The 288,358-nt window shown below is 42.8% G+C and overlaps 3 protein-coding genes across 5 annotated transcripts; 1 reads left to right on the top strand and 2 right to left on the bottom strand.

Annotated features, from left to right (window-relative positions):
- Nucleotides 1–5,001: 5,001 nt before the first annotated feature.
- Nucleotides 5,002–67,288, top strand: SMAD5 (SMAD family member 5). Its single transcript, XM_027546437.1, has 7 exons — nucleotides 5,002–5,115; nucleotides 32,755–33,326; nucleotides 43,847–44,098; nucleotides 48,004–48,123; nucleotides 55,101–55,322; nucleotides 60,139–60,395; nucleotides 61,959–67,288. Exons 2-7 carry the CDS (start codon nucleotides 32,924–32,926, stop codon nucleotides 62,100–62,102), a joined length of 1,398 nt encoding a protein of 465 aa, XP_027402238.1. The 5' UTR covers nucleotides 5,002–5,115; nucleotides 32,755–32,923; the 3' UTR covers nucleotides 62,103–67,288.
- A 10,029-nt stretch (nucleotides 67,289–77,317) lies between these two features.
- On the bottom strand, nucleotides 77,318–79,060 carry SMIM32 (small integral membrane protein 32). Its single transcript, XM_027546436.1, has one exon. It carries the CDS (start codon nucleotides 78,338–78,340, stop codon nucleotides 78,029–78,031), a length of 312 nt encoding a protein of 103 aa, XP_027402237.1. The 5' UTR covers nucleotides 78,341–79,060; the 3' UTR covers nucleotides 77,318–78,028.
- A 19,939-nt stretch (nucleotides 79,061–98,999) lies between these two features.
- On the bottom strand, nucleotides 99,000–250,953 carry TRPC7 (transient receptor potential cation channel subfamily C member 7). 3 transcript variants are annotated; one of them, XM_027546432.1, is made up of 12 exons: nucleotides 250,512–250,953; nucleotides 241,301–242,078; nucleotides 201,020–201,202; nucleotides 166,282–166,446; nucleotides 157,627–157,843; nucleotides 144,718–144,951; nucleotides 132,895–133,159; nucleotides 116,400–116,595; nucleotides 110,311–110,532; nucleotides 109,598–109,678; nucleotides 101,799–101,874; nucleotides 99,000–99,870 (listed from the first exon to the last, which is right to left on the bottom strand). In XM_027546432.1, coding segments are annotated over exons 1-12 (2,589 nt in total). In that variant the 5' UTR covers nucleotides 250,514–250,953; the 3' UTR covers nucleotides 99,000–99,700. The 3 variants fall into 3 exon arrangements, with proteins under 3 accessions (XP_027402233.1, XP_027402235.1, XP_027402236.1); XM_027546434.1 differs by having other exon boundaries at nucleotides 109,598–109,675; XM_027546435.1 differs by lacking the exon at nucleotides 166,282–166,446.
- Nucleotides 250,954–288,358: the final 37,405 nt, after the last annotated feature.

Below are 288,358 nucleotides of genomic sequence, written 5' to 3'. Positions count from 1 at the left end.
GATGCTAGATTGTGGAAGGATGACTTGATTTAATCCTGACTACTCCGTCCAAACAGGGGGCTTCCTTGGTAGCTCAGTGCTAAAGAATCCACTTGCCAATGCAGGAAGACACGAGTTTTATCCCTGGGTTGGAAGATCCCCTGGAAAGGGAAATGGCAACCCACTCCAGTATTCTTGCCAGGGAAATCCCATGGACAGAGGAAGCTGGTGGGCTGCAGTCCATGAGGGTGCAAGTCAGACAAGACTCACTGACTAAACAATAAAAACAACAACATGTGTCAGGCACTGTCCTAAGAGCCTAACAAGTATCTGTTCATTTAATCCAAATAATAATAACTCTATAAGTTGATATCGCTGTTATCTGCATTTTACAGACGCTGAGACTGAGGTACAGACTGGTTAAGAAACTTGCGCGAGGTCACACTCATAGTAAGCAAGACAGTCTGTGTTCAAACCAGGAACATAGGGTTAGCTTCAGAGTTGTCACTACTATGATTTTGTCCAGTTAAAGAGCATTTGGGAGAAGGAGAAGTTTCTGTCTCCTTCCCATCTCCCCAGTACCATAACACTTCCAGATTTTCACCTGCTGCTCTGGATTTGTGGCCGAGTGCACATGTGGTTTGGCTCATCTGAGACTATGTGTCTGAGGATGAAAACTGAGACTGTAGAACCGGGGAGGTCAGTTGAGTTAACTCAGAGGGCGTTTGCCGTCAAGAGGAACAGATGCTGTTTAAGTCAGGAAGAAATGAGTGTTCACTCCAAGCCTCACTTTAGAAAGCCTCTTTGTTTTATGACTCTGGGTGCAGGCAACCCTTTTAATTTCGTGTTTTGGATTCCAGCCATAGGAGGCCTTCTTTAATGTAGCAGATGGCTGGAGACAGGCAAGCCTGGTTTCTACTCTCTGCATGAAGCAGCCTTCCCTGGAGAGGAATCTCCCAATTATGTTGCTCTGAAAAAAGAGAAGAAGAAAAGATAACTTAAAATGGACACATTAAATTTACACCACACATAAAATAACCACTGCTTTAGGCATCTGCAAACATTTGGAGATCAGGAAACCTTTTGAGAATCTGATGAAAGCTACAGACCTTTGCTGCAGAAGATCTGAATAGAATTTTCTACACAGAAACGTGCATATTCATTCCATGGGGCTCATGGAGTCTCTGATATCCATTCCTGAAGCTTAAAAGTCTCTGGCAGCAAGATTCCTGTGCTTCCAGCAGAGGCAGCTATTACTCTTTTACTTTCCTTTTCCTTTTTTCAGTACATTTTGTATTGATTCTCAATTTTGTGTTGTGATAGTAAAGGGTCTGTGGAATATTAAGGGCTCATTTCACACAAGAACACTCAAATTTTACTGGAAAAAAATCCTTTCAAATATTGGGTAAAGTCACTTTAGTGTATTCTCTGGTTGGCACAGAACCTTGGCTTGCTCTGTTAAACACTAATGTGAAGTTTCTTTTGAAAACTGTAACATGATGTTTTTCTCTCTGTGGGATCTTGGGGTATGTCTTTGCACAACATTTCTTTAGAACTTCACTCTTCTCAGCACTTTTCTCAGTTTAGGTCTGCCTTCTGCATTGCTTCCAATATTAAGGATGGAGGGTAGGGCTAATTTATCCATTGAAGAGCATACAATTTTCAGAACTTGGAAAGACAGGTTTATTGTTTCCCAGACATTGTCGAGAGGGGTCACACAAACTTAGACATTTCTTCCTTTGATGTCCACTTGCCATGGCTGTGTGAGAAAGTGAGATGTCTCTGAGGTGGCTACCAGATCCCTTTATGGATTTCTGTGATGTCATTCATTGATCCCTCTACACTGGGCAACTCTTTGGAACATCACCACATTCTTCCAATTCTACTGGAGGTCCACTGGTCATTTAGGGAGAATCTTCTGAACTACAGCAAAGGGTCAAATTGAGACATATATTAAATATATTGAAACCAAACCCAATTTGCCCCAATTACCATATATTTAAAAATATGGAAAGACTAAGTTAAGTATTCCAGTTCTTCTTGTTTCATATATGCTCTCACATTTCCTAAAAATTACCTCCTTATAAAATTCAGGGTGTGAGTATGTCACTGACCAAATATTTAAGCTGGTTCTTTACATCAAATGAATAATTAACATAGTTATTGGAAAAGTTCAAAGAAAGGGCTCATTTTCTCCCTAAGCATCAACAGAGCTAGAAGGAAACTGGGGCTTAAATCAGGGTTGTGAACTTCAGCATGATTGATATTTGGGGCTAGATAATTCTCTCTTGCTTGCTTTCTTTCCTTCTGGCTGCTCTGTCTTCGTTGCTGTGTGTGTTTCTTTAACTGCGGTGGGCTGAGGCTACTCTTTGCTGCAGTCTCGGGTTCTCACTGTGCTGGCTTCTCTCATTGGAGCACAAGCTTCAGCAGTTGTGGTACGTGGGTCAGTAGTTGGGGCCCGTGGGCTCCAGCACGCTGGCTCTGTCGTTGTTTCCCACAGGCTTAGTTGCTCTGTGGCATGTGGGATCTTAGTTTTGGGACCAGGGATTGAACCCGTGCCCCCTGCATTGGCAGGTGGATTTTAACCACTGGACCATCAGGGAAGTCCTGGGCCGGATAAGTCTTGGTAGAAGAAAACTGTCCTGCGTATCATAAGAGTGTTTAGATCCCTGGCCACTACAGAGTAGATGTCACCAGCACCACCTTCCTAGATGTGACAACCGAGATTCTTTTCAAATATTGTCAAATGTTCCCTTGGGGTCTTTGGCACCCCTGCTTGAGAAGCACTTGTGTGAGTTTTCCAGTATTAAGCTTCTCTATAAGTAACACAAAATTGAATTTTGAAGCTGCTTCAGTTTGAACTTTCTGGTCGGGTGAACGCTAAACTGAAAAGGCAGTTTGTCTCTTTTGATGCCCCACCAACTATTCTATCAGTTCAGGTTGTCCTGTTCTACATTTGCTTTTAGTCCCTGTCCCCAAAACAGGGACTTCCTATTCCTTTCCTATGGCTCTGACAGGCCTGTTCATTTGCCAACTGATAGTCTTTTTGACTATATAGATCTTTAATGATCTGATTTTTTTATACCCTTTGAATGCTGAGTGCTGTCTTGTCCTTTGGGAGGAGTTTCTCTTCCTGTATTCTATGTTAATATCTCTTTCTATTTAAGACCTAAGCTGAGCCTACACAGCAATTTGGAGAAGTTTGAGTCTCGGGTTGATTTAATCAGTATTTGGACACACAGATCAGGAAGCAAAACTGTTGGCTTTGAGATTAACCTGAGATTGTGAAAGGAATCCTGTAATCACAAATTGTTCTTTACATATGTGCAGTGACTACAAGACAGCAAACAGTTTGTGTTGGGAAGGATTTTACTGCCTGTTTGAAGGGAGGAGTGGCTGAAGTGTACAAAATATTTAAACCACATTTTTATGTCTTATAATGTTCAACAAACCTCTCTGCAAACATTAGTTCTGGGGAAATTTAAAAAAAAGGTCCTCCAAGGCAGGGTTATGGGCACTTTGGGGAGTTGTAAAGCCATGCAGGCTCCAGAAATATGTGCTTTCCAAGGGCTGGAAACTTCTGAATTAACAGCAAATAATCAGTGAGTGTGACAAAGAGTTAAAGTACACAGACTTTACTTTCACAAACTTTATGATGTAGTAAAGAGTTTTAAGACATAGACCTGAGATTACAAACTGATGGCCAGCAGGCTGCATCAGGACCACGGATTTGTTTTACTTGGCTTGTACAGGGTTGGCCTCCTGAATGTCCAAGAAAGAAAAAAGAAAGAATGAAAAAAAAGTTGCTACATACATAAAAATGAGATTTTGTATTGAAGTCCAGATTTCCAGCTGTTTTTGAAAAATCAGATCTCCCAAAACTGGGTCCTTATTTCCACATTTCCCCACGGTGACAGTTGGCTAGAGTGAAATAGCAGCTGCCCCCTTTGAACAGAGGAGGCTCTCTCTGGTTCTGCACCCAGGCCCACTACATTCCCTCACCAGGCCTCTGTCCACATTTGAGATGACTATCCTTAATGCAGAGACTTGGACAACATTCACCATGCCTCTTCCCTGTGGAAAAAGCCTGGAGCAAAACAGCTGCTTCCCATTTAATTTCAGGTGAGATGACCCTGGCTCAGGGCACCAATGCTGGTCAGATCTGGGATGTATTTGAAGGTAGTGTTAGTAAGATTTCATGATGGTTTGGTTTAGAGAATGAGAGAGAGGATTTGAAAATGACTCCAATTTTGATTTTCATTTAGGTTAATTTGTTTTTAAAAACAAACCTATACCAGACTATTGGAAAGTCAGCATTGAACTTTTAAAATAAAAACAAAATTATTTAAAAGTTTTTCTTCACTAGTACTCTCCAAATTGCATGCCCTAGATGGTGAAGTGAAGTGAAGTCACCCAGTCGTGCCCGACTCTTTGCGACCCCATGGATAGTAGCCTGCACCAAGCTCCTCCATCCATGGGATTTTCAAGGCAAGAGTACTGGAGTGGGGTTGCCATTTCCTCCTCCAGGGAATCTTCCCAACCCAGGGATCGAAGCCAGGTCTCTCAGATTGTAGACAGACGCTTTACCGTCTGAGCCACCAGGGAAATCTATGTATTGACACAGATTCTCAGATTTATATTACAAATCATTAACAGTAGCAAAGTTATATCCGACGATATTTTTATTTACACTTCATACAGGACTGGGAAAATCGCCAACTGTCCATGTCGAAAACAATTGTTTTATTTTATTATAATGTGGGTTGATTTGGCTAGTGGAGACTTCCAGTGGCTATCGTGGCGGTGGGAACTAGCCGACTGCCAGTCCTGGGCCGGCCATGGACGCGAGATGACTCTGGCAGATCGGAAGCTGGAGTTTGCGGGCGCCAAGCCAAGCGCGGAGGCTTCCTCCAGCCGCGGGAGCCAGTCGGCCCTTCCCTCGGTCTGTCCCGCAGCGGTCACTCGGCCGCTTGCGCGCATGCGCCGACCCCGCGGCGTCCTCCCCGGCTCCTTCCCTCCTTCATCCGGGTCCTGGACGAGCGGGCGCCGTGCGCGTGTCCCGCTGCCGAGCTGCTAATAAAGTTGCGCTGAGGAGAAGCGCAGCGACGGCGCCGGGAGAGCGCGCGCCGCCGGCTCGTGAGTGAATGTGGGGCCCCGGGACGGGCGGGCCAGTGAGTGGGACCGTGGGCTGCAGGCTTTGCCCGGACGCGGTTCTGCCCTAGCGGCCGGACTCGGGCCGAGGCGGGGGCGGGCGGAGCGGAAATCACCCGGGCCTGCGGGGCGGGAGGTAGGCCGAGACCCGGCCTGCCGGGGTCCAGGCGGGCGGCGATGGTGCGGCCCGTCCGGCTGCGGAGGCCTTGCCTGCCCCGGGGGCGTCCCGAGGCGGGGCCAACGCTGGCCCTCGTCCGGGCTCCGCCGTTACCACCCGGACTGTGGCGGGAAGCGTTCAGGACGCCCTCGCGGGGATCCCCGGCCCCACTTCTGTCCGGGGGAGCGGTTTGCCCTCCCTTATGCGAGCGCCACCCTCAACACACACCCCTGGTGGGACTGCCGAGCTCGGCCGAGCAGCTTGGTCGGCTACATTGCAAAACCGTCCAGTGGCTTGATGAATCCGTGCCGCCGCCGTCGCTTTGTGTTTCAAAGATAAGGATCCACTCTTATCGGTGGGAATTACACCCCGGGCAGTTGTGACCTGCTGCTGCACTCAGCTGGTAGTTAGACCCGGTTTCTGCCACTTGCCATGCCAGTTTCCATCATTGCAAAGATTTCTTCTACTTTGTGTAAACTTTTGCTGCAAGGATAACGACAAGCAGTATCTGTTTGCCTTCATCATATTCAACCCCTGCTGGGGTCTTTCACTCTAGTGTCAGGGCTCAGATTCATATTCGGTCTGCCCCCTCCCCATGCTCTCCCTCTTTCCTCTCTTCCCCTTTCAGCTGCTGTTATTACGTGGAGTTTGGAGCCTAAGCTTTGAAAACTCCCATGTGGCGCCTGTCTTAAGTCGGAGCATGCTCAGTAGCCAAAACAGATTTTGGTTGCAAAAAAGAACTGGGGCGAGGATAGTCGGGTATTTGGACGTTCGCCCACTTCCTAACAAAATGTTCCAATTCTGGTTTGGATGGCATTGGAGAGTGGAGCTGTAGGCCAGCCCAGAGGTGAGGAATGCCTGAACACCCTGGGCCAGATCTCTATCTTGATTGTAGAGACATTGTTTCCTGACCAGCTGGAGGTCTAGAGAGAGACAGGGGGAAAAGCATTCCTGGCTGCCCGTGCATTTGTATGGGTGTGGTGCTAAGTGTATCTTGTTTACCTTATCTTTCTGTGGAAAAAGTTTTGAAGTTTGGTCGGGTTTGTCACATCATGCCGGTTGCCTAGTACCCCCCCGGAGTGTTCTTATTTAGCAAAAAGACTGGATAGGTGGGAGGTTGTGGCTTGGCCTCACAGAAATTGAGAGGAAGGGATACTGAAGTTGCTGTTTTCAAATTCTTTCGAAAATTCTGTTTCTAAACTTGGGTAGTTAAATTTCCTTAAATTAGAGCACCCATATTGCCCGCAGTGAATTAGTTTTTAAACTTTAATTTGAAAGCTAAAGGGTTGAAAACCTTAGTCTGAATAAATTAGTAACTTGCCAAGCAGTTTAAAATTGTTCCTAGGTGCCAGTGTTGTGGAAGACAAAAGCTAGAGACAATGTGAACATTATGGATCTGAATACTTTTATGAGTGTGTTCCAAATAAGGAGTTTTTTTTTTTTTTTTTTAATAGTTCTAAGGGCTTCCCAGGTGGCTCAGATGGTAAAGAATCTGCCTGCAATGTGGGAGACCCGGGTTCGATCTCTGGGTCAGGAAGATCTCCTGGAGAAGGGAATGGCTACACACTCCAGTATTCTTGCCTGGAGAATTCCATGGACAGAGGAGCCTGGTGGGCTATACAGTCCATGGGTTTGCAAAGAGTTGGACATGACTGTATGTTCAACTAACGCATGTACACATATAGATCTAAACCAATTATTTTATATTCTTCCTCTTATTGGTACTTTGGTAACTTTTACCCCCCTCTAAGATGAATCCAAGATTACAGAAATACAGAACAGTTAAGAAACAAGTTTAAAGTGTAACTTTCATGAGAGTTGTGTTGATTATGTTTAGATTTTTTTAATTTAACTTTTGCATGATTGTCTCTGTAGCAGCCTCCTTTCTTCCCTCTCTCTACCTTGCTGCTCCCTCAGTGTGCCTTTCCTTTCACATAGCTGCTTTTATCACATAAACTGTACCTATTTATTTTTGTTAATAAAATCCATCTGTCATTTATGCCTCCATTTTTCAGATCATAGTTGAAATAGACTATAAAAGTTAGATGAACCTTCCCAGCTGACTTTCTTCTTAGATTTTAAATGCATCCAATGATATAGTTAAGAGAACAGTGAACTGGAAAGGAAAAGAGTAAAATATTTTTGTAGGTTCTGTGCAGATTTGGTGGAATTATCTACTTGTCTGGTTCACAGGGTTAGGCGCCACAAAAATGGGTAGATTGGTACGTGCTACATTTCTTTCCCCTCTGGCAAAGTCAGTTTTAATTTCAGTGAGAGACAGTGGCAGAATGTTGTTACTAATGAGGTTTGAATCAGATTGTTTACTGGTTATATAACATGTTGCTGGGAGTATTATTAAAAGTTGCCTTCTGTATCAAGGTAGAGGCAAGTAAATTCTGCTTACCCTCTTCACTGGGTTTTAATTCTTGGCTGAGCCTGAAGCACATTAGACTATAACCATCATTATACCTGGGTAGCCTGCCTGTTTCCTGTTTTCATCATGAACCCAAACATTATGATTTGCAGTGATGATCTTTTTTGTGCCTTGCGTTAAACGAGGCAGTATGTTTTCTCTTACTTCTGAAAAGAGATTTGTAACTTGGTCAAATCAAAGCTACCAGCTTCTTGTCTTTTGAAGACTAGGTAGTAAAATATAAAACTTCTAAAAATTTCTTGGTAACTTGAAATACTATTTATAAAAATCTATTTAATACATATTGTTTTAGTGTTTTTATGTAAATTTTAATGTTACCAGTAGTATGTAGAGTCTGAATAAGAAAGCCCTTTTTGTTTATGACTTATCAGTGTTTATTATTACCAGATGTATATGTTGACTTAGCTGACTTGAGAACTCTTTAGGATATAGCTGCCTTTATTCCCCTGATTATCAGTTTTTCCTGTTCTCGTTATTTCTAGAGTGACTGTATTCCTAGTCTGTTCGTGTGCTTCATACCAGCCCAAAGAAGAAACTGAATAGTTTATTTCTTCAAATGTTACAGCTCCCTTAGATCCTATGGGTTTGCTGGTATACTAATAAAGTCAAAGACAATGGAGAAGATTTCCTTTTATAAGGGACAGTCTTATAAAAGCCTGAAGGATGATTCTTATTTCTACCAGTCTGGATATTTTGGAGAAAAGATTATTTGGGAGTAGGACCCAAGAAGACTGCACAGAGGTAGAATGTTTTCCCCACCAAAGATGATGATGAACGTCCTCACAAAGCCTGCCCATGTCTTTTTACACTTTGATTTTCTGCTTCCAAAATTAATAGAACAGTAGTAATTGAAACTCTCAGTGCTGGCTTATCCAATACATTGCCATTACCTAGAACTCTGAATCTTAGAGGTACATTTACTACTTGGAAGGTTAAGATATAAAATTCTTTTTTAAAAATTGTTAAAAGCTAGATTGTTGTTGCTGCTGCTAGGTCGCTTCAGTCGTGTCCGACTCTGTGCGACCCCATAGACAGCAGCCCACCAGGTTCCCCCGTCCCTGGGATTCTCCAGGCAAGAACACTGGAGTGGGTTGCCATTTCCTTCTCCAAGATTGTTGTTAGGACCAACTAGTTTTTCAGTCTCATATTCTAACATCTTTCAGTGTTTGACAGCTTAGAAAAGATGGGGTAATTACACAGTTACTATTTTTTCGTAAATAATCAGCTAGGTCTTCACTCTGCAGTTTTGATACTTTTTTGCCCTGGGCACCTAGGTGGGGAGATATTTGGCCTTTTTCTATTAGAGAAGTGGTATCAGTGACTTTTCTTTCTGCTTTTATTGTATTCCTAACTTGGTTGTGACAATATTTTAGAAGAAAGTTTGCTTTATTAGGTGGTTCCATGTGTGCGATACTGTAATTGTAATTCGTTTTTGGAAGTCAGTTGTTAAAGTGCCTTTTGTAAGTAGGATTTGCTTTTGATTTCTTTGGTATACCAGTCTCTGCTTATAATGTGTATATATATAAATTACAGAATGGTATACTCTGGAAATTTGAAAATGGCCTAATCTGTTGTGAGGTTTAACTGGATTTTTCCTTTTTGATGTCCATATATATTGTTTTGTTATTATTGAAAATAATATTAATAGTAAGAAAAAGACTGGTATCACCTTCCTACTTTTCTTTGAACATAGCAGCTGGAGTCCTGTAAACAGTCTTAAACTTTTTAAATTTAACTGTGGTCTCAGAATATGGCTGGTACTTTTTCAAGGCAAGCTTTGTTTTGGTCACTTCTGTTTTCATAATATGTTAGGATCTGCCTGGCATCCTATCTGGTAGACTATAACTTGAGATCTAGTTATTCTGGTTTGTGTGTTTCTAGGAAAAGAGGGGCTCTGCAGAACTTTTTCAAAGCTAGTCTTTCATTTTCTTTACCTTCTTCACATCTTTCTGCCCACTCAAGTGAGTAGATGAGCTTATCTGGAAAGTGTCTTCATAAAGATTTGAAATATATGTTGTGTACACAAGTTAGCACTTTGTACTCCAGAGAGACATTTTGTAACATACTGATTGGGTATCTGCTCTTGGTGATTTTATAATTTAAAGGAAAAGCGCTGTAAAGATTGACCAGCTCTGTGTCTACTCCTGTGCCTACAAGCCTATGCAGGTATTCTCAGACACATCTGGTAGCAATGTCAGAAATCTTGCAGGCTCTGTGGGGGTGAGTGATACATCTAGATCAGGCTCTGCTTAATTAGAGGACTTAGAGAAGCAGGTGAGGTTTAAAGAGTGATTAAAAACTGGGAAACAAAAGTCTGGATGTGGGAGATAAAAAAAGACTTGTATGGGCACCGAGAGAGCCTGGGTGAGAGTTCTATGCTGTGAGAAGGGTCAGCTGGCAGCTGCTCAGCTCCTGAGTGGCTTTGAAATCACTGTGAGAACTTTGGATGTCTTTGGAAATTTGGGAACCATAATTGGGAAAAGTGATGATTTAAGTGTTTCTCTAGGAAAATGATTTTGGTGCTCATGTGACTGTATTTCCTCTTCTTTCTAGATGATCTAGTAAAGAATAGGTTTTCTGAATCTAGGAGATCTGTGGGGCCAGCTTGTTCTTGGTTTCTTTCTCTTATCTGCTTGCAGTCATGGATGTGGCTTAAACATTTTATAGTGATTATATACCTAGATCTAGGATTGGTTTGATAGTTGTGGTGACGGATGTCTACTTTTGCTAATACTTGGTGACTAAAGATGTTAGAACCACAGGGGTAAGACACTTGTAAAGCTATACCCCCACCAACCACAAAAAAGTTACCTCTGAATGTGTATAAGCAAGTGACTTTCTCCCATTGTGGATGATCCTAAGGGCCTTGGTTCTCAAACCTACTGCAGAACCTGGGAGGTAGGGCCCTGATGTCAATGAATCTGAATTTTGTGGAATGGTTATGAAGGATTTGTTTCTTTAAAACCCCCATCTGTAATTCTTCTGTATCGGTTTGGTTGAAGTGATGGTGGCTTTGACCCATATGCACATTTGCAAGGGTTAATGTGGTCAGGAGATTTCCTTTTGGCTAACGGTGTTGGGTGAAATTTTTGAATTGGTTTGTTTGCCTTTTATTTTGGATTGAAGCAATCAGAGAGATGTTGGACCAGAAGGTGAAGGAGCTGTTTTTTTAAATTTTCCTTTGAATCTGGGGCTGAGCAGTGTGTGTCTAAAAGTCTGTCTATCTCAGGGAGACTATTGAGGGGGGTTTGTGTGTATGTGTTTATGGCAGGTCAGGAGGTTCTACTCAGGTAACTTGAAGTAAGAACAAGACTTGGTTTCTTGACATTAATAACAATTCATTTGAATGGAAACCTGGTTAAGTTTAACAACATTTTCTTCATACATTCATTTTATGTAAAATCATCCTTTAGCTTCCCTATCAGCCTCCCCTAAATCAATCCCATTCTGGTAGCCCAGGTTGACACCTTGGAGTCATTTTTGACTCCTCCATTCTCACATTCCCCTTATCTCTTCCACCAGGAAACCTTTTGTCTCCCAAACATGTGAAACTGTCTGCTTCTCACCACCATGCTGCAGTCATCCTGGTCTGAGCCAGCATCATCTCTTACTTAAATTGCTGCAGCACTGAACTGATCTCGGTCTCCCTGCTTTCTACCCTTGCTGCCTCCATCCCCACCCCCTCCCCATTCTGAACATGTGGCCCGGAGTGATTGTTTAATAACATAAGTCTGAAAATGTCATATCTTCACTCAGAGCTCTTAAATGGGTCTACATTTCACTTATAGTAAAGGCCAAAAGCACTTATATTACTGCATGGCTCTCTTACCTGTTTGATTCCATTCCTGTTTTCCCTTTCTTATGTGCTTATTGTCAGGGTTCGTGGTCTTGTGGTTACTTGAACGTGCCAGACATGCTCCCACTTTGGGATTTGCACATTGCCTGTTGCCTTCGCTTGTACTAGTTTTCCCTGCCTGGCTCACTCTTTGGTGCCTTCTCAGTGAGGCTCAGCCCAGCCACCCTGTTTAAAATTACACCTCTTTCATAGCACTCCTGATCCACCTTCCACTGTTTTATTTTTCTCCATAGCAGTTTTCACCTTACAGCTATCCTGTATCATTCATTTATTGTACTTTATCTGTCTCCCTCCACTGGAATGCAGGCTTTATGAAGACAAGGATTTTGGTCCACTTTTATTCACTTCTATATTCTCAGCGCCTATACTGTTCAGTTCAGTCACTCAGTCGTGTCCGACTCTTTGTGACCCCATGAACTGCAGCACGCCAGGCTTCCCTGTCCCATTACCAACTCCCGGAGCTTACTGAAACTCATGTCCATTGAGTCAGTGATGCCATCCAATCATTTCATCCTCTGTTGCCCCCTTCTCCTCCCACCATCAGTCTTTCGAAACATCAGGGTCTTTTCCAGTGAGTTAGTTCTTCGCATCAGATGGCCAGAGTATTGAAGCTTCAGCATCAGTCCTTCCAATGAATATTCAGGACTGTTTTCCTTTAGGATGGACTGGTTGGATCTCCTTGCAGTCCAAGGGACTCTCAAGAGCCTACTCCAACACCACAGTTCAAAAGCATCAATTCTTTGGTGTTCAACTTTCTTTATTGTCCAACTCTCACATCCATACATGACTACTGGAAAAACTATAGCTTTGACTAGACGGACTTTTCTTGGCAAAGTAATGCCTCTGCTTTTTAATATGCTGTCTAGGTTGGTCATAGCTTTTCTTCCAGGGAGCAAGTGTCTTCTAATTTCACTGCTGCAGTCACCATCTGCAGTGATTTTGGAGCCCAAGAAAATAAACTCACTGTTTCCATGGTTTCCCCATCTATTTGCATGAAGTGATGGGACCAGATGCCATGATCTTAGTTTTATGAATGTTGGGTTTTAAGCCAACTTGTTCACTCTCCTCTTTCACTTTCATCAAGAGGCTTTTTTGTTCCTCTTCAATTTCTGTCATAAGGGTGGTGTCATCCACATATCTGAGGTTGTCTATGTTTCTCCCAGCAATCTTGATTTCAGCTTGTGCTTCATCCAGCCTGGCATTTCATATGATGTACGCTGTGTATAAGTTAAATAAGCAGGGTGACAGTATACAGTCTTGATATACTCCTTTCCCGATTTGGAACCAGTCTGTTGTTCCATGTCCAGTTGTAACTGTTGCTTCTTGACCTGCATACAGATTTCTCAGGAGGCAGGGCAGGTGGTCTGGTATTCCCATCTCTTGAAGAATTTTCCACAATTTGTTGTCATCCACACAGTCAAAGGCTTTGGTGTAGTCAATAAAGCAGAAATAGATGTTTTTCTGGAACGCTCTTGCTTTTTCAGTGATCCAGCAGATGTTGGCAATTTGGTCTGTGGTTCCTCTGCCTTTTTAAAATCCAGCTTGAACATCTGAAAGTTCACAGTTCACATACTGCTGAAGCCTGGCTTGGAGTATTTTGAGCATTACTTGGCTAGCACGTGAGATGAGTGCCTTGGAAACAAACAGAGATCATTCTGTCGTTTTTTGAGATTGCATCCAAGTACTGCATTTCTGACTCTTTTGTTGACCATGATGGCTACTCCATTTCTTCTAAGGGATTCCTGCTCACAGTAGTAGATATAATCATCATCTGAGTTAAATTCACCCATTCCAGTCCATTTTAGTTCTCTGATTCCTAGAATGTCGATGTTCACTCTTGCCATCTCCTGTTTGACCACTTCCAATTTGCCTTGATTCATGGACTTAACATTCCAGGTTCCTATGCAGTATTGCTCTTTACAGCATCAGACCTTGCTTCTATCACCAGTCACATCCACAGCTGGGTATTGTTTTTGCTTTGGCTTCATCCCTTCATTCTTTCTGGAATTACTTCTCCACTGATGTGATCAGTATAAACTGTGGAAAATTCTGGAAGAGATGGGAATACCAGACCACCTGACTTGTCTCTTGAGAAACCTGTATGCAAGTCAGGAAGCAACAGTTAGAACTGGACACGGAACAACAGACTGGTTCCAAATAGGAAAAGGAGTACGTCAAGGCTGTATATTGTCACCCTGCTTATTTAACTTATATGCAGAGTACATCATGAGAAACACTGGACTGGAAGAAACACAAGTTGGAATCAAGATTGCCGGGAGAAATATCAATAACCTCAGATATGCAAATGACACCACCCTTATGACAGAAAGTGAAGAGGAACTAAAAGGCCTTTTGATGAAAGTGAAAGAGGAGAGTGAAAAAGTTGGCTTAAAGCTCAACATTCAGAAAACGAAGATCATGGCATCTGGTCCCGTCACTTCATGTCAAATAGATGGGGAAACAGTGGAAACAGTGTCAGGCTTTATTTTTGGGGGCTCCAAAATCACTGCAGATGGTGATTGCAGCCATGAAATTAAAAAACTCTTACTCCTTGGAAGGAAAGTTATGACCAACCTAGATAGCATATTCAAAAGTAGAGACATTACTTTGCCAACAAAGGTCCTTCTAGTCAAGGCTATGGTTTTTCCAGTGGTCATGTATGATTGTGAAAGTTGGACTGTGAAGAAAGCTGAGTGCTGAAGAATTGATGCTTTTGAAGTGTGGTGTTGGAGAAGACTCTTGAGAGTCCTTTGGACTGCAAGGAGATCCAACCAGTCCATCCTAAGGGAGATCAGTCCTGGGTGTTCATTGGAAGGACTGATGCTGAATCTGAAACTCGAGTACTTTGGCCACCTCATGCGAAGAGTTGACTCATTGGAGGAGACTCTGATGCTGGGAGGGATTGGGGGCAGGAGGAGAAGGGGACGACAGAGGATGAGATGGCTGGATGGCATCACTGACTCGATGGACATGAGTTTGGGTAAACTCTGGGAGTTGGTGATAGACAGGGAGGCCTAGTGTGCTGCGATTCATGGGGTCACAAAGAGTCGGACACAACTGAGTGACTGAACTGAACTGAACTGAGATGAGTGCAACTGTGCGGTAGTTTGAACATCTTTGGCATTGCCTTTCTTTGGGATTAGAATGAAAACTGACCTTTTCTGGTTCTGTGGCCACTGCTGAGTTTTCCAAATTTGCTGGCATGTTGAGTGCTGCACTCTGGCATGTTGAGTGCAGCACTCTCACAGCATCATTTTTTAGGATTTGAAATACCTCAACTGGAATTCCATCACTTCCACTAGCTTTGTTCATAGTAATGCTTCCTAAGACCCACTTGACTTCACACTCGAAAATGTCTGGCTCTAGGTGAGATAAACACCATCGTGGTTATCTGGGTCATGAAGATCTTTTTTGTGTAGTTCTTCTGTGTATTCTTGCCACTTCTTAATATCTTCTGCTTCTGTTAGGTCTATACCATTTCTATCCTTTATTGTGCCCATCTTTGCATGAAATGTTCCTAAAATGCACCTCAGTAGTTTTAGATGAATAGCTTGAATGAATTTAACAAGTTCTCTAAATATGCTTAGTACTGTTTTTTAAAGATTACATTCTAGAGAGAGAGTCGAAAATACAAGAAAACCAACAAATACTTACAATTTGGTAGTACAGTGAAGGAAATGAACATAGTTTTAGATTAGAGATTGGGGAAAACCTACTTTATATAGAGTTAATGGGTTGATCAGGGAAGGTGTCGGGGATGATAGCTAAAGCTGAAACCTTGGAGAGCTAGACATTAGTGGTTGGAGCTTGAAGAAAGTGGTCCAGACAATAGCATTTGTAAAATATGTAAAGTAGAGAAAATATTCTAGTACAGGAAGATAAATGCTTTTCAAAAAATGAATTCTTACTATTATTTATTGGAACCCGAAAGTATTTGGCCCTATCTTTGATTTTTCTTAAATTTCAGCCTCTAAATTTGTATAACTTTAAAATTACTGGAGAGAATTCTTTTGAAATAAAAATGACTCTTATAAATCCTCTTTAGTAAGAATTTTAATATGGTTGAGGTACATCTGCACTTCCATTTTAAAGTTGGTTTTCCCTGGTAACTATACAAGAAATTCATGTTTATTTTAAGATATGCAAAATTGCATGAAACAGAAAGTGAAAAGCACCCTGAATCCCTCCCCATCCCCTGGCTAATTCCTTTCAAAAGGTTTGTATTCACAGTCTCTTTCATTCGTTAGACTTAAATACTTATTGAGCACATGTATCATTCGGTTTACAGTGATGAGCCAAAACAGATATGGCTCCTCTCATTTACATTCTTGCCAAGTTGGACTGGTAAATGTAAAAACAAAGATATGTTAAGTGCTGCAAAATAGAGATACGCGACACAGTAAGTGTGTATAATAGGGGAGTTTCACCTCGCTAAGGCAGTCTGGGAAGGCTTCTCTGAAGAAGGGATGCTTGAGCTAAAATAAAAGTATGGTGTGTGTGTGTGTGTGTGTGTGTGTTTTGTAATGTGATAGATTCTTTTGTAGTACATGATAGTCTCTTAATTTTATTGCTGAGGTACTACTGTATTCTTTGGATTTCCAAGGTACTGCTCTGTATTGTTTTTGTCTGGTTGATAGTTGCAGTTTTTCAGGAGAATTTCAGGGAACCTGACATACACAAGGATTTCTAAAGCTCATAATTCCTTTTCTTTCTAGCTGTCTGAAATGACAATACCCATCAACGAAAGAATCAACTATTAGGTTGGTGCAAACGTCATTGCGGTTTCAGACCGTGAATTTTAAATCATTATAACTAGGCTCAAACACACCTTTATTAGTCAAAATAGTAACCATTATAATCAGTGCATTTTTGCCAGTGAGAAATAAGTTTATTCCTGTGGTGTAAAAATTCATGACTCAAGATTCGACAAACTCTTGGAAAGCATTTTCTGCGTCCTGCTGGTTGTGGAAGCGTTTTCCCTGCAGAAAGTTGTTGAGATGCTTGAAGAAGTGGTAGTTGGTTGGCAAGAGGTCAGGTTAATATGGCAGATGAGGCAAAATTTCGTTGCCCTTTTCTTTCAACTTTTGAAACAATGGTTATGCGACATTAGTTGGGTGTTGTTGTTGACCAGTGCTGGCTGCAGGTGTTGCAGTTTTTGGTGCATCTCATTGATTTACTTCTCAGATATAATGGTTTCAGTGAGATTCAGAAAGCTGTAGTGGATCAGATGGGCAGCAAACCACCGAACAGTGATCATGACCTTTTTCGGTGCAACTTTGGCTTTGGGAAGTGCTTTGGAGTTCCTTCTCAGTCTAGCCACTGAGCTGGCCATCGCCAGTTGTATAAAATCCACTTTTTATCACATGTCACAATCCAATCGAGAAATGGTTCATTGTTGTTGCATAAAATAAGAGATGACACTTCAAAGCATTGATTTTTCTTTTTAAATTTTCATTCAGTGCACGAGGCACCTACTTATCAAACCTTTCCAGTTTACTTCAAATGCTGAACTGCCATAGAATGATTGACATTGAGTTCTTTGGCAACTTCTTGTGTAGCTGTAAGAGGATCAGGCTTTTCACGTGGCACTAGTGGTTAAGAACCTGCCTGCCAATGCAAGAGACATAAGAGATGTGGGTTCAGTCCCTGGGTTGGGAAGATCCCCTGGAGGTGGGCATGGCAACCCCCTCTAGTGTTCTCGCCTGGAGAATCCCATGGACAGAGGAGCCTGGCAGACTAGAGTCTGTAGGGTTGCAAAGAGTCGGACATGACGGAAGAGACTGAGAATGCACACAGCAGCTTCAGTGATGCTCTCAGTTGGTCATTATCAACTTCTGGTGCCTGGCCACTGTGCTCCTCATCATCAAGGCTCTTGTCTCCTTTGCACAACTTCTGCAACCACCACTGCACTATGCATTCGTTAGCAGTTCCTGGGCCAAATGCAATGTTGAAGTTGCGAGTTGTCGCCACTGCTTTATGACTCATTTTGAACTCAAATAAGAAGATGGCTCAAATTTGTTTTTTGTCTACCATCATTTCCTTCAGTTCAGTTACTCGGTTGTGTCCTACTCGGTTGTGTCCGATTCTTTGTGAACCCCATGGTCTGCAACATGCCAGGCTTCCCTGTCTATCACCAACTCCTAGAGCCTACTCAAACTCATGTCCATCCAGTCAGTGATGTCATCCAACCATCTAATCTAATGTCATCCCTTTATCCTCCTGCCTTCAATCTTTCCCAGCATCAGGGTCTTTTCCAGTAAGTCAGTTCTTCGCATCAGGTGATGAAAGTATTGGAGTTTCAGCTTCAGCATCAGTCCTTCCCATGAATACTCAGGACTGATTTCCTTTAGGATTGACTGGTTGGATATCCTTGCAGTCCAAGGGACTCTCAAGAGTCTTCTCTAACACCACAGTTCAAAAGCATCAATTCTTTGGTGTTCAGCTTTCTTTATTGTCCAACTCTCACATCCATACATGACTACTGGAAAAACCATAGCTTTGACTAGATGGACCTCTGTTGGCAAAGTAATGTCTCTGCTTTTTAATATGCTGTCTAGGTTGGTCATAGCTTTTCTTCTAAGGAACAAGTGTCTTTTAATTTCATGGCTGCAGTCACCATCTGCAGTGATTTTGGAGCCCCCAAAAATAAAGTCTCTCACTGTTTCCATGGTTTCCCCATCTATTTGCCATGAAGTGATGGGACCAGATGCCACAATCTTAGTTTTAGGAATGTTGAGTTTTAAGCCAATTTTTTCACTCCTCTTTCACTTTCATCAAGAGGCTCTTTAGTTCTTCTTTACTTTCTCCCATAAGGGTGGTGTCATCTGCGTATCTGAGGTTATTGATATTTCTCCTGGCAATCTTGATTCCAACTTGTGCTTCATCCCGCTAGCATTCGCATGATATACTCTGCATATAAGTTAAATAAGCAGGGTGGCAATATACAGCCTTGACATACTCCTTTCCATTGTCTAAAATAAATATAAAATACAAGCAAGTAATAAGTCATTAGCAAAAAAACATTAAAATGATGGATAACATAACCACATTTATTTAAGAATGTATTCCAATATCAAATGGCAAAGTTCAGCAATGCAAAACCACAATTACTTTTGCACCAACTTAATAGTCAGGTCTTTGTAAACCAGAGGTAAACTGTAAAAAGCCAAAGTAATAGCAGATAATGCGTTCACAGTTAAGTCCCTCCAGTTGTAAGCAGTAGTACACGTTCCTATCTACTCAGTTACTGGCCTTCTGTGCCTGCTGTATATATTCTTTACTCTATTTTAATACTGCATCTCTGTTGACTTATCGTATGAAAATCCAGAGTAAAGCTAAGTGATATGGGACTTCCTTGATGGTCCAGTGGTTGAGTCTGCCTTGCAATGCAAGGGACACAGATTTGATCCCTGTTCCGGGAGGATCCCATATGCAGCAGGGCAGCTGAGCCTGTGTGCCACAGCTACTGAGCCCATGCACCACAAGTGCTGAAGCCTGCGTGTCCTTGAGCCTGTGCTCCACAACAAGAGAAGCCATTGCACTGGGGATCCTGCATGCTGCAAATAGAGAATGGTCCATGCTCACTGCAACTAGAGAAAGCTTGCACAGTAACGAGAGACCCAACATAGCCAAAACCAAATAAATACATTAAAAAAACAGACCACCAAGTGATGTGCTGAACAGCACATGAAGCTCTTCATAGAATCTTCTCTTTTTTCTGGTTACTCTTTATGCTCTTTGAGATTACAGATCGTGTCTTTTAAGACTTAGTTCCTAGTACAGAGCATTCCTGGCTTATTGCTGCTGCTAAGTTGCTTCAGTCGTGTCTGACTCTGTGCGACCCCATAGACGGCAGCCCACCAGGCTCCCCTGTCCCTGGGATTCTCCAGGCAAGAACACTGGAGTGGGTTGCCATTTCCTTCTCCAATGCGTGAAAGTGAAAAGTGAAAGTGAAGTCGCTCAGTCGTGTCCGACTCTTAGCGACCCCATGGACTGCAGCCCACCAGGCTCCTCCATCCATGGAATTTTCCAGGCAAGAGTACTGGAGTGGGGTGCCATTGCCTTCTCTGCCCTGGCTTATTAGGTACCCAATAAATTTGTCTGAATCAACTTCAAATCTTACTCCTCTTTGTATCATCCTCCAAATTTATATATTTATTCCTTCTCTCTTGAGCTCTAATTACACATCTGCTTGGACCAGTACTTGCCTCCTTATACTCCTCCGCCATCACCTTTTTACCTTGTCTTGGCTATAACTAGAATCCCCTTTTGGGGTGAGTGGTGTCTAATTCTTTCAGCTTTTAAACCTTTACCTTTCTTAGATTGCCCTGTTTCTCTTCTTCAGTTCAGTTCAGTTCAGTTCAGTCGCTCAGTCGTGTTTGACTCTTTGCGACCCCATGAATCGCAGCACGCCAGGCCTCCCTGTCCATCTCCAACTCCCGGAGTTCATTGAGACTCACGTCCATCGAGTCAGTGATGCCATCCAGCCATCTCATCCTCTGTCGTCCCCTTCTCCTGCTGCCTCCAGTCCCTTCCAGAATCAGAGTCTTTTCCAGTGAGTCAACTTTTCGCATGAGGTGGCCAAAGTACTGGAGTTTCAGCTTCAGCATCATTCCCTCCAAAGAAATCCCAGGGCTGATCTCCTTCAGAATGGTTAGCAAATCCTGTGGATTGTTTGTCACGTCCCTCACGTCTCTTCCACCATTACTGCCTGGTCTGTGTACCACTATCCTAGTGTGTCTTCCTCTCATAGTTGGATTACTAACATGTTTTCAGTTTACGCTCTCTGCCTCTCCTGGTGAAGCCTTTACTTGTCTATGTGCTTTTGCCATTTTTGTCTTCCTGAAATGCCTCTTTGAACGTACCTTTCTGCTTAGATAGAACTGTACCCTGCACACAGGATTACTTCTAGGAGCCTGATCCCTTTGCTTTTATATTCAGTCTTCCCTTGTTTGGCTTTCATTCTGTGGTGATGTCTTTCCCTTTAGCTTCACAGTCTAGCTGATTGTCTCCTCCCAGTCTCTTCTGCCTCATTTGGTTTAATGATACATGGGTTTTCCTTATTCCTGTCCTTTATTACCAACTGGGCTATGAGTTATAGATGGTCATGTTCCTTTTGGAATATGTTCCTAAAATATGTTCCTAAAATTTGTGCTGATATAATGAACTGTTATCCATACCTCATCTTTAAAACTTTCTTTTTTCACTTAGGTGCTGTGTGTGTGTGTGTGTGTGTGTGTGTGTGTGTGTGTGTGTGTGTGTTTAGGTGGGGGAAACGGAGCCTGTCAGAGAAAGGTTACCACTTTTTTCTTTCACTTGCCATTTGCAGCACAGTTAATTCCTTCTTTAGGTGGGGGAAACAGGGAGCCTGTCAGAGATAGGTTACTCTCATAGCTCAGTTGGTAAAGAATCCGCCTGCAATGCAGGAGACCCCAGTTGATTTCTGGGTTGGATTCCTGGGTTGGGATGATCCGCTGGAGAAGGAATAGGCTACCCACTCCAGTATTCTTGGGCTTTCCTTCTGGCTCAGCTGGTAAAGAATCCGCCTGCAATGCGGGAGACCTGGGTTCAATCCCTGGGTTGGGAAGATCCCTTGGAGAAGGGAAGGGCTACCCACTCCAATATTCTAGCCTGGAGAATTCCATGGAGTCACAAGAGTCAGACATAACTGAGTGACTTTCACTTCACTAATTCCTTCTTAAACAATCTTATTCATGACTGTGTAATCTTTCCATCTTTTCCTCCCCAGTTTCCACTTAGACTGTCATAATTCCGCTTCCTTTCTGTTCCTTTTAAGTTTCCCCTAGATAGAAATTTGAAAGTGTTTGATCACTAGATTCCATTGTAGTCACTCAAACTGCAGTATTGATGAGATTTGATCCCTGGATTGAGAAGATCCCCTGGAGGAGGGCATGGCAACCCACTCCAGTATTTGTGCCTGGAGAATCCCATGGACAGAGGAACCTGGCAGGCTATGGTCCATAAGGTCAGAGAGAGTTGGACATGACTGAAGTGACTTAGCACACATGCAAGATTTACCTTACACAGATTATCCTATGTATTTCCTAATGGAATGTTAGATTTGGGGGGATTCTGTGGGTTTTAAGGTAGAACTAGAAGTTCCCTGAAAGATATCTTAGGCATTATTCAACTTTTTGTTGGAGCAGTTTGTTTTATTAACTTCTTTGTTAGTCTACCTTCTATTATTGTAAGAAGACTTGGCTTTTCAGGAGAAGGCTCAGTTTGATATTTAACATTCAAAAAGGCTGGGTTAGTGTGACTTCAGAAGAGCATAAAAGAGAAAACGGAATTTTTCTTCTATCCCTGCTTATGCTATTGAAATGTGACTTTAACATTTTTAATAATAACTGTTTTGAAAGAGCTTCTCGTGGAGGTTTTTTGCAAAAGAAAATAATTCCATGATTTAACTTCCATGATTTTGGTTTTCATAGGAACTAATTAAATCACATTTAAGGAGTGATAATAGATATGTTATTCCCAATGGTGTACCTTAGGGTAGCTTTAATGTGTTAGGTGGCCCAGCATGACAGGCACACAGAATTTGCTCAGAAGCCAGTTTTCATGTGCGGCATTGTCTTACATATCTGGGCTATCGAATACATTTTCTCTTCTCCTTCGAAGAAAACTCGGAGGTGAGCAATCCCTGGTGCACATGAATATACCAAAGATACAAAATATGGACTCCATGCTGAGTAGGTCCTTTGGGAGTTAGAAGAAATGCTTATTTTCCTTAGATAGTTTATGCATCATTAGGCAGTAGCCAAGCTTCCCCAGAATCCACTGAGGAATGTGAGAGAAGCTGTGAGGATTGGCGAAAGGGGAGGCAGGAAAGGAGAATGAGCACAAGAGAGAAAGAGAGTAGATGCTGGTGGGAAGTGATGGGGGAAAGAAAAGGCTACCTTATTTCTTGTAAGATGTGCATTATTTTCACCTCTTAACATCTCTGAAGTTGGGATGTGTCTATTAACTGTTGGCGTCTGAATATTGCTTTTCACTAGGTGGCAGTTTTGATGTTATTGTCATTGCACGTGCATGAAGTCTGCTTTTGCTGTTTTATTGCTGTCATTTCTCTCATTTACACCCTCTGGGAAGATCAAGCAAGGACCAGTAGCAAAACTTGCAGGATGGGTGTCAGTGGTTTGAACTATAATCCAGGAGTAATATTGGAACATTCTTCAAACCTGCAGTATTGATGGCAGAAAAATGATATTATGAAGAAAAAACTAAGTGATGAGAAAACATGGTGTGACAGTTTAATTTACAACTTTCTTTTCCTTCAAGGTTCATAAAATAATGGTAGATTGACTTTGTATATTTGATGAAGTAGCCCAGCTGTGTATTTAAAAATCCTGATCCTGATGTAAAAAAATTTCATGATTATTACAACAGTAATGACTACAGTTTCCCTTTGCTGAATATGTACTGTGCCAGGCACTGAGTTAAGTGTTTATCTCATTTAATTCTCAGGACTGATATTCATTATACAAAATAGAAATAAATGGAGGTTTAGGTGTGTTAGATCCAGAATTTGAACCCTAGTTCATTAGACCTCAGATCTAGTGTTTTTGTGTGTTACAATACATATATTAATATTAATGTTCCTGTGTAGGTTAGCCTTATTGTATATTTCTAGCCAGTTTTCTTGTTCTACCACCTATGTTCCAGCAAACTGAGCTGTAATATTTCCCTGTCCTGGTAGATAAAGTCTCTGATTTTATGTCTTTCCAGGAATAGCATTTATGCCTAAGATACAGCTACTTCATGCCTTTTGTCTTCCTCCATTCCCTTCCCCAACGGCCATCCCCTGAATTTCTTTAACATCCTGTTCACCCTGAGGGTATCTGTCGTTCTCCATGGTGTATTGCAGAGAGGGATGGGCACTTTTAGTTGATTATTAACTTGTAATTCTTTACAGTTAAGGTCTGGGCCTGATTTATCTTTTAGCCACTTAGCATCTAGTTTAGTGGCTTGCCCTTTTTAGGTATGCTTAGTAAACATGTGTTGGATAAGTAAGAGTATAAATCTGAGGTTAAGTGTAGCATGTTATTTGTGCCTTAGTTGACCCAGAAAGCATTGTAGAAAGGGAGCATAGAGGACCAGGTTTAACTACCCCACAATTTGTAACCTCTAAAGACTTAAGTTACTGAATGTAACCTTTTTGAAATTTTCTCTATTACTTTGATAAGTTTAACAATAGTATTAAAGAGTTTTGTGGATGACTGTGAACACAATCAGCTGATTGAATTGAGGATGGGTGTTCTCATTGTTTCTAAATTCATTTTATTTAGTGAAAGGTGAAGGGAGTGTGAAAAATGGAACTAACTTTTTAATGAGAGAGATAAAATTAAACCTTTTGGGTACTAGAAAACCTAATCATACTCTAATTTTCAAAGGTATTGCAAGTTCACTTGGGGCTCATGTTGCATATGCTAGCATATGCAAATCAAAAATTGTTATTTTAGTTTATTTTTATATACATAATGAAAAAATTATTTCATAACGGAGGACTTTTGTGAGGATAGAGAATAAATCTATTGCTGTATCGCAAGCACTCTGATACTTTCATTTCAGTTTATGAGCCAATATGTTACTTTTAAATACATATTTTACAGAAAAGATGACAAGAGAAAATTGCTGTTACATGGATATCATAAACAGTTTCACCCACAGTATAACAATTTTCACTTAGTAATATAAATGCTAAGTATTAAGAAAGTGAATATGTGAAATAGAGTTGGGCATATTCTTAGAGTGTTAAATGGAGAGTGCAGAATACCAAGCAGTGCTGTGTTAAACCTCAGTCATGGCCAGAAGTTGGGGAGACTATATATATGCAGAGAAAAAAAATTTAAGGAAGTAAGTATACCAAATGTTAATGCAGTGATGTGGGTAAGTATATTTTATAATTAGAACATTTGTATCTAGAAAAAAATGTTTTAAAAGTAGTACATTATTCCATCATTTCTTAGATAATTATGTTCTTGTGATAAATGTGGCAAAAATGTCCTAATGATAATTTAAAAGGCTTTGGATTAAGTCTGCTATAATAAATGTAAATTTTATACAATAGTAGAAACACTTAGACAGTCCTTTCATACCTCAAGAGTGACTGAGCTCAACAGAGAGAAGAGTGAGTTAAAGTAGATTAAGAAGCTAAAGAAGCATGGGAATTTGCTGTGTGACTCAGGGAACTCAAACAGATGCTCTGTGACAATCTAGAAGGGTGGGATGGGGAGGGAGATGGGAGGGAGATTCCGGAGAGAGGGGACATGGGTGTACCTATGGCTGAGTCTTGTTGATGTTTGACAGAAAACTACAAAATTCTGTAAAGCAATTATCCTTCAATTAAAAAATGAAGTGGCAAAAAAGAAAAGTTGAAAGAAAATTACCAGGCCCTACACTAATGTATTTGCACGTGTGTATTAAAATGCAGTTACGTGAAAGCAAAAAAAAAAAGTTGATGAGCTATATTAAGTGGTATAAAAAAGTCAGTTTGAAAATGAACACATTGGATTATCCTTGGTTGAAATTGTGTGGTCTTATTTTTTGATAACATGTAATGATTTGAATGTTTTGGAGAAGTCTAGGAGATATGGAAGGTATTAATAATAGATCCTGAAGGGGAGAGCATTTCTTTGCAGGAGGCTTAGTGGGCAGTGTGTGCAGTCCTTAGGAACATAGGTTTCTGGAGCTGGGCTGCTAGGGTTCAGTTCCTGACTTTGTTTCTTCCTATCTTTGTAAATAAACATTAATTTATATAAGTTACATCTAATTTCCTTTTACCTATTCTCTTATCTGTTAAATGAAAATTATGGAATTTACCTTGTATGACTGTTTTGAGGTTTGAATGATTTTCAATTTATAGGTGCTCGATGGTGGTTGGCATAGTGAAGTTTCAATAAATGTTAGTGGTATTATTCTTCTTATCAGAGGAATATTATTATCTGCTTTAGCAGTTGCTTTTGTAGAAAGGAAACTATTCACATTCTTAAAATAGCTGTATTCTTTCAAGAAAGTTATATGTCTAAAAGTCTACCTCTGTGGGTAACTTTTCAAGATCACGCATGCACTTTTGTCTTTTCATCAGTAGCAGCACAGCCCACAGTCTACACTTCCTATAGAGGGTTTTTAGCATGACACAGTAACAGAGGTTCATAATAATAACTAAGTCATTAAGAAAAGCTTCTGCTATATTTAGGTCTTCATGAGCCAGTGATATTTGGTTCAGGAATGCACTCATTCAAAATGAAATCACTTTAAATGCAAACCAGTATTTTATAGTGGATTGTGAATAAAAGGTCTTACTGGGACTTTATCTTAAAAAAACTAAAAATTTGGAAAATCATTAGGTTATAATTGTAAACATGCATTAATCTTATAATAAAGACTGAATTGAATGTAGACCTAATTTTTCTTATAAAATAATTTAGTTGCATAATATGACATCCTACATGCTTGACATTTGTGATACTAATATTAAGAGCATTTTTATTGTTGTGAAAATACTCATGAAAATATGTATCAATTTCCCCAGGGACTTCTGTTAATCTTTTGATAGTGAAGTTATTGTTTCTGAACAGAGAATAGATTTCCTTACTGATCACTATAAAAGTGGTGGACTTCGCAGGCTCACTGTTCATCATCAGTGCAAACCACTGGAGTACGAATAAAGTTGCTATGGACATGTACTTGCCTTTAGGTTGACATAGCACTTGTTTCAGTTGGATACCTACCTAGGAATGGAATTGCTGGATCATAGGGATCCATGTTTAGCATTAGTAGATGTTGTCAGTCTCCCAAAGTGGTTGGGCTAATTTATGTTTCTGTTGGGCTAACAGAATATGTAAGAGTTGTTTTGATTATCATGAACATCTGCTTTTTTTTTTTTTTTTAATTCTAGCCATTCTGGTGGATGTAGAGTGATACTTCACTGTTTTTTTTTTAATTTTTTAAAAAATTTCTTTGGTAACTAATGCTGTTGAACCCATTTTATCATCTAATGGCAGTTTTGATACCTTTTGTGAAAGTTCCTGATCAGGCCTTTTATTTACTAGTGAATTTTTATGATCAGTTTTGCTCCTTTTTTAACTTTGTAAGTTGAAACTTATAAAACAAATACTTGGATTACTTGTGGCACACACCAGCTATACAGTTTGGAAAGTTACAAAACATTTTTAAAAAGAATTCTGGTAAACATTTAAAGTTTTTAATCATTCCACATTTAAAGAGGTGAGTGCAAAGTTTGTCCTTTCCCCTTTCCCAGTAGTAGAAATTCATGTGTGAATAGCATATTTCAGTTTATGAAACATTTATTACATGTGTGTTTAATTGTGTTTTTAGTACTTTAGGCACACATTATTTTATTACTTCAATATTTTAATGACTTAGGAACCATCATCCCTATTTTATAGAAAAATCAATGGAGTTAGAGTGATACCTCATCATGGTCATATATCTAGTAAAGGATAGAATCTGATTCTCTTCTATTTTCATTATGATACTTTAAAAAATTAAAATAGTGCATTTTTGTGTTATAAAATATTTATACACATAGAAAAATAGAGAAAATAACATACTGATGATTTGTCAGATTTTCTTCTAATGTAGTTTTAAAAGAAACACAGCTAAAGCTTTTCCATTCTTTCTTCTACATTCTTTCCTTCTTTCCCTGAAAAGTAATCAGTATTCAGTATGCATGTCATTTTCATGCATACTTTTATTCTCTCTGTGCATGTCTGTAAAGAACTATTTTTTTTGTTTTAAATTTTATGCTGTTGCTCTTATAAAGGTATTTTATGTTTTTATGAATTGCTATTCTAAAACTCTCTACTCATTCATTTAATAAACAAGCACTGTCCTTAGGTTCAAGGTTATATGATGATGGATAAGAAAGACAAGGCTACCTGTCTACTAACATTTTTGTGAGGAAGACTTGTAGTTAATAAGTAAAATCAATATCATTGTTTTGAATGCCATGAGAGAAAATTGAGCAGGATCAAGGGATAGAGAATGATGTGGGAATTGGATGTATGCTGTTTTAGATAAAATAGCAAGGGACCTCCTTTTCAGGAAGTGACAACTGAGCAGCTAAATTAATTGAGAGAGAAAGCCATGTTAAAAATCTGGGAGAGGAGATTTCCATAGGAGGGAACATCAAGTGCAAAGGCCTTGAGGTAGAAATGACTTTGGAGTATTTGAGAAATGAAAAGCCTTCAGGTGTGGTTAAGTACAAAGTTAGCTAAGAGAAGGCTAAGAAATGAGATAGGAGGAGAAGCCAAAGGCTCAATTGTGTAGGTCCCATAAAGCAATGTTAAAGAATTTGGATATTGAGTGTAATGGGAAACAGCTGGATGATTTTTGAGCCGAAAAAGGACGTGGTTTGATATACTGTTTTTAGCTTTTTTTTTTTTTTGGCTGTGCCTTTGCAGCATGTGGGATCTTAGTTCCTTGACCAGGGATCGAATTAATACTACTACGTTGGAAGCCCGGAGTCTTAAGCACTAGATTGCCAGGGAAGTATGGTTTGATACACTTTTAAGATTACTGTTTAAGATTCCAGATTACTGGAATTCTGTGTATTAGAAAACAGGATGATAGTTCTGTAGAGATACGGAAAGAGCTTGATGATAACATTGTGTATACATTTTTCTGTGCGTTTTTTCAATATACTACTATTTGTGTAAAAAAGGTTATGATTATTTATATATCTGTATTTGTGTAAAATTTCTCTGGAAAGACATAAAAGACAAAAGAGGGATTCCCTGTGAGAAGGGGAACTGAAGATGGGAGAAAAATAAGAAGGAAGCTGACCACTCTATACTTAACATGACAGGAAAATACTTAAAAATTGTTACAGAAATCGTACACGTCTTCAGTATTCAGTCAGCCAAATTTTCACAAAGTGACTCTCGCATAAAATCACTCAGAGGGAAATGAAGAGCTTTGCCAGGATGGCAGAAACCCTCAAGTTTCCTTCTGGTCAGTGCCCACAGCCTTCCTTTTAAAGGGTAGCCGCCATCCTGAGTTCTCATAGCATGAATTGGTTTCACCTGTTTGTTTTTTGGTTTTGTACTGGCACTCTTAACTCCATTCTGTTCTATAGTAGATAACAGGTTATCAACTAGTTGTGTTTTAGCATTATGCCTCTGTTAACATATTATTGACCCCAGGGCTTTTTATAGAAACTAATACCTGTAGCCAGCGATTTGTTATGTAAGTGAATATTGAAACACTCTGGTCAATAATGTTCGGGTAACAAAAGGAGTATTACTATGTCTCTGGTCTATACGTTGTTAAAAGGTTAAAACAATACAGAAGCATATGGAACAAATCATGCAGGACCCCCTTTCTATTGCTTATCTCCCATTCCATGCTTCTTCCTAGAGGTAACTGCAGTCGGTTATTTAGTGTGTAGCCTTTTAGTCCTTGTTCTGGGTTTATATACACAAATAACTTTTCCCCCTTTTTTCTTGTTAGTAAATAATATGGTTAGTATTTAATAGTAGAGATGCTAGATTAGTAGTTAACATTTATTAAGCATGCTGTAGTGGTTAACTAAGTATCAGGTTTTCAAGCTCCTCTGCTTTTGTCTCCCTCTTCTTTAACATATCATTGCTTCGTACATGCTGTCTCTCATATACATGCACTACTCTAGATTGCCAGGAGAAATATCAGTAACCTCAGATATGCAGATAACACCATCCTTATGGCATAAAGTGAAGAGGGACTAAAGAGCCTCTTGATGAAGGTGAAAGAGGAGAGTGAAAAAGCTGGCTTAAAACTCAGTATTCAAAAAACTAAGATCATGGTATCTGGTCCCATCAGTTCAGTTCAATTCAGTCACTCAGTTGTGTCCAATTCTTTGCGACCCCATGGACTGTAGCATGCCAGACTTCCCTGTTCGTCACCAACTCCCAGAGCTTGCTCAAACTCATATCCATCGAGTTGGTGAGGCCATCCAACCGTCTCATCCTGTCATCCCCTCCTGTCATCCCTTTCTGATCCCATCACATCATGGCAAATAGATGGGGGAACAGTGGAAACAGTGACAGACTATTTTCCTGGGCTCCCAAATCACTGTGGATGGTGGCTGCAGCCATGAAATTAAAAGACGCTTGCTCCTTGGAAGAAAAGCAATGACCAACCTAGACAGCGTATTAAAAAGCAGAGACATTTCTTTGCCTACAAAGGTCCGTTTAGTCAAAGCTATGGTTTTTCCAGTAGTCATGTATGGATGTGAGAGTTGGACCATAAAGAATGCTGAGCCCCGAAGAACTGATGCTTGGTGTTGGAGAAGACTCTTGCGAGTCCCTTGGACTGCAGGGAGATCAAATCAGTCAATCCAAAGGAAACCAACCTTGAATATTCATTGGAAGAACTGATGCTGAAGCTGATCCTGCAATACTTTGGCCATTTGATGCGAAGAGCCGACTCATTGGAAAAGACCCTGATGCTGGGAAAGATGGAAGGCAGGAGGAGAAGGGGATGGCAGAGGATGAGATGGTTGGATGGCATCACCCACTTAATGGGCATGAGTTTGAGCAAACTCCAGAAGATGGTAAAGGACAGGGAAGCCTTGTGTGCTGCAATCCATGAGATCACAAAGAGTCGGATATGACTGAGTGACTGAACAACACTCTGTCTAGCCTGTGTTATATTCTAGTATTATGGAATTAAGGTCTTAGTCAGCTGGGCCTGTCTGCTCTTTATCCTGGGAAATGCCCTATTCATACCTGCCCATGTATTTTTTTATGTTCCCCTTTCCTTTGAAATTTCCCTTCTCATCTCAGACAACTAAATCATGCCTGTACTTTCTGACCCAGATGGCTTTTATCCTGTATCCTTAATGCTGCTACAACTGAAGACTTTTTATACAGTTTAACTCATAACACTGTACACTCTGTGACCTGTTCCTAAAGCGTGCTTTTGTTTTCTTGTTATATTTCCCTGGTTTAGTGTAGGCAGTTTTGTTTTCCCGGTGAAAATTATCCTATGAAGTGTTGGGAAAGACATACTGCCTAGGCTTGGGCATATCCATTCCTACGTAAGGAGTATACCTTCACTTCCCTGCACCCTTCCTCATATGGTTCCAGCACGCAGTCTGTAGAGCCACTGCCGAGCATGTCTCTCACTTCCCAGTGACAGCAAATTACTTGGTGGAATTTGAATTTAGTGAAATGAGGTGTGCGTTTTTCTCTGCACTCTGTGTGGTCTGGCCTTGCAAGTAGGGAGGAGTCAACATAATTGAAGATTGTGCAGTTCCTAGTGACAGGTGCCAAGAGGTTATGATACACATTTCTTGGGTGTGGTGTACAGTGAATAAATGCTTGCAGCTCTTGGCCCTTTTTTGATCAGTGAAGCACTTTTTAATTAATATTTTTATTTCTAGAGGAAGAACTGTAGTTTTCCATAGCTCTTCAATCCTTTTCTCCTAAAGAGGAGTCAGTGCTCCTTTTTCTCTCCTTTTCTGGATCAGCACCTAGAACAGTGCCTAGCACTTTAATAGGCTCTTAGTAGGCAGCAGGCATATGTTGAAAGAATAAATCAATTGGCTCTTAAGATGAAACTATTTGATACTGTGTTTTTTTTTTTTAAGTACCATTATGACTATTCATAGTACATGGCACGTAATGTTGTTGAATTTAACTCTATTTTATTTTGTTTACTCAGACTGTAAGTATCTGCAGTGTGGGAGACCCGGGTTTGATCCCCAGCTTGGGAAGATCCCCTGGAGATGGAAATGGCCACCCACTCCAGTATTCTTGCCTGGGAAATCCCATGGACAGAGGAGCCTGGTGGGCTATAGTTGATGGGGTCGTGAAGGGTCGGACATGACTGAGCAACTAACACTTTCACATTATGGGACTTATTTTATTTTTTGGCTCTGCTGGGTCTTTGCTGCTGCGTGGGCTCTTCTCTAGTTGTGGTGCATGGGCCTCTCACTGCGGTGGCTTCTGTTGTGGAGCAGGGGCTCTAGGGCACACAGGCTCAGTAGCCGGAACTCCCGGGCTCTACAGGTTCAATGGTTGCATCGCACAGGCTTAGTTGCTCTGTGGCATGTGGGATCTTCCCGGATCAGGGAACAAACCTGTGTCTCCTGCAGTGGCAGGCGATTCATTACCTGTTAGTCACCAGGGAAGCCCTACAGGAGTTTTAACTGAGCGCATATAGTCTTTTCTGGGAAGATCACCCCAATCCAGAATAAACTTGATGCTAGAATATTCTATTATTTGTCCAAGACAGAGTTGCAGCATTATTTAGGTCTAAGAAAGGAAGCATCTTTTGTTACTGACATCCTTTTCCAAGCATTACTCTTGCTATTTCACTAATAACTAGTTGTATGGTTGACTGTAGTAACCACAGGAGATTGTACCCACTCTTATCAGTGGAATGCCACTCCATATCACTTCTTCAGGGTATACAATGGTGTTCTGCCTGGAGCAGGTTCATTAACTTAACATACTTAAAATATCGGAGAAGGCAATAGGAATTATAAAATGATAAACTATTTTTGGGGGGATTAAACCTTGGGTTTATTCTTTGTAAATCTAACTTTCTTCATTTTAAACGTAGATGCTTCCCATTTTTCTGCCAGTTATGATTTATTTGAGTATGTCTTATGACAACTTCTAATACAATTTGCATCTAATAATGTGACTTGAATAGTACTGTGATTTTTGTGCAAACCTTACAAGTCTGTGAAACATTTTAAAGAAAGTAATGATGCTAGGGAAGCACTAGGTTTCTCTTAAGACCTTTGTTCAAATCAGGATACTATTATGTTCAAAACTGACACAGCATATAACATGGATTTCAGTGAAGAAAACTACTTCAGAAACTTGGCTTCTGACAGAAGGAAATAAAGGTCTAGGGGCTGTTTTTTGTGGGGTGATAATGTGTAGAAAGTAGAGCACCCTACTTTGCTTGTGGTTATCATTTGACATTGCCAATGAGATTCATATTATGAAGAAGGAAGTGAGTGGTCACAGGACTTAAGAGAAAATTTTTCTGTCTAGACTTAGGTTTTTTGTTTTATTTGGTAAGGCTTTTCTGCTCTTATTGAAAGTAACATACTTTTCAAATTATATTGATTTAAATGTATGTAAATTTTGTTTGTTTAAACTAGGGATCTTATCCTTTTTACCTTTTCTCTTTCAGGGCTTGAACCAATGAAAGAAGCTTCTGGCACTTATGAAGATAAATGTCACTCCTTCCTTTTAAATTGCAGCTTTTGCTTAGGGCCTGTATATGACTTTTCACCTGTCATCTGTATGTTCAGTAGACACTGACTTTGAGTTGCAGAAAGGTTTCTGAAGATTTAAATCAAATGACGTCAATGGCCAGCTTGTTTTCTTTTACTAGTCCAGCAGTAAAACGATTGTTGGGCTGGAAGCAAGGTGATGAAGAGGAGAAATGGGCAGAAAAGGCAGTTGATGCTTTGGTGAAAAAACTAAAAAAGAAAAAAGGTGCCATGGAGGAACTGGAGAAAGCCTTGAGCAGTCCAGGACAGCCCAGCAAATGTGTCACTATCCCCAGATCTTTAGATGGACGCCTGCAGGTTTCTCACAGAAAAGGCTTACCCCACGTTATATACTGTCGTGTTTGGCGCTGGCCTGATCTGCAGAGTCATCATGAGCTAAAGCCATTGGATATTTGTGAATTTCCTTTTGGATCTAAGCAAAAAGAAGTTTGTATCAACCCATACCACTATAAGAGAGTGGAGAGTCCAGGTAGGTTTTAATTCCCCTGGGAAGAATTATAAAAACTTCTGCCTCCTGATTTGCATTTGACTGAATTTAGTAATTAATAGATTACTTTAGTTTTATGCTTCCTTCTTAAAGTTTTTAATCTTGGGAGGAATACTGGACCAACCTCAAATAAAAGTTAAGAAAGAATTCCTGTCCTGACCTCAGCCACGTGACCCCACCTCCTACGTACCTTGTTCAGTTAGGAATCTCCATCTGTATTACCTCTACATTACCGTTCTTCCTGTTCTTTGTTGACACCCACTCTTGTTAGTCTTTCTTTTCTACCTTTTGACTTGTCAAATTCACTAATGACTGTGTTCTTACAAACAGAGGGATCAATCATTCTCGGTCCTCATCTTACTTGCCCTGTCAGCATTGTTTGGTACAGTTGCTCTCCTTTCCTCCCACTCAAAACTTTTTCATGTTGGCTTCTGAAGCACAGCACTCTTAGAATTCTCTTACCTCACTACCTGTTTTTGCTTAGTCGCTTTGTTGGTCATTTTCCTGTTTTCACAGGACTCAGTCCTTGACTTTTTCTCCATCTATATTTTTCCTGTAGGTACTCTCATGTTATCACATGTCTTAAAACCATCTATAAATTCATGCTCACATTTTGAACTCCAGAGTCAGCTTCTTCTGACTCTATCCAGTTGCCTACATAACATCTCCACCCAAATGTCTAATAAACATACCAGATTTAATGTCAAAATAGGACTTCGAATTTGTTTTTCCCACTAAATCATTTTTTCCTCCAGTTTTCCCTGTTGAAGTCAACGGCAGTATCATTCACATAATTGCTCGCTAGAAGTCATCTTTTATTTCTCTCTGAAATTCTGTGCTTAAGCTATGAGGAAATGCTGTTTGCTATACCTTCAAAATGTACTTTGATCATATCATCTCTCACCATCTCTAACACCACTACTCTAGTACAGACCATCATCATCTTTTACCTTTAAGTAGTCTCCTAATTGGTCTCTGCCTTCTCTGTCCCCCAGCCCATTCTGTTTCCTGTTATAGCAGCCAGAGTGAGTCTTAGGAAGTATACATCAAATCATGTCAGTCCCTGCCCAGACACTTAAAGGCTTTCTGTCACACTTAGAACAGATTTCTACAAGGGTCTACATGACCTATCCTCAAGCTTCCTCTGTTCCCTGGACTTGTCATACATGCTCTTTCCTCTACTTAGAGTACTCTCCCCCAAGCATCTTTTCATGTCACATTTTCTTATTTCATTCTGTCCTTGCTTAAATGCCTCATCACTGCTTGAATGTTAGGTATTCATTTTGTTTATTGACTAATGTGAGAAGGACCTTCCTCTGTCTCATTCTGTACTGCATTCCCAGTGCCTAGAATAGTTTTATTACCTGGAACTTACGAGTGAGTGCTCAGTAAGTATTTTTTTGTATTGAATGAATTATATAAGCTGAGATACTAGTTGGGTACATTACTTACCTATTGCTACATAACAAAGTACCATAAGCTAAGGGGCTAACACACATTAATTATTTCACAGTTTCTGTCAAGTCAGGAGTCAGGCATGGCTTTACTTGGATCCTTTGCAAGGCTGTAAACTAGGTATTGGTCAGTCTTGGGTCTCCATTGGAGGCTCAACTGATAAAGGTTCTGCTTCCAAGCTCATGTGATTATTATCAGGATTCAGTTCCTTGCAAGCTGTTGGATTCTGGCTGGTTGTTGACTCCTTCATTTGCTTACCATGTGACCATCTCAGTAGGTAGCTCACATTCGTGGCTGCTTATTTCTTCAAAGCCAGTAAGAAAGGGTTTTCTTGCTAGAAGAGGCATTGTGTTCTGGTGGAATGTTAGTATATATATTCTGTTACTTTTGCCATATTCTGTTGCTCAGGAGCAAGTCACAGATAAAATACTCAGATGGAAGGGATTACACAGGGTAAACAGAGGCAGGAATCATGGTAGCCACCTTAGTCTGCTGGCCACACTAGATTTCACATGAAGATAGTATATGCTGATATGGTTTAAAAAAAAAAAAAAAACTGTAGCAATAACATTAGATGTGGAGACTAGCAAAAAAAATAAAACAAAATAGGAGTAATGGTGCTGTCAGGGAAAGTTTATTTTAAGGGCTTTAGAGCTGCCAGTTGGTATTTGAGGTGATTCTCAATTTCTTATTGAATCCAAGGAGAGCTGTAGCCAGAGGAATTGATGAGGAAAGGCAAGTATGAGGATTTAAAAGAGAAGTATAGTCTGAAAATCCCAGGCTTGATATTTGCTGGAAGTTGTTGGCAAGAAAGGGACTTTAGTATATTCCCTCATAACCAGGGTGTGTCTGATAGTCAATAGAAATGTCTTATTTTTGTTATCTGTTTTCCTCAGCTGTGATTCATTCTGTAGAAAAGATTGGGGCTTAGGCCTGGTATGCTTAAGCAAGTTAAACAGCTGTAACATGGGATGGATCACTTCATAATACCAGTATTAATAAAGTCATAGTAATTAACATCATTGAGCACTTAAGGACTAGATACCCTTCATGAATCACTGCCTTGTCATGGCTCAGGGGCTTGCATAACTCAATGAAGCTATGAACCGTGCTGTGCAAGGCCACCCGAAACAGATTATAGTGAAGAGTTCTGACAAAACGTGGTCCACTGGAGGAGGAAATGGCAGCCCACTCCAGTATTCTTGCTGTGAGAACTCCATGAACAGTATGAAAATGCAAAAAGATATGACACAGAAAGATGAGCCCCCTTCATCAGAAGGTGTCCAGTATGCTACTAAGAAAGTGTTAGTGCTAGTTGCTCAGTTGTGTCCAACTCCTTGCGACCCCATGGATGATAGCCCTTCAGGCCCCTCCATCCATGGAATTCTCCAGGCAAGGATACTGGAGTGGGTAGCCATTCCCTTCTGCAGGGGATCTTCCCAACCCAAGGATCAAACCTGGGTCTCCTGCATTGCAGGCAGATTCTTTACCATCTAAGTCACCAGGGAAGCAAAAATGCTGCTGAGAAGGTAGTGGTAGTGATTTAGTCACTAAATTGTATCCAACTCTTGCAATCCCTTGGACTTTAGCCTGCCAGGCTCCTCTGTCCATGGGATTTCCCAGGCAAGAATATTGGAATAGGTTGCCATTTCCTTCTCCAGGGGATCTTCCTGACCCAGAGGTCAAACCCATTTCTTCTGCATGGCAGGCGGATTCTTTACCACTGAGCTACTAGAGTCACAGAGGGCAATTATTAATAGCTACAGAAAGAAGGAAACAGCTGGGCCAAAGCAGAAATAATGCTCAGTTGTGGATGTATCTGGTGGTGAAAGTAAAGTCTGATGCTGCAAAGAACAGTATTCCATGGGAACCTGGACTGTTAGGTCCATGAATCAAGGTAAATCGGACATGGTCAAGCAGGAGATGGCAAGAGTTAACATTGACATCTTAGGAATCAGTGAACTAAAATGGACAGGAATGGGAAAATTTAATTCAGATGACCATACAGCTACTACTGTGGGCAAGAATCCCTTAGAAGAAATGGAATAGCCTTCACAGTCCTCAAGTCTGATATACAGTACTTGGGTGCAACCTCAAAAATGATAGAATGATCTTGACTCGTTTCCAAGGCAAACCGTTTAGTATCACAGTAATCCAAGTCTGTGCCCCAACCATTGATGCTGAAGAAGCTGAGGTTGACTGGTGCTATGAAGACCTACAGTGTCTTCTAGAACTAACCAAAAAAGATGTCCTTTTCATCACAGGGGATTAGAATGCAAAAGTAGGAAGTCAAGAGATACCTGAAATAACAGGCGAGTTTGGCCTTAGAGTACAAAATGAAGCAGGGCAAAGGCTAACAGTTTTGTCAACAGAACATGCTGGTCATAGCAAACACCCTTTTCCAGCAATCCAAGAGACGACTCTACACATGTACATCACCAAATGGTCAATACTGAAATCAGATTGATTATATTCTTTGTAGTTGAAGATGAAGAAACTCTATACAGTCAGCTAAAATAAGGCCTGGAACTGATTGTGGCTCAGATCATGAACTTCTTATTGAAAAATGTAGGCTTAAATTGAAGAAAATAGAGAAAACCACTAGGCTATTCAGGTATGACCTAGATCAGATCCCTCATGATTATTCAGTGAAAGTGATGAATAGATGTAAGGGATTAGATCTGATAGACAGAATGCCTGCAGAACTATGGATGGAAGTTTGTAACATTGTATAGGAGGCAGTGACCAAAACCATTTCAAAGAAAAAATGCAAAAGGCAAAGTGGTTTTCTGAGGAAGCTTTACAAATAACTGAGTAAAGAAGAAAAGCGAAAGGCAAGGGAGAAAGGGAAAGATATACCCAACTGAATGCAGAGTTCCAGAGAATAGCAAGGAGATAGAAGGCCTTCTTAAGTGAACAATGCCAAGAAATAGAGGAAGACAGTAGAATGGGAAAGACTAGAGATCTCTTCAAGAAAATTAGAGCTATCAAGGGAACATTTTGTGCAAGGATGTGCATGATAAAGGACAGAAACAGTAAGGACCTAACAGAAGCAGAAGAGATTAAGAAGAGGTGGTAAAAATACACGAAGAACTGTACAAAAAAGGCCTTAATGACCTGGATAACCACAATGGAAGATCATTCACCTGGAGCCAGACATCCTGGAGTGTGAAGCTGAGTGGGCATTAGGAACCATGAACTATGAACAAAACTATTGGAGGTGATGGAGTTCCAGCTGAACTGTTTAAAATCCTGAAAGATGATGCTGGTGAAGTGCTGCACTCAGTGTGTCAGCACATTTGGAACACTCAGCAGTGGGACAAGACTGGAAAAGGTCAGTTTTCATTCCAGTCCCAAAGACACTGCCAAAGAATGTTCCAACTACTAGACTGTTTTCACATGTTAGTAAGGTTATGCTCAAAATCCATCAAGTTAGGCTTCAGTAGTATGTGAACAGAGAACTTCAGATGTACAAGCTGAGTTTCAAAGAGGCAGAGGAACCAGAAAGCAAATTGCCAACATTTGTTGAATCATGGAGAGAGCAAGGGAATTCCAGAAAAACATTTACTTCGGCTTTATTGACTATGCTAAAGCCCTTGACTGTGTGGACCACAATAAACTTGAAAATTTTAAAGAGATGGGAGTACCAGAACACCTTACCTGTCTCCTTAAAAATCTATATGCAGGTCAAGAACGGTTAGAACCAGACATGCAACAATGAACTGGTTCCAAATTGGGAAAGGAGTATGACAAGGCTGTATAGTATCACCCTGCTTATTTAACTTCTCTGCAGAGTACATCATGCGAAATGCCGGCTGGATGAATCACTAGCTAGAATCAAGATTGCTGGGAGAAATATCAACACTTCAGATATGCAGATACTATCATTCTAATGGCAGAAAGCAAAGAGGAACTAACGAGCCTGTTGATGAGGGTGAAAGAAGAGAGTAAAAAGCTGGCTTAAAACTCACCGTTAAAAAAAAACTAAGATCATGGCATCTGGTCCCATCACTTCATGGCCAGTAGAAGGAGAAAAAATGGAAACAGTGACAAATTTTATTTTCTTGGGTTCCATAATCACCACAAATGATGACTGTAGCCATGAAATTAAAAGATGCTTGCTCCTTGGGAGGAAAGCTATGACCAACCTAGACAGCATATTAAAAAGCAGAGACATCACTTTGCCTACAAAGGTCCATATAGTCAAAACTATGGTTTTTTTAGTAGTCGTGTATGGATGTGAGAGTTGGACCATAAAGAAGGCTGAATTCCAAAGAATTGATGTTTTGAAACTGTGGTGCTGGAGAAGACCCTTGAGAGTCCCTTGGACTGCAAGGAGATCAAACCAGTCAATCCTAAAGGAAATCAACCCTGAATATTCATTGAAAGGACTGAAGCTGAAGCTCCAATACTTTGGCTCCTTGCTGCGAAGAGCTGACTCATTTGAAAAGACCCTGATGCTGGGAAAGATTGAAGGCAGAAGGAGAAGAGGGTAGCAGAAGATGAGATGGTTAGATAGCATCACCAGCTCCATGGACTTGAATTTGAGCAAACTCCGGGAGATAGTGGAGAGCAGAGGAGCCTGGCATACTGAGTGAGGTCCATAGTGTCGCAAAACTTCAGAGATGACTTAGCGACTGAACAATGACAAGGACTAGACACTTTCGTAATCCTATGAGGTTATTCCTTCATGGGGTTTGAAAATGGTATAAACATTTTATGATACTCTTAAGTTTACCAGTAAGTTACAGATAGGGAAACCAAAAATTAATAGAAAAGTAGCTTATAAAAGGGGCTTCCCTGAAGGCTCGGAGGTAAAGAATCTACTTGCCAATTCAGGAAACATAGATTCAATCCCTGGGTTGGGAAGAACCCCTGGGGAGGGAAATGGCAACCCATGTAAGTATTTTTGCCTAGGAAATTCCATGAACAGGGGAGCCTGACAGGCTATATAGTCCAGGGGGTCGCAGAAAGAGTCAGACACAATGTAGGGACTAAAAAACAACAACTTATAAAAGATCACGTAGTTAATATGTAGTGGAGCCAGCAAGTATTGCAGAGTTGGAAAAAAAAAGAGTAAAACACAGTTGGAAAGTGATAAAAGCAAAATAGAGAGCCAGGCTAGGTGATTCAGTATTTAATAGTGTTGTCCAGTGGTTAAGATTACTTTCTTGAACCAGATTCTCTGGATTTGGATACTGACTTCACCAGTACTATCAAAATGACCATAGAGAAATTAATTAACCTGTCTGTGACTTTGTTTCCTTATCTGTAAAATGGGAATAATAATACTTACCTCAGGTTAGTTATGAGAATTAGATGAGTTAATGTATGAAAAGTGCTTAGATAAAACATTAACTGGCTCAGAATAAGTTTCATATTAAATATTCTTATAAAATAATAATTCTTAAAGCATTGGAGATAATGTGAAAGAGAAATTATGAAAGAAATACTATTAGAACAATTCCCAGAACTGAAAATTGAATGGGCCCAATGACTGAGTAACCAGAAAAGGAGACAGAAAAAAGATCCATACGTGAAATTTTAGCATATCATGGATAAGAAGATTTTGAGAGCTCCCAGAGTAAAAAAGAGAGGGCACATAAAAAAGACTGGAAATGAGAATACTGGATTTTTCGGTACAATTTTGGATTCTAGAAAAAAATAAAGCAGTACCCTGTACATTCAGAGAGAAAAAGGTTATTCTGGAATTTGTCTGTAGATAAACATAAGACAGGTTACTTTCATATAAGCAAGGACTCAAAATTTATCTTCCTTACATCCTTCCTTAGTAAACTAATAGAGAATGAGGTCCAGGAAATGGGATCCAACTGGAGAGAAAAGAAGAGGAAGTCTAAAGACCTTGACTTTGTAGGGAACTTAAATAGCAAACGATGGAGGATCCAGGGGAGAAAATTGAATCAGTAGATTCTTTATTTGTGGCACCTGGAAAATAGTATTGGTAGGAATTTATTAGATCTGTTGGACTTCGGGAAATTAGTGGTACAAACATGAGATTAAGCAAATGAAGGACCAAGGCAATAATTAAAAAAAAAGTTGTTCAAGAAAAAATATAATACAAATTTGGCTCAGCAATGAATTGTATCTATGTAATTTATATAATATATAAACTATCATAAACACAGGATATTGAGTTAACCAAATTTTTATGTGACTTTATTAGGAAGAGAATGGGGAATAGAATGATTTAAGAAATCTACTTCATTTGCCATAAAAGTAAGTCTACAGATAATGTCTTGACAAAACAGTAACAGCAGTATAAGCATTATTATTTAGTAGGGCACAAAGTGAATTTTAGAGGAAATGGATAAGTTTAAATTTGTTGTTTCTGGAAGCAGTTTGGGAGCAGGCTTAGAAATTGTTCTTTTTGTTTATAATCTCTTGTAGCATCTATCTTTTTAAACTATCAGTGTATTATTAATTTTGAAAGAAAATAATTTCCTAAAAAAGTATGTGTATAGGTAATATACAAGTTAAAGAGAAATTAGTGATTTTAGTTCTGTCTCAAAAAATCCTTACTGGATTGAATTCCTAAATAGTTATTTCACTACGTCTTTCAGATTGCTAGAGAGCTGAACATAGACATTCTCAGTGTCTCATGTCCTTCTGTCCCGTGGCAGCTGCCCATCATTTTGTAAGGAAAACAGCAGTTAGTAATACATAGGAAAAAGCAGTCCTAATCAGATATTAACTACATAGTCACAATACTAATTCAGTAAAATAAAAAGATAAAAAAACAATACAAATTACAGAGCTTCTGATCGCTGAGGTTCATCCCTACTTCAGGAAGCGGAGATACAACCTAGTTCATTTTAAAACAGTTTAATTTTGTCACTGCTGACTTGGGAAGATCCCTTGGAGAAGGGAAAGGCTACCCACTCCAGTATTCTGGCTTGGAGAATTCCATGGACTGTATAGGGTCTCAAAGAGTCGGACATGACTGAGCGACTTTGACTAAACAGGTTTAGTGAAACTAAATGTTTCATTAAACATTTCACTAAATGTTTCACTCTTTCACTCTGCTTAGATGTTAGAGTCAAAGGGAAATTTTTGAAAGTGAAACTACACTGACAAATACAACAAAATTATGAAAGAGATGAGTTAGTACCTTAAGTTTAGAGAAATCAGATTTTTCAATTTCCTCTTGGGAAAGGTGATCAGATGTTATTGATCACTTGAGTTTTTAGAAAAATTGAATGTTTGAATAAAGTGGATCTGTTAAAAAATGTGTTCTTTAAAATTGTTTAGTGAAAGTTGCTCAGTTGTGTCCGACTCTTTGTGACCCATGGACTATACAGTCCATGGAATTCTCCAGGCCCGAATACTGGAGTGGATTCTTTACCAGCTGAGCCACAAGGGAAGCCCAGTTTAAAACTGTTTATGCTTGTGTATATTTTTGTTATGGATGTGTTTAAGAAAATAATTTTGAGTGGAAGACCTCTATCTAGGAATTGTTACTGTTTTCAGTTGGGTAAACTTTACTGAAGAACATAAAATACGGGCTTCCCTTGTGGCTCAGCTAGTAAAGGCTCTGCCTGCAATGCGGGAGACCTGGGTTCAATCCCTGGGCTGGGAAGATCCCCTGGAGAAGGGAAAGGTTACCCACTCCAGTATTCTGGCCTAGAGAATTCCATGGACCCCCATGGGGTTGCAAAGAATTGGACACACTGAGTGACTTTCACTTCACTTTACATACTATTTGGACCTTGCTAGTGGCTTCCCTTGGAGAAGGCAGTGGCACCCCACTCCAGTAATCTTGCCTGGAAAATCCCATGGACGGAGGAGCCTGGTAGGCTGCAGTCCATGGGGTGGCTAAGAGTCAGAGACGACTGAGCGACTTCCCTTTTACTTTTCACTTTCATGCATTGGAGAAGGAAATGGCAACCCACTCCAGTGTTCTTGCCTGAAGAATCCCAAGGACAGGGGAGCCTGGTGGGCTGCCATCTATGGGGTTGCACAGAGTCAGACATGACTGAAGTGACTTAGCAGCAGCAGCAGTGGCTTCCCTGGTGGCTCAGATGGTAAAGAGAAAGAAAGAAGAAATGTTCAAAATTGGAAACATGGAGGCTTTTAGGACCTATGCATAGCTGCTTTCAACTTTATTCTCTAGTCTTACCTCCCAGTTTAGTGCTTAGCCCTCTGACTGTCCTTTGTTCTATCTTTCCAGCTCCTCTTCTACACTCTTGACACGCTCCACCCCTAGCACTTCCATGTGAAATGCTTCCCGTTCTTTAAGGTCCAATCAGATGTTGTCTTTTCCACAGTATTTTGTTTGCCTCCTTGCTCGCTGGGAATACTTACCTCTGTTGAACTCTCAGTGCATTAAATTCTCTGTATTATGGTTGTTTTCATCTATTTTTTAATTAAAAATTTTAAAGTTATATTAGCCCACTATTTTATTTCAGATTCATATGAACACCTTATGAAAATTACAGTCTTGGATGGTAAAGAGCAAACATGCAGAGAAGTAGGACTGTCATGGAAACGGCCATCTGGACTGCAAACTAAGGAATGATGCTTTGGCCCACATGGTTTAGGATGTGTTCCCTGTTTCATATAGATAAAGCAAGACCAACAGCAGTAACATCTAAGGAGATGATGACATATTTACCTTTTTTTTTTTTTTGGTATCATTGACATAATATTATATTAAGTTTCAGGTGTACAACATGGTGATTCATAGTTTTTAAAGGGTTAGGGTTATATGCCAATTATAGTTTTTGTAAAACATTGGCTTTATTCCCTTTGCTGTAATTATGGTTGCTCTTAAATATGCTTACCACGATTATCTTCTCTGCTTGGGTATCTGTCGTCTAGAGTATATTATATAGGCTGAATGCTTAGAGAATTTTCGCTTTAATTATTATGTAAATACCGATTCAGGGTTCTAACAAAGCAGCCCTTCCTAAACGTAAATTGTTTTAATAGGTTTACCATCTTCCCTCAATCCTTTCTTATCTGTCCCTTCATGTGTATGAGTTGTTTTAGTCATTGCTCACAGACGACTTTTGATTTTTGTCTTTCAGTCTTACCTCCAGTATTAGTGCCTCGTCATAATGAATTCAATCCACAACACAGCCTTCTGGTTCAGTTTAGAAACTTAAGCCACAATGAACCGCACATGCCACAAAATGCAACGTTTCCTGATTCTTTCCATCAGCCCAACAACACTCCTTTTCCCTTATCTCCAAATAGTCCCTACCCGCCTTCCCCTGCTAGCAGCACATATCCCAACTCCCCAGCAAGTTCTGGACCAGGAAGTCCATTTCAGCTCCCAGGTAAGAATTTATTTTATTGATACAAAAAATAACTCCTAAGAATTAGCATTTGTTCTAATACTGCTGATCCTCTGGGTCAGCTGTTAATATGTCAAGAACTATTTTTGACTATTCTTTGGTAATTGTTTGATTTCCAGAAGAGTTTTGAATTTTATTTTGCCAAGTGCTGTATGTTTAAAAATGCAAGTAGATACATTTTTCACAAAATATAATAGTCCTAAAATGTGTATGGAACCACAAAAGATACAGAATAGCCGAAGCAGTTTTCCGAAAGAGGGACAAAGCTGAAGGCAAAGCTGAAGGCATCATACTCCCTGATTTCAAACTGTATTACCAAGCTGTAATAATAAAAATAATATAATATTGGCATACAAACAAACACATAGATCATGCAACAGAGTAGAGTGTCAAGAAATCAACTCATGCAAAAATTGTCAATTAATTTACAACAGAGGAGCCGCAAATGTACAAGGGGGAAGGATAGTGTCTTCCATAAATACATTGGTGAAACTGGACAGACACATGCAAAAGGATGAAATTGGACCATTGTCTTGCACCACCCCCAAAAATTAACTCAAAATAGATAGAGTTTAATGTAAGACCTCAAATCATAAAACTCCTAGAAGAAAACATATATACTAAGCTCCTTAACTAGGTCTTGCTGATGATTTTTTTTAATCTGACACTAAAAGCAAAAGCAACAAAAGCAAAAATAAACAAGTGAAACTATATCAGACTAAAGCATTTCTGCACAGCAAGGGAAACCATCAATAAAATACAAGGGCAGCCTACTGAATGGAAGAAAATTTTTGCAAATGATGTATCCAATAAGGGGCTGATATCCAAAATTTATAGGAAGAACTCATACGACACAGTGGCAAAAAAAAAAAAAGTCTATTAAGATCTGAATACATACTTATCCAAAGAAGACATTCTTTTGGCCAATAGATACATGGAAAGATGCTCTAGACATCACTAATTGTCAGGGAAATGCAGGTCAAAACCACAGTGAGATATTACCTTACCCTTATTACAATGACTGTTTATCAGAAAGGTGGACATAACAAGTGTTGGTGAGGATTTGGAGGAAAGGGAATTCTTGTGCACTGTTGGAATGAAAATTAGTGTGGCCAGCTTTGAAAACAGTATAGAATTTCCTCAAAAAATAAAAAATAGAACTGCCATATGCTTCTTTAATTCTACTTTTGGATATTTATCCAAAGAAAACAAAAGCACTGACTCAGGAAGGTATCACCCCTCTCATGTTTATTGTGACTTTATTTATAGTTGCCATGATTTGGAAGCAACCTAAGTGTTAATTTATGGATAAAGAATATATGATAAATACACACACAAATATTATCCAGCCATAAAAAAGAATGAGATCTTGCCATCTGTGACAACATGGATGAATCTTGACAGCTTTATGCTAAGTGAAATAAGACTGAGAAAGACAAATACTGTTATGATCTCCCTTATATGTGGACTTAAAAAAAACAACTAGGCTCATAGATACAGAGGACAGCCACCTCTGGTTGCCAGAGGTGGTGAAAAAGCAGTTGAGGGAAGTGGGTGAACTGTTTTTATTTTTTTTAGTTTACATAAATGGAAGTGTTTAAAAAAGCAAACACAGTTTGGGGGAGATTGGCAATTACCCTTTAAGAACAGTGACAATAAGGTAGATAAAATTTAAAAGTTGCACTCACTCCTCCAACCCACCTTCCCTTATCTCATTGCTTGATCGTTCTCTATGGCATGTATTACAATCCAGTGTAGTATATTTTGTCTTTACTTATAATCTGCCTCTTCCCCCTCCCAACTTGTCCATAAACTCCATGAAAAAAGGGATTTCATAGCATCTTTTGTTTATTGCTACATCTCCAGTACCTACGTCAGAGTCTAATATGCAGTAGATCCTCCAGTAAACATTTGTTAAATAAATAGATGAAATTACAGCAACACATAAATATATTTACTGCTAGCTATGTAGATATACCTATATGTTAAGTGGTTGCCAGTGCAGATTGAGAGTTTGAAGCCAAATGGTGCTAACTTGAATGATTTCATAGAGAGGAGTCCTATGTACAGTAAAGGCAGAATATAGTAAAAACTCATCAAAAACATAAAGACAGAAAATGACTCTGTCTGATGAATATGAAGGAAAGTAGATAATCGGAAACAAAGTGTTGTTAGATATCAGTTGGCCATATATTGGACCAAATGACTAAATCTATGTATGCCACTAGGCATTACAATTAAGTTCTGTCAAAGCAACAAAGGAAGTGGCTGTATCCGACTTGTTAAATATTTTCATAAAGTTTTTACTACCGAATACCATTTATCAAGTGCCTTTTATAGATGAAAGATATCACATTAAATTTAATCTTCAGAACGTCCATGTGAAATAGATATTATTCTTATTTTACAGATGGAAGATGAAACTGGTATTAACCCCAAGAGTTTAAGTACCTTACTTAAGGTCACATAGCTAATAAGTGGGGGTTCAGGCTCAGGTTTCTCTGACTCTAGTCTGTGCTTTTTTAACTTTGCTACATTGCTTGTCAAATCATTTTATACTTTGATAGCTTAAAATGCGGAGAAGGCAGTGGCACCCTAGTCCAGGACTCTTGCCTGGAAAATCCATGGATGGAGGAGCCTGGTAGGCTGCAGTCCATGGGGTCGCGAAGAGTCGGACACGACTGAGCGACTTCACTTTCACTTTTCTCTTTCATGCATTGGAGAAGGAAATGGCAACCCACTCCAGTGTTCTTGCCTGGAGAATCCCAAGGACAGTGGAGCCTGGTGGGCTGCCGTCTATGGGGTTGCACAGAGTCGGACAGGACTGAAGCGACTTAGCAGCAGCAGCAGCAGCTTAAAATGAACTCCAGTTATCTTTAATTAGATAACTGATGCACTGATTTGCCTGAAGAAGGATCATAAGCAGATTTTTAAAGTAGCTAAATTTTATTAATGGCATGCATGGTCTTGTATGGTTAAATCATTAGAAATATTGGAATGCCTCCTATTGCAGGCAGTCATATATAAATATATACTTAGTGGTTTCTTCATTGCAATGAAATACCAATTGAAAAGGATTTAAGTTCCAACTGTTTAACTTGCTCTTAGGTGTCTTTTCAGAAACTGATTTTCATCCTTTGTACTCCAGTCAGTGCCGATTGGTAGCTCTGTCTCAAAATACATCTTGTACAAACCTTGAGGTGAAAGACAAGTTATATATTCAGATAGATGTTCAGTATTTATAGTTACTGAGACAAAGAAGTATGGCTATAGCTTTTGTAAAGGTTTGCAGCCGGAAATGTTTTAACTGAAAAGATTTTGTAGTTCATTTTGTTTCCTTAGAGCCATAGGACATAAAGCCATTGTAAGACATCGTAAAAGAATTAGATAGCTGCTGTTAGTGTTGCAGATTTTGAAAGAGCATGGTTTTATTTTCCAGTTTTAAATAACAATACAGTGTGTAATGATCTTGGCAATTTAAGAATGTCTCTGTAGATATCTGAACGAGGGAGGATAATCTATGGCCTTCAGATTGATTTACAGTAGTTGCAGTTTCTCTGAGCATATGATTCTAAGCAAATGAAGGCAAAATTCTTGACCTTAAATTCTATTGTAGTGAATTTTAGCAGTGATAATACTATGCTGGATTGGACCAAATTCATGTGGACTGGTAGTAGGTTTCTGGTGGCTAAGGGGTATGCTGTCTTTTCTCCTTTTGCCTTGCCCTAAGGTAGCATCCTGCATTTTTGTGTGTCTGTGATGTTTGGTAATGAATCCTACTGGCAATTTTTAAGAACTTTCTGATACATTTAGATTTAACTTTGAGCAAGATAAAGATTTTAACTATTATTTTGGGACTCTAACTTGTCTTTTTTTCTTTCTGTTAGCTGATACTCCTCCTCCTGCCTATATGCCACCAGATGATCAGATGGGTCAAGATAATTCCCAGCCCATGGATACAAGCAATAATATGATTCCTCAGATTATGCCCAGTATATCCAGCAGAGGTAAGAAGTACAATGCTTATTTTGTTGTTTTTGCTCTTAAAAAAAAACAAAAACAAAACTTCTCAGTCACTTTTAGAAGCCAGCTTTATTGAGTTATAGTTTATATACCATGAATTTATCCATTTTAAGTATATGATTCAATGATTTTTTAAAAATGTATAAAATTTTAAAATTACCATGATCTCGTTTTAGAACAGTTTTACAATGCTTTAAAAATATCCCATATGCCTGTTTGCAATCTATCCTCTCATACCCCCAACTCCAGAAACCTTCTAATCTGTTTTCTGTACCTATAGATTTGCCTTCTCTCATTTCATATAAATAGAATCACAGAATGTGCAGTCTTCAAGATTCATCAATTTTGTACCATGTATCAGTAGTTTATTCTTTTTCATTGCTGAATAGTATTTCATTGTATGGATACACCACATTTGGTTTACCCATATATCAGTTGATAAACATTTGAATTGTTGGTAGTCTTTTGCTAACATGAACAATGCTGTTATGAATGTTTGCAAATACTAAGTCTTTGTTTTTCTTTTTCTAAGTCATATGGTAAATTTAAGTATTTAAGAGAAACAGCCAAACAACTATAAATGGTAGTACCATTTTTACGAGTACCATATGAGTGTGCTAGTTTTTCCATACCCTTCTGACACTTGTTACTGTTTATCTTTTTGATTGTAGTTATTCTGTTGGGTATAAAGTGGTGTCTCCTTTGTTTTAATTTGCATTTTCCTACTGAGGAATGATTTTGAACATTTTTAATGTACCTAGCCATTCATACATCTTCTTTGGTTTATTTAAATCTTTTGCCTTTTTTTTGAAATTGAGTTGTCTTATTGAGTTGTAAGAGTTCCATATATTTGGACCCAAGTCCTTTATCAGACATATGATTTGCAAATATTTTCTCTCACTCTGTGGATTGTCTTTTCATTTTATTAATGGTGTCCTCTGAAGCACAAAAGTTTTTCATTTTGATGAAATTACCAGTTTTTTTTTTCCTGGATTATGCTTTTGGTGTTGCATCTAAAAAACCTTTGTCTGTCCCAAGGTCATAAAAAATATTCTCCTGTGTTTTCTCCTAGCAGTTCTTTAGCTCTTATATTTAGGTCTGTGATTGATTTTAAGTTTTTTTTTATGGTTATGGTCTAAAGTCATCTTTGTTCAAGTAGATACCGAGTTGGTTCTAGCACTATTTGTTGATAAGAGTATTGTGTTGTCTTCTCTTTTAGGAATCAGTTGACTATAAATGTAAGGGTTTATTTCAGGATGCTAAATTTTGTTTATTGTTTTGTATATCTTTTCCTTAAAATCTTGATCACTAAAGTTTTATAGTAAGTTTTGAAAACAAGAAGTGTTAGTCCTCCAATTTTGTTCTTTTTGAAAATTGTTTAGCAATTCTACATTCTTTGCATATTTCCATATCATTTTAGTATCAGTTTTTCAATTTCTGTCCCCCTCAAAAAAATTCCTCCTTGGATTTTGATAGAGGTCACTTTGAATCTTCAATCAATATGGGGAGGTATGCCATCATCTTCTAGTACACGGACATGGATTATACTCTGTGTTCTCCATTTGTTTAGACCTTCAACTTCAGTATAAGTCTTTTACTTATTTTCTTTTTAAATTTATTCCTCAGTGAGTGGAATTTTTTAAAAATTTTGTGTTTGGATTCTTCATTGATAGATAGAAATAAAATTGACTGGATGAAGGCTGTCAAAAGGCACAAACTTCCAGCTGTAAGATAAATAAGTACGAGGGACATAATGTACAACATGATAAATGTAATTAACACTTCTCTGTGTTATATATGAAGTTGTAAAGAGAGTAAATCCTAAGAGGTCTCATCAGAAAGAAAATATTTTTTTTCCTGCTTCTTTAATTTTGTGTCTATATGAGTTGATGATGGAGGATCTCCCAGGTGGCTCAGTGGTAAAGAATCTGCCTGCCAGTGCAGGAGATGCAGGAGGCCACAGGTTTGATCCCTGGGTCAGGAAAATCCCCTGGAAAAGAAAATGTCAACCCACTCCAGTATTTTTGCCTGGGAAATCCCATGGACAGGGGAGCCTGGCGGGCTACAGTCTCTGTGGTCACAGAGTCAGACACGACTGAGCGCGCATGCATGAGTTGATGAGGTTCATTAAACTTATTGTGATAATCATTTCATGATGTATGTATGGCAAATCATTATGCTGTGTACCCTAAACATACAGTGCTGGTGTCATTTGTATCTCAATAAAACTGATGAGAAAGACTTAAAATTTTTTTTAATTAAAAACTACAATTGCCTGCATTGACAGGCAGATTCTTTATCACTGAGCCACCTGTCTTCTGAATTTGCTTATTCTAGCCACTGCATCTAAGTGGAATCACGTAATGTTTGTCCCTTTGTATCTAGTTTATTTCACTTAGCATAATGTTTTTAAGGTTTATCCAGGTTGTAGCATATATTAGAATTTCATTCCTTTTTAAGGCTGAGAAGTATTCTGTTGTAAGCATATATACCACCTTTTGTTTATCCATCTATCAGTTCATGGACATTTGGTTTGTTTACACCTTTTGGCTATTCTGAACAATACTGCTAAAAAACATTGGTATACAGGTTTCTGTTTGAGTCTCTGTTTTTTAATTCATTTTGTATTACATACCTGGGAGTAGAATTGCTAGATTTTATGGTAATTCTCTTTAGCTTTTTTGAGGAACTGGCAAACTGTTTTCCACAGTGGCTGCACCATTACATTTTCACCAGTATTGCAGTGGATTTCCAATTTCTCCATATTTTTGCCAACGTTCGTTATTTTCTTTTTTCTTTTGATAATAGTATCCTAATGGGTATGAAGTGGTATCTCAATTGTGTTTTTTAAAGTCATTTTGTTTTGAGACCTTAAACTTCTTAATTTGTCACAAGTTTACATGAAGTAAGGTATTGGCACTTTAGTTTCTTGAAAGAATGATGTCCTTGTGTGTATTTTATAGTGTCTGTGATGATATGGGATGACTGTATGTCCCATAAGCCCTGCATTCCTAAGAATAAATTTCAGGCCCCCTGATAATCTTGTTAATGTTTAAATAGTATAGTACCTTGGCTTTTTCAAGATTAGAATTTATCTAGGAATTTTGTCATACTAATTTGCTTAATATTCATAGTATCTACCTTCATTTAGAGCAGACTGTCTCAGAACATGAATTTATGGATTTGAATTCCTGCATCTCTACTTATTTGCTTCGCAGCTTAGGGTGGCTTTTAAAATATATCTAAGCCTAAATTTCTCCATTTGTAAAATAAAGAGATAATAACTACATAGGATTATTAGTATGTTGATTGACTTTGACTGTATTTATAATGATCTTAGTATACAGCATCAGGTAATTCCCCAAAAATGATATTATCATCCTCTTTCTAAAAATTTGGAGTCTGTTTACCCCATCTATCATTTTCCTTCTTTCTTTTGATTCTCCAGAGATTGGAGAGTGCAGTTTAGTGGTGATGTATATTAAATATTTCTTGGATTATAGTTTCTTAGCCAAACAACTGAGACCCTTTAGAAGAACCTGGCACCCAAGTCTTCTCACCCTCCTAGATGTCTTTTTTCACCAGAGTTTCTTCTCACTTGGGAAATTAGAGTTAAATTGCAATGCTGTGAATCACCAGTTAACAAGATGTCCTTTGCCTTGAGCAGGGTCGCAGACCTTTTGATTTTCTTATTCTCATTCTAACCAAAATTGTCTTTTTTGTTTTGCTTATCTTGGCTCTAGTCTTTCATGACATTGTTATAACTTCCTGCTACTCATCTATATATGTGTTTGATTATGAGTCCCTCCTTGTTCCATCTTTTATATAAACTTCTTTAAAATCTGAGCTCTTATAACTTTGCTCTATAGGTCCTCATTGGTTTTTTTTTTCCGTGTACCTCCTCATCTGAATTCTTTGCAGCTGTATAATTAAAACTGAGTTTTAAAAGTCAACCAACTCTTTTGTGGTGTCTACATAGTGTGACTTACTCTTAACATTTTTCTTGGACATTTTAAAAAATTTCTGCCTTTCTTGAAAGAAAACTGACAATTCATGACTTTTCTTTCTAATTTCAGCTCCAAGACAGACACTCTACTAGTGCTGGATGAAGAATTTCCACGTGTCTCTTCCATCCATTGTGTCCATTAGGAATTGTTGATTTTTAACACTGATAAGAATTTGGCTAATGTTTTATATTTTATACAAACCTTTTTCCATAGGCTATTCTGGCACTTAGAACTTCAAATGTATACCACCTTTTACCCAAAGATCACTCATTTGGTTGTGTTTTTTCCTTTCTTTCTTTTTTTTTAAACAAACTATTTTTTAGATTCACAGCAAATTTGAGCGAAAAGTACAGAGTTCCCACATACCCTCTCCCCCTACGCATGTACAGCTTCCCCCACTACCTGCACCAGAGTGATACATTTATTACAATCTGTGAACCTACATTGATACATCATTATCACCCCAGATGTATAATTTACATTAGGATTCATTCCTGGTATAATACATTCCTTGAGTTGTAACAAATGAATGATGACATGTAGCCATCATTTATAGTATCATATAGAATAATTTCACTTCTTTAAAAGTCCTCTGTGCTCTGCCTGTTCGTTCTCCCTCTTTCCTAACCCCTGGCAACCACTAATCTTTTTATTGTCTCTATAGTTTTGCCTTTTCCAGAATGTCTTGTAATTGGAATTTTATAGTATGTAGCCTTTTCAGATTAGCTTCTTCACTTAGTAATATGCACCTAAGTCCCTCCCCTCCATGTGTTTTCATGGCTTGATAGTGCATTTCTTTTTCATGCTGAATAATATTTGGTTGTCTGGTATACTACAGTTTATTTATCCATTCACACATTGAAGGATATCTTGGTTGCTTCCAAGTTGTGGCCATTATGAATAAAGCCTCTGTAAACATCTCTCTACAGTTTTTGTGTGGACCTAAGTTTTTGACTCCTCCAGGCAAACAGTGAGGAACACATTTGCTGGATTGTATGGTAAGAGTTTGTTGCTTTGTAGGAAGTCAACAAATTGTCTTCCAAAGTGGCTGTACCATGTTACATTCTCACCAGCAGTGAATGAGTTTCTATTGCTCCACATCTTCACCAGCATTTGGGATTGTCAGTGTTTTGGATTTGGCAATTCTAATGGTTTTGGTAATTCTAATGCAGTAGTATCTCCTTGCTATTTTGATTTGCATTTCCCTGGTGACATACAATGTGGAGCATCTTTTTATATGCTTATTTGCTTTTGTGTATATCTTCTTCAGTGAGGTGTCTGTTCATATCTTTGACCAGTTTTTCTCATTGGCTTATTCATTTTCTTATTGAGTTTTAAGAGTTCTTTGTATTTGTGTAACAGTCCTTTACTAGATGTGGCTTTTGCAAATATATTCTCCCATTCTGTGGCTTGTCTTCTCATTCTCTTGACAGTGTCTTAAAGAGTAGAAGTTTTTAATTTTTAATGAAATCTAGCTTGTCAATTATTTCTTCAGTGATCATACCTTGGTATTGTATCTAAAAAGTCATTACCATATTCAAGGTCATCTATATTTTCTCCTCTGTTTTTTTGAGATGATTTTCATAGAGTGTCTACTATAGTTTTATAGCCAGTTTTTAAGTTGGGTGGTGTTAATCTTCTTGGTTTGGTTTTCAGTATTGTGTTGGCTGTTCTGGGTCTTTTGCCTTTCCATGTAAACTTCAGAATCAGTTTACAAGATGATTTGCTGAAGTTTTTATTGGGATTTCATTCACTCTTAAGTCATGGTGGGAAGAACTGAGGCTTCCTGCACATGATCATAGAGTGTATTTCTACTTATTTAGTTCCTTCTTTGAATTCTTTATTTAGAATTTCATAGTTTCAACATATATTTCTTACCTGTTTTGTTTGTTTGCTTTTTACCTAAATATTTCATTGTTTGAGTGCTGCTATGAATGATAATGAATTTTATTTCAAATTCTACTTGCTCATTGCTGGTATAGGAAAGTGATTGACTTTTGTATATTAACCTTATATCCTATAACTTTCCTATAATTGCTTATCAGTTTTAGGAGGTTTTCTGTCATTTCAGTTTTTTTGCATAGATAATCTTGTCATTTGTGAACAAAGACAGTTTTATGTCTTCCTTCTCAATCCATATAACTTTTCTTTTATTTTCTCTTACTGCATTAGCTGGGATTTCCAATATGCTGTTGAAAGGGAGTGGTGAGCACATCCTTGCTTTGTTACTGATCTTAGCAGAAAAACTTCTAGTTTTTCACCCTTAAGCATGACATTAGCTGGAAGTTTTTTGTAAATGTTCTTTATATCAAGTTGAAGTTACCCTCTATTCTTAGTTTGCTAATAGTCTTAATTTTTTAGTCCAAATTTTTGTTTAAAATAATTTTACAGATGCTGGTATAGTTGTCTTTCAGTTTGTTGAAACAGAGCTTTTGTCATCTCAAATTTAAACCTGGATTTGATTCTACTAGAAAAGAAACTTAAAATGTAATGTTGCCCATCCTTGTAAATGCATAATTTATAAAAAACTTTTATGATCAAAGGATTTCTGGGGAATTCCCTGGCAGTCCGGTGGTTAAGATTTCACCTTCCAATGCAGGGAGTGTAGGTTTGATCCCTGGTCAGGGAGCAAAGACCCCATATGCCTCCTGGCCAAAAAACAAAGCATAAAAGCAACAGAAGCAACAAATTCAATAAAAATTTCATTGTAACAAATGCAATAAAGACTTTTAAAATGGTCCATATCAAAAAAATCTTAAAAAAAGAAAAAAAGCACTTCTGATTTTTTTTTTTTTTGATACAGACTGAAAGCCAGAAAGGCAATGAGACGTCAGTGAAATATCTGAAAATTTTCTTTTTCATATAGTGCTTGAGTTGTGTTAAAGGAAACCCCAATATAGTTTTGAGTTTCTGATAATCATTAAACATTGTTTTTGTGTCTGGTTTGTTCACAGATGTTCAGCCTGTCGCCTATGAAGAGCCCAAACATTGGTGTTCAATTGTCTATTATGAATTAAACAATCGTGTTGGGGAAGCTTTTCATGCATCTTCTACTAGTGTGTTAGTAGATGGATTCACAGACCCTTCGAATAACAAAAGTAGATTCTGCTTGGGATTGTTGTCAAATGTTAATCGTAATTCAACAATTGAAAACACTAGGCGACATATTGGAAAAGGTAATGTTGTCATTTTCCTACATTCAGTTGAATTCAGTTGTGTGTTGTGCTTGCTATGCACCCTGCATTATGTAAGGGCATACAAAGAAACTTAAGGCATGGTCCTGCCCTCAGGTTGCAATACAGAAGAAGGTGTTAAGTAGAGATGTACTCAGACTTCTTTTCTTTATCCTGCCTATTTTTTCTTCATAGTACTTCAGATCTGAAATCATACTATTCTGTATTTTTTCATTTTCAGTCTTCTTGACTGAAATACAAGCTATACAGAAATTTGCATTGTTCATAACAGTATCTTTAGCAATTAGAACAATGCCTGGCTCATAGTACCTACACAGGAAATATTTGTAAAATATATGAATGCTAGTGAAGAATTAAAATTTTTAAATTATGATCTTTGTGGAATATTTTGGGTTGAGATGACTTGTAAGAATTTTCATTATGATGGAGGAGCAGGATTACTGGTAGAACAGTTTGAATAACTTAAGTCTTCAGTGGCTTCACTACCACTCTTCCTACCTTTAAATTCAGGTAACAGTGTTCTATTTATAATTCATCCTCCAAGACAGTTGCTACAACAAACAAGGAACTTTTCACATTGCAGTGAAATTGTCTCATGCGTTAAGTGGTCAGAGAGGAAACCTATCCCATGTCGGGCTGTTTGCCTATCTTTGAAGTTTTGTTTTTATTACTTTTTGCTGCTTTGACTTGAGAAGATCTTAGGAACAAAAGGTAAATAACTTTAATTGTAATATGATTTCTTATAGAAGAGACTCAGAAAAAATACTGTGTCCAAAAATAAATTGGAAAGAAAGTTTCCATTCTTTTTTGACTGAACTGTTAACTTGCTATAATTTTTTAGGTAAAAATGCCCCACTTCTATTCATTGATTTTTCATTCTACAGTAGGATAATTTAAGAGAAATCTGCTTGGTGAATTCTTAAATACTAGACTCATTTTACCCTTTTTTTCCTAGTATATAGTTCTAGGATCCTTTCTTCCAGGGGAAGTATTTGCTCAGAAACAGAACATACTTTTTAATGTCATAGCCTGATACCACTCTGTGAATCACACATATGTACTACGATGGTCTTTTTAGTACTACGTGCAGTAGTGAAAAGTTGGGAACAACTTGAGCTTTAGCTATATAGTTTGAACTTTTAAATAGTGAACATTCATATATTATTTCGGAGAAGGCAATAGCAACCCACTCCGGTACTGTTGCCTGGAAAATCCCATGAATGGAGGAGCCTGGTAGGCTGCAGTCCATGGGGTCGCGAAGAGTCGGACACTTCACTTTCACTTTTTACTTTCATGCATTGGAGAAGGAAATGGCAACCCACTCCAGTGTTCTTGCTTGGAGAATCCCAGGGACGGGGGAGCCTGGTGGGCTGCCGTCTATGGGGTTGCACAGAGTCAGACACAACTGAAGCGACTTAGCAGCAGACGCAGCATATATTATTTATATATTTTTTAAAAATACCAAAAACATTTTTTAAAGGAAAAAGAATAGCAAGAAGAGATAAGAAAGCCTTCCTCAGTGATCACTGCAAAGAAATAGAGGAAAACAACAGAATGGGAAAGACTAGAGATCTCTTCAAGAAAATTAGAGATACCAAGGGAACATTTCAGGCAAAGATGGGCTCGATAAAGGACAGAAATGGTATGGACCTAACAGAAGCAGAAGATATTAAGAAGAGGTGTCAAGAATACACAGAATATGGAGAAGGAAATGGCAACCCACTCCAATGTTCTTTCCTGGAGAATCCCAGGGACGGGGGAGACTGGTAGGCTGCCGTCTCTGGGGTCACACAGAGTCGGACATGACTGAAGTGACGCAGCAGCAGCAGCGATAGGAAAGTAAGTGATATGAAACAGCTTTTCTATCCTGTGTGTTGACCTGGCTGTAGGTGTGTTGTATTATTTGAGCAAAGATAAATCTTAGGAATCCTTACCTCAGGCTTTTTAAAACACAGGGTACCACTTAGCCACCAGGAAGCCCATTAAAAGACAGGGAGGTCCAGTAATCAGTCTTTAAGGAAATTGGTAATGATGTCACCTAAACTTGAAACATTAAAAAAAAAAAGTGTTCTCAACTATGTAAAATCTTTCTCCTCCTACCTTCTCAAATGTAATCCTAGGAATTTTGCCTGTCAACAAAGCATTTCTGGGCCAGAAATACTTCTCTCTTTATAGCAAGGCTTCACATTATATTGAGTGCCACAGGTTCCATCATTTTTAAAGGACACAGACATAAATGATAAATAATGGATATAAAAATATTACAATCTACCACCTCAAAAAATATTGTTTATGGAGCTTGGAGATTCAAGTATTGATTGCAGTTTTATTTTGAAAACAATGCTACAACTTATGTGGTTTTTCTTCCTCATGTTTATATTAAAAGAAAAGCTAATAAACTATTTTAATTAAAAAAAAGAATACACAGAAGAACTGTACAAAAAAGATCTTCACAACCAAGATAATCACAGTGGTGTGATCACTGACCTAGAGCCAGACATCTGGAATGTGAAGTCAAGTGGGCCTTAGAAAGCATCACTACAAACAAAGCTAGTGGAGGTGATGGAATTCCAGTTGAGCTCTTTCAAATCCTGAAAGATGATGCTGTGAAAGTGCTGCACTCAATATGCCAGCACATTTGGAAAACTCAGCAGTGGCCACAGGATTGGAAAAGGTCAGTTTTCATTCCAATCCCCAAGAAAGGCAATTCCAAAGAATGCTCAAACTACCACACAATTGCACTCATCTCACACACTAGTAAAGTAATGCTCAAAATTCTCCAAGCCAGGCTTCAGCAGTACATGAACTGTGAACTCCCTAATGTTCAAGCTGGTTTTAGAAAAGGCAGAAGAAGCAGAGATCAAATTGGCAACATCAGCTGGATCATCGAAAAAACAAGAGAGTTCCAGAAAAAACATCTATTTCTGCTTTATTGACTATGCCAAAGCCTTTGACTGTGGATCACAATAAACTGTGAAAAATTCTGAAAGAAATGGGAATACCAGACCCCCTGACCTGCCTTTTGAGAAACCTATGTGCAGGTCAGGAAGCAACAGTTAGAACTGGACATGGACCAACAGACTGGTTCCAAATAGGAAAAGGAGTTCGTCAAGGCTGTATACTGTCACCCTGCTTATTTAACTTATATGCAGAGTACATCATGAGAAATGCTGGGCTGGAAGAAGCACAAACTGGAATCAAGATTGCCGGGAGAAATATCAATAAGCTCAGATATGCAGATGACACCACCCTTATGGCAGAAAGTGAAGAGGAACTAAAAAGCCTCTTGATGAAAGCAAAAGAGGAGAGTGAAAAAGTTGGCTTAAAGCTCAACATTCAGAAAACAAAGATCATGGCATCTGATCCCATCACTTCATGGGAAATAGATGGGGAAACGGTGGAAACAGTGTCAGACTTTATTTTTGGGGGCTCCAAAATCACTGCAGATGGTGACTGCAGCCATGAAATTAAAAGACGCTTACTCCTTGGAAGGAAAGTTATGACCAACCTAGATAGCATATTCAAAAGCAGAGACATTACTTTGCCAACAAAGGTCCGTTTAGTCAAGGCTATGGTTTTTCCAGTGGTCATGTATGGATGTGAGAGTTGGACTGTGAAGAAAGCTGAGCGCCGAAGAATTGATGCTTTTGAACTGTGATGTTGGAGAAGACTCTTGAGAGTCCCTTGGACTGCAAGGAGATCCAACCAGTCCATTCTAAAGGAGATCAGCCCTGGGATTTCTTTGGAAGGAATGATGCTAAAGCTGAAACTCCAGTACTTTGGCCACTTCATTCAAAGAGTTGACTCATTGGAAAAGACTCTGATGCTGGGAGGGATTGGGGACAGAGGATGAGATGGCTGGATGGCATCACCGACTCAATGGACGTGAGTTTGAGTGAACTCCGGGAAATGGTGATGGACAGGGAGGCCTGGCATGCTGCGATTCATGGGGTCGCAAAGAGTCGGACACGACTGAGCGACTGAACTGAACTGAACTGAAAATAAATCTGCCATTTAAAGACTCTTCCTATGACCTGAAATTAACATTATATGACTTAGCTTGCTTTCTTTTTTTTTCCCAATGATGCAAACCCTTCCGTTAGCAAAAAGAGTGCAGAACTCTTTTGCCAACCAGCTATTCATGATAGTTGATAGCACTAAACATTTCTTTGAAAGGACTCATCATAAGGTGCCTTCTTGGGGAATTTTTTTGGCCATTATTTCTCTCATAGAGATCATAAAACGTTGGAAAAGGGGGAAAAAAAGCAACTCTGAGAACTGATAATCTAATATGCTGCCAACTTGAGGCTTAAGTCTTAGTTATTTGAGGATCATTTTAGATTTAGGTAGTCATTCAGTTCAGTTAAGTTGCTCAGTCGTGTCCGACTATTTGCGACCCCATGGACTGCAGCAAGCCAGGCTTCCCTGTCTATCACAAACTCCTAGAGCCTGCTCAAACTCATGTCCATTGAGTTGGTGATGCTATCCAACCATCTCATACCCTGTCATCTTCTCCTCCTCCCTTCAGTCTTTCCCAACATCAGGGTCTTTTCCAATGAGTCAGATCTTCACATCAGGTGGCCAAAGTTATTGGAATTTCAGCTTCAGCATCAGTCCTTCTCATGAATATTCAGGCAGACATTAGCCTCGACTGTCTTCAGCAACATAAGGCCATCTAGTGGTAGTTTCTATTTGAAGACTTGCTCTATAGTAGTTATTTTGTCTTACCTCATGCAACCTCTTCAATTTTATTATACTGCTTTGTGAAGGTGGCTTTTGTAATTCTTGTCTTTTTAAGGTGTTCATCTGTACTATGTTGGTGGAGAGGTATATGCAGAGTGCCTCAGTGACAGCAGCATATTTGTTCAGAGTAGGAACTGCAACTTTCATCATGGCTTTCATCCTACCACTGTCTGTAAGATTCCCAGCAGCTGCAGCCTCAAAATTTTTAACAATCAGGAATTTGCTCAGCTTCTGGCTCAGTCTGTCAACCATGGATTTGAGGCAGTATATGAGCTCACCAAAATGTGTACCATTCGAATGAGTTTTGTCAAGGTGAGTGGGTTGAGACCTGTAGCTTAATTTGAGTCACTGTAACATATAACATGTGTATTATATGTCTGTAGGTTATAATTTTTAAAAGTCTGTGTTAAATGAAAGGTAGTAATTACTTCTGACCTGATTTAACAGGTTTCTAAAGAAAATTCTTAACTTCATAACTTAAACCACATGATTGGTCTGTGATTTTATTTTATAATTTAGACATTATAATAAAATGCTTGATATTGGTATTGAGTAGGGGCTGAGTTTATAAAGAATTTCAGTTAAATTTTAGCTAAATTGCCAAGAAGCATTTAATATTAAAACTGCTTTTTAAGTTCCTTTAGTTTTAGCAATTTCAATTATTACTAGATCCCTTAGATTGACTTAAAGAATTAATCACCATAATAAAATTATTTTTCCTTGATTTAAGCTCTGTTATTAAGGATTTGCAAAATTGAAAGAACTTTTCGAATTTATCATTTGCTCTTGGCCTGATTTTATTGGCATTGTAAATGATGATTCATGAGCAAAATTTAGAAAGAATTTTAGTGATCTCTTTTAGCAACCTGTGCTGCATCCACTTGTTCCTTAAGGATTTAGCCAAAGAAGAGTAATTGTCAAATGCTCTGTGTAGGATTTTTTCTTTCTGGCCCACAGTCCCACAGCCCAGTGTTTCCTTGCTGCTTGTTACAGGCCTTTTTGTGCAGCAGTTTATCAGTAGCCCTGAAGGCATTTCCCTTCCCTGTTATAGAAACATGGCTCTCATGTTTAATCTAGTTACCCACTCCGCCCTCATCACACCCCACTTGGTTTTCCTAGGCAAGGACTACTGTAAGCAGTAAAGCAAAGAACTTGATACATCCAGCAAATAAAAGTGAAAAATTCTGTTTTATTCTTTGGAGTTTTTGGCTAAAGTGGTGCTGCTCAGTTCATCCCAGTAGTTTCCCATCTTAAAGGATAATGATATATCATTTCCACTTTAACTACATTTGCATGCATTGCTCAGTTTTACAGTGCCTTATCTGATGTTTAAAAAAAAAACAAAAAACCTAAAAATTAAAAATTTTTTGTTAACAAAATCTGATGTGAACTAACATGAGGCTATATATGGGTTTTATTTATCCATTAAAGAGAGACTATATAGCTCATTGCAGAATTATTGATGTTTTAATTATGAGGTATTGCACCATTACTAACTTTCTAAAAATTAAAAAAAAAAAGAAAAAAGAATTCTGGAATGTATCTTGCCTCAAGAATTTCTATTAAGGGATTATATGTTGTTATGATGTAGCTATTGTTTTGCTTTAATTCCATAGTGAATGCTAAGGTTGGTTTTGAGAGTTTTTCTTTTAGGTTACATTCTGTGTATCTCTAACGTTAAAAGTTTATTTTTTTGTTCAGAGAAGGCAATGGCACCCCACTGCAGCACACTCTCGCCTGGGAAATCCCATGGACGGAGAAGCCTGGTGGGCTGCAGTCCATGGGGTCGCTAAGAGTCGGACACGTGTGGAAATTGGTTTAGACTGGTTAATGATTTAAAAAATGGCTTGTTGTTTTATCTGTTCATTTTCATAGGGCTGGGGAGCAGAGTATCACCGGCAAGATGTTACCAGCACCCCGTGTTGGATTGAGATTCATCTTCATGGGCCTCTTCAGTGGCTAGATAAAGTCCTCACTCAGATGGGCTCCCCGCTAAACCCCATTTCTTCTGTTTCATAGTGCAGAAGTGTCCTTTCTCAGTTACATTATTAGTGGACTTGTTTTAATTTTAGGGAAACTTCCAGTACAGATACTGTGAGCTTACATGGAAAACAGATTTTACAGCCTGTTTTTTTTCTACGTAATTGTGACCAATACATTTGTTTTTGTGATGAATCAACATTTGTTTGTATTCATGTTCATGTGATTAACTCTCAAAAGTGTTGTGAAAGATGCAGAGCAAGTCTTGTGCCCTGGTTCAAAAGTTTGGCATTGATCTTAAACTGGAACATACTTTTGCCTTATTGTCCCAACAGTTTTTTTATTTGTGAAATTTTTTTTGGAAAAGTAATGCATCACATGGTAAAGAATTTTAGCAGTATAAGAGGGTGTTCATTGAAAGTCTTCCGTTCTAGTCTTGATTCTGCAGAACTGTGCTTTTACCAGTTTCTTAGTCCCACCAACTTTAAAAAAGTATATATCATTGTTTTATAAAAGCATATGGTAGGGACTTAAAAGAAACTATAAAAAAAATCTTTTATTTGATGGAACACTATGCACTGCTCTAACAAGTAGTGTTCAATAAAAGCCAAGTGATAATTTTCTAAGTGACATCATAAAATTTACATTTAATACAGCTAAATGTCGTCAGTGTGTTGTGACTCCACTCAGTATATCTTTTGTAAAACTTCTCCTTTTATAAAAAAAGTTTCTGCGAACAGCAGATCTCCATTATATGTCTTTTACTCACATCTGTCACGAGTACTACTTAATGGCTAGTGACAGTGCGTGCATGGCCGTGCTCAGCTATGTTTGCTGCTTTTGGCCAATATTGCAAGAACTCTAATTTTGACATGCATTAATCTTTTATTTTGCACTTTGATGGGTGACAGTTTTTAGTGTAACCTTCGTGAAACACACTCTAGTGACTTGGACTTAAGTGCTCATCCTTGCTTCCTTGGTACCCCTTTTGTATTAAACACTGCAATTTATAGATTACAGTTATAGAAAGTTATACTTTTTCTAGCTTTTGTTGTATTTTCAGCCTAGATTATTAGACTGTTATCCTGTAGCTCCAATTTAAGGTTTCTTTTTAATTCCTTGCAGTTTTACGGATGATATTAATGTTGGAAAATCTACTTAATCCCATTGCTGTTAACTTACATCAGTCTCCCATGCAGGGACCTGTGTCTTATAGCCATAGGAGCCTCTTCAGCCTGGCCCCAATGATGAGGCCACCTATCTGATGTATGAATCAGCAGTGGTTGTTGAGCTAGCTGGTTTGAAAACATTCACATATCAAAGAATACAGACTGTTCTCTCAGTTACCATGCATGCTCTTCCATTTTTTTAAGCACCTATGTGGATGCTAGTCTCAACAATCCTTAGGAAAGACACAAAAACTCTAAAATATTCTTTTAATCAGTCATATGTAAGGGCTTTGAGTGAAGGACGCATAACCTCTTTTCCTAAGAAACAGTACAGTGGACACTTAGTTATGGCATGAAGAACAAAGATGTTACTTTGGAGGGGGGAAATCACCTAATTTACCTATTAGAAGAAGCTTATTTTTCAGTGTCTTTTGAAAATATGTGGAGCCATGTCAATCTTCTTTTTAAAATGTTAGTTTTGTTAGACTTTCTTCTTTGCCCTTTCTGCTTTTATGTGGGGAAAAAATGCATTTTTGAGGAAAGGAGAATGCAGTTTTTTGTTTTCTGTAACATTATTTACTGCTTTTATAAAGTGCAGCCAATGGATGGCTTTAGTTTTCTCAGATGCAGTGCCATTCATGTTTCAGCTCTCAGTCCTTTGCTAAGTGAAAATCTCTGATAGTAACCTGAGCCTTAAACATCAGTTTTATACGACATGCATTCTCAGTCTTCCGGAATTGTGTCAGCCACACAAAAGAGGATTATTTGCTTAGTGATAGAACTTAGCTATTTACATCATTGTACACTTAGCCGGTTCATGGCACAATCTTTGAAACACATTTGTAGAAAAATCACCTAGGGTGACTGGCATATGCATGTAATCAATAATCAACATCAGTGGGCCTGAACTGATGGAAACTATTGTTTTTATTGATGCTTTCAACTGAGTTAATTAAAAATTGTTTTTATTCATGTAGCAACCTTTAGAGTTAGCAAGATTTTATGTGATTGGCTTTTTCTGTGTTTTCTCTAAAGAGTTGTGTTTCATGAATGACAGTACTGAAGCTATTAACTGGTAAGAGTTTCATGGAAAAGTATAAGCCTATTGTATTTCCTAAAAGCTGTTAACTCCACACCCCTGGGTTTTACATGAAAACTTCATTCAATCCAGCAGATCCTGTAATTCTTGACGATGCTCAGTACAGGACTGGATGGGAAATAAAAATTAGCCAGTAAGATTAAAAAAACTAAAATTTTACCAATGAGAAAAGTACCTCTGAAAGAAACCATTTCATAAAATTACAGTTCTAAGTTTTTATTTAATCTCCAGAATGGTTTATAGTCAAATTTATGAAAGCATCATCACACCCAAAATGATCTTGTTTTATAGCATTACAGCATATAAATATACGCCAACTGAAAAGACAGAGCCTGGGAATAATAAAACTACATCCAGTTTGGTAAATGAGAAAAAGAAGAATAGAATCAAAATTAATCTCAGTTATGTATTAAAGTAAGATTTCCCTGGTGGCTCAGACGGTAAATCGTCTATCTACAATGCGGGAGACCCGGTTCGATCCCTGGGTTGGGGAGATCCCCTGGAGAAGGAAATGGCAATCCACTCCAGTACTATTGCCTGGAAAATCCCATGGACACAGGAGCCTGGTAGGTAGATACAAAGAGTCGGACACAACTGAGCGAAGGCAATCAATCAATCAGTCAATGTATTAAAGCAACAAAAATATACTGACTGGAAAAAAAAAAAAAACAACAGCAGAATTTAAGAGGTGCATCTCACTATTGTATCTCTACATAATTACCTGGCTTAAGTTACGGAGTATAAACTAGTAGGCATGTTATTGATCTACTGAAGTGAACTTTTTTCCTTTAGAGAAAATTTAAAGAAAACATCGATCTAAATGTCAAATATATACAACAGAATATAAATCATTTTTCCATTCTCTTGTTATATAAGTAAACTATGAGAATAGAATTGGCTGGGTTTCTGAGGTGAAATCCACAATAAGATTACTAGGTAGTTCAGTAAGTTATACCTAACAGTATGAAAAGAGGGTATAGCTATTTTATACTTTTCATAACATTTGAGAGTAAGACATTCTTTTAGGATGGAAAATGATCAGTAAGTATTTAGATCTGAAGTCTGTTGTCAAGATAAGGACTGGGGCTCACATTATGTAACCTTCAGTATTATCTTAGAGTACCCGGAAGAAACAGTTCCCCTGTCATAGTGTTCTTTTAAAGGAGAAAGTTTATGCAAAAATGAAATCATGCCAGTAACAGAGAAACTGTAAATTCAAGTTTGATAGTACCTGTTTAAGTGTTGTACTTCCATTGCAGAGAGCATCTAATATCCCAGTTTAGATCTGTTTCTTTATACTTTTTCTAGTTGCTTGCTTAACGTTACGTTAGGTCATTATAACTCTCCCACTAAAAATATATTAATATCTTTTATATTTTCTGAAGAACGATACATCTTTTATAATTATTAAATTTGTCTTCTAATGATGATTAAAATTTTGGACCTACTAACTTTGAAGAGGCTCAGAGCTTTTCCTTATCTTATTATAATAGATTCTTACTTAAGTCTCTCTGGTAGGAATTATGAATGTGTCCTCATTATACCCATCAACTAGATAAGCAAGAATCTTTTAACATAGTAGATAGCCTGGTGGTTTTAGAAGTCTTTGGTGATTTTTATTGGCGGGAGTTTTCCTAAGTATTGGTTTAGGGACATCTCCTCAGATACTAGCACAGCATTTCTTGGGTGGTAATCACGGGTTTGAGGCCTATCTCCCTCAGAGAATAGCGTTTTCCTCACTAACACAGGTGGGACTCTGAGGAGGTTTTCTTCTCATAGAAGATGCATGTGTGGAGAGAATCTGAGGCATGCATTCTGCGTAAATGGTTCTATCTGCTAAACAGAAAGGTGGACCGTTCTTTGCAATTCACTGGATTACAGTTTAGCATGTCCTAATTACAAGAGGTAAGAGTATTTGTCAAGCCTTTGTTATATTGGCTTTTTCATAATAGAAACTTCTCTTTTAAAATGAATTATTATAATTGAAGTGTTACTTTAAAATTGGATGATTTACAGAAACAAATGAGAATTTTTTCAATTTTTCAAATTGAAAAAAAATAAATTTCAAAAATTTATCAATCTTTTTTTTTTAAATAAGAGCTTATCTGTAATATTTGCTGGTAGCAATTGCTGTAAAACAAGTGATGAGTTGTTTTGTTGAAAAGATCCAGTCTCAGAACGGGATTCTTCTGTTATTTATGACAGAGTGAGAAAGGTTTGTTTAGTTCTCATCCAAATAATTCAGTTCTTAAAATTCTTAAAATTTGAAATTGTTGTAAACCATAGTCCTTTAAGGATTTATTTGAGGATACTGTTTTTTAAAAGTTTGAATTTTTGTGTAGAGGTAGATTTTTTTTTTTTTACCCTATCGATAGATAGTACCTTCTTACTACTAGCTGGTGTTAGCTATAACAGAACTCCAGTGAGGCCAAGCAATCCCAAATAAAGAAGAAATCTTTTATTAGAGTCAGAAATCTTTTATAATAGTCTAATACCATTGGAGATGATGTTGCTTTGATTTATTCATAAAGTATTTTAACTGTAGGGACTCTTGAAGATAATAGTTGGGCGAGTGCTTTGCTTTTCAACGTGGTTGGTTAAAGTTGCATTTTGAAAATCGCTTGCATTAAAATTGAGTAGAATTGTAATCATGAAAACTGGGTATATATGTGTAATCCTACCAGTGTTCTCTTAAAAAGATGCTTCATATGAGGATGATAAAGACCAAACCAATGGCTGCACTATAGGTCTGCTTCTTACTTGTACTTGTTCTCCTTCTGTTTATGTTGTAGAAAATGAAATTCTAGCAACATGCTTCAATTCTGTTATCATTTTGATACTTATAAATATGTATTAGGTTTTACTATATTGTGCTTTTCAAAGCCATAACTCTTTTAAGAACTTTGTTTTTGCATATTGTTTGCTAATACTTTATTTTAATAAATCTCAAAATCTGCTTAATGTGTTTTTTTGTTTGTTTGGGGGGCTCTTCTCTTTTGATTGAACATGTTTCGTTGAGTAGAGTCTTAAAAACAAGGAGATTATCAGTTTCTGTGACCAGCTGTGTTATCTGTGTTTGTGCACTAGTGGTAGAAAATGAATATACAAACCTTTCCAGCCAGCTTGAGGTTTGCTCAGAGTAATCAGTATGTTTTATTCTGTTTATAAGAGAGTTGATGTGTTTTTCTTTGTTAGTTTAGTTTTGTTTTGTTTTGAAAAGGGATTTGAATCTAGAGTCTGGAGTTTTTTAGTTTAACCACTAATTTCCCTTCTCTAGCCCTATCTAAAATTAAAGGTCTTGACCAGATGATTGAGAGAGAGAATAGCTTTTAGCTTTGGAGTCCGCCTGCCTGCATTTGAGCCCTGGGCCTCAGAGCTTTTTTAACTCTGCGCTTAGGCAAGTTGCTTAACCACTCTGTGCCTCAGTTTCCTGATCTGTAAAGTAAATGTCTATTTGTAGGAAGATTAAGTAAAATAATACAAGTGCTTAAAACCGTGCCTGCCACACAACTACACTTTTATTGTTATCATCATCATCATCATCGTCTCTTAAATTTCTGCTACTTCTTTGAATCAGAGGAATTATTTCTGGTGCTACTTGACCTTAGTATTAGACAGGCCAAAAGTTCATTTGGTTTTATTCTGTAGATGTCTCTAGTAGTGCCTCTCTTTAACGTCATTCAAAACAGTTTTGTTAGATTGTATTGTGAAAATTGTCATATCAGCATGCATTTTAAAAAACTTACCAAAATTGGTAAGATTTTGTGTGAAGTGAAAGTTGCTCTGTCGTGTCTGACTCTTCGTGACCCCATGGAGTATACACAGTCCATGGAATTCTTCAGGCCAGAATAATACGGGAGTAGGTAGCCTTCCCGGAGAAGGCAATGGCACCCCACTCCAGTACTCTTGCCTGGAAAATCCCATGGACGGAGGAGCCTGGTAGGCTGCAGTCCATGGGGTCGCTAAGAGTCAGACACGACTGAGCGACTTCACTTTGACTTTTCACTTTCATGCATTGGAGAAGGAAATGGCAACCCACTCCAGTGTTCTTGCCTGGAGAATCCCAGGGATGGGGGAGCCTGGTGGGCTGCTGTCTATGGGGTCGCACAGAGACGGACATGACTGAAGCAACTTAGCAGCAGCAGCAGGTAGCCTTTCCCTTCTCCAAGTGATCTTCCCAACCCAGGGATCAAACCCAGGTCTCCCACATTGCAGGCGGATTCTTTACCAGCTGAGCTACCAGGGATGCTGAAGTTTTTGTGTAGTTATTTTAATATTGAAAATGGAGGGGGAAAAAGCAATGTTTTCGGTGAATTATGCTTTCTTGTTTCAAGAAAGGTAACTTGAAAATGCAACTGAAACGCAAAAAAAAAAAAAAAAAAAGATTTGTGCAGTGTATGGAGAAGGTACTGTGACTGATTGCACTTCTTAAAAGTGGTTTGTGAAATTTCATGCTAGAAATTTCTTGCTGGATGTTGCTCCATAGCCGAGTAGACCAGTTGGAGTTGATAGAGATCAAATTGAGACATTAGTTGAGACCAGGCAGTGTTATACCACCTGGGAAATAGCCAACATACTCAAAATATCCCAGTCAAGCATTGAAAATCATTTGTACCAGCTTGGTTATGTTAATCACTTTGCTGTTTGGGTTCCACATAAATGAAAAAAACCAAAAAAACAAAACCATCTTGACTTTGTTTCTGCATGGCAATTCTCTACTTAAATGTAAGGAAAATGTTTCATTTTTAAAACAATTTGTGATGGGCCATGAAAAGTGGATACTGTACAGTTATGTGAAATGGAAGAGATTGTGGGGCAAGTGAAAGGAACCACCACCAACCACACCAAAGGATGGTCTTCACCTATAGAAGGTGATGTGTATATGTGGGATTGAAAGGGAGTCCTCTACTATGAACTTCTTCCAGAAAACCAAATGATTCATTCCAACAAATACTGTTCCCAATTAGACCAATTGAAAGCAGCACTCCTGAAAAGCATCCAGATTAAGTAAAAAAGAAAACACATACTCTTCCATGAGGATAACACAAGACCACATGTTTCTAGGATGACCAGGCAAAAACTGTACAGCTTGGTCAGCAAGTTCTGATCTATCTGCCATATTCACCAGACGTTGAACCTTCAGATTTCCATTATTTTAGTCTTTACAAAATTTTCTCAATGGAAAAAATTTCCATTTCTTAGAAGACTGTAAAAGGCACCTGGAACAGTTCTTTGCTTAAAAAGATAAAAAGTTTTGGGAAGATGGAATTACAAAGTTGCCTGAAAAATGGCAGAATATAGTGGAACAAAACTGAATATGTCGTTCAATAAAGTTCTTGGTGAAAATGAAAAATATGTCTTTTCTCTTTACTTGAAGAAGTGTTTTGGCCAGCCTGACAGATTCATCCTGATTTCCCACTTTGTGAATTAGCCTTTTCTTTTTCCTTAATTTTCTTCTTTGAAAAGAAATTCAGAATCACAGATTAGTTTTGTCATCCCCACCAAGTGCCTACTTTTTAACCACCTTCTGTGTTGTGTATACAAGAAATAGAAATTCATTCTAATTAGAAAGGGACAGTGAAAATCCATGTGTCCCCACTAGAAAAGCCCAAACTAAATATTTTAATCAAGGGAATAAATATAAAAGCTCTTATTATTCTCTTTAGAGAAAAGGCTTCATCAAAAGAATCCATATCTGCAAATCAATTTCTTCTTTTTTAAAATTTTAAGTGTAAGGCATTAGTAAGGTATTTATTAGCAACTTCAGTGGCTGTTTTAGAAGCATATTTTGAAAACACTTGTTCTGGCAAAAAATAGAGGTGCTGGCATCTCTCAGATTTAAGATAATTAGTTTTCAAATTGCCATAGCGAAAATAGTTCAGGTGACAGAGGGATCAGTTGTGACATGTACTTCAATTTTCTTTTAGACACTAGACTCAAGGACTAATGCTATTCTATATTACAGCAGTTTTGATGCAATTCATATTTTATAAATATTTATAAGAAGGCGATCAGTGGGCTTTGAGAAAGTAGCTTCCCACCATTTAACATTTTAAATATTACTGTGTTTTTTGTTGTTAAATTTGTAAGCCTATCTTTATTAAACTGACTTGTTAAAAGAAAATTGTGTTCTTTTTATCTAAATCACTTTTTGTGGTTGTGTTTTAAAGGGTATGGGGCTATAGGGAAAATACAAAGAAGAGTTTTTAGCAACTGACTTAATCATCTCCATCTTAAAATTGCATGGGAGTGGACAGAGGATTTAGGTTGGTGGTTAAGATTATTATCCATATTGTTCCAAAGGGATGTGTGTATACTTCCCATGAGAGGTGTTTCCTGAGGCAGTTTTTTTTTTTTTTTTTTTTTTTTTGGGATGGATTTTGAAAGCCTTCTTACACTTTTTCTTAATCTTTTACCCTTTTCCTATCACCTGCTATTTCATTTAAATAATACTTTGAGATAAATGCTGAGGGTTTCAACAGTACAGAAAAGTATGAACTAAAAATCCTAAACCAGTAGTGAACCACTAAACATCTGTTCGTGTATCCTTGCAGCCTATTCAGGTATTCATTCTACATCAATCCTTTCCTTTTCTTTGACAGTTTAGTTGATTGTGGGTGACACTCTAGCTCCTTTTTGGAAAGAGTTCTCAGGGAAACTGATTTGGCTCCGAAGTTTTTCTTGAATTCTGTATCCCCAAGAGAGCATTGTCCTCTGAGCTATCTCTTATTTTGTTGAATGGCAGAGCTTTCTAAAACGTATTACAGCAAGCTTAACTCTCCAGATATTTTAATGAGACTGCTGAAGTGACAGAAAAAGCCAGTTGGGATTAATCTGGGAATGCTTTCAAGAAGGAAAATAAAACTTTGTAAGATAAGGAGAAAGAAAAAAATCTTTTTTCATTCTCCATCGTATTCATCACCATCTAACATCCTACATGTTTTATTTTCTTACCCTATTTATAGACTGTGTCATCTCATGGGAATGTAAGCTACGGCCAGACATGCGTTCCCACTGCCAGGACAGTTTTTGATATAAGCACTCGAATATTTGCTGAATGAATGATAGTACTGAAACCAGATGTCATTTTTTTAATACTAGAATTTAGCTTTAAATTATATAATAAGACAGCACTTAATTGAAGGGACTGGAGCTCAGAACTTTATTAGAGCTCTTTATTACATACCTCATAGGAGAAGAAAGGGGGAAGCTCAACTAAGAACACTCATATGTGTTCTTTGAGCTTTTGGACCTTTGCCCCAAAGTTACCAGGTTCCTGGATTGTTGCTTAGAGAACCTACAAAATTAACAGTCTATTTGGGGCTTTAACATGTTGACATTTAATATTTTCCCAGAGAATTGAAAGGGCACAGTTTTCTTGATGCATTTGACAAGAGAAAACAACAAGAAAAGTATACTTTTTGGTTCATAATTTTATAGGGTGGCAGTGTTAAGAACCCTGTAGTTTGATTTTAGTGCCCTGGTTTAGAGTCTGTAATATCGCCCCTAACTGTTGTACCTGAAGGTCAGGCCTGTAATTGCTTTCAGGTGGGGCACCCTAAGCAGTGCCTTTGAGAGACAGAACAGTGATGTGTGTTTGTGCTTCAGAATAAAAGATTAATTTTGCTGAGGAGAGTGCATGTGTGATTCTGGAGGGGGAAAAAAAGCAGAGGAGGGTTTGAAGCACTATGCAAACATTAGTTAAGATTAATAGTAAATGGTCCTTGATTGTCTTCTCTTTACATAACATTCTGTGAATTTTACAGAATTTGTTTAGGCCAAATTAATGATGGCAGTCAAGGTGAAGGTAATGAATGCAAACACAAACTCGTTATAAACCAGTATAAATGCAAGCCTGCAAAGGGGATCTTCCCATGAAAAGAAAGGTGCTTTCCTTTTCACTGTCTGTTTAATAAACTGCTAGGAGTTTACCATACCCATTTTCTCTCTCCTTAATCATTGAACACCTCTGTCCAGCTGCTTACCAAGTTCCCCAGCTCCCTTTCAGCTGTAGCTGGTCATGCAGCTAAGTTCTGACCATTAGGATACGAGCAGAAATCCTACGTGTCATATTGGCATAATGCTCCACAGAGGAACACTCTGGCCCTTTCCCCTCTTCCCTGTGGCTAGAATATAGATAGGATGGTAGGAACTAGAGGAGCCATATCAAAGTGGACACGAGAGCCAAGGGCTGAGGGTGACAGAACTGTGCTACTCTTGGAAGGTTATGTGAAAAAGACATTGGATGGATATGGGGAGCATTCTTTGTTGTAACAGTGCAGGCTGTAACCTGGTTAATCCTTACTTGCTCCTTCACTTAGTCTCACCAAACCTTTATTTTGTGCTCACTGCAAGTCAGGCTCTATGCTAAGCAGCAGAGCTGTCACAAGGAGTCATTCCTGTCCTCACAGAAAGCAAAACTATAATAGTTTAGTGGTTTCAGTCTCTATCTAGATAGGGTTGTTTGATCAGCTTTAGAGGGTACAGGAGGGGCAGAAATGGAGAATCAGGAACTTTAGACTCTGCTCTTGTTTTTCTGAATACCTGGATTTTCTCTGGTCCTGAGAAGTATCAAGATTGTTCATTTGTTCCACTAATATTTGAGGGTCTATTAGATGTCAGGCTGAGGACAAACTAAGTAAAAATACATTCTCTCAAGCATCTTCATTGTGGTTGATACAGACACATAATGAGATAAATATAGGATAGTGGTAAGTTCTAAGGAGAAAGAGTAGGAAAGGAAGATAAGAAATGTCAGGGGTGGGAGGAGGAAGGTGGCTGATGATTTTGATCCAGAAACCAGAGAAGATCTCATTAAGAAGGAAATCTTTGATCAAAGTCCGAGAAGAGGTGAGGGAGTCGGGGGTAGTGATTTGTTGTGATTTAGTTCATTCTTAGTCAAGGCAATTCAGAAAGCATATGAATGATATGGTAAAGATCTCAGATTCCCTGCAGAAGAAGGAGTAATTCAAGCAGAAATAGCTAAAGGTACAAACTTAAATTGCATGTTCTTTAGTCTCTGCAGGAGCTGCAATAATAACTGAGGTGTTACACAGATGGAGACAAGAAATGTCAGTTGCTAACAACTTTGTGGATTATCACCTCCAGGAAATGGGCCACTTGGAGGACCGATCAATAAGGAGAGTTCAACTCAATATTTCATCTAATACAAGTTTAGTTTACGGCAGAAAATCAAAAGTGAAGTGTTCAGATGAAGAACCTACAGGCAAATTTACCTTAATCTCTAGCTCTATCTTTCCATTATATTCCGTTCAACAAATACTTACTCAGTGTCTGTTTTGTGCTTAACATTGTGCTGGGCATTGGGAAAGCAGCCATGAGCAGGCAGATGTTGTCCCTGACATGCAGCTTATATGTTAGTAGGAGGAGAGAATTTAGTCCATGAATTAAAGTTATTTAATAGCTCTGATAAGGGAGCTGATCAGGGGCTGTGAATGAATATAACTGATAGCTGATCTTCTCTGAGAACTCAGGCATATCCATTTTGAGGAAGAGGTATTGAGACCTGAAGAATAGGAAGGCGTTATTAGTTGGATGAGGGAAGGGAGTCAAACACCTTAGGCAGACAGGCCCTAAGGGTCGAAAGGCCACTATGTCTCAAGCATGGAGTACAAGCGAAGTGTGAAGAATTGAGGCTGGAGAGGTTGATGGGGGCCAGAGGAGGCTGCATCTTGGAAGCCAATGTTAGAGTTTTTTAAAAAATACTGAGAACAGGGAGAAACTTGGGGTGGAAGCTGGGGCTGGAGGCAGATACTGGGATCAGATGTGTGCATTGATTGGAGAGAGGCAAGTGAAGGCTGGACTTTGAATTCAGGTGATACTGGTGGAGGTGGCTGGGGAGTAGATGTAGTAGAGTGGTGTCTAGGAGGTGATGGATTGCATATGGGAAGAAGAGTTTGGGGTCAGGAATGACCACCAGTGTGCATTTTACTTTAGGCAACCAGATGATGGCACAGTTTACTGAGATGGAGAAAACTGGAGGAAGGTGTAACTTACCTGGAAAGGTAAAGAGTTAGTCATGAGGGAAAGCGGTGTCTATTTTTGCTGTCGCAAACACTTCTGAAATGATCATCCTGATTAATAATAATGATAGCTCACATTAAGACCACTTGCTGCTGCTAAGTCGCTCCAGTTGTGTCCGACTCTGTGCGACCCCATAGACAGCAGCCCACCAGGCTCCGCCATCGCTGGGGTTCTCCAGGCAAGAACACTGGAGTGGGTTGCCATTTCCTTCTCCAATGTGTGAAAGTGAAGTTGCTCAGTCGTGTCTGACTCTTAGCGACCCCATGGACTGCAGCCCACCAGGCTCCTCCATCCATGAGATTTCCCAGGCAAGAGTACTGGAGTGTGTTGCCATTGCCTTCTCCGTAAGACCACTTACAACGTATTAAATATGAGCTGAACACTTTACCTATAGTATCTCCCACAATGTTGAAAATCCCATGAGCCAGGTACAACTATCATCTCCATTTTACAGATAAAGAAGCAGGTTTTCAGAAATCCAGAAGTATGATCGTGGCATAGAGTGGATGGCCAAGGTCAGGTTACCTGGCTCCAAGATTCTTAGACTTACGCTGCTTCACCCTAGCTCCTGACATCTGCAACCACTTCCCCTAATTTCCATCCTACCCACCCTCTTTGCCCCATCAGAGATGTGTTCTCAACCCTCTCGCCTGTTCCCAGTGACTGGTTGTGGCAAAGCTGCCCAAACACCGGTGTCTTGAATCTCATTCCTCTTTTCACCCTGCCAGACCCAGTTCTTCAAATATAGCTCCAAGGCATCATGGGCTTGGTGAAAGAACAAAGGGCAGGAGGATGTGTGTGTATAGACCGGCCTTCCTGATACCATCTACATGTTCAATTACCACATAATAGTCCACTTAGCTTGCATATCAGCAGAAGACAGACATGAACTCAGCCCGATTCTTTCCAGGGGAGAATCTAGGGTTAGGTTCCCCATGACAAAGGACCCATTACTGCCCAACTAGTCAAACACTAGCCTAGAGATAGGTATGGAATTATTTAGGGTCCCAGTGCTGGCAAAAAAGCAGAACTCAAGTCCAATTCCTCTTACCGATCCTGCTTGATTTCTAGATTCCAGCTCTAAGTAGGTCCAATTATTTAGGCATTTCTTCTGGAAGTATCTATTCAACCCTGTAGATACATCAGAAAGATGGCTTCCAAATTGCCTCCATCTTAGCATTTTTCAGCTTTAACTTCTTGATGCCTTGGGACTGTATTTTATTAAGACATCCCAATAGCCTCCTGGATCACTCTGGCTTCAACTGATTCTGGTCCAAGAACTTCAGGTAGCCTCTAAGCCAGCTGATAGTGCCCCTAAGCCTGGCATTTTTTGTGGGTCAGCTTCTCCCTTAGGCAGCGCTGCCTCAAGCCTGAGGCTCATTTACAACACAGCTAACACTTGAGTGCTAGTGTTAACACTGGTTATGTCATTTGACATTCAACCCTGTAGAGCTAGGTGATATAATCCCATTTCACAGTTGAGGAAACAGACCAGGACAGATTAAGTAATTTGCAGTGCCACACAGCCAGTGAGCAGTAGAACTGGGATTTAAAGCCAGACAGAATCCAGAGCTGATCACTCTGCAAACTGCCTTGAGGTCTATCCATGGGGAGCTGTGGAGGAGGAACATACTATGCTGCACCTGTATTAGTCTTCTACCCCCTCAGCCCCTAGATTAAAGCCGAAGGGTCTCCCATATCAGCAGTGTGTGATTCCATTATGCCAGTCAGGGTTCTCATACCCTCCTTAACATTTATTCCATTTAGTCTTCTCCATAGCCAAGGGTCACACAGATTAGCTGAGTTACCATTACTGTAAGATAGAAAGGTTTGGCTGCATTTCCAAAAACCAAAATGTTGTATGAGGTTATTGTAGAATTAGCTCCATTAGGGCTTGGTTGTTGTTAGCTCTCTAAAATATGGAAGTCAAGCCCAAGACGAACTGTCAGATGCTCATCTCTGCTGCTTCAATGGGATAGGAGCAGGAAGAATCTTGGGCACTTCCAAGGATCCTTCCTTGGGAATGATGAAGGAGGAGAAGTGGTGGTAGGGAGCTCTGGCCTAAGCCTGGAGCTCTAGTAAGTCTTTTCTAAGCCTCAGCTTAGATCCTTACATAAGTTTCAGTGTCCAACAACCCTCACAAAAAGTTTGTAGAATTATGAGCCTGTATGCATTTGCCAGACAAGCATCCTTAGCATTCTTCAGAGTCTCCAAATCTGAGTGACCCCTACATGGCTTGGAACTACTTGATTAAATAATCTACCAAATCTCCTTTTAGTCAAGAGTTCTCTAAGCTCTAGTGCCCTAATGAACTAGGTGACTTCTGAAACTATTTTAAGCTGCCACAAAGAGACTCCCTAGAATTAGGTTAACTTTAATAATGGTCAAGGTTATTACAATTCTTTCTATTCCCTCCCACGTTCTTTGAAATCAGCTCCTCCAAGCTGGGCTTATTCATCCATTGCTTTCCTGCTGTGTTCTCCAGAGCGGGCCTCCTGTCTACTTTAGGAAGAAGTACTGAACAGCTGCCCCCATCACCTGACCCTCAGGCCCCTGCTTCACAAGGTGGTTCTGGTCCAGAAATGACTCCTGGAAGGGCTTAGGCCCAGAGAACCTCTGAGAGCCACAGAGTGGATGCCTGGTGGGAAGAACTGCCCCACAGGGAAGGTCTCCATGGAGCCCTATTACAGGGAGTTTTTTTTTTTATTTCCACAGCAGATGAGGCAGCAATTCTTCTCTGAGGTTGGCTCTGAAAACACTTGCCCGAGCAAGCAACTGATTGACCCTGGGGAAAGGTGAAGCTGGAGAGGAGCAAATGTCTGTTAAAACTGACTTGGGCCACTTGGAGGTGGGAGGCGGGCTGTGCTTAGGTCAACCTGCTCAGGATCCCCTTTTATGCCCCTTTCCCAAGTGGCGCAACCAATGACCAGAGCATCCTCAGCACTGGGTCTAATTCGGTGAGGTTTTATTGTAGAAATGTGGCCCCTGTTGACCCAGGACACCCTAACCACAGAGTGCTGCAGGTGGAACCCGGTGCCTCTAGACCAGCTTCCCCTTCCCCTGTGCGGGCAAAGAAAACTGGGTTCTCGGACCCGGGCGGCACCCGTTTAAACTCTGCGTCCCCTCACTTCCCACCCCAGGGACGCAGCCTCTGAGGGCCATCATTCCTAAGTCCAGCTGAGTTCACATTCGGATCCTAGTGGGACTCTCCAGTGCCAAAGAGTGGGAAAGGCGGTAGTAGCCGCAAGAAAACGGCCACAGGGCAAGGAGTCCAGACAGGCAGCTCGAACCTAGCTGCGCGCTTGGCTAGCTGCACGCTCCTCTCGCCTGCTCCTTCGGCAAAGTAGGGAAGTCAGCTGGCGGCGAGGAAGGCTCCCTGGTCCGGGCAGATGCGCTGTCTTCAGGAAGGCACCCCGGCTGGTCCCGCTGCCCACGGAAGAAAGCCTCCACCAGGGGAGCAGCACAGTTCCCCGCGACCAGGAGGATGGGGACCCTCTGCAGCCTCCTAACGCCTCCGACTCCCTTGATGCACACGGTGCTGCTCGAGGGCGGGAAGGGTGTGGGGGGGTCAAAGTGCAGTGTTCCCAGGGGCATCAGGTGCACCCTGCCCAGCTCATACCTACTGCTGGTGGCGAGACCCGGACCCGGTGTGGCTACACCGGCCGCATCTTCCAGGGCGCGCGCGCGTCCCGCAGAGAGCGGTCGTGGGGCAGAGCGGCGAAGGCCGAGTGGCGCAGCTGGCAGCCGATAAAGAGGATGACGAGCGCCACGGAGAGCAGCAGCAGGAAGAAGAGCAGTAGGTAGGTGGGCAGGTCGGGCTTGGCGGCCGCACCGTCCCGCATCCCGCGCGCGGTGGCCAGCTCCAGCGGCAAAGCGCCCTCCGCCTTGACCGTGGCTGCCAGCGCCAGCGCGCCGCCTACCGCCGCCTCGGGGCCGCCCGTGGTGTTGAACACGTCGCCGTACATGGCCCGCGGGGCTGCCGACCCCCGGCCGCCTCACTTCGCTTCCATGGTGCGCCCTGCCCGCTCCTCTACGCGCGACCGACCGCAAGCCAGGTGCCTGCGGGACCGCCGGGACTGCGAAGTCCCGGACTGCTTCCTTGCCACCGCACTCAGCTGCCCTCTCTGCGGGGTGGTGGACCCCAGCGCTCCGAGCTGGACGGCTCGGCACCCGCGATCCCCGGACTTTTCAGATCTGTCACCGTCGCCACCCACGGTTCTGAATCATTCACCTGGGTTTACGGCCGTCCTTTCAGTTCAAACCCCAGCTCCGGTGAGCTCCAGGCTCCAGGACACCCCTGGGCTGCGGCGCTGGCGGAGAGAGGTGAGTGGTGCGTGCGGCCGCAGCTCGGGGTTCCTGCTCTGCACCTCCAGACACCAGTGCACCGAAGGCTCAGTCTGGGAGTCCTCCGCGTCCTCCCGCTGCCGAATCTCAGAGCAGTTCTGCAGCCTTGAGTCCCCGCTGAGACACCTGGTGTGCGGCGAGCCTGTCCCCGCTGGCTCCAGCTGCTGCGCTCCAGTCGAGAGCAGGAGACTGAGCTCCGAGGCGGCCCCGCGAGCTCCGGTCCCGGGCAGGGGGCGGGACTGGTGGCGACTGTCCCCGGGGAGCGGCTGCGAACCAATGAGAGCGAGAGAGGACAGGGCTGCGCCTGCCCCCGGCCCGGCCTCACATCACTCACGGAAGGAGGGACACACAGAGAGGGAGGGAGGGAGGAAAAACACAGGGTCACGGAAAGACAGATGGACGAGGAGCAGATTACAGACCTATGAACAGAGACACGCAAAACGGACACAATATGGACAGCAAACCGATTCGGAGACCAGCCTCAGCCACGCATGGACACCTGCTTTCGTCCTTCTCATTCATGGACATTCTCCCTCCAGGCACAGCCCAGTTGGCTCCCAGCCCCAAGACTGAGTAGTTCTGGGAGGGCCAGAAGGCTGAGCGCAAGGGCAGAGGGCTCCCAGATGAGCTGAAGCTGCTTCCTGGGGCCCCGATCCTCCCCAGTGGAGTGCACATGTGAGCTCACCTTCTCAGCTCACCTGGCCTGCAGTGCTCAGACACAGAGGGCCAGAGGTAGATGTGGCCCACCTGCTTGTAGCAGCCCTGGCAAACGCTTGGTGGCCAGGACAGAGGTGAGGGGTCAGCAGGACCAAGGGGGTGTCCCCTTTCCAGAAGTCCACACTGTTCACCTCCTTTGGAAGTTTTCCAAGCCTCCCAGATTAGAATGGGAACCAGTGCCAGCCACCATGGCCCCTGGGTTCTTCAGAAGCACTGACCGCCCTGGGCTGTCATGGTCTGGCATGGAACGGAAGCAGGCACTTGCCCCCAAGATTCTGAAGGATGCACTCCCTCACCAGTCAGGAGCGATGGTGCCTCCTTCCCTTTCGCACCGGGCACCTCACTTCTCACTTGAATCCTAGCTCCGAGACCCCTACAGGGTGAGCCAAGGGCACAACTCTGTCTCTCTCCCCCATCAAGGGGTACAGGATGTGGGAGAGCTTGGTGAGCACTGGCTGCAGGAACTGGTGGGAAGATGAGTTTATTGTTCCCCTCCCCCCAACTGCACCTCATACCTGCCCCCAGGCTTAATTAACAAGGACTAGTAAGGTGTGCAAGGCTGCCCTTGGCCAGCGCTCATTCCCTTAAAGCCCAGCTCAGCCCAGAGGAAACACCTCTGCAAGCTCTTTGCCTAACATGAAAATTTGTGAGCCTGAGTCCTGACACTACAGAGAGTCTGACTGCTTGCTATGTGAGATGCAGGAGTGCTGCAAGGAGATGCAACCAGTCCATCCTAAAGGAGATCAGTCCTGGGTGTTCATTGGAAGGACTGATGCTGAAGCTGAAACTCTAATATTTTGGCCACCTTATGCGAAGAGTTGACTCATTGGAAAAGACCCTGATGCAGGGAGGGACTGGGGGCAGGAGGAAAAGGGGACGACAGAGGATGAGATGGCTAGATGGCATCACCGACTTGATGGACATGAGTTTGAGTGAACTCTGGGAGTTGGTGATGGACAGGGAGGCCTGGCGTGCTGTGATTCATGGGGTTGCAAGGAGTCAGACACGACTGAGGGACTGAACTGACTGACTGACTGACTGAAGTCCTGACCCTACAGAGAGTCTGACTGCGTGCTGTGTGAGATGCGGGAGTGCTCCAGAGGCCCCCCTATAGTTCCACAGATGGGCCTGTAGGGTGCTTCCCTGGGCACAGAGGGGGATTTTGTGTGGTGTGGGGTGGAGTGGGACCTGGCAGGACTCAGCATGACCCCATCTGCCCTTTACGGTCCTGGGGCACTGCCCAGTGTGCTCCCAGGGCATAGGACCTTAAGCCGCTGTGCCTGGCTTCTGCTTAGCCCAGCTTCTCATTTTCCAGATGGGAAAGCTGGCTCTGAGAGGGGCAAGGCTTTATCCATGTTAGCACAGGGAAGCCTCCACGTAACAGTGTGCAGCAGCCGTGAATGTGGGCTACTCAGGAGAGGGGCAGAGTCCCTTTCTCTGAAGGCCTGAGCCATTTGAGACAGCATTCTATTTGGCCAGCAGGACCCTAGGGACCTTGTGTGAAACCTGAACAAGCCTTCTCAGGGCTGCCGTCAGCCAAGGGGAGAGTCAGCGAGTGGATTAACGGAGAGGGGTTTATCCAGGTGAAGCCCCTGCTGTCAATAACTCCCTGGGTTCTTTGTTTGCTTTTTAAGGTATAACAAAATTATTTTTAGTTGAATATTAATAGATTATTTTTCATTAAAAACTGTGCCTGTCTGAAATATATACAATGAAGGAAAACATCGAAATGTTTTTGGTTTGTAGCCTCAGTTTGTGGTTTGGCCTGGAATTTCCCTCTTGAGTTTGGGGAATCATTCCTAACCCTGCTGACCCTGCTTCCTGTCTACTCTGCCCCCGAGGTCAGGTAAGACAATAGACAGTGGTGGGAAGGCTGTGGCTCAGTCGGGAGGGCCTCAGCAGAAGCAGGGACAGGTTCCTGGTTTTGGACTATAAAGTAAGGGTTTATGGTAGGTGATTTCTGGCTCTGAAATAGTGCTGTGTTCCTCCAGGAAGTGAGCACAGAGCAGGGGGTGTCTGCAAGAGGGTCTGGTGTGGATAGAGAGTCCCCAGGGCTCCATTGCTTGTAGTAGGAGCAGAGAAATCTCTAGAAATGCTCATTTGTCCTCAGAGCTGTGGCTTTTCATCATCATATTGCATTTTGTGGAAGTAACACATGCATGGGCTTGCAGCCTGTGATTGGAGGAGCTGGGACTTGAACCTGGACAGTGGGCTTCTGTGTCCACTCAGTGAACCAGGACTGTGGGCCACCTCCGATTTAGAAGAGTCCTAGCAGCCATGATTCACAGACCTCCTCTTTCCGCAGGCCAAGCACTTGCTCCTCACAGCAACCTGTGCGACAGACATGCTAGCACCTCCATTTCCCCAAGGAGCAGGCTGCAACCTCGAGAAGCGGTGTCACCTTCCGAGGTCACACGGCCGGGTCTGGGCACCAAGGAGCCTCAGACTTGGCAGCTTGTGCTCATCCACTCAGTCTTTTTTTTTTTTTAATGGACTTAGAGTCTGTACTCGTTTTATTTTAATAATTTTATTTATTTATTTATTTTTGGCTGTGCTGGGTCTTCATTGCTGCACGGGTTTTTCTGTAGTTGCAGAGAGCTGGAACTGCCCTCTAGCTGTGGTGTACAGGGTTCTCACCGCAGTGGCTTCTCTTATTGTGGGGCACGAGCTCTAGGTCGCCTGGGCTTCAGTATTTGTAGCCCTCGGTCTCAGTAGCTGTGGCTCCCAGGCTCTAGAGCACAGGCTCAGTAGTAGTTGTGGTGGAGGGCTTTGTTGTTCTGTGGCATGTGGGATCTGCCCATCTCAGGGATCAAACCCGTGTCTCCTGCCTTGACAGGCGGATTCTTTACCACTGAGCCACCAGGAAAGTCCCCACTCAGTCTTAAGCTGCTTTTTCTACTGAGACACTTAGCAGAGAGAGTATGGTCAAACTGCCTTTCCTTTTGGTAAAGTTGGAGGAGGTCTTTTGCCCTTTTGGATGGGGAGGGGGGTCCTTTGGTCCAAAAGTGGGCGCTGTTTCTTTTTGGAAAGATGTTCAGAGCCCTGGGAGGGCGGTCACGTTCCCTGAATATTCCCCAGCAGGAAATGAAACAAGACTGGTGCTGAGTAAATGCAGAGATGAAGTTTACACAGCTTTTTACACAAGCCAGAGCGACCTTCCATTAGGGAGCTTTGTGTACCCATACATTTAAGTCGGGAAAGATTATGAAGGGGCTCGGAAGTAGGCTTTGACAGGCAGAGGTCACAGGGTGGGACCCCGGCAGGACCTCTTCCCCATTATGTGGTCACTGAGTGACACAGGCTCCCTCCCCGCTGGCCTGTCTGCCAAGAGACCAAGAGGCAGTGGTGCCTTTCCTGCCACGCTGGGGCCATTTGCTAGCCATTTAATGGAAACTTGAGAGACTGCAAGCCTTGTAGCCCCAGGATTTCATAAACTGTTTCTCTCCAGCCCTCCGTACCTGGTGAAGCTATTTTTGTTTCTTCCTCTTGCTAGGGGAATTATTATTATAGCACTCAGCATCACCAAGAGGCTGGGGTGAAGATCAAGGCTGAAATGCTGCCGTCTGAAGTTGGAGTTCATTGCTGCCGGTGTGGGTTTCCCTGTGATTACTGCGTGTATTCAGCTGCTGTGGAGTGGCCTCCGCATCCTCCATGAATGCTGGTGAAGCTGTTGCTCACAGACCTTTAATTCTGTCACCCCGGCAACATTTGGTTTTATTGTTTTGGTTTTGTTTTTGAGATGACTTTGGCAACTGTTGTGGTCGGTAACTGAGGTTGCTTTTTAAAACGTCTGTTTTAGGAACTAAATAACAAGTAGGCCAAGCCCAAGCTCTGAAATGAAGTGGTTTTTCCAAATGGAAACAGGCAGCAGGGGGCTTGAGAATGGTCAGGCCGGGCCTTTCAAGGGTTTGCAGTCTGGTTTGTGGAGCGGGAAAACTGGAGAAAGGATGGGGAATGAGGGAGAGATGATTCTGGAAGGAGGGAGCTCACTGAAGGGATCGGATCCCAGAAAAGGGCATCTCCACCTCTGTCCTCTGGTTCCACGGGCCTGCAGGTCTCTCGGGATCAGAGAGTGGGATGGAGAGTCAGGGAAGCAATTCCTGGGCTGCCTGGGACCTGACGTGCAGGCTGGGGGCACTGTCTCTGACTCTGGTGGTGGGATGTCTCTGGATGTTTTTTGGACAGTCTCACTGGTTAGTGGAGAAGGCACTGGCACCCCACTCCAGTACTTTTGTCTGGAAAATCCCATGGATGGAGGAGCCTGGTAAGCTGCAGTCCATGGGGTTGCTAGGAGTCAGACATGACTGAGCAACTTCACTTTCACTTTTGACTTTCATGCATTGGAGAAGGAAATAGCAACCCACTCCAGTGTTCTTGCCTGGAGAATCCCAGGGACGGGGGAGCCTGGTAGGCTGCCATCTCTGGGGTCACACAGTCGGACACGACTGAAGTGACTTAACAGCAGCAGCAGCAGCACTGGTTAGTGCCTCAACATCCTTCTCTTTGATCTCAGTGACATGTGACCTCACCTGCCTTTCTGGGTCCCTGTGTAGCCTCCAGCCAAGCAGGTTCCAGTGACATAAGACTTGCAGGTTACTGGGACATGTTGCCACCCCTGGGGTCCCATCACCTAGACTCCTCTGGGAAGGTCAGGGGTTTGCCTGAAGGTGAAACTGAACTCCTGCTGCTACCTGGCCTGGCCAGGTGTTGGGTGGAGTCACCAGTTGGGTCACTGCATGCTAAGGAAAGACCACTGCTCTGGTCAAGGATGGGAAGCAGGCTGAAGCCAAGTTGGAGCCAGTATATGCTGAAAGGGACAGGATTGTTGTTTGAAATCAGTAACCAGACTCAGGGACACCTGGCCTGGTGGGGTCCTGTGGTCCATGTTCCGATATCAAGGCATGGGGTACTCGGCCTATGAGGTTGCGCTTGGAGAAACACAGGGGCCCAGAAGTTGTGACAGGCAGCAAGGCTGGGCAGGTGTATGTTTAGTTAATGAAGAGGTACCCCAACCCACCCCATCTGTGGCATGTTGGAGAACTACTTCATGGAAGGGTCTGGGACTTGGTGAGGCCAGGGCAAAGAAACTCAGTCAGGAAGGCTGGCTATTTTTTAATTGCATGTCCTAAGGTTTAGGATACGCTCATCAAGTGGGATGCAAGATTATGTTGGATAGCACAGGGGTGTGATATTAAACAGCATTGAATCACACGATGCAAAAATTACTGTCTTGTAATCACCTTTAATTATTCTGATGATGGCTAGAAGAAAAATCTATTTTGGTCCTGGGTCAGTTCAGATCCTCTGAGAAGCACGTGCAAGAGATTTACTGGTAGAAATGCCTGTGATGGAGAAAAGGCATAAGAGCTGGAGTCTCTCGAAGAGCCTTAGGTGTCAGTGCAGATCTGACACCTCTAAGAGGAGAGGGGGAAGCAACGGCTTGGTATGTCTTACCTACGCCAGTGGAGCGGTAGTGGTGGAGGGCATTGTGAGAAGAGCCCCATCAGGCAAGAGGTGTGCAGCTGTGCAGCGCTGGGCTCAGAGGATGCTTCAAAGGGTCATCTGGGGCTGGGGCTGGTGACCCTTTACACAGGGCTCCTGAGGCTCAGAGGAAGGGGCAGCTGCCAGGGTTGAAGTCCAGACCAGACTAACCCCCCTGGGGTTAGCCCCCTGCCTAACCCCCAGCCCTAGCTAACTCTTTCCCTCTGGGCTTTCTCCTGGATGGGTGAGACCAGGCAGCCTCCAGCTGTTTTCTGATGGCTTTGACTGGGTGCTTCAGATTCAGAGTCTTCCAAGTATGAGAGTTACACTCTCTGAGTCTGGGCCAAGGTCAGAGCCCAGGGTCTCAGCCAGCCCCCCTTGAAGACGGTGCTTTGTGTGGTTTGGGGTATAAGTTTATGCATGTCCTGGGCAGCCTATTGTGGCAGGACCTTCTCTCTCTCATTGTCACTGGTGTTTCCACAGGCTTCCTACTACCCGATGCTATCCTCTGTGGTCCATCCGTAGGGGCAGATCCAGGTTTTGTGGAGCCTGCAGCTCTTACATCTTAGGGGCCCTCTCTGAGAACAACAGCACAAAATTAGATTTTAAAGTAAATATTTATTTAGAATGAGAAACTGAATAAAAATAAATTTTAAAAAGATGACCGAGATCTAAAAATATAGGAAAACAATCCCGACTGGCTTCTGGGACCATACCCTTCCATCATCACATTCCTTGGTACCTGGTGTTGGGTGACAGCTCCATGCAGGGTCCCCCTTCTGACCTTGCACCTTTGGGTCTAGACTCCAGTGAGCTGAGGTGGTGGGAGTGTTCCTGAGATCCCCAGTGGAGAGGGCTGACAGTACCTTGCTTCCAAAGTAACTGGCAACCCCTTAGTTACATGTGCTAACATTTGGAGGAAATGTATTTCTAATTCAGCCTCCTCTTGGCTGGATCACCCAAATTTCCATGGTTTCTTCAGCACCACACAACCCAAGGAAAAGTGTAACTGGGGAATTTGGAGGGGAAAACAATAGTCTTAGCTGTTGCTTTTGCAAACTTTATAAACACGCAATAGGTCAGCATGAGCTGGGGGGGCCTGAAGCTTAAGCCTCATAGCCTCATAGTAAACCCAGCTGAAGCCATCCTGAATGTGTCCCCTGCCAGAGGCAATCCTTAGATCTTGCCTGAGTCAGTGACATACAGTGGCTCCTACTGAGCTTTTTGAAATAAAACTCATTCCCCTTAATTTTTATTCTGGTTGTAAAAGTAGTATTTGGGCATTACTGAGAAAATACAGACAAGGGTAAAGGAGACAGTGAAAGTCATCCTGGAATAAAACCCATCCGCAAACAGTAACGATTTAGAATCTCACTCTTCTCCCAGCCCCTGCCAGGGGTTTGACATGACACTGATGTTGACAGGTTGGAACCTCCGGACATCAGCATGTCATGGGCTTGCATTATGTTCCTCCTTTTGGTCTGGCTGGTTGCTCTAGAACATTCCTGATTGCCAGACTCCATTACTTTTCCTACCCAAAGCCCTTTAAGGCTCAGATGAGGGCCTGACCAGAAGACGTGACACAGCTGGGGGTCCTGAGGAGCAAGATGCCCATTTTGGCTCCAGCATGTTTGAGAGGGTGGGAAGGGGTCTCTACTTGTTCACAGACCCAGATCTGTGAGCTGAAGGCTGGTCCTGCTTCCAACTCTGTCTGAGATCCCTGGTATAGGGTGTGGGCAACAGTAGAGATGGGATTTACCACCAAGGAAGAACTGTGAAGGGTCATTAGGCATAACCTTAGGGTTCAGGTGTGGTTGAACCTTTGCCTGGGAGGTATAAGGGATGGCTCAGGTGATCTGTACCCCAACCATGGCCGAGGGCAGCACCAGCTAGAAAGACTTGGTCTGAGTCAGCAAGAAACCCTGGGTTTGGGGCCTGCAGGGAGGCGTGTCTCCAACTCCTATTGTCAGTATATCCTTCTCTTGGCAGCCCCAGAGTTAGCCTCCCAGGCAGCCTGCAGGGAGGCTGGGCTGGGATGGGGAGCTTCAGCTCACTCTGCCTCCAGATTCTGCTCCAGAGCTGGGGTCCCAGGTGAGCACTGAGGGGCTGACTCTCCTCTCAGGGGTTGAGTCCTGGCTCTGCATGGACAGGCATGCCTCCCTACTACCCTCCCATCTCAAGGGCCAGGCTGCAGACCTGGTTCTCTTCTAGAGGAGACTCTTCCATGGTGGCGGGACCCTGGCAGCTGGTCCGGGCTTCCCACAGACCCTGTCTTCATGTACGCAGATCCTGAAGCCACTTCCTAAGCTGACAGGAGGTGGGAAAGGAGAGACATCCTCTGACAACATTTTCCATCCCTGACTAGAATGAGGCAGAAAATCCAGGTTTACACAATTTTTCAAAATTGTGTAATTAGAAAATTATTTCTAAAAGATTATTCCTAATTTCCATAAAAGATAATTATGTTTTCCTTTTTTTCTTCCAAAGTTTTAACAAAACAAACAAACAAACAAAAAACTAGGTTTCTCTCTCATCAAAGTCCTAGGGATCCCAGTTATCTTCATTTTGGAAAAGTCCCTCCCTGCAGCCAGTCACTCCTGTTCCACAGCTGCCCCTCAGGCAGGACCCGGGGGATGTGGGAGATGGCTTTCATTTCTTCCCTGTCCTTCCACCTCTGGGCAGTGTCATCTTCTCCAAGATCCTGGTCAGAGACCATGGGCAGAAGGAACCAAGGATGTGGGGTCAGGCCAGAGAAAGGGCCCCTGCCTGAAGAAACAGCACATTGATCATGAAGAAATCTGAGAGAATGTCCTTGATGGCGAAGGAGGGATGAATATGTCCACCTGATTCATGAGGAAATGTGATTATTTTTTAAAAAGTTTTAAGTGAGAGAACTGACGCTGTCCTTTAAGTGGCATTTTAAAACCTAAATTAGAAACTACATCAGCATTGCCATTTGATGCTGAAGTGCAAGAAATTTGACCTGTTCGTTCCCTGGACTCAGGCTCCCAGGTCAGAAGTTAGGGGGTCTCCATCTGGGAAGGTTTCTCCTGGGGAGTCATGTGTAGTCCCTATACCCCAGTACTACTGGGGAAGGGGCTTCTCCCATCACTCCCTAAGGAGGCTGCCTGTGGGCTCTCTGTAAGATGGGAGACGTGGGCTGGATGACTGGGCATCATCTGGCCCCTCTTTGAAAAAGCCTTTGAAAATGACATCCCCAAAGATACAGTGTTGAGTGGGTTTTCTCAACTGGAACCAAAGAGGGAAAACAGGAAGATGCATGGGAGTGTTAAGGGCACTTGAGATACGCCAGTCCCCCGTCCAGCCTGGCTGCGTCTCGAGTTTACCCGCCCAGGCAAGACTGGCAGCGTCCTGCACAGCCCGTAAGGGTTGCTGAGCTATGCAGCGGTATGCTCAAGAGACCCACTCTGTTTCTCCTCATGGTACCCCTTCTCCCCAAACCCTTCTGAATCACCTGGGAGCTTTAAAAATGCAGGTTCTGTCCTCAACCCCAGAGATCTGAATCTAGCCTTTGGAGCTGGGAGTGTATGTGTGGGTGCACGCACATGTGTGTGTGTGTGTGAGAGAGAGAGATGTCCTCAAGCACTGACCAAGGCGCCCTTCTGCGTGTCCTGACACCAGTGATCCTTGTAGGCAGATGGCAGTCAGACTGTCCAACATAAACTGCCTCAGGGAGTGGATGACAGATTTAACAAAGGAGTCGAATGATCGGCTTTTGAGTTTCAGGAGTCGAGGCCTGGATATAAGGTTTGGAATAAGACACGAGGAGGAAGGGGAAGGCTGTGGACAGCACACAGAATGCCTTTGGGTGAACTGTAAAGAGGTGTCTTTCTCCTTGGCAGGGCAAGGGCAGATTTTAGCCTGAGTGAGCCCTCACCCACAGCAGGCCACACACTGCTGTGCCATATGGGGTATTCCTGTGCAAAGGCAGGTTTCCCCATCCCTGAAACTGAAAGAGATCTCCCTGATCTTGGGGCAGGGTCAGGTTGGAGGTGAGGACAGCAGAGCTGGTGGGGACACGAGGCGACCTTAGATGTTTGGTGGGTCCCTGAGAGGGGGCACAGGGCCACTCTGCTTTGGAACAGAGAACAGAAACCCAGATAGTTTTGGGGAGCAGAGGGAGAGAACAGATACCTTTCTTAGGTAGAGCCCTAGGGAGGAGGCAGAGGCCCCAGGATGTGGACAGCTCCCCAGCCCCACTGGGTATGAGGCAGCAGAATGGTTCCTGAAAGCTCACCTTAGCACCCTGTGGTAGCACCAGGGGTGGGGTGTGGGGCACAGCTAGCTTCCTCCGGCTCCACAGTGGTTTGGAGACTGCAGGAGGGCTTGCGTGCCCGTGCTCTGAGAAGGCCATGAGAGTGGCAGGAGGTATCTGAGGATGGCTTTTGGATGGGAATGAGGGTCTGTGTAGCAGGGACTTGCAGGACTGACCTTTCAGAGGCAGAGAGAACAGTGGTGGTGGACAGAGAGGACCACCCACCTTCAGCTGCAGAACCGAGCGCCAGTTCCGTAGGTGTGGGGACTCAGAACTGAGACTTCTGTCACTTCAGGGGTCAGAGCCTCACAGAGATCCAGTAATGGGAAACTAGCATGACAATCTAACCCACTTGAGTTTGTGGATTAAGAATGATATACTATGCAAAGAAAACCATAAGTAAATACCTAATAATGATCTCTGCATGGTAGGACTAAGGGCAATTTTCATTTTCTTCTTTTTGAGTGCTGCGGCTTTTGACAATTTCTCCAGTGACTATGTTTGCTTTTTAAATGAGAATAATAATTTCTTTTGAAAACAGTAACTTGCTTTTTTTTCTCTCTCTCTTCTCTGGGGTTCTCATTCCTTAAGTGCCTCATCCATCATGCTTCCTTCCACCCCTTTGACCTTCCCTCCTTGCCTGGGCCTGGTAGACACTGGGCAAGGTGGGGCTGGAGTCTAGGAAGGCAGTGGCTCTAGTCGGGAGTCCTAGAGTCATGATGACACCGATGATATCACCACCAAGGACACTTTTCCGTCCTCTCTGCAGCCATTTAAGAGGACAGAGGCCAGGGATGTGGGGGGAGAGATGCTCTCCTCATTTTTTTGCGTTGGAGTGACTGTCTCTCCTCCCCCAGGCAGAAGGGTTCAGGCTGAGCTCTGCTGAGCCACTGTGGGCTGGGCCTCTGCACTGTCCAAGCTCCCAAGTAGCACTCCGTCCCCAAATCTGCTCCTCAGCACCCTCTGAGCCCTTGCTCAGAGTCTCACTCTGACTCTCCAGGCGGAAAAGTCCTCTGCGGGCCAATCAGGCCGCTTTGAGAGAAAGGGAGATGATGACAAGCCAGTGGGGCTGGTTAAGGCATCCCCACCTGGAAGGGGGGGCCTGGATGAAAATAGAACAGAGGCAGGAGAGGAGGTGGCTTAGTGAGCTGGAGGGCAAAGCATGCTGATTATTAAAGAGCGAATTACCTGGGCCTAATTACGAGCGCACTTAAACATCACATTGCCTCCTGAAACACAACGGAAGTGGCTCAGATTCTATCACGAAGAGTCAGAAAGGGTGATAAAAATAAAAGATGGATCTCAGCCCTGTGTCCTTCCCCTCCCTTCCTTCCTGCCCGTCATTAGTTGTGGTAGGAAGAATGCCCAACCCCCAGCTGACTAGCTCAGCCTGGTGGGAGCTTAGCGTTTTCTCCCTGTCCTCTGTTGGCAGAAACTGCCTACACAGGGATGGGAGAGATGGCATGGTGAGGGGTCCCCCCCAGGTGGTCTAATGCCAGGACATCCAGGAAGCTTGCATCCTCACTGGGGCAGGGTGTGTGCTCAGAGTTTTTTCTCTCTTATACCAGGTGGTCCCTGAGGTCCCAGGACAGAAGGGGAGGGGACCCTGCCTGTGGCCCTGTGCAAGCATGACATATCCTCACTTCCAGGAAACTGGAGACCAAATCCAAACAAGGCCATCCCTGCAGAAGGTTGTCAGTGTTTCTGGTCCCTTGGTTGAGTTTTCACTTTGTAATAATGCTGTTTAATAATGGTTATGCAGCAGAAGATAGAGTGGGGTGGAGCTCCTCATCCCTACTCTGTTTCTTAGTGCCTGCAATGATTTATCCCCCATCTTCTCTACATGTCCAAATCTCACACATCTTCCAAAGCCGGATCAGTCCCGCCTCCTTGGTGCAGATCAGAGAGCTAGCAAGAGCACTGGATTCCTACTGCCCAGCCCCATTCCTACTGCCCGTCAGTCAGGTAACTTGATAACCATGTTGTCTGGCAAGGGGACTTCTGTGACAGTGTCCTTCACACTCGACCATCAGAGTCACCCAGGAGCATCTTAAAATATCGATTCCTAGGCTCCACTCCCTGTCCATCCATCTACATTATCAGCGCGTGTCCTGGGGAATTCGGAGGCAGGGGTCCTACAACCGCACTGAGAAATGCCCTGCAAGCTGTGTCCCTCCTACCCCAGGCTGCCTCCAAGGACAGGGCTCCTACACGTGTTGTCCAGCCGGAAGGGCGCCCCTCCCATTCACCTGTGTTCATGGGCACTTACTCTGTACCCAGTTCCATTCACTGGGCTCAGGGGCTCCCTGCGGTTAAACTTCCACTCAAGGGGGCCCTCGCATTACATAAGCTCTTTCTATGCAAATAGGACAACAAACCCTGCCCCGCCCACCTGGCTGGATTGTTGTTTTAATTAAGCGAGACAAGGAACCTGAAAGTGCTCTGAGAGCTGTAAGATTGGGAATCAGAGGCAGAGTTATCTATGCCCACTGGGCAATGATTCACTGACTGCCTTGTGACATTTCCTCTGCACAGTCCACCGCACTTATTAAAAATCTCACAAATCTACTTAACTGCTCCCAGCTGAGGGCTTGGCTTTGTTGAGTGGCTGCATTCAGCTTGTTCAGCAAAGCCTGCCTCCTTCCACAAGATGGCCAGAGCTATTTTCTTGGTTTCTATTGGTGGACAGAAACAGGATCTCTTCCCAGGAGGGGCAAAACTGATCCGGGTAGTTGGGAATCCTCACTGTGGCTTCATTAACGCCTGCTGACTTCATTCTTGGGCAGTTGACTGAGGCCCCAGGAGTAAGTCATTTTCTTGAGATGGATGGGTAAGGTTCCTCTCCTCTGGTGGGGGGTCCAGGCTTCAGTGCCTCTGTTTGAGTTATCTGTTGCTTGGGTGAGACGCCATCTGAAAGCTCAGACTCATACAGCAACACTTTATTGTTTCCCGTGATTCTGTGGTTGACAGGCTTCAGCTGGGCGGTTCTGCTCCCCGGGGCTGACCACCTCCCCTCCTGTGAAGCTGCTTGCAGCTGGGAGCTTGACCCCAGTGGAGAGGCCCAGAGGCCTCTTGTTCTCTGGGCTTCTCTCCACACGGCGTTAACACTGAGCTGTGCAGCTGAGCTTCTCTGCGAGGACAAACCCGTGAGCACGTGCTTATGGAGCCACTGTTGGTGTGGAACTGGCTGCCCCGAATCACAGGACCAAGCCTGGCGTCCACACAGGACGGGGGTAAGCAAAGGCAGGAGTCCCTAGAGGCGTGTGTCCTGGGGGCCCTGATTGTTCGTTCTCCACAACCTCACTCTTTCTTGGTAAGTCACCCCAATACGTGGTAGAGCAGGCAGCAGCCAGGCCTGTGTCCACCTGACTTTTTCCACCAGCGTCAGTGCTGCTGGGCTTGGAGGCCTGGTGTGACCTGGGGGAGGTTACAGACCCCCGCTCCTGTGCTCTGGGTCAACGGTATCTTCTGTTCCTGGGCGACCACAGCCTGCAGGGAGGAGCCTCAGAGGCCTGGCAGGTAAGCAGTGTCTCCGAACCTTCCCCTCTGCAGTAGCGCAGCTTCACACACGTGGCCTCTTGAATGTTGGCCCTGGCCTCTTTCTGGACGTAGCCTCCAGAGAGGCCTGTGGGAGCCCAGCACCGGTTCCCAGGCGCCATGAAGATGCAGCCACAGACGCGGTCTCTCCCCACACCTGCTTGGGTTGCCTCAGGTCTCCACCACTAGGGGACCCATGTGGCAGTATGTGTGGGGCTCTGCCTCTGCCTCCTCTGGCCAGAGTGCTGGGGGCTTGGGCCCAGTACCATTCTCCCCTCCAGATACCTCTCATCATGTCTCTGACTGAGTGGTGGGCACCAGGGATGACCAGCGGAGGTCTCAGCATACCTTGGGTCGCTTCAGAGTTGTAGGCAATTGGCCAGAACCCTGTGGGTAGACGCGTACCGGGGCTGTGTAGGGACTGAGAGCTCCCTTGGTTTCCTCACGTTTCTGTGCTTTTGTCTTAAACCAGCAGCTCTGTTTTCTGAAAGAGGTCCCTTCTGTTTCACCTCAGGCTGACTCTTTCATGTCATATGTATGCAGGGAGAGGACAGACTGGAAGGTCTTTAAGAATCAGCAAAATGGCATTTCTACCCTTTGGGAGAAAAACTGAGGATGTGTCCAGAGTGACTAGAATACTGATCCGCACCAGCCTTCTCCTTGCAGCCTCAGCACAGTGGGAGTCGTCCGCCTCTGAGCTGGTGCCTGGGAACCTGGAGGCTCGGAAGTGGAGAGGGTCTTCACAAGACACTCTGGCTCCCAGACCCAGGGCCTTTGCCGAGGCCCCGAATACATATTCTGTTCACAGTGCTGTGACAGACAGTGATGGTGCTCTGAGCACCTTCACGTGAAGACGCGTCTGAAGAAGCAGCGAGGTGTTTTTCTTTCTTTCTTTTTTTTTTTTTTTCCAGAACATTCACCTTCAGCCAGGCTGCACAGGCCTTGGGGGCTTCTAATTTAGTTTGGCAGGCGGGGGAGCCACCAGAGGCTCTACTTTGCTGGAGTGTCTGTCTTGTGATTGATTGGAGCTAAGAATGAAACCCTGTGGCTCTGTTCTGTTGGCTTACTGAAATGATCAGGAGTTACTTCCTCCGTCAAGGAGAATGACCCAGCTGGGGTCTGGGGTGGCCACTGCTCCCCCAGCACCACCGGCCCAAAAGCTCTCGCTGGTATGGATGCTGGGCTTCATGCTACTCTCAACAATCTAAGCTCACCGAAAGCAGGGTCAGTACCCCACATCCGATATTCAGCTGTATTGATGTCTATGTCACTCGAGTGTCCACTTCAATAGCCTGTACCTACAAATGAAGCTACATTTCCTATTTACAGCAGGAACCTCATCGGCTACAAATTGGTTATCCTCAGACTGTTTGCTGGGTATTTGTGGGTCTGAGTGGTAACTGCCTCCCAGATAAGCGTGATTACTGTAGCCACCATGTCTTCTCCCTTCCTGCTTTGCCCTCCCCGCCTGGCCTCCCCACTATGCACTGCTGGCAAAGCTGTTGAGAGGCACCCCGCTGGGGCCACTGTCCACCGCAGAAGTGCCCAGGGGGTCGATTCTGGATCCTTCCAGAGTGAAGCCTGGGCAGAGCAGAGCAAAGGGTCCTCTCCCAGTCCTGAGGCGCACCCATCTCCTGGCCACCAGAGCAGCCAGGAGATCCAGTGTCTTGGGGTTTCACTATTGAAGAATTTAGCCAGCTTGATGCCATCACCCATGGTCCAGAGTCTCACAGAGTCTCAAGAAGAACAATCCTGGTAGTTTCTGGCCCTTGCTCCTCTAACTGCAGAATTGCAGAACAGCCCCCGGGGGGAGGGTGGGGCAACTACATCCTAGAGCTCCTTCTGTGTTTATCAGGATTCTGAGGATGTAAATGACATCCAGATACCCAATGCAAACTGGCCTCAACAAAAATGGGACTTTATATGGCACCAAAGGGCTCAGGTGGTAAAGTATCCACCTGCAAAGCGAGAGACCCAGGTTGGATCCCTGGGTTGGGAAGAACTCCTGGAGTAGGAAATGGCAACCCACTCCAATATTCTTCCACAGAGAATCTCATGGACAGAGGAGCCTGGAGGGTTACAGTCCATAAGGTCACAGAGAGTTGGACATGACTGAGAATGCACCCATGCACAAAGCTGAGAATGCTCCCGGAACAGGTCCCCAGGTGGAGGAAAAGCTACAGAAAGAGGGCCTCAGGGCGAGAATGTGGCACAGCTCCCCTCTCCACCTTTCCTCTCTTCCCTTCCCTCCTTTTTTCTCTTCTCCCCCACCTCCCTCTGACATTTACTTCTTCCGTCTCCTTAATTTCTCATCTTTGACCTCGCTGGCAGACAGCCTGTCTCTGTGTGAGGGGAGAAGTGTCTACTGGAGTCCCAGATTCACATTCTCCTGTTCAGCAACCTTATTGGAAAAAAGGAGCTCTCCTTCCCAGTGTGCACACAGATATCAGGGTCGAGGCAGGCGTGTCATTGCCCTGCTCGGAGCTGCACACAGACAGCCATCTCAGGGCAGACGTGTGATTGCCTTGCTTGGGGCTGTGTTGGCTTCAGGGGCACGGGGTCCTCTGGTTGGCTGGGTTGAGGTTAGGGTGAGATCTGCTCCCAGCCAGTATGAAGACGGCACGGCCATGCCCTCCCCTGCCCTGCATCTGCCTGCCTCCCTTCCTTGGCCTTACCCCCACAGGGCCCTGGAGGTGGTTATGCGAAAGTGGCTCAGAAGTGCTGTCTACTGTGAAGCTGAGTCTGCACTCAGACACCTGAATGGGTCCTGGCATGCTTTTCTTTGGATATATGAGGGCTTCTTTGGCCTTCTGCTCCTCCAGTGCACGGCGGGGTTAGGCAGGCCATTGGCTTGGGGTTGTGTAGAATCAGTGCCAGGGGACCAACGGCCTCGCCTGTTAGTGGGCACAGCTGATGGGCTGTTGCTTCCAGCTATACCTGATGCAGATGCTCTGAGGCATCTCACTTTTTAATCACACTGTAGTGAGAGTGCCCTCCTCCCTGTTTTGCTTGCTTGGGGGAGCCCTGTCCTTGCCCCTCTTCCTCCTGCCTCCCTGGATGCCCCGGTGGGGCAGCTGGGCGAGGACATGGCCTTCCAGCTGTGGTCCCATCTCTATGGCCCACTTGTCCTCCACAGGCAGGGGCAAGCTGCCTCAGCCTCTCAGCTCTCAGACACTCCCCTACCTCCCTCTCAGACCCCTTCTGGAAGGGGAAGAGTCCTGACTCCTCAAATACCACTTCTTTCAAACTTTTTTATTCTTCCCTCAATCCTTTCCTTTCTTTAAAGATTCAGGCCTTTGGGAACCTAAACTCTGGACACCTTTTTTTTTTTTCCTGTCATTTTCTCCCTAAAGTGCAGGTCATGGGCCATCCCTATGGCTTGACTACGGTGGGGAAGCAGAGAGAGAAAGCTGGGGCATTTCTCCAGGAAGAGCCAGTGAGGTGGCCTCTGCTCCCAGGCAGGGAGGAGGCAGGGGACCTGGGGAGCTTGCTGTGTCTGCAGGGAGGGTGGAAGGGGCTTTGCTTCTTGGTTAACCAGCCTGAGCTGATTGACATCTGGGTGCTCCTCCTAGAGTCCCTTCCCTCTACTAGTTCAACCTTCAGGGGATAAGGGGACAAGATGGGATAAACATAGAATGGGGCGTGGCCTCCCTGCCCCAGCAGAATCAGAACTCCTGTCAGCCTCCAGGAGCCTGAGCTCTACCCTTTACATAAGCCCTAATGAACACTTTGAGGGGTGACAGGCGGTGGGGCTGCTTATTTTTAACCTGACACCAAGCAGGACAAGGTGTCTCAGCCTCCCCCAGGCAAGCAGACCTGAAGGTGTCTTGTCAGGGGCTCCCCAAGCCCGAGGCTGCTGGAAGCAACTTCTGCAGAGTCCCACCCGTGTTTGGGAGTCTCCAGACGAGCTACACTGGCCAGTTTTTCATCTCCCGGGCCTCAGTGGGACGGAGGGAGATGCTCTGTGATGGGCAGAGGGGGCCGGCTGTGCTTTCTCAAGCGTGTGAGCTCTTGTCCTTCAGGAATAGCTTTGGACACTAATTGGGGGTTTTTGCCCAGGAAATGTTACTAGGATCTGTCACGTCCTACTAGGAACCATCAGATGGTGACAAGTCGCTGGAGAACTTGCTGCTTAACCACTGGTTACCCGGAAACCTGGAAAGGGCTGCATCTCCCGAGCCCCACATGCTCAGGTTACAAGCATACACTAAAGTCACAGAAATCTAAAGTTACAAGGGACAGAAGCGCAGCGGGCACTTTCAGGTGTGAGTCTAGGGGCTCTTGGGCTCTTCCTCCTCCTCCTCTCTGTCCCTGTGCCCTTCCCAGACTCCATTCCTCTGCCTCCTGTTTCCCTTTTCCAGAACCGCCTCTCTTGCCTGGCTAACTCCAGAGGAGCCAAGGAACTGGGGGGAAGTGAGGGCAGTTGTCAGTGCCTGGAAAATCACTGCACGCCGGCTCCAGGCTGACGGCTCCACAGCCCTCAGTTCCCAGGCCTCTCCAACAGCCTTCCATGAAAGAGATGGCCCTCCTCCCACCCCATGAATCCATGGGGTCCGTTGAATCCTCTCCCCTGGCAGCCACAAGTCCATTCCTGGACTACATCAACCCCAGATGTGGCAGCCAAAGCCTAACGGGTGCTGCTTGTTGTCCTTCCCAGTTTTCAATTACTCAGTGGGATTTGTTTTCCTTTTATCTCCCGAAGGGGCACATTGGAGACTTAGGTTTGGTAGGAAAAGGGCATCCCAAGATTTGAAAATGGGGTTGCCGGCTGTTGCTGGTGGAAGGCAGATAGGGAAATTGCATAATGCATCTTAAAATGTTGATTAGCATTTTGAAGTCAATACGTGCAGTCCCTGAAAGTGTTGGTCATTTGTCCCCAGGGTCAGGAGGCTGATGTGCTTTGTGGGAAGAGTAATTTATGCATCCTCCACTGGAGACACACATGCCCCATCCTTGGTACTTGTCTGGGGACTTGGGAAATTCTACTGAAGGGATTCAGTCCTCATCTGCAGGCTTTGAGGGCCAGGGATGAACATTTGAGAAAAACTGCAGGTATTCCCTCCATAACAACACACATCACAAAGCCAAGCTCCTGATTTGATGGGAACTTCAGGACTGGCAGGTTCTTTGAAATCCATTCAGGGACCTCACATGGCCCCCAGGTGAAAAACTCCTGTAGCGGAGTTTATGTCTGTAGGGTCCCCTGCACACGCAGATAACCCTGGTCCCTGTCGGGTGCCTGTGTATCCTTCGTGCTGAGGGTTTTCTTGCCTGGAAGGCCTGGGTTGGAGTCACATTTCAGGACAGCTTCTCTAGTCTCCCATGTTGGCTGCCAAATGTAACCTTTCTCCCCCACCACCCCACCCCTTAGAAACGGGGCAGATTGAGCAAAACTGGGCCTGTTATTCCTTATGGCAACAATTAGTTGGGCTGGGTGTCCACACCCACTTGAGGTAGGCTGTGCCTGTCTGGGTTGTCATGGCCTCTCCCTGATACCTCAATGCTGGAACTATTTCAGTTCTGTCTATCACCCCATTTGGTCTGCATTGTTCTTAGAGCAGGATGAAGTAAACAATTTATCTCTGAAGATATACTGCATATCACAGAACACAAGCCTGTCATACGTATACATATAGGAAACATTCATAGTCACACATGTATGCACACACCCTGGATATCTGCAAGGCATCTGAATTTGAGACCTTGATCCTCTTCCTCTTCATAGGGTTGTTGTGAGGGTTCAGTGGACAGATGCCTGCAGAGTCCTCAGCACAGTGCTTGGTATGCAGCAAGTGCTCACTCGATACAACCAGCTGATGTTATTAGTAAGTGATCCTTCCCGCCCAGCGGCATCTTCTCCAGCCAGCTCAGACTGGGCATTGCTCAGGACCGGGGCGCCCTCTGGTGGCTGCTGTCTCTACTCACACTTCAGACCCCTTTAGAAAGATCTGGGCTCCTTTCTCACAGCTCCCCTCCCCTGCCGCTCAAGGGGAAAGGGTGAGACGTAGGGTGGGGGAAATCGTTTCACTTTCCTCATCATTTCCTTTGTCTCCTTCCTGACCTTGGCGAGCTTGGGGGTCACTAGGTCTGGGGACAGGAAGAGATGCTTGGAGGTGGGGGTTCCTGGCTGCATGACTCCCCTGGGATTGCCCCCCTCTCACCTGCTCATTCTCCTCCCAGGGCAGCCCGGCTCTGTGGACGCCCAAGGCCACCTCCAGAGAGGACGCCAGACAACGGGAGGGCAGTGCATCCACAGAGTCTCCCCGGGCTATTATGAGGTAATTTTATTTCTTTCCATTTCAGGTAAAAATAGTAAATACAAGATAATTTTCATAAAGGTAAAAATACATCATTTGGATTTTGTTGTTGTTCTCTGAACAGTGCTACCTACAGTACAATTTTTGATTTAGGATTTTTAAACCTTTTTTTTTTTTTTAATATAAACAAATAGAACTATTTTGCTAGTAGGCTATCTGTGTTCTCATCTGGCACTTAAGAATAGATCACAGGTCACCGCCCGGTTCTTCTGGGTGTGTGTGGGTGGCAGGGAGGGAGTGAGCAGGGGTGTGTGGGGTGAGGTGGTTTGTCTTCCTGCACGCAGACAGCACGGCGGTCTGTGTGCGGTGGGAGGGCACGAGTGTGCACCCGAGATGGCCTTTTCCTGCGCTGGCCACTGGGACATATGTCCCTATGACTGGACCGAAGGTGTCCCCACGTGTCAGGGGCCACTTCCTCCCTTCCTCCTGTGGTTGAGTTTCTCACCCAACAGCCTAGATTCACAATCATTCTGGGTCCAGGCAGGACACTGGGCTGCAGATGCCAGCAAGGCTGGTCAGGACGGAGCCAGTGGGTCCCCTTAGAGTCCTAGAGGAGTGGGCCAGGACCCCTTCCCACCGGGGCTGGTGGCCAGGGCATCCCACCTGGCCTTGGAATGCTGGTAGAAGTCACAGGTGCCGGTGGATGCAGGCTGCTAAATGTCTTTGCCCTTGTTCACCCGCAGGTGGTCTTTGTTTAAGTTCTTCCCGAACTTCTCACTGAGCTGTTGGATGAGGTCGGCCAGCTCTCCGGTAGCTTGAGATTTCTCTTCAAGGAGCTCATAGCGCAGGCTGGAGATGTCTTGCTTGATTTCCTTCAGTTCACCTGCAAGGACAGAGGAGATTTCGGTGAGTATGAGCCTGCAGAAGGGACTCACCCTAGAGGCATTTGAGGCATGCCTTCTTCCAGCAGCATGTCAGGCTACTGATCCAGCAGGGTGGCGGTGAGGGGATTGGAGGTCTGTTTCGACCTAACTCCCACCCTGCCCCTCCCACTAAAGGACACATTCGTCTGCTGAAGACCCTTCTCCTCCCATTCCTGGTCAAGCTCTCCCTGAAGGGGTTGAGGTAGACAGAGGAATCAAGACCAGGTTGAACTGCTTGCACCTGTGTTATCATCACAGAACGTTGGTCTTGAAGCCATTAAAGGCAGATTTCAAGACTCCGAGCGGCACCCTTGTTAATTTTAACATTTCTTCCTCATCATGCTTCGTGTTTTGTTTTGTCATCGTTATTTGCAGGGAAGAGGAACTCCTAGGCATCTGAGGCGATCAGCTCAGCTGATCAGTGGACGTGGCTATGGAGCCAGGCAGCCTCGCAGGAGCAGGGTCTGCCCAGACCACGCAAGCTGCGTGCCTCACTGGTGCACCATGGCAGGCCTGCCGCCTTCTCCTTCCATGGCAAGGGACCACCAGGTGGGGTTTTCCACTCATTTCCACAGTGAGCCACGTGGTTAAAAGTCCACACGGGCCTGGGCTGTGGGAACCTTCTTCTTAACCACAAAGTGGGGTCGAGAGGTTCTTGCCTGGTTTGGAAGATACTGGACTTGAACCTTGACTCAAGTGGGAGTCCACTGCCGGGGACACATTAACCATACCTGTTTTCCAAGTATCCCTGACACGCAGAAGAGGCAGCAGTCTTAAAGCTATAGTCTGGCCAGTTTTGACAAAGGCGTGCATCTCTTGTTTTCATGGGGGCTTCACTGAGCCCTAGTTCCATGCTGTGATTCCCATGGCATGAAACCTGGACAGCCCCACCTTCTATCATCAGTTACATTCCTGTCAGTCACATCACACTCTTCAGAGGGCTGGCAGCCATGGTACCCGGCTGTGTTATACTTAAGACCCAACAGTAGGGTGGGCAGATGGGCTGCTATTCAACTCTTAGACAGGGTCAGCCCAGGGGTCGTTTGGCCATTGCTGACCTTGAGGCTGCACAGTGATGTTCCAGGATGAAGCGGAGGGTCTCTAAATGACTAGGCTCCTTCCAGAGGCTCCTGGTACCTTCACTCTTGGAAGATAGCAAATATTTGTCCCAGGTGTCTCATGAAGATTAATTACCTGGTGTATGGTAATTCGCTTTTCACTTAAGAGCTGCTTAAAATAGACTGGAGAATAACCCAAACAGTGAAAATAATGTAGTTGGCAAACTTCAGTTTGCGTCAGAATGAATGCCTGGTATGAGAATGCCTGGTACTGTATTGCAGGCAGACCCTCAGGCCATGCTGATTTATTAGATCTGGGGAGGAGGGGGGTTCTGGATCCGCTTTTATAGCAAGCACTTCTGAGGGGGTGGAAGGAATTCTTTGAGAAACTGCTGGTTGATAGCTTCTGAGAGCCAGGATGTGAGATAGGATGGAGCCAGCCAGAACAGGGGCTGTCTACGGCTGTCTGTCTGTGCGCTCTGGGCATGAGGAGCTCACGGCCGTCCTGAGCTCAAGGGATAGGAGGCAACTCGTGTCAGTCATGACTGGGGAGGCAGAACCATTCTGTGAGCAGGGCTCCATGTCCTGGTGCTGGTGCTGAGGTGGAGGGCTCTGTGGTCAGAGCTAAGGGCAGCCCCAGCTGACAACCAGCCAGGGGACAGAGACCCCAGTCCTGCAACTGTGTTCCCCTGCATTCTGCCACCACCTCCAGTGAGGCCCTCCAGGGTCTCCAGCCAGGGACTGAGCCCTGCCGCTGATACCTTGACTTTGCAGGCCCAGCGAGCCCACATCTGGCTTCTGCCTTCCAGGAAGCAGATCCAGTCGCTTACCTTCATTGACTTCATCATTTTCTCTGTCCACCTGGGCCTTCAGGACATATCTTTTTATGAGCCGTTTCATGATTTTCTGAAACATGAACACAGGGAGGGATCAAACCAGCCCAGCCAAGCACAGAAGCAGCTTGCATCCTGTAGGCGTGACTTCTCCCTCTGGCAGAGTGCCTGGCAGAGTTGGGGGACCCTCCCTTGCCTGATGCCTCACTCTTGAGAAGTGACCTGCCTAATGGGGAGGTTCCAGTCTCTCTGGGTTCAGTAGCACCTGAGCCGGGATGTAAGAATGGGATACTTGCAGTGGCAGGAGGTCCAGCCACAAAGAGAGACAGAAACACTTGAGATCCATGTGCACTGTTTGAGGGTCCTCAGCCTGACTTTTCCCTGCCCCTTGTGACCTTAGCCCACCACGCCCTCTTCTCTGGGCCTGATTTCAACAACCGATGCAAACTGGGGAAGTAAGAAAGTCCTCGCAGGCTGGCCCAGGTAGAACTGTCTCCCATGGAGCTGCTATGCAGGAGAAGAGGTCCACTGAGCCCAGTCAGGAACAGGCATGGAGGACCAGTCCACTGTACTTTGGAAAATTCCTACCAGAGGCAGAGAGAGATACAGCCGAGCCTTGGGAGGTTTTGCCAAGATCCCGCTTCCCTGAAACCTCACCACCCGCCCAACACTGTCGGGAGTCACGCTGGAGGTCCTACTTATTATGCAGATACCAGATCCTTTCAGCAAAGGAGGCAGGAACAGACACTGAAGAGCCACCAAGAATAGAGCTAAGTGTAAGAAAGACCGCAGGAGGTGAACTTTAGATTCTGCCAGCTAGTCTGTCCTGGGTTACTGTGAAATTGCAGGATTTAAAAATACCCTTGTGGCCAACCCGTCTGAATCTGTAGGAGCCTAGCAGCACCGCAGAGGGGGATTCCCAGCTCCTCAGCATCCCTTCCGCTCACCTGCTCACCCTGAGGACCGAGGGGACAGAACTGGCATTTGCTAGGTTGAAGGGCCCTGAATTCTGTCCTCAGCTTTGCTGTGTGAGGTCAAGCAGGTGGTTACATCCTCTCTGACTACATGGGCTCAGGTAAAAGCTTCTTGCAAGTAAAAGAGAAGTGAGCTTCCAGGATGCAGAGAGCTGGAGGATTGAACACATTAGTATTATCACCGACTGGTGGTGCCACAGAGCCTCTAATGGTAGTGATCTTGCCAAGGGGGCATCTCCAGCTGTGACCCCATGGTTCACTCGACCCCAGGAAAGGCTGTTCATACTGAGCTCTGAGAGCTCATGGGGCCCCCCACTGGAGGTCTGCTGGGCGCTGTGGTTTGAGTCAGCCCCTAATTTCAGGCTGCACAGTTAAGCAGTGAATTGCCTTCACACTGCTCCTTCTCTGAGAGGCCTGGGTCTTGTCCTGATGGTGGTTAAACTGCAATGCTAGATTGCTCACTGACCCTCTTGTAGTCAATGAGGCAGGTTACCTGAGTTTTAAGAATCTATGCCTTTAGTGGGAGTCAGTGATGCTCTTTTCACTTTGAATTGGAGCAACAGAGACAAAATAAACTTTGTCCTGAGCCAAGTTCTCATAGGGGGTTAAAACCAACAAACCAGATACCCAAGTCTCTAACACTCGAACTGAATAAGGAATTCGGAAATATTCTACTGTGGACTTTCAGGCTTACGCAAGACTGGGGGATCTATCCATAATTAAAGTTTGCTGTCATTTTAAAGAAAAAACCTCAAGAACTCGAGACCCTTCCATTTCTGAATCTATCAGTTACAGAGACTATATATTCACAGTGTAAGATTATAAGCCAGAGATGGAAGTGAAGAGCCCCCTTTTCTGGGATGTAGCTGAGTGGATGCGTTCGTAGCTATGACAGTCACCACCCTCCTGCTGGGATGTAGCTGAGTGGACGCGTTCGTAGCTATGACGGTCACCTCCCTCCCGTTTCCTGTGCACACTCTGTTTTAGTGCAATGTGAGTAGTCTGATCATTTAAAAATTTCATAGTATGTATTTATTATAAACACAAATGTATTGAGTCTTCCTGCAGTCCAGAAGCTGTGTTGGCCTCTTTGACAAAATGATCTCATGGAACCCTCCCAGAAACCAGAGGAGATGGGGGTTGTCATTTCTTTGTACAGAGGAGGTCACGAGGCTCAGAGGGGGAGGTGACTTCTCCAAGCTCATACAGCTGCGAAGTGGCAGATCTGGGATTTACCAAAATGGAAACCAAAGTTGGGGCTTTGTTCAAGCTTCAGGAAAAGTCTAAGTGCATAGTGGTTTCAGAGAGGAGATGCAGGAGACAGGCTCCCATTGGTCACAGGGGGTTTGGACCACTTCTAGGTTCCAGTTTATCCTTTAACAAGGATAAACAAGGATCCTTTAACAGAATCTTTTGAGCAAGAAGAGGCCTCAGCTAGTTTTTGGAGAATGGATCGCTATCCCGCAGAAGAGAGTGACTGGTAAAGCATCGTCCTGAATGCCCGCGGCCCACGCATGAACCCTGGCAGACCTGGTCTGAACTGTGGTTTCTGCAGACCTGCAGCTCCACGGGGAGAACAGCAAGGTTTGCTTCTCAGCCTCTCGTTACAGACGGGGATGTCAGAGGCTTAGCATGGACGCAGGATCACGTGAGCATGGCAGACATGCTCAGACCCTTCAGACGGGGATGTTAGAGGCTTAACATGGACGCAGGATCACGCGAGCATGGCAGACATGCCCAGACCCTTCAGACGGGGATGTTAGAGGCTTAACATGGAAGCAGGATCACGCGAGCATGGCAGACATGCCCAGACCCTTCAGACGGGGATGTTAGAGGCTTAACATGGACGCAGGATCACGCGAGCATGGCAGACATGCTCAGACCCTTCAGACGGGGATGTTAGAGGCTTAACATGGAGGCAGGGTCACGCGAGCATGGCAGACATGCCCAGACCCTTCAGACGGGGATGTCAGAGGTTTAACATGGAAGCAGGATCACAGGAGCATGGCAGACATGCCCAGACCCTTCAGACGGGGATGTCAGAGGTTTAACATGGAAGCAGGATCACAGGAGCATGGCAGACATGCCCAGACCCTTCAGACGGGGATGTTAGAGGTTTAACATGGACGCAGGATCACGCGAGCATGGCAGACATGCCCAGACCCTTCAGACGGGGATGTTAGAGGTTTAACATGGACGCAGGATCACGCGAGCATGGCAGACATGCCCAGACCCTTCAGACGGGGATGTTAGAGGTTTAACATGGACGCAGGATCACGCGAGCATGGCAGACATGCCCAGACCCTTCAGACGGGGATGTTAGAGGTTTAACATGGACGCAGGATCACGCGAGCATGGCAGACATGCCCAGACCCTTCAGACGGGGATGTTAGAGGTTTAACATGGACGCAGGATCACGCGAGCAATGCAGACATGCCCAGACCCTTCAGACGGGGACGTTAGAGGTTTAACATGGACGCAGGATCACGTGAGCATGGCAGACATGCTCAGACCCTTTAACCTTCCTCTGCTGCCCGGTTCATTCCACGAGTGACAGGCACCTCCAGGGACAACAGTGTGACTGCCTTTCAGGTGCTTAGAGACGTCATGCCCTGATGAGGACCTAGCCTCCCCATACGCATGTTAGACAACCTGGGTTCTGCAGGAGTCTCATCTCCAGGAAGTCTCAAATGGTTAGAAAAATGCCCAAAGTCCTTTTTAACATGGCTGCTACAGAGGATCTCTGTCTGCAGAAAAGATGGACATCAGAAGTCTGCCCTCCTTCACTATGTGGGGGAAAAGCATGGTCCTCTGTCATGAGTTTCTGTTCCCTCCTGCTTACCTTCCATGGAGTTTTCACTTCGCAGAGATAATAAACCTTCCCCACAGTAACATGTCCCTGTCGATGCAGCTTGACCTGCTCTGCCCTGATGCATTTAGCAAGGACTGGAGATGACTGCATTTAGCAACCTTACTCAGGCAAAATAACTAATACTGAGGTACCTAGTGGATAAGAATGGTTGTGACATCGAGGCCCACGTCCAGGAAGGGAGCCCCATAGTTCTCTGGCCCAGAGTCTGAGAGCCAGGTGACCTCTTGGCCGCTGCTGGTGTTCAGGGAGTGGGAGGGACCACTCTGTGCAGCCAGGGAAGCTGAGGACAGAGCCAAGGAAGAGGACATGCGCGCAGGAGGTGTCAACCAGCAGCAGTCAGAGAGAAGTAATGCTGCGGCCCAGGAGCAGAGGAGTTGAGGAACATTGGGAAGAGAGTGGACAAAATGGATCGCAGGACAGGTCATGTGTTAAACTGGGGTTTAGGAGACCCCAGGAGACAAGAACTCAGCATTGGCAAGGTGTCTAACCTGTTGGCTTTGATCTCTGCAGAAAAGGTCATCTAGAAGGCAAGAAGGAGGATGCCCACTGGGTTTCAGGGGAAGGGATTACATCATAAAGAATTATTTCAGTGATGGACTGTGCCTGGATTTTTCAGTTTGGTTGGGACACGGTTTATTTGCTTTGCCCCGAAGGAGATGCATCCTCAGAGAGTGAGGATATGAAGTCTGTACATACCCCAACAAGGGGACGCATGTTGATCAGATCAAATGTAGCTATGATAGGAAACACAGTTGGCCATTTTGCTGGCATCATGGTTTTGTTCCATTGTTTGGGCTTATGTCCACAGAACCCAGATTGGGAAAAAAATTACAAAAGCAAAGAACCAATTTTGTGAAAAATAATTCAGACCCCTGGAAATCTGGAGGAACTGTCTTCCCTTATAACGGAGAACCCTGAAAAGCTGAAGTGATGGGAAGCTTAAACACCCAACATCTTGGACTGAAAGGAGATCAAACTGGTCAATCCTAAAGGAAATCAATCCTGACTATTCATTAGAAGGACTGATGCTGAAGCTGAAGCTCCAGTACTTTGGCCAACTGATGCGAAGAACTGACTTATTTGAAAAGGTCCTGGTGCTGGGAAAGACTGAATGCACAAGAAGGGGACGGCAGAGGACGAGATGGTTGGGTGGCATCACTGACTCAATGGACATGAGTTTGAGCAAGCTCTGGGAGATGGTGAAGGACAGGGAAGCCTGGCATGCTGCAGTCCGTGCGGTCGCAAAGAGTCAGACACGACCGAGCGACTGAACAACAAATGCTAAGTTTGAGCAACCAAGCAGATCTACTAGAGACACAAGGGAAACGAGCTTAACAACTAACATGCATATCAACAACAGGGCTTTTATCTTATTGGGATTGCTCCAGAATGTCTCAGCACCTCGACAGTGAGAGGCTGACAGCATATGTGCTCCATGAAAAGGAGGCTCTGGGTGAAGCCTGCACAGTGAGAAAGAGGGAGTGAATTGGGCTTCTCAGAATTTCTTGGCACTTTTGAAAGATGCTTTGGGAGGAAAGCAGTGCAGTGTGGAAGGCCACCAGTGGGCTCAAGCAAAAGGCTGAGCCATTTTTAGATCCCTGCCCAAATGCTTCCTTCTGTGATGGTTGCTGCCCCGTGATAGCAAAAGCGCCTTCTGTTCCTCGCTTCCTTCCCCCAGGCTCAGATAGACCTCTTCCCCGGCACTGTCAGACACAGACAAGGCAGGTTCCAGGGAGGCCTGGGTGTGACTCTACAAAGAGGACTAAGGGGCTCTTGCCCGGGCCGTGTAGCGTAGTGCAGACAGATCTCACTTCAACCCACCGGGTAACTGAGTTCCCTTGTGTGTTCAGTGGGGTTACAGGTCCTTCCTCTCTCACAGGCACGTGTGAAATTATACATACCCTCGTGTCTAGTCTGCTCCCAGCTGTCCGTTTGTGCTGGCTCAGGGTTTACTCCTATTTGAGCAGATGTTGGCTCAGGAAGATGCCCAGACCTGACCTTAAAGGGCTGAGCAAAATGCAAATGTACAAATGCAAGATGGTCTCTGCTCCGTCTGCTGTCCTCTCAGCCCACTCCCTCTGATGCCTATGGGCTCAGTTTTTCTGTCTCTCAGCTGACAACGATCTGAGTAAGTTGCCCTAGGCTTTTCTTGGTGGAAAGATACAGGGTGGGCCTGCTTTCCCAGACTGCCTGAAGCTGCAAACCGGCTAATCCGCATAATCACAGCAGGAAGCTCTGGGGGAGTCAAGGTTGCAGGGACTCAGCCAGTAATGATGGAAGACAGAATAGGGATTGCCCAAGACCACTGTGGAGCACGGTCTCCTTCACAAAGGATTCATCTGGCTGTAGGTCGCTGACCACAGCGGCTGTCTTCTCTGATTGCAGCTGCTAATTGTGCTCAAAACCCAGGAGACATCTGGCCCTAATCCATTATGGTTTTTTATCTTTTCCGTGGCACAGATAATCTCTACTTCTCTCTAAGAAGCAAAGAAATATAAATCCTTCCCCTGACTGAAGGATTTGTTCTATAAAATAAACTCAAAGCTGATCACACTGGGCAGGGCCAATTTAGCACACAATTAAATCAATGCAAGATTTGCCCTTTGCCAATTTTTTAGCCCATGTCATCCGATAAAACTATAAGTACTACGAGGGATGAGCCATTTCTTAATTGTACACTTAACTCCTCCTAACTGCAGAGTTAGCTTCTGAAATACGGATGGAGATTCAATTAGAGACCTGGGTCTGGAAGATGCTGAGTCTGTAATGGCTCCCTCGGGGATGCTGGCACCAGGGACATATCACCTTGGCCCCAAGGAACACTCAGGACAGCGTCACATTTACATCTGATAGGAAATGGTCAGCGTGGATAAAACCGCTGGTCATTGGGGGCGGGAAAGCAGGAGGATGGCCTGCACTTTTATAATCAATAACCTGTAGTGACCATTTGACTGATTCAAACTGATACAGAGATTGCATTAATTTCTAAAGCAAAGCAAGATCTGCAAGCATAAAAGACCTAATTTTTATAATGACCGTGTGCAGGCTGGCAGTCTAAGGTCAAGTGCCTACTGAAGACATCGATACCCACCTGGGAGCCCTACTGGGTGCCTGCCTCTCCCCACCCCATTCCTGTTGGTTTGCATCATTTCCCTTTGGCAAAGCATCCAGAACGTATCCTGAGTCAGTCAGCTTTTGTCCATCACCCTCCTCGCGTTTCAAGTCACCAGTCCCGTGTGCCTGGACTGTATCTTCCTCCCTGGTCTCCCTGCTTCCACTCTTGTCCGCACTGGTCTCGTCTCATTACAGCAGATAGGTAGTCTTCTTAAAGCATAAATAAAATAGAATCATCTTCTCCCTTCCCCAAGTTAACCTCCTTCCACTGCCTTTCTAGATACCTCAGAGTAAAATCCACACCCTGACCTTGCTTCAGTTCGGATTTGAATTCTGACCTCGTCACCTTCCCCTCCCCCACTGCTCATGGAGCTCCAGCAGCTCTGGACCTCCCAGGCATCTGCCCTCTGGCCTTGGCTTAACGCTTTTCCTCTGCCTGAAAGGCCCCATGTGGTTGCCTCCTCATCTACGAGGTCTTAGCTAGCTGTCCTCTCCTTAAAGACACAACTTCTGATAACCGTATGGAAGCAGGGGCTCCCTGGTTTTCTCCACTTTTGCACCTGAGTTTTTTCATGTTGGCACTTTGATCAATTTGAAGTTACATATTTAATTGCATGTTTGCTGATCCATAGTGTCTCTCCCTCTATGTCTGGAAGTGCCACTAAGATAGGAACCTTGTCTGTATCCCCAGGAAGCAGCGCGGTGCCTGGCATATAAATAAATGTTGACTGCAGGAAGGAATGAAGCTGTGTCTAGGGGGACTGACACAGCTCTGTGACCATATTGGTGTCTTAACAGAGCCCACTTCTGCCTATACCTGGGAAAGCGGTGGTTACCTGGTATCTGGTGGGCTTGCTGTAAGTGTTATTTGCTGTCAGGTTTTCAGAATTCCTCATGCCAGCCTGGTATCGAGTCTTCTGGGAAAACAGAAAATACAAAATACATAGTATGTGATACATATTACGTGAAACTTAATACATACCTACATGGTAAGACTTGAATAGCACCTGCATAGGGGACTACCTCTAAAATGAGGGCCCTCAGGAGGTCCCTCTACCCACTGTGGCTTGGCTTCCTGGAACATATTTCCTGGGGACTCTGGCTCTGCAGGTTGTCAGTGGATTACAGAATTATGGTTTGGTCAGCTTTGTTTGGAGAGCACTCAGAGTGATTGCCCAGAGATTTTTAATATGCTAACAATTGAGGATCTCCAGGAGGGGGAGATAATGGACGGGGAGCCTCCCTTCCCAGGCATCCCAAAGTACAATCCAGCTACTTTCTGGGGAGAGCTATCTGCTTTCGAGTCCACTAAGGAGTCCCTCCGTGGGGTCCCAACTCAGTCCAACAGAAGTGGGGCACTAAGGCCGGTTAGCGGCCCCTGCTGGTGCTGCAGCTGTGCTGAAGTGCCAGCTGATTCTGAAAAGCACGGGGTCCCTCCTCAGAGCTCCTGATTTGCCTGGTTTCAGGGGTATCCTGTGAATCAAAGACACACAGCTCCCCTCTCCCCCATCTGCTGCCCCTCCAGCCCCTTAAGTCCCACGCTACCTACCCTGAATTTAGAATTCAGCATGCCCATTTCAAGGTCATTTTCACAGCTTTTGGCCTTAGATTTGCAGAGTTTTATGAGGCACATCTTGATTCTCATTATGAGATAATAAAATGATTTAGGACTTGGCACTAGATTAAAAGGAGCAGGTAGAGTTCTTCCTTCATCAAAATAAGACAGCCAGAGCTTCGCTCGGGCAAACTTCCACTCCACGTCTGCATCCTCCTGCAGGGCCAGGAAAACAATAGCACAGCATCAGAGGCCGCGCCCTCCAGCAGACTCATCCCATCAGCCACAGAGGGGGACCCTGTGGGGGCATTTAAATGTTCTAGGAGCCATATTATAAAAAGTAAAATGAAACAAGTGAAATTAATTTCAGTGATGTATTTTACTTAATGCAGTAGACCCAAAATGTTATCATTTCAGCATGTAATCATTATAGAAATGATTCATAAGATAGTTTACATTTTCTTTGCATACCAAGTCTTCAAAATTGGCGTGTGGTCTATACTCACAGCACATCTCAGTTTGGACTGGCCACGTTTTGAGTGCTTAGTACATGTGGTTTCGTGGCTACCATATCAGACACCACCGTGTATTTCCTTCTAGAAAGTGGATTTGAGTGCTGCCAACAATGTTAAGAGGTCTTCTAAGTCTAGAGAGCCAAAGAATTGATGCTTTTGAACTACGGTGCAGGAGAAGACTCTTGAGAGTCCTTTGGACAGCAAGGAGATCAAACCAGTCAATCCTAATGGAAATCAACCCTGAATACTCATTGGAAGAACTGATGCTGAAGCTGAACCTCCAGTACTTTGGCCACTTGATGCAAACAGCTAACTCACTGGAAAAGACCTTGATGCTGGGAAAGATTGAAGGTGAAAGGAGAAGGGGGCAACAGAGGATGAGATGGTTGGATGGCATCACCACTTCAATGGACTTGAACTTGGGCAGACTCCAGGAGATAGTGAGGAACAGGGAGGCCTGGCATGCTGCAGTCCATGGGGTTGCGAAGAGTCAGATATGACTTAGCGACTGAACAACAGCAACAGCTAGCGTATGCAATTCAAGGGAGCAAACCTGAATGTAGCTGGCAAGAGTCTGCTCTTCCCTGGTGGTGGCGGTAGATTTAAAGCCCAGATCTGTTACTTCGGACTTGGTGTCAATGCCAGAATGCTGATTGGGCCCCCTGAGAGGTAGCAGGGGTGTGTTCTCTATAGGTGGCCAGGCTCCACGGGCCCTTGTCCTAAGAGGGCCGTCTGAGGCCAGGGGTTTGGAATCAACTGGACTGTTACCAGCTGTGTGATGTAGGTAGTGGCCTCGGGCTTCTTCCTCTGCTCATGATGATCACACTGCTGGCTTCCCATGGCCCTGGGGTTGGCATTGATTACGTGTTCCGTGAGCAGTGGGTTTCTCTCCCCAAGGCACTGGCTACACTTCAAGGGGCTGTGAGCCCATCCGGGTCCCAGGAGAGCATAAGGTCACCACCAGCGAGCTTGACCAATTTGTCTGCTTTTGCAGAGACCCCATCAGCACCTAGCCTGGTCTATGGGGACATGCTCTACAGGCCTTTTAGACTGGAAGCTCTGTGAGGGCAGGGTCATTTCTGATCTCTGCCATACAACAGAGAGGTGTAGGCGGGACTCCCAACCTGAGAGGAAGGGTGATGTGGTGGTGGAAGCACAGGCTCCCGAGCCTGCCTGAGTTCATATCCTGCCTCTGTTCCTCACTAGCTGGGTCACCATAGCAGGAGACTTAACTTCTCTGGGCCTCAATTTCCTCATCTATAAAATGAGGACAGTAACACCTACTTCACAGGCTGTTGTGGGAATTAAAGAAGTTAATGCATGAAAACAATGTCGGATATTAATACTTAAATTAAAAGATGCTTACTCCTTGAAAGAAAAGTTATGACCAAGCTAGATAGCATATTGAAAAGCAGAGACATTACTTTGCCAACAAAGGTCCATCTAGTCAAGGCTATGGTTTTTCCTGTGGTCATGTATGGATGCGAGAGTTGGACTGTGAAGAAGGCTGAGCGCCGAAGAATTAATGCTTTGAACTGTGGTGTTGGGGAAGACTCTTGAGAGTCCCTTGGACTGCAAGGAGATCCAACCAGTCCATCCCTAAAGGAGATCAGTCCTGGGTATTCACTGGAAGGACTGATGCTAAAGCTGAAACTCCAGTACTTTGGCCACCTCATGTGAAGAGTTGACTCATTGGAAAAGACTCTGATGCTGGGAGGGATTGGGGGCAGGAGGAGAAGGGGACGACAGAGGATGAGATGGCTGGCTGGCATCACTGACTCGATGGACGTGAGTCTGAGTGAACTCCGGGAGTTGGTGATGGACAGGGAGGCCTGGCGTGCTGCGATTCATGGGGTCACAAAGAGTCAGACACGACTGAGAGACTGAACTGAACTGAACTGAAACTCTTAGTAAATATTATTTGTATCTCCATAGCTTAACCCAGTGCCTGGTATTCAACCTTCAGTCACTCAGCCAACCTCCTACTACATGCCAACCTACAGTTCACCTACTGCATGCCTGGCCCGTGCTAGGGAGGCACTGGGTTTGGCAAACATGACCTCCTGGGACACACAGCCTGGCCAGTGACATGAGTATGTTAACTCATCAGCTCTTTGTATCTAGATCTGGGCTCACAGCTGGGGAGGGGTTCTGCCCCTGGGGGTCGGAGAGGGCTGCCCCAAAGGCTAGTGTTTATGCTGAGATCCAAAGGGTGAGGAGTTCTCAACCAGGTCAAGTGTGGGTACGCTGGAGTGGAGAAGAGTAGCAGTTAATCAGTGGAGAGGCAGAGAGAAGCGTAAACAGCTCTTTGTGGGCAGTAAAGAGCAGGAGACAAAGAGGTTGAGAGCTGCAAAGGGAGGTGGAGGGAGGGTTGTTTGTAGTTACTTCTTTTATTTTCAAGATCAAGAGATGCATTTAGATGCTGACAGGAAGGATTAGATAGAGAAAGAGAGGTGAGGATGCAGGCGGGGAGGGCTGCTTCTGAGGAGGGGAGGGCAGGGGGCCCAGGGACAGGGGAGGGGCTGCTCACGGGGAGAAGGCATGTCTGCCCTCCCGTGGGAGCCATGGCGGGGGTGGAAGCAGGCTCAGAGGCAGGCAGGTCTGTGGATTCAGATGTAGATGCTCAAGAGCTATTGAATAAATAAGTGTTCTCCTGCAGGGATTTACAGATTTACAGGGATTTACTTCACCAAAGTTCAGTGTGACCACGAACACACCAGGCACATCCCGGCAGCAGTCCTCAGGGTCCTCGTACAGGAGTCAGCAAGGAGCCGGTGGGCACTGTGCGCTCCCACCCCACAAAGAGAAGCCCAGTGCCCAAGGGCAGGTGTGGGTTGCAGTCTGCTCTCTCTGTCTCCTGGCACCACCTTGTGGTGGGTAACTTGACATCACAAGCCATGGGCTTGCTCACTCCTGTCCCAAACTAGTGGGCATCGCTCATGCCAGTCACATGACTTCCCATGCCATATTCATTTGGACCAACACACGATGTGCTCCATAGGATGGGGCAGAAACCTGGGGCGAGTGCTCTAGACACCCACGTATGCCAGGCACCATCTGGGGTCTCTGACACGTGGGGAAGCTGAGGCCCAAGAAGGTTAATTAGCAATAGCTCATTATCCACATAGGTGACCAAGTCTGTAAAACACACACACACACACACGTGTATATATATATATATATATATATATATATATATATTGTTTGCTGATACAGTGCTGCCTTTTCCTGTAGGTGGCTGGGGTGTTAGAGCTGGGGGCTAAGACTAAGGCTTCATGCAGGATCACCTCTTCCTCTATCCTCTTGTCTTTTTCCTTGTTCAGTCTACACTCTTGAGCGCAGAGCCAAGTATTACAGGCATGCTCAGTCGTGTCTGACTCTGTGCAACCCCAAGGATCATAGCTCACCAGGCTCTTCTGTCCACGGGATTTCCCAGGCAAGGATACTGGAGTGGGTTGCTATTTCCTACTCCAGGGGATCTTCCCGACTCCAGGATCGAACCTGCATCTCTTGCGTCTCCTACATTGCCAGGCAGATTCTTTACCACTGTGCCACCTGGGAAGCCTGGTGCCGAGTATATACCACACTGTTTGACCCCTCTCTGTCTTGGTACATGCTGTTCCTACTGTATAGAATAGTGTTTTTTTGGAGTTTTATGGACCAAAGCTTCCCCCTAAAATCCATATGTTGAAGCCCTAAGCACCAGTATCTTAGAATGTGGTTGTATTTGGAAAGTCTTTAAAGAGGTAATTAAGGTTAAATGAGGCTTTAAGGGTGGCGTCCCAGTCCATCATGACTGGTGTGATCATAAGCCGAAGAGACACATGGAGGAAAGGCCCTGAAAGGGCGTAGCAGGAAGGCAGTCATCTGAAAGCCGAAGAGAGAGGCCTCAGAAGAAATCAAGCCCGTAGCTTGACCCTGACCTTCTAGCCTCCAGGGCTATGAGGGAATAACTTTGTGTTATTTAAGCCACCCAGTCTGTGATATTTTGTTGTGGGAGCCCTAGCCAACTGATACATGACAATCAATTATTTCTCTATACACGAATAATTGTTTCTTATAAGAGATTTAAGTACCGAGGTATACCAAGCAAATGTGAAAGTCCCCTTTCAAAACTCCTTTCTTGTTTCACTTGCTGCCTCAGAGGGTACCATTTCCTACCTTTGCTTTCTGCATAGGCACATTTGTATTATTATGTAAATGGAATTTGCCCAAGGATATTTTTCTACAGCTTGCATTGTTTTCATTTCACAATATCATAGAGATTTGCTCTGTCAGCACAAAAAAAGTCTTATTGTTTATAAACAGGGTTTTAACGTCTGTGCTATCTCCATTTATTTAAACATGTTCATGGGCTATTTCCAGCGTTTTCTTTTAATGAATGTCTATGTAAAATCATATTTCTGCACGGAATTGTTGTATCAAAAGCATCAGTGCATTTTATTTTGTTTTAATGTTGAGTTTATTCATTTAACTTCTAATAGGTACACAGTGATATGATTTTAAGCAGGAAAGGGTTTAAAGAAAAATCGTTTACAGCCATCCTGTCCTCCAACCCCCACCTCTCAACAGTACACCCCTTCTTATGTACCCTTTCAGGTTATTTTTCTTTTTCAAATGATTTTACAATCAAAAAGGAATACGTTTTCATTCTTCTTCCTCTCTACGTAAAGACAGTTCAATATATACATTGTTCTGAAGCTTGATTTTTTCTGCTTATCATTATAATTGGAGGTCTTTCTACATCAGAATATAGAGATCGTCCTCATCCTTTTTAGAAACTGCACAGGTTCCCGTGGTTCAGACGCATCATAATTTATTTAACTAGATTCCTATTAACGCTCAGTTAGTTTGTTTTTCATTTTTTGCTGTTCCAAACAAGGCTGCAATCAATAGCTCATGGTTCATGCATTTTAGATTTTGATAAATTGCCTCCCGATACACTCTCGATGCCTTTGTCTGTCTAGCAGAATCAGTCTTTGAATGGCCTCTGCAAGCTTCCTCCCCGCACGCTCACTCCCTGTCTCCGCCCTGCACCTTCTGCACCTGCTGGGACTTCTCCGGATGCACTGGCCCCCCTGCACTGGCGCATTGTTGGCTGGTGTGTCTGTTTTTTCTCACTGTACTGAGTGAAAACCTCTCCAAGGGCAGAGATTGTGTCTTGGTCATCTCTGTATCACCCGTGCCAAGGACAGGCTCAGCATACAGTAGGTACTTAATAAATAATACAGGAGAGGCAGAAGTGAATGTGGGTAGAAATAAATAGTCATTCCAATTTGCCATGGGTCACCTGCATGCTCTCCTGAGGGGGTACGTGTAGAAGAGGAAAGATTCATGACACCGACTCTTTCTGCCCTCATTGGGCCATTACAGATGCAGTGCAGCCATGCCTTGTGGCTGGTTGGCTGGAAGTGCTTCTTGGAGCAATCCAGGAAGAATGACTGTGGTTTGCTCTGGATTCACATTTAATAACCCATGGGCTTCTAATATCATTACCCTCATCATCCCCCAAACAGGGATGCAGATTAAACTCAGGGAGAGAGAGCATTTTCAATTAACTGGTCTTACCTCAATTTCCTGATACGAGTTGTTGATCATGGCTATTAGCATATTGAGCAGCACGACCACCATGGTGACGTTATAAACGCCATAGAGAACATAGCCAATGTTCTCGATGAATTTGTGGTCATATTTCAGCACCACCGAGATCACTTCAGACAAGCCAAAGATGGACCAAAATAAGGTTTTGAAGCTTTCTTCAACCCTAGAAGGAAACAGACAGTCCTCTTAGGCAGTTTGCATCAACTGGCAACTCTCACCAGAGAACTGCCACCACTCAGACATCAGTGGTTATTCTGGAGTGGGGCTGGGGCTGCTCGCTGGTGCCTGGATTCTGAAACCATGAGATAGTCAGGTCCCTAAGAAAACTTGAAAGAACACAGTAGGGCAGGCTCTTTCTTTCCCAGTCAGTCCTTTCTTGGGACTCTTGGCTACAGCAGAGTTCTTATCTTGCTGCAATTACTTTAACATTTAAAATTAACTGCCAGGGCAAATGTTTGTCCTTGAAGGTCATTAGCCTCAGAAAGCACACTCTTCCTTCAGTAGCCTCTCGAGTGTCTCTTTTCAAACTATCCAGCCCCATAGGAAAGGGAAGAGGATGGTGTTTGTGAATGGAGCCAGCGTCACTGGTGACTGGGGCTTGCTGGTCATCATCACAGGGCAGTGCACTTAAGCCCCATGACCACCGCTGCAATGGGCTGGCTTATTATATCCATTTGACAGGTGGAAGGAGTGATGCTAAGAGCTTTCCCTGACTTTCCCAGGAGCGCTCAGCTGGCAAGTGTGGGTACGAATCCAGGCACGCCTGAGATTTTCAAAAGTAGGTCCTTCAAACCACTAAGGTTTACCTCCACCCTGGCTCTGGGTAGTGAGGGCAGCCTCATATATTGGGTGCTCTAATCTGGGGATGAGTTTTCAGGAATGAGAGTGATGAGTCTGGTGTGTCCATATTGATCAAATTCACCAGGTAACTGCCTAAACCTCCCCCTGCAGCTCAAGAGGCTACTCGTGCTGTGAGGGCAGCCCAGGGGAGAGCTGGCTTTTAGGACACTGCTCTTTGATGCTTCTGAGATGATCAAGGTACCAAAATACCTTGGTTTAAGAGTAGGATTCAATAGTAGAGTACTATTCTATATGAATAGTATAGACTATTTCATAGTCTATACTTTGTGGCTCTGACCCTGTATCAGGTTTGTGACACATGCTGCTGCTTCTGCTAAGTTGCTTCAGTCATGTCCGACTCTGTGCGACCCCATAGACAGCAGCCCACTAGGCTCCTCTGTCCCTGGGATTCTCCAGGCAAGAATACTGGAGTGGGTTGCCATTTCCTTCTCCAATGCATGAAAGTAAAAAGTGAAAGTGAAGTCGCTCAGTCATGTCCAACTCCTAGCGACCCCATGGACTGTAGCCTACCAGGCTCCTCCGTCCATGGGATTTTCCAGGCAAGAGTACTGGAGTGGGGTGCCATTGCCTTCTCGGTTGTGACACATAATTCAATTTAAAAGCTGGGTTTTGGTTGTGTGCTTTAGAGAATGCATGTGTGTGTGATATCTGAAGGGTTAAGTACAGGTATTTTAGTTTGCATCCAGATTTTGGGTACTCTTATGAGAAAGCACTTTCTTTTTTCTCTTTAACATTTCAGACTTTTAGCACTCACCCACAAATGGCCAGGATTAGCTAGGTCTTGGGGGAAAAAAACAGCATTTTTTAGAGGATTGGTATTTATTTGACAAGATGTACAAAAATACTGGTATTCGTCACTTGGGCTAAAAATCCAACACTGACTTGCATGAATTTTCAGCTTTCCTGTGTGTGTGTATGTTTGTGTGTTAAAGAGAGAGAGAAAGAGAGAGAGTGTGTGTGGCTGGGTGTGTGGGTGTACATGTTTGTGTGTCTAGCCAGCTGTTTGCTCATTCCCTGTGAATCCCAGAGTCTGAAGCCTGAGCACTAAACTGAGTTTTTGTTGCCATTATCTGTTTCTGGTTTCTTTGAAATCTGTGAGTTTGAAATATTTAATTTAACTTGGTTTTAGTAAGAAGGAGTTTGGGGGTTCATTGATAATGACTGGATATTGAGGGATCATGTTAGAGCCCCAGCATCTGATGCTAATTCTCCTCACATGAGATGCAGCATCTGATTTCTGTGAAAAAGATGCTGCTCAGTGTGTGGGCACGATTCACCGCAGGTGTTGCCTTCCATTAAGAAGCAATCTTTCAGTGGTCATCCTCGTGGAAGGGAACAGTGGCAGAGAGAACCTAAAAGCACTGAATGAGCCACAAATCAAAACTGGAAGGAGATGGTAGGACGTGATTTCTCTGACACTTGGTCCCTGCCTAACAGGTCTGGTGGAAACCAGAGAACACGTTCTCCGAGGGACGGGGGCTGGGCAGACAGGTACTGGTCCAGGGTAACGCATTTAGTGGGAACAACTGAAGAAATGGACGATACATTTAACTGAGAGACACTTTACAGAAATTCATTTTCCCTTTCTTACCTTGAAAACCCCACTAACCTTTGGCTGTCATAAATGAAGCCGGCCATTCTGGAACACATCTGGGGAAAACCGTCTGCACTTTGATTGGGAAAATGGCCTAGATTCGGCATGAGTTTTGTTCTCATTTGCTTCTTGCTGTGAATTTTGTTACTAAGCTATGACTTACCCTGGTACCTTCACTTAGGCATTATATGTTACTAATCCGGAGGAGGAAGAGATTGCCCACTAAGCAGTATGTGTTCCAGTAAGAGAAGAATATTTACAGATCCCTAAACCTATGCCTCGGAGAAGGCAATGGCACCCCACTCCAGTACTCTTGCCTGGAAAATCCCATGGATGGAGGAGTCTGGTGGGCTGCAGTCCATGGGGTCGCTAAGAGTCGGACACGACTGAGCGACTTCACTTTCACTTTTTACTTTCATGCATTGGAGAAGGAAATGGCAACCCACTCCAGTGTTCTTGCCTGGAGAATCCCAGGGACGGGGGAGCCTGGTAGGCTACCGTCTATGGCGTCACACAGAGTCGGACACGACTGAAGTGACTTAGCATAGCATAGCATAAACCTATGCCTTTGTCCCTTCTCTAACACCCCACCCCCCACCCCCAAGGCTTAGAATGCTGATCTGTTCAATTTGTTGTCTGGCTGTCAGACAGTCTTCACATCAGTTTCATTTCTGTTCTACAGCTTTAGAAATGGCCATGACCTCCAAGAGAATCTAATTATCGGTGGCTCAGACTCAGTGGGACTGCTAGAGTGGAAATGAGCCCCTCCAAAGCAGTAAGCCTTGACGTTGGGCTGGGCAGGAAGGGATCTTAGCCCAACTATGCATTTTTAACAAATTCTTCTAAGCTCTTTAGGGAGTGTCTGTAGCCCTTGGTTCCTCTCATCATGGAGCAGAAGGAGTTGCAGTAACAAAGATTTCCATTAAGGAAAAGCTGGGTCCACTGTCTAAATCATCTATAACGGCTAGATTCATTCCCGGGATCTCTTGAGTCTTTCCTTTGTACTCATGCCCTGTGATGTGGACTAACTGCATAGACTGTTTTTGCTGTTGTTCCTCAGACGGGACCTTATGGGCTGAGTTTATGCCCAATTAGCTGGACTAAGTGGTAAATGGCAAGCAATACAATATGTTGTCCACACATATAACTAAATTCTAAGCGGAACTGAACCATTTAATGTTTAAAAATTACATAGTCAAAAAGCCAGAAGAAGATATTAATATTTATATAATCTTGGTCTGGGAGAAGTTTCAGAAACTAAAAAGGAAAAGATGGAAAGGCATGCAAACACAAAGCTTGACTTGTATATGTTGAAAACATATGAAGTAAAATTATAAGGCCAGGACTGAGGAAAGGATTTGCAGCACATATGACAATGGCTGATGTCTTTCTGACATAAAGAGCTTTTATAAATTGATATGAAATGACAGACATCCTTGCTGAAAAATGGGGGACAAAGTCTTGCATGAAAACTCGATGCTTTTTGTGGTGACAACAGCTCCACAAGTAACTTGATAGATCAGGTTAGTGGCATCTTCTGGTTTAATATGTAGTTGGCAATAAATGAAGTTGTCCTCCCTGCCCTGTGTTACCTTGACCTTGGAAACCCATAACAATACATTCTTAGAGAGAAGGCCGGTCTTGGATAGGAGTCAGGAGTACATTCTTAACCGCAAGATCTTGGGCCTTGGAGCTAGCCCCCATGTGTGGTTATGATACTCTCTGAGTCATGTACCAATCATCACTCGTAATTTTCAGGAGCTATGGGATACAGGGCATGGGGCAGAAGACCAGTCACTGCAGAGGTCTGGGGCTGTCTTTCAAGAAAAAAGTATCTTGTGATTGATTTAGTTGATATTCACCATGAGGCCACTTGTTTCACAGAAACCCCCCCACTCTCAGATGGCTGGTCTCTAGGCTAAATTTGAGGTTCTTTACTGATAGGGGTGGGAGCTGCTGGTTCCTTATTTGCTCCCACCCACTCTGGCTTTTTACCAAGCTTGCCACAGTTTCCTGCAGTTGGGTCAGTCACAGGACTCTTCACAGAAATGGCTGGAGGAGTAAGAAAGCAAAGATGCATGCCTGGCTTCAAATCCCAGCCCTGTTGTGCACTGGCTGTATGAACTTGAGCATGTTACAAAACCTGCTTGAGCCTCAGTTTGCTCTGCTATGAAAGGGACTGCTGCTGCTGCTGCTGCTGCGTCGCTTTAGTCGTGTCCGACTCTATGCGACCCCATAGATGGCAGCCCACCAGGCTTCCCGTCCCTGGGATTCTCCAGGCAAGAACACTGGAGTGGCTTGCCACTTCCCTGTCCAGTGCATGAAAGTGAAAAGTGAAGTCGCTTAGTCGTGTCCGACTCTAGCGACCCCATGGACTGCAGCCTACCAGGCTCCTCTGTCCATGGGATTTTCTAGGCAAAAGTACTGGAGTGGGGTGCCATTGCCTTCTGCAATGAAAGGGACAGTGATGCTTTATTATTAAGTTGCTGTAAGACTAAATGGAACAACCCATGTAAAGTTTAGAGTAAGGGTCCAATAAATGGTATCTATTATTTTTACTCATGTGTTTATTTGCTGAACATTCACTGAACTCTGCTTACTTGCCAGCCACCCTACAGAGCAGGATGCAGGATGCACAGAACTGGTTTGGTTTTGTGGAGGTTCCAGGCTAAAGCAAGCCCCCTGGTGTGAGCAAGTGCAACAGAGCTGTGGGCAAGGATGTGCCGGCTGCCTTGGCCTACCCAGGAACAACACATACAAGCCCATCAGCCCTCAGGGGCTTCCACCCAGGGCTGAATGGAGTTAATCCAGCAGCATATTGACTTTTCTGAACATTTTACTTCCTGTCTGCAAAGATCATCACCAACCCTTGATTTCATGCAAATGCTCTTTCTGACTTCTCCAGCCTGTGCTGTCTTTGATTGTTTGACTGCTGCCTTGCAGTAGAAGGGGCTGAGGTTTCACCAATAGGCCACCCTAGCATAAGAAGTGCTTCTAATGAAGTCAAAGGGGAAGAGTGCCTCGGGGTGTATTGAATAGACCCTGATTCACCCTCTTACTGGGCGGGGTGTGTGTTGGGGGGAAGGTTGGGGCTGATTTGTCATGCAGAAGGCAGGGAGGAGGTAATCCGTTCTCTACCAGGCTGTCTCGCCTGGATAATAGGAATGTAATAATAGGTTGCCTGAAGAGGCAGTTGTGTCAGGGTCTCAGAGAAGAAACAAGGCGAGGGTTTGGGGTGATTGTTATGGAAATCACTGCTGCTTTAGAATACCACAAGGCCTTTCCCCCCAGTGTCATGGAACTCTGTTCCCCAACCCCAAACAGTTCAGTTCGGCCACCTACCCAAATCTGCACGAGCATACATACATGCGTACTACGTCGCTTCATCTGTGTGCAACTCTGTGTGACCCTATGGACTGTGTGTAGCCCGCTAGGCTCCTCTATCCATGGGATTAAAAGGAACTTCGTATTAAGCAGGCATTTCAGCTCCTGAAAGGCTGTTTCTCAAGTTGGAAGACAATAAATAGCTGGCCTTGAGCTAGAGTTCTGCTGAAGCAGGAACAATGCTCTCCTGCCTCCCAGTGGGGGCTGCGAGAAGGTGCTTGGAATCCAGAAAGACCCCACACGAGGGCTATGCCTCTCCTACGAGAAGCACTTGCACCAGGCTTGAGGGTGGTCGGGCAGGAGTGTCCAGTGCCTGAGGAAGTCTGGACTGCACCCCTGCCACGCTCCTCTGATTCACCTCTTGGTTTATCCTGGGCCCTGAATGAGGGGTGATGTAGATGGTCCAGTAGTTGAGGAGTCTGGCCCCAGAATCAGGGCTGAGGAACTGGGGTGCAGAGCCTGGATTGATTCATGCTGAGGGCCCACCCCTCTCCCTGGGAGCCTGGTTGCTCCCTGAGGGCAGAGCTGTGTTTCCTTCCTCCTTGAAGTCCCAGACCTAGTGCAGAACTTGGTATACTGAAGATACTCAATAAACCCATGGTCCTTTGAATGAATGAGTCCCCACTGCACATTCCGATTTCCTGCTACTGATCCCAGTGTTGAGGGGAAGCTCTGATGAAGCAGTCAGAGTGCAGGTTCTGTGTCTGACTGTGAGCTTTTGGCTAAATAATGTAGCCTCTCTGTGGCTCATTTTTTCTAGCTTCAGAATGGGAAAACAATCTCTACCTCATAGGGTTGTGGTGACGATTAAATGAGTTAATGGAATGCTTGTGAGGTACACAAAATCCTGCCTGGCACCTAACTAATGTGCAACAAATGTGGCTAATGTTAGCATGGTTCCCCGCCCCCCCCACCCCGCCGCCACCCCCCAACCCTTAGCTGCAAAGGCTCTAGCATCAGGTTGACTCTCATACCCTACCTTCAATTCTCAGAATAATCCTTTAAAACTATGAATCAGATCTTACCTCTTTTCCTTAACAGCTTTCCATAGGCTAACAATTTGTATCTAGTCACCCAACTGGGGCTCCTCTGACCTCATGTTGGCTTGCCCCTCACTCAGGGTCCTTGTCCCTCTGCCTGGATCCCCCTTCCCCTTCCTCCCCACATGGCTGTTCCCAGCATTCTTCTCAGCCATTAAACTTTAACCTTAATTGTCACCTGGTCAAGTCAGCCTTCTCTGACTGTGTCTGAAGGAGGTCTTTCCTGATTATTATCTCAAATGGTAAAGAATCTGCCTGCAATGCAGGAGACCTGGGCTCAATCCCTGATCAGGGAAGATCCCCTGGAGAAGGAAATGGCTACCCACTCCAGTATTCTTGCCTGGAGAATCCCATGGACAGAGGAGCCTGGTGAGCCACAGTCCATGGGGTCATAAGACACGACTGAGGGACTAACACTTCACTGTCATGATGTTTCTATTTCCTTCCTAGCTTTTAGCACTTAATTTAAAATGTTCTGGGACTTCTCTGGCGCTCCAGTGGTTAAGTCTCTGCCCTTCCGATGCAAGAGTGTGGATTTGATCCCTGTTTGGGGGACAAAGATCCCACACGCCATGTGGCATGGCCAAAAATGTTCTCCTTTCTTTTTGTTTATTTTTTATCACCACCAACATCATTTTACCTCTTTTCCCATTCACAGAGCATTGTGACCTCTGGGGGGTCATAACTTGCTCTCGGCTCTTCCCCCAATGCCCAGAACAGTGCACGGCTCACAGTGGGGTCTCAGGAGACATCTTTCATCAATGAATGATTGAAGCTGGGAAACCGAGGCATGCTGTGATTTGTCTTAGCAAGCTTGCCTCAGACTCACCTCATAGCGAGCTGTTTTTCTGTTAATATTCTAGAGCGAGCCCTGGACAGTTCAGTTTTCTGTCACTCTGTCACTCTGAAGAATGACAGGTACACCTTATTTCCATCCTAGAGTTGCATTTTGGTGAATAAAAGATTGAAATTTCCTTGTTTAAGTTGTTGCAAGTCAGCCTGAGAATAAGATAGAGGAGTGCCTGCAAATACGTTCTGAAGGCGTCATCCAAAAAAGCACATTTCCTGTGTTCTGTCAAGTCTTTTTCCTCACAACTTTGCAGGCTCTTGGCCTGCTCCAGAAGCTCAAAGGTACCAGGCTTTAAGAATTCATGTCATGAATAAACATGAGGAGAGGGTATAAATAAACATTATACGATAGCAGAATGTCTGCTGTAATAGGTATAATCATTTTTCTAAAGTAGCTCAGGGAAAGATACATATTTTTATCACTTCTTGGAGGATTATGTGAAAATAAATTATATTAGGCCAAAATTATTATTTTTTTTTGACACATAAAGGTTATTCCCAGATGCCCAGCCTTTCTGAGCCTGACCTGAGCCCCAGCATTGACCACTGCCATCTCCTCCATCAAGTCTTCAATCACTCTGGGCTAGTTTCCCCACATGAAAATGGGTACAATGAGCTCTCTCATCCCCCCCCAAACCCTTTAGCCTAACTTGAATGTATAAGATGAAAGGTGAGATGATAACTTTCAAACATGATACAGTACGATGATAACACTTCCATACTGGGGGTGCCCGTATTGCAACATGGACCCTGCACCCTGGGAAAACCTCTCCTCCACGGAGCCCAGGAGGCTGAGCCCGCTCCACTTTCCCACCTGCAAACTCACTCCGCGTGCTCGGTACAAGGAACACGGCAGAGGCCACGGTCCCATGATGCTGTTCTGATTCTCCTGACTGGCTGCTGGTTAAGTGAGTTGCATGAGGGCAGACAATGCCATTCAACCTCAGCTGCCCCAGCAGGTCCTCCTCTGCAGGCAGGCCCTTCTTGCAGATGTGGCCCTTTGCTCTCAGGAGGCCCCTCTGGCTCATCAATCCCTTCTGGATGTTTCTGGGCCTATATGGCTCACCCGACCATCTCCCTTTCCTCCCTTCCTTGGGTCAGGGAAGTCTCAGGCTCTTCTGTTTACAAAGCACAATATGACACTTTTAGCTTAAGAGCCCTTTTCACCCCTTCAGCAGGTCTCTGCTTGTCCCTTGGTACTGAGGATGGGCTCTTCCTCAAGGCCCCCATTGCTCTTCCAGTCCTTTAGGACATGGACCACTTCACCCATGCTTCTGGAAGGTAGTCTGGAGTGTCTTCCTTCAGCTCTGCTGGGTGTGGGTTCTGGGAAAGGCCAAACAAAGCCCCTATCGCTTTCCCCAGTTACTAGGAACTTACCCTCTTCCCCATGATACCCTCTTGACTCTCTTTCTACGTACTTCTAGGGCCTAATCAACATCAGAACCTGAGAACATCCTGCTTTCAGCCCGCCCACACACCCTGACATGCAGGCAGCCTCCGTGACTCATCCACTCTAACCTCCTTCTCCATTGCCCTTCTCCATCCTGGCTGCCACCCCTTAGCGCAGGCTTGCATCCTCTCAGGTTGTGGTTCCTGCCACGGCCTCTTCATGGATCCGTCAGTTCCCTTTGGAGCTGCATTTCTTCCAGAACATTTGCTCAGTTGCACATATGTCCTCATTCCTGTGACTGATTAATATCTGTCTTCCCAATCAGTCTGCAAGTTCCATGAGTATTTCTGCTCAGTATAAAACCCCCAGCACCAAGCTCAGGCCAAAAGTCCCTTCCTCTGCCTTCCAACCAACCCTTTACACTATTGTCACAGTGTTGTTGCTGGAGGCAGATAAAACCAGCTTCCTCTTTTTAAAAAAGGCTTTAGAGACGCTGACACCCTATTGGGACTTACTTCTAAAGACCATCACAATCTAGCTCCTGATGGATTATCTGATTGAATTTTCCACTATTTCCCCAAACTCTCACCTACTTGCCTACTTTCTTTTCACAAAAGTTTACTCTTCAATGTACCATAGGCTCTTAAGACAACACTTAGCATTCTAACTATAGGCTGCAACAGATGTTATGGCAGCAGATCCAGATGATCCAGATGTTTAAACAGGAAAGGAATAGAGATCACCACTGCCTCAGGCACAGGGAACATTTGCTCAGTTGCACATATGCCCTCATTCCTGTGACTGATTAATATCTGTCTTCCCAATCAGTCTGCAAGCTTACCTTTGGGCAGATTTCTTAATTGCTCCTTGACCAGGGGGTTCTCCCTTCTTTGTTTTTAGCTTCTAGAGTTTCTTCTGCTGCTCTTCCTGTTTCTGCATAAGTGCCTTATCTCATCCATCCCCTTGGCCTGTTTCTTGGGCTGCTTCAGGGGCTTCTTCTTGCCACCTTTTGTGGCCTGACATGCTATTTGTTGTCCCTTCCCCAGACCTCACCACTGGAAGCGGCTTTTGCTATTGTTAAGAAAATTCTCACCTATTATGAGGCATTGAAACATCTGAACAAATCCAAATCAGGGGAATGAGGCAGCTGCTTTCTCCACTTAAAAAAATGCTCAGCTCCTTTACCTTAAACAGGCCTCCATGATCCTCTGTTTAGGGTCACCCCCTCCACGAAGCCTTCCCTGACCCTGCCAGGCAGATTTCAGTGCTTCCTTATCACTGGGCTGCCCGAGTACCCTTTGATCACATGGTGTAAATAACTGATGCTCCCACCCTTTGTTGAAATTCCATACTTGTCTATGAGTTCCTCAAGGATGGGAAGATTATATTATTAATCCTTATAACCTCAGGGTCAAACACAGAACTTGGCATGGAGTAGCTGCTCCATAACATTTGTCAAATGAATGAACACAGTTTGGAATAGAAACATACTTTACCCAGGGACAATCACAGGCTGCTTATTGAGAGTGGAGATATGTAGAATCATCAAGCTCCTAAGGACAATCCAAATCTGAATTTAATATGCCATTCTTTAGTATTTAGTGTCATAGGAAAGTGACCCAACTTTTTAAAGACAATTAGCTTCTACCTTGGAGCACAGGCCCTGGTGTGGGAGTTGGGGAATTTTAGGTCAAAAGGTGGAAGACAGGCCTGAAGCCATGCAGATCTGGGTCCAAATCTCTTCTTGGTTCTGTGGTCTTGGGCAAGTCCATCTCACTGAGCCTCAGTTTCTTGGTAGTAGTGTCTGTGTTATTCCATAGGTGTGTGGATTAAATGAGAGGGCAGATCATTGGTTTGTCAAGAGCTGTTCAGCAGCAGGGTGGTACAGTGGTCCTGGGGTGTGGTATGTGTGGGCAGAGTCTCAGGGAGTCCTTCCTCAGCCCCAGGGCTCGCCTCCTGGCTCTCTGGAGGGAGGAGCTGGCTTTCCTGCAGCCCCGCTGAGCTGGCTGGAGCTGACTCAATGCCTTCTGCCCCTGGCGTGCATATGAGTTTCCGTACATAGAGTATGGAAAGTTTCCATGCCTATCATAGAAAACAGAAGCTTCTAATTTTGCCCAGCACTGCTCAAGTTCCTTTTGGTAAAATGATTCTTTAGAAATGGCATACCCTTAAGAGAGGTATTTTTCGATTAGAAATGTCTCAACCCAGCTATGCTATGAAGTTGACTCCACGACAGCCTGTAGAAAAGATCGGCTGGGATCCCTTTTGAGGGTCAGGGCCTACACTGAATCTCCAATCAAAACTAAGTGGGGGAGGCCAAGTTCACCCAAAGGGAAGACCAGAGCCCATCCTGGGCCGTGTTAGCCTAACCCTAACCCTTCACTTCCCTGCCCTGGGTCCCCTCGTTGCCCCCAGCTCCTTCTATTTTTTGGGTACCTGTCCTACCACAGTTGCCCGTTGGAGTATAGGGAAGCCCACCCTTTCCCCTGGCATTCTCATCCAGCTGTATGTCACTAGTGAGCCAAGGATTTTTATCTCTCTTTTTCCAACACTAAGTAGAGCACTGGATCCCAAGGTTTCCAAATGATCTCTCAGCAGAAAAGCTTTGCCTTATGGAATATGTGCATTCCAACAAAGGGGGCTGCAAAACAAAACTCCAGAGAGCAAATCCTATGTGTCTACTGATTTCCATGATAACATCAAAGATATGTTCCCAATAGGAACACAATTTCAAACAGTTGGAATTGAGAACTTTAAGACTTTTTGAAAGAAAATGCATTTTCAGGCGATTTCACTTCCACTTCCTTACCCTTGTCTCAGGACACTTCGGTTTCATGCTCTGAGAGCATGAAGCTCGTCTGCACACCTTCTCCTCCTCCCCTCTGGCCGTCTGCAGTATCTAACAGAAATGACTTAGACACAGTGAGCTGCCAGCAGGTGCCTGTCTGTCATGGGCAGACAAGCCCAGCTCACTACCCAGTGGTCTATGCACACATGCCTCTGTTCTTGCACCTCCCTGAATGCCAGCTTGTGATACTGAAGCCACTGTGAAACATAAGCAGACCTTTGGTTCTGAAGGTAAAGGAAGCAGGAAAGTTGGGAACTGCTCCTAGGATTTGACTGCTGACCATGCTCTCTGCTGGGATCTGGCTATCTATTCTGACTTCATAGGGCTTGAAATTCTCTTAGTAAGACTCTCACTTTGTTCAACAAGGGCTTTGCTGGTGGCTCAGACAGTAAAGAATCTGCCTGAAATGCAGGAGATCTGGGTTTGATCCCAGGGTTGGGAAGATCCTGTGGAGAAGGGAATGGCTACCCACTCCAGTATTCTTGCTTGGAGAATCCCATGGACAGAGGAGCCTGGTGGACTGTAGTCCATGGGGCCGCCAAGAGTTGGACATGACTGAGCACATAAGCACGGACACGTAACCCAGTGGGATTCGAGCGGGACTGGCTCTTATGAGCTGGCCTGGGCCCCATCACGAGGTGAACAGGCAGCTCATGGGACAGTGCTCTGTTGCTTCCTAATGGCTGACTTCCAAAGTGGAACCTGAACCCTTAGGGACCCACGCTGTCCTTGAATATGGCTGGGGTGGGGTTACAGGGGCAAAGATAGGGGGGGGGCACCTGTAGTGTGCTCCAGCCCAAATTTCCCTTCTGTAGGGGTGAGTCTTCTGACTATAAAAACAGATGAGAGGATCCATCCTACCCTAAAGCTCTAAAGTCCACAGACAGAGGGCCCCTGGGGGTGGGCCAAAGGGAGCATTCTGAGGGGGCAGAGTGGCCTGGGTATGGGTGGCTATGAAGCATTCACCAAGGGAGTCATTCAGCTTTATTATCAGTCTTGCAGGCACTCAGAGTAGCTCTGAGTCCCCTAAATCATGAGAATCCTTTATCCTCCTGTGGCTCTTTGCGTATCAAGAAAATCTTGGGTTGGGGGGTGGGGGGTGTGTGATATGCTCCAGAGAGCAGTCAAAAGGTAAGAGATGACATTTTAAAAAATCCATTCTTTCCTCTCCACTTCACTGCTCTATTGACTGTTTCCCTGTTCAATCAAATCCTATTCACAGCTTCATATCCCCTTTTAGGGGCTGCCAAGGCGATAAATATTCTGTCCTTTCTTCACTATGCTTGCCGCTGCCATGCCTTTTCCTCTCCCTTGCCCATCTGGAGGGCCTGGATCCTTTTTGTTTGGGTCTCTCATGTCTACAGAATCTCTCTTCAGTTCCCAGCACCTGAGACAAGCCAAGTGCTTTGGCCCCTCCTGCTCTCACCCTTCCCCATGACGTTTCCTGATGCCAAAGACTCCCTCCCTAGATTGGCTGTGTGTGTCCAGCTGAGAATTGTGGCCCCATCAGCCCTACTCTTGGACCTTCCCTGGTGGCTCAGCTGGTAAAGAATCCGCCTGCAATGAAGGAGACCCCGGTTTGATCCCTGGGTTGGGAAGATCCTCTGGAGAAGGGATAGGCTACCCACTGCAGTATTCGGGCCTGGAGAATTCCATGGACTGTAGAGTCCATGGGGTCTTAAAGAGTTGGACATGACTGAGTGACTTTCACTCACAACCCTACTGCCAAGTTATGACCTTGTTCATGTCCCAGGTGTCATGATAGTGACTTTTGGAGGAACCGTGGGCCAACAGTACAGCTTCCTTGTAGGGGGAGCAAAGGGGGATTGCACAGAACACCCAGGGAGGAGAAAGGAGACAGTGGTACCCATGCTCACATTCCCAGTTGATTGCTTACTCTACTGCTTTGAATTTGCCTTGCTTTCTCCTGTGGGTTCCCTCATGCTTGTTTATGAAGGATTTAGTGAGCAATGCTGTGTACAAGGCATCATCCTAGACTGAAAACACAGGAAGAACATCAGGGCCTGACCACAGAGGGTCAGAGCCCTTGTGTTATTGACTGACGTCTTGACTTGATGTCAGTAAACAGCACATCCCACCCTGGGTGCATACAGTTAGCCTTGCCTCTAGCAGATCCAGAGCAAAATTTGCTTTTGGGTGATTCAAGCTTATTTCACCCCTTCAACAGCTCATCACCCAGTGTTGGACTGCTATAAAGTAGTCCACCTGACTCACTAATGCATTTGGCCTGATCTGGTGAATAGCTGGTAGGCTAGGTCCCTGTCCAGAAAGGGTCCTAGGAAGTCAGTACCCACGTGTCCTTTCTTGTAGCTCAATCCTCGCCCTCCTCCTCATCCACCCCCTCCTCCTCCTTATCCACCCCCTCCTCCTCCTTATCCACCATCTCCACTATTATCACTGACTGAAGGCTTATTATATGCCAAGCACTATATTCACTGTCTTTGTTTTGGATCCTTACAACAATCCTGTGAAGATGGCCTTCTTGATGTTGTCCTTTCAGACCTGGGGACGTGAATGCGCTGGGGCCGGGGTGGGGTGGGGAATGAAGTACTCGCCCAGGACCACACAACCATAGAGAAGAGCTCAGACTGTCAGACTGAAACCTAGTCTGTCTGAGCCGAGGGTGTGGTGGGCTGAGACACACAGCCAGCCATCCTCGGGTACCTTTCTCAGCACTGGGCCAGGCCCCAGCTCTCTGTGAACACACACTGATTCTTTGCCTCAGAGAATAACAGCTTCTGTGCTTCAGCAGCTCCAGGGGACCCACCTTTCTAGGCAGTTCCACTTGGGCTGAGCAGTGCAGTCCGCGATTCAGAGCTGAGGGGCATGGGGTCCATCGCACTCTGTCTGGGTTCTTCAAGTCACGGACCTTCCTTTGAAGGGTGATTTCTCTGGGAGAAGGGTCAAGTGGAGGTCCTACCACAAGGTGGGACCTGCTCAGGGAGTCTGCATGGTGTGGCTCCACCCTTGTCACTGGTTGAAAAAAAAATTCCAGCCCCCTTGGGGCTTCTTGGGGACCCGTGTCAGCAAGAGTTTAGCCCTCTTGGTCCCAGCTGCCCTGCTTGTGGCTGGAGACCTGACTGTCCTTCCGTCCAGACTCTGGATGGAAGCCATGAAGGCTGGGAGCAATTCTGGAATGAGATGAGCCTGGGGCAGGGCCTGGACTGGACTTCAGGCACTTTACAGAACTGCTTTGTTTATTCGTGAAGGTATTTATGAACCTTATTGTGAGGTCTTTATGAGCCTTATTTCCATTTTGCCAGTGAGGACACAGAGGCTCAGACCAATCAAGTGACCTGGCTTAAGGTCATTAGCTACTAAAAGACCATGCCAGGATGTAAACTCAGATTTGCCAGATTCTTCTACTAGACCACTGCTCAGTGCTACCGAGGACCCTCCGGGAGACCACCCAGCATCCCCCAGAGGGGAGGAGCTCCAGGTCTTTGTGGACATCGGCTTGGTGAGCTCTGTCCCCACCCTGGGGTGGGGGCGGGGTGGGGGGAGGCCAAGGCATTGCTCGCTCTGCCTGCAGCAGCTCCTTTAGGACCCCGAGGTTAGTTGGCCTGACAAGCACCTTGTCTCAGGTCACTCCACCTCCTCTTGCCTCCCCTGCCTGGGCCTTCTGTGCTGCTGAGGCATGTGATGCTGCAGAACTCGCTCGCTGCCTGTACACAGCACTGGTCTGCCCAGTCAGGCATGGAGAGCTGTGGAGCTGTGCCCACAGGCAGACTTGTGTGGATATGGCTTCCGCAGGGGCTAACCTGGAAGTGTTAGGTTCGTGAATGTCCTGTTGAGTAAATTTGACTAATGAGAGAAAGCAGGTGGGAAAGATGTGGCTGATAAATTTTCTAAATCTATCCTGATGGGCTCTTCTGCAATACAGCACTGTATGTCTCACTGTAGAGGTCCTTCATGACCAAGTTGTGGGTCTTGGTAGATGGTGGCCCAATCGGCAACATGTATATGCTTTCCCTCCTCCCATATGCCATTTTCTTTTTTCCTTCTATCTTAGTTCATTTGGATTGCAACTCCTCCTCTCCAATGAAATGTTGGCATGCAAGACTTGCCCAGGGCTTTGCTTTCTAGGTAACACAGATTAAGCTCATTGTAATAGTAATAATTCCGTTTATTTTAGTATGTGGCAGCTAAATCACCTTATTGAATCCTCACACTATCCTTATTAAGCAGGTATTATTAGTTGCCTAATTTTAAAGATGAGGAAACTAAGACTCAAAGAAGTTAAGGAACATGCTCTTGGCCACATAGCATGTAAGATGTAAGTGAAGGTTTAACGTAGCTCTTCCGTTCTTCCAATACCAGAACCTGAACTTGAAACCACCCTTGACTAAAGTCGCCTTTAACCTTTAGAAATGCCAAGGAAACCCAAGTCTCCTGCAAGGAATCACCTGCAAGAGGCTGCCAAGGATGCCTGGGGAGCCGGGGTGCTCCTCAGGAGAGGGCTCTGGGATACTCACGTTGTAAACGCTGGGTTGTACTTTGCACCTCGGTAGTAGGAGTACAGATTGAACATCCCAATCATGAAGGCCACAAATACCATGATGAAAATGACCATAAACTTGAAGATATCTTTCACGGTTCTCCCCAGGGAGATCTGCAGAGGCCCAAAACTCTCGTTGGCTGGCAGGATGTATGCGATTCGAGAGAAGCTCAGCACGACAGCTATTGCGTATAGCCCTTCTGATATGATCTGAGGGTCTGAAGGCCACCACTTGTCCCTGGCTGAAAGAAAACAAGCTGGGTTACTCACTGGGCCACGGGATCTGCTCTGGGAGAGAAACCAGTTAGGTATCTGTAGAGGCCTCTGACCTCATCACTTGTCTGCCTGCCCTTGTCTTTAATCCCAGTACACTGAAGGTGCCATCCTCCCTCTTGGAATATGCTGGCTCATCTGTCTAGAGCACCCTCCCCTCACTTCAACCCCAGTCTTCCTTTAAGACTCTGCTCTAGTGTCATCTCTTTTGGGAAGTCCTGTGTGCCCCCTCCACCACAACCCTGCCCCACCTCCTGGGCAGCCTCCCTGTCCCCCTCTCTGCTCCCACGGCAGCCTGTGTACTCTCTTGTCATGGCCCTGACCATGCTGCTTGTTAGCCTGTCTTCCTTCCCAGGGGTTGGAGCTCTATAAGCAGGGGCTGTCCCATCACAAGAAGGTGGTGGTGAGGAGCATAGACCTAGGCATGACCTAGGAAGACCTGAGGTTGAAAGTGGCATTTCTAGACAGTGGCTAACATTTTTTTTTCCTTTGAAATCTTTTATTATCACTTAAATTTTTAAAAAATATTTTAATTTTATTGGAGTATAGTTAATTTATAATGTTGTGTTAGTCTCAAGTATACAGCAAAGTGATTCAGTCATACATATTTTTTTTTAATATTCTCTTCTCATATAGGTTATCACAGAATATTGGGTGGAGTTCCCTACTGTACAGCATCTATCTTATATATCAGTTCAGTTGAGTTCACTTCAGTTGCTGAGTTGTGTCCGACTCTTAGCGCCCCCATGAATCGCAGCACACCAGGCCTCCCTGTCCATCACCAACTCCCGGAGTTCACTCAGACTCACGTCCATCGAGTCAGTGATGCCAGCCAGCCATCTCATCCTCTGTCGTCCCCTTCTCCTCCTGCCCCCAATCCCTCCCAGCATCAGAGTCTTTTCCAATGAGTCAACTCTTTGCATGAGGTGGCCAAAGTACTGGAGTTTCAGCTTCAGCATCATTCCTTCCAAAGAAATCCCAGGGCTTATCTCCTTCACAATGGACTAGTTGGATCTCCTTGCAGTCCAAGGGACTCTCAAGAGTCTTCTCCAACACCACACTTCAAAAGCATCAATTCTTCAGCACTCAGCCTTCTTCACAGTCCAACTCTCACATCCATACATGACCACAGGAAAAACCATAGCCTTGACTAGACGAACCTTTGTTGGCAAAGTAATGTCTCTGCTTTTGAATATGCTATCTAGGTTGGACATAACTTTCCTTCCAAGGAGTAAGCGTCTTTTAATTTCATGGCTGCAGTCACCATCTGCAGTGATTTTGGAGCCCAAAAAAGTAAAGTCTGACACTGTTTCCACTATTTCCCCATCTATTTCCCATGAAGTGATGGGACCAGATGCCATGATATTTGTTTTCTGAATGTTGAGCTTTAAGCCAACTTTTTCACTCTCCACTTTCACTTTCATCAAGAGGCTTTTGAGTTCCTCTTCACTTTCTGCCATAAGGGTGGCGTCATCTGCATATCTGAGGTTATTGATATTTTTCCCAGCAATCTTGATTCCAGCTTGTGTTTCTTCCAGTCCAGCGTTTCTCATGATGTACTCTGCATAGAAGTTAAATAAGCAGGGTGACAGTATACAGCCTTGACGTACTCCTTTTCCTATTTGGAACCAGTCTGTTGTTCCATGTCCAGTTCTAACTGTTGCTTCCTGACCTGCATACAGGTTTCTCAAGAGGCAGGTCAGGTGGTCTGGTATTCCCATCTCTTTCAGAATTTTCCACAGTTTATTGTGATCCACATAGTCAAAGGCTTTGGCATAGTCAATAAAGCAGAAATAGATGTTTTTCTGGAACTCTCTTGCTTTTTCCATGATCCAGTGGATGTTGGCAATTTGGTCTCTGGTTCCTCTGTCTTTTCTTATTTTCATTCCAAGCTCCTGATTTGTCCCTCTCCTCTTTGGTAACCATAAGTTTGTATTTGATATCTGTAAGTCTGCTTCTATTTTATAAATAACTTGATTTGTATCTTTAAAAAAATTAGATTCCACATATGAGTGTTATATGATATTTGTCTTTCTTTGACATACTTAGTATGATAATCTCTAGATCCATCTATATTGCAGTAAATGGCATTATTTCCTTTTTTATGGCTCAGTAACAGTCCATTGTGTATATGTACCACAAAATCACTGCAGATGGTGACTGCAGCCATGAACTTAAAAGACACTTACTCCTTGGAAGGAAAGTTATGACCAACCTAGATAGCATATTCAAAAGCAGAGACATTACTTTGCCAACAAAGGTCCATCTAGTCAAGGCTATGGTTTTTCCTGTGGTCATGTATGGATGTGAGAGTTGGACTATGAAGGCTGAGCGCTGAAGAATTGATGCTTTTGAAGTGTGGTGTTGGAGAAGACTCTTGAGAGTCCCTTGGACTGCAAGGAGATCCAACTAGTCCATTGTGAAGGAGATAAGCCCTGGGATTTCTTTGGAAGGAATGATGCTGAAGCTGAAACTCCAGTACTTTGGCCACCTCATGCAAAGAGTTAACTCATTGGAAAAGACTCTGATGCTGGGAGGGATTGGGGGCAGGAGGAGAAGGGGACGACAGAGGATGAGATGGCTGGATGGCATCACTGACTCGATGGATGTGAGTCTGAGTGAACTCCGGGAGTTGGTGATGGACAGGGAGGCCTGGCGTGCTGCAGTTCATAGAGTCCAAAGAGTCGGACATGACTGAGCGACTGAACTGAACTGAACTGAACCACAATTTCTTTATTCATTCCTCTATCAACAGATGTTTAGGTTGCTTCCATGTCATGACTATTGTGAATCGTGCTGCAATGAACATTGGGGTGCATGTATCTTTTCAAATTAGGGTTTTCTCTGTGTATGTGACCAGGAGGGGGGTTGCTGGATTATATGGTAGTTCTAAGGTATTTTTTTTTTTCATTTTACCTTTGTTTTTTAATTGGAGGATAATTGCATTACAATATTGTGTTGGTTTCTGCCATATATCAGCATGAATCAGTCACAGGTATACATATGTCCCCTCCCTCCTGAAAACCTCCCTCTGCCTCCCACCCATCCGCAACTCTAGGTTGTTACAGAGCACCTGACTGGAGCTCCCTGTGTCATACAGCGAGTTTCCACTGGCTATCTAATTTTGCACATGGATATGTATATGTTTCAATGCTACTCTCCCAATCTGTCCCACCCTCTCCTTCCCCCACTGTGCCCACAGATCTGTTCTCTATGCCTGTGTCTATATTGCTGCCCTGAAAATAGTTTCATCAGTGCCATCAGTTCCCTATATATGCATTAATATACAATATTTGTTTTTCTGACTTACTTCACTCCATACAATAGGCTCTAGGTTCATCTACTTCATTAGAATGGACTCAAATGTGTTCCTTTTTATGGCTGAGTAATATCCCATTGTATGTACCACAAATTCTTTATTCATTCATCTGCATCTGTTGATGGACATTTAGGTGGCTTCCATGTCCTAGCTATTGTAAATAGTGCTGCAGTGAACACTGCAGTACATGTGTCTTTTTCAATTATGGCTTCTTCAGGGTATAGGCCCAGTAGTGGGATTGTTGGGTCATATGGTAGTTTTACTCCTAGTTAGTGATTGTACCCATTTATATTCCCACTATCAATGTAAGTGGGTTCCCTTTTTTTCACACTCTCCAGCATTTGTTGTTTACAGACCTTTGATGATGGCCATTCTGACTGGAAAAGGTCAGTTTTCATTTCAACCTCAAAGAAAGGCAATGCCAAAGAATGTTCAAACTACTACACAATCCCACTCATTTCACATGCTAGCAAAGTAATGCTCAAAACTCTCCAAGCTAGGTTTCAGCAGTACATGAACCGAGAACTTCCAGATGTTCAAGCTAAATTTAGGAAAGGCAGAGGAACCAGAGATCAAATTGCCAACATCCGCTGGATCATCAAAAAAGCAAGAGAATTCCAGAAAAACATCTACTTTTGCTTCATTGACTATGCTAAAGCCTTTGACTGTGTGGATCACAACAAACTGGAAAATTTTAAAGAGATGGGAATACCAGACCACCTTATCTGCCTCCTGAGTAACCTGTATGCAGGTCAAGAAGCAACAGTTAGAACCAGACATGGAACAATCGACTGGTTCCAAATTGGGAAAAAAGTACCTCAAGGCTGTATATTGTCACCTTGCTTATTTAACTTATATGCAGAGTACATCATGTGAAATGCTGGGCTGGATGAAGCACAAGCTGGAATCAAGATTTCAGGGAGATATATATCAATAACCTCAGATATGAGGATGACACCACCCTTATGGTAGAAGGTGAAGAGGAACTAAAGACCCTCTTGATGAAGGTGAAAGAGGAGAGTGAAAAAGCTGGCTTAAAGCTCAACATTCAAAAAACTAAGATCGTGGCATCTGGTCCCATCACTTCATGGCAAATAGATGGGGAAACCATGGAAACAGTGAGAGACTTTATTTTTGGGAGCTCCAAAATCACTGTAGGTGGTGACTGCAGCCATGAAATTAAAAGACACTTGCTCCTTGGAAGAAAAGCTATGACCAACCTAGACAGCATATTATAAAGCAGAGACATTACTTTGCCAACAGAGGTCCATCTAGTCAAAGCTATGGTTTTCCAGTAGTCTTGTATGGATGTGAGAGTTGGACCATAAAGAAAGCTGAGTGCCAAAGAACTAATGCTTTTGAACTGTGGTGTTGGAGAAGACTCTTGAGAGTCCCTTGGACTGCAAGGAGATCAAGTCAGTCCATCCTAAAGGAAGTCAGTCCTGAATATTCATCGGAAGGACTGAGGCTGAAGCTAAAACTCCAATACTTTGGCCACCTGATACGAAGACCCAACTCATTGTAAAAGATGCTGATGCTGGGAAAGATTGAAGGCAGGAGGAGAAGGGGATAACAGAGGATAAGATGGCTGGATGGCATCATTGACTCAATGAACATGAGTTTGAGCAAGCCCTGGGAGATGGTGAAGGACAGGGGAAGCCTGGCATGCTGCAGTCCACGGGGTCTCGAAGAGTCAGACATGACTGAGTGACTGAACAAAAACAAAATTCTGACTGGTGTGAGGTAATACCTCATTGTAGTTTTGATTTGTATTTCTCTGATAATCAGTGATGTTGAGCATCTTTTTACGTGCTTTATGGCCATCTGTATTTTTTCTCTGGAGAGCTGTCTACTTAGATCTTCTGCCCAGTTTTTGATTGAGTTGTTTTTATGACATAGAGCTGCATGAGCTTTTGTATGTTTTGGAGATTAATCCCTTGTCATTTGCATTACTTGCAAATATTTTCTCCCATTCTGTGGATTGTGTTTTCATGTTGTTGATGGTTCCCTTTGCTGTACAGAAGCTTAACTGGGTCCCATTTACTTATTTATGTTTTTATTTTCATTACTCTAGGAGGTGGATCAAAAAAAGATATTGCTATAATTTATGTCAAAGAATGTTCTGCCTATGTTTTCCTCCAAGGGCTTTATGGTGTCCAGCCTTACATGTAGGTCTTTGATCCATTTCGAGTTTATTCTTGTGTATGGTGTTAGAGAATGTTCTAATTTCATTCTTTGACATGTAGCTGTCCAGTTTACCCAGCATCACTTATTGAAGAGGCTGTCCAATGAACCTTGTAAGCTTCATTTTCCCCATCTGCAAACTGGGGATAATATCATCAACCTTACAGAACTTTGATGAGGATGAAATAAAATCGTATATGTAAAGTGCTTAGCTGGAAAACAAATTGCAGACCACCCAGGGCTCCCTGGGGACAAGGGTCTAGCCTACAGCAGGTGCTGCTAAATACTTGTTAAATGATTGAATGAAATCCTAACCACAAGTTTAGCCATAAATCAGAACAAATGAGCTCACATGGGGTCAGGAAGGGGCTTCCCTGGTGGCTCAGTGGTAAAGAATGCAGGAGTCACAGGAGACGCACGTTCGATCCCTGGGTCGGGAGGATTCCCTGGAGGAGTGCATGACAACCTACTCCAGGATTCTTGCCTGGAGAATCCCCACGGATAGAGGAGCCTGGAGTGCTACAGTCCATAGGATCACAAAGAGTCAGACAGGACTGAAGTGACGACACACACGGGGGACAGGAATCTGAAGGTTCTTGCCTAAGAAGATGCTCCTGGGTTTTGTTTCCCAGACAGTGTGTGTCTGGGAGTTGCTCCTTGGGTGAGCTAAGGACCCAGAAGTGGTGACCAGTCATCCAGGATTGCTATGGCATCCCTGTTCCTCGTGGCAAGAGTCCTGGGGCCTGTCCTGTGCTGGGGACATCCTGCTTGTGGTCACTGGCGAGGGTCTGCACCACCATGCGTGTGTTCCTACAGCGGAGCAAACTTGTACAGTATTCCTGTTGTAGTTTTGATGGTGTAGAGAGCAGCAGCTTTCTTTAGTAAGCTGCCTACTATGTGTCAAGACAGAAAACAGTGATTTTCAAGTGACAGTGGCACCTTCCTCCTAGGATGGTATGTGTTGGGGGGCATCCGTGGTCATCTCAGTGATTGACTGGGAGTTCTATTGGGATGCTAATATCCTGCAGTGTTCCAGACAGACCTGCTCCATGAGGACTGCCCTGCTGAACAAGTCAACTGCATCCCTGTTGAGAAATACTAAGTGAAACTTAAATGGAGAAACACAGAGAAACCTAAATTAGCCCTTACACTTATATTAGCTGTAATTTTCACAACAGCCCTGTAGAGTAGGTACTATTATTGCCATTCTAAAGATTGGATTTGGGGTATGGGGTCCTTTTCAGAGCCAGATAAATGCAAATAGTAAGGATATTACATACTGATTTTTGGCCCCCAAGGGAGATGGAAGAGGAAGGATTTTGTTCTTTATTTGCATAGACTCTGTTAAACAATTACAATAATAAAGGGCGGTAAGAGATCTTTAGTAAGGGAAGCCAGGCCTCTACTTGCCAGTTTCATGTAGTGCATTCTAAATTATAAATGGAAATAGATACCTTTACGGACTTTGTGTCCTCATCAAGGTCATAACTCAGAGAAGTAGGGGACCAAATGATATTTTTCCAATACATCTGTTGCCCTCTCTATAGATAAATAGCACATTTGGATAGCATGAAATAGGACTCAGATTCTTCAAACAGACGCCAAAAGGAATTTTGTTTTTATCTCTCCCTAAAAGCATCTATTTCTGCTTTATTGACTATGCCAAAGCCTTTGACTGTGTGGATCACAATAAACTGTGGAAAATTCTGAAAGAGATGGGAATACCAGACCACCTGACCTGCCTCTTGAGAAACCTGTATGCAGGTCAGGAAGCAACAGTTAGAACTGGACATGGAACAATAGACTGGTTTCAAATAGGAAAAGGAGTACGTCAAGGCTGTATACTGTCACCCTGCTTATTTAACTTCTATGCAGAGTACATCATGAGAAACGCTGGACTGGAAGAAACACAAGCTGGAATCAATAACCTCAGATATGCAGATGACATCACCCTTATGGCAGAAAGTGAAGAGGAACTCAAAAGCCTCTTGATGAAAGTGAAAGTGGAGAGTGAAAAAGTTGGCTTAAAGCTCAACATTCAGAAAACTAAGATCGTGGCATCTGGTCCCATCACTTCATGGGAAATAGATGGGGAAACAGTGGAAACAGTGTCAGACTTTATTTTTTTGGGCTCCAAAATCACTGTAGATGGTGACTGCAGCCATGAAATTAAAAGACGCTTACTCCTTAGAAGGAAAGTTATGTCCAACCTAGATAGCATATTCAAAAGCAGAGACATTACTTTGCCAACAAAGGTCCGTCTAGTTAAGGCTATGGTTTTTCCTGTGGTCATGTATGGATGTGAGAGTTGGACTGTGAAGAAGGCTGAGCGCTGAAGAATTGATGCTTTTGAACTGTGGTGTTGGAGAAGACTCTTGAGAGTCCCTTGGACTGCAAGGTGATCCAACCAGTCCATTCTGAAGGAGATCAGCCCTGGGATTTCTTTGGAAGGAATGATGTTAAAGCTGAAACTCCAGTACTTTGGCCACCTCATGCAAAGAATTGACTCATTGGAAAAGACTCTGATGCTGAGAGGGATTGGGGGCAAGAGGAGTATGGGACGACAGAGGATGAAATGGCTGGATGGCATCACTGACTCGATGGACATGAGTCTGAGTGAACTCCGGGAGTTGGTGATGGACAGGGAGGCCTGGCGTGCTGCAATTCATGGGGTCGCAAAGAGTTGGACACGACTGAGCGACTGATCTGATCTGATCTGATAATTTATTATTTTAAACCTCAGCTGTAATAATAAAAGTCACTCCTGTAACCTGTTAAGATAGCTGTTACCTATTAAGATAATCTACTAAGATAGCTGTTATCAGATCCTAGTGACCCAGTCAGAAGTTTTAGTGAAAAGTATTCAAAAGCATCTACTTTATTGACTATGCCAAAGCCTTTGACTGTATGGATCACAACAAACTGTGGAAAATTCTTCAAGAGATGGGAATGCCAGACCACCTGACCTGCCTCCTGGGAAATCTGTATGCAGGTCAAGAAGCAACAGTTAGAAGTGGACATGGAACAACAGACTGGTTCCAAGTTGGGAAAGGAGTACATCAAGGCTGTATATTGTCACCCTGTTTATTTAACTTATACGCAGAGTACATCATAAGAAATGCTGGACTGGAAGAAGCACAAGCTGGAATCAAGATTGCTGGGAGAAATATCAATGACCTCAGATATGCAGATGACACCACCCTTATGGCAGAAAGCAAAGAACTAAAGAGCCTCTTGATGAAAGTGAAAGAGGAGAGTGAAAAATTTGGCTTAAAACTCAACATTCAGAAAACTAAGATTACGGCACTTGGTCCCATCACTTCATGGCAAATAGATGGGGAAACAGTAGAAGCAGTATCAGACTTTATTTTTGGGGGGGCTCCAAAATCACTGCAGATGGTGACTGCAGCCATGAAATTAAAAGATACTTGCTCCTTGGAAGAAAAGTTATGACCAACCTAGACAGCATATTAAAAAGCAGAGACATTACATTTTAACAAAGGTTCATCTAGTTAAAGCTATGGTTTTTCCAGTAGTCATGTATGGATGTGAGAGTTGAACTATAAAGGAAGCTGAGGGCCGAAGAACTGATGCTTTTTAACTGCGGTGTTGGAGAAGACTCTTGAGAGTCTTTTGGACAGCAAGGAGATCCAACCAGTCCATCCAAAAGGAAATCAGTCCTGAATATTCATTGGAAGGACTGATGCTGAAGCTAAAACTCCAGTAGTTTGGCCACCTGATGTGAAGAACTGACTCATTTGAAAAGACTCTGATGCTGGGAAAGACTGAAGGCAGGAGGAGAAGGGGATGACAGAGGATGAAATGGTTGGATGGCATCACCGACTCAATGGACATGAGTTTGAGTAAACTCTGAGAGTTGGTGATGGACAGGGAGGCCTGGTGTGCTGCAGTCCATGGGGTCACAAAGTGTTGGACATGACTGAGCGAATTTACTGAACTGATTCAACTTTGATTGGCTTTTAAGAGTTTTGATGGTTGTAAAAGCAAATTCGACAATTGAGACAAAGGGATTTTCTTCCTCTTGCAGCTGTTTCTAGGAAAAAAAATTGCAACCTGAAAAACACCTGCCTTTCTTGGTGCTGTAAAAGTTAGAAGGAACCACTGCTTGGATGACCACTAGAGGGCACTCTGCCTCCATAACTGGGGTACAAGCCAAGCCTTTGAGATGAAAAAGATTTCAAGGGCACAGGGTGAACCGCAACGCAAGGGCAATAAAGTGCAAAGCTTTGGGCTGGGTGCGACTTTAATACAATCCATAAAGGGAGCAGAAGTCACGAGTGAACAGTACTGTGGCTTGAATCACCGCCCTAAGAAAAGTATTCAATGCAGTATCAAGATTCTCTCATCTTTCCTTAACGAACCCTGAGCAGCATAGAAGAGAAAATATACAAGCCCATGTTTTAAAAATGTCTGGATTTGCTAAATGAAGAGGGGATGATTTGTAATACTACAAGACTCCATTTCTTAATGGGGGGGGTGCGGTTTCCCACATTTACATTTAACATAATCTGCCTACCTCAATCTACATTGAATATGGGCAACAACTCCACGTTTATGTTAAGGGGGTAACCTTCTGCATATCATTACTGCACTGGATCAAGACTCAGTGGTCACAGCACCATGTGGCTTTCATATAACAGGGACATTTGACACTCAAACCTTCATGATGTAGCAGCTGCCACTGTAATGTCCAGCTAATTGACTGGTAACAACACATATCTATTGTTTCTTCTCCCCCACTCATCTTTCTCCTTTAGTACAGAAGATATAATGAGCAAGAAAATGACCCCAGAGGTACTAGTGATAATAACTGTTACTATCAGTGAGCATTTAATATTTCAGGACACAGTGAAAAATTCTTCATGTGTACTATCTTATTTAATCCTCAACACAAACTTTCTGACATATGCATTATCCCACTTTTACATAAAGGAAAATTGAGGGTCAGAAAAATTAAGCAAACAAGTCCTTACAGTAAGCTGCAGAAGTAGGATTTGAGTTCAGGTCTCCCTAACTCTAAAGCCTGGGAACATAAAGGCTATGCCATTCTGCATGGTTTTCATTTCATGTTGAACAAGGATCCCTTGCTATCCAAGGCAATCCTGTATTTCTGGGAACATTATAAACCATGCCATGAAAACCTGTTTCTTCATCAATAAAATAGGAACAACAAAAATAACCTTTCCATGGGGCTATTGCAAGAACTGAAGTTTATACTGTAAAATGTCTATACAGTTCCTGACATCTAAGTGGGTCCTCAATAAATGCTATAACTCTTGTAACTCTTTGCAACCCCATGGACTGTAGCCTATCAGGGTCCTCTATCCATGGGGTTCTCCAGGCAAGAATACTGCAGTGGGTTGCCATTTCTTTCTCCAGGGGATCTTTCCAACCCAGGGATCGAACCTGGGTCTCCCGCATTGCAGGTGGACGCTTTACCATCTGAGCCACCAAGGAAGCCATAACTCTTACTATTATTACTAAAAATTCAGTCTAGTATCTCACATTGTATGGCCTTGTGATTTGAAAGAATTAAGGCATCTTCTAAGAACATATCTTACCATGAGAAAATAACTTTTGAACTGGGAAAGCAAGACTTATTCTTACACAGAACACATGGATCCAATATGGAAGGAAGGACTCCGGGATCCACATAAAGAATGAGATTTCTTCAAAAAAAAAAAAAAAAGAAAAAAGAAAAGAATCCCACGGAGGCTCCAAGAGTCTTTCCAAAACAAATCCATCCTTTCCAACACAAATGGATACATTTCTCATAGTTATTAATTCCACATTCTATTGCTAGTTTATTGCAGGGACCAGGACTTCCTTGGGAGGTGGTGAGGCGTGTCTGCTTTGACAGCAGAAAAGACCAAAGTGGGCCACAGTGACCTTATAAACCACCAACTGCGGAGCACCCAAGCTCCTGGCCACGCCCTGCAAACAAGCCAATCAACGCGCCTCAGAACACCTGCAGACTCATCCTCACCGCAACTTCTGACTCACCGTAGGTGAAGTAGGCCACTTCCGGCGGAAGGGAGACGTTGTGTAGTGTGTCGTCCTGCACGTGCTGGTCCACGTACAGCTGGGCCTCGCTGGCCTTCAGGAAAGCCATGAACCTCGCCGTGAAGGAGGCCACGAAGATGGACAGCATCCCGAAATCTAGCAGGTTCCACAGGTGCAATACGTACTCCCGCGGCCCCTCCTCCCAGATTTCCTTGCATTCGGACCAAATCATTCCTGCGGGGGAGTGAGAAGGTCAGGCTCATTGTTTTCTGTTCTCAGGGTGTGTGTCACCATAGGGACCACGGAAGGAACCAGGGTGCAGGCGTAAATGTAATAAGCTCTTTGGAGCTTGGAATGTTGAGAGCCAGCAGCGCACAGAAATGTGCTTTCAAAAGGCAGATGTAGAGTTAGGAAAGTCTCAGGCTCCAAGAATTCATGCCACCTGTCCTGCGTACAGATAAATCATCTCCAGGTGTGAGGAGAGAATCCTCATCTGTTGATAGATTCTTGGAGGGAATAATTAGAAATATAATGGCTGACATTTGTATATTTTAAGAACTGGAAGGTTATAAGTAATCATACAGTTCTAAACTAAGTATTATGAAACTGACGTCCAGGAATGGGAAAGGGTTTTCTGAAGGTCCCACTTATGACCTAGAACCCAGTTCTCCTAATTCCCTGATTAACTTGCTTTCCTTTGTATTTCTGTGAATGTTTCAGGTTCTTCCTGCCTCTCCTGCAGCTGTTTAGTTTTTGCTTTTTAATTTTCCCTTACTTCTTTATAACTTCTTCATTGTTGCATAGTAAACAATGTAGAATTCAACAAGATGTTGCTAGCATCCCCACCCCGCCTCCAAGTCAGCCTCATGAGGTCGCCTAGACTAATAACTTGAGTGTGTATATCTGTACTATCCAATATGGTAGCCACTAGTCACACATGGATACTGAGCACTCCAAATGTGGCCAGTTAAATTGAGGGACGCTACACATAAAAGTGTAGACACACCAAATTTCAAAGACTTGATACAAAAAATGTAAAAATATTTCAACAATTAAAAAATCTCAATCACGTTGAAATACTAATATTTTAGATATATTGGGTTAGATAAAATCTATTATTAATTTCAGCTTTTATAATATAGCTATCAGAAAATTTAAAATTAAATCATGGCTTATGATGTGGCTTGCCTTATATTCGTATTGAATAGTGCTATTCTCTACCTTTATCTTCAATGATTATTAAAAGTAAATTGGTTTAGATGATTAAAAATAAATTATTCAGTAACATTTTGATAATAAACATTTTAAATACACATATTTATTATCATATATACATACTGTGTACATATTATATGTATGTGTATTAACTCCCTCAAATCTTTACAATAATCCTATGAAGTGCATGCTGTTATTATCCCAGTTTTATAGTTAACATATCCTTAGCCATAGTGAGGATATTCTCCAGATAGGAGGCAGGAGATCTGAAATTTGAGTCTGGAAGGTCTGGCCCTAGCGTCCATGCTCTTGACCATTATGGTCTTTGCTCCTCCAGGAAATAGAATTGGTGTTGAAAGCAACTAATGAAGGAAAAGTCTTCCCTGGTGTCTCAGATGGTAAAGAATCTGCCTTACAATGCAGGAGACCTGGGTTCAATCCCTGGGTTGGGAAGATCTCCTGGAGGTGAGAATGGCTACCCACTCCAGTATTCTTACTTGGGAAATCCCATGGATAGAGGAGCCTGGCATTCTACAGCCTATGGGGTCACAAAGACTCAAGACTGAGCAACTAACACTTAATGAAGGAAAAAGACTCTTGAATGTTTTCTGATTAACATCAAAGAGTTTATAGAAACTCAGACATAGGAAAGACTTGATGCAGAACTAGCCCACTCTGTGTTATGCCATGTTACACGTCACCTGCTTACTTAGGAGGTTAATCTGGTAAAAGAATCACTAACTGGTAGGTTAGTGAGAAAATTCCAGCTCATTGACCATGTTCCCTAAAGGTTAACACCGCCAGCCTCTTGGCACCCTCCTGGCTCCTGAGCATCAAACATGGATGGCCTGTCTTCTCAGATTCCTCCTGCCTCTCCCACAGCTGTTTAGAGAAGTTGTGGCTTTGTTGAATGAAACAGATTCTAAGATCTGCATGTTTGTATCAAATTGGAGTCTCCGCAAAAGGAAATGACCCAAACCATTGAAAATCTTTTTACAAGACTCCCACCACCACACACACCTTGTTGTTTCCGCTTTTTATCTTCACAAAGCCTTACTTCCTAAACTTATGCTTTGAAAATTTTTGTGGTAATTCAGTGAAGTAAAATTTCCTTAACACTGAAATGTACTTTCATCTGTGCCTGTTCAAATAGGTATTTAAAGTATGTTACAGGAAAAACCATTACAGCTGGAAAAAATGTTTGTTTCTTTCCTCTATGCGCCTGCCCCCTCCCCCTGATAATTAAAATTCCTAATGTCTTGGTGGACTGCTTTTAGCTGAGCACTAGGAAAATTACAGGCTATCAATTACCTTAATTCAGGAAGCCCTTGGTTCAGTTCTACCTTGGTCACTTATTAGGTGTGTAACCTTGGATAAGTTCCTTGATTTTCTTGAAATTTTGATGTAATTTCCAGCACTAAAAGTTCTGCAAATCTGAAATGCAAATTATTTACAGTAAACTGACTTTTCTGACCAACATAGAGGCACCTCATTGGGGATTGCAAATCATTTCCTCCATGGTCCAGCGCCCACGTCAGTCTTCCCAGATTTGCATATTAACTTACCCAGACTAATTTAAATTATTCCAAGGCCATGAGTAAAAGTAGCATGGGCCCAAGGGTTTGAGCAACAGGAATGCTTAACGAAAAAAGAAATGTGTGAAATTAAGTACTTTAGTGAGTGAAATTAGGTTTCCTGCTTCCAAGGTGCTGAGAGTAGTTCAGCATTTTATATCCAAGCTGAGCCCCCTGGACTCCTGCCCCTAGCATGTCAGTCCGATGAGTGTATACAGCCCAGGGGCTTAGAGGGTAAGGATATTGGGCACTGGAGCCTCCTTCAGGCAACCCCTTCACTCAGGGATGTCTGGAGCCCAGAGAGCAAGGTCACTGGTAATTAACGGGGATGACTGGCAGGGGAACAGATTGGGACCTGCTGGGAAGCCTTGAGGGAAATGAGTAGCTTTTCATTCAGGCAGGTTCTAAGTAAGGCCTGCAGGCTGCTGATATGGGGCTTGACAGTTCTAAAGACTGTTCACCCGGATCCCTGCCTCAGATGCTTTTCAGAAGGGATTCCCCCTTCAGATTCCTGTGAGACTTAACTGTGTGAACTCCGTAAATGGCCATAGCCCCTGCCTCTACATCGGGTTTCTCTACACTGTTCCCGGACCCCCAGACCACCTCCTGGGAGGCTTGTCTGTTCTTCTGGGTTACCTTCTGATTATTGAGTTGGGACTTAGGCATTCTGTTAACTCACAGGTGGTAGAATATGCCAAGAAGCCCTCAACCTTCAAGCCCTAACATCCAAACTCCAGCTCAACGGCAGGTTCTTAGCAGCAGATCTGGGCCTCGGGCTCATTTAAGGTTCATTTGTTTTCCAGGCAAGAAGATGATATTAATAGATTCAAAATTTTCCTAACAAAGCTCATCTTCTCCTCTGACTTTTAGTAGCTAATCATTGTTGAGTACCCTCTAGGTGCCAGGCCCTGTGCTAAGCCCTTTTCCAACTCTAAAGCTTCCTTACAGCCTGGTAGGTACCTACTCTAATTATCTCCACTTTACTGACGGACAGACTCGTGTACAAAGATGACAAGTAAATTATCCAGAGTCTCAGGGAGTTCAGGACCCTCTTTTCACTGCACTGTCACTCCCCACCTCCCACAACCCCCGCATGCTCTCTACTAGGCACAGACTTACGTCACTGTTCAGGAACTCATTCACCACTTAATGGGCAGTGTTGAGCTCTGACTTTGTGCCAGGGACCATTCTGGGGGTACAGCAGCCAAGAAGATGCTGTCCCTTGCCCAGCAAACACGGTCTAGTGCTGGAGACAGGTGTGTCTACAAACAGTAGTGCTACAAAGTGACAGATGCTGTAGTAAGAATGTCCAGGAGACTGTGTGGACACACAGGGATAAGAGCAGTCAGTATTATAGTCATGAGACCCAACACAGTGTCTGTAATAACATATTTCTGACTGAATGAAGTAGGTGACTCCTGGCATGAGGAGTTAGCTGGGGGAAGGAGTAGGGGCGGAAAGTCCGTGGACATGAGGGAGAACAGACTATTCTAGGAAACTGCAGGAGGCTCGGAGAAGGCAGTGGCACCCCACTCCAGTACTCTTGCCTGGAAAATCCCATGGACAGAGGAGCCTGGTAGGCTGCAGTCCATGGGGTTGCTAAGAGTTGGACACGACTGAGTAACTTCACTTTCACTTTTCAGTTTCATGCATTGGAGAAGGAAATGGCAACCCACTCCAGTGTTCTTGCCTGGAGAATCCCAGGGATGGGGAAGCCTGGTGGGCTGCCGTCTATGGGGTTGCACAGAGTCGGGCACGACTGAAGTGACTTAGCAGCATTAGTAGCAGGAGGCTCAGTACGGCTTAAGGGTTGGTAGGGATAAGGGGATGGAGATTGTAGATCCTGAAAGGCCCTCCTTCAGGCCATGAGGGGGAGACCAGGCAGCTCGGTGTCTAGGTAGTCACCCTGAGCTGCCAGATAGCTCCTCAAGGTGATAAGCAGAGCAGTAACGTGGTCTGACTTACTGGGAGAAATTTTGGCAGTTTGGTTGAAGTAGTCTGTTTGGAATTTACCTAAATAAATGAAGAAACCATCAAAGGAATGACTTAGGTGAGAAACACAGCCCATTTTCTTTTGCAGTTTTATTCTTGGTCAAACTTACATGTGTGATTTTGCACCTAAGACTTAGTACTGCCCTCAGAGAGTTTGTAATCTGCGGTGGGTAGGGTGAGGGAGCAACTTGATCCTCACATTTTATGCACACGAAAGCTGAAATTTAGAGAGGCAGAACCACCAAGGAGGAAGGGACACAGTGAGGCCTGGGTCTCTTGCTAACCGGCCTCAGGCTCTTTCCTCCTCTTCTCTTTAAGTGTGTTTTCCTGCTTTGCTGGATGCTTACATCTCCCTCAGCTGGGCTTTCAGCTGGGGTGTCTGCTTAAGAAAACACTGCCAAGTCTCTGTAAGAGTTGGGTCGAGAGAGTCTTCATGACATAATTCTGTTCCCAGATGGAGCAGTGACATGCATAGTGGAGAGGCTTCCTGCCCTCCAAGCTCCATGGCTGTCTGCAGACCACAAATGTTATAGTCCTCTGGTGAGCATTGGTATAGCCACAGTCTCTAACTCACACAATGGATTATCAGCTCTTTCCTCTACCCCAGAGTGACTGCTAATGAGATAGGGAAGAAAGATATGTTCCTATGGTATAAACTGATGTCGGAGAGTCTCCAGGCCAAGGATCTATGATCTCTGGTTTATTTGGTCCTTTCCAAAGCAGGTCATCTTACAGCTCTAGAGAACACACGTGTCTACTAGCAAATTCGTCTCTCCTTCCCATGTCATGCTCTTCTTGTGTCTTCCTTGATACTGTGTCCTGGTTTTCCTTCTATCTTTGCATGTAGTCTTAATCTCCTTGTGGCTTCCACCTCCTCTGCCCTTATTTTAAATCTCCTGGATTTATAATCTAGAAGGGTCTCAAAAGTCTGCTGGTAATCAAGTAAAGCATCTGGAGTTCAGGAAGAATATATTTCTGATTGGGTTTGACCGTTCCATAGAATTGTACAGCAGAAGAACAACCCACATGCCCAGTAGAGATTTGGAGAAGCAATAGATCATGGACACACTGCGTGGCCTCTGAAAGAGGTCATTGGGAATACCAGATATCCACATGGAGTGAGAGCTCCCAGAAGATGAAAAGAGCGACAATTTGTTTGATTACAGAAATGCTAATATTAATTGGGGCTTCCAGGTGGCACAGTGGTAAAGAATCTTCCTGCCAATGCAGGAGACACAAGAGACACAGATTCAGTCCCTGGGTCAGGAAGATCCCCTGGAGGAGGAAAGGGCAACCCATTCCAGTATTCTTGCTTGGAAAATCCCATGGACAGAGGAGCCTGGTGAGAAACAGAGGAAAGCGTGTAGAAAAAGAGAAGGGGGCTAGGGGGGCAGTGAGTGCGGGACCTTATGTGTTTAAACAGGTCAGTTAAAAAAGGGCTTCACTCAGAAAAGGATACTTTAGAACACAGACCTGAGGAGGTGAGGAAGCAAGCCATGGCACTGCTCGTGGGGAAAACTCTTAGGCAGAGGGACCAGCCTAAGTCAAGGTTCTGAGGCAGAAACAGTTTGAAGCCAGGAGGCCAGTGGGGCTAAATGAGAGCAAGGGAGGCTGGAGGTGGTGGAAGATGAGGGCACAGAGGTGGAGGTGTGAGTCCTTTACAGTGAGAGTGGCTCTCACGCTGGGGGAGCTGGGATGGCATTGAAGAGTTTGGAGGCAAAGTAACACGATCTCATTACATTTTCAGTGGATCTAGCTCCTGTGCTGAGCATCTGCTGGGGCACAGGGCTGATAAGGGCAGAAGCAGGGACACTGGACAAGGCCCCTCACCTCTTCGTGATCAGCCCCTCTCTCCATCTCTGCAGGAGCCAGTTGAACTTGTTAGGGTCCTGAAGTCCTGTCAAATGCTGGTGGAGAGGGAGTCATGTTTTGGGTGTTTGTATAGCCAGTCTGTCCAAAGGACCATATTCATGAGTCCTGGGGGAAGAGAACCGTGACCCGTGTTTCTGTGTTTCTCCTGGCAGTGCCCGGGTGTAGTGTTTGAGGCCTTTTTCAGTAAGGGCCTGATGCCAGTTCAGGCCTCGCCAAGTCTAGGCAGATGAGATGAGATTGTGGACCTTAGGGTTTGCTGCCCGAACAGCACAGTGAACTCCGCACTCAGTGTGTTTCTCTCACAGGTTGTTAGTAGTAGTTGCAACGTCGAATAATTAAAGAGCTCCAGGAAGTATTTAGAGTCGAGATAATATTCGTCTTATTTTAGAGCTGCTTCCCTGGTATCTGGCACAGTGCCTGGTATATAATATAATGCTTAATAACTAGAATGGATTTGTGGAGGAAAAAACTGAGAAAATGGAAACAGTGCTAACTGAAAACTTACCGAGTAAGTGCATTTACCACTGCGCTTACCAGGCTACCTGCTCTGTGCCCTCAACGCCGCCTTCCTCCTGGTCCCGTAGACGAAGGGTCTGCGCTCCTGCTAAGGACCAGCCCTCCTCTGGCCTGCTGGGTCCCATCCCCTCTCACTACTCAGGAACTTCGCTTCTGAAGTCAGTGGTCCATCCTCAGGCCTCCTGTCACCTGATCTGTCAGCACCATTCGACATAAGTGATCAGTCCGTGGGTCTTGACACAGTGACTTTGGTTGGCTTCTCGGACACCACTCTTACTTCAGTCTCCTTTGCTGGATAAGATTCTTCTTGTTTCCCCATCCTTTAAATATTGCTGTGCCGGAGGGCTTGGTCCTTGGTTCATCTGTTCACATTCACAGTTGAGGTATTGCATACAATTTACTTTTAATAGACTGACACTCCCGAATAGTGTTTCCAACCCCAGCCTCTCTGAACTTCAGCATGTACATCCAGTTTGCTACTTGACATTTCCACTTGGAGATCTAACAGATAATCTCAACTGAACTCTTGATTTCCATGTCTCTCTTCAAACTGCTCCTTCCCTGGTCTTTCCTGCCTTAGTTGTTGTTCAGCCACTCAGTTGTGTCCGACTCTTTGCGACCGCATGGACTGCAGCATGCCAGCTTTCCTGTCCTTCACTGTCTCCCAGAGTTTGCTCAAACTCATGTCCATTGAGTTGAGATCCCATCCAACCATCTCATCCTCTGTCACACTCTTCTCCTCTTGCCCTCAGTCTTTCCCAGCATCAGGTTCTTTTCCAGTGAGTCGACTCTTTGCATCAGGTGACCAAAGTATGGGGACTTCAACTTCAGCATCAGTCCTTCCAATGAATATTCAGGATTGATTTCCTTTAGGATTGACTGGTTTGATCTCCTTGCAGTCCTAGGGACTCTCAAGAGTCTTATGCAGCACCATAGTTTGAGATCATCAATTCTTCCACACTCAGCCTTCTTTATGGTCCGACTCTCACATCCTTACATGACTACTGGAAAAATCATAGCTTTGACTTGCCAGACCTTTGTCAGCAAAGTGACGTCTCTGCTTTTTAATACGCTGTCTTGATTTGTCATAGCTTTTCTTCCAAGGAGCAAGAGTCTTTTAATTTCATGGCTGCAGTTTCTGCCTTTGAGGAAATCTCTGTTATGCCTTTTGAACTAAAACACTTGGAATTTTCCTTGACCACCTTCTTTCTCTTACACTCCACAGACAATCCAGTAGCAATTACTATGATTGATTTTACCTGCAAAATATAACGTACTCTACTACCTCCTCAAAATCAGCCATTTTCCATCTGAATTACTGTAGTGGCCTCCTAACTGGTTTCCCTGTTTCTGCTCTTGTCCCAGAGTCATCTGTTCTCTACCCAGCAGCCTGCAATCCACTAGAAAATGAAGTTGTGGGATGTCACTTCTGTGGTCAGAACTACCCAGCCGTTTCTGGTCCTCTCAGCTCTGTACCACGGCCTCCATGGCCTTGCGTGATTGGCCCTGCCTGGCCTTGTGCCCTCTCCTCTGCCATCTCTCCCTTATTTATTCTTTTGCAGCCAATGGTTTCTTTGCTGTTGCTCAGACTCCGCCCGCTTGCTGCTGAATCCAAGCCGTCAACACATACTGAACTGTCTTTCTGGATGCTTTTCACCCAGATGCCTGCAGAGCCTGCTTTGTCTCTTCCTTCAGGTCTCTGTTCATATTTCATCTCACCCAAGAGGGTAGGTGAGAGAGCTTCCTCTTACCAGCTCAACTCCTCTGATAAGATAAAATGTGAACAGAGGCCTGAAGGAGGAGAGAAAGGAAGCTAGGCAGGTATTTATTCAATTTATCTTCTCAAAGACATTTGAATACTGACTGGGTATTTGAAAATGGATTATTCATTTTCTTTTATGTTTATAGTTCAGTTTTAGAAAAAGAAACCCGATTTCTATTATCTGTCATGGTGAAGCAGTAAACTGGGGAAAAAAAGAAACTATTTTCAGATGTTGGAAATAGCACAGCACTGTGATCCTTGGTGAAGAGAAACAAGCAAGATAAGTCACATGATAGCCCTGTATTTTTTTTTATCGGAGGCACATTTCAATGTGCAGGGTGTAGAGAGGGATCCTAGAAGCATAGAAGCAGTCCCAATGAATTGAAGAGACAGAGATTGGAGTTCAGGAAGGTTAAAGTGGTTAGATGTTATATGGCAGGGTTCCAGAGAGAAAGGTACTATGCATAACCAAAAACACAAAACCAAACACAAAACTAGTCCAGAAATTTACATAAGTAAATTACATAAGTAAAATCCTTTTGAATGTTCCCATAATATTAAGTCACGAATGCATTGAGTAAAACACTATAAATAACAGCCAGAGAGATGTAAGCTGAATCATTTCTAAGGCTCAGAAACTGTTCACCCAGAGTGGAGACATGTTTGAGTTCTGACCCTCCAGACTTGAGAGCCTTTGTTGATTACTGAGGCCATTTAGTAGTGACCCCAGATGTGTGTCTCTAGTACAAGGATAATCAATCCTATTGTAAAGCTTCTCCAGGTCCACTCTGTGAAAGTCTGAAAAGGACCAAACTCATCTGTAAGAATTTAACAACCTGTTAGAATAAAACAAAGTATCTCTTTGAAGACAATAAAATCTAGATGCTGAACAATATTGCATGTGATGTGTCAATCATTCAATCAGAAATTACTAACTCACTAAGATATAGGAAAAAATGATCCATGTCTGGAGAAAGTTTAGTTAGTAACCCAAAAACAATAGAAATGATGAAATTAGGACTTTATAACAGTTCTTACTATAAATACATACATTATGTTCAAGGATTTAAAGTAAAATATAAATACCACAAAAAGGGAAATGAAAGTTATAAGAGGGAACCAAGTGGAACTTAAAGGGTTGAAAAATACAATATTTGAAATGAAAAATTCATTGGTTGAAAATCAAAATCACAGATGATTCGGAAAAAATGTCAGTGAACTTGCAGCACATAAAGATTGGAAAAAAGTAAAAGAGAAATTTTCTTTTAGGATTCACACAAAATGTTTGTAAATGAAATTTTATGATACCTAGGATTCGACTCAAAATTTTACAGGGTTGGGAGAAGGGAAGTAAGATGAAACAAAGATTAGTGTTGATTTACTAATTGTTGAAGATGAGAGATTGGCCCAAAGGGTTCATTATAATCTTCTCTTGATATTTCCAATTCTTAAAATTATTTACAATAAAAGTTTGAAAAATATAATCTAGTAAGAAAAAGTAGTTAGAATCTTTCTTTTTTCTCAAATGTAACAGGAAGTAGGTCAATGAAAAATAAGCCTTCCCCTTCATAATACTAATGACGTAACAGTCTTGAAAATTCAGCTTTGCTTTGATGGGTAGAAGCTGGAAGCTGGGACCTCTGTAGCTAGAGATACTTCTTTCTTATTGTGATAATGCCCTGACACCCAGGAAGAGAAATATGGAATCAGGACGACATCATGACCTAGTAGGAGAATCACTGTAACATATGATAGGATACCCATTTAAGGGGGAATATGCTTGCACTCGTTAGTCTTATACCTGCTGTCCAGGTGGGGTTATGAGGTGAGTGAGTGAGTGGTGCTGTAAATCCTTTGTTTTATTCATAAACCCAACATATGAGGTTTTTTTTTTTTTTAAAGAAAACGATGTTTTAATTTGAGTTGCTATAACAAAGCTGCACAGACTGAGTGTCTTATGAACAGAAATTTCCTTCTCATAGTTCTGGAGGCTGTAAGTCCAAGATCGTGGTGCCAGAATGTTTCAGATTGCAAATTGCTTGCTGTATCCTCATGTGGCAGAGTGAGGGTAAGAGCACACTCTGGGGTCTCTTTTAAAGGACACTAATCCTATTTATGAGGGCTCCACGCTCATGACCTAAGCACCTCCCAGAGGCCCTACTTCTAATACCATCACATTGGAATTAGGGTCTTAACATATGAATTTGGGGAGACACAAACATTCAGACCATTGCAAAGTACCTAGTGTTAAAGTGCTTAATTTAGTTAAATTGGAGGTGGGGCGTTACGCTAGGGAGAATGAGGATAGACTCTGAACAGTGGAAGGGCCACAGAACTCACTCTACAACAGGCTTTACTGTTCCTTTGCAACTTGAGTGCCGGCAAGTCCACCAAGTGAGCCTTTGGTTGCAGACTTGCCGGTTGACTAAAAGCTCCTGGGAAGCATGGCATGCTTTCCTGCTTCTGCCCTTTGGGTCAAACCATTCTTCTCCTCATTACCTTGTTATGACTGAGAGATGCAGCTTAAAGGCCGTATTCCAAGTTGTTCCCAGCTTGGGGGTCTATGGGATCTTCTTCAGTGGTTCAACTCTTGTGCTCTTAGGCCAGAAAGGTTGAACCTGTGGCACTGTGCAGTCATGTAATTAGCGCAGGGCAGGTGTTAGGCTGTCTTTTCAAGTATTCGTTCTTCTGTGAATTTGTTGATTGGTAGTGCAGACACTTTGACCCTGAATATGTTTTGACTCAATGTTTGTGAACAAAAACATGACGAATGCTATGCCGATACTGAATTGTTGTTAAGAAAGGCCATTAGGGGTGGGTGGGGTGGTGGGTGGTGGTGAATATCATTAGGACAGTTTAATTAATTGATCAAATCTTGATTCTGCATAAATTTTTTGTCTTTTTTCGGTTTAGTTTTACTCAAAACATTCTTATCAAATTCAAATCGTTTTGATGTAAATCTTATAGTTTATTGATCAAGTTTTGGTTATATACAATATCACTGGTTGTAACTTTTGCAATTTTTCATTGTTTCTTACAAAGTCTGATTTTTTTTTACCAATCAATTCAGTGTTAGAAAAATCTATAACACATTTGACCATGTACACTTTTAGCCATTGTCTGTTTTATTTTATCTTGCTTATTTCTACTAGTAATAGTTCTTGTGAGTTATGGAAAAGGAGATACCCTGTCTTGGCTAGTCATTGAGATACCTGGGAATAATTTCCTTGGCAATTCTAGTGGCGGACCTTGGCAGCACAAAATATCACCACAAAGAGGAATTTCACAGCTTCATTATGTTCATTAGCACAGATAATGAGAATATGTTAGTCCCCTAACTTTTTAGATTTTTGTTATTGGTAATTTACTATGTATCAGTATTCAGTGGTAACAAAAAATATCTTTTAAACTTTCACTCTTATACTTTTTTCCTAAGGCTACTAGTGTTAGTTGCTCAGTCATGCCTGACTCTTTGGGACCCCATGGACTGTAATCCAGCAGGCTCCTCTGTCCGTGGAATTCTCCAGGCAAGAATACTGGAATGGGTAGCCATTCCCTTCTCTAGGGGATCATCCTGACTCAGGGAATGAACCCAGGTCTCCTGCATTGCAGGCGGATTCTTTACCATCTGAGCTGCTAGGCTTCTAGTAGACTATATTTAAATGAGTAAGACCACATGTCCCCCCCACCCCCCCCACACAGACACTTTATAGTCACTTTCAATACACATATAATAAAAAGTATGGAATGAATTCCCCCCAAACAAATCCTTTCAAAATTGGGATTTATATTGCAGGTCTGTGCACCTTTTATACCAGCACAGACAGAGGTTGACTTTGACTTCTGTGCTGGTCATCTCCTCACCATTTTGTCTGTCAAGAGTGCATTCAAGAGAAGAAGAGCTTCTGAAGTCAGAGTTTAATAAGGGCCTAAAATAACTAGAGGAGGAGAGAATAAAAGACAGAGTGACTTGCTTACCCAAGACCCACTTCATGATGAGCATTTCTGTCCAGGAGAATTGTGTAGTTTTCACTCTGAAGATCTGTTTTGGGTAGTCTGTGAAGGTTTCGTTGGGCAGGGTTTTCACGCCTTCAAAGCGGTCTGATGCGTTCACAACCAACAATCCCAAGAAGATGGTGAAAGAAACTGCATGGGCTACAAATTTCATGAAAGGGCTCCTCAGTGTTCGTCCTAGCTGGAAACAAAATGTGTATAAGACACGTTAATCTGGCAGCTTCAGGCAGGCGCAGGGCTCTCTTTAAAAGGCGTTTGCTGAAAGTTGAACCAGAGAATTCTTCATTTTGGACAGAAGCTGCTCACCAAACCCAGACATTTTCTAGAGTTTTTATGTGAGAGGCTGCTTGACTGAATCCATTTTCTAATGACTTTAATTTTTCCTGTTTAGAAAATTCAGTGGGAGTGGTAAGAGAAAGGAGCGACACACACTGATGTAACATCATGTTACAGTCTGGCTGCACAGCTACCCACGGCCACATGGATAAGAATTTTATGCTTTTTAAATCTAGAAAAAAAAATCAGTTTCAATAGAGTTCAGAATTTTTCTTTAAAAAATTACTTTGGATATGCTCTGTTGTTCTTTGGTCTATTTTCTTGGATTTTAGGTGAGGTGATTTATTTTCAGCATTTATTCTATCCTGGTAAATTTATTTAAAGCTGTACAGTTTGCACTAGGTTCTGCTTTAGCCGTGTTCTATATATTTTGACTTGTAGCATTTTCCTTGATACTCAATTATAAATATTTTATAATTTCCCTTTTGATTTCATTTTAAGGCAGAGGTTATTTAGTTTTTAGATACATAGGACTTTCCCCCCTTGCTTTAAAAACTCCTAATTTTATCGCAGTATGTTCAGATCCTAGCCTCTATTATACTACTCTAAAACTTCCTGGGCTTTTCTTTGTGGCCGAGAACGTGATTAATTTGTGCAGTTCCATGTGAACCCGAAGTGCTCCAAAAGATGCCTGTTAGGGAGCAGGTGTTGGTCACATCTTCTTATCCGTGGCTTGCCATGGATAAGGCAAAGGCCACTTGGGTCTCTGAGATGTAACTCGAGGGCTGCCTAAGGGGTCTTTGGTGACTCTTGTGAATTAATTCACTTGGGTCTCTTCCAGGTCACCGCTGTCACCCTCACCTAATCTGACCCCTCAGCCAGGTGTACTAATAAGAGCAAAGAGGAGGACCTTTTCTGGAACACAGTTCCTTCTCCAGGGCAAATGTTCATTTACAGTTGGTGACCAATTAATGTTCATGTTCTGCTTTATTCAGGAGTCCCAGAGTGAAATGTCAGCCAGCATATCGAGTATTGGTTCAGCAGAAGATCAACTATAGGGTTTCTCCTGGTGAAACTTCCCTAACTATGACTATATTCAGCATAACATTTATAAGTCAGATGGCTTGATAGTGTTTTTCAATATACTTCAGTGTGATAATCATCCACTTTAACAGTGCTAGTTATTACTGTAACATTCTAATGCCATAGAACCCATCTGTTGAAATTAAAAATGATAGTTTTTTTAAAAAATCATTTTTTTAAAAAACTGCATTTTAAGTCTGAACATTGGAAATCCCTACTTGTGCTGGAAAGAACTTGTTTGGAGTCACCTGTCTTATCAGATTGTCAGATGGCACTAGAATAACTTCAGAAGTGGACAGAGAGGTTTACCTGAAAACCATGAGGCCCTCAAACGTCCTACGTATGACATTTCTCTATGAAGTTTAACCTTGTTATTTACAAAGTACAGACTGTAGATAATTTTTAGCCATAGGTAGATGTACTAAATTCAGGATGCAGAGACTAAATATAAGGACAAATAAAATACCTCATATAAATTCAGTGGGGAAAAAAAAAAGGAATTTAACCATGTTTCATGTTGACTTATGAATGTGATGTCATAAACCTACTTTAAGTTTTTCAGCATTTTATCTGACTGAGTTGGCATTTTGGAGCCCATTTCCCAGCCAACAAGCTGGGATAATTTGCTGTAGACAGGAGACATTCTTACATAGTCACTGCATGGTTTCCTGTCACTGTGCCCTGGCTGGGGTAGTGGAGAGAGGGGAGGGAAGTGGGAGAATGACTGCAGAGTGGGGAGAGGAAGGGTTGAGAGGGCAAGGGATACCAGGTCTGCATGTCCCAGCAGGGTCCCAGAGATGCCAGACAAAGGTGGGGAAGATGGAGACAGACACAGCTGTTAAAAGGATTGACAGCCAAGTTTCCCTACTCCTTAATCACTGGGCTCTAAGTAACATCTCCTGGTGACTACCTGGATGAGGACATGGGGACATCTCTCCATCTTCTCATCGAGGCAGGTACCTGACTGCAGGGATCTGCCACGCAGGTGCAACCTTGCTGGCCCTGGGATTCCCCACAGGAGCTGCTTTGAGAAATTTAATGTTTTCTTTGTCCCCTCACTCAAATAGTTGTCTTCTGGCAGAAAATGCACCTGTCAGAGTTACTGTACTTATTGCAGACCATAAGGAAAATCCCTGATAAGGCCCTTCAGAGTTGTGGAAGGTTACCCTGAACTCAGTCCCCCTTGATTTAAGCCATAGGGAGGAAAAGCGAGGTTAGTAATTGATGCATTTTTCCTATTTTTCTTCTGGTCTTGAAAGCATCTTTTTAGCAGGTAAACATTATAAAGGTCAGATGAGATCAAATCATTTCAGTGATTTCCTTTTTCTTTTATTTTGGTGACATTTCCTATTTGTCTCAATTTTTTGAAGCAAATTATGCTTGGGGAAAATTTGCTCCTTTCACAAGGCCACCAGGTGAACCAAAATAAAGGAGAAAAGTTAACCAATATATACCTGCTGCTCTTAGTTGTGGAGTCATTAAATCTGGGTCAGATAACAGAGTTAGGTGTAAAAAGAGGTGGAAGAGCTTCAGAAGACATAGGCCTTGGTGTGCTCTGCTAGAAGAGCACAGCTGGTGAGTCTGAGACGTGGGCTCAGGCAGCTGCATCATTACTTGGCCCTGATGAGTTGAAAACATATCAGGAAACCCAAGCTTGCAGCCCTAAGTCTCTGGCTTACCCCAGACTTTCTGGGTGCAATTCTTTTACTTTGGGAAACAGATGAATATGAGAATAACTGAGTAGTTCTCCCGAATTAGCTCCAAATGAACTTCATTCTCCAGCCCTCAGGGTGGGCACCTGCTTTTACTTGTCGACACCCCTCTGTGTTTAGTGGCACTGGGCTCTTAGCCCACAAGTGGAAGCAGTTAATGGAGACCTTGCAGCCACAAGCCCACGAGACAGGCCATGACTGCAGGACAGCATGCAGAGACTGTTGCCAGCATCTCTCCTCACTCAGAGCCCCCAGTCTTTCTCATCAAATGCCACCCTCACTTGCTGCCTGCTGCCAGTGGCCATAAGCAAGGGCTTAGTGTCCAAGCTGTGCAAAGCTGAATCAGCTGAGGCAGGCTTTGGATCAAGCGTTTTCCAAAAGAAACATACAAGGCTGGAGTGGGTCTCACATTTTTGAATGACCTTGACTAAATTCGTGGCATATTACTCAGAATGCTCCCTCAAAAATTCTTTTTAAAAATCTCTAACCCAGGGCTCAGGAATCTTCTTTCTTTGAAGTGGGGAGTATATGTTCACTCAGCACATGGTGTCTCTGATCATCGTGTTTTCACATTACCATGTGATTCTACTCTTTGTCCTGGGGGCTGAAGAGGTGCTGAGTAATAGTGGGTTATAAAGGTAGGGCTTCTACGGAAAGAAGAGGAATGAGTAGTGAAAATCACATGTTGATTTTGACTCTTCCCTTCTAGAGAAGCCCTGCTAACTATAAAGCTCTGAATCAGATTCATTCCAAGGTCAGTAGTCAGCAGCTAAGACCTTTACATCCAGCACTGAAGGCTGTAATGCTGCCAATGTGACTGGGTGATTGGGAATGCTGGGGTGTGTGTGTGTGGACATGGACAGTCTCTGCAGCAGAGACCCTGGATTTGAATCACAGCTCTGTGGTTTTTGGCAAGTTTCTTAATCCCTTTGTGTCTCAGTGAAGGCGCCTGTAAGATGGGGATAAAATAGTACTTATTGCATAGAGTTGATGTTGGGAATGAATTATTTAACATGTGCAGTGCAGCATAGCTGCTGACCTATAGGAAATACTATAGTACGTGGCACTGGAGAGCCTCAGGCAGTTCTCCTAAGGGGGAACTTAAAATCGACTGACTAAAAAAAAAGACCAAGGGAAAAAAAAAATCAACTGACTCTTGAAAAGCTTGTGTGCAAGGATTCACAAAGGGAGACCTCTATAGCGTCCTTATGTATTTATGTTATGAGCCCTTTGGGGAACTATCTATGGACAAGTTGATGATGGACACTGCAGGTGATGGAGCTAAAACAAGCTGTAAGAGTTGGGTCTTCCCTTCAAAGTGGCTGGCTTTCTAGTGGAGACAGAAACAAGAAAAACCCTGGTAGGAAATGGGTGGAGAGATGGGGAGAGAATTTTGCAGGGCTCAGACTTGGCTAAGGACGAGGTGGTCAGCCGTCTGGCACTCGTAAGTCCTCTCCCAGCAGGGAGACATGTGATGGACCCTCTGTCTGGATTTGAGGGCAGCAGCTATTGGAACAGAAGAGCAGAAAATGCTCTATTTCCTGGCACAGATTTCCCCTCTGTGGCAATGCTTTAAACATTGCCTTAGGATTTTTATTTAATCGTGTGTCAGTCCAGTATTCTGGCCTGCAGAATTCCATGGACTGTATTAGTCAATGGGGTCGCAAAGAGTCAGACGCAACTAAGCGCCTTTCACTTCATTTTCAGCTCTCTGGTAGCTACAGATGAGGAGGATACAAAGACCTGTGGAGGCACTGTCCTCTCTCTGTCTTGTCTCTGGACAACATTGCAGCTTTGTCAAGGCTGGGCCTTCAAAAGCTGTAGTTTCTCGTTCCTTTCTAACGAGATGATTTTGTTGGGATGAGGCTAAAGGAGGTTTAGGGAAATGACTAACATTTTAATATTTCTACATGCAAGAGTTATGAACTGTTACACTGCACAGTGCAAAGACATCAGGTAGGAGTCTAAAGTTGTTTACAGCTCTCGCTTTCCAAGTCTGTGTACTAATTTATAAGGACAGCTGGACCACAAGGGTTAACAGGTAACAGAGGTAGACAGCTTCCCCTCTTGTACTTGTATAACTAGAACTTGTGCAGTTCCTCAGCACTCTTGATGCTGACTTCTCCCATCTACCTGCTGCTGAGAGGTATTTTGAGCCCTTGAGGATGATGGTTATTTTCTCAGCTCTCAGATTTTAACAGACAGACAACCTAAATTATGCATCAGAATGGGAAATCAAAGGATGGAAAACAGTGCAATCAGTCATACAAGCTCTTTGGCATGGCAAAAGAGCTTTATCCTTGCTTAGAGGATAAAGAGCTCTCTGGGAAGAGATTTACCTGAGAGCATCCATGTGAACAAGAACTCACCGACCCTTCAGTGGTGAAACGATGAAAAATCACTATTCTCTTTATTGACCCTGACAAACCAGTGCCGTGTTCCAGACCTGTAGTTATTACCATATGTACGTGTCTATGACTTGGTTACCCTCTTTAGTCTCCGTGTTAGTAAGCTCAATTCCTGTTGACACTCTTCACCTATATCATCTCCTTATTCAGCTGTCTTTTAGGGACCCTCAGAAACTTAAAAATATAATGGACAGCCTTGGGATTTCAATAGGAAAGATATGATGAGGTTATTCTGGCAGGCTCAGAAATTTTGGTCCCTGATAGTTGTTAAATTTGGACAGCAACTATTAGGAGGTAAGTGCACCATTAAGTTGGAAACAGAAATCTCAACATTTGCTAGACATGGACGGACATTGGCAGATTGATGAGGTTTAGCAGTGACATTTTATGAATACATTTATAAAAGCATCAAAAGTCTAATTTCTTTGAGGGAAGTATAGTAAAGCTCTTAGCACATGGAATTGCTAGAATGACTGGCTTTTCTATAGAATTACTGGACAGATATAAAGGCACGACCCATGGGTTGAGAGACACCAGCACCTTAACAGAGTTCCCCACCAGGCCACTCCTCTTGGGGACCAGGGGCCTTTAGAGAGGACTGGTTTCTCTACACAGAAGATGCGACTTCTCTGTAATCCTCAAAAATCTAATATCTCTGCCAAACTTGGAAAGACTTCTTTCTAAATGGTGAAAGAAAAGACTAAAATATCTTGACTGCTTTATCTGTCCTTTGGCTGCCTCAGAGTGAGTTTGACAAGTTCTTTAATGAGGAATCTTTCCTTGGAATGAGCATTGCCACAAAAAATTATCTCATGCTGTGCAATAATGCTTGTCACTTAGCTATGAACACACCCTCCACTGCACTGAGCTCAGAGTTGGAGCCCAGAAAGTGCAAAGAAACCACAAGTGGCTTAACGGCAACCTCATGTTTATCTCAAGTGCTGTTTTTGTTCTTTGTCTTGTTGGACATTTCAGGAACACAAAATGTTGATCAGACAAGTATTTGAACAGAGGAGAGGAAGCTCCAGCCATGGGGCCAAACTTTGCTGTAATCATTACTTCTAAAATATTCCAGAGGACTACTATAGAACCCCTGTGTTCCATAGTGACATCTGTCCCTTGAATTTACTGGGTTACTGGGTCCACAGAAAGTCCAGGATTTCCCCCACTTCTACCATCCTCCCCTTTTTTTGGCATCACATCTGCATGATATTGACTTCTCAGATCTACTGAAAATGTAAAAAATGTAGTCATCAGCTGGCAGATCATCCTTTCTGAATGTTTCCCCAGGTCGGTCGAGGCAAACTGTCACATGTAGTTTAATGACAAAAGTCAGGGTAGGCAGTGTTTGGCTATAATTTTAATGACTGATGTCCTAGAATTAGTTGGGGGCTTATAAAGGCAAAGTCCCCATCCGTCTCTGGATGAAGGCAGTGATCTAACTTGCAGTACCGACTAGATGATACCAATATGAATACAAGTGCCTAAAATCAGTGACCAGCGCTGATCCAGTTTTAAATCTGGCTAGTCTTTTTTCATTCACTGTGCTTTTTCCAGCTCATGATAAAGGACAGAAAAGATTGTTTTCCCATCCATATGTATCATTTGGGGAATACTGGTTTAGCAAATCGGAGAAGGCAATGGCAAATCTGTGCCATGGTAGAGGTGCAGGCATAGAAACAAAATCCTCAATAGATATAAGATTGGACACCACAAATATTCAGTATGAGGACTTTTATTTTTGATACTATTCTACAGGAGAAGGAGTCTGAGTCCTGATTACATTCTCTGATACCCCTCCTACTCCAAGGCAGTCACTGCATTGCCCCCCTTTTTATTTATCACATCTCATTAGCAGATGTGAAGCCCATCTTCCTGGCATGGATTTTCTCATGGTGGAGCTGACAAGAGGATCCATTCACCGATGACACTTTTATTAACTGCATTAGCTGACCAAATTCCCCATGGAACTAATCTCCCTGTAGTCATATTTCTACTGAATGTTGATTACCTAAGCTTAGTTCTTTTTGTAATAAATCACTGAGTAAATGCAGCTTTGGAACCTCTGATGACCATGTAACCCACGAAACATATTTCAGAATTTCTGCACAATTAGTCTTAATAGGCACTTGCTCTTGCCTGAAGCTGGAGTGACCACTGGTGCCTTCTGTGGCTTTGAATCAGAAGGGCTGTAGGGATGGTGGAACAGGAGGTGTGGCAGCTTGGAACCTGCAGATCTCACTTCTTCCGTTCCAGGCAGGAACCAGACAGCCCCCTTTCTGAAGCAAAGAACCCAGCATGGCGCCTTTCCAGCTCCCCTCCATTTTTCTTTGGCTGTTTTTCTTCTCATGACCTAATTAGCTGCCCATGTGGGCCAGAACCCAGACAAGGAAGCTGGGAAACAAGGAAGATGTTGAGGTGGATCTGCAGTGCCCCAATATGAGAAGCCTTTGATTCTTAGCAACTAGTCATTTCTCTTTCCTGAATCTGCTTGTAAAGTGTATGCATCCTAATTGAGAGTGTGAAATGAGGTGTTCCATGAATGGGGCTTAGCAAAGAGAAAGTACTCAGTAAGCACTGGCTGTCCATGCTCTGATAGCCCTCCTACTTGAAGGCAGTCAGTTCATTGTCCGCCTGGCTAGACAGCCTCATTAGCAGACCTGAAGTCTCTGGCCCATCGTCCTGGTGTAAGTTTTCTCTTGGTGGATCCGACAAGAGGATCCATTCATTGATGACACTATTGACTGCATTAGCTTATCAAATTCCCCATGGAACTAATTCCTGTCATCATTATTATAATTATTATTACTGTGGGTTTTTAGGGTGTGTTTAGGACACTGCATAATTAGAAAAGGAAAAGTGCCTTTATTCCCCCTCTATTCTGTTATTAATCAGATTATGCCTCATGTATATAAAAGTTTCCATGTTATCACTCTTCTGGCTTTTAAGAAAATGATTTTAAAAAGCAAACCTTAACATTTTCCCTCTTAAGTGGTTTTCTACTTTCGTTAGGTATCTCAGGGCTATTTTCTTCAAATGTGGGAAATGATGAGCTGCATATTTGGACAAAATGGACTTCACGTTATGCTAAGTAGAGAGAAGAAATAACCGCAAAGACATGCACCTTAAGCAGTCTGTACCTTGCTGCACGGAGCAATCCAATAGGCTATGGCGAGAAAAGGGAGGCCTAGGGAGACTCCAAAGACAGCCAGGAATTTCACAGCGATAGACTGTTGACGTAAGCCTGAGAGATTTTCATACCACATGGTAAGCAATTGCTGTTGACAGTTAGGATGAGCAACGAACTGTAAAAACAAAACAAAAACAAAAAGAAAACGCAAACAGGAAAATGGCATCGGTAGCACTTGAACAGTACATGGCCTCTGAGTAGCTCAGGGCTGACATGTTCCCCTGGGGCGGGGGTGGCCTGCGTGCTAGAGAGGGAGCAGCTGGTCAGGTACCTGCTGGGCCCCTCGGACTTGGGGATGCTGGGGCCTTTGTGCTGTGGCCAGAGCTCTCACAGGGCTGGCTGCATCAGGGCTTGGCAAACCGAGGTCCCTGAGGAGTCTCAGGCACAGAAAACAGTAGCCAGCTTTCTGGGCAAATGCTTGTCTCTAATCCCAGGAGACTTATCTCTGGGCAGAATTCATATGGGAGTCAACATGTTGGAATAGATGGAGCCTGAGTAGGGTTTTAGAGTCAATATGAGTTTGAATTTTGCTCTACCATTTACTAGCCAGGTGGCTTTGGGCCAGCTACTTAACCTCTCTGAGCTTCAATACTGTCCTCTGCAAAACAGAGTCTGTCACATTGTTCTGTAAGATTGCATGAGATACTGTAGAAGAGTTGCTCTCTCATTTCCTAACCTTGTGTGTTTCTGGACGACACGCTCACCCTCCTCAGCGTTCCCTCCCTGGATTTCAGTGGAGTTGGGCTTGGGTCCATGTCGCGTGCTGTGGCATGCTGGATCCCTGACACGCTGTGTCCCCACACAGCAGCTTCTCCCTGCCACCTCCTTTCTCTTGGAACTGCCTTGCCCTAGTGGCCGAGTTACAAGATGGGACTTCTGTGGACTTTTTGTATTGTGTTGATCTTACCCCTCTTGACAGATGTTGGACCAAGGGTAAAACCCAGACCTAAACTGGATCCATTGGGTTTTCTCAGCTGTGTATTTGAGCCTGTGATCAAGAGAGGCAGTCTTTTTACTTACTGAGGAGTTAATGTGTGGCCTGGAGAGATCTGGGTGGCTATCTTCCACTGTGTGGACTAAGCAGCAAAACAAGCCAGTTAAAGACCGAGAAAGAAGAGTGAAGTTGTCTAGAAAGATGCTCCTACCCCCTCTGAGGCCTGGCTCCACTTTGCCCACATGGTCCACGAGACACCTGTAGATTCAAATACAGCATCTTCCTTTTTCTGTTTGATTCAGCAGGTTGACTTGAGTTGCTGCAATCAAACATCCTTTACCTAAAAATATTTGGTGCTACTTGGCCATTTGTCCATTTGATTCTGTCTTGGCCAGTAGAAACTGGCAATAGGCAACATTTAAGTAACATTTATGGGAATAAAGTATACAGTTGAGAAAATTATGCTCCTTAGCTTATTTCCTCCCTGTGACAAAGGTGAGCCAGTATTTGCTTTAGGCAGCCCTGCTCTTTGGCCCCATCAGGATAGCCATGTGCCATTAGAGCTGAGACTAGAGCAGATAGACTGGACATTCTTCAAAGAGAGTGACTTTTCAGTGGATCATAATGTCCCAATTTTTATCCTGTTTGCCTTACTGGGTATTAAGGGGACATATACAACAATTTCTGGGAAATGCAAAACATTCCCTTTTCATTATAAGAACAATAAAAATAGAGCTATTTAAAAAATTCTCAACGCAGATGGCAACCACTGCTTGTTTCCAGTTTCTGGGAACTCACAGTAGCGGCCAAATGATTTGTGAGAATGCTATCAAAGCTTTATTTGGCCCTGCAGCAGCCCCTGGTGATACTATTACTCAATCATTAGCTGCAAATGAGGCTTTTTGGGAGGTAGCATTATTAGATTCATTGCAACCGTTGTGGTTTTTCCCTTCAACAACCAGAGTAACAGATTCTCCTCAACCCAGGTAGGAACCCTCGGGTCATGCTATGGTTTCCTGTGCCCTTGCTGGATCACCACAAAGTGGGGCAAACAACAGAACATCCTACACGTGTTTTGGTAATTCTCAGAGCCTGGTCACAACACGGTCCCATGACAGTTTGACTTGCGGACATGAGGGGCAGTCAGTTTTGTTTTTCAGCAGTTAACCTTTTCTGGGTGCTGACGTGGCCCTGCTCAGGAGCAACGCACAGTGCCATGAAGTAGCAGAGATTGCTTGGCTCACCCTGTGGCTCCCTGCACTGGCTGCTCTGGGAGGACCCTCGTCCTGACCCCCACCATTGGCCTCTCTGTCTTTATCTGGGGAGGGCCCTTCCATGCACCTTCTGCTGCCTCCTGCAGACAAACCAGCATAACAGATTGGGCAGCAGTGCAGGAAGGGGAGAAATTCTGAGAGAGGACAAAGTGGGAACCATTCCCACTCGCCCTCACCTACTGCAGAGAACAGTGGACCCAACTTAAACAATGGAGACTTTCTTGAGACTCTGTTCTCCTCTGATTAGGCTTTTGTTAATTTCCACAGTGTCATTTCTTCCTCCGTAATAAAGCAACCTAGCTCCAAACGTGCTATTTATTGTAGACAGACTTTATAACATAATGCTCCCAAAAGCTGATGGTAGCTGATAACCAAAGCCCAAATTGTTATTTATCTTTACATGGGCACTTTTCTGTATTTGTAGCAGGACTTAGAAGACAACCTCATGACAAATAATTCAGTGTGTATTAGAGATTTTTTTCCCACTGTGCTTTTGAAGCACAGAGAAACGTTCCTAACCCAAGGGAGATGAGAGTAACATGAAGCACACTGTCAAGACACAACGAACACCCTAAGCAGAAGAGCACTCAGCCAGGGAACAAAGGCAGGATCAGGGGGAGAATTTTCAAAAGCAGCGTCAGAGAGAAACAGAGGAAGAAAAGCTCACAGCTAGATACGGTACAACAGGAACTCAGAAAAACAGTGTAGTTGTGGCCAGCTTTTTTTGCCATCTGGCCCACAAGAGGGTGAATTGATCAAAGGATGGGTTGTCCAGGCCATTCCTGCCCCTCAGTCATTCTGGATTGAGAGTATGCTACATGGTTATGAAAGTTCTTCAAGGGAAGAACTGGTTTGACCACCTCAGCTTTCCCATCTATGTGATTCATACTCTTCCTCACAGGGAGTAATGACCTGGAGCTGAAAATATGAAAGATAGGCTTACGTGGAGTGCAGCAGCCTGTCAAGAGAATATATGTCAGACTGTACCCACGACTGGGTTGGGTTGTTCCAGAGAACTAGGCTGAGGCCGGGAGCTAAGAAATTAAATTGGGAAGAGAAATAGAAGGGAGCTCTGAGACAGAATTCCCTGTACTGGTAAAGGAGACTGGGAAACAGGACCTGAAGGCCGGGTGGGACTAGAATTCATGTGGCTCCCGGTTTTTGAGTCCATCTCAAGCCAGTTATTGTGGTTGCATGTTTGACCAGCCTTCGTGTTTAGTATAATATTTATACCCAGAGCTGGTTTTCTGTAAATATCTCACCTAAACTTCCTATTCCTCCCAGCCCCTGGTGACTTTTTAGTGAGAATACAGTACTGGCATATGGGGACTCTCAGGCGTATTGGCCAAATCCTGGCTCTTAATTTGCTTTCAGTTGATCCATTCATTGTTATTTTTCTTTTATAGCCTGAAGGAAGAGTATCCCCTTCACTCTTTTCCCTGCTTTATATTCATTTACAAGGAAATATCTGATATTTTAAGAATAAATAGTTGAAGACTATCAACACTCCTTAACTAACTGTTGAGTATTTTTTCGGACTGTTTCATGGAATGTTAGCACCCTTGGCCATGTATTCCTGTTACAACAGACTTTCCTGACGGGGGTGTGTTTAAGTGTGTGGGTTGGAGCAAGGCTGCCCGGGATCAAGTTCAGGTCCTGCCACACACTGGCCACATGATCTTAGATCGTCGACGCTTCCCATGTTTGGTTTCTTTTTTCTGTAAAATGAGGTTAATAATGAAGATTCAGTGAGTCAGTATTTGTAAAGTGTTTAGGACTGCTGATGCTGCTAAGTCGCTTTAGTCGTGTCCGATTCTGTGCGACCCCATAGACGGCAGCCCACCAGGCTCTGCCGTCCCTGGGATTCTCTAGGCAAGATCACTGGAGTGGGTTGCCATTTCCTTCTCCAATGCATGAAACTGAAAAGTGAAAGTGAAGTCGCTCAGTTGGTCTGACCCTCAGCGACCCCATGGACTGAAGCCCACCAGGCTCCTCCGTCCATGGGGTTTTCCAGGCAAGAGTACTGGAGTGGGGTGCCATCATCTTCTCCGATGTTTAGGACAGTACTTGGCAAGTAGTAAGCGCTGTAGTGGTATTTAATACATAAAATCAAGCCCAGGATTCTCCTTTCTGAAATTTCCCATTTTCCTCCCTCCTTCCTCCTGTTTCTCTGCTCTCCTCCTCTCTGGCTGCGGTTCTGCTCCACCCTCCTGTTTTCATTCTGTTCTCTGCGTGGTTTGAGTGGAGTCTCCTGAAGTGTTGTTGCCTTTGGAAAGGTTGGAGTAGCCAGGCAGATGAGTGAGGCCACGCCTTCTCTAGCCTATGCCTCCCTCCTCATCCTCCAGTGAAAGCGCAGTTTAGTTGATGCAGGCAATTGGCTGAAAACGAACTGGTCTCCACGAGGGCAGTCAGGGTCACTGTCAGGTCCGTTCAGCTCCGTGCTGACACTCCCCCCACCATGCACTGCAGCACCCCAGGCCTCCCTGCCCCTCACCATCTCCCAAAGTTTGCTCAAGTTCATGTCTGTTGCATCAGTGATGCCACCTTAAAGACTGTTATATCTTGCATTTGCCTCTTTTAGGGGTAGGGGGAAAGGGCTACGTTTGAGCTCAGAGGCTTTGAGGCTGTGTGATCTCCATATCCATTAAACCCAGATCTTTCTGACACTAGGTCTCATTTACAGAATAATGAGATGTGGCAATGCATGATTTGATAAGCCGAAGAATAACTTAGCTAGAGAAAAAAATTATGAAATTCAGTGCTTATAGAGAAAATGACTTTATTTTCTGCAGAAAAGCCATCAAAGGCTGATGTCCAATGTGACTGTGATCAGGATTTTTCACTTAGCTCATCACTAGCCTTTCCTTATAGAAATCTTTTTACCCTCTGCCCTGGAAACTGTCTACACAGGCAGAGAGAGACAGGTACTATACTAGTCAAGTGGCTTTTTTTAGTGTGGACAGTAAAATGGAATTAGAATAACTCTGTGTTGCCACTGCCTATTTGAATCTTCTCATAGGCGTGGACATCTCATAGGATGGGGAAGCCTGGTGTGCTGCAGTCCACGGGGTTGCAAATAGTCAGACAAGACTGAGCAACTGAACAATAAGAGACAATAGGAGTGGATCCAATGGTGCTAATGTTACTCTGTCCCATTTTTGTCTTGGCAAAGTTCTCAGGTCATAGAAATTGAGGAGGGAAGAAGAGACATGGAAATGTTGATTGTTGACTAGTTTAGCTTGTTGGTTCATTTGTTCATTCATTCATTCCAGCATACTTCTCCCCACTGCCACCTCTTACCAGTTGCCGTGTTCAGTACTGGAAATAAAGAGCAGTTGCAGTCCTTGTCCACAGGGAGCTCTTGGCTCTGTGACCGTGTAAGTGGAGTAGGGCTTAGCAGGAACACCATCAGTTCCAGAGTAGGCCTTCCATGAATAAGCAAACATGGAATGCTCATCCCATCAGTGTGCTTTCTCCTGGATTTCTCCCTTTTGTGAGACCTATTATTGAGAGTCCCACATCCATGGCACAGCTAGTTGCTTTGCCTACATAGATAACTTAACCTTCACTTTGTTCTCTGTGCAAGCAGTTAGCAGAGTGGTTACGTGCACAAGCTCTGAGGTTGGATGATCCTGGTTCAAATCCAGATACGACCCTTTCTAGTTGTGTGACCCTGAGCAAGCCCCTTCACTGCTTCTAGCTTCGTGGTCCGTGAGAGAGGAAAGTGTGTGTTGGGTGTTCAGTACCTGGCCTGGTGCTTGGGATTTAAGGTGGGCATTGGTGTTCCTGCTGTTCCTGCTACCCCTTCTGCTCCCCGTCCAGGGCTTTCAGTAGTTCTCTTTGCTCTTTCCTTTGCTGAGTTTACCCAGCAGCAGAGTTTTGAGTGACCATGGTGATTTTAGAGTTAAACATTCCTGAGGAAACTTAGTATGTTTGATTACAATAAAAAAGAAAGCAGAAGTTGTCATTGTTTTATTAAGTTTTAAATCATGGAGCATTCTAGTATGGAGTCAACACCATCACCATGCTCACTGAACCTATTTACTTAGCCACGCAGCTCTTGAATGGCCACTACAGGAGGATAATCTGTGATAGTTCTAAATGATGGTGGAGAGTGAGAAGGAAAAGGTGTGGGGCTTGGAGCTTCGGGTAGGGAGCCTCAAAAGTCATACCTCTTTCAAGGAGCCTCTAAGCATGGGCACTATCAGGGGAAGGACTGATGCTGAAGCTGAAACTCCAATACTTTGGCCACCTGATGCGAAGAACTGACTCATTGGAAAAGACCCTGATGCTGGGAAAGATTGAGGGCAGGAGAAGGATGACGACAGAGGATGAGATGGTTGGATGACATCACTGACTCGATGGACATGAGTTTGAGCAAGCTCCAGGAGTTTCTGATGGACAGGGAAGCCTGGCGTGCTGCAGTCCGCGGGGTGGCAAAGAGTCAGACGTGACTGAGCGACTGAACTGAATTGAACTGAAGCATGGGCACTAGACAGTAAAATGTTTTAAAATCACAGCTTGAGTGTTTTTACAGTTACTAATTGAGGACCTAGTATATGAAGGAACCTTGGTTACGCTGTCTGTAATCTTCACAATAACCCTCCCCAAATGGATGTGTTATCTACACCCTCATATACAAATGAGGGTGTGTTATCAATCCCATCTTTCAGTTGAGGGAACTGAGGCTCGGTGAGTTCAGGTTGCCCACAGTTCCACAACTGGAGAATGGTGTAGTTGGAGTTCTAACTCACATTTGTCTGATTCCAAAACCTGGGGTCCTTTCATGTGTAAGCTCCCTCTGGAATTCTCTTGATTTGGTTGGCTTGGAATATAGTCCTTCCTGGTCTTAGTTCTTTGTCACAAGTAAAACAATAAAAAGCAGACACGTACTGAGCACTCATATGGATCAGGCCCTGTGCTGAGCACTTGTGAACATTCTCTCGTTTAATTCAATATGCCCATTATAAAGCTGATGGTGCTGTGACTATCAGATCTGACTCCAATGTGAACATTTCCTAACCACCTTATGCTGCCTTTCTCAGCTGAAGTTTCTTGCATCTTTTCTGGGTCAGATCCCTGTCAGATTCTATCTGCCAAGCAGAAGGGCCTCTCTGTGAGCCTACAGATTTCGTGTGTGCTGAAGAGATGCTAATATGGTTTTCCAGCCAAAGTTCTAGGTGTTTCTGTTCACCCCTTGGCGGTAGGCTGCATCGTCTTGGAAAGGACAGTTGACCTCTGACTTTCTTCTCTAGAGCAGTAGATGTTCTATGCTAATCCCACACCCATTCCATTTGCATTGTTCGGGTTGGATGGAAGGATGGAGGGTTAGATGGAGGGCATTTGGGCTGAGGAGAAAGGAAGCATGTGAAAGAGAAGGAAAAAGAAGAACAGAGCAAACGAAGGGAGAGTCAGAGAGTTTAAAACCTGACTTTCAGCTGAGGTTCCCTCTTCCTCTCTTTTCCTTTCCATTTCCAGTTTCTGGCCAAACTCTGGCAAAGCTGTTCTCAGAGCCTTCCCAGAGTCGACCATCTCTGAGCTCTGCTCAAGGTGTCTCTGCTTGCTGGAGTGCTTTCCTTCTCATTTCCACGCATCCAAGTTTTGTCCAGCCCAGTAACCATCTCTTCCATGAAAGTTTGCCCTGCTCAAGTAAGAATCTCTTTCTCTCCTCTCAAGTAAGTCATGATCTCTGTCTGTAATCATAGGTAATATGCCTGTATAATCCTCTGCTAGAGAGAAGACCCCTTCTGGAGGGTTCTTATGGTACTCCTCATGGCACTCACTGCTTGGGTATTTAGGCAGTGTTAGGTATGAGTGAGTGTGCAGCTAGAAGTTCAGACTGCAAACCAGTGCCATGTGCAGGACCAGAGTGGCCTTCCCTACATGGTCCCTGTGGTGCAGCAGAGTCTAGCACCTCTGGCCATGTCACCACATCTGGAAGAGACACATGGGAACAAGAGGCTGAAAGCTGGCTTGCCCCCCAGGAGACACAATGAGTCGATAGATGACTGAATTCACATCCCCACTGAAGTTATTTTCACTACAGAAGTTCCAGGAGATTGGAAGACAGTGACGACAGCACTGTCAACCGCAACAAAACTTCATTCTCAAAGGTAACCAGGCTAGGAGTGGAAAGAGCTTACCAGGAGAAAGCTCATCATCATCTGGAAGAGGTGCCCAAGAGCTGAGCCAAGGAGTCAGAGGGGGATTGGAACTCAGCTCAGGGGAGTTTTGCTTCTTTGTTTCATATGTGTTGCTTCCGCACACTGCCTCCCGCCCCTCACCTTTTGGCAGCACTGTCTTCAAGATTCTTCATTTGCTAACCAAATAAGTGTGCTTTAAACGGAGAAGGCGATGGCACTCCACTCCAGTACTCTTGCCTGGAAAATCCCATGGATGGAGGAGCCTGGTAGGCTGCAGTCCGTGGGGTCGCGAAGAGTCGGAAACGACTGAGCAACTTCACTTTCACGCATTGGAGAAGGAAATGTCAACCCACTCCAGTGTTCTTGCCTGGAGAATCCCAGGGACGGGGGAGCCTGGGAGGCTGCCGTCTGTGGGGTCGCACAGAGTTGGACACGACTAAAGCGACTTAGCAGCAGCAGCAGCAGTGCTTTAAACACTCCCCTCCCTGCCGGGAGATTCCCTTTGGATGCCTGAACAGATGTCTCTCGCTCGATTCCAGCTTCCCCCAGCTCCTCTTCCACTTGTGTGCCTGCTGGCCCAGCCAGCCCTGGCATACTTTTAGTCACGTCCACAGCCGAGGGTCCAGCCAGGCAGCTGCTGATTGAATGATTTGCGAGGTTTGCAGGGCAGCAAGAGGCGATGGGTGCTTCTGAAGGCTCTTGGCTTCCCACTGAGATTTGATATCATACCTTCAGTTAAGTAGCTTTCTTGTTCCCAGAGATAATGTCTCTGTTCTTGTTTCCCAGGGACAGCAGGACATGAAAAATTCTTCAACCTTAAATTAATCAGACCTTGAAATTTCCTGATCAATAGGGATTACTTACACAAACACCTAAGGTTTGTAGGTTTTCAGGACTGTACCTGTGACTCAGCCCCATCTCTCTTGCCAGGGAAAGAATGATTTTGGGCTTCTCCCAGGATAAGCCAGTTCTTGAGTGCAAACACAGTGGCAGTAGACTTTGGCTGGCCCTCCTGGAGATAAATGCTGACTGTGATTTTTCAGTGTTCCTGGGAGTACTCCCACAGCTGGGAGCCCAGAGGGTCCTGATGAGCAGACTTGGTTTCTAGTCTGGCTAAGCTGTGGACTCAGTGAGCTTCTAGCTGGCTCCAGATGTGGGCCTCTGCTCTTTCAAAAGTGTTACAAAGAGGCCATTCTCCATACCTGGGCAGTGATTGTCTCCACCCCACTTACGGCTATGCTGTAGCCTAAAGAGAAATGGGAGCAGCTTCTAGCAAACCTTCTTGGATTATCTTCAACTACTCACCTTCCTGAGCCCTCCCCTCCAGCCAAACTGTCCTGCTTCCTGTTCCCAGACATGGCCTGCGTTGCCCTCCTGCCTGTTTCAAGGAGGTCCATCTTGCTCCTCTCTGGTTCAGTTCCTAATCAACCTTCAGCATCCAAGCTTGTCTTTACTTTTAAGTGATTCCAAATCCCTCAATCCCCTGAGATACCTTGAACTCCTGGGTCTTGTACAGCCCACTCAGGTGACAGTCATGGTCTTGGGTCAAGTTGTGAAGAGCTGGACTATTGTGTTTACATCTGAGCTCTTCTGCTATTTTTAAGCTCTTTGAGGGAACCTGCCTTTGTATCCTCAGGAGTATACAGCCTTATGTTTTGCACATAGCCAGTACTCAGTAAACATGTTGAATGATAAATTGTACTCTTCTGAAGCCTCTAAGATCTGCTACATCATTTTCTCTGACTCATAATCCTAGAATGATTTCTAAATATAACACGTCCTTTCTTACTCAGGATCTGATGAACACTGAACTGTCTTCACATCTTTAGTAGAGGGCAGACAGGGAGAGGTGATGAAAACGAAATCAGCCTCGTACCTTCTTGTGCCAGAGAAGATTGAAATGAGAGGCTAAAGTAGGGTGTGAGGATTCTCTTTTGGATTGAATGAGGATTGTTTAATTTCAGTGGTCTGCCATTACCACTGCAAACACATCAATCTGGCAAATATTTATATAATATAGTAATTTCTGTTATTATAAAGAATAGCTAATGTTTATTGATTATTTATTCTTTGTCAGGCTCTTTGGTTAACAACTGCGATGTTATTTAACCCTCACATCAATTCCTTGAGATACACATTGTTATATCTCTACTTTAAGTTTGGCAGCATGAGACACAGAGAAATTAAGTAACTTGCCTATAAACACAAAGGTGATTATTACAGAGTATGGACTTGAAGCCAAAGACAATGTTTTGAACTATTATCCTGTATTTCCACAAGGTAGATTTCAAACAGGCAGACGTGCCAAAGCATGAGGATCCACAGTGATTTCTCCAAGCTTACAGAGGCCAGGGGACCTCACAATTCAAGTTGTTAAAACTGTTATCTCTCTGTGCTTCTGTCTGTGGGATAGCAAAATCCCAGTAGAGATAAAAAATCAGACATACGCAATGGGAAAGGCTTGAAGCCAGTTTCCTCGACAACTTCATCTTGCTAAAAGGAGTGAGTCATCGTGCTAAAGATGAACTCCTGGGCTCTCTCTCCTGAATGCACACAAGAGTAGCAGCAACTGATTCAGCTGTCACTCAGCTGCCTGGTCACCACTCTGCAAGGACAAGTTAATGTGGAGGTACCCAAGTCTACATTTATAGCCTTGAAATGTAAAGACTCCAGCCAAAAACTTGCTTTGCTGAAGGTCCTTCTAGGATCTTTGGCCTCTTGCCAAATCTCACCTGATGATGATACTTCACTAGGAAAAGCTGTAGTTTCAGATAATTCTTTGAGCCTGGGATCTTCATAGTATTCCCAAGTTGGATCCATTACTCTTGTCCTTTAGGTGCAAGGTCATAGAGTGTACACAGGCTCTGAAGTCAGCCTGCCTGGCTGCCAGTCTTGGTTTCACCACTGATTATTGAAGACAGGGTGGATTCAGTTTTCAGGCCTCAGTTTCTCCATTTATAAGCATGACTAACTCAAAGCAGTTTTCAAGGCTTCAGAAAATGCAGTCCTACATTTTGGTTCAGTGGTTTCATGGCAACCCACTCCAGTATTCTTGCCTGGAAATTCCACGAACAGCGGAGCCTGGTGGGCTACAGTCCATGAGGTTGCAAAGAGTCAGACATGACTGAGCAACTAACATACACAATACTGTTTTTTGTTATTGGTGTTGGTATAATATTATATTTCTGTAATAAAAGTCAGACATGTAAATCATTATAATCTTAAGCCCTGTCTGAAGAGTTGTGTCATGCATTAAAGTTTTTAATAAATTAAAAGTATGCTCACTTACAGAGTTTTCATCTCTATATTTTTTAATGGTTCTTAATGAGAGAAAGAAATTCAATTGTCTGTAAAAACAAAGTTTTCTTGCAAGAATAATTCTACCTTCAGTTCAAAGCTTTTATCAAATAGGAGAATATACATCCAAAGGTGGTGGTTGTCGTTCAGTCACTCAGTCATGTCTGACTCTTTGTGATCCCATGGACTGCAGCATGCCAGGCTTCCCTGTCCTTCACTATCTCCCAGAGTTTGCTCAGACTCATGTCCATTGAGTTGATGATGCCATCCAACCATGTCATGTCGCCCCCTTTTCCTCCTGACCTCAATCTTTCCCAGCATCAAAGTCTTTTCCAGTGAGTCAGCTCTTCTCATCAAGTGGCCAAAGAATTGGAGCTTCAGCTTCAGAATCAATCTTTCCAATGAATATTCAGGGCTGATTTTCTTTAGTATTGACTGGCTTTATATATTTGTAGTCCAAGGGACTCTCAAGAGTCTTCTCCAACACTACAGTTTGAAAGCATCAATTCTTCGGCGCTCAGCCTTCTTTATGGTCCAACTCTCACATCTGTACATGACTTCTGGAAAAACCATAGCTTTGACTATATGGACCTTTGTAGGCAAAGCGATGTCTCTCTTTTAATAGGCTGTCTAGGTTTGTCATAGTTTTCCTTCCAAGGAGCAAGTGTCTTTTTAATTTCATGGCTTCAGCCACCATCCCTAGTGATTTTGGAGCCCAAGAAAATAAAGTTTGTCACTCTTTCCATTGTTTCTCCATCTATTTTCCCTGAAGTGATGGGACCAGATGCCATGATCTTAGTTTTTTGAATGATGAGTTTTAAGGTCAGCTTTTTCACTCTCCTCTTTCACCTTCAAGAGGTTGTTTAGTTCCTCTTTGCTTTCTGCCATTAGAGTGATATCATCTGCATATCTGAGGTTATTGATATTTTTCCTGGAAATCTTGATTCCAGGAGAAATATCATCCAAAGGCATTGATATTGATATAGGAAATCAACATGTATATTTAACTAAGCAGAAGAAGGCAAAGAGAGACCAGAAATGCTTTCTTGAAATATAAAACACAGCTTTCAGCCAATAAAAAATTATAGTCCTAGGTTGATGGAGCTAGTAGTTAAGTGGTAAGGTGAAGTGATCCTACATTTTTCAAGATTTTCTTCTCCAATTATCAAAAGTATTAGGTCAGTTGCAGATGAAGGAATCAGAGGGAGATGTCTTGAGTTTACCTGTAACTTTTTTGTCTGATTCCCAAATTTCCAGGGTTCTCTTGCAGAGAAATGTACATATAACTCTGCAGTGATTTATTTAATACACTTTACTTTTTAAAGTCACACTTTGCATTTTACTCTTATGTAATTATTTAAAAATAAGCACTCAAAGTTAATTTCTGTTCTCCGAATATATTGCTGATATACGTGTAACATGTATTTTGCCCATATATTTACTTGATACTTTTATTTGTATGTAGTTTTATCTTTGAAACATACTTAGGATTTTGTCACTTTTTTTAATTTAAAATTTTGAATTCTTAACACTTACAGAATGTTTGGGTTACTGGTATTTTGATGATAATGAGAAATGCTGGAATAATGACATAGCCATTGGGTCAAGAATTAGAAATAGCACGTTTGTAACCCCCGTGTTCCAGATGTTGGCAGCTGGTGACTGCAAACCTAGCCTCAATAGGAGGCGTGCTTGCATCTAACTACCAGACAGATAGTAAGTGCTGACTGATCCACGCACCAAGCATTTTCAGGCATGGAGAGCACAACAGTGAGCAGTATGGTCAAGGCCTTTGCCCTTGAGGAACTCGTGAATTCCCATTTCTTTAGCTACACCTAAATCTGTAGCCCTTTCAAGCTAGATGGCAGGGTGTTTTTTTTTTTTTTTTGATCACCTCTTCTATGTATTTCTGTTGGATTCAAGTATTCTACACAAGTCACTCTGCTGCTGCTGCTGTGTTGCTTCAGTCGTGTCTGACTCTGTGCGACCCCATAGATGGCAGCCCACCAGGCTCCCCCATCCCTGGGATTCTCCAGGCAAGACCACTGGAGTGGGTTGCCATTTCCTTCTCCAATGCATGAAAGTGAGAAGTGAAAGTGAAGTCGCTCAGTCGTGTCTGCTGTCACTAAATGTGTTCTGAACTGTCCCTCGGTGACTGGTTCAGTGCATGGCACTGCAGCCCTGGGCCTCTGTAGCCCTGCTCTGGCTGCCCCACCAGCTGCTCTCTGGCCTCTTGTTCTGCTCGCATGGATCCCTCCTGGCTGGTCCATGCCTCTGAAGAGTGAGTCTGTCCTTCTGTTCTCTCCTCTGCTCTGAGGGGCTGACTTTTTCCTGTAGTTCTGCTGCTGGGCTCCCACGGGGTGGTGGGTGCTAAATTCTTGGGGCCTGGGATGTCTCCTTCTCATGTGAGGCATCTGCTTTCTCAGCAGAGAAAGATCTCCATCTTTTGACCTCAGAAATGGCTGTCTCTTCTCATCTTTTCTAAGGTCAGCACTCCAAAAGAGTCTTTGAAAAGTGATGCCCGAGGTGCAGTAATGTCTTCCGTTGTTCTGTAGTTTCTCCTTCTCAGGGTTCAGGCCTGCATGATTCTGCTTCTGACGACTCTTAAGCGGAGGATTCTTTCCTTCATTTGTGTTTGTGCTTAGTCGTGTCCAGCTCTTTGCAACCCCATGGACTGTAGCCCGCCAGGCTCCTCCATCCATAGAACTCACCAGGCAGGAATAATCGAGTGGTTGCCATTTCCTTCTCCAGGGGATCTTCCCCATCCAGGGGTTGAACTTGGATCTTCTGTGTCTCCTGCATTGCAGGCAGAGTCTTTACCCACTGAGCCATCCAGAAAGAAGTGGAGGATTACTTGTTATATTTCATCTCCATTTGACTTTGTGAATTAGCCTTTTGAAAGCTGGATGGAGAGAGGTGTTAAATCCTGAGTCAGTACTCTTTGCTCCCTACACACAGCTCATCTTGGCTTGTGGGGAGGCCAAGGCAGATCCAAGGACCACCATCTGCTGAGCCCTGATCCTCTGCTTATCCCTCACACTCAGTCTTGGCCAGACTTCTCCCTTCTAGGAATTTTTTTCTCAGGCTTTCCTTAAAAATTAACCTTATTTTCTACTCTTCCACCTTCTAACACCAACTTGACCAACAAAGTTAAACCCTGTGTAGACATTCTTCAGATTCTTTTTCATGTGGTTCTGGGCCCTATGCAAACAATAGGGTGTGTCTATTACGAGCACCCCCTCCCCAACAACCACCATAATTTTTCCCATCTAGAGCGTACATTAAACTTTTAAAGGGTGTCTCCTAATCTCATGTGTCATACTGCTTATTTCTACCCTCTGATACTTTAAAGGACATTCAAACATAGACAAAGAGCCTGGCACATACCTTTGCTAGATAATTAGTCAATGTTGGTTTCTTTTCTCTTGGTGCCTGCTGTCACCCAAGACTTCCAGCCTTGCTGCTTTCACTTTGCTCAAAAATGTGGATATTCATCACACCTCAAACACTGGGAAACATGCAGCATTTACTTCTGGCAGAAGCACAGTCTGGTTAGGCAGGTGACTGCTGGCTCTCTGTTCTTAGATGTCACTGATCCAGTTATCAGTGCAAAGTTCCCCTTAGTGAGAGCTATGAATATTCAGCAACAAGTGCACAGGTCCCCTCGACACATGTGCTTGGTATTTGAAGAGGCAGTGGTCTCCTTTGTCATTCAGGGGCTCATGATATACATAGAAAATTTCTTCATGGGTTGAGTTAATTTTGGTCATACTGGTTTTTATCATGTTCTGACAAATAAAATCTTTCTTTAACTATGTTCATATTCTTCAGAAATGGAAACTGAGTCTCATAAATTATAGTGATCTATTATATCTGTGTATATATAAATTTATGTTCATCCATTCATCCATCCTTCCATTCACCCAGAAAATAATACCTACTGAGCCAAATACCAGGAACACACAGTTTGCAAATAATGTCTCTCAATATTGTTCTCATGATTCTCAACATCTACGTCAGGATAGATTAGCAGGAAATTCAGTGTAGTTCAATCAGTGCCATAACAGGGTTAGCCCTTAATGCTGTGAAACAGCAGAGAAGAGGCACCCAACCCAGGAGGGGATATGGAAGGATAATGAAAAAAGGCTTCCTGGAGGAGTGATTCTTGAGCGGAGCCATGAAGGCTATAACCAGGCCACTGAGAGGGCCAGGAAGGGCATGCTGGGGAGAAGTAGCTGCAAAGAGATTGGGCTTGAGGGTTAGATAGATCTTAGGGCTCAACCCTACCTCTGAACTGAATCTGTTTCATCTGTAAATAGGGATGACAGTCAAAACACTTGACATGGTGAAGGGGACAGATGAAGCACTTAACAAAATGTTGTTGTTATTATTAGTGATGCCTTAGTCCCTGGTGTGTCAGGAGAGGTGTAGGCATCTCACAGTGAATGGACCATTGGGGAGTGATGGGAAATGGGTGCTCCTGAAGAAGTCTTGCATCATACTGAGATGGAAACTAACATGACTTGGAAACGCAGAGTACCTTGGGAGCTAGAGAGAGTTGTAGTAGACGTTCACAATTAGGAATCAGGGCCAGTTGCCCGTAGTGTAGATTGTATGCACACACACACTTCCCCACTTCCGCCCCTGCTGTCCTCTCATTTACCAAAGAGCAAAAACAACATCATTTAAATTACATCATCAGACAGTCTCAGAAGGCTCCGGGGCACCTGATTCATGGAACCTGCCCAGTAGACAATGATAATTTATTGCAGTGTCCAGGATTCATTTTGCAACCTCTTCAAATGTTAATGATCAATAATGTAATTATGATGGGGAAAGTTCCTGGGCCAGTTGTGGGTTTAATTTAATTTACAAAGCCATCTGGAGCTATGCAGGAGACTTTTTACATTTCTTCCATGCCAGATTTGAATAACTTCAAGTCACTGTAATGTCAAATGTATAGCAAAGGCAATAGCCCTAAGCTCTGAGGGTCTAGAAAGGGAGCCCATGACTTGGGTAAAAGGATAGGAAGGGACTGAGTGGTAAGCAAAGGAAAGTCTCCGGTCAGGGTGGTTATGGAAGACTTTGGTGTGTTTCAGGAAGAATGAGATTGCCAGTGGGCTGGATCACTGTGAACTAAGAAGAGACAGGCAGGATGTGAAGCAGGCAAGGACAGATTATCAGAAGTCTGATAGACATGGAAAGAAATGTGATGTCTTTCTAAGCAGCATGGGCACCACTGGTCTGGCCTCTTGTTCAGCTGAGGGAAGCTCAGTTCTGAGCAGAAATCCAGCCTCTTGAGCCAAATAATGCCCCTTCCTTGCTCTTGCAGAGATGGGAGAGGAGAGGTTACAGAATCCACCATCATTCTCGAACACTCTGACTCATCCCCAGATCACTGAGCTGTTGGACAAGAGCTTCCTCCTTGGTCCTCACTCTTCTCTGCCTTGATGCTTATCCTACACTCCCGTCCTTCTGAAGCATCCAATCTAATCTCAGCCAGCTCTCACCTCTGTTCTTGATCTTCCCTGTGGCTCCCCAACCATCTGAAGCCTGGCTCCTGAACCCTACTGAAATGGCTGTCTCAGAATTTCTTCTGATTGTCAGATCCACGAGTCTATTCTATGTCTTCCTTCCCTCTGACGGTTCCGTAACCCAGGTGCTGCCTATTGAACCATAAATGCCTTCTCCCTTAACCCACTCTGTACCACTGGGTGTCTGAATAACCTGCCTGGGAGAGGAGCCTGTCTTGTTTTGTTGGCTAAAGGCTCGTCACAGGAGAATGAGTGGTGGTTTGCCTTCTGTCTCCTGTGGATGTGGCCAGGAAGGCTCTGGAAGAGCCAAGCAGTCCTGGCTCAGGAGGAAGTTCACAGTTTCTGGGGGCTTTAGGAATGGTTCTGCAGCTCCTATGCTGACCTTTTTCTCAGAATAAGGCCCAGTTAAGGGGAGGGGAGGGTACCTGGTGGTGAAGAAATACTTCCTGAGTCCAGGAGAGGAGAGTGGGCTTTGGGAATTTTCTGTGGGGTGTAGATATCAGAGTCTGCATGAACTGTCTGTACTGGAGACAAAAGGACCCCCAAATAGGGACAATCAGAGTGCTATGCGTACTGACCCAGGCCAAGGGGCTTCTTTATGGGAGTTCAGGAGAGGGTTCCGGCACCAGTCTGGCCTAGCAATCTTGCTTTACTGGAACCTCCATGAAGGCAGAGATTCTTGTCTGTTTTGTTTTTATTATTGTATTCCCTGTACTGGCTATAGTATCCAGGATACAGTGCTCAAAAAACAAAGTGTTGGATGAATAAGATTGAGCCACAGCTTGTGGACAGATGGAGGTGGTCAGTGGGTGTTAGGGGTTTCAGGAGTGTCCACACAAAGACGGGCACAGGCCAAGAGCCCTCTTTGGGTGCACAGGTAAGTCTTTAGGACCGTGATATGACACAGAGGAGGGTGCCCTGGACTGACTGAGGCAGGATATCCTGGCAGCCTGGGTAGGAGACATGTGTGCATGCTCAGTTGCTAAGTTGGATCCGACTCTTTGTGACCCCATGGACTGTAGCCCACCAGGCTCCTCTGTTCATGGCATTTCCCAGGGGAGAATACTGGAGTGGGTTGCCATTTCCTTCCCCAGGGGATCTTCCCAATGCAGGGATCAAACCCCAGTCTCCTGTGTCTCCTTCATTGGTAGGGGGATTCTTTACCACTGAGCCACCTGGGAAGCCCCGGTAGGAGACACTGGCTTAGATTTGACATGTTTTAGAAAAATTGATAAAAGCCAATATTTATTGAGCATTTATGATGTACCAAACATTTTAAAATGATTAATATTCACAGTAATCCTAAGACATAGATATAATGATTAGCTTTCTTTTTTCCTTCAAATGAGGAAAGAGGCATGAGAGAGGCTAAGTGACTTGTATAAGATCACACAGCCAGGATGTGAAGTGCTTAGGCACTCTCACTCCAGAGCTTCATCTGTACCAAGTAGCAGTTAAGATGAGAGAGTCATGAAGCAAATTCATACTGGTTGTACGTGTTTCTTTACTAATTGCATACTTAACATTGTTTATACATACATGTATAATATGTAACATTTTAATAATATAATAATAATACTGTCAGAACAGATTATAGTTAGATAACTTTTTTTTTTTCTAGTAATTGTATATAACAACTTGGAGTGAGCTGTGCCTTGCCTGCCAACCAGGTAACATGCAGCCAGTTCCTCACTACTAGTACCTGCTACAGATCAGAGTAACTCCTGAAAGATAACATTTGTAATGTGCTGCTGCTGCTGCTGCTGCTAAGTCGCTTCAGTCATGTCCAACTCTGTGCAACCCCATAGACGGCAGCCTACCAGTCTCTGCCGTCCCTGGGATTCTCCAGGCAAGAACATGGAGTGGGGTGCCGTTGCCTTCTCCGTTGTAATGTGCTAGTGGCCCACATTTATCCAATGCTTACTATGTACTGGAAATTTGTAAGCAAGTATTATTACCCTGCTTTACAGATGAAGGAAAAGCAAGCTTAAGTGACTTGCCCAGGCTCACCCCAGCTGTCTCATGCCACAGCTCATAACTCTAACTACTGCTGCACACAAAGTATTTTTTCCCTGTCATGTGGAAAGGTCTGGTTTTCAGTGCTTTGATTATCTGAAAGGGAGTCAGTTATTTCAGGAAGGAGTCTTTCACAACCATGTAATATACCCTTTAGGATACGTGTGTACTGTTTATGAATACACAATTATAATAGACCTTTACAGGTCTGTATATGGATGGGCCTCCCACCCTCATGTCAGTTTTCTCTGGGCAGTGGTCTATTATCAGCTAAAGACCTATAACTAGTGCTAATGGATTTGGTTGTTGGAACTTTGTTTTTATAAATCCTCCCTAATGGGTCTTAATTTTACTAAATTTCAGCCTGATGGTCACTAAAAGCAGCTTCTGAATGAGCAAACATTAAAAAATTTCCTTTCTGCCCATTGAATGAGGGTCCTTCCTTAGAAAATTAAGTGTTATTGTGCATCCCCTGAAAATAATCTGGGGAAACTGGATGGGAAGGGGTAGCTGAGGATCTGGAGAGAGGGTGAGTATCCCTGGAGATCCTGGCCATGGTAGCTTATGTAGCCAGACCCCTCCTCCAGTTTCTTGTGCTGCTCTGCCTTCATGCACAGGGCGTGTGGACTTGAGCAAGGGTGTCCAGTTCTTTGGGTTTACTGTCTCCCTTTGTCTTCCTCTTTGGGGAACCCACTCACAGCCTCCTAGGCCAAGAGAGCTGGTCTTAGTCCTGAGGGTCCCAGCACATTGTGGTAGTTAAGAGCACAGGCTTTGGGACCAGGTGTGTAAGTTGAACTCCCTGCCTGCTGCTTACCAGCTGCCTCGTTTTCAGTGACTTGTTATCCCTCTCTGGGCCTTGTTTCCTTTGTCATTAAAATAGGGAAAAGATGACTGAGACTGCTCTGAGGATGCAGCATGCAAATGGTGAGCGGGAACAGGACTGGCACTCAATGCCAGAGAGCGTCTCTAAGATGTTCTGCATGCCCTCTTTCTGAGTATCTCCTCGCCTTACCTTCTGGGTCCTTCCTGGTTCTTCGTTCCTTGCCCTCTGTCCAGTCCTTCCTCCATCCATGTGGGCTCTGAGCTATTCCATTCTTCTCCAGAATCCTCCAAGCTCCTAAAGAGCCTCCAGATCCATCCCTCACCTAAATGAAGTCTCTATTAGGGCAACTTAGAATCCGAGTAAAGCAATTTATCCTTTGGTAGACTCCTACAGAAGCTTCTAGGCTGAGCTTGTGCCATGGATTACAAAGTCCTATTTTTTTACCTCCAAAGTAACAGTTGTACAGATTCCATCTTTATTGATCATAGCTACTGCCTTGTTATATTTAGGCCCTCATCACCTCCCCTGGAACCCCTGGACTCCTCCAGAAGCATCTTAGCTAGTCCTTGTTCTCGTATAAACATCATCGTGCTCCTAGAACTGTCTTATGGAAGCAAGGCCACCTACAGTCCTGACAGACCACTGACTTGGCCACAAATGTGTAAAAAGTTCTATATTGCTCAGGAGCCATCCACATCAATACGGAAAAGATCAAGGGTTCAGCATGGAAACACTAAAGGATATTGGTGGTGTGGTATAATGAGTGGCTGTGCACAGGGGGAATTCACATAGAAAATGCTCATCTGCCTGGTGACCAGAGGAATGAATTTTAAAATTTGCCTAAGATAGTACTTTACATCTCTTAGAGGAAAAATCCTAATGATACATAATGCTTCAAAGTATTGATGAAGCCAGTTTAGTTGTAGAATATTTTTGACATTGAAAAATGGTGTAGCCCTCCAGGAAAATAATTTTGCAGTGTGTTTCACAAACATCTGTGACACAATGGCCTCATTGTCAGAAACCCAATTCTCAGAAATAACAGAAAAGAAGGAAAGAAAGTGATATATATGGAGATGAAATATATATGGATATTATGGTAAATATATAGTAAATATATATATTTACTATAAATAAATATATAGTAAATATATATATATATTTTACTCCATAAATATATGGAGTAAAATATAAATATATAAAAAGTGAATGTTTATCAATAGAGAAGATTGAAAGAATGATATATCAATCTTATGTTGACATAAACATGATAATTAAATAAAAAATAGAAAAATATTTATTTTCTCATGCTAGGTAAATTCAGTCACAAGATTATTTACCCTATAGCTGTAAGTATGTAAATACGTGCCTACTCAGGCAAAGAATGGGAAAGATGTAAACAAAAGCAATTGATATGTGGGGCATGTAACTGTAGACTATTCTTTTCCTTTTAAATGTTCTTCTTCTTGTTAAAATGCTATTTGTATAATAAGTAAAATTGTGAAGGTAAACTGCAAAGACAACTCAAGGATCCCCTTTCCATTACAGAATGAAGGCTGTGCATTTCAGCACGACTTCTGCACAGCCCATCAGAGGTGGCCCTGCTTCCCCAGTGGGTTGTACTTCCTTCAACTCCTAACCTCCCGCTCCCCCGATCCTAGCCCCGCTTTGGTCCCCTCTACCACAGCCTCTCTTCCCCTGCGCCTTTACCTGACCACCTCTGATTCTGCAGACATTATCACAGCTTTGTCCTCTGCTCCACTGTTTTCTCCATCTGGAATCCCTCTGACTAAGGTCTGACTAAGCATCTGCCTCCTCTGCCTCTGTGAGGATTTCCCACAACACTTTTGGCCTGAATGAATCTTTCCTTTTCTTGTTAGACAAAGGACTGGACTCAGAGGTGTGGAACCCTTGAGGATGTAAGCTTCTGATGACAGGGACTGGGGTCTTAGCTTTTTAATGTCTACAGATTTAGCTGATAATAGGCGTCACATGATTATTCCCTCCTTCAGGCTCACAAGTCTGCCTTGTGAGTTCAGGAAGAGCTAACACCTTACCAGAGAAGAGAGCAAGCAAAGCAGTCAGATGATGATATATCCGGTGGTTTTATTATGGAATACTAAGTATAAAAAGATTAATTGATTTGTAATTTCTTCAGGATGCAGCTTGCTGGCCAAATTACTATTAACTGTATTAATCAAACAATGGTATTTTGTATTTAAATGGCCTTTCTTTCTTTTCATTTTTAAATAAAATAAGGCCATTAATCATGCTGTTGAGTTGCCATGGACTCTGTGCCCATAGTTGTAGGAGTTTAGGAATGAGACAAATAATGCCTAATGTGTAGCAGATCATCATGGGCTCATTTCCTGTTCATCTCATTTTATTTCTCAAGAGTATCCTGAGAATTTCCTCAACAGCTTTTAGGAATGTATCTCACCTTAAACATGGGGTTTTGCTATATTTGAGAAAACTAAAAACTGGAGGAAAACTCATTCAGTAAATCACTTATTTAGTAAATATTTTTGAGAATATTCTACTTGCCTGGGTCTGCTCTAGGCTAGGAATACAGTGGAGAGCTGCCACCATAGAGCTTACTGTGGTGAGGGAAATAGTAAACAAGTAAATAAGTGACAAATGATATTTACTCTAAGAGAGGGCATGGCGATGGAGAGTGACTGATGAGAGAAGGAGTCCCATGGCAACACGCCTGCAGGGCTCCTCAGTGAGGCTTCACTGAGACCACACCTCAGCTTAGCTACTCCTACCGCAGACTGCTTCTGCCTTTCATTGCAGGCTTCTCACTTGCACAAGAACCCTTGTCTCCAACTCTGCTTCTGGAAGTGATGCTTATTAGACTCAGAACTCCCTGGAGGCAGGGACTGTGCCTTTCTTGTTCACTTTTAGGTAGAATATTTAAGTGGGGACTGATGAGGTCTATTTCAGAAAGTTCTCTGACTGCTGCTTGTGTGTGTTGGTGAGGAGAAGGTGGGCGGGGGGCGGTGAGGGCAGAGGCAGGTGGTCAGCTGGAGGCTGCTGTAGTAATCCAGACAAGATAGGACTAAGGCTTGGATTATATAATCAAAGCATCTCTATTAAGTAAAGATTTTTATTCACAATTATACTCACAAAACTCCCCTTCCATCAAGAAATTTGCAAGTGACCTTAGGCAGATGAATGTTAATAAAAGAGTAATGCATTATGGTATATAATGGGAGGAATATATAACAGATCAAATGCTCATTAAGACTCTGAATCCATATATGAGCATTTAGTACAGAAATAATGAGACAGAAATGTGTAGTTGGTCTTGAGCTTAATTACTCGAGTTAGTTACAGGTCCTTGGGTGGGGGGTGGTGGTGACTAATTTCTAAGATCTATTAGACTCTGGGATAAAGGTGACAGTTTGAAAATTGCTTTTGTCCTTTCCACAAGACAGGCTGGCTAGTAAATGCATCTGGTTTGCATCTATTTCTTGGAGGCAGTGGGGATTTATATTCCTTCCTTGAGTGCTCCTCCAATTCCTTTCTTCTTGTTAGCCCCTAAATCAGAATGTAATAAATAATCAGCTTCTGAATACCTTAACAGATGCAGTTCATGATGGGCATAAGGCAAGGCCCACAAGCTAAGGTTACATGGCTCCGAGAAGAAGAAAAATGCTTAAAAGGATTATCCTTTCATGCAAATATTTATATATTCGAAGAACTGAACAAAAGGCAGCAAAATAGCCAAAAAGACAGTAGTTTCTTGTCTGGTTGTGTGGACTTGGAGGAACTGAAATCTCTTTTGCAATTGTGCAGTAGTATTTGCTCTCTAGAGAAAGCTGTGTAAGAGATCGCAGCAGGCCTGAGGAAGGGCAGAGAGGACGCATTGGGTGCTCTGCTTGTTCATCTCAAAGCTGAGCCAGGCACGGTGTGGGGGCAGGTCAGAAACTCAGGCCAGGGAGCAGAGGAGTGCTCCTCAGACCCAGTCTGGAGCTCTTTAGTGATCTGAGCTCCCCTATGGAGGACAGAGGCCCCACTACTCTCCCTGACATGTGGGTCCACCCTGAAGCCACCCACCACTCTTCTCTATCCCTGAGACTGCCAGGCCATGAACCACTGTTAGGGCTTCTCTGCAGTCAGAGCTCTTTTCCAGAGTTACAAACCCAGAAGGGACACAGGCGAGCAGTAGAGGGAATGGGATGATGGCCCCATATTCTCAGGCCAGCCTGGAACATCAGCTGAATTCTGTTGTATGGATTTTTGGTCATAAGGGGAATTACAGATGTCTGGAGTGCAGTAAGACCTGTGTCTTGGTACTGTACTCCCATCTGTCTATTCATCTGCTCACCACACAGCCTGCACATTATTATGTGCAGAGGGAGTACTAGTTCTGTCTTCAGAGACCAAGATGCATGAGAGGTCCCACCTACCAGGAACTCAGTCTTTACAAAATTTAGAATCATTAGAGAGTCTTTCAAAAACCACAATCTCTGGGCTCCCACCCAGGAGAACTGGATTAGAAGCCCTGTGGCTGGGGCACTGACATAGCTGTTTTTTACAAAGTAGCCAGGTGGTTCCTTTGTGCAGCTAAGTAGGAGAACTTAGTTTGTTCCAGAGAGGTACACTGCATTTGGTTTTGATCTATTTGGTCTACAAATGCCGTGCATCCTCGGAGAACTGCAGTTCCTGCGCTCAGTGGTTTACAGTGAAGGGGTTATAGCCTTGATCCCAAAAATCATCCCAGAGTTTCTCAACAGGGAATGATTTTGTCTCCACGCCTTCCCCCAGGGATTTTAGAGACCATGTCTTGGAGACTTCTTGGTTGACACGACTTGCGAGGAGGGTGCTACTGGCACCTAGTAGACAGAGGCCAGGGATGTTGCTAAGTATCCTGAGATACACAAGACAGGGCCCATGGTGAAGAATCATGTGGCCCCAAATGTCAATAGTGCTGAGGTTGGGAAAAACTGGTTTTGTCCTATGGATAGGTTCTGCTTGTAAGAACAACATGGCATATAGTTTCTATTAGCTAACATTATGTACTGTGTTCTAAGTATATTAAGTTCAGTTCAGTCACTCAGTCGTGTCTAACTCTGTGACCCCATGGACCATAGCACACCAGGCTTCCCTGTCCATCACCAACTCCCGGAGTTTGCTCAAACTCAAGTCCATTGAGTCAGTGATGCCATCCAGCCATCTTATCCTTTGTTGTCCCCTTCTCCTCTGGCCTTCAATCTTCCCCTGCATCAGGGTCTTTTCCAATGAGTCAGTTCTTTGCATCAGGTGGCCAAAGTATTGGAGTTTTAGCCTCAGTATCAGTCCTTCCAATGAATATTCAGAACTGATTTCCTTTAGGATTGACTGGTTTGTTCTCCTTGCAGTCCAAGAGACTCTCAAGAGTCTTCTCCAACACCACAGTTCAAAAGCATCAATTCTTCGGTGCTCAGCTTTCTTTATAGTCCAACTCTCACATCCATACATGACTACTGGAAAAACCATAGTTTTGACTAAGTGGAGCTTTGTTGACAAAGTAATGTCTTTGCTTTTTAATATGCTGTCTAGATTGTCATAGCTTTTCTTCCAAGCAAGCATCTTTTAATTTCATGGCTGCAGTCACCATCTGCAGTGATTTTGGAGCCCCCCCCCAATAAAGCTATATTGGTAAACATAGATTATTATTTAATAGGTACTGTTATTTGTTCCCATTGTATAGAATAGAAAACTGAGCCCCGGAGATGAAATATCTAAAGCCATCTGTTTGGTAAATGAAGGACTTTGGATTTGTGGTCCCACATATGTGGTCAGGTTTCCAGCCACAACAGTAAGCTGCTGCCCAACAGCACTTATTTTTCTTCTCTTGAGAGTTTTTCCAGGAAGAAAAGGGGTACACATACTTGCATTAGTCCTTCTTAAGGTTGCTGCTTGAGAAAAACAAAACTGCTTTTCCAAGGCCAAAGATAGCCCCTCTGAGCCAAGAGATGAATGGACGCTGGTCATTTTTGTGCTGTGTGACCAGGCTAGGACCTCCAAAGCGCTGAGAAGAATCCCCAGAGAGGACGCTGATTGATGTTTTCTATACCAGTGGATTCCAATAGCGTTTGACAGCTCCTGGGCATCCTGCAGCACAGTCTGGGGTGGTGTCTGACCAGCCAGACTGTGTTTGTGACAGTTCTGGTCTTCTTAACTCTGAGCATCTGCTCGCAATGATGCCTCAGCAGGAAAACACAGCGGGAGAAAGTCTGCTCAGAGCATTTGAGTGTCTGATTGGCCTCTCAGACGTCCTTTAGAAAACCCTGGTGTCCGCACATTCCCTGTGCTCTCTGCAGACGGAGGAAATGACTCTGAACCTCAGTAGAGGTCAGCTGCCCTCTCTGGTGTCCCTGCCGGGGGTCACCACACTAGGGGAAGGGGTTTCAGTCAGTTGTGCATCTGCTGCTGGGCCTCATGGTCTCTCCCAGCACAGATTTAGACCAGGAGGCTCTTGAGGGTTGGAGGAGCATCCGCCTTATCCACAGGGCTCCTGCCAGCCAGCTGATTAAGTACCTTTGAGTTACTAATGCCACATATTTAGTAAGTGGAGGATGTGAGCAGGTACACTCCTGGCCACTATAAATTGCTACGCAACAGTTTCTGTCATCTTCTCATGGGAGTTTTTCCAGGTGGAATAATGGGCCCACGTACGGCAGAACTGTAAAATGTGCACAAGATGGTGAATTTTTGAAGAAAGAAGCAAAAGGGACTTCTGGTGTTGTTAGAGGCCCTGGCCCAGATTTAGACAGGGCAGTGATGTGGGTGGGATGTTCCCCACCATGCCTCTCCCCTCTGAGCTTGTTCCTCCCACCTTGGCATTCCCTGAGGAAACTTGTGTGCTGTGCCCTGTGGGCACATTTTGTGTACTTCTGGGCTCCATGTCCATGAAAGAATCTTGAGGTTCACAGCAGGGAATTGAGGTTCGTGGAGGACATTGACTTCGTATGTTTCCATTTTTTTGTAGAAATTTTTCATTTTTTTTTTTTAAGAACACAGGCTGTTGCCAAATAATGTATAATCTCTAATGTTGGCTGAACTGTTGGCTCTGTTGTTCAGCTCTCTCTCCCATCACCTACAGAATTTTTCCCAAACTTTTCTTAAGACACTTTTTTTCAATGTGGACCATTTTTTTTCAGTCTTTATTGAATTTGTTACAGTATTACTTCTGTTTTATGTTTTTTGGCTACAAGGCATATGAGATTTTAGCTGCTTGAGCAGGGATTGAACCCATACCCTCTGCATTGGAAGACCATTGGACTACCAGAGAATTCCCTTCCCAAACCTTAAAATTTTTTTTTCTTTTTTCAGGCTGCCTTCTACTTCAGAGGGTGATTCTGCTTCCTATTTACAGAGATGAAGATGCTCTTCATATGAATTTCCTCAAATTTTTTCCTGTTGGTGGTCTTTAGTGCTATTTACCAAATAGCTCCTTTATTTTTCTCCTTTCAAATGCATGACAGGAATATTCAATGCTTTCTGGCCCTGCTTACGGCAGGGAGGGTTATGTGACTAATTGCTGTCTCTGAGTTGTAAGCAGAAGCACCGTATGTCCCTTCCAGGTGGAAGTGTTTAATTGCTGATATGAGACCCTCCAGGGCTGGATTTCCCTTTGGCAGGATGGAAATATTTGAGGTGGTGGCTATTCTATCATTTTCGGTTCCTGAATGAATTCCTCTGAATTCTGTTGCAAGATGGAAGTAGGATGAGCGATTATTGTTGTCGCTGTTCAGTCACTCAGTCGTGTCTGACTCTTTGCGATCCCATGGCCTGCAGCAATCCAGGCTTCCCTGTCCTTCACCAACTCCCGGAGCTTGCTCAAACTCATGTCCATCGAGTCAGTGATGCCATCCAACCATCTCATCCTCTGTCCCTCCCTTCTCCTCCTGCCTTCAATCTTTCCTAGCATCAGGGTCTTTTCCAATGAGTTAGTTCTTTGCATCAGGTGGCCAAAGTATTGGAGTTTCAGCTTCAGCATCAGTCCTTCCAATGAATATTCAGGGTTGATTTCCTTTAGGATTGACTGGTTTGATCTCCTTGCTGTCCAGTGATGAGCGATAAATAAATTTTTTTTTCTGGTTAACAGCCCATATAGCTTTGGTTTTGCTTGTTAACACAGCGTAACTTCACCTGCCTTGATTAATAGTCTGTCCCTTTTGCTTAACAATTACGTGGCATCCACACCTACCCTTTTTGCCTTCCAGCATTTCTCAGAGGCTTTCTGTCCTAATCTTTACAACAACCTTGATTAATATCCTCGAATGGATTCCTGTTATTCCTAAAAAAGGAACAAAAACAAAATCCTTTTGCCTGGTCTACAAGCCTCTGTCTGGTCTGGTTCCTGTCTGCCCCTCTAGACTCACCCCACTCCCCATTCTTCCTCATGCCTCTGAGTCTGCCACATTCACCTTCTTTCAGTTCCTTTTATATGCTGTATTTCTTCTCACCACAGGGCCTTTGTGCATGCTCTGAACAGCTTTGAACATGTTTTTTTTTTTTCTGCCAGAAATACCCTCCCCACCTCTGGTTAACTTTTGTCATGAGTTCCTCCAAGAAGTCTTTATTGACTTCCCCAGTTAGGTTGTATCTGTCTTTGCTGCTAAGTCACTTCAGTTATGTCCGACTCTGTGTGACCCCAGAGACGGCAGCCCACCAGGCTCCCCCGTCCCTAGGATTCTCCAGGCAATGACACTGGAGTGGGTTGCCATTTCCTTCTCCAATGCATGAAAGTGCAAAGTGAAACTGAAGTCGCTCAGTCGTGTCCGACCCTCAGTGACCTCATGGACTGAAGCCTTCCAGGCTCCTCCGTCCATGGGATTTTCCAGGCAAGAGTACTGGAGTGGGGTGCCATTGCCTTCTCCGGTATCTGTCTTTAGAAGTTGTAAAGTCATGTTTGTGTTTTGTAACACTATTTCAGTTGGAATATTACAATTTTTTTGTGTGATGTTTTGAGTAATACTGGAGAAGGAAGAGGCAACTCACTCCAGTATTCTTGCCTGGAGAATCCTGTGGACAGAGGAGCCTGGTGGGCTGCTGTCCATGGGTCGCACAGAGTCGGACACGACTGAAGCGACTTAGCGTGCATGTCTTCCTCACAATGGTTAGCCTCATGTCAATTCCAGTCACTATAACACGTCCTCAGTGATTAGCACAGCATGCTTTATAGTCACTCAGTGCAAACTTGTTGACTGCATGAATGAGGACATACCATCATACCGTCTAGTTCGGTAACCACTGGCCACAATTGCCTATTGAAATTTTAATTAATGAATGAAAAATTAAGAATTCTGTTTCATAATTACATTAACCACATTTCAAGCTAAGTAGCTATATGTAGTAGTGGCTGCCATATTAGACAGCAGGAAACATTTCCATCATCATAGAAAATTCTATAGGATAGTGCTGGCAGGATAAGGCCCAAGGGCTTGTGCATGGCATGTAATACCCTTGAGGATCTGCTTCTGACAAGCTTTCCAGTTTGTTTCTTTCCCACAGTACTATAGCCTCAGTCACATCCTCCTATAAACATGTTTCTTTCCTAAATGTGCCACTCTTTCTTAGGTGTCTGTGGCTTTTCAGCTTTCACCTCTCTCTACCTAAATTGCCATCCCATCCCATCCAGCACCTCTCATCCTTTAAGCCCCACTTCAAGTATGTCCACTTCTGGGAAACTTCTTCATATGTCCAGACTGAGCTGGTCAGTGCTTCCTTTGACCCCCATGCCACCTCCTTCTTAATCCTGTGTACCTTGCTCAGACAGGATGGTGATCCTTTGTTCACACATCTCTATCCATTGCTGCCGTGTACCCCTCAAGGGAAAGGCTTGGGGGCTTCTCAGTCTCTCCAGTGCTGGACTCAGAGCTGGTAGTGTGGTAGACATCAGAAACGCTAGTGAAATGATGTGAGCCAGTGGATGCAGGTCACAGGGGGTATTATTTCCTTAGTATAACATGCTGAGTGAAGCAAAAGGGAACAGTGTTACTAAGTGGGGCTAGTGAGGGTTCTACCTGCAGTCTTCTCCATCTTCCATGGTCCTATTCTAGGTCTTTATTTTATGTGATACTAGATTTCTGGGCTAAGACTCACCCAGGAGCTTGGCAGAGTCTGGCGGGGGATACCTCTGAAATTCTGGGATCTGGAAGCTCAGCTGAGTGGAGCTACTTCTAGAGAAGAGTGGGTGGGTCTCATAAGTTGGAAGGACCATGATTACATCCTTCAAATCAAGCCTTGTGTCAAGAGGCTAGAACTGAAGGCCACCTGGAAGTCCGAAAAAGGTGACTGCTCTGAACTGTACTTTGTTCAGCTAGCTGAGTACAGAAGCTGTTGCTTTTATGGTCATAGCATATCTATCTGTACCTTACCCACTGCACTGATAGCTCCTTAAGGGCAAGATTGTGTCTTTCTTTCCTCAGGGTCCTTGGCAGGCTAATCAGCGACTATAGGGCTCATAGACTGGGGCTAAAACAACTTGTCCGGTTAAATGAACCACCCTTATTGGTGATATTGCCTAATAATAGACATGCTTTCTGCAATGACACTAATATAATTTTGGACAAAATATTCATTTGTTTCTTTTTTTTTTTTTTTGTAGCAGTCTTTTGCTTAATTATGTCCAAGGGGGCCTGCATCTCTCCTACAGGTGGAGTTAAGGTCTCTCTTCTGCATAGTAGGACATTCTGGGTCTCTTGTCTCACTGTCCATGGGCACTTTGAGCTGGGAAGGCCCATGCCTACAAAGTTCTTAGAGTGAATGGAGATTTACCTGATCCTCATCAAGGCAGACCTGAAGTCAGGAAGAAAGAAGAGATGACACAGGGGGAAGAAAGGAAAACAGCATCCCTGTAAGACTAGAAATGAAGTGATAAAGAGGAGAGATGGGTGGGGGATGCGAGTGAAGGGCCCAGATGTGAGTCTTCAGTTGGACATGTTAAAAGGAGCACTAAGGATTGTGTCTCAGTCTCTTTGACCAGTCACTCAGCAGTGACCATGTGCCAGACAATGGGCTTTCTTTACGGATGTAGCCTAGGCCCAACTGAACCTGAATGGATTCAGAGACTGATTAGGTCCTTCCAGTTGGTGAGGCTCAAAGTCCCTAAGCATTTATTTAGAGTTGCTCTGCAAGGGGAGAGGAGAGTCTTTAAGAAGGACATTTATGCATAGTTCCCGGGGGACAAAGATAGAAATGGAGGAGACAGCCAGATCGACTGTGGGGGAGAAGATGAAGGCCTGTATGTATACTGTATATGTATACTGCATAACCTAAGTGACCCCATTAATGAGTGGTTGGACAGTGATTAACCTATAAGGGTACCCACTAACCCACTTCTCCAACACTGCCTTTCTAACACAGTGGGGATGCTGAGTCCCCTTATTAAGGCAGAAGTCATGGAGAACAACCATATCCTCACAAGGCCTTTTGGTCTTTGGGAGAGGAGTTGTAGGCTATAGGGATGATGTCCTTCCCCAGGGGGACATTTCTAGCATTCTAGAAGATAGAATGGGCTTCCCTAGTGGTTCAGACGGTAAAGCATCTGCCTGCAATGCTGGAGACCTGGGTTCGATCCCTGGGTTGGGAAGATCTCCTGGAGAAGGAAATGACAACCCACTCCAGTACTCTTGCCTGGAAAATCTCATGGACAGAGGAAACTTGTAGGCTACTGTCCATGGGGTCACAAAGAGTTGGGGAGATAACAAAGGATAAGCTAGAGGGTGTTTCTAGGGATAAAAGAACCCCTCCAGTTCCAAAGAAGGGGGAGCATTGCTGATTGACAACGATGATGCTTCCTTGAGGAGCTTCCTTGAGGAGACCTTTTCAGTTTACAGAGCATTTCCTCTCATATGAGTTCCATAGAAAATCCTGTGAAGCAAAAGCTTATACACCTATTTTTCGGAAGGGGAATGAGGCCCAAAGAGCTTCAAGGACTTATCCAAGACCGTGTGGCCATTAAATGTAAGAATCATGCTAGAAATCTCCTGACACTCTCTTCATCCTTTTTTCCTTTGTATCATGGTGGGATAATTGTCTTTATCTCATGGAGGCTGACGTTATGGCTGAGGTAGCCAGAGGACCAGATATTAGGGTGATGCCTGAGGAGAGGCTAACTTTCAGATGAAGGATGTAATCTGAGGTGCAGTACCAGCCACAGAGCAGCACCCATTCCACTCAGATTTATGCATTTCATAAATATTGAGGCTGTTACATGGAAAACCAGTCTTACCAGATGGTCCATGAGAAAGAGAGTATTGTGGTCCAGTAATACATATTGCACTCGTCTTCATTTAGAGTAGCAGTGCATGATCAATGCTCTATAATGTCTTTAAGCAAAGAAATCTCTTTGACTCTATGTAACTCAAGGTCTCTAAATTGAATGTATAGGTTTTTTTTTTTTGTTTTTTTGTTTTTTTAAGGTCAGACCTATTAGCAGCTCATGGAACTGCCAAGAATAACTAGTTTGTTTTAATCACTGAATTAATGGTTTGATTTGATATATCGCAAGTCCTAGGACTTTTTTTTATGGTTTTATATTCTAGCCTGAAGACTCATATATATGTCAGGTGTAAATAGGCCTTGGTGCTGGTCGTTTCATAATTCAAAAGACCCAGGGTTAGACTGTGCCCATGCAAGCATGCTAAAGTTCATAAATTAAAAATGAAATCTCATTACAATATTAATAAGATTTTAAAATATTAGGTATTTTTGCTGGTAGTTCATGATAGAATAAATGTCAAGGAAAACTCTGAGTCAGTCAATGTAGCACGATGGCATCTGTGATTTGAGAGAATTTACCTATTGGAGATTTTTGAAGGGAGCAAGGTTGACATTTTATGCAGGTCATTTATCGTCTTCCTGCCTATGGACTGCAGTAGACTCTTGACATTCATGATAGGTATTTCTTGAGACCTCTATGACTCTCCTTATATCGCTAGAATAAATAATTTCCCTCACAAAACCTTTTTATTCTGACCAAAACTGTCACGTTTACAGTGTTTCACTTTTTCTTCTCACTCATCACCAGGGCCATTTTGTCCTTGATAGCTGACAATGAGGAGGAACATTATAGGCTCTGAAGTGGCGGCCATACTCTGGACTAGCTGAAGGATTCACCCTCAGTGACTGGTTTGCTAAGAGATTTGAATTTATGTTTTAGAAATATGGTGAATGCTTGAATTTCCTGGGCTGCTGGGATTGTTTGTGAAGAGCCCAAACTGTGAACGTTAATCTACAAATATCAAGCATCTTCTTTTCTTTGGGGTGTCAAATATATCTTCCCCTTTCACTCTGTGCTAGAAGACAGGATAATACCACGGCTTGGGGAAGAAAGGAAATGCCAGAAACTCAAGCCTGTTATCACCATAACAAGCAGTCTACAGCAGGGTGTCTCTGAACTCCAAGACCGTGAATATCTCAGCACCTTCAGGAAACGCTTCCTTGCTGTACTTTGGTGAACAGTCTCAGCGAGCTCTTGAGATAAGCTAAAATGTGAGTCCCCCTGCACTTGGTCAGTAGGGTTGTACATACTTGAAACTACAACCTGACTCCTCCCCTCCCATAGCTCTATGCTTTTGAATATTTATCTAAGGCTACCTTTCCTATGGTTTATCAATTTTATCTTCAGGACTTACAGTGTTTGAAAAAAGAGATTTTTTTCCTAGAATTTTTGATTATTATTAAAATTAAAAGGACAGGAAGATTTTTATCACACTTGGAGGCTCTCTCTAGATGAATACCACATACTGTTGTTGAAGAATGGTTCACTCCACACAAATTAAGATAAGCAGACAAGAAGAAAAATGCCAAGAAGCCAATCTGGGGGTATTGGGAATACCCCCAGTAGTCACCCTGTAAATAGATGGGAAAAAACAACCCTTGAAGACTGATCAGCCATTTTGCTTCTTTGGAAAGCACAGTTGGTACTGAAGCACATAGATCTTTGGAGCTCTGCGGTTTTCATCAGGATGAATGATGTCATCTAATATAAGAGCAGATTCTACAAAATCCAGAATACATCCAGAGTGGAACTATAATTGAGTCTTGCTCCTTAGGACCTCAGTCTGACCAGCCACTGTGGGTGTGAGGGCTCCTGGGTGCCAGTGGCAATTAAAGACACCTTGAGGTTGGTTGAGGAGGTAGGACTTACTCTTTTGGAAGTCTAATCATGCTTCCTATTAAAGCCTTTCATAAGCCTTGAGAGTGAACTTCCTCTAAGCCACCCAGAACCATGGATCCCACAAAGCCTCTGCACGAAGGCATTTTCTACACAAGTCCCCAGGCACACAGAGAAAGCTCAATAAGTGCTGTTGAAAGAACTGAGGGGTATGTTTTTTCATGAAAACTTGGGAATTGGCCTCCTAGCTGATGGCAGCATTCACTGTAACCCAGTCCTCGCCAGTAGTTTGGAGGCTGAAAATCCCCTCTTTTATTCTCCAGGCTCGAAGCCTGTTCATAGAATGACTATCATCATCTCTCTCTCCTGATGGGCTGGGGGTGAAGGCGGGAGCTCTGAGCAGTCCTGCAAGGCTGGAGGTTCCCCTGTCTAGAGGTGGGTTGGGTAATTGCTATTGTCACCATCCTCTTGTGGGAACAAAATATGTGTGAGCACAAAGGTCGGCCAGCAACCCTGGAGGTAGGAAGGCCAGGAGAGGTGGGGAAGCTTACCTTCTTGACTTCGTACTTAATGGCGAGTTTGATCCGGCTCAGACTCGGACGGTGGTGGTCGGACCAGACTTGGAAGTTCACATCACCATTTAAAATCGCTTCCACCTCTTCTGTGTCTCGGCATAGGTCCAGCACGCCCACCACAAAATCCTTGCATTGCATAGATAACTTCCTGTAATCGTTCTAACAGAATAAAGAGAAATCAGGGGTGTGTCACACCGAACCCCACAGATGGGCTTGCCTAGCTCAGCAGTGTTGTTCAGCAACTGTCCACCAAGTGTGAGCTTAATAGAGTGCTCTGGAACCAGGGAATGTGCTGGAACCAGAAGGCAGGGCTGTTTCTCTTGCTACAGTAGTCTAGAGGACATCTTCTCTAAGCCAGGATTTGTCAGGCTGTGTTCCATGGCCACCTGCATCAGAGTACCTTGGGTGTGCCAGAACTGTGATTCCCAGTCCCTGCTGCAGACTTACAGACTCAGAATTCCTGGGGATGAGACTCAGGAAGCTGTCTTTAACCTGTCTTTTAATCTTAAAAGGTTAACCTTTTAACCTTGTTCTCTGAGTGATTCTGATGCCTGCCAAAGCCCACCCTGGGCTCTTTGAAAGCAGCAATTCCCCTTGCCTGCTCTGAAGGGGGAGTCATAAGGAGATGTACTTTTAAGGCTGATGGGAATATCACTTCACTCACTTACCACCAATCTGTGGTGGTAACTGTTCTACGCAGGAAGTTTGCTGGAAAGATATGGCTGATAGATTAAATTTGGAGGGAAAAAAATGTACACAGATGTGCTTTCTTTTAATGTGCTGGAAAATCTGCTTATAAATTTAAAAATCAAATGTAATTTAAATCTAACAGTATCCTTTCCTTAGCACAGATCCTTTTGTACAGCAAATCATGGCATGTTAAATTACTTGCCTGTTGAATAATCATTTTCAGACCTTGACCTCTTTTTTGTTGTTGTTTAATGAATTGCCTCTGGGTTTCTCTCTTCTCCCGAGGCACACCTTTCTGAATTATCTTGAAAGGCTGACTGCCTTTCCTTGTGACGTGCCGATTTCTCTCTCTCCTTAAAACACACTGCTTCAGTTCCAGATAATGATCCAAAATGTTGGACAGAAGAATGTTTCATGTCACCCTCAAACTACTCCTCCCCAAAAATATTTTCCCCTATAGGGTTTCTTATTGGTTTCTTAGTTGAAATGAGTCTATTTGAAAGCAGCACAGAGCCAAATGTCACTTTCAGTGTTAATCAATGTCAAAAGCCCAGAGAGTGATAAATAGTAGTTGGTAAACAGGAGTGCAGTTTTGTTTTTCCAGAACCCGGATTCCTCAGCAAATAGATGGGAGCATGGCAAACTGTAGAAACGCCACCATTTTTCTAAATTAATGATTTGTTTCTCCTTGCAGCAGTGCTGCATCAAAATGTCCTTTTGTGTTAAAGAAGCAAGTGACTGATAGCTAAGAAAAGGACAAGCATCAAGAAAATGTGTTCTTACAAGAGCGGCTGCTCTTCATTTTTATATATAATTTAGGGATAAGGGTGTTTGGAAAATGCTGGGTAGAAAGATGACTGCTCCAGCAGACTGTCACGGGCGACTGAGACTGTGCTGTCTCAGAGCCTCTGTGCATTTCTGGGTTCAGTGCAGTTCAGGATGGAAGGTACCATTAGAGACTTGGAAGGTACCATTAGAGACTTTCACTTCCCTGGGCTCTTCTACTAACTGGGCCATAAGAAACAGGGAGAAACACCAGGGGAGCCAAAACAGTTAGTTTGCTTTTTGCCTTCTATATTAGACAGTCTGGAAGGCAGCGCACCTGGTGCCTGCATGTGGGTGGAAGAGACGAAACCAGCCTGGCAGGAAGATGGAGATGACATGGGTGTGGATAGCTGCAGTCACGCCAGGCGCAGCCTCCCACAGAGAGTGAGAGCCATGGGCGCACATCTGGGGAATTATGATGATTATGAAAGGTGGGATAGTCCTGAGCTCAGTGAGCCTTTCAGCCACACTTTTTACCTTTAGTTGGAGAGGTGCGACATACTCCCAAGATTTTACAGGTGCCCTTTTAAGTAATTCCATATCCCGGCATACTGAAGCCTGCCAGGTCCACTGGGTGACAGGTGTTCTACCTGTATCACCTTACTCAGTCCTTACAAAATACGCGTTAGAAGGACCGTCAGCATTTCCAACTCATGAGTGAGGAAACCGAGACTCAGAGAGATAAATTAACAGGCTGGACCCACTTTTCCTTATACTGGACACTCATCTTTCTGACTACTTTCTCACTTTCCTCGAAGATTTTACCTCCTGTCTCACTGTCACTCACCCAGCTGCTGCTGTTCTTGGTGGTTTCAGTATCCAAGAAGATGTCCTTCCCATTACCCTGCCCTCGTATTTCCATGATAACGTTTTCTTTAGTCATGTTATTCTCAGTGCCAACTCAGCCATTCATTCTCTTAGTTATTCCCAATAACTGAAGCTCCTCCCTGACCCCAACTTTAGGTCTCCTTCTGTCTGACCACCACCTCCTATATGTCCAGCTTTCTCCATCTGGAACCCCAATTCTAGTAATCCTATGATTTCACCAAACCTACAAGCCATGGACCATACCATGTTTTCACTGGTTTTCAGCCCTGTCAGGTCCCTGTCTCCCCCCTCGCAGAGCTTCCGTTTTGCGGGCAATCTTTATTATCATCCTTGCACCCATCAGTTCTCTTGCCCTCCTCTTGTTTTGTTCTCATTGCTGGCTTAAAGCCTGACTTTGGTTGAGTCTGACTCTCTGCTGCACTGCCCCTGCCTCTGCTCAGTGAATGTGGCTGGAGAGCACACCCCTGCACTGTAAGCTCACCCCCTCCAACCTCAGGTAGTCCTCAGTGTTCCCATCGCAAGCAAGCATTTCAGGCCTCTCTTGCCCTGCTGTCCAGCCTCCTCCCCCTCCTAGTTTCCATTAACTTGGAGAATAGAACTCATCAGGAGAGAAGCTCCACATGCTCACATCGTCCCCATCATTTGCTGTCATACATCTGTGCTCGTGGACTCTCTTCCCTCTGGGTGGACTGCCCCTGCTTCTGTCTAAGGCCAGCTCCTCCTCCTAATATCAGTCCCTTGTACTGCTCTCCATTTCTCTTTCCTGCATTGTTAATCTCTCCCTTTCTCTGCTGGCTTAGTATGCAAACGTGTTGCTGTTTTCTTGTCTTAATAAGAAACTCCTCTTGACTCTACTTCCCTCGCCAATTCCTACTCTAGTTTTCTGTTCCATTTTGTAGAAAAACTCATTAGACTTGTGTACACTCACAGTTGCCCTCCTTACATATTTCTTACCCTGTTCTTCCTACCCTGTTCAGCAAAACTTTCACACTCTATCCATTGCTTCCACTGAGACTGTTCTTGTCAAGGTCACACATGGCTTTCATGTTGCTAAATCCAGTGGTTGGTTCTCAGTCCTCATCTTACAGAACCTGTTAGGTGCTTGGACATAGCTGATCACGTCCTCTTCCTTAATATACATTCCTCACTTGGCTTCCAACATAACATACTGTTCTGTGGTTTTTCTTCCTGAATGAGTACTTTTTGCATCTTTGTTGGTTAATTCTCATGTCCCTGATGTCTTAGTTTTAGAATGTCCTATAGATGTGCCCAGTCCTTTGAATTCTCCTGTCTTTTTATGCTCATTGCCTTAGTGATCCTATCTAAGATCATTAGATACTATCTATATGCTGATGACTTAAATTTTATATCTTTAGCTCAGCCTTCTCTCCTGAACTTGAGTCATATATCCAATTGCCATCTGGTATTTCCACATGAATGCCAAATAGGCATGTCAGAGTCAATAAAACTAAATCTGGACCTAGTCTTCTCTGCCTTACTAATATTTCCTGACCTATCAGTTGTCAAGGACAAAAAAAATCTTGAATTTATCCTTGGTTCCTCCCTTCCTCTTAAACCTGACATACAATTTAGAAGCAGATCCCACCAGCAATACCTTCTAAATATATATTGATCTAAACCATCAGTTTTTGCTTAGACTAACCAAGAGGCTCTTAACTGACCTCCTTAATGTCCTGGTCTTCTATGGTCTATTTTCCATACATCAGTCAGAAAGATATTTAGAAAAGGCAGTTAGTTCATGGCACTGGTCTGCTCAAACCCTCCCATGGCTCTCCATCCCCTCAAAGTAAAAGCAGGCTTATTATACTGTCCTGTAGGGACATACGTTGCCTAGCCTCTCCATTCATTCACTGATTTGCTGTGGTTCTCTGTCTCCCTCCATCTATTCCAGCCAACCCCACCCCCCCCCCCCCCCCCCGCTGTTCTTCAAACACACTTGACATGGACTAGACCTTTGTACTGGCTATTCTCTTCTTGTAATGGTCTCTCCCCAGGTATCTACATGAACAGATTTCTCAACTTCTTCAGGTCTTTGCTCAAATGTCACTTTCTCAGAAGACTTCCTTGAGTAGCTTTTAAAAACATCGTGACTCTTTTCCATTTGCATTCACCTTTCCTTTTTTCTTTTTCTTTGTTTTCTTCACAATACTTATGACTATATGACATCTATACATATTATTTATTATATTTATTGTCCATATATTTCATTGGAATATAAGCTTATTGAGGGCAGGAATCTTTGCTGTTTTGTTCACAGATATATCATTAGTTCAGTTCAGTTCAATTTAGTCGCTCAGTCATGTCCGACTCTTTGCGACTCCATGAATCGCAGCACGCCAGGCCTCCCTGTCCATCACCAACTCCCAGAGTTCACTCAGACTCACGTCCATCGAGTCAGTGATGCCATCCAGCCATCTCATCCTCTGTCATCCCCTTCTCCTCCTGCCCCCAATCCCTCCCAGCATCAGAGTCTTTTCCAATGAGTCAACTCTTTGCATGAGGTGGCCAAAGTACTGGAGTTTCAGCTTTAGCATCATTCCTTCCAAAGCAATCCCAGGGCTGATCTCCTTCAGAATGGACTGGTTGGATCTCCTTGCAGTCCAAGGGACTCTCAAGAGTCTTCTCCAATACCACACTTCAAAAGCATCAATTCTTTGGCACTCAGCCTTCTTCACAGTCCAATTCTCACATCTATACATGACCACAGGAAAAACCATAGCCTTGACTAGATGGACCTTTGTTGGCAAAGTAATGTCTCTGCTTTTGAATATGCTATCTAGGTTGGACATAACTTTCCTTCCAAGGAGTAAGCGTCTTTTAATTTCATGGCTGCAGTCACCATCTGCAGTGATTTTGGAGCCCAAAAAATAAAGTCTGACACTGTTTCCACTGTTTCCCCATCTATTTCCCATGAAGTGATGGGACCGGATGCCATGGTCTTCGTTTTCTGAATGTTGAGCTTTAAGCCAACTTTTTCACTCTCCACTTTCACTTTCATCAAGAGGCTTTTTAGTTCCTCTTCACTTTCTGCCATAAGGGTGGTGTCATCTGCATATCTGAGGTTATTGATATTTCTCCCGGCAATCTTGATTCTAGCTTGTGTTTCTTCCAGTCCAGCATTTCTCATGATGTACTCTGCATATACGTTAAATAAGCAGGGTGACAGTATACAGTCTTGACATACTCCTTTTCCTATTTGGAACCAGTTTGTTGTTCCATGTCCAGTTCTAACTGTTGCTTCCTGACCTGCATACAGATTTCTCAAGAGGCAGGTCAGGTGGTCTGGTATTCCCATCTCGTTTAGAATTTTCCAGTTTATTGTGATCCACACAGTCAAAGGCTTTGGCATAGTCAATAAAGCAAAAATAGATGTTTAGACCATTTCCTGGAACATAACAGGCACTGAGTAAATGCTTGTTGAGTCTGTCGGAGCAGTGTACTTGTCTAAGGTGACATAGCAATGTAAGTGGTAGAGCCAAGATTCAAGACAGATCAGTCTGACCCCAATCCTGTCCTCTTCCCTCTCACCATATTGCCTCTTGGTGGGCAGCCTGTTCCCTTCTGCTTAGCACACTAAAACTAGAGGCTTAATTGGGGCTGACACTCAATTAATTTGGAGAAATAAAGGATGAGCTGGGATATGGATATCTGAATACTCAACAGATTCTGTAGTGTACTAGATGAGTGCACAGGTTTTGAAGTCAGAAAGGCCTGGAGTTTGAATTTCTTTTTCTTTTTCTTTTTTTTTTTTTTTACTACTTGTCAGTTGTGGGAAATACAACAAGCCATATAACTCTTCTGTATCTCAGTTTTTAATCTGTAATACCATACATATCATTTAATGATTGGGGAAAGCAATACCAAAACAATGTAAAATGCTTAGTATAGTTAACAGTAAATAACACAAATAACAAAATAAATAAAAATTTAGAATAAAAATAAAGCCTGTAAATGGCAATTTTAATGAATTAACACCTTAATTTGACCATCGATTTCAAACTCTTGACCTGTTGCTTTTTTATGGTTTTTAATTACTGGATTGGGAGCAAGACTGGCTTATGGAGTGGTGAACACAAAATGTTTGAGAAATCTTTGATTCTTCTTCTCTCACTCATATATAAGCCATACATTAAAAAGATACTCTGAATTTCTTAACTTCTTTTCATCTCTGGTGATTATACCAACCCTTCCCAGGGATAGTATCACCATCATGGCTTACCAAATGAGGTATCTTTTTTTGTACCCATAAAGCCTTTTCTCATTTTGTACAACTTATATTTGGCTTCTCTAGGAGTAATACAGTGAACCAACTAAGTGACCCTTGGTGTCAGAGTCAGATGGAAATTCTCTCTAGTCTTGTCAGTGTTGATGATATCCAAAAGCCAGCAGTGTAGGTTATATCAGTGTAGACATTGCCATCTGTTTCAGTGAAATGCTGTATGCACATCTTCATTACTTAATCTCCTGCTAGGGCATACTCAGGTCTGTTCTTAAAGAAAGAAACAAGAGACAGCCATTCCTAGCTCGTGGATGGGCGTTAGCACAACAGTCAGTTTGTCCAGGTTCAATGTTTTGAAGCTGCTACAAGTGCAGTGTTTCTTGGGACCATGAGCTGTAGCTGTGCTGGGCATGGGACGAGAGGCCCTGGAGTCCTGCCTTTTCCAGAATGTCATATAAGTGGAGTCATACAGTATGTAATCTTTAGAGACTGGCTACTTTCACTCAGTGTGATTCCTTTGAGATTCATCCATAGTGTTGTGTGTATTAATAGTTCATTTCTTTTTACTTCAGATCTACTGCATGCATGTATCAGTTTGTTTATCTGTTCACTCATTGAAGGAGTTGGTTGTTCACATTTTTGGCAGTTATGAATGAAGCTTCTATAAATATTAATGTAGAGGTTCTTATATGAAGATAAAATTTTAGTTCTTCAGGGTAAATATATAGGTGTGGAATTGCTGAGTATATGATAACTATACATTTAACTTCATTGTTGTTATTGTTCAGTTGCTAAGTAGTGCCCTACTGTTTGTGACCCCCATGGACACACCACACTCCTCTGTCCACCATCCCCTGGAGTTTGCTGAAATTCATGTCCATTGAGTTGATGATGTTATCTAACCATCTCTCCTCTGCCGCCACCTTCTCCTTTTGCCTATCTTTCCAATCATCAGGGTCTTTTCCAATGAGTCAGCTCTTTGCATCAGGTGGCCAAAGTATTTTAGCTTCAACTTCAGCAACAGTCCTTGCAGTGAATATTCAGGGTTGATTTCCTTTAGGATTGACTAGTTTGATCTCCTTGCTGTCCAAGGGACTCTCAAGAGTCTTCTCTAATACCACAGTTCAAAAGCATCAATTCTTCGGGGCTCAGCCTTCTTTATTGTCCAACTCTCACATCCGTACACGTCTACTGGAAAAGTCATAGCTTTGACTACATGGACCTTTGTTGGCAAAGTGATGTCTTTGCTTTTTAATATGCTTTTTAATTTGCTTTTTAATATGCTTTTTAATATGTTTAGGTTAGTCATAGCTTTCCTTCTAGGAGCAAATGTCTTTTAATGTCATGGCTGCAGTTAGTGTTCACAGTGATTTTGGAGCCCAAGAAAATAAAATCTGTCACTGTTTCCATTTTTTCCCCTTCTATTTGCCATGAAGTGAGAGGACTAGATGCCATGATCTTAGTTTTTTGGATGTTGAGTTTAAAAGGCAGCTTTTTCACTCTCCTCTCTCATCCTCATCAAGAGGCTCTTTAGTTCCTCTTCACTTTCTGCCATTAGAGTGGCATCATCTGAATATATGAGGTTGTTGGTATTTCTCCTGGCAACCCTGATTCCAGCTTGTGATCCACCCCACCCTGCATTTCACATGATGTACTCTGCATATAAGTTAAACAAGCAGGGTGACAGTATACAGCCTTGTCATACTCCTTTCCCAATTTTGAACCAGTTCACTGTTCCATGTCCAGTTGTTCCTGTTGTTTCTTGACCCGCATATAGGTTTCTCAGGAGACAGGAAAGGTGGTCTGATATTCCCATCTCTTTCATAATTTTTCAGTTTGTTGTGATCCACATGGTCAAAGACTTGAGCATAGTCAGTGACACAGAAATAGATATTTTTTCTGGAATTCCTTTGCTTTCCCTATGATCCAATGAATGTTGGCAGTTTAATCTCCAGTTCCTTTGCTTTTTCCCAACCTGAACCTTCTACATCTGGAGGTTTTATATTTAGGTCTAGGAGCCATTTTGTATTAACTTTTACATAAGGTATAAAGCATAGCTCAAGGTTCCTTTTATTGGATCTTCATTTGTTCCAGCCTCATTTGTTGAAATATTATTCTTACTCCATGATATTGATTTGTATAGCTGTCAAAAATTGTTAACCACATTTGTTTGGGTTTAATTCTGTGCTTTATTTTCTGTTTCTTTGATCTCTTTATCTGTTTTTCACTAATACCAACTATCTTTGTTTCTGTAGCTTTATATTAAGTCTTAAGATGAGGTACTTTGAATCCTCCAACTTTGCCATTCTTTTTCATATTTGTTTTTGAATAAGCTTGCTCATGTCTTTAAGAAATTCAGCTATGAATTTTATTGGAATTATGTTAAATCTATAGATAGTTTGGGGAGAACTGACATCCTAATTGTATAGAATCTTCCAAACCATGAACATGGTATATCTCTCCATTATTTAGGTCTTCTTTGATTTCTTGCATTAGTGTTTTATAACTTACAGCCTGTAGAGTCTACATATGTTTTGTAAGACTTATGTATAAGTATTTCAATTTTTTAGCTATTGGAAATATTTTAAAAATGATGTCTACTCACTCATTGTTGTATATAGAAATATGATTCATTTTTATGTGTTAACCTTATATCCTATGACCTGGCTGAAGTCACTTACTCATGCTTTGTATAGCCTTTGGAATTATCTACATAGACAAGGATGTTGTTTGCAAATATGGATTATTTACTCTTGAACCCGTAGCTTAGATGTATTTATTAATATGACAAATAAGATGGTCAGTTAGATGCTCTTAAACTGGTTTGAAGATTTACAAGTTTTCTTTCTAGGAACAAAATTTTGCCAGCAAGTTTTTTTCAGCTTTCAACCCAAAATTACTGGTTCAGAGTGTTTTATTTGGTCAATGTACTGAACAGTTTTTAGAGAATTTATCTGCCATTATTTTTTGTGTTCTGCTCAACAGAGATATTAATAGAGATTCTTTGATTTTTTTTTATTGACCCAGAATTTTTTTCTATTCCCTTTGGCCCAAACTCACTTATTATTGAGATGAATCTCTGGCTTTAACATAGAGAAGGACAAACCAAAATGATGTAATATGGTATTCTGATACCTTGAATTTTGGGTGCTGAAGCTATTGTTTTGACAACACAAATTTTAGGAAATTATTATTTTGTTTGACTTTGGTTAAAAACACCAACTCTCAAACTTTTTCAAAGTTATGGAAAAACTTAAATCAGGGGACAGAGAGAAGCTCATTATTCTGATAGGTCAAAAGTTAAATGAATCTCTCAGATTGATGCTGTGGAGACATGCACACCATACAGGATAATCAACACTCATTCCCCCATGGAGACCTTAGAAATTAGATTAAGAAAGAGTGTGGGTCTTGAATCCATGGCCCTCTCTCTTCCTGTCAGAGACCCAGTTATGAGGAAGGAGTGTTTATTGAGAGCTCCAACTGAAATGCAAATGGAGATAAATCAACATGTTCATGTTGTAAACCTGGGAGGTTTTCTTCTTTTGACATTTAGGCTGAGTTTTTAAGATATAATTACAGTAAAAGTTTCCTAAACATTTTAGTATTTCATTAAATGATCACCTTATAAAATTGGTAGTATTATTTTCCCCACATATAATAAGAGGAGGATAGAGAGTTGATCATTGGATATAGCAACTTGGAGGCCATTGGTCTCCTTGATGGGAGCCATTTTGAGTGAAGGGTATAATAGGTGAGGATCAGGGAAGGGAAAGAGAGAGATTTGAAGACTTCTATCTATATTACTGGGGCTTCCCTGGTAGCTCAGCTAGTAAAGAATCCACCTGCAGTGCAGGAGACCCCGGTTTGATTCCTGGGTCAGGAAGATCCCATGGAGAAGGGATAGGCTACCCACTCCAGTATTCTTGGGCTTCCCTGGTGGCTCAGATAGTAAAGTATCTGCCTGCAGTGTGGGAGACCTGGGTTTGATCCCTGGGTTGGGAAGATCCCCTGGAGGAAGGCATAGCAACCCACACCAGCATTCTTGCCTGGAGAATCCCCATGGACAGAGGAGCCTGGAGGGCTACAGTACATGCGATGGCAAAGAGTTGGCCGTGACTGAGCGACTAAGCACACCCACACACACACACCTATATTATCATAGACAGCGCGTTTGAGTTTTGTTACACAGGAGGGCACAGAAAGTAGCTGGTGTGAGAAGTAGCTGGAGTGAGAAGTGGGGTAAAAACAGAATCTTCCTCTTTCCTCTCACTGTTCTTCCCTTCCTCTCTGCTTGAAATCCTCCTTTCCTCCCTTCTTTCCCTCCTTCTCTTTATGGGAGAAACCACAATATTTTGTAGGTTGATGGGAATTTTCCAGTAGATAATTATGTTGATCATTATATATGATACCAGTATGCTGCTGCTGCTGAGTCGCTTCAGTCGTGTCCGACTCTGTGCAACCTCATAGACAGCAGCCCACCAAACTCCCCTGTCCCTGGGATTCTCCAGGCAAGAACACTGGAGTGGGTTGCCATTTCCTTCTCCAATGTATGAAAGTGAAAAGTGAAAGTGAAGTCGCTCAGTCATGTCCGACGCTTAGCGACCCCATGGACTGCAGTCCACCAGGCTCCTCCATCCATGGGATTTTCCAGGCAAGAGTACTGGAGTGGGTTGCCGTTGCCTTCTCCGTGATATCAGTATATCATTATATGAATCCTATAATTCAACAGCATATATGACAGAAGATTGGGTGTAGCATATAAATAGAGGAATGAACTTGAATCACATACATCTTATCTGTAGTGGGAGGGAATGTCAGATATGTGGGTGAGGATACTAGTAGATGGATGCATTGGTGTTGGGCTCTGTAGACATTTTCTTTGTATTGTTTCAAATTTTTTTTGCTAGTGAGATAGGAAGAAAAATTACCAACTGAGAGTAAGAATTGGGGAGAAGGTGCTGGAAGCTTGAGGGGAGGAGGTCTGAAATAGACTTTAGGTCAATTAAAGAGTGAATAGGGAGACAGGATATTATTGCTAAAGAACAGTAAAAGCCCATTTGAGAGTCATGTTTAGAAATTGAAAATGAGACCAGCTAGGGATGTGAAAATGAGACCAGCTAGGACTGCGCAGGCACAGGAGGGCCTAGAGGAGCTATCCCACGTTGAAACTCAAGAAGAGCGGCGGTGAGGAGATACCCCTCGTCCAAGGTAAGGAGCAGCGGCTGTGCTTTGCTGGAGCAGCCGTGAAGAGATACCTCACACCCAAGGTAAGAGAAATGCAAGTAAGATGATAGGTGTTGCAAGAGGGCATCAGAGGGCAGACACACTGAAACCATACTCACAGAAAAGTAGTCAATCTAATCACACTAGGACCACAGCCTTGTCTAACTCAATGAAACTAAGCCATGCCCGTGGGGCAACCCAAGACGGGCGGGTCATGGTGGAGATATCTGACAGAATGTGGTCCACTGGAGAAGGGAATGGCAAACCACTTCAGTATTCTTGCCTTGAGAACCCCATGAACAGTATGAAAAGGCAAAATGATAGGATACTGAAAGAGGAACTCCCCAGGTCAGTAACTGCCCAATATGCTACTGGAGATCAGTGGAGAAATAATTCCAGAAAGAATGAAAGGATGGAGCCAAAGCAAAAACAATACCCAGCTGTGGATGTGACTGGTGATAGAAGCAAGGTCTGATGCTGTAAAGAGCAATATTGCATAGGAACCTGGAATGTCAGGCCCATGAATCAAGGCAAATTGGAAGTGGTCAAACAAGAGATGGCAAGAGTGAATGTCGACATTCTAGGAATCAGTGAACTAAAATGGACTGGAATGGGTGAATTTAACTCAGATGACCATTATATCTACTACTGTGGGCAGGAATCCCTCAGAAGAAATGGAGTAGCCATCATGGTCAACAAAAGAGTCCGAATGCAGTACTTGGATGCAATCTCAAAAACGACAGAATGATCTCTTTTCATTTCCAAGGCAAACCATTCAATATCACAGTAATCCAAGTTTATGCCCCAACCAGTAACGCTGAAGAAGCTGAAGTTGAATGGTTCTATGAAGACCTACAAGACCTTTTAGAGCGAACACCCAAAAAAGATGTCCTTTTCATTATAGGGGACTGGAATGCAAAAGTAGGAAGTCAAGAAAACCTGGAGTAACAGGCAAATTTGGCCTTGGAATACAGAATGAAGCAGGGCAAAGACTAATAGAGTTTTTCCAAGAAAATGCACTGGTCATAGCAAACACCCTCTTCCAACAACACAAGAGAAGATTCTACACATGGACATCACCAGATGGTCAACACTGAAATCATTGATTATATTCTTTGCAGCCAAAGATGGAGAGGCTCTATACAGTCAACAAAAACAAGACCAGGAGCTGACTGTGGCTCAGACCATGAACTCCTTATTGCCAAATTCAGACTTAAATTGAATAAAGTAGGGAAAACCACTAGACCATTCAGGTATGACCTAAATCAAATCCCTTATGATTATACAGTAGAAGTGAGAAATAGATTTAAGGGCCTAGATCTGACAGACTGCCTGATGAACTATGGAATGAGATTCGTGACATTGTACAGGAGACAGGGATCAAGATCATCTCCATGGAAAAGAAATGCAAAAAAGCGAAATGGCTGTCTGGGGAGGCCTTACAAATAGCTATGAAAAGAAGAGAAGCGAAAAGCAAAGGAGAAAGGGAAAGATATAAGCATCTGAATGCAGAGTTCCAAAGAATAGCAAGAAGAGATAAGAAAGCCTTCCCCAGCGATCAATGCAAAGAAATAGAGGAAAACAACAGAATGGGAAAGACTAGAGATCTCTTCAAGAAAATTAGAGATACCAAGGGAACATTTCTTGCAAAGATGGGCTCAATAAAGTACAGAAATGGTATGGAACTAACAGAAGCAGAAGATATTAAGAAGAGGTGGCAAGAATACACAGAAGAACTGTACAAAAAAGATCTTCACGACCCAGATAATCACGATGGTGTGATCACTGACCTAGAGCCAGACATCCTGGAATGTGAAGTCAAGTGGGCCTTAGAAAGCATCACTATGAACAAAGCTAGTGGAGGTGATGGAATTTCAGTTGAGATATTCCAAATCCTAAAAGATGATGCTGTGGAAGTGCTGCACTCAATATGCCAGCAAATTTGGAAAACTCAGCAGTGGCCACAGGACTGGAAAAGGTCAGTTTTCATTCCAATGCCAAAGAAAGGCAATGCCAAAGAATGCTCAAACTACCACACAATTGCACTCATCTCACACGCTAGTAAAGTAATGCTCAAAATTCTCCAAGCCAGGCTTCAGCAATATGTGAACCGTGAACTTCCTGTTGTTCAGGCTGGTTTTAGAAAAGGCAGAGGAACCAGAGACCAAATTGCCAACATCTGCTGGATCATCGAAAAAGCAAGATGGTTCCAGAAAAACATCTATTTCTGCTTTATTGACTATGCCAAAGCCTTTGACTGTGTGGATCACAATAAACTGTGGAAAATTCTGAAAGAGATGGGAATACCAGACCACCTGACCTGCCTCTTGAGAAATCTGTATGCAGGTCAGAAAGCAACAGTTAGAACTGGACATGGAACAACAGACTGGTTCCAAACAGGAAAGGAGTACGTCAAGGCTGTATATTGTCACCCTGTTTATTTAACTTATATGCAGAGTACATCATGAGAAACGCTGGGCTGGAAGAAGCACAAGCTGGAATCAAGATTTCCAGTAGAAATATCAATAACCTCAGATATGCAGATGACACCACCCTTATGGCAGAAAGTGAAGAGGAACTAAAAAGCCTCTTGATGAAGGTGAAAGAGGAGAGTGAAAAAGTTGGCTTAAAACTCAACATTCAGAAAACTAAGATCATGGCATCTGGTCCCATCACTTCATGGGAAATAGATGGGGAAACAGTGTCAGACTTTATTTTCTTGGGCTCCAAAATCACTGCAGATGGTGACTGCAGCCATGAAATTAAAAGACGCTTACTCCTTGGAAGAAAAGTTATGACCAACCTAGATAGCACATGGAAAAGCAGAGACATTACATTGCCAACAAAGGTCCGTCTAGTCAAGGCTATGGTTTTTCCAGTGGTCATGTATGGATGTGAGAGTTGGACTGTGAAGGAAGCTGAGCGCCGAAGAATTGATGCTTTTGAAGTGTGGTGTTGGAGAAGACTCTTGAGAGTCCCTTGGACTGCAAGGAGATCCAACCAGTCCATTCTGAAGATCAGCCCTGGGATTTCTTTGGAAGGAACGATGCTAAAGCTGAAACTCCAGTTCTTTGGCACCTCATGTGAAGAGTTGACTCATTGGAGAAGACTCTGATGCTGGGAGGGATTAGGGGCAGGAGAAGAAGGGGACAACAGAGGATGAGATGGCTGGATGGCATCTCTGACTCGATGGACATGAGTTTGAGTGAACTCCGGGTGTTGGTTATGGACAGGGAGGCCTGGCATGCTGCGATTCATGGGGTTGCAAAGAGTCGGACACGACTTAGCTACTGAACTGAACTGAGGGACTTCCCTGGTGGCTCAGTGGTAAAAGAATCCGCCTGCCAGTTCAATCCTTGGTTTGAGAAGATCCCACATTCCACAGAGCAAGTTAGCCCATGTGCCACAACTATTGAAACTATGCTCCAGAGCCTGGAAACTATAGCTAATGAGTCCATGTGCTGCAAATACTGAAGCCTGCATGTTCTAGAGCCCGTGCTCCACAAGAGAAGCTATTTCAATGAGAAGCCCGTGTACCATAACTAGAGAGTAGCCCTGGCTTGCCGTGCTAGAGGGAAAAAACCCCACACAGCAATGAAGGCCCAGCACAGCCAGAAATAAATAAATAAAATTATTTTAAGATGAGACCAGCTAGTATGGTTGACTCTCTGTAACCACATTCACCTCCCCAGCTGCCAGCATGAGTAGGTGGACAATTAGATTTTACCAGGATTGTATTTTTTGCCAAAAACTACAAGAGGTTAGGGGAGATTATGATAGTCCATGAATTGTGGCTAGCATGAAGGGAGGCAGGACTTCCATTTTAAACATAAAGTTGATGATTTCTTACAAAATGAAACGTACTTTTACCATGATGCAACAATCATGATCCTTGGTATTTGCCCAAAGGAGTCAAAAGCTATGTCTACACAGAAACTTGCATACGAGTATTTATTTATAAATGTCCAAACTTAGAAGCAACCAGGATGTCATTCAGTAGGTGAATGGATAAGTAAACTTTTGTACATCCAGACAGTGGAATAATATTCAATCCCTGAAAGAAATGGGCTATCAAGCCATGAAAAGACATGGGGGAGCCGTAAATGCATGTAACTAAGTGAAAGAAGCCAATCTGAAAAGGCCACAAGATGCTGTGTGATTCCAACTATGTGACATTCTGAAAAAGGTAAAACTGTGGAGATAGTGAAAGTCGCTCAGTCGTGTCCGACTCTTTGCAACCCCATGGACTATACAGTCCATGGAATTCCCCAGGCCAGAATACTGGAGCGGGTAGCCCCCCTTCTCCAGGAGATCTTTCCAACCCAGGGATTGAACCCAGGTCTCCCGCATTGCAGGCAGATTCTTTACCAGTTGAGCCACAAAAAAAAAAAAAAAAAAAAAAATCATAGTTACCAGGGGTTGGGGAGTGGGAAGGATGAATAGTAGAGCAGGGGATTTTTAGGGCCGTGAAACTACTCTGCATGATACCACAATGGTGGATCTCTGTCATTATACATTCGTCCAAATTCACAAAATGTATGAAGATGGGAGTGAGCCTTGATTTGAAGTATGGACTTGGCTGATAATGATGTGTCAGTGGAGGTTCATCAGTTGTAACAAGTGCTCCATTCTGATGGGGGAGGCTGTGCATGTGTGGGGGCAGGCGGGTATATGGTAACACTCTGTACCTCCTGTTCAGTATTGCTGTGAACCTAAAACTGCTCTAAAAATAAAGCCTATTTAAAAACAAAAACAGTGTTTAGGTTAGTGAGTTGGAAGTCTTGGGGGTAGGCAGAAGATCGACAGAGCTGGGACATTTGAGGGAGATATAAAAATTTGAGCTAGTAGTCAGAGATTGTGATGTGTGATGCTTAGATTATGGAGAGTTTGCATTTATTGATCATGAGACTTGTAGGCTCAGTAGGCTAATGATGACTAAGGTAAGACCACTGGAGGAGACAGCTCATAAAACTCAGTCAAGGTGTTAAAATGATGGTCTGCATGTAAAGTGTCAAGAATTTAAGCAGCAGGAACTAACACCATGGAGAGATGGCAGGGAGTGCCCCATTGTTGCAGAGTCAAATGGTGTGGAATAATGGGTGATGTAATGTGATGCAAGGTGGCTCAGAGCTCGGTGTTCTTAGGGAGGAGAGAAGGAGAAGGTCTGGGAGTGGTAAGGAACAGTAAGAGAGAGATGCACACCCTCCCTCAATTCTCTCAGCCCAGTGGTGTGAGGACTGTGGGAGCAGAGCCAGCCCCACTTGAGAGGATAGCAGGGGAAGTGTGTCTTAAGGGGGCCAGGCTTAAGAAAGAGCAAGAAGGTGAGGCGTCTCTAAGAGGAGGGGGCAACGACACAGGGGATTTTGCTGAGGACAGACTGTGACTTTGGCAGGGTGAAGTGTTCTTGCCTGGAGAATCCCAGGGACGGGGGAGCCTGGTGGGCTGCCTGTCTATGGGGTCGCACAGAATTGGACACGACTGAAGCGACTTAGCAGCAGCAGCAGCAGCAGCAGTGGGAGGGTATCTGGAGATGAAGAAGCTGGGTGCAAGGACAGAATGGGGCTTGCGAGCCTTGTGGAGAATCAAGTTCAGGTTCTGAGGGGTGACCTGGGAGGCAGTGATGACATAAGGGGAATTAAAACACCTACTGAAATTACATTGTGAGGATTTAGTGAGGTAAGGCAGGTGGAGCACGAGGCACGGTGCTGGGCACGTAGGTCTGGATCGGTACCTTTTTTGCTAAGAAAGGGCTTCAGAGCCTCATCCTGCCCTCCGCACAGCCTTCTGCACATTCTCCACTCAGCTGATGGATGAGAAAACGGAATGTTAAGATTTAACACACACGGCTGAGTCTTTATTAATTATAACTGTAGTCCCTGAAATAATTAATGGATGTGAAATGCAGGGCAAGAGCCTGAGCCTAGTGCTCATTATTGCAGATGAAAATTGAAAAGTTTCAATCCATGTTTTAGCTTCCACGCATACCACTTAATCGTTTCATTAACCGTCACCATGTAAATAAGCTCGTGCTCTGGCAGGTCATATTAATAAAAGGCAAATATCCTCCAGCATTTAATTTCCATTTAGGAACTCAGGTCCAAGCAAGGTGGTACATGAGTCTGTCAAGTCCAGTATGTGAGCCAGAGAGCCAGCATTTGTTGCCTTGGCTTTCCCAGGGGATGTAGACAGCCCCGAGTTCCTCAGAATTCAGGGTTCAGGGTTGGGTGGGTCAGGCTGGCTGCCTGCTCCAGTGAGCCTCTCAAAGGTGTGACTCTCAGACTGTGCCACTGGTCACCCGCTGCCTACTTGATTTTATCATCTGCTCTCCGCAGGAGGCCTTCTTTTATTCATCCTAGACTTACTCCCTGCATTTCCTAACGGGTTATCTGTGTCCTAGGTGTTTAAGAGTTTGGGAAAGATGACCGTTTATGAACCACTGGTGATCTTAGAATTTCTTAGGACAGGCCTGATGAGCCTTTTTGCATGAGAGAGATGACTGGGTAGTTAGTACTTCATTGGCTCTAGAATCGGAGTATCTGAGGTCAGATCCCAGCTCTGCTGCATGCAGTCAATGGGATGTTGAGTGTTTAACTTAATCTTTCTCTGTGTTCTAGCTTAATCTGTATAGCGGGAATGATACGGTTTTTTGTTATTGTTGTTGTTTGTTTTTTACCTTATGAGTAAGGAGAAAACCAAATAAGGTAATCCATGTAAGTTGCTTAATACGATATGTGACAAGTATAAATGGCAACCCACTCCAGTTTTCCTGCCTGGAAAATCCCAGGACAAAGGATCCTGGTGGACCACAGTGCAGGGGGTCACAGAGTTGGACAGGACTGAGCAACTGAACACATAAGATAATCCATCTAAGTTGCTTAACACAGCGTGTGACGAGTATTAGCCACATTATGACACGCGTGGCTTGTGGCTTAGCAGAGAGTGTAAACATGGACAGTTTGCCTCTTTTGGGGTGTTGGTCTTCAAGCCCCTTTCTAACAAAGCAGAGGCACCCATCAATGGCTTCACTCTTGCAGCTTCATCTTGTGTCAGGCCTCAGGTGGAAGGCGCAGGAGCAGGACAGAAGCTAGGCCGGGTTTGGACCAGAGTCCTCGATGATTCACGGAGGAGGTGTAGGCCCTGGGTGCTGAACTGTATCTGCAGATGACTGCACCACTTTCCTTAGCCAGGCTGTGTTGACAATGCCTTTGTTGATACTTTGGTTTCCATCCTGATTTTGGGTTTACTTAATTGGCAGGTACTGACATCATAAGGGGCTCCTTAAGCCATCACCATATGACATTGTGAAATCCCAGAAGGAAAGCATTGCTCTGCTTGTTGATTTTATAACAAGTCCCCTCTGATAATAAGGCAACCCTCTGATTCAGAGTCTGTCTTTCAAGGAAACACATGAGCAACTCGAATTGTTGTTGTTATTCAGTCACTCAGTCATGTCTGACTCTTTGTGACCCCATGGACTGCAGCATTCTAGGCTTCCGTGTCCTTCACTATCTCCCAGAGTTTGCTCAAACTCACATCCACTGAGTCAGTGGTGCCATCCAGCAGTTCTATTCTCTGTCGTCCCCTTCTCCTGCTGCACTCAATCTTTTTCCCAGCAACAGGGTCTTTTCCAGGGAGTTAGCTCTTCACATCAGGTGGCCAAAGTATTGGAGCCTCAGCTTCAGCATCAGTCCTTCCAATGAATATTCAGGGTTGATGTCCTTTAGGATTGACTGGTTTGATCTCCTTGCTGTCCAAGGGACTCTCAAGAATCTTCCCCAACACCACTATTTGAAAGCATCAATTCTTTGGGGCTCAGCCTTCTTTATGGTCCGACTCTCACCTCCATACAGCAACTCGAGTATTTTATTCTAATTCAGTAGGTATATTTGAGCACTCACTATGTGCCAGGCATTAGGGATGGAAACTGAAATAAAATACAGTCTGAAGAACTCAGGGTCTTGCTAGACAGCATGACAAGTGACCAGGTAAGGACCTGGTCTTGGGTCTTGGGATATGCTGCCCAGCTACAGATGTGGGGAACTTCCAAGAGGAGGTGGGATATGAGCCCTGAGGATGAGTAGAAGCTAGGAGGGATAAGGACATTCCAGAAAGGAGATGGCAAGGTAAAGGCCCAGAAGGCAGAGAGCATTCACCAGCAGGAGGATTGTGGTGGCTGTCAGCTACTTCAACCACAGATGGGTACGTGCATAAGTTATGCACATTTCCAATGTTTTATGTAACTTATTATTGAATAGACACGAATGCACTCATGTATCCAGAGAGGAGTTCATGTACACTTTCTGTGCATCCTTGTTCAGATTGAAGGTGCTGCTTGGTTTTGTCTCGCTGAGCTCCCAGAAGAGCTTTTCCTAGGCTTCCTGTTTTGTTTTTCTTTCCTGCTTTGACCACAGGGAACAGACACAGGAGGGCAGATGTGCCTGTGTGAGCCTTGCCCCATCTCCACACCTCACAGCTCCAAGCCTCCCTGGAGGTCCCAGGCCCCTCTTCCCTGTCTCTGTCTCCCTCTCCTTTCCCTTTCTCTTGCTCTCACACATTACTCTGTCAACCACAGATCAGGGCTGCACAGTGGAATGATTGCTCAAAGCTGTGACTCAGGTGATCAGTCAGGAGGTGTGAGTTGAAAGAGTAAGAGGGACCCTCAGGAAGCCCTGTGTTTCATTCACATAGAAGCAGCCCCTCCTTTCCCCTGCCTCCCTGCCCAGCCCCCGCGTGAGGCCTGCCTATGTATGATTATTTGGTCTTCGTGTCCACTGGAACGGGACAGTGTTAAAGAAGGCAACTATTACAGTTTCTACCACTACGATTTATTTTTTACTGAATGCTTACTATGTGCCAGGCCCTGAGCTGAATGCTTTACATATTTAGCTCATTGAATTCTCATGACAAACCAAGGAAGTAGGTACAGTTATCATTCCTCTTTACAGAAAGGGGAACCGAGGCCCAGAGACTTCACTGGCAGCTGTGATTTGAATCTGAGTATGAAGAAAGGAGTGAAAGTGTTAGTCGCTCAGTCACGTGTGACTCTCTGTGACCGTGGACTGTAGCCCACTAGGCTCCTCTATCCATGGAATTCTCCAGGTAAGAATACTGGAGTGGGGGTATGGCTGACTCCAAATTCCATAATACCAACACTGAGAAGTACTCATCTGACAAAAATACCAACTGCCCTGGCATGTGCTCTGAAACCATGAGCACCACCCTGAAGGGGCAGGTTCAGGGTCTTTCCTGGTGAAGATGGAGAGAGAGAGGAGGATGTGTTGGTAAGAGGCAAAGGGCAGTACCCTGTGCGTCCCAGGGCCAGGCTGGGAGTAAGACAGCTGAGCTCAGGCAGCTGAGGGTACCCCATGCTCTAAGTTACCAGCAGGTGCGTTGGCATCAGAATGTTCAGGGAAGTAATCGTCAGTGAGGAAGGAAGTGTGCTCATCTCAAGGAGCCGGGGAAGGAGGGAGGAAATACCAGCTGAGCAAGGAACTCCTCCTGCACAGTGTTCACCTCATAATAACTGTCTTTCCAGTTGCTTGAACCAAAAGCTTCATTCATCCTTCCCTTTTTCTTGATATCCATCAATAAATTCTCTAAGCTCTATCTTTCAAAGATATCTAGAATTCTGTGTTTCTCTTCCACCTTGACCATTTATCTTTCTGGTCCAAGGCCACCTTCATCTCTCCCCTGGGTAATTAGACCCACCTCTCACTTGGTTCTCAGGCTTCTTCTCTTGCCCCTTACAATTCATCACATCCCAACAGCCAGCGTGATCCTCTTCAAGTACACATCAGATCTGCCAACTCCACTTCCTGAAAACCTTCCAATGACACCCCATCTCACCAGAAAAAAGGTCTGTTAGGGCTCTGACCACCTGTTGCCTGCAGTTCCTCTGGCCTAACCTCTTCCTGTTCTCCTCACCCACTCTGCCCCAGTGACTGGCCTCCATCCTCAAAACACCAGATGCTCTCCTTCTTCTGCTTTGCACTCTTCTCTCTCTTTGTACTGGTGACCCTCTATCTGGAGACCTCCTCTCTCATGTATCTACATAGCTAGCTCCCTCGTTAACTCTCACATCCATTCATGAATACTGGAAAAACCATAGTTTTGACTAGTTGGACCTTTGTTGGCAAAGTAATGTCTCTGCTTTTTAACATGCTGCCTAGGTAGGTCATAGCTTTTCTTCTAAAGAGCAAGTGTCATTTACTTTCACGGCTTCAGTCCCAATATGCAGTGATTTTGGAGCCCCAAAATAAAGTCAGCCACTGTTTTCACTGTTTCCCCATCTTTTTGCCATGAAGTGATGGGACCGAATGCCATGATCTTAAGTTTTCTGAATGTTGAGTTTTAAGCCAGCTTTTTCACTCTCCTCTTTCACTTTCATCAAGAGGCTCTTTAGTTCTTCTTCGCTTTCTGCCATAAGGGTGGTGTCATCTGCATATCTGAGTTATTGATATTTCTCCCAGCAATCTTGATTCCAGCTTGTGCCTCATCCAGCCCAGCATTTCTCATGATGTACTCTGCATATAAGTTAAATAAGCAGGGTGACAAAATACAGCCTTGATGTACTCCTTTTCCTATTTGGAACCAGTCTGTTGTTCCATGTCCAGCTCCTGGACCTGCATACAGATTTCTCAGGAGGCATATCAGGTGGTCTCGTATTCCCATCTCTTTAAGAATTTTCCAGAGTTTGTTATGGTTCACACAGTCAAAGGCTTTGGCATAGTCAATAAAGCAATAGTAGATATTTTTCTGGAACTATCTTGCCTTTTCGATGATCCAACAGATGTTTGCAATTTGATCTCTGGTTCCTCTGCCCTTTCTAAATCCAGCTTGAACATCTGGAAGTTCATGGTTCACGTACTATTGAAGCCTGGCTTGGAGAATTTTGAGCATTACTTTACTAGCATATGAGATGAATGCAACTGTGCAGTAGTTTGAGCATTCTAAGCATTGCTTTTCTTTGGTATTGGAATGAAAACTAACCTTTTCCAGTCCTGTGGCCACTGCTGAGTTTTCCAAATGTGCTGGCATATTGGGTGCAGCACTTTCACAGCATCATCTTTTAGGATTTGAAATAGTTCAACTGGAATTTCATCATCTCCACTAGCTTTGTTTTTAGTGATGCTTCCTAAGGCCCACTTGACTTTACATTTCAGGATGTCTGGCTGTAGGTTGGTGATCACACCATCGTAATTATCTGGGTCATAAAGATCTTTTTTGTATAGTTCTTCTGTGTATTCTTGCTGTCTCTTCTTAATATCTTATTCTGTTAGGTTGATACTGTTTCTGTCCTTTATTGTGCCCACCTTTGCATGAAATGTTCCCTTGGTATCTCTAATTTTCTTGAAGAGATCTCTAGACTTTCCCATTCTATTGTTTTCCTCTATTTCTTTGCATTGATCGCTGAGGAAGGCTTTCTTACCTCTCCTTGCTATTCTTTGGAACTCTGCATTCAGATAGGTATATCTTTCCTTTTCTCTTTTGCCTTTCACTTCTCTTCTTTTCACAGCTATTTGTAAGGCCTCCTCAGACAACCATTTTGCCTTTTTGCCTTTCTTTTTCTTGGGGATGGTCTTGTTCCCTGCCTCCTGTACAATGTCACGAACCTCCATCCATAGTTCTTCAGGCACTCTGTCTATCAGATCTAACCCCTTGAATCTATTTGTCACTTTCACTGTATAATCATAAGGGATTTGATTTAGGTCATACCTGAATGGTCTAGTGTTTTTCCCTGCTTTATTCAATTTAAGTCTGAATTTGGCAATAAGGTGTTCATGATCTGAGCCACAGTCAACTCCCAGCCTTGTTTTTGCTGATTGTATAGAGCTTCTCCATCTTTGGCTGCAAAGAATATAATCAATCTGATTTTGGTGTTGACCATCTGGTGATGTCCATGTGTAGAATCTTCTCTTGCGTTGTTGGAAGAGGGTGTTTGTCATGACCAGGGCGTTCTCTTGGCAAAAGTCTATTAGCCTTTGCCCTGCTTCATTCTCTACTCTAAGGCCAAATTTTCCTGTTACTCCAGGTATTTCTTGACTCCCTACTTTTGCATTCCAGTCCCCTATAATGAAAAGGACATCTTTTTCTGGTGTTAGTTCTAGAAGGTCTTGTAGGTCATCATGCTGCTAAGTCGCTTCAGTCGTGTCCAACTCTGTGCAACCCCAGAGACAGCAGCCCACCAGGCTCCCCCGTCCCTGGGATTCTCCAGGCAAGAACACTGGAGTGGGTTGCCATTTCCTTCTCCAATGCATGAAAGTGAAAAGTGAATGTGAAGTCGCTCAGTCATATCCAACTCTTAGCGACCCCATGGACTGCAGCCTACCAGGCTCCTCCATCTATAGGATTTTCCAGGCAAGAGTACTGGAGTTGGGTGCCATTGCCTTCTCCAATAGGTCATCCTAGTATCATTCAATTTCAGCTTCTTCAGCTTTACTGGTCGGGGCATAGACTTGGATTACCATGATATTGAATGGTTTGCCTTGGAAACAAACAGAGATCATTCTGTCATTTTTGAGATTGCATCCAAGTACTGCATTTTAGACTCTTTTTGTTGACCATGATGGCTACTCCATTTCTTCTAAGGGATTCTTGCACACAGTAATAGATATAATGGTCATCTGAGTTAAATTCACCCATTCTAGTCCATTTTAGTTCGCTGATTCCTAAAATGTCAACATTCACTCTTGCCATCTCGTTTGACCAATTCCAATTTGCTTTGATTCATGGACCTAACATTCCGTGTTCCTATGCAATATTGCTCTTTATAGCATCGGACTTTACTTCCATCACCAGTCACATCCACAACTAGGTGTTGTTTGTAAGCAAGACAATTTTTGAGTGAGTAATGATGTTTCAACCTGCCTGTTTTCCTTTGGGTGAATCAGCTAAACCCTTAAATCTCAGTGATGGAGACAGGTATGTATCCACTCTTGGTGCTGTCCTGACCAGGACTGCAGTCTTCTCTACTTCGTATCTAATAACTTTGTTTATTTTAAGATCACATTAAAAGAAGATCTGAAATGAGATTCAGAGTAAATATGACCTTAAATATGCATCTTATTTGTGCTTACTGTATATTGTGAAAGCATTTCAGAGAAATACTAATATAGAATTGGCATCACCAGATAACATACCCTTCCAGAGGATTATGTCATGACTCCCCTGATTATGGATTCAGAATAGTAAATGTTCAGGAAACTTTTTTCCAAAGAGTAATTATAGTATAGCATATGTATAGAGTTGAGTTTTTAAAAATTGCTTGTGATTGCTGAAAAATGCTATTGATTAAGAGGGGCTAATGACTAGATGGCACAGTAGCAATTAAAAACTGTAGAGCCCTGCTAATTATAAAGGGGAAACCCCCAAACCAAATTAGGCAAATCAGTACCTATGATTTCTGTGGTCAGAGGAGCAGACACCGTTCTCTTCACCTCGGCACCTTTGTCCATTGTGTTTCCAAGCCTAGACTTATGCCCCTCTCTTCTTCCTCTAAGAACTTCTACCCTTCTCAAGACCAGCTCACAGCTAACTCCAGGATGGCTCTCCTGATAGCCCTGAGGAACTCCACTGTTTCAGGCTTGGGCACCCACTGCGTTTTATTCTCAGGGTCCAATAGCCCCGTTAAAGTGCTCTCTGTAGTCCTGACATTTTCATACTTGACTAGTCAACTTCATTCATTTGTATATCTCAGTCCAGGGCATGCTACATTGTAGGACATAATAAATATTGCATAAAATGACCATACATCTACTCTGATTCGAGAATTGTATTTATGGGAAGCTGGGTACTGGTGTGTGGCTACCAGGGAACAGATCCAGGAGCAACAAGGTTGGGTATACTTGGCCCTAAGAGATGGTCTTGGAGCCAAGCCTACCTGTTAAAGGCTCATTATCTTGTGTATAGAAAACTGCACTGAGTTTCTGAAAGTCCTGTAGGGCATGGGTAAAAGATTAGTAAGTGATTGCATTTAAATAAGTTCAAATATAATCAAGAAAATAAGATTCTAGTTTTTTTGCTGATTTATCCAAAGAATGACTAAATAAAACTAGAAAGGATTTAAAGTTGTTATTAACAAAAAAAAAAAAAAAGAGAGAGAGAGAGAGAGACTGGGGCTATAATATGATTTCATTTATCTCTACAACTTCCATTGTTACCTATGTGCTGATGACCATATGTTTTTACCTCCTACACCAACCTGTATTCTAAGAAGCTGATTTAAATCTTCAGCTGCCAAGTGGTCATCTATACTGGTAAGTCCCACAGACTCTTCAAACTCTGCATGCCCCAAACTGAACATATGGGTCTTCCAAACATTCAAACTTGATCTTCTGCTTTCTGCTTCAGGAAATAGAGTCCCTATTTATTCAGCCTTCTGAGCTAGAAGTCCTGGGTTCATCTTTGTCTTTGTCAGTTAGTTACCAAGATCTCTGGATTCTGATCTAAAGAATCTTTACTGTCTGACCCCTACTGCCCACACTCACACTCGCGAGATCTTAATTCAGTGAATTGTGAATTAGCTTCCTGATTGGACTGTTTACCAAGAACAGTTCCTTCTGCCTGGTTGCCAAGTCCCTAACCCCCTGGTTTAAAAGCTGCAGGGTAAAATCCGTGCATCTTTTTTATCATATTTCAATATACCTCTTAAAGATTAGCCCCTTTCCTTTAAACTCCTCCAGCTACCACTGTCCAACAAGCACACTGGGCTCTTTGTGCCACTGCACATGCTCATTTGTCTGCCTTGCTCCATTCTTTCGAAATCTTCGTTTGCCAGACTTTCAAAATCTTCTTCATTTGCCAAACTCGGCCTTCAAGAACCACTTCAGAATATCATCTCTTCCAGGAATCCTTTTCTCATATCACCAGGCAGTTTGCTGCAGTCTTCTTTGTGATCCCATCGTGTGCTGCCCCTTCTCTACTACATCGTGTTTATCTCTCAGCACTCCAGTCTCTCCCATTGCTTTGAGGGTAGAGTCCGGTTCTGTCCCACACTTGTAGACCTGGTACCTCGTACCATATCTGGCCCATGGTAGAAAGAAGACCACCATTTGCAGAAAATCATTTAACCAGTCAGTCTGTTTCCTCATCTGTAAAATGGGAATAATAATCTCCTCTTAAATCTCAACTTAGATGTCCTTCATGAAAATGCTCTATAGGAATGAGAAGCAGAAGGAGCTGGAAAAGTGGAGACCCAACAAGGGAGTGTTAGTAAAAGTACCTGGCTTTATGCGTGAGGAAGATGGCTGCAGAGAAGTAAACTGACTCAGCCACGGTCACATGTCAGTTCCTGGTGGAACTCTGGGCCTCCTCACTCAGTGGCCCCAATTGCCCCAGAGGACTGTCTTTTATGGCAGCGAATCACACGTGCCATAGGCCACCTCCGGGGCAGAGTGTGACCATGGGGCTCTAAGCTGTTTGGTTCCCTCAGGTTGTCTCTGAAATCTGACTACCATGAGCACATTCCTCACATAGTTGCTTTAGGTGAAGATCCAGCTCTGTGTTTAAAGTCTGGTTTCTACATTTGTAATCCTAGAGGAGATACTATTTGGGGAAATAAACTCTTGCTCCTAGTTTTTTGCAGTCGAATTAAAACATTTCCCCCACATTTCTTGGAGCTTATCTCCATGCTTATGTTAAAACATTGGGTTTAAGCACATAAAACATCAAGTTTCTGATGCGCTGTGGGAAGGTATTAGATGAATTCTTTTAAGTATAAACTTTAAGCAAAATGCATAGTCACCAGAGAGGAGATCTTGTCATCAGAAAGATTCCTGGGCTACTGTTTTCAAAGTATATGTAGGAGAGGCTGGAGAGCTATTACCAGGCAAAGCCCTGGTCTTCCACATGCATGAGGTGTGCTGTTCTTCCACAAAATGCAAATAAGAGTTCTGATTCCCCCAAGCAGCTGTATTATTGGTAAATAGGAAGTATATTTCCATGGTGTGTGTGTGTGAGAGAGATACAGAGAGAGAGAGAGAGAGACAGACAGACAGACAGAGAAGGGGAAAAGGAGAAAGAGAAACAGAAATAGCATTTCAGCATGTTTGTGTACCTTTGTGCTCAACCGCTCAGTCGTGTTTGACTCTTTGCGACCCCATGGGCTGTAGCCCACGAGGCTCCTCTGTCCATGGGATTATCCAGGCAAGAATACTGGAGCAGGTTCCCATGCCCTCCTCCAGTAGATCTTCCTGACTCAGGGATTGAACCTCTGTCTCTTGTGTCTCCTGCATTGGCAGGCAGATTCTTTACCACTGCACCACCTGGGAACCTCAATTCATCATGACCTCTCTTAATTTTCAAAGCACTTATTTATCCATCAGTAATTAGCAAGCCTGCCCTGGAGCCCAGAAAAAACAGGTCATTGTTATTAATTTCTGTTATGGGAGGTGGAAAGATCATTATAATATGAAATGTAATCATGCTACCAAGGATTTGGGGAGACTTCATCTGTTTGAGAATTGATAGTATTTAGAAAATTTTAGCCTCAATCATTCTTACATCACTGTAATTTTAGGACTAGGTATACAAGTTTAGTTTCTTTATTTTTTCCTGGCTCTTATACCATTCTGCATCTGCAGCGACCAGAGCTATATTCTAACTCCTCCAGGTTCCTAGGGCTGGCAGGAGTACAGATGGTACCATACTACTTAATCTGTCTTTTTGACAGCTGGTGGAAAAGTCCATGGCCTCCTGGTCCTAGGATAACGTACATTTTGAAAGGAAGCCTGTGCCAGGATATTAAAAGAGTGTTTATTATAGAGTGTTTATAATCCCTACACTGTATTTGAATGTATAACGCTTGTGGTACCTACTGATCACATAGTTTATAAATGAGAAAGAAAGAGAAATAAACACAGTTCATCAATGCCACATGAGATTTCTGAATGATGGAAACTTTTTCCCGTTTGCAATCAAATGTAGTTCTCTCTCTTTTCTACTCTACCTAGAATCCAAGAGCTGCAGGGATATTTGCCAGCTCCTACAGTTCATGGGCTTGAAAGGTAGCAGAAGCTGCCACCCTGAAATATGCCACTTTGTCACAAGAAATCTTCAAGCTAAAGGCAATTAAGAAGAAACAGAAGAAAAACTCTCTTGGCTCCTCCTCCATTTGGCTAAAAGCAGATCATAAATTTGTAAAGGGTGTCCCTCCTCTGCTCTTTACCAAGGGAAACAGAAGTTAATCATCAGAGACAGCACCAGCAAAATCTACACCACAGCCTTGTTCAAACCAGCTCTAAGCTACCATTTGGTTCCCCATATATTTACCTTCTACAATTTGGTTCCCTGGAAGCTCAAAGTTTTTTTTTTGTTGTCTTTTCATGTGTCTAAAAATTCATGCTTTTGTTAAGATGTTATATAAGTCCAAGTCCTAACCACCACTTTGAGTTACTCACCTCTTAAAAAAAAAAAAAAGCAAATGTAGAAAGAGGCTTTCTCTGAATGTCCCTTATCTGCCTCAAGACAGATCCTCCAAAAGGAACTTGCTGGCCATAAATCCCTTCCCTTGGAGCTTCTTGAACCAGAAAGATGGGCTCTTATCACAGGAGAAGGGGTACCATATATATCCAGACAGGCTTTGTCACAAACTATCATGCCTCTCCTCTGTTCTTCTAAGTGCCCCTTCATGTTTCCTGAAAATCAGTTACTATCTCCTAAAAGGCCTCCACCCTCCATCCTTCATACCTTTCCCCATTAAGATGGCATTTAATCCTGAATACTAAGCCACCTCAGAGACTTACTCATTTTTCCCCTGGGCATTCTCATATATACAAGAAGTATTACATGCTTCTATACTTCTGTTTGTTTTTCTTCTGTTAATCTTTTTTACAGGGGTCTCAGCTATGAACTCAGAAGGGTGGCGAGAAAATTCCTCCCCTACACAAGCCTGTCTGTCTCTCCCGTGGCAGGGCTCAGTCACTCTGCCCACCCTTAATTCCTGGTGTTCATTCTTACCATATAATGGTTCACAGGAATTCTGTGATGGGGCTTAGAGATTTAGTTTTCATGATTATGTGTAGCGACTGTCAAAATCATCAAAGTGGCATGAAGATTATTTTAAGTTAAAAACATCCAAACAAACAGCAGCGAAATTTCTTTTGCTGACCCAAGCAGAGCCTCCCCAAAATACAGTTGCTGTAAATCCCCTCAGTGGGGACTTGGGGCACGGATTACAGCTAGAAAGGAGACTGACCCCCTGGATGAGAACAAACATCACTGACTCTCAAGCCTCCATTTGTTTCCCTAAAACCCATGTGTTTCCTCTTTTTCCTTAAAATTCCTTTCTTCCTTTACCTTTTCTTGCTAAGTTAGTATATAAACCCCTGTCTTTAGCTTTTGAGGGAGCCAGCCACTTCTTTCATGCACTTCTGTGTGCATATGAATAACTCTCATCTTTTCTCCTATTAATCTATCTTTTGTTAGTCAAGTCACAGGCCACCCAACCATTGCAACCTAAGATGGTAATGGAAAAGTTTTCCTCCCAACACATGACACTAACACTTCCTAGGAACAGTTATTTATAACATGTTGATATCACATGGGGAAATGCCTTAAGTGCATGAATATTATTGAAGTGGGTGATTTTTGGGGGGTGGGTGGGGGGGTAGAAATGAGGATAAAGTGTGAAGGGAGACAAAAATGAGATGGTAAGGATCCATCACCTAAGTCATAGTATTAATTCAGTCTTTCTACTTGGGGATAGAGGAGGTACTGAGAGGAAACATACCAAAATATGTTATTCTTAGATGGTAGAATGAATGTGACCTACTTGTTCCCTCTACTTTTCTGTATTTTCTGAATATTTATAATCAATTTGTTTTATTTTCATTATTCCCAAATGCAACACTTGAAAATGTTTTTCTACTACTTGATAGAGGTCATACCCCAGTACCATTTCCTCAATTGCTTCTGTCAGCTGCCCCCACTTCTTACCTTGCTGTCTCTTCTGGACAGACAGACAGACACACACACACGCATGCATGCGTGCGCACACACACACACACACAGACACAGGCAGTTACAGAATTCCTATCTGTATCTCAGCTTGTGCCTGGGTCAGTAGAAAGCATCAGTTGTCTCTCTCCTTTCTCCCAGAATGACCACCTAGTTTTAGGACTGTCTTTGGCTTCCCAGAATAACTAACCTCTGCCCTTTTATCTTGCCCTGCTCTGCGGGTCTGCCTGGATTCCTGGTATCAGCCTTCCTCAGTGTCTCAACCTGGTGCTACCCCATGGTATAGGGTTGAGTAGTGTGTCTGCCAAATTCACATCCTTCCTAACACTTCAGAATGGTATCTTATTTGGAAATTGGTTTTGCAGTTATAAGTAAAGTCCTATTGGAATAGAGTGGGCCCTTAATATAAAATGATTGGTCTTTATTAAAAAATCCTGCTGCTGCTGCTAAGTCGCTTCTGACTCTGTTGTGTCCGACTCTGTGCGACCCCATAGACAGCAGCCCACCAGGCTCCTCCATCCCTGGGATTCTCCAGGCAAGAACACTGGAGTGGGTTGCTATGTCCTTCTCCAATGCATGAAAGTGAAGAGTGAAAATGAAGTTGCTCAGTCGTGTCTGACTCTTAGCAACCCCATGGACTGTAGCCTACCAGGCTCCTCCGCCCATGGGATTTTCCAGGCAAGAGTACTGGAGTGGGTTGCCATTGCCTTCTCTGATTAGAAAATCCTAAGGGAAATGAATCCTGAATATTCATTGGAAGGACTTAAGCTGAAGCTGAAGCTCTGATACTTTGGCCACCTTAAAGTGAAGAGCCAACTCATCGGAAAAGACCCTGACGCTGGGAAAGATTGGAGGGAAGAGAAGGGGACAACAGAGGAGATGGTTGAATGGCATCACTGACTCAATGGACATGAATTTGAGCAAATTCCAGGAGATAGTGAAGGACAGGGAAGCCTGGTGTGGTGCAGTCCATGGGGTTGCAAAGAGTCAGACACGACTGAGTGACTGAACAACAAAAATGACCTTAGAAGAAGAGGGTAAGAGGCACAGAAACACACAGGGAGATCACTATGTGACCACAAAGGCAGAGATTGGAGTGACGTGTCTTTCAGCAAAGGATTGCCAAGGAAGCACCTGTTGTACCCTGGAGGCTTCAGAGTGAGCAGGGACCCTGCCAACACTTTGGTTTTGGACTCCTAGCCTCCAGCACTGTGAGAAAATAAATTTCCGTTGTTTTTAAGTCACCACATTCGTGGTGCTTTGTTTCTGCAGCCCTGGGAGACTAATATATCCACCTAGACTGAACTGGGAGTTTGCCAGGGAAGGTTCCTCATCTGCAGGGAGGTTTCATCTGCCCCCAGCATCCTCCTGGCCTGGTAATCCCAACATCCAGAGCCGTGGAGGACAACAGGGGAGGTCTCCTGCGTGCCTTTATTTATGCTGAAACCAGCTCCAGTTGAGCATTAATCAGACATGAGATTAGACATTTTCTCTGCTTTTATGCAGCATACACAGGGAGAAAGATGTTTTCCGAATCTAGAAAACACAATGGAAAGGTTACAGTCAAGTGGAATCCTTTTTATACGGGGCTGTCACCTCTGAGTCCACTTTGCTTTGTGCTGGCCGTGCAGTGAATAGTTGGACCAAGCAGGGGGCACACGCCCCTCTGCACCTCCAGAGTTCAAGGTAACAAGTCAGACTTCTCATCTTTCTCCTACGCTCCTGCTACTCCACAGGGCCTCCACCTTGGAGGAGAAAAGGAGAGCAGGCTGTGTTCTTCCTTCCCTCCCTATGCCTCTCCAGAGAGCAGAGAGGTCCCAGGGACAGAAGAAGTTCCCAGGAGCTCCTAGACAAGAAAGCAGTCCTGTAAACAGCCAGGAGCCTTCACCTTCTCCGACTGTGCTGTCGCTCCAGCTCTAGAGAGTCACCTGCAGGCTGAGACGTGCTGGTCCCTCTGCCACTCCCCCCTCACCCCCTCCCGTCCAGCTTCCTTCCTGTCCAACTCCTTCCAGTCTTGTCCCCTCCCAGCCGTTTGGTATACTAGTGCACCAGGCAGAGTGTACGACCTGCTGAAACGTTCAGATAGCTCCCCATTCACCCTGCAGTGAATTGAAGTCCAGCTTCTTACCAAGGCTACCAAGTGGGAAGGCCATGGCCAAGGGGTTCTTCAGCACCTCTGTCACCTGCTCTCTCTTGTTTCCTCCCTGTGACAGGCAGCTACTCAGAGTTCTCTCCACAGGCCTCTCTTTTCCCTCTCTGCTCTGGGCTTTTTCATGTACAGCTGCTGTGCCTGGAACCATCTCCCCCCTTCCCTGCTGTCTGTTTATCTCTCCCATACCCTCCATTTTCATTTAAATATTGTCATCTCTGAGAAATCTTTAAGCACACGCACACCCGCACACAGAGTCAGCTGTCCCACTAAGGCAACGCTTTGCAAATTGCTCTTTTACTGCTTAGCACTCAGCATGATTTGTAAAGCTCTGTTTGTGTGAGTACATGAAGAACGCTGGTCTCCTCTGCTAGACTGTGAGGTCCTGAGGGCAGGAACTTCATCTTTTCATCATTGCATTCCAGCACCCAACCCAGAGCCTGGCTCATACTAGAGGCTTAATTAAGTATTTGCTGCATGAATGCTGAATTTTCAGATAGCTCTGTCACTCGGGTCCATCTAGTTCTGACATTCTGTGGGTCTACAGGCCTTATTTTCATCCACCCTCCTGACATAAGAGTTTCCACATTTAATCTGCATGTGAATTTGCTGCTAGAAAAACACATGCCTCCCTGTTGATGGTGTGTGCAGCACACTTGATTGGTTTTGCCCTATCGTGATTAATTTATATACAGAATTTAACTTTTTTTCAGAGAAAAGCCCTACATTTTCATCATTTCCTTTTGATGCAATTTGCGCTACTGCTCATTGACTGATATCCTCCAAGAACTGCCTTCATTTTTTCTGTATCTCTGATATTTCAGACTGATAGTTGCACTTGTATAGGAAATGATTTTTTCCCAGCTTTTTTTTTTTTTTTTCGTGTGTGTGTCGTGATGAATCTTCCACAGAGATATTTTTCAAAAAACAATCTCTGTCTGTACTTGGCAGGAGCTCTGCCTGCCCATTTCCTCCCTTCCCCTCCTTTGCAGCCTCTGTCTTTTCTGCTCGCATTGCTTCTTTTCACAGCAGTACTGTAGCAGCATGCCGGGCGTCTTCAATTTCAGTGGTCTGCATTTTTCCACTTGGAAGATACTCTCTTGCCCTTTTTTTAATCATAAAGCTCACACAGACAGCTTGTACTCTGGGCTTGGGGAGGGAGGCTTAGCAGAAATCAGGAAGACCCTCTGAATAGAGGAGGTGTTGAAGCTTAAGTTGTGTTTATTGGGAAGAAAAGTTGCAGTGCTAAAAATCCAGTGGGCTTTGAAGAACAAAGTGGGATTGCCCACTACCATGTATGGGGAAAATTATGTACTTACTATGGGTCAGGTCCTCTGCAAAGAATTTTATATTCTTCATTTCATTTAGTCTTCACCAACTCCCTTGGAGGTCATTAGTCATTAGTTCACTCACTGACTCTATTTATTTGTTTACTGAACTAATATTTACTGAGTACCTGATACATGCCAGGAACTCCTGGAAGCTGAGTGGGATGAGGCATTGAAAGCTCTTAATAATGGGATGAGTCGAGATGTCATTTACAGAGATTAGGGTGAGGGCAAGTGTTGGGGTAGGGAAGACATGTTGCAATTCTTCTCTAACACCTGTTCCCTCCCCCCAGCCTCATTTTCAAATAAGAATACTAACTTCTAATAAACGCCCAAGATTGTATGATTGCTAGGAGATGACTCTGACCCGGAACCCAGGTCATTTCAGATCCCAGAGCCATGCTCGATGTTCTTCCATAGCTTTGAGAAAATGAAGCATGGCTGTTCTGGGTGCTCACCCAAAGCCTGGCCCCTGTCCTTGTCCTGTCTTCATCTAGCAGAGTGGCCTCCTGTATCCCATCTGAATACCAGTCACCCTGCTGACTCTGTATCCCTGTATTTTAGAGGCTAATACTCTTGGCATAATGAGCAGAAGCAGAAAGTTGTGACCAATGAAAAGTTGTCATTAACGGACACATTAATTAGTTCATTTTCCTGTGATGACTCATTAATGAATGCTTGGGTGAAAGTGCTCCTCCAGACACTTAGATAGAAAAATAGACAAAGACAAAGCTGACATGGCAGAATCATCTCTGTCTCTCCTCCTGAAATAAGTCAATCCCTGGATCTTTCTCTCAGGTATGGAGACCAACAACATGTGATCTGACCGCCTTTTACCTGCGTATGTGTAGTGAGGGGCTTCCATTACAGTTCCTCACCTGACATCTGTGATCTGTCTCTTCTCTGCTTACATTCTGCATCTCAGATGCTCAAGCAGAGGGCTGGGCTGGCACAGTCACATCCCTGAGGGTCTTTGGATGATATAAGCGACCGCTTTGAGGGGTTTCTGCCCGATTCTCTTCAACAATGACAACCACTCACTTTTAAGACCTGCAGCTTTCACAGCTTAAAAATATTTTCCCAAAGGAAAAGGAAACAATTTTCAAGTCATTTCCTGCCTGTTAAGCAGGCATTTGTTTATACTACCAGCCAAGGTTTCAGGCTTCAGGGAAATGTATTTTCCTAGGATGTTGGTCTATAAAATTTAAAAATATTAGAAACATTCAAAGCACATGAGAAACAGATTCTACCGGAGGCTGGGGGCTGTGGGTTTGGTGACCTTTTGGTACTGCCCCAGACCCAGAGTAGGCCTTTACTCCAGCTCCCTGGCTCCAGACTCCAGACTCCAAAGGTGTTTCACAATATCAAGTCACTCCTTCCCCTCCTCTTCCCTCTTCCATTTCGATAAGTTTGCAAGCAGATTGCAAACTGTCATCTCAACATCTTTACCTTTCACAATGGGATCTCACTAGAGATCGTAGCAGGTGGCAAATTGGTCCGATTTATCATTATTTGCATTTTTAATTTGTGGTATTTTAGGCCTGAGGAGTTTTTTTTTTAATGGGTCTTAAAATGGCAACACAAACATTGATACATAATTCATTATCTATTTCTCATAATACATGTCGTTAACAACCCATCGACAAACAGAAAAATCATCAACACTTTAAGCAAGATGAAGTTACCGCTTTAGCTTTCTTGTCCCCCTACTCTTCTCCTCTGCGGTGTCTGAGAATAAACTGCTTGTCACTGAAGCACAGTTTACAGCCTTGAAAAGCCTTCTAAGTTGGAGCTTGTTTTTACTCAGGATGATCAAATCTTAAATACCTAGGGTAAAGTGTTTGTTGAGCTTCCACAGTTTCTTGACTTGTGAACATTGAATACTTTTCCAATTTAAGCAAAAGGTGAGAAAACAAGAAGAATATCTCTAGTCCCCATTCTGCTTTCTCTTTCCTTCCAAAGCCCTAAACATCCCTCTATAGTATTGCCTAGGATGCTGGTCTATAAAATTTGTAGCACTTGATAGCACTTTGCTTGTAGCACTTTGCTTCCTCATCCCCTTCCTATCCCCACTAGATGTTGCTGTCGGCATGACTCTTAAGTTGGAAGAAAGGGGAACATCTGTAATCCTTTTGAAACAACATCTCTATGTATAAACAACTCATATAGACAGAATGCCCAGGAATTTGACCGAAAAGATACCAGCATAATATAGGAGACCCTGAGCATTTTTATCAGGATGAGAATCCAAGCAGGAGAAAACCAACAAGGCTAAGTCAAGAGCAGTGTAAAGACCTTATTGTGTTCTTGGTGACAGAAGCTGTAACTCAGCTGAGATAGGCAAATCTCTTATTACTCCATGCTAATCCAGGTACCTTTACACAGAGGCCATTCCATCAAGATGAAACACCTCTGAAAAGCCCATCCGATAGATTTCTCCTTCTTTTCTCTCCTACCGTGTAGATAAATCAGTGAACCAAACATCATTTGTGGGCTGTGCCTCCCAGATGCCACATGTTCTGTACTGTGTGGTAAGACCAGGAAAACACTCTCTGCCCTCCAGGAGTTTAGTGGTCACCGATGCCAGATGGCGCAGCCCAGGATTGGTCTTCACACATTTAATGTGTTAAGTTTTATCCTTTCAGCCACCTTGTAGCCTTTAGAGTGTCCCCATTTCTCCAGGTCCATCAGATACCTCTGTGAAATCTATAGGTGTTAGAAGAGTTTAAATCATTGATAAAAGTAATCACATGCTTCATCAGTGAAATGATTATCTTTCTAGGGTTTCCTTTATTCAAATATTTATGGAGTGCTTTACTAGATTACTAGGCACCATTCATGGCATTAGGAAGACCTTACTGGCCATGTCAAGTTTTGATATCTTTCTAGACCCAAGAAGATTAGAAAGACATAAGAAAATCTGTGTATAATTCCTACACTAAAAATAATGGCTTGCAGGAAGACATCTGACTCCAGCCAGAATTTACTGGAGACCTTGACATTGGCTATACTTCTTGCTAATGACTAAACTTTCTTCTGGTGATAAATTAAAAAGACGCTAGAAACAATAGCTTGGGCAACCAGATCCAGGTTTTCATGCATGCTATTTTCTAGTCAGGAAGAGTCACTCCCAGAATGAGTGTTTTAGAGGATCTGGAGGATGACTTAGGTCATCTCCAGTGAGAACCTGAGAGCTTTTTCACACCATTGATGGCTTTGGGTCATCTCCATGACACATGGTCCCACTAAAGTGGAAGAGACTCTTGAAGAGTGCATTTGAGAACACATTCTTTTTTCTTTTTTTGTGACTTGACCTCCCTCTTACTAATAAGCTGCTCTCTTCTCTGAGAGGATTCATGATGTCAGGAATGCACATACAAGGATAGCTGAATAAGTAATAAAGTTCTAAAGGAATGCTTATGTTAATTTGTAAGGCACCATTTGTTGACAATCTGAAAGACATTATTTCAAACAAAGGTAACTTGGGGGATGTTAATAGCCATGAAATGTATTTATCGTGCTCTTATTCATTGCATTGTAGAAAAGATTTGTCATCATGTTAGTCATGTTCTTAATTGTACATGATTTTCACAATTTACTTGTTAAATCAAAATATCATAGTGGATGGTTTCAACAAACTTCCAGTTTTAGATACTGAATATTCTAAAATATGCTAGACTTTGGGTTTTAGTAAAGAAAACAAATGGTTCAGATGTACTTCCAAGTGTTAGTCTAGCATCATTTTATTTAGTAAAGCTGGCACGCTCCCAGATTCCAGATAAGCAGAGAATTGTGGCATTATCCATATAATCTGATCCAAAAAATTAAATTGTTTTTTTCTTGGGCAGAAAAATCTAAGTTAAGTGTCTTAACTTAGATTAAGCATTTCTTTTAAATGCTTGTGTGAATTTAGTCTGAAGCCTAGGGAACAAGCAAAATTCCACTAAGCTTCCTTGGGACATCACTGACCTTATTGCTGGTAGATGGTTTATTGTATAGGAACAAGGATTTGAGAGGCAATAACTGCATTCCTTGGGAGTTTCTTTGGTTAATTTCCACATCTACATATGCCAAGTCTCTCTAGATGAGGCTATGTATGTTACAGGATTTATGGAAGTGGCTCCAGTTCAGTAGATGGATCCAAGATAAGGGGACAGATGGAGTTAAATTAGTTTAATTACAGGATTTTTCATCTATTCATAATTTGCAGAGCCCTGCAGCTTCCTGTAAGCCTGGTGCTCTGTGCCTGACTGTGAGTGATCCCGTTCCTACAGAGAGGCTTCACTGGCCTCATGCATGCACAACTAAATTGTCCTTCTCTTCAGTCTCAGTGTCTCATACCCCAAATCCTCTAACTCATGTTACCCACCAGTCAAGTAAATTTCCAAAACCCTAGCTTTAATTTCAGTCTCCTAATCACAAACTTTCAGCGGCTCACCATTTCTAGGAGGATAATATCCAAACTGCTCAGCTTGATACACAGAGCCCTCTGAGATATGCCCACTCATCTCTTCAGCCTTCCTCCTGTGTGCCCCTAGAGGAAGTCTTTATTGTAGTCACATGGAGCTTCTCATCAGTCCCCTGCCTGCTATGGGCCATTCTGGCCCTTGCCTCCACTTTCCTCCCCTGAATGCCTGTATCTCTCTTACCACTGATTCAGTTCTTCCTGCTCATTAAAGCCCAGCTCAGTTCTGTTTCTTTTGAGATCTCTCTGAACAACATGGTCCGTGGGGCCTCCTTTGCTGTGAGTTGGTGCCCACTCTTGGGCACTAATTGTGTCCCAGGCAGGGGCAACTCTTGCACTGACATCCTGTTTGGACAATGAACTTTTTTCCTGCCAGTGACATCTTGTGCCAGCTTCATTGTCTGCCCCACACGTGACACTTTTTTGCTTGCTTCATGGCATCACAGGCTCTGATTGAATGACAGGATGAGAAATTATGAGCCCAGGTGTAGTTTCTTCTCTTTCAGTCACACCTCTGCATTGGAAGGTATCTTTCAGATAGAAACAAGTGAAACTCTGAGAAACAGTGTATGAAAAAGGGCTTTGACTCATAACTTCCTGGAATGGCTAAGAGCTGGCTCTGGGGTCTGAGTACCTAGATTAGAACAATGGTTTTACCATTTATCTGCTTTATGTTATGGCTCTACCTCTGTGCCCTCATATAAAATGGGCACAATAATGGTACCCATACCAATGGTCATTGAGGGGGTTAAACATCATATAGGTAAGGAAGTTAGTGCTTGGCACATAGTACGTGTCCACTAAACATTCACTCTTAATTTACTAGTAAACTGTTAAAAGAATTAGGTCGAGTTTTCTCTTTTGGGAGGAGTGTCCATTGACAGTAAAAGTGCAGGACCACTATTGAATAATGAACTTTGGAGATGGGTCTCCATCCCTTGGGCTGACCTGGTAGTTCTAAGTGTTCTCAGGGGCTTGACAAGGGCCCACCTACTGAGATGACAAGTCTAACTCTACAGAGAGAGTTTCATTTTTATTTTGGTGTACTGCCTCCTCAGCCCTTTGACATAACTGTAAGCCTTTTTCAATTCAGCAAGCTATTGCTATTGACTCTAGGATCAACACAGTCCAGGATGGGTTAGAGATGTGAACAAGACAAACGAAAATTGACAAATGTAAACTTGGCGAGACAATCAAGAAGTCCAAGACCTGGACTAGGAAACAACAAAAAGTATTGTAGACATTCTCTTTCTGAGCTGCCTGGGACAGAGCTGGGGCATTTACACCAGAACCACAGTGTAACCTTCCCTGTGCCCTGTATGTCTCTTAACTGTTTGGATTTGTGTTTGTCAATATGTCACCTAATGGGACTGCTTTTCCATCAGGCTTATATCTGCCACAGGTTGAGGAAGTTCCCTTCCTCCCCAGGAGCCTGAACGGGAGAGACCCTGAGTTAGACAGTTAGATCGGCAGACAGCCCACGTGGCTCCTGGACACACCCAGAAGAGCCCACTGGGCCATCTGCCGGCAGGGTGGGAAGTGGGAGAGTTACCTTGAATTCAGTCTCAATGTTGGCTAGTCTGGCTAGCTCGTTGCTGAGCTCCAGAGCGGTGAGGACTGGGTCTTCGCTGGACAGGGACAAGTACGCAGCACTCGCTAGTCCCTTGTAGGCGTTCATGCGAGAGCGCGAGTGGCTGAAGGAGTCCTTCCGCTGCTTCTCGGTGCACTCATTGCACTTGCAGAAGTAGTCGTGGGGCCGCTCGATGCGGGCGCCCTTGAGCAGGAGGATGTGCACGATCTCGTACTCCTGGCAGTGGGCCGCCAGGATGATGGGTGTGATGTCGTGTGAAAAGCGCGTGCCGTCCTCGTCGTAAGCGTAGAAGTCGTCGTCGCGCAGCTCCTGCTCCAGCGGGCTGAGCGCCAGGCGCTGGCCCTGCGCGAAGGCCGGGTGGCTGAGGATGGCCTCCACGATGCGCACGTAGCCCTTGCTGATGGCCAGCAGCAGCGCGTCCCCCACCCGCGCCAGGTTCTCCTTCTTGAGCAGCAGCTCTGTGACCTCCAGGTGCTCGTTGCCCACGGCCAGCTGCAGCGCGTTCTGCCCCATGTAGTCCACGCAGTTGAAGTTGAGGGTCTTGGACTCCTCCAGCATTTTCCTGACCACCGGGATGTTGCCATACTCGGCCGAGTCCAGGAAGCGCTCCTCCTCCGGCGTCAGGCTCGTGCCCTTCTCATTAAACATATAGGCAGGACCCCTGATGGCCTGGCGGCGGCCCTTTTCCCTCAGTGTCGTGTGCCGGCGCTGCATGTTTTTGAAGGTGCTGCTCCCAAACCTGTGGGGTGACAAGGCAGAGATGCTAGTTACTCTCCTAGGATCCGACGGTTCCCCAGAGAGCAGAGCAAACAGACATCCTTGAGATGAAAAAGAAAGTCATAATTGGAATATTTTGAGAAGTTATGAAATCTTATTAGAAAGTATTGTCCTAGCACTGAGATTAAGACAAACTGAACAACCTGAACTGTTCTTATACTAATGGAAGAGTATTGGCTTAGTTACCCAGAAGTCTGTTCTCCTTCAGTGGAGAAGTGTCTAAAGAGCTGAAATGTGGGTTCAGGGCAAGCTAAGGGTGGAGGTGGAGAGGGTGGGATCATGATGTGGCTGAAACAGGCTAACAACTGTTTTATTTCCTTTGTGCAAAGCTGAGAATGTCACTTAACTTCTCTGTGCTTTAGCACTGTGCTTTTCTGTGCTTTTACCAATATAGCATGGATAACTTTTTGTGTGCCATGAAGTCGGTAGGAGGATTAAGTGAGGTAGCGTGCTTGTAGCAAGTACTCAGTCCATGTTGTTCCCTTCCCACCTGTTGGTGTGCCCACTTCTTCAGGGCTTCTGCCATAGAAATGGCCACCATGGATACTAAGGCCTTTGCTTCAGGTGTGTTACCCCAGTTGAGCTCCTGCACTATGACAAAACTGCAGCAACACACAGGCGTGGCCACACCTCTGTTTCAGTCCTCTACCGTATTGGGATGTGCTTTCTTCTCATCCCCATGAAGCCTGAACACCTACCAAAGGTCACGGTGTTGCATGGAGCGGGCCTAGACTCGTTGCGGCTTACTGATGGCCACTGATGCAGCCTACCTGAGGAAATTCAGCTGTAGTTTCTGGATTTTTATATGGATGGAGAAGCAGCTTAGTTTATACGCTGGGTTTATTTCTAGCGTGTTGTTCTTCCCCATTGTGGCACAGTATAGACGTTAATACAATACTATTAGTAGTAGTCAACATTTATTAAGCCCTTCTGATATGCCAGGAACTGTACTAAGAGGTTTATATACTTCACATATACTGCCTGTGGAATTTTTGTATCAACCCTATGATGTAGATACTATTATTATCCTTATCTTGGACGATGATCTTGAGACAAGTGAGGCTAAGAGATAGGCTTTCAAGTTAGAAGATCAAGACTAGGCATCCTGGCTCCACCTGTTGCCAGCCTTGTGATTCTGGACAAGTTACCTACTCTTTAGTTTGTCGGGGTTTTAAAATGGCAGACTGAAGAAAATAATAGCTGGATATCCTGTCTCTAGTTCACCTTGGCTGCTCGAGCAGGTCCCCAGTTCAAGATGCTTTAACTGTAAAATAGAGAGTCTGGACTAGGTGTTCCCTAACTTGAACCTCTCAAACTATTTATTCTCCAGTTGGCCCTACCCATATTTTTTCGTTTTCTCCCACTTGTATTATTCAAATAATATTAGCATGGTGTGCATTTCAATAAGAAACTTTCTGTTCTAAAGAGTACATACTTGGGGATTGGTTTTGAACTATTTCCCATGTTCCCAATTGTCTTTTTGTTATTGGTCATGTCTCGATGCATTAAGAGTACTCAGTATTTCATTTAAGTCATCTGTAAAAGATAAAAATAATCACAGAGGATGGTTTTTAAATTATACTTAGTGTTTTGAGGTTTTAAAAAAATGTAGTGCCATTCAGTCTTGTGATTTTTAAAAATTTGGGCTCTATTTAGTTTTCTGCTAATTTTACCTTTTGACATGCTCTAGTTTTAGCTCTTTTGGGGGCCCCAAATCTGGTGGTAAGCAGAGACTTGAGGTCAGACTATACTCTGATCATGCTTAGGCCTGAGTCACACTTCTTGGGAGAAGCTGCTAAACTATTCAGTGGAACAGCTTCTTTATCTGCAAAAAAGAGAAAGCAATAATGATGGGCAGCTCCCTCAAAAGGCACCTGTGGATGATAAATCCTGATGGAGTGCTCCTTGCTTCTTTAGGAAGAACTTTCTGAACTTCCATCCACTCTTCTAAAGTGCATGTTGATAAAAGATTTTTGGGGAAAATGTTCTCAAAATTCAACTTTATGAGCTCCTTCTTAGCTCATTTCTCTCAACAATGCTATCATCCCAGGGAGAAAGGGTGCTTGTTGATAACAATGCTAACCATATATTGGGAGTCCAAAAGAGAACTTCAGATGAGAGAGAAGGACTCACAAATTGGGCACAGACATTTATTGTTATAAGTTTTCAGAAGGAGAGGCAATAACTGAGTTGAAAGCTAAGCAGTCACCTCAGTTGTGTCCCCAAAGGGCCTTATTTCAGATGATATGAACTCAGTTTCAAGGTCTGTTGTCTGGGGACACACACTCAGGTGGGAGTTAAGCCCACAAAAGACTAACCCTCTTTCTTGTGGGATTTCTCAGCCTGTCCTCTGATGAGGCTTCTCCCCTCTCAGGAGGACCTCTCTGGACGTGCCATCACAACTCAGCCTGAGAATGCAGCCAAGAGCACCTGAGCAGTGTGTCAGAGATGCAACAGTAACTGTCTTGGAACCAGAGCTAGAGCTTGATTCCCCATCACTCTTATGTTAGAAGTCTGCTCAGGTGGGAGAATAGGTCAGGCACCAAGGTCATGATACCAAGAATACACAACTGTTACACAGTAATAAGCCACGGAGAGAGTAATTCAAAGGAAATATAATGATACTGAACCAGGTCAGAGCAGAGAAACATCTCACAAGGAACACAGAAGTACCCAATCTGAATTCAGAGTCCATGTGGATGCCTACAAACCTAAAGAATGTTAAAGCATCATTTGTTAAACCCCCTCGTTAAACAAACAAACATAAAAAGCAAGGTATTAATATTTTCATTTTTAGTTGAAGAACCCGAGGTAGATGAAGCAAAAAGACTAAACCTTAGGGCAAATAATTTCTGCACAAGAGTAGTGCATTATATAAACCCTGATGTTTCTATAATAATCATGTTTTATCAAAGAAAAAAATACAAGTGTGGCTAGAATTTATCAGAAGTTAAAAGGTCCTCTTCATTTGGCATGTATTTTTCTGAATGACCTTGAAAGCAGACACTCAGATGTAGTAAGAAATAAACAAGCCTGTCTTTCCCATCCTTAAATCCCTCAGCTTTGAGATACATTTGGATGCTCAAAGAATTGTCAGTTCTGCTCCTCTTCTTACAGAATCTGACATTGATGAAACGTTATGGCCCTTCAAATCATGTTTGCAGACAGGCATATAGTGGGACGGGCTACTCCATGAAATAGCTCTCAACATAAGGTTTTCATAGCAGACCCTAGAGCTCTGTGAATTGATTCTCATATTGATGAGGACTTTTAACCTCATTGGGAGTCCTTATTAGCTCCAACTTATAGTCTAATGATGCTTTTAAGACATTTGTTTTATTTTTTCCAGCTTTATTAAGGTATAATTGATAAAATTGTATACATTGAGGTGATTTGGTATGTATGTTTTGGTTAGAACATTTACATTCTATTCTCAGCAAATTTCGATTATATTTTACAGTGTTATCAACTATAGTTACCATGTTTTTTACATTAGATATTCAGACCTTTTTCATCTTGTAACTGAAAGTCTGTAACCTTTTTTTGTGTGTGTGTGCCTGCGTGTTCAGTCATGTCTGACTATTTGTGACCCTTTGGATTGTAGCCCACTAGCATCCTCTGTCCATGGGATTTTTCAGGCAAGAATACTGGAGTAGGTTGCTATTTTCTTCTCCAGAGGATCTTCCTGACCTAGGGACTGAACCTGTATCTCCTGTGGCTCCTATATAGGCAGATTCTTTACCCACTGAGCCATCAGGGAAGCCCTTTTACCAACCTCATTTCCCCCCATTTAAGCATTTATATACCTATGAAAATATTTAGCCATTGGATCCTTGCCATTTAATCTTGACCTTATAGATAATCAGGCTCTAGCCATATTTTTCACATGGGTTGGAAAGAATCCACAAAAGATGATATGTCAGAAAGATAAAGTCATTTGATCCATAATAGCTGGTGGCCAAAGCTCACACTCATGAATCAGATGTGTTGCTCTGCTGGACTCAGAATCTTGTCAACTGAGCAAAATGATTCTCTTTAAAATGCAGTTAGCATTTGATTGCCCTTTCTTTAATATTTTTCTTAAAAATGAACTTTGAATGCAAATGCATTTTTATTTGCATATATTATTGAGATAACAAGTGATCAAATTCATCAAACACCTCAATTAAGATACTGTGTATCTTTTTCATTTTCCATAAATGCATACATTGACATTTGATGTCATTGAGAAGGAGGATTTCAGTGGAAACAAAACCATATTTGAAAGAAGGACTGATTATTAAACTCCCTCTTGATCCCTTGGTTGCTATTTTTATCAAGCTGCTCTTACAGATGCCTCAGCCAATCTGAAGGAAGCCAGATGTCAGTGATCCTTAAAAAGTATAAATTCCACACCCTAAGTCCCTCTGCAAAAGAGCAGGACCACAGAGCCTTTTGAAGACAAGGACTGTGGTTAACTACTGATGAAGCAAAGGCCATGCTTAATCAAAATGTCTTTTTAGAGATTTTTGTAAAATTGCTACATGCATCATAGGTCTTTATAGAAATTACCCAAACCTGAAAACAATTCAGTCAGTAACATTCCACAACTAAATGTAGCACCAGACAGTATCCTGGAGTCAGGTCATTCATCCAGGAAAACCTGGCTCTGATCTGTGCATCGTCTCAAGTGTACATGTTTTGAGTTTTAGTTCAAAGCAACAGTGATGAAATACTCAAGTGATTTCAAGTTTTCTCATAAACCTCAGTTCTCTTACCAACAGAAAAGAAGTATTAAAATCTACCTTCTATGGGCCTTAAGATGAAAGTCATGATAAAAAATGTGATTCAGATGCCCTGGATACTATAAAGCCTTATACAAATTTCCATCAAAATAATGATGAGCACTTTATATATCAGTACGCTTAAGTAAATGATTATATATTGGCTTACACTTTACTCTACACTGATATGTAAAGCTTAACTATTTTTCTAAATGACTATAAAATAGCTTGACTTAACATATATTATACATTTGCTGTGTGCCAGACACTGTGCTAACTGCTTTATATGAACTGTTTTAAATTCGCACCAATCATATGATAAGGTTGGCTATCTTCCTTAATGACTAATTGTAATGATTAACACCTATTACACATTAACCACATTGCAGGCACCATGCTGAGAACTTTACATGCATTTTCACTTTAAACCCTCATAAACTATATGATATACTTGCTATTGTCATTCCCATTTAACAGATGATAAAGTGAAGCTCAGATAAAATAACCACTTTTGCCTACACAACTTGTGAGGTGAGGCTACATAATTTGTGAGTGTAGGCTATTGTTAAGAGTCTAATCTGTCTGATTTCAAAGCATGTGCTTTTAGCTGGTATGTCACTGCCATCTGTCTTATTCCTGCTTTTTTTCCCCCTGTTTCCTTAGACTGTAGAATTTCCCACTAGAGTGCAGGACCCACGAGGGCAGGGGAATTACTTGTTTATATGGTATATGTACCTGGCACCCAGTACCCCTCATGCTTGGTATATGATGCATGGTCAAATATCTTAATTCTTAAATACTTGAATTTATTTAGGAAGGCCAATAAAACAGAATTCCAGCAGTGATGAGCTGGAGAAGGCAATGGCACCCCACTCCAGTACTCTTGCCTGGAAAATCCCATGGACAGAGGAGCCTGGTGGGCTGCAGTTCACGGGGTCGCTAAGAGTCGGACACGACTGAGCAACTTCACTTTTCACTTTCATCCATTGGAGAAGGAAATGGCAACCCACTCCAGTGTTCTTTTTTTTTTTTTTTCCAATTCACTCCAGTGTTCTTGCCTGGAGAATCCCAGGGACCAGGGAGCCTGGTAGGCTGCCCTCTATGGGGTCGCACAGAGTCAGACACGACTGAAGGAACTTAGCAGCAGCAGCAGTTAATGTTTACTAGTATCCTCTTCCTTATAAATACAGGAGCTACATAATCCTTTAACGACTATTTCCCATTTGTAACTGACAACTTTTAAAATGAAGTATGAGTTCCAAAGGAAAACTAGTTTCCAGTTAGCTTCACTATAAATAATGACCAGAAGTTGAAAGGTGAGACTGCTAATATCAGAGGGTGTATTAAGTCTTGTGGGTAACTGAGGCATTCCCACATCTTCAAAATAAAACATTTATTTCCAAAGGCATGCAGTTTATTTCTAAGTATCATCTCCTTTATTTTATTAAAGTTGAAGTTAGGTAGTACATATAAATTACAGTGCTTAATAATAATTGCATAATATTAACTATTTTAGTTTAATACAATTATAATAATTGTGGATCCAAAGCATGCAAATTCCTACCTAAGCTAATGAAAATAATCTGTGTAACACATATATTTTGAGTAAAAAAGATATTCACTATTTACTCCATGAATGTATATTCATGAATGAATAAATAGTGAATATCTTTTTTATTCCCAGAAGAATGAATTCATATACCTTGCCAATCATGTCCTATAGGAAAAAAGCAAAGTATCCTTATGCTATTCAGTAGTATACAAAGTACAAAGTGAAAGTCGTTCAGTCGTGTCCAACTCTTTGTGACCTCATGGACTATACAGTCTATAGAATTCTCCAGGCCAGAATACTGGAGTGGGTAACCTTTCCCTCCTCCAGGGGATCTTCTCAACCCAGGGATTGAACCCAGGTCTCCCGCATTGCAGGCAGATTCTTTACCAGCTGAACTATCATTACAATACATCATATTGAGATATTGAGATATACTTTCTAAACACTTAAGCTAATGTGGGATTTTTTTTTTCTCCCATTGCATCTTGGAGTGAAAACATTATCCAGTGTTCTTGAATGTTAATAAATGATTTTGTCAGCAATTTTCACCAAATAACATCATTTAGAAAAGCAGTTATTCTTAATATTTTCAAACTACCTTATATATTAGCCATGCAAGTGTAACTAGTGCTTTGTGTATGCTTTGATTTTTCTTTTTATTTCCTTATTGGTCTATTAAGAATTAGGGAGTTGTGAAACAGATATCTTATTGTGTATAGCACCAATAAGTTCTAATAGTTATGTACTTTTTTTCTTGTACTTTTTTTCTTCCAAAGATTTGTCTTGGAATAAAATAGATATGTGTATAAGCTTTTGATTGTTTATTGACCTCTGTGATGAAAGAGTCTAAAATAAACATCTAGTACCACAAAAGTAAGAAGAAGCCCTTAAATCATGAAATGCAATGCTGAGAAAAGTACCATGCTGAATATTCATCTTGGGGTGGGCGGTGCTGATTGCTTTTCCTAAGCAAGAAATCTTCTCATCCAGGATACCACACACATGTGCAATTAGTCTCAGTGAGGCTTCACATAGTTTTGAATTTTTTCTGGGTTAATTACTGCCTAAAGGAGTTAGCTAGTTTATATGCCCCTAAGCTTAGGAGCAACAGTATTTAGAAATACATTTTTTTAAACTTCTAATCATGACATAGAACCTTGGTAAATTGTTAAATAAGTGAATCAATGTCATTGTTTAAAAGGTCATAGAGAGTTTGAATCATATCCATAGTGAATATTCTGGATTTAATGTGAATTCATTCATAAATCTGATGTGTGCTTCAGAAATAGGACCCACCAGCAGGTGGCATTCTGAGGCAAAAATTCGCTGAGTGCCTCCAGAAGGGTCAATCATTATTGCCTCTTTCAAATCTACCCTAAATCCATTAAGCCTTTAAATCACAATTAATGGCAGTAGCATCCTGGTTATGTCTACTCAATCATACTTAAGTGAATTTATTATGCGACTTCAGACTTAAAGAGGGAGATGCTGTGTTCCAGAGTTTCAAAGCTTGTGTCAAAGCTCTGCCAGATTACATCTTTTATTAAAAGCATATTCGTTATATTTATATGGATGTCTAAAGCACATATTTTCAACAAAAAAAAAAAGGAAAGAAAAATACTAATCTCCTTCTTCCCACCTGTAGTTCTTTAATAGTGGCAGCTTATTAGAATGTATCATCTTTCTCCTCATACCCCTGTATTTATATTAAGATAACCACAACCACTAAAAAATATCAAATTAAAAAACTGTCAGTAGTGAAGTAGGAGGCGATGAGACAACACACATACTCTCTTCTGGGAATAAAACTGCACTCTAGCATAAAAGGACTGGGATACCAGGATGCGTTGCTTATTTCTAAAAGGCTTTGTAAACTTAGACTTTCAATGAAAAGTAAAAGAAAAAAAAATCTCTACTAACCTAGCAAATAATAAAGACGGTAAATCCAGATTTACATCTAAAACCACAAGCAATGCATAAGAGGGAGAGGGCTAATAAATAAAAGTTTAATACCATATTTCAGCGAGAAAACAACCTCTACTGGAAAAATCATTATGAAAAAATCATCATAGCTGCTTACATTGAGGGTGAAATACGCAGGCTTGTCCCTTCTCTAGATGACCGGAATCCGGTGTTGAGTCGCGGGAATCTGGCTCCCCATGGGTGGTAGCCGAACAGATGCCACTCTCCGTGGTGCTGAAGTATGAAGCTGGTCGAGTGAGTGAAGTTGTGAGGATGTGAAAGCGCACTCCACTCTCCTTTGTGTTGCAATAGTGAAAACTCGCCTTCCCTGGTGGCAGACCCGCTTTACTGTTCTTTTCCTAGTCCGGGGGAAATTTCCCACGGAACATGACGGAGAAGGATCCGTGTGTGAGACAGGCATGCGGTGTGGTGATGGGTTGTTACAGTCCCCACCCCCTCTCCCAGTAGCTTTGAAACGGAGATAGCAACTCTGCCTTCCTACCACAGCTCCTGAGGATTTCTGCGTGCCCCCACTCAAGCTCCAGAGCGGTGCATAACACACACACACACACACCCCTCTCAATTATATAAGGTAGCGGATTCTGGCTCCTGAAGCAGAATATTCATCTGTTAAATGAAAAATGAGGGATGAACTGGTTTTCTACCTGTTGTGTCTATGTGTGTTTACAGAGGGAAGGAGTTGAAAAGAAAACTAAAACTAGAGGAACCTTAAGAAGAACAGAATCAGTTTACTTTAATAAGCTTTAAGGTCACACTCCACTTTGTCTTCTGTGAGCAATGCATTTTGTAACTTTAACCTTTTGTTTCATGATCTTTTACCATTGTCTAGCATCAGAAAGAGAGCAGTGACGTAGATCAAGTCTGATGCTAGTAAAAATGCTTGAAAAGGGTTAGCTTTCATTTGTAGTGTTCCGCTTTTTGAAGGGAAATTCCTAATGTAAAACCCATTTCCCTACAGTCCCCACTGCCACCAGTTGCTGTGTTAACAAATGATCTATGATTCTTAAACACTAAGGTATTTTGATGGCCTCATTGGAGAGAAACCTCCTTAATTGAAATATTACCTGTGTAAGAGAAATACCAGGATTAGTCCCAGGATCTACCTGGGTCACTGAACAATAAATCAGAGTACTTTGAAACCAACTCATGGTTGACAACTAACAGTCTAAATACTTAGGATTAAAGAGTTGGCTTTAATATATTTTGCACAATGTCATTCTAGGTTTATATGCAAATCAGTTGCATTGGTTCATTAATGTGCTACTAGCATTTTCTCTGCATATAACATGGTATGTGGGAAAAAACCCTGAAATTTTGTTTCACTTATTAACTGTGTGACCTTCAGCATAATACTTAACCTCACGGAATCTCAGTCTTCTCATATGTAAATGGTGGGTGAAAATGGGTAACAATGCTTTTTTCCAAATGTGTGCATTTAAGAGATGCATAGTAAGTTTGAATGTTCTTCCTCCCTCCTTGTTCCAGAGAAGTTAAAGTAATGATTTAGTTAAAACTCTAAAAAGCTTGACAAGAAACTAATTTGATTCCTATAAGCCTCTCCACAAACTCTTCCTTGTTAATGATTGTGGTTTATGGAATGAAATGCTATTTTAAAAAGAAATTTCCTCAACATTAAGACTTTCTCTTTAAAAATTTTATGGTCTTGAAGGACAAGGGAGTTTTATTTTTAATTAAAATCAGCAACAAATACATTTAATTCATTTTGAATAAAGTGTTAATGAATTAAGAGCTATTTAGTATTACACTGAAGTGTAGGAAAAAAATATGTGAAGCCAACAAAAGTGTCTTACACAACCCCAGAGTTAGATTAGCTGTGACACTGATCGTATCTCTTTGATTGGGCTCCTCATCATCATGATTAGTGAAGCAATACAGAATAAAATATTCTTAATTTTAGAATATTTTTTGAAGACTACTAGTTTGTGGCTTTTAATTGATAATGATAGAGATGAGTTCTTATTATATTCTGATTTTAATAAATAACCGAGAGAAATTCTAACACGAACCATGTTGTTTCCATTCATGATGAGCTCATAAAAGAACAAACCATATTTTAAGAAATGTTCCAATAACAGTACAACAGCCATATATATGGAGGAAATGAGCTAATTATTTTATAGATAAATAAATTGAAGATAGGTCAGAATCAGCTCTTCAAAAGTGATAGGATAAGATGATGTTTTATGAAGAATCCAGCCTTCAGTATCCACATTATTAGGGAGTTTTTATCACTTCTGGAGGATATTATACACAACATTTGGTTCAGTTGGTAAATACTTGTAATATGAAAAAAGTTATATACATATCAAAGTATTCTAATATATAAAATGCAGAAATAATTAGATTCTTACTATCCACAGCAAAAGTTCAGAAGATGATAGATTTCTGAACAAGATCTTGAACTTTGGTTTTTCTTAGGCTCATAGTGGACTACATAGCACTTCTTGTCAAACTTGTGTTTCAGTTCCAGGTCTTCTATTCCCCAATGTGTCACTTAGTTTTATCACCTATAAAATGAAGTAATAACAGCCCCTCACTGAGTTACAATGAAGATAAAATGAGAGATCTCACATAAAGTGCTTATAGCATTGCCTGGCAGAGAGTCAGAGCTCAGCATATGTCAGCTTTCATTCTTTTTAAAAAAAAATTTTTTTAGTTACAAAAAAAAAAAATTTTTTTTAGTTATAATTAACATACAATATTATAGTAGTTTCAGCCGTACAACATAGTGATTCAGTATTTTTACATGAAAGGTCACCACAGAAATTCCAGTTACCATTCATCACCATACAAACCTGATACATTGCTCTTGACTATTTTCCCTGTGCTGTACATTATATCCCTGTGACTTACTTTATAGCTAGAAGTTGTATCTCTCAATCCTCTTCACCCATTTCACCCATTCCTCTATCCCCATCCTCTCTGACAATCAGCGGTTTGTATCTGTGAGTCTGTTTCTCTTTTGTTTGTTTGTTTTGTTTTGAATTCTACATAAGGGAAATCATATGGTATTTGTCTTTCTTTCTGACTTATTTCACCTAATAACTTGTTGGTCTCCTCATGTTGCAAATGGCAAGTTTTCATTCTTTTTTATGGCTGAGTAAATATTCAACATATATATAGACACACACACACACACATATATCATCTTCATTTATTGATGGCAGAATACTTTCATATTCTTGACTATTGTAAATAGTGCTACCCTGAACATAGGGGTACATATATCCTTTGAAAGTTTTTTTTTTTTTTTCCATTTGGATAAATTCTCAGAAGTGGACTTGCTGAACCATATGGTAGTTCATTTTTAGGTTTTTTTTAAGGAAACTCTACTGCTTTCCATAATGGCTGCACTAGTTTACATTGTGACCCACAGTGCATGACATCCTCACTAAAACCTGATGTTTCTTGCCTTTTTGATAGTATCTATTCTAGCAGGTATGAGGTGATTTTTATTTGCATTTCCCTGGTGACTAGTGATGTTGAGCATCCTTTCCATTTAGTAGGTTGCCTTTTCATTTTGTTGGTGGTTTCTTTCACTCTGTAAAAGTCTTTTGGTTTGATGTACTTCTATCTGTTTATTTTTAGTTTCGCTGCCCTTGTCTGAGGAGACATATCCAAAAAATATTACTAAGATTGATGCCAAAGAGGTTATTGCCTGTGTTTTATTCTAGCAGTTTTATGGTTTCAGGTCTTATTTTTAAGTTATTAGTCTATTTTGAGTTCACTTTTGTATATGGTGTAAGAAAGTGGTAGTTACATTAATTTGGAAATTAGTGCTCAGTTTTCCAACACCATTTATTGAAAAGACTGTCTTTTCCCCATTGTGTATTATTGCCTCTGTTGTAGACTAATTGACTATATGAGCATGGGTTTATTTCTGGACTCTATTCTATTCCATTGATCTTTGTATCTGTTTTTGTGCTATGTTATACTCTTTCGGTTACTGTGACTTCGTAGTATAATTTCAAGTCTAGAAGTGTAATACTTCTTTCACAAAATTGCTGTGGCTGTTTGGAGTCTTTTGTAGTTCCATACAAATTTTGGGATTATTTGTTCTAGTTCTGTGAAAAACACCATTGCTATTTTGATAGAGATTGCATTGTTATCTGTTAGCTTGCTTTGGGTAGTATGGGCATTTTAATGATATTGATTCTTCCAATGCATGAATATGATATGTTTTTCAATTTATTTGTGTTAGTTTCAGTTTCCTTCCTCAGTGTCTTATAGTTTTCAGAGTAAAGGTCTTTCTCCTCCTTGGTTAACTTTATTCCTAGGAACTTTATTCTTTTTGATATAGCTGTAAATGGGATTGTTTTCTTCATTTCTCTTTCTGATAGTTCATTATTAGTTTATAGAAATACAACAAATTTCTATATATTTTGTATCCTGCAACTTTACTGAATTTATTTATTAGTTCTTATAGTGTTTTCATAGAGTCTTTGGAGGTTTCTGTACACAGTATTGTGTTATCTGCAAATGACAATTTTACTTTTTCCTTTCCAATTTGGATGACTTTTATCTTTTTTGTTTTGCCTAACTGCTGTGGCTAGGACTTCCAAAACTTTGTTAAATAGAAGTGGTAAAACTGGGCATCCTTATTTTGTTCCTGAACTTAGGGGAAAAGTTTTCAGCTTTTCACCATTGAATATGATGTTAGTTGTGAGTTTGCCATATATTGCCTTTGTTATGTTGAGGTATTTCCCTCTACACCCACTTTGTTGGGTTTTTATCATACACAAATGTTGAATTTTGTCAAGTGCTTTTTCTGCATTTGTTGAGATGAGCATGTGATTTTTATCCTTTGTTAATGTGCTGTGTTATGTTGATTGGTTTATGGATATTAAGCCATCCTTACTTAAAGCCCTAGAATGAATTCCACTTAGTTATAGTTTATAATTATTTTTATGTAGTTTTGAATTTGGTATGCTAATATTTTTGACAGTTGTTGCATTTATGTTCACCAGGTATATAGGCCTATAATTTTCTTTTCTTCTTTTCTTTTTTTTTTTTGATGTCTTCATCTGGTTTTGTTATTGGGATAATGTTGATCTCTTGAAATGAATTTGGAGGTCTTCCTCCTTCTCCAGTTTTTTTGGGGGAATAACTTGAGAAGGAGAGGTATTAACTCTGGTATATATGATTGGTATATTTACCTGTGGAGCTGTCTGGAGGGATTTTTTGTGTTTTTTTATTACTGATTCAATTTTGTTGTGAGTAATTCATCTATTCAGAATTTCCATTTCTTCATGGAAAATTATGTATTTCTAGACATTTAAATGTTTCATCTAGGTTGTATAATTTGTTGGCATTGGCATATAATCATTCATGATGTTCTCATGTGGTGTGTGTTTTTTTTTGTATTTTTGTGATGTCAGTTGTAATTTCTTCTCTTTCATTTCTGATATAATTTATTTAGTCTTTCTCTTAATTATTTTTAAAAAGAATTAATTAATTAAACAATTTGGTTGAACTGAGTCTTAATTGCATCTTGTGGGATCTAGTTCCCTGACCAGGGCTTGAACCCAGGCTACCTGAGCCCCTAGTCTGTCTCTTCATTCTTAGTAAGTCTGGCTAATGATTTGTCGATTTTGTGTATATTTTCAAAGAATCAACTCTTACTTTCGTTGATTTTTTCTGTTGTTTTTTAGTCTCAATGGCATTTATTTCTGCTTTGATCTTTATTATTTCTTTCCTTGTACTAACGTTCATTTTTGCTTGTTCTTTTCTAATTTTTTAAAAATCATACAGTTATATTGTTTATGTGAGTGTTTTCTTATTTCTCAAGGTAAACTTTTACCACTGTGAACTTCCCTCACAGAACTGCTTTTCCTGCCTACTATAGATTTTGGAAAGTTGTATTTTTCATTTGTCTCAAAGTATTTTTTGATTCCCTCTTTGATTTCTTCATTGATCCATTGATTGTTCAATAACGTGTTGTTCAGTCTCCACATTTGTGTTTTTTCTAGTTTTCTTCTTGTAGTTGATTTCTAGTTTCATGCTGCTGTAGCCTAAAAGTATGCTTGATGTAATCTCAGTCTTCCTAAATGTGTTGAGAATCATTTTGTGGCTTATCATGTGATATTTCATGATGAAACTTCCATGTGCACTTGAAAAAAATGTGTATCCTGCTGCTTTAGGATGAATGTTCTACATATATCTATTAAGTTCATCTGATCTAATGTGTCATCTAAAGCCAATGTTTCCTTGTTGGTTTTCTGTCTGAGTCATCTGTTCAATGATGTAAGAGGCATATTAAATTTCCCTACAATTATTGTATTGTTGTCTCCTTCTCCCTGTATTTCAAGTAATATTTGTTTTATATATTTAGATGCTTTTCCTCTGGGCTCATAAATGTTTACAGATGTTATATCCTCTCATTGGATTGACCTCTATATCATTATGTAATGCCCTTCTTTGTCTTTTGTCTTTGTCTTTGTTTTAAAGTCTATTTTGTCTGATATGAGTATTTCTACTTTTCTTTTCTATTTGCATAGGGTATCTTTTTTCATTCCTCTACTTTTAGTCTCTTTTAGTCTCTTTGTTTTTATATCTGAAGTGTCTCTTGTAGGTGGTATATAGATGGGTCTTATTTTTTTATTCATTCAGCTGCTCTCTGTCTTTTATTGGAGGAGTTAACCATTTATTATACTAATTAAATAACATTTAGGGTTATTGACAGGTATGCTCTTACTGCCGTTTTGCTAACTGTTTTCTGGCCGTTTTTGTCATTCTTCTTTGTTCCTGTCTTCTCTTGATTTTTTCCTTTGTTGTCTGATGGATTCTTCAGTATTGTGTTTGGATGCCTTTCTCTTTATTTTTTGTGTATCCATTATAAATTTTTGGTTTGTGTTTCATATGTATAGACTTGTATAGATTGCTATTTTAAGCTGATAGTAACTTAAATTTTAAGGCATTGTAAAAGCAGTACATTTTTACTTCCTTCTCTTTATGTTTTTGATGTAATATTTTACATCTTTTATTTTCTGTATCCTTTAATTGCTTGTTGTAGCTACAATTGATTTTTCTACTTTTGTCTTTTTACCTTTAATCTAACTTTTAAAGTGGTGGATCCATGCCTTTACTATATACTTACTTTTACCAGTGAGGTTTTCTCTTATATATATTCTTATTTCTAATTGTGGCCTTTTATTTTCTACTCAAAGAAAACCTTTTAGCATTTCTTGTAATGCTGGTTTAGTGGTAATGAACTGATGCAATGTGGGACTTCCTTGTTAGGGTGCTTGATCAAGGGGAACTGAAATAAAAATTGGGTAGTAAAGAGTTTATTGACTCTTTAATTATAGAATTTAACATTCTGGCAAGGATCCAGGAGATGGTATTAAGTACCTGCTAGGCTGGTCCCTGGAAACATGAAATAAGCAATGGCTCACAATACCCAAAGATGAAATGATAATTTCCATGGCAGAGGATGGAGAAGGGAAATTAAAAGCTTGTAGATGTGGCAATGCTGGAATTATTGTTTCCATAGAAGGCTCATGATGATTAAGTTCATGGGACCTTAGGTTAGGGTTAGGGAGAAATATCAATAACCTCAGATATGCAGATGATACCACCCTTATGGCAGAAAGCAAAGAACTAAAGAGCCTCTTGATGAAAGTGAAAGAGGCGAGTGAAAAAGTTGGCCTAAAACTCAACATTCAGAAAACAAAGATCATGGCATCCGGTCCTATCACTTTATGGCAAATAGATGGGGAAACCATGGAAACAGTGACAGACTTTATTTTTTTGGACTCCAAAATCACTGCAGATGGTGACTGCAGCTGTGAAATTAAAAGACACTTGCTCCTTGGAAGAAAAGCTATGACCAACCTAGACAGCAGAGACGTTACTTTGCCAAGAAAGGTCTGTCTAGTCAAAGCTATGGTTTTTCCAGTATTTATGTATGGATGTGAGAATTGGACTATAAAGAAAGCCAAATACCAACGAATTGATGGTTTTGAATTGTGGTGTTGGAGAAGACTCTTGAGAGTTCCTTGGACTGCAAGGAGATCCAACCAGTAAATCCTAAAGGAAATCAGTCTCGAATATTCATTGGAAAGACTGATGCTGAAGCTGAAATTCCAATACTTTGGCCACCTGATGCGAAGAACTGATTCATTTGAAAAGACCCTGATGTTGGGAAAGATTGAAGGCGGGAGGAGAAGGGGACGACAGAGGATGAGATGGTTGGATGGCATCACCAACTCAATGGACATGAGTTTGAGTAAACTCCAGGAGTTGACAATGGACAGGGAGGCCTGGTGTGCTGCAGTCCATGGGGTCGCAGAGTCGGATGTGACTGAGTGACTGAACTGAACTGAACTGACCTAGGGCACACGTCTTTTACTAAGAGCATAAGAAATGCTTTTTTAAGGAGAGCTCCAGTATTACTAAAATTTTCAGTGTAATTCTTCTCTGTAGGTCGGGGTTAATAGTTGTTTTTGTTTAGTCACCAAGTCATGTCTGACTCTTTGTGAGCCCATGGACTGCAGTGTGCCAGGCTTCCCTCTCTTTCACCATTTCCTGGAGTTTGCTCAAACTCATATCCATTGAGTAAGTGATGGCATCCAACCATCTCGTCCTCTGTCATCCCCTTCTCCTCTGCCTTCAATCTTTTCCAGCTTCAGGGTCTTTGCCAATGAGTCAGCTTATTGCATCAGGTAATCAGAGTATTGAAGCTTCAGCATCAGTCCTTCCAGTGAATATTCAGAGTTGATTTCCTTTAGGATTGACTGGTTTGATCTCCTTGCTATCCAAGAAACTCTCAAGAGTCTTCTCTAGCACCACAGTTTGAAAGCAGTAGGATAGTTGTTATAGAACTTAGCTCAATAGCAGTGGTCTTAGTAGATCCCTGAAACAATGGAGTCAGGTTTACTTAAACATCCTAAGCCAGACTGTTGTAATATTGTAATGATGAGCAAAACTGGATTGTCAGTCAAGAGTATAACCTATAGAATTTTAGAAATCTTAATAGAAAACAGTATCTGTAAGAACAAAATAAATGGGTAGCTAACTGATATACTATTCCGTTTGTGCTTGTAGAAAAATTAAGAAAGGATGACTGGTAGGCTGAGAGTCTATTACTTTAATAAAAAGTCATGATCCTAAATGTATATTACTTAAAGAAGCCAATCTGGAAAGTCTATATATCATACAATTCTAATGATACAATGTTCTTGGAAAGGCAAAGCTATATTGACAGTAAGAAGATCAGTGGTTGCCAGGGGTTAGCAGGGAGGGAGAGATGAATAGCCATAGTACAGAAGATTTTTAGGGCAGTAAAACTATTCTTCATAATACCATAAAGATGGATATTTGTCATTATACATTTGTCAAAACCCATAGAATATACGACACCAAAAGTGAACCCTAATGTAAGCTGTAGACTTTGAGTGATAATGATGTGCCAGTGTAGGTTCATCAGTTGTAATAAATATACCACTCATTTGGGCATGGTGATTGTTGGGGAGGTGGTCCATGTGAGGGGACAGGGGATATACGGGAACACTCTGTACTTACTGCTTAGTCTTACTATGAACTGCTAAAACTGCTTTGAAAAATTGTCTTTTTTTTTTTTTTTAAGGTCATGATCTTGCCTAGTTCCTGGACCTGATCCAATTTTTATGCCTGGAAATCACTGATTTAAAAAGTGGGAAAGAACACCTAGGATCTTTATGATAATGATTTCTCTAGTCCTTCCCCACAGGATCCTATGGTCATTTACTTGAACAGCTTTGCACTAGGAAAAAGAGAAAGGGGAATGTCAAGGCGTTTTGAGATACAGAGTCTGAGTTGACATTAGAACCCAGGGCCCCAAAGCCTCATTGTGGCCCACTTGTTAGAATGGTGGCATGCAATGGCCAGGTGATAAGTGGCATGCTGGCCAGCATAGAGCTTAAAGGAGATCCAGTGTGTCCGTGAATCCACCTGATGGCCAGTTCTCTGGTCCTGGAATATTAAGTGAATTTGGCATACTTGGCAGATGTAACCTCTTCATTGGGTTCTAGTTATATGGGCTTCCCTGGAGGCGCAGAGGTTAAAGCGTCTGCCTGCAATGTGGGAGACCCAGGTTTGATCCCTGGGTCGGGAAGATCCCCTGGAGAAGGCAATGGCAACCCACTCCAGTATTCTTGCCTGGAGAATTCCATGGATGGAGGAGTTTGGGCTACAGTCCACAGGTTGCAAAGAGTCGGACACGACTGAGTGATTTCACTTTCACTATGTCGGGTAAGAACTGTCACAGTGGGGAAGATCAAGTGAAAGGCTCCTGAGGCTATCCCTCATACCTCCTACACAGTAATGTAAAAAAGCAATAGGGCATCCTGGAGAAGAAAAGTAGTGGGTATTAATAGCACTCCTTAGGATTTAAAAAATACAGAGGTATAATTCCCAAGATACTTATATTTAATTGGTCAGTCTAACACCTGCAGAAACCCATGGTCTGAGGGTGATACCTGTAGATTACTGCAGGTTCAAGCATATAGTAATACCAATCATAGCCACTGTACTAGATATGGTATCTTTATTGGTGTAAATTAATAGGCCTCAGATACATTGTCATTGTTTTGGAAAATATATTGTTTTCTATTCCAAACCATGGAAGAGGATCAGATATTTACCTTGGATGAGACAACAGTATATGTCTAGTTTTGCTTAAGGATTTTTATTAACTTTCCTGTTCTTTATAACAGCATAGAACAAAGTAATCTGGACTGCCTAAGCATACTGAAGACCATTATATTGATTTATTGGGTTGGTGATATATTTACTGGGCTAGATGAGCCACAGGTGGTCAGCACATTGGAGGTCCTGGTAAAACACATCTATTCCAAAAAGTTGAAGATGAAAACTTGAAGATTTATGGGTTTTCCTTGTTTATAATATGTTTAGGGGTCCAGGAATCAAGAGCATGCTGATACATCCCTTCTCAAGTAAAAACAAGTTACTGTGCCTTACAATCTTCTATCCAAAGAAAGAAGCACATTGACTTCTAGGCCTCTTTGGATTCTGGAGGCAGCAAATTCTATATCAGAGGATTCTGCTATAACCTATACTCCAGGATGCATAAACTATTGCCAGCTTTGAGTACATCCCAGAGCAGGAAAAAAACTCTACAGTAGGACCAGGTTGCAGTGCAAGTAGCCCTGCTCTTGAGCCACACACTCCAGCAGACCAAATATGATTAGGGAGTATAGTTGATGGGGAAGGATGTCATATATAGTTTGTGTTAAATCCCAGTGAGACAATCATAATGTAAGCCTCTGGGGTTCTGGAGCATGGCCTTGCCATTTCCAGTGGAAATTTTTATACCATTTGAAAAACAACTTCTGGCCTGCTACTGGGTCCTGGCAGAGATGGGTCATTTGACCAAACTAATTGACTATATGTCTAGAACTGTCCGTCAGTCACTAAGTTGAGTCTGACTCTTTGAGACCCCATGAACTGAAGCATGCAAAGCTTCCCTGTCCTTCACTATCTCCTGGAGTTTGCTCAAACTCAGGTCCATTGCATTGGTGGTGCTGTCTAACCATCTCATCCTCTGCCACCCTCTTTTCCTTTTGTCTTCAATCTTTCCCAGCATCAAGGTCTTTTCCAATGAGTCCTTTCTTCCAATGTTGGCGCCTACCATATCCATAAGTCAGAAAGTCAGATGAGTCCTGGGACAATTCTAGGGTTGTATCTAGGTTATAGATACAACAACCTAGGTTGTAGGTTCTAGGGTGTATATAGGGTTGAGTAATATCAGGACCAGAAGATACAAGCAAAATACATGAGCATGAGCAGGTAGCTCAGATCCCCATGGCACCCAGCACTGTGGCACCAGTGATCCTTCCTTAGCTCATATGCTCAGCTGTGTCTGACTGTCTGTGATTCTGTGGACTGTAGCCCCCCAGGCTCCTCTGCCCATAGAATTTTCCAGGCAAGAATACTGGAGTGGGTTGCCATTTTCTTCTCCATGGGTTCTTCCTCACACAGAGATTGAACCCATGTTCTTGCATCTCCTACACTGACAGGCAGATTCTTTATCCACTGAGTCATTGGGAAAGCCAGCAACAGAGAACAACCATTAATCAAGAAGACTAACTGTACTATCGCTGGCAGATTGTCTTCATTGAACTCGTTTTATCCTGGTAGGATTAATTGTTCATTTTCACATCCCACAGGAATGGACATATATTTAGGTATGAGTTTGCCTTTCTTATCCATTGGGCCTCAGCCAGCACTATTGTCCAAGGGCTTATAGAGGATTTGATTGAGTTTGAGTAACCTCCAGGAGTTGGTGATAGACAGGGAGGCCTGGTGTGCTGCAGTCCATGGGGTTGCAAAGAGTCAGACATGACTGAGTGACTGAACTGAACTGAACTGAACTGGTTCACTGGCATGGGAATCCTGTGTAACATAACCTCAGACCAAGGGACTCCCTTTTCAGCAAAGAACGTTTGTGATTGGGTCTGTGACCATGAAATTCACTGGCCATATCATTATTCATAAACTGCTAGCCTGAAACATCACTAGAGGCTCAGAGGGAATGCCCTACAGGAGTAGATGCCATCTTTTACAATGCTTTGAACTAATGACCCTTATATGGTGTTATGTTCCCAGTAGGAAGAATACATGAACACAGGAATCAGGGTTTGAAACAGTAGTGACCCCACGTATTATCACTCTCAATGACCTGCTGAGGGTCATTGTGTTTCTTTCCCCTACTCTTTTGGGTTCTGCTGGGTTAGAAGTCTTGCTTTCCACAAGAAGCATACTTTCTCAAGGGCACACAGGAAGAGCACTGATGAATCATAAATTTTAGTTTTCACTTAGGCACTTCGAGTTTCTTGTGCTAGGCATCAAAAGCAAGAAGAAGACTCCCAATCTTGATAGAGTAGTTGATCATTTGGAGGAGATAGGGCTGCTCTTACACAGTGGAGGTAGGGAGGAGAATGGGTGGAATTGAACTGGTCCACATGGGCCTGTATTTTTCTCCCTTGCCTAGTTGTGACTGTAAATAGGCTGGTATGGTGACCCCAGCCAAAGAGCATGGGGTCTTTATGGCTGAAGGTCTGAAGCGTATTAACGGGTCAGCACCTAGGCCAACAATGACTATTGTTGTTCAGTTGCTAAGTCGTGTCCAACTCTTTGCAACCCCCTGGACGGCAGCACACCAGGCTTCCCTGTCCTTCACTATTTCCCAAAATTTGCTCAAATTTATGTCCATTAAGTTAGTGATGCCATCCAACCATCTCATCCTCTGTCACCCCCTTATCCCCCTGCCTAATAGGATCTAAAAAATTAAGTGGAAGAAGAAAATAATGAATATCTGTTGGGACCCTGAGAACCACTTCTACTTTAGACACTGTAGTTATCTCACTAATATCTCTCTTCTAAGCTGCTTTTAAGAAGAGAGGTACACCAGACCCCTGGAGGGGCTTCTCTTCCATCCTGTGTGCAGTAGGATTTTGGAGTAGAAAAAAGGTTGGGGTGGAAACCAGCTCCCCTATTAAGGAAAGACTTGCTGCCAGCTGAAAGGATTAGAATCAGCAGATAATCTCAGCTCCATCAGAGTCTGCCTTGGCTTGGAGGCCCACCTTGCCTGAGCCCCCATCCTTGTGGAGGGCAGGGGGCCCTATTTCTGGTGACTAATCGAGGAGGGAATATGCCAGCTATTATGGGGTGGCCCAGGACTGTACTAATTTCACAGAACCCTTCTAGGCTGGCCAAAGTTTGATCAGGCCTGTCTTTTCCCTCTTTCCAATCTTACTTCTTCCTTTTTCTTGTCACCAGTATTGATTACAAAGAAACATCGTGGACCCCAAATACCATCTCTGATCTGTTTCTAGAGGACCTACAACGGATGACTTACAGAGATAAATAAACCACGAAACAAAATTAGGGACAGTTGAAAAAGAATAGGACAATAATAAGAATAGGGACATAAACTGCTTGATTTAAGCTAGCATGCAGATATCTCCCCGAGTCCTATCCATAGGTTATAGACAGATTCCAGGTTTTTCTAGAAGCCAAAGTGAAATAAAAAGCCAAGTAACCAGGGGAAACCATGAGATCAGGTGAAGGGAAACAATTCTTCATCCAAAGAACAGAAAACATTTTTTTTTTCTTCCTGAGAAAGGGCACCATGTAATGAAATGAGCAACCTTAACAATTATAGTTGTGCCGCATGGTTAACTTGATAGCGCATCACCATTTGTTAATTTATTTTAAATGGAATTACAACCAGTCACATTATCCTAAGCAGGTTTACTGTTTGTCATTCATACTCCTCAGGCTCTGGATCAGTGAGCATGTATTAGTCACTGGAACCAATTATCTAAGGGTGTTGGATTAAGATGGTTTCATTGGAGATGGAGTGTGCAGAACCATGATGACTAATGGCGCCTCACACACTATTGTTGATTTCATCCTCCTGCGTCCCAGAAAGTTTTTGCTTGAGCTGACTTATTTACCCTTTTGATTCTCCTTCCCCAGAGTGGTGATGCTACTCAGTGCAGAGGAGGACACTGGCAAACAGGAGACAAGAGGAAAGAAGAGACGAGAAAGGGGAAGAAATAAGTTGCACAGTGAACCTTACAGCTGGAGAGTCTTACAGCTGGAGAATTCTTTCTTGAGTAACTGAATTGCAAATCAGCAAAGCGTTTGATTTTGAGCCCTTGATTTTTCTAGGATATTGAACAGAGATACATTGCTGATTTTATTACAAGAAAGTGGTCTTGTCTCATTGGACTAATTCTGAGAATAAATTATTCCTTCAAAAAATCAGAATATTTCTTTCTATAGCAACTAACAGACTTTCAAAACTGGGGTTATATTTGGATATTGCTAGATTAAGATGTATAAATAGTATAATGGGTTTGTTGAGGTATAAAATAGATTGTTAGACTCATTAAAGTTCACATTTCTAAAAACATTAAGTTAAAATACAACCCCTAGAGAAATTTTAAATGATTAAAAAGATATTTTTGCCTCCTTTGTATCTAAACTCCTGTGTTCATTGTATCTGGCTCATAATTTTTCTTTTTAAATTCAATTTTAATTCTTTTAAAATGAAATTTAAATCTTTTTTATTCAGTTGCTTCCAGCTATTACTTTATTTATCACATTTTCTATCTCTTGGATGCTCCTTATTTCTATAGAACTATTTCTGTTTTTTAAATCTTTCTAGTTCCATCCCCACAATCTTGAGTTCCTCAATCTTTTTTTGTTCAAAACACATGCAGTTATCCCTTGGTACTCATAAGAGATTTGCTCCAGGTCACCCATGGTTACCAAAATCCACATATGTTCAAGTCCCTTAGATAAAATGGTGAGGTATTTGCATATGATCTACATATATCTTCCCATGTACTTTAAATCTCTCCAGATTACTTATAATGCCTAATACAATGTAAATGCTAGGTAAATAGTTGTAAGTACAATATAAGACCTTGTAAATAGTTACCTGAATGCCGCAAATTCAAATTTTGCTTTTTGGATCTTTCTGAAATTTTCTTTTGGGGTATTTCTATTCTTGGTTGTTTGAATCTGTGATTGTGGTACCAGAGGATATGGAGGGCCAATTATATGTAATAAAAATCTCAGTGATTCAGATTAATTTTAGGAGAGATGGTTTGAACTTATAAGACTGTATTACTGTCTGTCCTTAGACTCATATATGCCTTTACATTTATTTACTGTACTTACTGCTGAAATGTTAATAAATTATGTGGTATCTTCTGGGAATTTATTTTAATGAAAAGATAAAGAACTCTTATGAGTGTCGTGCTGGCCCTTTGCCAGCACTAACTGCACAGAGAACTGCACAGAGCAGTTCTTCCCTCTCTGCCCTCTCTGTTTTATTTCACAAGGGGTGTAAACTTTGCAGGGTGCATTTCCCAGTCTCCCATCAGCTGATGTCCATCTGGGTTTGGCCAATCAGAACCACTGGTGGGAGATTGGAGGGCAGGAGTAAAGGGGTGTTTTTAAGCTTGTTTCCATGCTTAGGCAGCAAGGGCAGCTCATGGAGGGCTTCAGATTTCACTGGACAGACTGCTGTGATTTCTGTTATTTGCTTGGAGGCCGTACACTCTGGGTTTCAGGAATATTTCCTTTTCCCTTTGATACTTTAGCACAGGGCTGATGGTGGTTTCCTGTGGTTACCAATCTGTGAGCTGTTCATTGCCCCCTGTTTGACTTCTCAGCTCATCCATCACTCATAAAATAATTCTCAGATTCCCTCTGTTTTAAAAAATGTGGACTTCTAAAATAATTGGCTTGGCGACCACTGAATAGTCATTTGGAAAAAAAAATTTTTCTTCTATCTCATACCAATTGCCAGAAAAAATTTCAAGTGGATCACAGATCTAAATGTGAAAAATGAATCCATATAAAAATATAGGAAAACAAAGATGATTTATCTCTTGATCTGGACATGAAGAAACTTTCAAACTAAAGTCCCAAATCTAGAAACAATAAAAGAAAACATTGATAATATTCATTAATTAATAATAAATAATGAAAAAAAATTTTTGCATGGCAAAATACCACATGCAAAGTCAAAAGACTAATAAAAAATCAAAAGACTATTTCTCTAACAAATAATTCTTAAAAATCAAGGAAGAAACCTCATAAAATATGATATAAACTGGACGAAATCCTCAAAGTTCACAAAAATATAAAATGGCCCTTAAATACATGAAAATATATTCAACTTTACTCAAAATGCAAATTAGATCTTTATTGAGATGCAATTTCTCATTTATCAGAATGAGAATATTTCAAAATCTAGATAACATGTTTGTCAAGGCTATGGAAATTCAGATACTTTCATACATTTGTGGTGGAAATGTAAAATAACAGCAGCCCCTCTCAAGGGCATTTGATGATATCTAAGAAAATTATATATGCATTTACCTCTTGAACCAGAAATTCCAGCTCTGGAAATTTGTCCTGAAGAAGCATCTCCACAAATATGCATATGTGTAAAGTTTTCATTCAGGAGTAAGTTGTAATAACAAAATGTTGTAGTCAATCTAAATGAGAGTAATTGAATTAAACATAGTGCTCCAGACAATGGTATATGATGTAGCCAAAGGGGAAGAATAAGGACGCTGTCTATGAATCCAGCATATAATGGAGTACATATAATAGGCTACCTGTCACACAAAATGAAGGGGAAATTCCTCGTTCTTCCAAAATGAAACAGGATATATCAACCAGGTATCAGTGAAAATGGTATGTTGTTGCAGAGTATGTAGGGATGGTGCAGAGGGTGTAGGGATAAATGTGCGATTTCTCTTAGTAGACCATTTTTATGTGGTTTCAACTTTGAACATGTGAAAATTGTAAATATTCAAAAATAAAATATGAAAAGGCAGACATTACATTTGAATATAAGCAAGAAATAACCTACTGTATGTCAGATTGATAATAATCACACAGAGAAAAAATTAAGTATCTTCAACACAGAGCTTTGACTGTACACCCTAGATAAAATGTATCATAACGAAGAACTACCAAGAATTCGTGACATTTGCTTAGTGGCTTTGTTCTTGGTGGTGGTATTTGGTGGTGTAATTCTGATAGTGTATTGTATGTATAATAGGATTGAGCAATTGAGTAAATGTGTTTATGTTTTGGGGAAGAAGAGCTTTTACTTTCATAAGTGAGGACAAATAATGCAGTGTTGGATTTCAGTGAGAAGTCTCAATCTGAGCTCATTATATGTTATGTTATATATTTTGATAGATAACATGGACATGTATGTACACTTGCTGGCTCTGTTTGCTGAAAGGGATTTAGGCAAATCAGTATTAGTGGCAATCAGTACAGCTGGCACCTAGATCTGGATTTCTAAATATCAGTCACCACTAAAGTGTTTCCTAGGGAAATGGCTATTTCCAGGCCCAGAGCAGGGAATTCATGAGGTAAACCTGAAAAATCTCATATCAAAAAACAAGTGTATAAAGACTAACATCCACTAAAAGGAAAAGTACAAAAGTTGGCTTGGGATAAATTACACATCAAAAAGAGCCATGGTAAGTGATTATACCATGTTGAGTACACTGAATTCTTGAGTTTCTCTTGTTGAGATAAGAGAGAGAATGAGAGAAATATAAAGAGAACGACTGAGAGAAAAGAAAAGCTTTTTTATTTAAATAAAGGAATGCTAGCTAATAAATGTAGGTGGGATAACACTATTAGGAAATAAGCATTTTCACTCCCATGTAATCAATTATTTGGTATCAGTTAATTATTGATTACTCAAACTAAGATGATAAGTGAATGCTGAAACTTGGGTTAGAGGAATAGGATATTTTGAGGAATAGGATATTTATGTGGTCTCAAAGTATACGCACAGAGATTATTTAGGGTAAAAGGAAAAGTATAATTTTATAATGGACATACCTGATGTTTCACACCTTAACCAAATAATCAAACGTGGCATCTCTAAAAATGGAATAAACTTACATTATGTGCCTCTTCAACTAACGAACTGAGACATAGAAAACATCATCTAGGTAGTATATTTGCTAAAACATTTAATCTAAATCTGAGGTCAGTTTTGGTAAGTTGTGTTTTTTGAGAGGTTTGTCCATTTCATCTAAATGATCAAAGTTCTTTATAATATTCTCTTTTCATTCTGTTTAACATCAGTAGATTTTTCTGTAATGTACTTTTTATTAATAATATTGGTAATTTGTAGTCCCTCTTTTTTCTTTATCACTCTTAGGAAATGCTTATCAATTTTATTTTATTTTTTCAAGAAATTTTTGATTATTAATTTTCTCTTCTAATTTTTTCAATGTCTATTCATATTTATTATTTTGTTCTTTCTGTTGACTCTGGGTTTGACTTGTACTTAGCTTACTGATCTGAGACCTTTCTTATTTTCTGACATAAGTATTCAAAGTTACAGATTTCCCTTTCAGCAGTACTTAGCTGCATCCCACCAATTTTGAGATGTATATTCAATGTTATTCAGTATATGTTCTGTTTTTTTCTTAGAATTTTGTTTTTGACCTGTGGATTATTTATCTGTATTGCTTAATTTTAAGATATTAGAGAACTTTTGAAATAGCTTTTTGCTGTTAATTTCTAATTTAATACCAGTGTGGTTAAAGGACATTCTGTGTAAGATTTCAGTCCTGTGGCATTTTTGAGACTTGTTTAATGGCCTTCACATATGACTTAACTTTGGCAAATGTTCCATGTGTACTTGAAAAGAATGTGTATTCTGCAGCTATTGAGAAACTTGAATCTAAAATGAGGAAAATAATAGGCATGTTTAGAATCTGGTTTATTCTACCGATAACTTGCCTGGAGTCTTTTCAAAAGTTGGTTATAATAAGCAGCTAATTCAAAACGCACAAAAAATTCAGACTTGTCTAGATTTAAAAAGGCCAAAACAGTATCAGTTCAGTTGCTCACTCATGTCTGACTTTTTGGGAACCCATGGACTGCAGCACGCCAGGCTTCCCTGTCCATCACCAACACCTGGAGCTTCCTCAAACCCATGTCCATTGAGTCGGTGATGCCATCCAACCATCTCATCCTCTGTCGTCCCTGTCTCCTCCTGTCTTCAATCTTTCTCAGCATCAGGGTGTTTTCAAATGAGTAAGTTCTTCACATCAGGTGGATAGGTTCAGCTTCAGCATCAGTCTTTCCAATGAATATTCAGGACTGATTTCCTTTAGGATTGACTGGTTTGATCTCCTTGCATTCCAAGGGATTCTCAAAAGTCTTCTCCAACACCACAGTTCAAAAGCATAAACTTTTTGGCACTCAGCTTTCTTTATGGTCCACCTCTCACATCCATACATGACTACTGGGAAAACCATAGCTTTGACTAGATGGACCTTTGTCGGCAAAGTAACGTCTCTGCTTTTGAATACGCTGTCTAGGTTGGTCATGGCTTTTCTTCCAAGGAGCAAGCGTCTTTTAATTTCATGTGCAGTCACAGGCACTATCTGCAGTGATTTTGAAGTCTAAGAAAATGAAGTCTCTCACTGTTTCCATTGTTGCTGCATCTATTTGCCATGAAGTGTTGGGACCGGATGCCATGATCTTTGTATTTGGAATATTGAATTTTAAGCCAACTTTTTCACTCTTCTCTTTCACTTTCATCAAGAAGCTTTTTAGTTCCTCTTCACTTTCTTCTATAAGGGTGGTGTCATCTGTGTATCTGAGGTTATTGATATTTCTCCTGGAAATCTTGATTTCAGCTTGTGCTTCATTCAGCCCTGCATTTCACATGATGTACTCTGCATATAAGTTAAATAAGCAGAGTGACAATATACAGCCTTGACATACTCCTTTCCCAATTTGGAACAGGTCTGTTGTTCATGTCTGGTTCTAACTGTTGCTTCTTGACCTGCATACAGAGTTCTCAGGAGGCAGGTCAGGCAGTCTGGTATTCCCATCTTTTTAAGAATTTCCACAGTTTGTTGTGATCTACACAGTCAAAGTCAAAGGCTTTGACCTAATCAATATTTTTTCTGGAATTCTCAAACAATATAGAGTAGTATTTGAATGGATCCTGAATCAAAAAGTTTTTTTTAAAAAAAGACATTTTGAAAATAGTTGAAAGCATTTAAATATGGACTGAATAACATGATATTATTGAATTTTCTAGGTGTGAAGATGCATTTCAGTTATATAAGAGAATGTTTTTATTCTCTGGAGTTGGATGCTAAAGTATTTAGGGTTGAAGAATTTAAGCATAATGTCTACAACTTATTTTCAAATAGAGTATATGTGTGCACACATTCACACACATGTGCACGCACACACACACACACACACACACACCAAGTATAAACATTAGTGAATCTAGGTAGAGATTGTGGTTATTCATTTGACCATTCTTTAACTTTTCCTTGGGTTTGAAATATTTCAGAATAAAACTTTGGGGGAAAAAATCTCCCTCTGTGTAAATAATTAGGATAATTTTTTTTTATTTCTAGCTAGACCCTACTTAAAAGAGCATCAGGTACATTGATTTAGCTCTCAGCACAACCAGCACCATTGTTATCATTGTTTGGCAGTGCCAAAGAGAAAAATAAGGTTAAGAAACATTTCCAGTTTTGCGGGAATAATAAAAACAGTAAGAGGTGGATCAAGGGCTGAAACTTGAGTCTGATGAACTCCAAAGCCTGTGCTCTAAACCTCTACCCTGCCTTTCTCTCACTTTGACATCCAAAGTACTTAAATTCCTCATTTTATTTGGTTGATGCTATTATATTCCTTAGCATAGTGTTTTCCCCACTGAAAGTGAAAGTGAAAGTAGCTCTGTTGTGTCTGACTGTTTGCAACCCCATGGACTATACAGTCCATGGAATTCTCCAGGCCAGAACATTGGAGTGGGCAGCCTCTTCCTTCTCCAGGGGATCTTCCTAGCCCAGGGATCGAACTGGGGTCTCCTGCATTGCAGGCGGATTCTTTACCAACTGAGCTATCAGGTCTACCACTAGGTAGACCAAAGTTAAAATTCTGCCCCTTCCATCCTGGGCTTATGACTGTCAAAGCAAAAATTAAGCACATAAAAGAAACTTTATTCAAGGTTACTGCAGTAAGAGAGACAGGCTGAAACCGAATGAGTTCTGTTCCACTGAAACAAAGGGTTGGAATGTTTTTTAAGAACTGGGATGGTGGGTGGAGAGGATCATAGGGCACCCTTGTTTGTTAACTGACCACAAGGAAAGGAAAAGTAAACTTTCTGTATCCTCATGGCAGGAAGTGGTTTTACACTTTGGAACAGGATGTCCACGGGAAGTTAGACTGCCATCCTCCCCCAGAAACTAGGACATAAGAGAACTGTCTCCCTTGATGTTTATATTTCAAAGGGATAGCTCCCAGGTCCTTGAGAAAATTAGTACAGGGTTGTAAAAATTGGTAAAGAGGCTTTTAAAAAAGATTTACATCTCAAAGAAGCAGAGGAAGGGTTGCAATTACAAATTTTCAGAAGTAAATGCTCTAAGAAAAGGGAAGCCCGTCTGAAGTTTAGTTAAGCTGAAGGAATAAGGCCATTTGGGTCCTGATAGTGCATGTTCGGTAAAGAATATGCTTGCAATGTGGGAGAATTGGGTTCAATTCCTGGGTTGGGAAGATCCCCTGGAGGAGGGCAGGACAACCCACTCCAGTATTCTTGCCTGGAGAATCTCCATGGAGAGAGGAACCCAGTGGGCTACAGTCCATGGGGTCGCAAAGAGTTGGATACGACTGAGCACATTTACACAGTCAGACACACAGGACGCATTTACAGAGGTCTGAATGAGAGTGGTGCAAGGACATCCTCACCCCACTTGTTACTCAGATTCCTGACTTTCCCCTGGTCTGCTCATGACACTACACAAGTCCTGCTTTTCGTTTGAAAATACGCAAGTACTCCTCCTTCCTCTGCTCACATATCTTGCTTCTTCCCACCTTAGTTTGCTGGAGGATATTCCCTTTATAAGTCAGTGATCCTCTTCTCTTGCTTTCTTCCTGAACTTTTAGTCCTCATTTTTCCTCTTCTGCTTCCTTCTTCCCAGGCGAGGGTCATCTCTTGGCTCCCTTCCAGTTCTGATTCTCTATCAATCTCTGGCTCTCTCTCAGAGTCCACCCAGGAAGAAGTAAGTACGGTGCACCAGTGCAATAAAGAGTCTAGCTCTTCTCAGATGTTCATAAAAGGCAGCATTTGAAAAGATTTTCTCCAACTAGTGCCACAGGAGTAGCAGAGTGAATTGCAGATGAACAGGGGTTACAGAATTTGTAACATTCTGTGTATCTTTGAGTAAGCCTAATAATTTCTCTGAACTTCACTGCATTTCTTTGCGAAATAGGATTAATATAATTATTGACCATAAGAGTTAACTAAGGTACCGGATATAAATCCACAGTGTCAAGTATTGAATATTTAGTAAATTATCACTACTTTGAAAAAAAAGTCTTTGCTTACATAATGGTAATATTAATAACTGTGTTGAAAAGAGCCATGGTAACATTTTCTCAGGTGGAATGTGTGATAGATCTGCCCGCCAAAGTAGGTGTGGTATATTTGTGTTACATCAATTTAGATAAAACTAAAGTTCCCAGAATTCCCATTCCTGAGTAATTCTAAATCACTGGGGCACTGTGAGGCATTTCACAGGAGCAGTGATGGGTGGAAATGGAACAACAGACATGTTCTTCATACCTAGAAGGTGAGTGCAGGGCATGAGTGCAGCCTGCTGCATGCTGTATGCTGCAGCTGATCTACTGATTCACGTACAGCTCCTGTTGCATTTCCGCCTCATGTTTCTCTAACTCCTGGATCCAGACGTGATTGGTTCTTTGATGAAGGATGCAGGACATCTCCACCATCACAGTAGGAGCGTGGAGGCAGTGAGAGACTGCACGGGGCACTAGTCCTTTCTGCTCATCCTTATAGGTTCCAACTTCTCCATGCTTCCAGATTTCCCATCTGTCTTCTCTTTCTAATTGCCTGTCTGCAGATTTAGGCTCTAGTACCAGAAAGAAGTGGGTGGAATAGTTTCACGTCAGCTCTTTAACTTGCTCTCCTAAATTTGACATAAAGTCAAATCCCCGATTCATCTTCTAATGTATCTAATCTGTCGTATTGCTTTTGCTTCTCTAATAGAACCTTGTCAGATGTAACAGGCAGTGAGTTTCATCAGAGACCAACATAGATCAAGCTTGATACCTCTCAGCTATTAGGACAGTTCAGTAAAAGACTATCATTTTCCGGGGCATAAGAAGTGAGGCTCTGTGCTCAGACCTTCAAGTTCTCCTTGCTTATGGAGTGTGTGAAAATATATCTATTTATAGTTATAACTCCTTTGAATCAAACTAATTCTAAGATGGTGTTTTCAACTCCTTCAATGATTACAAGCTATAATGATAGCCTTTCCTAATGTGGTGACAAAATACCACATAATTTTGCAGATGTTGCTTACTTTGGAAATTTCTAATACAGGCATTGCATGATTTGTAGAAATCAGTGTATGTCAAACTGCCAATTTTCACATTTTGAACATAACATGTAAAAATAGTACCTTTTACAAGATAAGATATGCAATATAAAATATAATAATAATAATTAAAAAAAAAAAACCTGAGTGGAAATACAAGCTCGGAGAGACAGTTGGATGTAGTAGTTTAGAATGTAAAACAGTACCACACAATTTGGAGTGTTGCTTATTAGCTCTGAGCTTGCTAATTATGTGATGTTGGGTGATTACTTGGCCTGTGCTTCAGTTGCCTCATCTACTGTCCCAGGGCATGATGGGAGTGGTTCTGATAAATGTGCAGTTCTTGGAGTAGTGCATGGCACGGTGCAGGCAGAAGCTTTGGGGACTGATTCTCCCTTATGAAGGAGACACTATTCGTTTTCCCATTCCGTGAGGGCAGGGATCACATCTGTCTGCTCTTGTGTCCCTTACTTGACCCATTGAAGGTGTGTGTTGCGGTGCCCCGCCCAGATCCCTTTTCAGGATGAAGGTACTCACTCTTGGGACTCCTGGGATGTCACCTCTTGGGGCCCGTGACTGAGTCTGTCACTAGGAATTGCCTTGGGTCAAAGGGAGATGGCAAGATTAAGCTCCTCCCTGGGGGGAAATCCATATCCAATGACTGGTGGGAGTGGCGTACAAAGGACAAGCTCCCTTGTGAGGCAACCCTGAAATGCTCCCCTGGGGTCGGCTGAGTTGGAGCCTCTGTTGTGTCTACATCTCAGTTCAACGCTGCTCTTTCCTCTCTCTAGTCCTGCTGTTCTCACTTCCTGCCTAGGTGTTGTTCCCAAGAGCACTCTTGGATAATCCTACACACAGGCCTTCATTTCAAAACCTGTTTAAAGGGGGTATAAGGAGAAAACTTTTAGGGGTAATTGATGGTGGTGGTGGTTTAGTCGCTAAGTCACCTCCGACTCTTGCAGCCCCATGGACTGTTACCTGCCTGGTTCCTCTGTCCATGGGATTTTCCAGGCAAGAATACTGGAGTGGGTTGCCATTTCCTTCTCCAGGGGATCTTCCCAACCCAGGGATCTAATGGCTTTTCCTGCATCTCCTGCAAATCCTGTAGGCAGATTCTTTACTGACTGAGCCCCAGGGAAGCCCCCAGGAGTAATTGAAGTGTTCATTACATTGCTTTTGCTCATGGTTAAATGCAGGGAGAATGGGGAGAACAGACATCAAAATGTGTCAAATTGTTCAATTTAAATATGTGTGGTTTATTGTATGTCACTTATACTTTAATAAGGAAAAAATCAGAGGGACAGTGGGAGAAAAAATAAGTGCATTTTGGTCACATCCTACCAGTAGCACTTTTCTAATGTATTGTTTCCTCTTCTTCTCAGGATGTTCTTACCTACGAACCTTATTGTTCACCATGTCAAATTCCTCTTTACTCCTTCCTGTATTGTTATAGTCATTCATTCTCTTGAACAGACATTCTCTGAGCACCCTCCATGCCCAGATCCTTTTCTATGAATAGGTACTTGGGATAAAAAGACAAACTAGGCAGTCTTTCTCCCCGTTGAGTCCATTGCCCCATGGAGGAGACTGAACTGGAGGCAATTCCAATGATAACTTCGGCATTCATGACCCTCTTAGGTTGGCTTCAGCCTGTGCCAGCAGAAGTAGCACATGTTTGTGACACAAAATATGACAGGTACAGAACAAAATAAAGAAGGAAATATGATCACACTCCAGTGCGCTTACAATTACTTACCTATCATTTTATCCTACGTTTTCTCCCATATCACCAAATTTTTACAGAAATGATTTTTCACTAGGAAAATTATTTTGTTCCATGACTATGTACATTATGTTTTAACTGTTGTCTCATATAACATCTGTTTGGGGGCTTTTGTTCTCATCGTCACCCATGTTTCTTTGTCATTATTGTCAGAGATGTCTGGAAAAGTCCTGCAACAGATCCAGTGATCTGTGCCCACCTTTCGGGTTCCCTGGGCCCTTTCTCTTCCCCGTGCTTCTACTGATTTGATTTGTAACACTTCCCACATCTTCTTGAGCTTTCTTCCCCTAAATCACTTCATTTCCTCTCTTTCTATTTTAATGGCATGGTATGAAAGGAGCACAACTGCCCACTGGGAGCTGGGTACAGGTGTGAGGGCCAGAGGCAGGGAGAAGGAGCTGATGACCTCAACCAGTGGCTAAAATTGTCATTCATTTGCTCTCCAGAAGTGCTCACCATCTCACTGGCAAAGGGGGACTTTCCCTGTTAGACTTCTTTAGGGTCACCAGGAGACCAAACGAGACATAGCAGGATTTCTAATCCCAGTCACTTTGCTGGTAGTTGATCATCATTTTGGGTGTCCCACAACTCCATACTCATCCATAAAGGACTTCTAAAGGATTTCAAAGAAGAGATAACAAGGGCAATAGAGGGAAAAAATCATTAGTCCATATGTTTGGTAAAAGGTATCAAATCTGAATGATTGCTATAGATGTTTTAAATAGGGAAATTAGAAAAAGAATTTCCTTGGGAGCCATGAACATCCAGAGAAACCAAGTGTGAGAAACTGGAAGATAATTATTTTGGTTGGCCTCTTCTACTGTAATGCTGTGTTTGAACTTTAATCACTGGTTCAGATTTGGAAAAGGGCACCTGTGCCAGGACAGAAAACCTAAGAGAAAATCACTTTGTGATGCTGAGAAGTGAATGTTCATAAATTAATAATACCAACAATAATAACTAAACAATATAAAATAAAGCCTAAGAACATTGCAAACATTAGATATTTCTTTGTAGTCTTTATGCATATTGCTGTGTATTATCTCATTTAATCCTCATACAACCCTATGAGAAAGGCACTTTCCCTTCTAACTATGAGGAAATAGGAGGACAGAAAGGCTGTATCACTTGCCCGAGGTTGCAATGCTGGTAGTGAGCTAGAATCCCTACTGGGGTCTGGTTGATTTCATAGTCTATATTGTTAACTCATTTTCTTTAATCTCAAGGGAGAGACCATTCCTCTCTGGCTCTCTTTCCAAGAGCTTGGCAAACTGAGAAACCTAGGAGAGCTGTAGGCATGGACTTTGCAAAGTTGTCCTTTTGCTATTGATTTTTGATGTTGTTGCCTTGTAATTAGAGAATTTGCTGTTCCATATCAGTTGCTTGGTAGAAACTTCCTTTGTGGTTCAGAACATGGTCAATTTTTGTGAATTATCCATATGTACTTGAAAATAAAGCATCTATTTGTAGGGTATATCTGCTGGATCAATATTGTTTATTTTGCTGTTCAAGTCTGCCTGCTTGATCTATCAGCTTCCAAGAGAGATGAGTTGAAATACCCATGGTGATTCTTTGATCAATTTCTCATCTTAAATCTATTTAGTTTTCTTTTACATTTTGAGACTGTGTAGTTCATTTATACTAGATCTGGATTGTCCTATCTTCCTGGTGAATTTTAAATTTCATCATTAAGTAAGATCCTGTTTTATCCCTAAAGATGCATTTTTCCTTGGTATAATTTGATATCACTACTATCATAGCATGTTTCTGTTAATATTTTCTTACTTTATCTTTCTTTACAAACTTTAAGAAATATTATAATAACAGGACTCTGTGTGTGTGTGTGTGTGTGTGGTGGGGTGTTTGCTTGCTTCAGTTATTTCTGAAGTTTATGCAGAGCAGCAAAAAGGCAATAATAGCTAAAACATCCCAAAGGAAAAAATATGGTGGAGGGGATTGGCGTAGCAGATATCAAGATTTATCTTAAAGCTATAAATGTAATTTAGTGAGTTATTGGTATATGGATATAAAAACAGGCCAATGAATCTGAATAGGAAATCCAGAAATAGACAATGTTTTCAGATAAACTGCAGTTGCAAATCAGTGGGTGAAAGGATAAGGTTTTCAATAAATGATACTGGGCTCATTTACATACTAAAATATATAATCAATTTCCTTTCTGAAATATGACAACAAATACAGATAAAAGTTTAAACCATATAACTTTAGGAGACAATGTTGCAAAATGTATTATGCCTTTGGGATAGAAAATGACTTAAAAGGTGGCAGCATTTCCAAACTAAATGGAAAAACTGTTACATTTTGCTACAATTTATAAAAGTAAAATTACTACAATTTGCAAAAGCAAAATTAATGTTTTTGTTCATCAAAACCTGGTATAAATAAAATTAGAGAGTATTTACAATACATGTCGGAGAAGGCAATGGCACCCCACTCCAGTACTCTTGCCTGGAAAATCCCATGGATGGAGGAGCCTGGTGGGCTGTAGTCCATGGGGTTGCTAAGAGTCAGACACGACTGTGTGACTTCCCTTTCACTTTTCACTTTCATGCATTGGAGAAGGAAATGGCAACCCACTCCAGTGTTCTTGCCTGGAGAATCCCAGGGACAGGGGAGCCTGGTGGGCTTCCATCTATGGGGCCGCACAGAGTTGGACACGACTGAAGCAACTTAGCAGCAGCAGCAGCAACAATACATGTACTTGACAAAGAATTAATATCTAGAATATATAAATAACTTCTCAAGAACTCAGTAGGACAATGGACAAAAGATAAACTGATATAGCACAGAAGAGGAACCTTAAACTGGCCAATAAGCATATGGAATGATGATCAGACTTCCCTGGTGTTCCAGTGGTTAAAATCAGCCTGCCAATGCAGGGGACATGGGTTTGATCCCTGGTCCAGGAAGATCCCACATGTCATGGGCCAACTAAACCCATGCATCCCAACTACTGAGTCCACATGCTGCAACAAGAGAAACCACCGCAGTGAGAAACCCTTGCACAGCAGCTAGAGTAGCCCCCACTCTCTGCATCTAGAGAAAGCCCATTTGCAGCAACCAAGACCCAGAGCATCCAAAAAAAATAAATAGTTAAAATGATGATCAACCTTATTAATAATCAAACAATTGCAAATTACTAGCACAATAAATACCATTTTATACCCATCAGTTAGTAAAAATTAAAACAATTGAAAACATCACATTTTGTAAAGAACTTACCATACCTTATAATCCAGCAATTCCACTCCTAGGCATATACCCTAGAAAGACTTGTTTTTGTGCACCATGTGACTTGCATAAGGCTTTTCATAGCAACAATGTCTGTATTCAAAAAAATCAGAAATTACCCAAATGTCTGCCATTCAGAATGAGCAAATAAATTTTGGTGTAATGATTTAGTAGAATACTAGATAGCAGGAATTCTTTAAATCTGTGACAGCTCTGTTGCATGGAATACTGTAACTCTATAATAGGGGGTTATGTCCGATATGACCCTGGATTCCTAAAGGGATCTTAGAACCCCAGCTCCCAATCCCTGGAGCCTATGTATGGTCCCACACTCCCTTAATCCTCCATGACAGTACCTTCCCTTACTGCTTTGACTGTTCATTTCTGACCATTGGGGATTTCCTTTTGTTTCTTTGACACTGAACTTTGTGAAAGAATTTTACATTTTGTGAAGAATTTCACACATTTCTATGATTTCATAGAAGGAGGTTTCTCTGCACCAACAGTATCACAAGAAGCCACTACCCGCCATCTGTACTGACTCTGCCTGTTCAGGGATTCAGTGCCTTGCTAAATTGTGTTGCTTTGCCTAAGTTCGGCAGTTTTGTCTGCTAGCAGACAGGAATATGTTCTTCATGAAATCTTTTTCAAGTTCTTTTTTTTTTTTAATTTATAAGTTTGTTTCTCTTATTGAAAAAAGACATAAAAGCCTGCAATTTAGAAATATTATTATTTCCCCTTTCTTTTAGACTTAGCACTGTTATTTCCACACAAGCCTATATGATGACTTACCACAATAAAGGCATTTTTCAAAAGCCTTTACTTATATCAGGTATCTTGGTGCATTTGAAGAACCATTTTCAGCTCTTCTAGATGGCTGAATGTAGACTTGTGAAAGGAGACCAGGAATGACAGCAGAGATATTCTTAATTTACAGTCTGTAAAATCAAGATGTTAGAATGCAGTCATAAGCTTGAACATTTGCCCTGCCGAAGCTGAGCGCCGAAAAATTGATGCTTTTGAACTGTGGTGTTGGAGAAGACTCTTGAAAGTCCCTTGGACTGCAAGGAGATCCAACCAGTCCATTCTGAAGGAGATCAGCCCTGGGTGTTCTTTGGAAGGAATGATGCTAAAGCTGAAAGTCCAGTACTTTGGCCACCTCATGTGAAGAGTTGACTCATTGGAAAAGACTCTGATGCTGGGAGGGATTGGGGGCAGGAGGAGAAGGGGACAACAGAGGATGAGATGGCTGGATGGCATCACCAACTCCATGGACATGAGTTTGAGTGAACTCCGGGAGTTGGTGATGGACAGGGAGGCCTGGCGTGCTGCGGTTCATGGGGTCACAAAGAGTTAGACATGACTGAGCGACTGAACTGACTGACTGACTCCTCCCCTTTATACTTTTCCTTCACCTCCTCCCCCTTCTTCTATTTGCATTAAGTTTTTTTTAATGCAGTCTAAAATCTAAAACTCTTGGAAAAGGCTAGATCACAGAACACATTAACCTGGGAAATAATGTAAGTTTAGTCTTTCTAGGGAAGCATTTTTGAGACATCACTGATATAATAAACTCCTTTTCATTTGACATTTCATTCCAAATTTGGTGTGTCAAATGCTGAAACTCTCTCATTTCCTTATGTATGTGTGCATACTAGGTCACTTTAGTTGTGCCCCACTCTTTGCGACCCTATGGAGCATAGCCTTCCAGGCTCCTCTGTCCATGAAATTCTCCAGGAAAGAATACTGGAGTAGGTTGCGATGACTTCCTCCAGGAGATCGTCCTGACCCAGGAATTGAACCTGTGTCTCTTAAGTCTCCACATTGGCAGGCGGATTCTTTACCACTAGTGCCACCTGGGAAGCCCCTCATTTCCTTATACTCAGTCTCTAATCTTTTCTCCACTGTTACTTTTTTTATGGTATAATATCACTTGAAGATAAACTGGGATAAGTTAAAAATGTGTACTGTAAACCCCAAAGAAACCACTAAAACAGCAAAGCAAGAGTTAACAGCTAATAAGCCAGCAAAGGAAATATAACTATGTTATGAAAAAATAATCCAAAAAATTCAGAAAAAGAAGAAAAGCAAGTAAAGAACAAAGAGGACAAATAGAAGTCAAAAAGCAAGATAACTAAACCCCAATGGATTAATTATCATATTAAATGTAGCTAGTCCAATAAAGCAGAGATTGTAAGACTGAATAAAAAGCATGGTCCAATAATACACTGCTTATAAGAAATGTAAAGACACAAATAGATTAAAAGTAAATGAATGGGAAAATATGTATCTTAGTAATAATAGTCCAAAGGAAGCTGGAATGACAATATTAATATCAGGCAAAATGTATTTCAGAACAATGAATATTACCATGGATAAAGGATAAAGAAGGTAATTTCATAATGATAAGTAGGTCAATATATCAGGAAGACACAACAATCCTAAATGTTTTTGTTATGCCTAACAACACAGCTTCAAAACACTTGGCAAAAACTGATAAAACAGCAGGAAGAATAAATAAAACATAATTATTGACAGAGATTTTAGTACTCCCACTTGAACACACAGGCAAAAATTCCTCAGTGCCAGTAGTCTTGAACAGCACTATCAACCAACCTAACTTGACTGGTATTTATATAGCTCTTTCAATACCAATAGCATACACATTATTTTCAAATGCATAAAGAACACTTACCAAGATAGACTACTGGGCCATACAATAAGTCTCAATAAATTTAGAAGGATTACAATATGATCTCTGATAATAATAGAATTAAATTAGAAATCGGTAACATAAAGATCTATGGGAAATCCCCAAATAGTCGAAAGCTGAATAACATACTTCCAAATAACAGGGATCAAAGAAGAAATTTAGAGAAATTTGAAAATATTTTGATATTGATTAAAAAAAGACACTGAGAGAATTTGTGGGATGCTGCTAAACTGTATTTTATTTAGTGCTATTTATTGCACTAAACATCTGTACAAGAAAAAAGAAAACTCACAAATCAGTGATCTTAGCTACCACCTTAAAAACAAAAGCATAAAAAGAAGAGCGAATTAAACTAAGAAGAAGGAAGGAAGTAATAAAGTTCAAAGCAGAAATCACTGAAAGAAAACAAAAAAGAGAAATCAAAATGAAATAAAATACATGTATTTGAAATAATCAATAGAATTAAGCCTGTAGCCAGATTAATCAGAGGAAAAGAAGGCATATATTAATGGTATCTGGTATGAGAGAAATGACATTACTATAGGTTCTATAGCTATTTAAAAGGATAATATGGGAATGTTATCAACAGGTTTATGCTTATAAACCTGATGGCTTAGATGAAATGGACAAATTTCTCAAAAAACTCAAAATATCAACGCTCACTCAATAAGAAACAATAAACTTGTATAACTCTACAAAAGATACTAAATTTTTACTTAAAAACTTTCTCATAAAGAAAAGTTAGTGTTTGGGTGGCTTTCTGGTGAATTCTACCAAACATTTAAGGAAAAATGTTGTACTAATTTTACATGAACTCTTTGAGAAAACTGATGAGGAGGAAACACTTCTCAACTAGTCTCTGAGGCTAGCATTAACTGGTTAGCAAAGCAAGTTCTCTTGTTAGAGAGAGTCACAACTTTATAAATTTATTTGGCATAGTCTAAAAATGGAAACCACCCAAATGTCTATCAACAGGCAAAAGGATAAGTGTACTGTACTATATCTATCTAATGGAATATCACTTAGCAACAAAAATAACAAACTATGGATACACACTATTGTGACTCTCGAAATAATTGCGCTTGAAATAAATGCAGTTTTTACTGTATGTCAATTATGACTCAATAACAGTGTAAAAAAACAATCTGGAGAGATTACTTTCATCCTCAATATACTCATTAAGAAATTGATGTTTAGAGGTTATGTTGCTTATTGTCACATGCTCACATAGGGGAAAAAAATCTAGCTTACATGCTTTGCGTACTTTAACTCAATCCTTATGTTAACTCATGAGGATATGTTTTCTTTGTTATATTTTACAAAATAGAGAGAGAGAGAAAGATGGAATATAAGTAACTTGCCCATGGTCACATGATTTGCAGTTAAACTAGGCTCTGAAGCCATATCCCTTAGCTTCCAATGCCTGTGTCTTCTTGACATCTTTGTGCTCTAGACATGATCCCCAAGTTATTACATTTTAAAAAGAAAGAAAAATCACCACTAAACCTTGAGAATTCCATTCCTAAAAAAAAAGCCTTTGGCTTTAGGCAGAGAGGCATGTCTGAATCCTCCCCAACACATGATGAATGTTTATGTGGGCAAGGCTCTCTATTTTATACTCCTGAGATGGTGCGCAATTTCCCACAGCTCACTACACCTCCAGCCTTTCTTTGTCATTCAGAAATGCATTTCAGAAGTGGGTCAGTGAGAGTGAGGCCTTGTTCATTTAAGTTTTTAAAAGCAAATTATGTATAAACTTCACTAATTAAAAGTAACAGCTAACATTTGTTGAATGCCAGATACTCTCAGCACTTTTATATATATATATATCTCGTCCTATTGTCCTACTTCTCCTCAAGATGTGTAAAAGGCAGGTATTAATATTATCTTTTTTAAAAAAATAAATGAAGAAACTGAAGCTCAAGGAGGTTAAGTCACTTTTCCAAGGTCATGCAGCAGATCAGAGGAGAAACCTAGGATAATAGTTGAATTCCAGAATGTGCTTATCATCTATGCCAAACTGCCGTCTAGTATTTTAACTCTTGCTTAAACTATTTCCCCTAAGTAATCTGAAATATTCATGATAGTAGATTGTGGCAACCCAGGTTGTTTGATGTCTATCATTGAAAGAACTCTTGATGGCCCACAAATCCCAACAGTCCTCAAATGGAACTCCACACACCTGGCAACATACTGCAGGCTCCTTAGGAGAAGGAGGTCTGGAGCATCAGTTTGATTAAGAAGAGCTAGCTAGCCAGGAGAGGTGGAACATGAGTGGCCCCTTTGGAATCACTGACTCTATCAATTGTTGGCATGGATTCAGGGAACAGAGCAAATGGACATCATATCTATAAAAGCTTGGCGAAGGATATCAGCATCTTTCCTGTCCTCTGTGTGTACACTCCTTCAAAGTGAGCGATCTAGGTTCCCAAATTGGAGAAAGGCAAGGAGAGCTGGATTGCCTCTGTCAGAATGACAGAATGCCCAGCCTCAGCTCCGCGCTGCTTCTGGAACTGAACTCAACTTCTATAACATTAAAGAAAAAAAAACACTACAATTAATAATTAATATGCAGTCAACACATAATGAAAGTATAATAAAACCATGCCAGAAAATTATTTTTAGAGCATTAAGAGTTAATTACCAGATGTATGATAGGAAGCCGTCTTTTTCAAACTTATGTTTTGTTTTCAGTGGTGGGGCTCATTTTCAAACAAGATTGCACACATTTTAAAATGGATAAAATCTTTTGATTAATACAGATTGATTTTATGTTTATACATTTACACAGTCAATCAAGGGCTTCCCAGGTGGCTCAGTGGTACAGAATCTGCCTGCTAGAGCAGGAGATGCAGGAGACGCAGGTTCAGTACCTGGGTTGGGAAGGTCCTCTGAAAGAGAAAATAGCAACCCACTCCAGTTGCCTGGAGGATCCCAAGGATAAAGGAGCCTGGTGGACCACAGTCCACAGAGTCACAAAGAGTGGGACATGACATAGTGACTGAATAACAACAACACCACAGTCAATCAACGTGGCCACTTTGATGAACATAAATATTTGCAATTGGATGTTTTGGTTGTGCTCCCAGACTCACACTTACTTCAGCCTCTTATGAACCTGAAAGTAAACCTTGGGACTTTTTACATCAATACAGAATGTTGTGGGTTAGTTTGGAAGCGACAGGTTTTGACCAAAAGGGTTGAATGATCCTGAGAGGGGAGCAGTTTTCTGTGACCAGAAAATACAGAAAAAGCCTACAGCAGGGGTCGGTACCGGAATGGGTCTTGGAGGTGGGGAAGGGATTGCTGGTGAAAGGCAGGAGAATGGCCTGGAGGTTCACATGGACTGTCTGCCTCTTCTCTGCCCTCTTGCACTCTGGGACCTGACGTAGGTGGGTTCTGGCAGTTGGTACTGGTTGAGCAAGAGTCTGTTGTTCGTGTGCGAACTCCTCCCTGCAGTCCCTTGGCCCCTTCAGGCCAGGGTCTGTGACTCATTCTTCTTGGTCCTGTGTTACTGTCTGTACTTGGTTAGGTGCTCAGTGTTCTTACTTAATGAATAGGCTCCCAGGTAAGGGAGACGGTCACAAGGTATGAAGCAAGAGTTCATTTCTCCCCAGTTTCAAAAGGATGATTAAGTCAGGCCCAAGGGTGCCATTTTCCCTTGGCTAGCAAACCGTTTCTGGGAGCTGTGCTGTGAATTCACAGGGGCTCACTGGGACTCAGTTTCATTTGGGAGCAGCCTGGAAAATGAGCAACACATAGGTGTGAACCACCTGCTTAGACTCTATCCATACAGACCCCCTGAAGTAGACATTTTGATCAACTGAAGTGCTGATTCTCTTTTTGCAAATTTCTTTATAATCATCCCAGAACATTTCACAGGCACTTTGCTCTCAACTCTTCAAGTCACTACCATATCTCATCTCATTCTCCAAATGAATACATCGAACTCCTTCTTAGGTGCCGGATATTGGACTTGGTGCTTCAGGAACACCCAAAAGTTGATGGTGTGGTGGGGACACAGGCAACAGAAAGGGATAAGACAGATCAGCATCATCGGTTTAACTGCAGTAGGGAGCTGTGACAAGGTACAGAATGACTAATTGCCAAGTGAATTATCCTGACAATTGATGCTCTGAGGCTTCAGAAGAGGAAGGCAGAAGTTGTCAGGGAATTTACAGAGCATGCAGGAACTGAAGAGGAGTGTGGGGCCTGGGAAAGCTTTAACACTGGCGGTGTATGAGACAGGCCGATGAGAAACGTGGAAAGGCATTGCATACTCCCTAGTCAACCGGCAATGGGCAAGCTGGTTTGGAAACAAACAGAAAAGGAAACCGTTTTTTTTTTTTTTAAACTGGGCATTAAACATCATCAACAACAACAATAACATAATGTCAGTGAACATTTACTGAACAAATAGTTCTTATTAAACACTGAGCTAAACACAATGATTCTAATCTCAGTTCATTCCTACAGAACTTCGTGAGGAAATCAGGACTCTGCTAGCCAATGCAGTAGCTTTGAGGAATGAGAAGATGGCAGACACCTCACGGGAATGTGACTTGGAGTGACTGGACAGCACTGTGCAGTGTACAAGTACTAACAGTACCGGCGGCAGAAAGGATCATCATGTTTGCGGGCAACCAGGAGCAGGCTCCGTGCTGAGCGCTTCACACACGCAGTAACTTTCTTACCCCTCATAACCACCCATGAAGTATGTGCTATTCATTTCCCCATTCCAGGCAATTCCACTTTGTGGGGGTTGATGCCTCTACAGTAAGTTGGAGCCAAAATTATGAAGGGTCTTGACTGTAGGTTTGGGAAATAGGGACTATTTGGTTGGCTTAGGAGGCTTTTACTCTGGTTACTTGGTGAATTCCTCATAAGGTTGTTCCGTTGCCTGGACCTCCAAGGCCTAGCCAGACAGGCTTCCTCCCCCACTTACTGTATTCTTGCCGAGAGCCTGTCCACCCATTCGTCTCTCTGCCCGTTCTCTCTGGGGTCCACCCTTCAGCTTCCTTCTTCTCATCATCGCAGTCACCGGGCTCTCTGGGTGCCCCCACCTCAGGCTGGGGCAGTGGGCTCTTTGGTCCCTGTGCACAGGAGCCCCACTAAGGCAGGGGTAATGTCACTGCTTTGGCCCCCACAGCACTAAGCACAGACCTTTGGACTAACAGCAGTTGTGTAGATATTTTTTGAGGAACCCCCTTCTCTTTTCATTTTCTCAGTTTAAAGAGTACCACCTCTTTGGTTGGTCTGGCTTATGGTACTTGTAGCTGCAAACTTTATGTTCCTGCCTTACAAGTGTCCATGTGTATCGGAACTTTCACACACTGTTTTCCTGGTCCCTCTGATGCTCAGCATCTCTTGCTATTTCTTGACTGCTGTTTATCTTTCAGCACTGGCTGCCAGACCATTGGATGTAATTTGTAGAATTGTACTTTTGTTCCCTGGTTGGAATCATTGCTGCGTATCAATTGGTTTTTAGACCCCAGTCCTTCAGGCAGGAGGGATACAATTTTGGCTCCTCTCTTCCAGGCTGGCTGTACTAAGCAAACTATCTGCAGAAGAGGGGCCTTGGCACTTCTTGGCCTAGGTAAGGCTCTTGTTTTAGCTGGTCCACACTTGTGTCGCCATCCTTGGGGTTATAAGATTGGACTCCTTCTGTATTTACTGGTACATAGCCACTGCTCCAAGCCCTTCATAGGCTTCCATGCCACCCTGCTTGCCCTGGCATTGTGCCCGAGATCTCCTAAATCTCTCCCAATCCAGAAACTAAAGGGTTAATGCTCAGCACGGCAGAGCCCTAAGACTGGCTGTAGTTCTGCATGGCTAGTCCTGGGCCAAACAGGTTGTTCAGTATTTTGGATCTCACTCTTGCTTTCTTGCCAAGTAAAGCCCAGCCTTCCTTCTACCATGGAGATAGGAGGCACATTTTCATTAGAAGAGAAAACTTACATTCTGAGTGAAATGGGGGCTGTCCTTCAGTAGGTACTCACTTGTTACCAGGTTCTGTGCTAAGCACTTCATCTGAAGCATTTTGTTTCATTCTCACAAAAACCCTTGGGAGGCCCCTAATAATATTATGCCTATTTTGTGCTTGAGAAAAAAAAGGATCATAGAGGTGACGAACTTGCCAATACTAGCAAATAGCAAAACTGGAATTTGAACCCGTGGCTGTCAGGCTGCCAAGCGCATGTACTGGGCTCTTAAAAATAGCCCTTATTTCAGTCCAC

Source organism: Bos indicus x Bos taurus, chromosome 7 (genome assembly GCF_003369695.1).
Source record: "Bos indicus x Bos taurus breed Angus x Brahman F1 hybrid chromosome 7, Bos_hybrid_MaternalHap_v2.0, whole genome shotgun sequence".
Lineage (NCBI taxonomy): Eukaryota > Metazoa > Chordata > Mammalia > Artiodactyla > Bovidae > Bos > Bos indicus x Bos taurus.
The sequence above is the reverse complement of the archived record's forward strand: the minus strand, read 5'-3'. Positions and strand labels throughout refer to the sequence as shown.

Coding starts and splice junctions, on each gene's coding strand:
- TRPC7 (XM_027546432.1), bottom strand. Junction 116,596..132,894: donor TACAACCCAGCGTTTACAAC/GTGAGTATCCCA, acceptor GTTTCCTTCTAG/GGTTGAAGAAAGCTTCAAAA. Junction 99,871..101,798: donor AAATGATGAAGTCAATGAAG/GTAAGCGACTGG, acceptor CTGTCCTTGCAG/GTGAACTGAAGGAAATCAAG.
- SMAD5 (XM_027546437.1), top strand. CDS start 32,924: ATGACGTCAATGGCCAGCTTGTTTTCTTTTACTAGTCCAGCAGTAAAA. Junction 48,124..55,100: donor GCCCAGTATATCCAGCAGAG/GTAAGAAGTACA, acceptor GTTTGTTCACAG/ATGTTCAGCCTGTCGCCTAT. Junction 55,323..60,138: donor TAGGCGACATATTGGAAAAG/GTAATGTTGTCA, acceptor TGTCTTTTTAAG/GTGTTCATCTGTACTATGTT.
- SMIM32 (XM_027546436.1), bottom strand. CDS start 78,340: ATGTACGGCGACGTGTTCAACACCACGGGCGGCCCCGAGGCGGCGGTA.